Source organism: Argopecten irradians, chromosome 11 (genome assembly GCF_041381155.1).
Source record: "Argopecten irradians isolate NY chromosome 11, Ai_NY, whole genome shotgun sequence".
Classification (NCBI taxonomy): domain Eukaryota; kingdom Metazoa; phylum Mollusca; class Bivalvia; order Pectinida; family Pectinidae; genus Argopecten; species Argopecten irradians.
Genome location: NC_091144.1, coordinates 22,081,831 through 22,315,865, shown reverse-complemented (window position 1 = coordinate 22,315,865; position 234,035 = coordinate 22,081,831). Strand labels below are relative to the sequence as shown.

Genomic DNA, 234,035 nt, shown 5'->3' with positions numbered 1-234,035 from the left:
TTAGCAGAATGGAACCTCAGAGATGTAATTGCATGTAGCCTTTACTTTTTAACCCTCACAAAGACTTAAAGTCCTTGGCATGCGTTTTTATGTTAAAATCTTTACAGCAGAACAAGATCTGAACATTTAGTAGTGTGTACAGTGTCTCTGTAGGCCACAAAGCTGTAGTTTTTCTAATATATTTGGAATGTTAACAGAAACAAAGTTTTTGATGATTCCCTTTTATTTCATATAAAGTTTCAAGGTCACAATTTTTGTTATATATTTGTTGGAATGAATTTCTTGGCAAGTCTTTTTCATTTAATATTAGGTAAGTATTAATGATTTGATCTATTCCATTAGACACACATACACATATATATTTGTGATTGAACTATCCTCTTGTTAATGTCTATTATTATCCCCCGCCCAACGAAGTTGGCGGGGGATATACAAATGGGTTCCGTCCGTCCGTCCGTCCGTCCGTCCGTCCGTACGAATGGTTTCCGGAGCATAACTCTAAGACCAGAAGAGATATGGTCTAGTAGTGCCTTTTGCTATTTTTAGGTTTTCATATTTTACATTTTTTCCGTAACCATGGAAACATTGCTGAAAATATCATATTTTTGTACCAGGTTCGTTTCCGGAGCATAACTCTAAAACCAGAAGAGATATTTCCACGAAACTTCATAGACACATTGGTCTTATGGTCTAGTAGTGCCTTTTGCTATTTTAAGGTTTTCACTTTTTGTACTTTTTTCTGTAACCATGGAAACATTGCTGAAAATGGCAGATTTTTGTGTAAGAATCGTTTCCGGAGCACAACTCTAAAACCAGCAGAGATATTTCCATGAAACTTCATAGACACATTGTTCTAATGGTCTAGTAGTGCCTTTTGCTATTTTTAGGTTTTCATTTTTTGCACTTTTTCCGTTACCATGGAAACATTGCTGAAAATAACATGGTAAATGATAAATGTTACTTTGCAAAACTCCACCCATCTTTGTGTATATAGTCTAATATAAATGCCAACCTGATTCAACAATTGCAGCCCCGCTCTACTTGAATTATACTCCATCTTTCTTTAGCTCAACTTCCTTTTTCCTGTTTTTTTTTCATACACATAAGTCTCCACAGTCACACTTACTTCAGCTTTGATATCTCCATTGGCGGGGGATCTGAATGCCTATGTCCTTGTAAACTTTGGGATGATTTAAGTAAAACAAAATACTGCTGGTATGTATTGAAATGTAAGATGTATTTGTTTTAAAAGTGATTTTGAAAGTGAAAAATAAAAATTTGCATGAAATAAATGACAATTTAAAGTTTGAAGTTGGAAAGTTATTATAACATTTAATGGCTTACAGTTATAAACTTTACTGAAATTTGATCTTGTGTAAATAAATTTGACTAAACAGGATTAACAGTGAAGTTATATTATGTAATACTGTACAAGTATGTACCTGACTTTTCTACAAAAATCCATGCCCGATAACTAAGGTTTTTAATGTTTCATAGTGAGATGGGAAAGAGAGAGAGGCAGATACAATGTCTATTTATCCTATGAAGGACTACGTAATGTCATACAATGGAGGGTAAGATATCTTTGAGATCTCTGGTTTGTGCCATGTATAGTTAGTTTAATTTAGAACACAAATTGAGTGTGGTTATTTTATCTCTGGAGTAAATCGTGTCAATATTTTTTACATCAATGATCTTCTCTTAGACAAAATGACAACAACCCACAGTCTTTATAATCTCAATAGCTGCATGTAATTTTATAGAGATTGTTGTATACGTTTGTTCACAGTGTGTCATAACTCAAACGACTTGTGTTGATTTGATATGCATTATAGAATATATAACATATGAGGTATTCTGATATAAATTCATTGTTTTATGCGCCGTCTGTTAATGTTTTATTTATTTTTGTACATTCCATTAAAAAATGAAAATGAATGAGCATTTTTTGCTTCTTTTTTATTGCAAGATTTTTCATGCTTGTAATTAGCTGTATTCGACCCATTAAGCACTTTCATTTCAATAAGCTCTCCTTCCTCTTTTTCAATTAAATGCAGACTAAAAATATGAAAAATACAGTTTAGATCTATCTAGTTCATGCCTGGTAATAAACTGTACACCATCCAATAAGACCTTTCATTCCAATAAGTGGCTCTCCTTCCCCCTTTTTTCAATTTTAAATGTAGACAGTGGTTTAGGGTGATCCGATGGTGTGGTGGTAGCCTATCACTTTTTAATTAGCCTTCTGGGGTTCAACCACCAACATGAATGTGAAAAGGTCAGGTGTCACCTACCTGATCACGTAGGTTTCCTCTGGGTACTCCAGTTTCATCCCACTCTAAAAAACCCTCATGCGTTTTCATCAGGGCCATCAAAAGTGATTTGTATTAGTTATGTAACTTGTTTTCCAATCAAGGGACAATAAATAAAGTTCATATTTTTTTCCAGACAGAAAATATAATCATACAGTCTCTTTATATATTTCTTTCTTTCTTTAAAGATGCTCCACCGCTGGCGAATGGTATTTTTTCACTATCAAAAATGGAAGCAGACGATTATGTATTTTTCTTCAGTTACAAAAATTACTTTAATTACTTTACACCATTACCACCTTTGATAAGTTTTAGCTTCTAATTTAACTTCAAGTTAAAAATATGAAAAATAATTCATTGCATCCCGAAAAAATTCCTCGGCACTATATCATATGTGGAATGAAGTACTGATTATGCATGCACCAAAGGCAAGTTAAATTATTTTATATTATTTTTTGAGTTAAATAGACATATATTTACACGATTAAACACCAATTATTGTTTAAATGATGAATATCATTTATGCTCTGTCGGCGGTGGAGCATCTTTAAATCAATAAACACATAATACTATAATGGCTTGCCACCAGTCTCTAGAATAGTCAAATTATCACAAAAATCTATCTAGACATGGCAGTTTCTAGCAACCCAGAGTTTCAAATTAGGGGGAGATAATCTAGTGTTAGAACTCAACTTGGAAATTATCAACAAATTCAGGTCTGTTGGCTTGTCTATATACTATTAAAATGAAACATCCATGATTTATAGACATTTATATATTAGAATAAGTCAAAAACATTGTAAGTTAAATCACAGTTTTATTTGCTGTAGAAAAATATAAGACAGACAGTAAATGGTCTATAAATTGGACGGAAATAGATAACAGTAAAAAACTTTTCTACAGCTAATGGTTTATCAGATTAAGATTAATAAAAGCTATATTAATATTCACTATCTGCCATACTCTGAAGATGTCCCCGTTGATGAAATTAATATTGCAGGATCATATGAGACTACAGAGATTTGTGAAAGTGAGATTATTTGTGAGGTGGAAATGTTTTGCTTATTCCTCATTTATTAAATATTTCTAATTTGAATATAGATATACAGTGTGAAAATTATCACAATGAACAAATGAAAGCTGAATTACCCAAAATATATAAATGCAAAAACATCCACTTTTACCTGAAGAATTTGATGATGTAAGTGATTTAAAGTGAATAGTCGGACAAAGAAAACCAGTTTTAATGCATTCATTGGCTATCCAAAAGTCCTTGAATATCAAAATGACAGTCAAGATCTGCCTGCCTTGTCCATTGTTGACCATTGTATTTATGGAAAAGCCCCATGTTAATTATGAACAGTTCTAAAAAGAAATTTGAATAACTCTTTGAAAGCGAGGCTACGTGGAAATGTCAACCTGGATATAACCAGTCGGGAGGACATTTTATTGTTCCTATAATATATAAAGTATTTTCTTCGTATGCAGATTATTCTTGACGAGAAATTTTATTTTTCTCTTTCATAAGAAATTTTGCTTGGTATATTAACACCATTTTTACCGATTTTAGCCTTCCTTTTCCCGACTATTCACTTTAACTTCTATGAGAACAAGAAGCACTTTTATAACGGCTACAATATTGAAAACCTAACTCAATGCTTGATAGATGAAGGTATGCTACAAGGATATGTTATTGATATGTTAAATTACAACAATATCTGTATCATAAATCTGTTTGGAAAAGAAAACTCGGATTACGTCAATATTAATTGTAAACTTAACGTGATCACATGATCAAAATTTATCACAAAGACGTTATTTCATCGTCACCATGAGTAATTACCCATGTGTAAATTTCCACACATGTAGTACACAGTACACTGTAATTATAATACCCATATGTAAATTTCCTCACTTGTAGCATATAGTGTGCTGTAATTACCCATATGTAAATTTCCACACTTGTAGTATACAGTGTGCTATCAGTTTTGATTTGTTTAAGGAAATCATATAGATAGTTTTACATATCTATTAAAGCTAATTAAATCATGAGTATTAACATACATGTATAATCAAATATCACAGATTATCAAAATTACCCTTTAAATTTACAACAATCATGGCTATGGTGTAAGTTTTTTGTAAAGAAATTAAAACGAAAATAAATTATCCATCAACAGAAGCATAAAAAATATCTATAATTCAAAAAAGTACAACATGCAGGGTTGAAAAATATAGGTTAAGCGTTAATAGTACATGTACAATTGTTTAATAATATTCATAAAAAGATGTATGCATAGGTAAAAACAATTTTCTAATTATTATACTGTAGCAATTTGATACTCATATATGTATACAAAATTAGAAAATAAGAATACAAATTACTTTTTTATTCCTGTCTTAACCTTTGTGGGCTAGTTCATGTGACTAGTTCCTTTTGCTAAAATAATTTTCACTAGAAGCTCCACAGCCGACAGAGCATAAATGATATTCATCATCTGAACAATAATTGGTGTTTAATCGTGTACATGTATATATATGTGCCTAATTAACACAAGAAATAATATAAAATAATTCAATTCGCCGTTGACGCTTTTGATCAGTACTTCATTCCATATAGGACATAGTGCCACAGAATTTTTTCGGGATGCAACTAATTATTTTTCATATTTTTAACTTGAAGTAAAATTAGAAACTCAAACTTTTCAAGAGTGGTAATGATGTAAAGTAAGTAAATTTTGCAACTGAAGAAAAATACTAAATTGTCTCCTCCTGTTTTTGATAGTGAAAAAAAAAAAAAACCATTTGTCAATGGAAAAAAAAACTTGAAAAAAATATATACCATTTGTCAGCGGTGGAACATCTTTAATGTTGTACTTCAAACTTGAAAAAAATATATACCATTGTCAGCGTTCTTTAAATGTTGTACTTCAAACTTGAAAAAAATATATACCATTTGTCAGCGGTGGAGCATCTTTAAATGTTGTACTTCAAACTTGAAAAAAATATATACCATTTGTCAGCGGTGGAGCATCTTTAAATGTTGTACTTCAAACTTGAAAAAAATATATACCATTTGTCAGCGGTGGAGCATCTTTAAATGTTGTACTTCAAACTTGAAAAAAAATACCATTTGTCAGCGGTGGAGCATCTTTAAATGTTGTACTTCAAACTTACATACATGTACTTTGTTTTTCTATGTACTCATTTTAAGAAATTTATCTCTTTCTTTAAAACATATTTTGAAATTAATGTAAGCAGTTACAAGGAAAAATAAACATTGACAATTTTTTACATATTGATAAATTATCTTTCAAAATTTTAATTCAGCAAAAATAGAAACATTTATATGTAAACAGTACATATACCTATAACCACGTTAAGGTTGATAGATTAGATGTTTTATTGTGTTTGAGTTTTCATTTGAACTCTTCTCGTTCAAATGCTGGAATAGTTCATTATGAACTTTCAGGGGTGAATGAGTTAGCCTAATTAGGACAGGGGAGGATAAAGCGAGGCACAAATCATAGCAAGATGACAGAAACAGGAGATAAATATCTACAGTAATCATAATTCTTGCATTTAATCTATCAATATACCAATAAAAGATATCGATGCTTTCATTCTAATATTGATATGATTGAAGACTTGTATAGCACTACAATTTTCATATAATTACAAAATTTACATGAAATAATTCTTCTATAACTAAAATAATTTTAATGATGGTCCATTCTAAAGTCAAGAGACGAATTCTCATTGAACACAGGTTGATAAAATAAATTCTATCACGTTCTCATAAAGTTTTCCGCGCCACCTTACAGCTTTCAATAACAGCCATTGTTTTTAAGATACAGTTTATGTAAATGCACATAGTTGTGTTGATATGTATAAACTTGATATGACTTTGTATTACCGTGGTTGAGGTTTGGTAATTGAAATACATGTATTATATAAAATCCTACCTTGTTAAATATAATAACTATAACACAATGTGATGACCAGTTACTTCCCTTTGAAAATGAATGTCATGAATAATTACAAGTATGAATTAAGAAACAGAAATATCACTACTTTTTGAACTATTACATAGATACATATTAATCCTATCACAAAATGTCTTCATCTCCTTCATTATAATTCTCCTTAGGTTTTGCTAACTTTTTTAACAGTTTCTTTTTCTTCTTTTTCCGTCCTCCACTTTCCTGTGGAGATTCAAGGGGAGGTAACTGTGAAGGCCTGACTGGCTGAGCCTGTAGGAAGTCGGAGTTGATCTGTCTCGCCTCCATGAAATCATCGTCGTTTTGGTACCTTGTGTCTCTCACTTCCCCTATGGGATCAGGACGTGAATAGTTAGGATAACTTAAATGCTCTTCTTCATCCTCCTCTAATCGCTCGACCTGCCTGAGCTTCGGCTTCGGTCTGGAAAAGAAAAGTACCAATTATGGTATCAACAGCGTTTAATAACATGTAAAGAAATTAAAACAGAAAACTGTCTGAAGTACAATAATATAGCAACTTTGAGTTTTAAGAAAATTAGTCCTATTATTTTCGTATAAGAAACAATTTTAAAATATATCATTAAAAATATCCTACAAAATAAACAAAAATATCTGGACAAAACTGATACCTTTGACATTTCTATAATAGAGGATAAACATTAATCCTTTTATTTAAAGTCCCAGTTCCTTTAAGGATTTATCCTCGATACTCCAGGGGTTCCGATCACTTACGATCTCTACACCCCTGGTCGATCTCATAGTAAAACTGAAGGTAGCTCAGAGGAAAAAATCTGAACAAATCACAGGTCAGCACAAATTTCCTTTTAAAATTACAGAGGGGGCGACGCCCAACTTCAAAGCCACAAAGTCAACCACAGTGTACCGTACATATGGCTCTTTTGATGTACATCAAATGACTAAATTACCTGTTCTGTTCTGTTGTGTCCAGTTTTTACTATGAGATAGTCCAGGGGTGTAGAGATCGTAAGTGATCAGAACCCCTGGAGTATCGAGTATGTTAAGGATGCAACAGGTTATGAAGATAACATAAGGAAAACCTGAGTACTTGGAACAAACCACCAACCTACGAAACTGCACCACAAAAGTTTCAAACTCACAACCCTGTCGAAGATGGATGGAGGGTTTGTGGTAGAATATTTGATTACCTCAATAAGTATTTAAACATGAATTACAAGTGGTCCTTCAGATGAACTGAATAATATCAAGCATACAATGCCATGTAGTAGTGTCAAGCATTCAAACACATACACCATTTTCACAATCAATAACTCCTAGTTGCAGTCAATGTAAAAAAAAACATCTAAAATGAGTCATTATGTAGATTCCATTCTGAAGAAAATCATATTTTTTCAGCAATGCTGCGATCTGTAAATTTCCAAAACTGGAGGATACTTGACCTCTAAATGTGGTGACCTTAGGGTCAGAGACCTAGAGTCTGATGATTGGGGGTGTTAACACTGCCTGCATGTATTAAAATGTCTCTATTTACACATACAACAAACAAAACCTTTTTATAGTTTCAGTAACAAAGTGATTGACCTCATCACATGGTGACAAATCAAAGTGGAGCAGACGGCTTGGGAAATCAACCCTTACCAATTCGCAGCATATATTGAAACCATGTTGCTGTTGTATACTGGCATCATGCTGCATGCTTAGTGCCAAAGTAGAGTTTGAGAGAAGACATTACCAGAATCCATGCTGGATTAGGAGACATGTTTTCAAACACATTAGATGATAAGAACATATGTGACAAACCAGAAAGTCCAGGTGACAAACAACATTTAGAGACAAATTCACAGGTAATATGGCAAACCAGATTTGGAGACAAAGTTGAAGGTCATGTGACCATATATGGAAAGAGTGAAGGTTACTAACCACATGACACACTCAGAATAACAATAGAAGCAAAAAATTCAGAACAAAGGCTTAGATGATGTCTTCAAAACTGACAGTAAATACGGCATAGCTTAGAGTCATAAAGCTAGGTCAAGGTCAATAACACAACCTTGAGATTCTAAGGTTTTGTGATTTGAAGCATCAATTTTGATGATTTTACTTAAAAAATATATTTTTGTGATTGGATTTGTAAACGTTCTTCCATAGAAATCCCTAACACCTGAATAACACAAAATGTCCTGAAAATTACAAATACAGTATAGAAAACTGTATCTCAAGAGAGACCTGACCTGTGAACTTTGACCTAATTGACCCCTAGAATACTTACCAGTAGGGGTACTGCTGTAGGTATACAGGGAGGAATGTATTAAAATGGTCAACATTATCTGATCAATCCATCTCAATTTAATAAGTTATTATTAAAAAGAGCTCAGCTTTTAGCACTTTAAAATGCATGATATTAATGAAAGTTTGCTTTTTTGACATACTACTTTTGACTTTTGACTTTCACTTCATCTTCTTTATATACATTTTTGTGGGAAAGTATATATCTATTGTGTACCATGGTCAATTTCATTGGTTGTAAGAGGAGGGGCTTTTAAATCATATTTATAATGAATTCTTACTTCTTTGAGCGTTGTTTTGGTGATGGAGGGAGCTGGGCTTGCATCTCAGCTAGGGACTCTCGTCGTGAGAACTCCTTCACTCTCGCTGTCAAACTCACGTTAGATTTTACACTGGCATTGGTCCTAGAGTGAAACATCACAAATATATTCAGAAAGAACTTAAAGATCATTGAAAACAAAATAAAGTAATTCACTACTTTTTATTACAATTTGCATGCTTATAAAATTTGTACATACAATATTTTTTAAATGTAGTTTAACCTAGGCAATGATTGTGATGTGATACATGTACATTGTATTTATGTTTTTGTGCTCAAGTTCACAAAATCTTTTAAAGGCCTGCTACCTTTCCGAAACGGCTTTTAATTTTTAAAATGGGAATGTAAAACGAGATCAATAATTTTGTAGAGTTGCAAAAGTTATTATCTTTGATATTATCGTTGATACTACATGTATCATCAACTTCTGAACAATTTGATTAAAATCAATAAAATGTTAAATTTAATAACGCAGGTCGTCCTATGTTTCCAGCTGTCGTCCTAAATACAGCGCGGTAGTTGACTTTCACTGCACCAGATGGCAAAACAGCGAAATGACTCTCCACTGTAATCATATATTACGCATGAATTCTTGCATATGTTTGGTGTTTTAAAGAAACCTTTATGTTTTGCTCCGGAACGCTAGTGGGCCTTTAAATGTTAAAAATACACAAGAAAAATAATAATAATATCAATGATTAGGCTCACTCTTTGTTCCTAGATATGGGGGTTTTCTCCATCTTGGTCGGGTCGTAGATTTTACTGAGGATGACCTGGATATCCTCTTCTGTTTTAGACGGGAATAGTGTCCTTAGGACATTGGTCAGGTCCTCCTTCTCAAACCCACCTATACTAATCAATCGAGAGATGACCAGTAATTCCTAAAATAGAAAGCAAAAGTTACAAACTAATATTAAATTGTCTGTTGAAAGCTTTCATGATTCTAATTACATCGTCATGCACAAAAAACAGTGAAAAATAATTAAATATATAAAATTAAAACAACAAAACTATAAGGTATGGGGGTACAAGTCTATCAATATTAATCTGTATGTGTCTTGATACGAATTTCTGAAGAGTAGAGCAACGTCACACCTTACCAATCCATAATGAATGACAATGACTCCATGTACAAGTTTTGTGTGTGTGTGTGTGGGGGGGGGGGATGGGGGCTGGGAGGGGGTGGAGATGTAATTGCTGCATGCAACATATAGAAATGCAATGTAGTCCTTTGAGGTACAAGGTAGTTAATAAAAGTGGAAAACAGGAGTTTCCTGAAAAACTCCCAACAACATTATGATCATGGTTAGTAAATGGCAACTATATCCAACAAAAAATTGAAAAGTTTGTGGGTGAATGTCAGACACCTTCACCACACTGCTTCAGCCACTTCCAAACCTGAAAAAGAATTCATCCTTACATCACATATTAAAGGGACAGAACTCTATCCTACAAACAAATATCTGATTAATTTACCTGTTCCTGAAGCTTTTGCATTCTTTCAATCTCAAACAGTCGTTGTGTTTCATGTAGTGTCTGGGATATTTCTCTGTCAAGTCGGTTCCTGTTAATCAAACAATAGCAGTATACTTAAAAAAAATTCATAAAATTAGTAAGTTACAATCAAAATTTAGTTAAAAAGTTAAAAGTTAAAAAAACTTACTGGTTTGCCAACTACATGACTTGCCAAGTTTGGTCTTACCAACTATAGTGTGTGTTCTGTTTGCATGACGTTATAAACCTAATATATGTATGCTTTGAGCCAATCTGTAATGTTCAGAAATATTTGGAAGACAGTTACCAAAAACATTTTACAAATATCTTTTAATAGTAATGTAAGTATAAGGTATGAGTAGTTCCTGGGTGCAGCAAGATTTTTATTCATAAGTTTATTGTTATATTTAACAATAAATTTGTCCAGCAGAAGTTTCCTCAGACCTGCTATCCCAAAGGCATTAACAAACGTTAAATATATATATATTACAACTTGACATCGATTGATCACTCTCTTTTCAGTTACTAATCCCTACCTCCTGCATTTTTTAGTTCTTTTCTATGCTTTTTATCCTTTGCATATGCTACCCAGTAAAAGGCGACTGAATTTACGATTTTGCTCCTTTGCACAAACCGGGGAGAAAGGCGACTAAATTTGTATCCTATACAAATGAGCACTACATATAAACTTCATCACAAATTTGACGTCACACGTGGCATTCTTTCCAGTCACAACTTATATTGTAGCGTTCTGCCGAACATCATGGCTACATTTTGGTAGATCCGGCATTCGGCTGCAACTTGCCGAAGGGCTAATTGCGCTCCATTGTGCTGCTAAATATTTGCCTACTTTCATTTTCCCGTATTACTGTTCGTATCATATTATGTAATCATGTTCGTTTTGTGTGTTTTGATGTAGAGGCAGATTGCCTAAAAAATTTGACAATATTTTTTCCCATACGATTTGAATTACTTCTTTGTCCCTTATCATGAACTCAAACAATTGTACCTCATCTGCTCCATCTCAATCATCTGTTTGTGTACTAGCAGGGCTTTCTTGATCTTTGATGCAACTTTATTTTTAGACTGATTTACGATTTCCTGGAGTTCCTTCATCTGTGTCTCCTCCAAAGCTTTCTCTCGCTGCATTAGACGCTGTTTGAGACGCTTCTTCAGAGCCTGTAATAGAAAGATTATACACTTCTTATTGTATCTTTTTTATCTAAAATCACAAAAAAATCAATGATGTAGCTATTTTTACTTAGATGTCTCTGCTAACCCCAAATAAATTTGTAGAAGAGCAGGGAAAATACAAATGTACCAATATGATTCCTGTTGTCAGCGCCCTGACCAGAAATTGGACCTGGGTCTCCGGTGTGAAAAACTATGGTAATTGGTAAACTGGCTAACTTTTAAATACCTATTGATAGTATCCGATTAAGGAGACAGTGAAGAGCCTACCTTTTCATGCTGCTTCTGTCTCTCTGACAAAGATTGCTGTAGTTTGTCTTGCTCCTGAAAAAAGCAATTTTCCTTAGTAAATATCATTTAGCGAAAAAAAAGTGATTCAACTAAAATCTTGGATGTATATGTAGAATTTAGTATACAAACCACTATTTACAGATACAGTCTTAATAATGAGACTTCTCTAGATCTGTTATATCAATTTTGAAATTTACTTTGAATAATGTATCACTAAATTGTCCATGGTCTGCAAAATGTCAATGACTTTTTCAATTAAATCTAGTATCGAATATGACATCATACTTTAAAGGTTGTTTTTCTAATCACGTCATACCTGCTTGTATCGTTCAATGATTTCGTGACATTCATCGTTTTTGAGAACACCTCGTTCATTCAGATCATCCATCAGATTCATCTTAAGGTCATTAATGGCCTTCTGCTGTTCCTGGATCTTGGTGAGTTCATGTGCCTTTGATACCTGCATAGCAGCCACCATACCACCAAGTCTCTCCTCCTGGTCCTTCAAGGCTAAGGCTCGCTGCTTCAACATCTCAACTCGAACCTGCAATTGAGATGTTAAAAAAAGGACTTAACATCGTTAAAAAAGATACCCAATTGAAGCTAAAAGAAACTTAATGATATTCAAGGGTCTCTATTATTTGGTATTGTATTTTATTGTTATTGTAAATACATTAAGAATTGATCCTCAATCATTTATTGTGTTGACTTTGATGTCCTGCAAAATTATCATCCTCAAGAAAAGTGGCATGCAATATGATAATTTATCTATAACCTCTTATTTGGTAATCTTCAAAACACTTACATTTTCCATCTCATCTTCTAGATTTAGTTTTTGTCCATGTAATATAGCCATTCTTTGTTCAAATTGCAGTTTAAGTAAACTGGTTTTCTCCTTTCGACTTTCCTCATCTGATTCCTCAGCATTGTTTTCATGCTTTCTTTTTTGTGCCTGTAACGTGAAGATCACAAACTTATACATTCATACCCTACAAACTTGTAAATTTTACAAACTCAACTGGTAACAACAAAAACTAAATCTAACTTAAAATTGATTTAATGATATCAAAGTTAGGCCCATGAAAATGTACAAAGAAATTGTATTAGCAAGATGCTTTAGATGCTTTGGAAAAGTTTTAAAGAAAGAATACTGGACAAAATCAGCAATAAAAACCTAGTAGGTCATTTTTGACTAATCAGCATAATTATTCATTAACTACAATATAGAATATTTCTTTATAATTATTATCACTACTAAATATATTAGAGAAGCACTACTTATGTCTTCCCAATAACATCATATTCATGTCAACCATAAATCTTTCCCTCAGTCAGCAGCTTGCAACTCTTAAAATTCATTGTGTTTTTTTTTTTTTTTTAGATCTTTCCATCAGGTATCTTCTTTTTTGTTAAAGACAAACAAAGGCTTCAAAGCTTTTTTTTTTTTTTTTTTTTTTTTTACTTTTTTCTATTAATAGCTGTGGTCATTTAAGGATGAGTCAGGCTTATAATATAGGAGCTGTTAAAAACCAGAGTACCCAGAGAAAAAATAGTGACCTAAGGTCAGTCAGTACCTACATGTAGTTGGCAACACATATGGGATCCAATCTAAAAAACTTAGGGCTGGTATGGATATGTGAGAACCCCTTAACAATTCGGACACCACAGTCTTCAATGGTGTCAATGTTTTATGACATGGGATCTATTAGAGAGATGTTTAATAACATCCTTAAGGATGAAAGGTGGATACATTACCTGAGTCTGCTGGAGTTGTTTCTCCTGAAGTTTGTGCATCTGTCTATCTCGTTTCTCCATTAGTTTTTCCTCCAACATCCTTTTCTGGCGTAGTTTGTTCAAAGTCAGGCTACAAAACCAAAATGGCAAAGTCTTAGTGTTTTTCTCATGTTTGAATTATTATAGGACAAGAATTCAACAAAAAATCTACTTTTTTGAAAATAATCTTAATAAACAGTCTTAATCATAGCAGGATATCAAAAAAGTTTTTAGCGTATATATTAATTTTTTACTTTGTATCTTTTCTGTCACATGCTTGATAAGAATCTAAGATATTTTGCACAAGTCTTTTAAGTTTCATTTTTTTGACTGCTTTAAATGATCAGATTAAAATTCTGGTCAGGTACATGGGACTTTAATTTTTTCATCAATAAATTGTTTATTCTTTTTCAATATGCATCACAAAGGCACTGATACGCTATTGTCATTAGGTCAATGTTATTGAAAAAAACAAGTTTGATGGTCTGTTTCTCACTTGTTCTCTAGTTTGACCATCTGTTTCTCGTGTTCATGTAGGATTCGGTCCCTCTCTTCGTCAGACATTACCATCTGTCCCGTGATCAGGTTACTGGAAATATACACAAAAGATATATCTTCGAATATATATCTACTGGATGTTTTAAATCCAGTTTCATTATTAAATCAAGCTGTTAAAACATCTAAAATTTATGCATTAACAAAAATTTATACTTAATTTGTAATTTAGAACATAACAAAACGATTTTAAGACTCTCTCACATGAGGGTATCATTCAGAAGAACTTATTAGCTGAACATATCACATTTTCTACTCCCAGGTTCAACTTTTGTGGACACAATTTTAATGTATAATACATGAAAAGTCATGTAATCATTTTATGACATCACAATTTGGCTATCTTACCACGGCACTTGTGCAACACACATGAATTATACACAGGACCACTAGACAGGCCAGCCTTATTTGACCAGGCAGAGAGGAAAGTATTTCTTACTTGACCAATTTTTCCTCACGCTCTCGTAGCAGGGCTTGTTCTTGTTTCTCCTGTGCTTTCTTCATCTCTAGTTCAGCTCGATTCTTCTGCAGTCTCTCCTGAATTTATCAATCAAAAGCACATTACAGATACAAACCATATATACCTACACCAGTAAATAATTATAAGCCTCATTCGTGTCTCTTGCAGAATGAACTGAGCATATGTATACCAAAACTGATTCATAAAGACAAGAAAAATAAATAAATAAAATGAAAAATAATGTCAAAAACATTTATACTCTATTAAAGTTTCATATAAAGGCAGAATAACATGTTGATAATTTTTTGTATGATCAACATTAAAAAAGATATAAAGTATTGGAAAATAACCATTATTGACTTGTACAAACCTGTATGTGAATCATCTGATCATGACGGTGAGCTTCTTGTGAATCCTGGAGTTTAGCCATGGCATCCCGGTGTTTCTTAATCAACTGTCGAGCAGTGTCCTCAGAAAATCCTGAAACACACATGAGAATTTTTATTTATCATTACTTATGTTTGATCTTACTTTAAAGAAAATATTAGCATTGTCTAGATGTGGAGATCAATGTGACCTTGATTTGAACGTAAATATGACCTAGATCTGTAGGCTAATGTAACCTAGATTTGAAGGCAATGTGATCTAGATATGGAGTTCTGTTTGATCTAGATTTGTATTTCATGTGACCTAGATTTGACAGCAATATCACTTGATATGGAGTTCTGTATGACCTATATTTGGAGTTCAGTAGGACCTAGATTTGAAATTAAGTGTGACTTAGATGTGAATTCTGTGTGACCTAGATGTGAAGTTCTGTGTGACCTAGATGTGAAGTTCCGTCTGACCTAGATGTGAATTCTGTGTGACCTAGATGTGAAGTTTTGTATGACCTAGATGTGAAGTTCCGTGTGACCTAGATATTAATTCTGTGTGACCTACATGTGAAGTTCAGTGTGACCTATATTTGCAGTTCAGTGTAACTTGAATATGGAGTTTTGTGTGATGAGATATGGAGTTCAGTGTGACCTAATTTTGGACTTCTGTATGATCAAAATGTAAAGTTCAGTATGACCTAGATGTAAAATCCGTGTGACCTAAATATGAAGTTTAATGAGACCTGGATTTTGGGTACAGTGTGACTTATATTGGAGTTTAGTGTGACCTATATTTGGTGTTCCATGTGACCAGCGGTGATGTAACGTACCTTGGGATTTAAGGTTATTGACGAGCTGTGTCTGTAGATTACTAAGATCTTCCTCTGTCTGAGTAGATATCTCCTCTCTCAGAGCCTCCAAGTCGTGAGCATGCTCTTCGTCCAGCTGGTCACTAAGTTTGAATGCCTCATCGCGATGTTTGGACTGGAGTTGAAGTTTCCCTTCCACAAATGACAGGGGATCTGTAATAAAAACACAAATCTAGAAATCTAATGACTGTCAGAAAGGGCACTGCGTATGCTAAGCTGACACATATAGTTTTTGTAAGGTACCAGTGCCTGCTGTCGGAAGTTTTATCTACCTTTAAACTATTATGATGACATGTGTGATGTGTCTAGTGATTGTAATTGGTGACCATCACAAATGTCCTATGAACACCCTTGCAGTCATTCCATTTTGTTTGATATCCCTCATTGACTCTTAACCAACATATGAGTTTTTACCAATCAGAAGTCTTCACCATAGCAACAGAATGGTAAATCATTTCATGAAAGTGTTTATCAATTATATAATGATGTTCCTCACCTATTGGTCCATCAGTCTGGTTAGAGTGCGACTTCAAGTAGCCCTGTAGTTCAGACTCCTGTTGTTTTTGCTGAAATACATTAAAAATATGGTATCTATATTGCTATTGACATGTACTATAATAACTAACACATCTTGAAGAAAAGCTCTAGAGTAAAATCTGTAGAGCTTATAGACAGATGTAATAAGTAAGAGATACAGGATGAAGCTGAGCATAAAATGTATCTTGATCAAGAGAATATTTTTAACCAGAAATATCAAAGAAAGTAAGTTTTACCATTTTAAATCCTTACAATGTTGGTGTGAATAACATCATAATATGTTAATCAAAGTAAACATTATCATGAAAACACACCAGATTTGCCATGCGTTGTTTTTTCATGTTGCTGAGTTTTTTATGTAGGTCGTCCTCTTGTTTGCGACGGTCCTTGTCCATTTTTTCTTTTAGAGCAACCATCTCTTTTTTGGCCTTCTCAAACATCTCTTTGGCCTCGTCCCCATTCAAAATACCATCCCTAAAGTTATACAAGACAAGAGACAAACATTGTACCATCCCTAAAGTTATACAAGACAAGAGACAAACATTGTACCATCCCTAAAGTTATACAAGACAAGAGACAAACATTGTACCATCCCTAAAGTTATACAAGACAAGAGACAAACATTGTACCATCCCTAAAGTTATACAAGACAAGAGACAAACATTGTACCATCCCTAAAGTTATACATCATATGCATGTACATTTACTTTAGAATCATTAATTCAGTTTTATTTTGAAATGCTGCTACATGTATCGTAAGTCTTCTTCCAATTGATAAAACATCGTACTGCACACTTGAGTGAAGTTAATGGTAATTTATTGAACATGTGACTGTTTTGTTGCAGGAGAGCAGAAATGGTGTTTGACCTTTTACTTGTTTGTTTTTATATATAAATGTTTTTAGATTTGTTTATAGACAAAGTCATTATGTATTTACTTTTTGGCCCTTGTGATAAAGTCATTCATATTAGATGCCAGGTAATTCAGTGTATCACTCATGTCATCTTCTTTTTGTTCCTGAAAATAAAATAAAAAATCTGTGATTATCTAAAGATGGAGTTAAAATACGGTACATCAGACACAGGAGGATGTCAATTAGGTTATATACTGTGCATGTACATCATAATTCACAGACAGTGAATTCCTAAAACAGTGTGGCTCTAGCTATTATAGTCTTCGTTTTATTTAGGGGAATAAGAGTTATTTCCCAGATATTGGGATCATGAACTGACATTATTATGAAGTATTAAGTTGGATAAATTTTAGGAATATGACAATTTATAATATTTGGTATAAATGTTGAATACATAAAACAGCCCTTGGTACACATGAATAATAATCTGAATCTATACTTACACTAAGTTTAGACAGGCCGCGTCTTCGTTCTAGTTTTTCATCAAGGTGCATTCTCTGCTTGGAGATTTCGTCATCGTAAGCGCGCTCCAGTCGTTTTTGCGATTCCTTGTGCTCATCTAGCAGCCATTGGACTTTTTCGTCGTTCAGGTTACCGTCCATTTCTAGATCCTTTAGCATGTTAGAGTGGAGATCTTTCTGGTTGATCCTCTCTCGGGCAACAAATTCCTACAATATCAAACATACCATCTTTGAGTTGGGTCCAATGGAATAGAAAAGAGAAAATTTTCTTCAGGTGGACTGTTCAACAATTTCATCGTTCTTATTGTGAAATGGTTACTACATAGTAGTGTCCTGGATTGCTGTGGGAAGATAATTCCTCTGCTACTATGCCTAGATGCAACATTTTCCCATTGTTTTGAGAAAGTACATGCTTCTTTTTCATAGATGCTTTTTGTAAATTATATGTTGATTATTTTCATTGAGATTGTCAAATTTGACCCTTACAGATGTACTCCTGAAACTTTACATAAACTATGAAAATTCTTATGCTAAAATAATGTATTATAAACTATGTGTACAGGAGTAAATTGATTCATCACAAGAGAGACATACTGTAAACGTAGAAAAATTGACTCAATTTTGTTCACATTCTCTCACCAAAAATGTAAAGACATATCGAAGACAAATAGTCAAATTTGTGTGCTGTCTTGTACATGTTCTAACAGGATTGTACCTGTATTCTCTATTAACAAAAGCCAATGGATTCAAATTCTTCAATAACAAGGACAAAAACAATGAAAAGTAAGTGAAACTTTTACAATAGATTATAAATTTGACCTTGAAGACACATTTAGACTCTCCTAAATCAAAGACTAGATCAGTCTATTATGATATTTCAGGGGGAGAATGAGTTGATCAGACCACAGTCTACTGTACCTTCCTGAGGTTTTCCATCTCCTCGTCCTGCTCCAGTTTTAGACGGTACGTCTGTTCCTCTTGTTCTGTTTGCTGCTCCTTATCCATTAAGTCCAGTAACTGTTTCCTCTCCTGGAGACCACAGTAACATACCATACAGTATCTTTTACTTGTCTATACATCACCTTACAGTTGTTATAATATTGAAACAAGTAATGCAAAGGTACATGTTTTAATTGTAAACTTATATAAGAACTTTGCAAAAAACATTCTGCCTGTTTGAAATTAATCATTATGCCAATTATGACAATGAAACTTCTATTGTATGTACTTTACCCAAGGTTTTCTGATGCCATTGTGTCTTTGAATTTATCTGTTCAAGCATGTTTATGTGCTGATATTGGGATGACAACTTTCGGTGTATATAAGAATCAGAAGTCAGAATGCTTATACAAGAATGTACTTAAATCCTTGATATTTGTCATTTTGTGATAATTATTTACAGCTCCTTAACCTATATAGTCAACGGGAGGGGAGTTGCGTTCAAATTAGCGTAAACGCAATGACGTATGAATACAAACGCAGTGCAGGTTCGGACTACTTCTAGTTCACGCTTCGATAAGATTTTGCGTCATAAGTTGACGGATTTTAAAATAACAATAAAGAGTTTTTATTAGATCCAATTAAATATGTATTTGACATCAAAACAAAACATGTGTTCAAGCATTGTAACGGTAATAAACTACAAAACGAATCGCTGGTCGGGGCTACAACCGGGGGGCTTTCCTCAGGAATGTTCGGGGAATCCCATAGTTACGTCAGATATACATGTGTGTACGGTCACTCATCTCACCTAAATATACAGAACATCTGATTGTCGGTGAATAATTCTGGGAGCGTCTAAGCGAACAATAGGTTAACAGATCATATACAGGTTTCCAGAAAAAAAAAACATTACAGGTAGCCTATCCGAAACAGTATCATCAGCTTAAATGGCCCCGTCTTTGCATTCAAAATAGGCCTACACACACGCAAACACTTGTCTATCCTCCGTACAATAAAATAAAAGTCATGACTGCGAAGAATTTAGTGTATATCGCATTCTTAGAACGATACATACATGACAAACATTCAGCAGCTCAACGGTCATACCATCAATAGGCTTTATCACAGTCACTTTCCTCGGTTGAAAATCAAATATGGCGGCTCGCTTCACTTCGGACCGCATCACTACCCTGACAACGATACATACCGGTAGTCGTTCCGCCTTGGTTATCTCAATATTATTCGAAATGGACATTATTAATATATATTATCAAATGAAAAAAAATATATGTTGAAAATAATTGAAAAGTGTCATTGTTGTATTTCAAACCAAACTGCAGCTATAACATTCAACAATCGGAACTATATCTTCGGTCATCCTGACTACCGTAGTTACCCAACTTAGCAACCATCACCGTTTTAAATTGTACGTAAAGGTAGATTTATTTATGTAAATATATAGATTGAACAGTGTTTTGATTGCGTTAAAGGTGGTATGAACGCAATGGGATACAGACATATTCTACATGTAGCGCTAACGCGCTACATTGAATATGTCTGTATCCCATTGCGTTCATACCACCTTTAACGCAATCAAAACACTGTTCAATCTATATTTATATACAACTACTTAACACTGACCTCGTCATCTACATCTGCCATATCACTGATCAGTTTCCTTTTGTCCACTTTCTGTTTCTGGTGAAGTCTTGACATTTTGGCCTGAAATCAAGATTTTACTATTTCAATCACACTCACAAATGATAATTTTCATGTTTCGATTTTAACAACTTAACTTTGGCATTTTCATCTCTACAAAGGAAAAATAAATGATAATATAAATGAAAATGAAATTGTAGTTAATCATTCTGTCATCTAGAATACTTATCTTATACATACAGAAATATCAAGGCTATTATTGAACAAATATGTTTTCATCAAACAAAACAATTAATTGTAAATTTCCATTTTTTCACCATTATTCCTTAACCCATTCACCCCTGAAATTCCATAATGGACTCTTCCTCTTCTTAAAGTTGAAGAGTCCAATTGTGCACTCAGGGGTGAAGGATTTAATTGTATCTTACCTTGTTTTTAGCAGACAGTTTCTTGAGTAGTTTTCTCTTCTCCCCTTGGTATTCATCATCCAGACTTTTCCGTAGCACTCCTTTCCTCATCTTATGTTTTTGAATGACAGCATCCTCTGTTGCCTGGGAGATGTCACCGTTTTGTTTCATAATCTGGACGTACATGGTGGTGACGGTTTCTGAGGATTCGTTTCTCTGGTCTTCCAGACCTTCGTCGACAGCAATGGTGGCAGCTATGTCCAAACTGTATATACAACAAGGACGTACTTAAATTGATCAGATATCTTGTAGAGGATACGCATTTATCATCATACTCATGATCACTCATAATATTAGGTTTTAATCATGGCAAATTATACTACACATTATCTCACCCATCTGAAAAGTAACAGCGCAATTTCATTGCCAATTCTTTCAAACATATTTACATTTTTGATTAGGAGCGTTTTTTATATTAAATATTGCTGTTCATGAAATGAAGGCTACCAAGGCAAACTGCACTATAAATTTTGTTACATGCAATCCTTTTTACCTCAAAGTTTGTATATGTTTCTTAATTTTCAAACAACGGTTTAAAATATTTTCAATTTAAAGAACAAAGTTTTATACTGGATTGTAAGAATAAGTTTTTGTGTTTTATTGTTTGTGTTTTGTTTACAGCGGCTAGAATACAATACATGTACATACTTGTCAATCTCGCGATGACGTCCGAGACGGTCCTTCATGGATAAAATCCCAATGATGCTCTCATCCTCATTCACCAAACTGTAACAAAATTAAAGATATGTATAAACAAACAAAAACAAAGTAAAAAGATATTTAAAGAATCTGAAAGAAAGATTTTATTTTACATTCAGAGACAAGTCTAGAACTTTCAGGGAATCAGAAGCTTAATATTGCATATAAGCATTACTGTTGTGAATGTCATAAAGATGTGCTTTTAAGTTAATTAAGTCTTGCAAAATGTACAGTATATAAATCAGATGTGTATAATATTGTATAATAATTAATACCTGTAGTCTGTTATTGTGTGTCCTTTCTTCGAAACAGCCTTCCCATAATCCATCACAAGACGATTTCCCTTTTCGTGAATTATCACATCATGCTAAAAATGAAATCAATGAAAAAAATCTAGTTTAGTATTGAAAATCTACCATAAATACATCATTCATTTGTGTATCATATAACCTTTAATAATCTTTAATAAAATCATTTCAGAAAAACGGTTTTTGACCCAAATATATAACATCTCTCAGCATTTACTGTGTTATGAGTCATTTGAATTAAAAAGAAATTAAAAGCTGTAAACATTGATTTTAGATCAGTGGTATAATGCCATTGGAGTTAAAGAGAATGTCATCTATAATGCAATGAGGAGTGATATTAAGATTATCTATCAGTGAAAGAGAATAATTTCTCTCATACCTACAAGTGTAATACTGGCTGGTCTAAGGCAAAACACTCATGTCGCCTGAACCTGTACTGTATGGCTACCCATGCAATATAGCCTCATGACATCAAAGCGTCAACAAAATAGCTATTTTCTAGGTACAATTTTAACTTTCTTTTCAGAAACTAGGCTGTATTTACTAAAAAATATAAACAACAGGAACTGGTTTGAAAATATCACGCAATTTCCATGATTGGAGAATTGACTTGTAGTCACGTTTTTTCCCCAAATTTTTTTAAAAAAGTCATAGTAGTAAAATTGTAATAAAACGCCAAAGTATGAGAGAAAAAATACTCTTTCATACATGGATATGAAGGATAGGATATTCTACCCTCAGGATTACAAAATGTTATAAAACCCTCTGCAAGCCTCAGGCTTTACAACATTTTAAATATCCCTATCTTTCATACCAACATATGAAAGAGTCTTATAGTATGCTGTAGCAAAGGGAGATAATCTATACTGTGGTTAAAGGAGGAATGTTATACTTATATTTATTTAGAAGTAATTTATACTGAATTGAAAGACAATAGCTATGCTATACCAGAGAGAGACAGACATGATTTGTATTTAAGACAAGCATAAAATTACTTATAATTTAATGCTAGAGGAAATTATTCAATGAAGTAAAAGGAATTTAATTCATGCTTAGACAAGGAGAGATAATTTTAAATGATAATTTACATGGAAATGTGAGGAGGTTATATATGCTGAAATTTTATGTAATTCATAAAATCAAGGACGAGAGAATAGAAAATTATTTAAACTGAAGTTAGATAAGGAAAATATATTTTAGTGTAAGGGGTGATAACAGTTAACTAATACTAAAATTAGAGATGATCATTTATGCTGGAGCTAGGTGAAATAGTTCTTATGGAAGTTTAAAGAAGATTATAGTGTAATGATGGATGATTTCACAAAAGTAACGATTTTAATTTAGATTAGTAAGAAAATTCATCTAAAAAGTAAAAGAAAGCGACATGGGATATATTACCTCATGGACATGTACAGTTCTGGCTCCTTTACGATTAGACAAGAAACGATAGACGACAACCCCAATAATTACAATGATGACACCAAGAATGAGAGCCATGAAGAAAGTAAGAGCAGTGAGTCCATGTTGGTACAGGACCTGTAAAAGATCAAAATATCATTAGTTATCTCCCTTTCTAGAGACACTATTATATCAAACATTTTGAGTTCATCACAATTTATCAAGTCGGTACAAAAGGATTTCATTAAAACTTATCTGTTCCTTCCACAGAAAATTGTGTTTGATATCACTTATAACTTTTGTCAAACATTAGCAAAAAAATTTAAACTAATCTTTCTTAAAAAGTTTGATAAATATAAAATTTCTTTTGTAGGATTTTTTTATGTTAGGTAATTTTAATTTTATTGGTAAACACAGGAATACTTACACTGTTAGTAACAACGTCCTCCCGACTCACACATATCTCCAGATCTATCGGACCAACTTTCTGTAACAATAGGAGTCCACATCAGGGCTCATTCAAACTTCCACTTTCATGTGTATTTAATCTCTACATGTTCAAATGTGATTTGTGACGTCACTAATGCAATGACCGAATCGATATTGACATGTTATATAGGGATGAACATCTCCTTTTCAAAAAACTAGTATTTAGTTTTTAAGGATCTCAGTGGGGCTCCAGAAGGGTGCATGAAATGGGGCAAATGAATAATTACGCATAAATACGTTACGGCCGTCCAAAGGATATAAGTGAATCATACTCCTTAATATGTCGGATAGGAAGGATAGTTATATTCCATTCACAGTGTCACTTAATCAGTTTATTAGATAAAACCCTCAGTGGTCTTTTAAAGCAGGTAGTCTTTATACAGAGGTGAGTATGCTTTACTATACCTCGGTGGAGTTCAGGTAATATGAGATAGTGGAAGTGAACACGTTGGCTCCCACAGAAAGGTCACGTCCAACACTGCCTGACGGCATTGCATTAAACTCCAGGTAAGCTGCATTGGCAGCTGTTAAACAAAAACACAGATTACTGGTAAATGCTCTTTTCTAATAGAATAAATTGGTTAGATGTAATAAAGAAATTCTACACAAATGATTTAATACCTATATATATACAGTAAAACCCCTCTGGCAAAATCGGACAATATTCATAGAGAAAAAAGTAAAGTACATCACATGGTCAAATTTGGATTATTGTTCATAATTATTGTTGATAAAGTCTCTGACCAACAACCTGGTTAGAATATAAATTTTGCATCATGTTACCTGTTCTATTGTAAAACAAGACCCTTACACAAATAGTGGTTGCACTGTTTACTTAGCTTGCTGCAATATTTCTGCAACCAAATTTGATTGCAAGATAAGTTTACCCTGTATACTACACGGTAACCTTTTTTGAGGGAGGCATAAGGATGAATAAAAAAATCACGACCAACAAAACTAGCAGTGATTATTTCTGGAGCCTGTACCTCTTTATTTGTGAAAACAATACATTTCATCTTTCTTAAAACATGTATATTTTAAAGATTTTTTCTTTAAATGGGAAAAGACCGATATTTACATATAATTAGGAAAAACATAGCAAAACTACTCTAGGGGCAGGGGCCTTTATTCGGTCCCAAATGTACCTAAAAATTCACTGACTAGGTATAAATCTTAGTATTGAATCTATTAGTTCATTTACCAGCAAGATCTGGAGGTGTCCATACAAAGATTTTCTTATTGGTTGTTGTGATCTCTGCATTAAATGTGGTATTAACATTGAAGGTGTTAGTGTCATAATCCACGTCCAATCCAGGGGAGAAATCCACATTGACTTCTATATTGGAGGCCACATCGTTTCCAGTATTGTATATCCACATGGAGACTCTAACCAGGTCTGGATTAACGGATGTGTCTTGTTGCTGATGGAGGGAAAAGCTTTACATTATAAAACACCATTATACAAAACGTCACAACACAAATCATCGGCATTCACAGCAAATATAAAGGCCATCAATCATATGCATGTATAGTGTCAAAGAACTGTGAAAACAAGCATATTTTGGACAGGAAGGTTGAAATATGTATAGTTGATTTTAGCATCCATACCAAAGATAAATGCCATCTTCTTTAACAGTTTAGAAGAATTGAGAAAATTCATATTCCTGCCATTAGTGCCCAGACTAGAAACAGAACCAGTGGGTCTGCGACATCTGATGAACCATTTATCAATGGACAGAAAAATTCAATTTACAAAATCAAGCTAATCTAATGGAGCCTCCGTTTTCACTTACACTTTCATATCTTTCTATTTTGATATATGTTTTTTAAAGATATTTTTTGCATTGGATATACTCTTTAAGGACAGGAAGGTAAAACAAAATGTAATATGATAGAGAACTGGCTCCGATTTCCCGAAAAAAACTTAAGTCAAAGCAAACTTAAGTCTAAAATTATTAACATAGATTACATAAAAGAAATAATTTATGTTTAGAATTAAGTCATCACATTTGTTTTGAGAAATGGAGGCCAGATCAATGATCCCAGAAAAAACATACCTTCACAACACTTTCTATATGAAGTGTGGCTACGTTGGTGTATGGGGTGCTGGTAGTGGAATCGTAAACGTCTAGGATATCAACTGTCATGGCTGCCGTGGTAACATGCTCCGGATAGGCGACATAATTAGCCTGATCTTTGTTAGGTAAGTAGAGAGCTGCAGTGGGAGCATAATAGCTCACCTGAAGATAGCCACAAAGGGCAGTAAGAAATATTAATATCTTGTGAGTAAGGGATTTATACAATGTATAATATATAACATTTTACATCTTATCACCAGCTTAAATTTATGAAGATTTCTGTGACCAAACCAAATGTAACACAGAATCAGATCTTATAAGGTGTATAACTGTATATGCTATAGCTATGTACTGCGACAAATCTATAACAGCATAGTTTGGTTTGGAACTCTGATGGTGAAAAATCAAACATTTAATTTTTTTAGAAGAAATAAGATATTCTATTTTTTTTTAATTTATTTTACAAGGATTGTAAATAGTCCTAGAAAGTCACCAAATGTGAACATTTAATGCAGTCATGAAATTTTGAATATCGTGTAACTAAAATATAATTAAAGAATAAAAATCAAGATTCAAAAGATAGATATCTGCTTCACATTGAGTTTTTATATGTTTATATACTATCTACTTACATTATATGTAGCAATATTGTTTCCATTATTAGATGATGTGTTGAAATCCACATACAACTGTTCCGTCCCTGTCAGGTAGAAGTCCAGTACTGAGCCTGCCCCGGCCACATACTGGACACACAGCTGGACAGTAAGGAAAGAGAGAACACCTACAAAGCCCTGCGACATCTTGTCTGTAGGTTATGCTCTCTTAGTCGAAAAGTCACCCAGGAATCAGTCTTACTAATTCATGTTCTGGAAATATGAAAACAAAAACAGAAGTTAATTAAGCATTAAACTATCTTCCTATGGCATCTATGGTCTATATAGATGCCAGAGCTTTGCAGACAATCTTCATAAAGCGCTAGCGCATTATGAGATGATTGTCTGCAAAGCTATGGCATCTATATAGACCATAGATGCCATAGGAAGATAGTTTAATACTTATATTTACATTATCAATTCATTTTAGGGTATCTGCATTAACATTGTTTAAGCTAGACCAGGAAAACCACGACAATTTCATTCATAAGATGGAACAGTCATTTTGACGGTGATCAGTTGACGTTACCATTGTCAACATTAGTGACGTCACAATGGTCATGTTTTGGGTGTCAGTTATACTGTCATATACTTCACTTTGCCTTGGTTAGTTTATACAGTAGAAGTGACAAGCAAATGTAAATATACACATATGTTTCCTCAAATCAAAGCAATATTCAATCACACACTTTGATGACTAGAAACAGCCTGACAGAAACACATCGATCAATACTTCAATTATCATAAACTTAAACATGCTCCATTGCTGACAAATGGTATTTTTTTACTATCAAAAACAGGATCAGACAATTTAGTATTTTTCTTCAGTTACAAAAGTTACTTACTTTACACCATTACCACCATTGAAAAGTTTGAGATTCTCATTTTATTTTAAATCAAAAATGTAAAAAATAATTAATTGCATCCCGAAAAAATTCCATGGTACTATATCCTATATGGAATGAAGTACTGATTGCCCATGCACCAAATGCAAAAATTTTTTTTTTCATTATTTTTTGTGTTAATTAGACATATATATACATGATTAAAAAGCAGTTATTGTTCAAATGATGAACATCATTTATGCTCTGTCGGGGATGGAGCAACTTTAAGATATCAAGACTATTTTGGATATCTAATGCCAAAAAAATAATATGTCTGTTTAGGGTTGCATTGGCTAAAAATAGGGTCGGTAGGTAGACAGGATTTTTTTTTAGTGTCTTTCACTCTAAAATAATGGCCGGAACCAGAGTCTGAGATCGAAGTCCGGACTTTTAATTTAGTTTTCATAGAAAAGTGGGTGAACAAATTAAAGTCGGGGAAAAAATTAGGGTCGGTCGGATAACCCTAAACAGACATATTATTTTTTTTTGGCCTAATTACAAATGTAGTTATTATATAGGTTATTCGAGACTTCTCAGTTATCCTGCAAATTTGGGATACCTATTCAGTATCATATAGAATATTCTTAATTGTATATATCTTCTTATAACATGACTTAATATTGACACATAAGCAAAAAAATAATAAAACAAAAAAAAATATTTTAAAAAATGATAACTTGGCCAATATTAATGTAGTCTACGTCACACTAAAAAGCATTCACTATAAGTTTATATTCTCTAACATTGTTTTTTTTTAGTTTTCATTTAAATTTTGTTATGTATTAATTGTATGTTCTAATTTACAGTGTACATGCATGCATCCAGCTGATTCTGAAAGAAACAAATTCATGTCACATTGATCATATACAATGTAGTGTCTCTATCAGGTTTTATTATTAGTATACAGGTAAGTCAATTAATACCAGATGTACTATAGGACATTCATATGCACACATATATACATACATGTAGCCTATATTGATGACATGTAAACCTTAAATTGAATAAATTTTAAATTCATCAGGTTGGGGGATTTGGTGATTATGATAAAAGCTTATTATGAAATATATAATTAAAAGCCGGATATGCATGTACATACAATGTAATAGGCCTCAGGCTATAGTATACAGTACGCCCTACTACACTAGTGTAACTACACACTTACTGCACCACATGTACACATGTGTATGTGCATTTCACATAGCTTGCAATTTACTACATATTTGAACGTCACATTATAATGTAAAATACCTTACACATGACTGTATAACAACATAATCACATCTTATAGTAATGTAACGGTAGTTCAATAACGTCCACATACAGATACATGTATCTTCAAAGAGCGTCCTTAGCTACACGAGGCAGTAAATATGACATACAGATTTCATTCATTGTTTTGTGACTCTCTGTTCATATCAAACCTCTAATATATCTTTAAATATTGAAATAAATCCAATTAAGAGAAAATATGGCATGTAATTAAAATATTTACCTTTATCCGTGTCGACAGGCAGGTGCTTGAAGCCACAGCAAATGTTTCGAGACCCCCCGATTCTCGGAACTCCTTTGGACATTAGTATTATTAGGAACGGTAAGATCCGGTTTATAATTGGGGATGTAGAAACTGTTCCTTCACAACACTACAACAATTTTAGGCATTTACGACAACAACAAAAATGGTGGAAAGAGAAAGCGTGTTGTGTGTGGAATTGGTGTAGTTCGTGAACCGGTAGATATTTAGGTGTGTTTGGTGCTGCATACACTCAACGTAAGTAATGATTTTAGACGATATATATCGATATCTTAGTACTGTACTAGGCCTACAATGTAAGCAAGCTGTAGTCACTGTAGGCCTAGCAATTTGAATTGCCCCACAAACCATATTAGTGAAACATATTATATTAGAAAATACACTATGCAATCGCAAATTAGTTAGGTACCAACCGATGTTGCAATCAGATAAGGGGCCAAGGCACTAGCATGCGGTACGTGAAGTAGGGTTTCGTAATCAAGGGGAATAACTCTATTGGCTGTGCAATCCAGCGTGAAATAAATTCTTATAATTCAAACAGAGTGTGTTGTATGTGAAATCTCACTCAATCAGTATATTTCTCTACGCATAAATTAGTTATATCTGTCATTCATTTGACCTCATAAGTCTCACATTTTATATTAAGGATGTTTTATTGAAAATCAAGGGGCGTAATCCAATATTTGGTGGTGAAAATTTTACACCAAAGATATATTTTTTTACTTAAATGACACTGTTGCATGGCATGATTAAATTATGTGATATTAATTTATCATGTTGTGCAACATCAAATGTTGTTTTAATCAATACAGCTGTGGTAAAACACATTTCAAATGTACATGGATATACATGCTCATGTGCATAGTCATATTAACATTCTAGGTTTGTGCAATTAAAGGTAAAAATAATGATTATACTTCATACAGAAGTCATTTTAACGAAATTACGAAATAATCCGGTGAATATCATATGCGTAATTTTGTCATTTCCATGATTAATTGTCATCAAAAGTCTTACAGGTATTGAAAAATCTGTTTTACTTAGATTTCAGGGGGGATAACTCAACATTTTGTGCTAGTATGCCCTATTCTAATTTATTGTGTCACCTGCAACGCAAGGGCGACATTTAGGTATCACTATGTCGGCGTCGGCATCGTCGGTGTCGTCGTCGTCGGTGTCGTCGGCGTCGGCGTCCGGGAAACGGTTTCAGTGCGATAACTGAAGTATTTATTGTCCGATTTCAACCAAATTTGGTGTATAGCTTTATATCAATGAGATCTTAAATGAGTTCGATAATGGTCAATATCCGTCAATATTTACAAGAGTTACGGGACTTTAAAATCGTCAAAACAGAAAAATCCATGGTTTCCGCTCGATAACTTAAATATTTATCGTCCAATTTCAACCAAATTTCATAAATTGTTTTATATCAATGAGTTCTCAGATGAGTTCGATAATGGTTGAAATCCGTCAATATTTGTAAGAGTTACGGAACTTTAAAATCGTCAAAACAGAAAAATCCATGGTTTCCGCTCGATAACTTAAATATTTATCGTCCAATTTCAACCAAATTTCATATATTGTTTATATCAAAGAGACCTTGGATGAGTTCAATAATGGTCAAATTCTGCAATATTTTCAAGAGTTACGGGACTTTAAAATCATCAAAACAGAAAAATCCATGGTTTCCGCTCGATAACTTAAATATTTATAGTCCGATTTCAACCAAATTTGGTATGTTGCTTTATATTAATGAGATCTTAAATGGGTTCGATACTGGTCAAAATTTGTCAATATTTGCAAGAGTTACGGGACCTTAAAATAGTGGAAACATGGCTTCCGCTTGAAAACATTAGTATTTATTGTCCGATTCCAACCAATTTGGTATATTGCTTTATATCAATGAGATCTTAGATGGGTTCGATACTTTTCAAAATCCATCAATATTTGCAAGAGTTATGGAACTTGATTTCTTCACCTAAATTATAATCAATATTTTCAACTGTAAATAACTATTTTTTGTGATGCTGTGCAGGCGACACATCCACTTCCGTGGAATTCTTGTTTTGAATGGATAGTTTGAAATTTAAAAACAAGGAGGTAAATTGAGTTGAATGAAAATATGTTGTCTACCATATACATGTATATCACAGCAACAAATTTGAAATAGCAAGAATTCTTTTAAAATGCATTTGTTATATTTGCAAAGACTAGGAACTTAGCTTTATTAGTTTTATCATTTGTACAATCAACCAGTGACTCAGAAACAATTGCATTTTGTACCTTTTTGTTTTACAGAGAAATAATTTGAAATAGTATAATGTCCCATGAATTTTTTACAATATTGAAAATAAACTATATTTTCAGTTGACAGAAAGAATATAATCCAGATATATGCAGAAATCATCAAACATCTAAAAGAAATAAGATATGGCATACCTTTCCACCTACCCACTTACAACGTCAGATATTTGTGTGCCTGTAAAATTGGAATATGAAACCAGCGAATTAACTGTTAATGAACCCTGGATATTTGGAGCCTTCTTCCTTGGACTTCTGGTAGGAATTGGTATCACAGCCCTGCTTGTGCCATGCTGTCTACGAAGTTTGGCCAAGAAAAAGGTAATTATAATAAACTTCAAAATGTAGATTATGTCCTAAATTAAGTTATCTAAAATTCCATACCATTGGATGAAGATTTGTTGACGATAATTATGTATGATACATGTGTTTTTTTTTATTTAATCATAAAATTTAAAGAACACATAGGGAAATGTTACAACACTATTTGCATGACATGTTCTTCTATTTCTTGCTTTTTTTTCTCTCCAAAAATCCACAGAAAAATCTATTTGTTTTTTGTATCTTATATTAGTCATAAAATTTGTCAAAATATTATATTTTATATATATATTATCATCTTATAAAAAATAAAAGTCAACGACTTTCCTCTTGTGCATTCACCATTTCATGATGGCTCTTCAGGAGTAGAAATGTTTATTTTTCAAAGAACCAAATTAATGACGTCATCTTATATATATTTGTCAGAAAAATAAAATATATAAACAGAAAAAAACTGCTAGCTGAAGCTTTATTGACACACTCTTTATATTTAAAAGCAATCTCATTAACAGTATATTTCTATGCATTTATTTGATTTGTAAAGCAATTAACAATACATGCATATTGGAGATATGACTTTGTATTGTTGTTTGCACATACAATTTAATTCAATTTGATTAATTTTTGATCACAAAAAATTGCTCCTATACACAATGACCATGAGAATAGGTAGGATACTTAAAAAGTTGTTTCAGTTCTAAATGTGATATCATACAGCGTTACACTAAAATCCATTTCATCACCTTCATTTCAACACTTGTATGAAGATTCATTTGCTTCAATGACTTTTCATCATTTCCTTTTCTTTCCTCATTTTAGATATCTCATTTATAATAAAACCAATATCAAAAGTATAAAACATGTTGATAATGTGGATAGCTTCTAGTGGAAGGGTTTCCCTCTGTAGAATGTTCAGTTTTAATAGATATTTTTAAGGTCATTGAAGTATTCGTCAGTTCATTAATTACATTTATATAAAGTATTTTACATGGATTCGTCAGTTCATTAATTACACATGGATTTTTGCATGGAGTATATTATGTAGACATATATTAGATAGTCCAACTTTGAAGTATATATGTAATAATTACTATGAATTTTGTTTTTAGAATTTCAGCTTGTAGAATTTAGAAATATGTAAATTTAAAGAAAAAATGTATACAAGAAAAGATTTTGCATTTATTTTTTCTATTGTATGACATATTTTCATAACCCTCGCAATGAAGTCAGGGGGTGGGGAGGGGCGAAGGGTTACTGGAATCGGGTTGTCCATCTGTCTGTAGAAGCAATTTTGTCTGACGAACTCCTCCTAAACTGCAAGACAAATTTTGGTAAAATATGGCACATAGAACCCTGACATATAGGGGAGTTTAATTAACTATATAGGGTTCTACAATGCCCCCTCTTAGTGGAGTTAATTTTTGTGCAGCAAGGGTATTAGTCGTCCACTCTGGAAAACAGTTCTAGTTTTTTTCTGGAAATTGACTGTTTCTTATGTCTGAGGATAAGATACTACTGCCCTTCTTATAGCCCTTCTGGGTTGTGGTGGGTAAGTGGTTAAAAGTCATTTTGACCTAGTGGTTTAGGTGTCTGATATTCTACTTCTAGTCCCCACTCTGGTGGTGATAAGTCACATGACTGAGTGTATCACTATAGCCCCTATTAATAGGACATTTGGACCTAATATTTAAGGTCTTTGACATTTTTGGAAAAGTTGCCAAGCATTTAAGGTCGGTGGATTTCTCAGGAAACTCCAACTTTCTTCACCTTTTTGGCCAAGACCCATCCTTGGTCCCAGGTGTGAATTGCACTGACATTTTACCTCTGGGAACAAAGGGCATATTTGCTGTGGTGTCAGGAATAATTTACCAATCATATCTTCCTCATTTGAATGGTTCTGTTATACGTTGAGGCTGAAATCTTGTCCATCAAGAAGACTGATGGAACACACACACCATATTTTTATGGACACAGTCATTTTTTCTGTTGATAAAGTATGCTATTTTTGGTTTCTCCTTATAAGTGTTCTGAATTCTTATGACGTTAACGTTTGGCCGTTGATGCACAAAATGAATATTTATTAGAAATGCAGCAATTGTGGCCTATTTACCCAGTGCATTTTACACCTGGGGTCAAAGATGACTGGAAACTACAATGTAGCACATATCTTTAATGCATAACCATAAAAGTTACAGGACATCTTGCACAAAATACTGTAGGAGTCCATATTGGATGGCATTAGCATAATGGATTTATCATACCTAGCCTGTATTTCCTAAATCAAACTTCAGCAAATCCAGAATTTTATAGTAAAAGAAATTTAAACTTGATGACTAAAGTTTATACTTTTTGTTAGGAAAATTTTTGGCCTGACCTGATAATGATTGTTCTGTGATTGATGTCTCGTCACACTCGTCCCGATTGACTGGTTTTTGTATATTTTTGAGAGAGAGTTAATAGGTGTGTAGTAAAGAAACTAATTACATCTAACAGGGCATGACCTGAAATGACACAGTAGCATGGGATCTGAATCACAAACACGGCATGATCTGAAATGATAGAAATATTGATTTCACATTGATGGTGAAACAGTGGTCCAAATCGCCTACGTTATATGTTTGTTATAAATAAACTAAGTGACAGCTTAGCTACAGCGTTGTTACCATAGGTACCAATATTACCTACTGATATTATTTCCTGAAGTATGTCAATATTATAAATACCTCTAGTACGTAGATTCACTCATTTTTGGCTGATACATTTAAAGGCCATACAATTACATCATGTAGGTCTATTAAAGAAGATAAGCTGGAATTCCATTGAGTTTTATATAGATAGAAATACATGTTCAATCACCTGTAATTCTTCACAATCTAGCTATGTTAATCCTTTGCTTTATTTTTTATGGTGTCATCCATTAATATTTGTGTTCGTTGATTGATTTTTCAGATTCTTTTCTTGTCCTGTGTAAGTACTTACTCACATCTAGATATACTTTCTAACGTCTGTGTGGGCAGATGTTGCCCCGGAAACACTGTCAACAATCTGTAAATTCTGGTGTATGATTGAAGAGTCTGAGTGAGTTAACAGTAAATATATAGGTTTACATATCGAAAGAAATCGGTGAAGTGAAGAGGAATTGCCATGGGGAGGGTGTATTTGTGTGTTTTGTTGTAAAATATTAATTAGTAAGGCAATCTAGAGCTAGGCTTTATATTTGTGATCAAAGTTGCTTAGTGTCCAAGAACATTTCTAATTTTGCACAAAGACCTCCTTTTTTTGAGTGAGGGTGGGGGAGAGATGGGGGTTTGTGGGTGTCAAAACACGTAGTGTCATTTAGGGGTCAAGCGCCTTGAGATACAACATAGACACAGCTAGCTCATCAGTCATGGGTTATTGAAGGTCATTAGCATTAATTTGCATATTACTGAGTTGTCTGCCCTTGTTTGTGTGTATTGATTTTGAAATCATTTTTTGTTTTTGAGTGAAACATAATATTTTACAGAAAACAAAATATGGGTTTACACTCTAAAATGATGACGTTACCATGGATACCTACTGAGAAGGGAGGTAACTCTGTAATATATGCAATAAGGGAATAAGTATCAGTATATATCAAGGGTTATGGGGTTTGAGAGAATAAAAATATGGTTAGAAGTAAAGACCAAGATCTTTGCTTTAAGAATTGAAAGAGACAATCTAAGTCATAATATTTGGATTAAGAGGTTGAAGGTGAAGAGGTTGTAGGTGAAGAGGTTGTAGGTCAAGAGGTTGAAGGTTTACATTAATAATGAATGGATGAGGATAAAATCTATACAATATCACTTGAAAAATAAATGGAAAGTCCTATTATTGTTTCTTCTGACTCAGATATAATGTTCATATCTACCCAGTATAAAAATCTATTATCTTTTACATGTCACTATCTTATTAGCTTAACTGCTTAATTTTTTTGTTTTGTAATTGCAATTGCTGTTCAAAATTCTACTTAAGCTTTAATTGGAGAAATTGTTTTACAATGTTACAAATTAAAATGTGGTAGAGAATTTTAGGTGAATAGGAATTTGTTGAATCAGTTTAATGATGTAATTGTCACAATCAACTTCGCTAGCCAAGGGTATTAGTCCGATTCTCTTTCTATTACCCTTGGCTTATCTGACTTCAGAACGGGTGGTCCCGCACTGCGCCACCTGCTGGATCACTGCAGTTGTGCCCCTTCCATTTACGTAATAAGCAACCAATTAAAAAGCTCGTATCATTGTTGTATGGTTGAAAAAATGGCAGCGCCCTATGAAACACGCGTGTTGTTTGCGACAGATTCAAAATACCAAAGATGAACATGTGTGTGAGTCATTTGTTTATTAGTGAGTTCGGACACCAGTTTTTGTGTTTCATGCAGAAGTTCTGCAGTGTCCAATTTTGTAACGAGATCGTAGTATATCTTTTAATTGTTTAATTTCTGAAACATAAACCATGCACGTACTTTCCAATCTGTTTGGAGAGCAACGTCTCCAAGACGTTCATTTAGCTGGTATAAAACATCTAATTGATTAAATAGATAATAATATAACTTCGCTAAGAGTTGATGTTGACAGACATGCCTGATGCCTCATTATACAAATGTAGGTCACTATATATACTACCGCTTCAGTTCAGTTTTGTTGACAAATCAAAGCTGCGTTTTCATTGGTCGCCTGAACCTAGCCGCATCCAATCACAATTTGAAAGCAAAAACACCTGTTCTGAAGTGAGATATGCCAAGGGTAATAGAAAGAGAATCGGACTAATACCCTTGGCTAGCGAAGTTGTCAGATGTAATTGTCACAATGTACAGTTGATTTCTTTTGATTACTGAAAATGATATATGTTTATCCAGAATCCTTTCAATCTTTCACATACAGGTAACAAATTTAAATCTTTTTGAATTGAATACCTGCAGTCATAAAAATGAGACAACAGCTAAAAACACAAAAATTGAATATCAAGATAAACATGTCTGCTGAAGTATGATTTCACAACTGTTGAGGAAAATTCCTGACTTTGTTGATTTAGGTTAATGATTCCTCAGAGGAATTGTGCCATTATCACTGCCATTTGTCTATTGATTACATTTATATACCTCCATGTTGTCATGACAACCACCTCAACATTTATCGATTATTTGTCAAGATATCTCCCGACACACGATATTTGTATGTTATCCTACATACCCTGTAGTACACGACACCTTCATTCTTAAGATCATGCATGCAATGTATGTCTCTGCATGAATAATTTAATTACTCGCACAAAGAATACTTGTATCAAGCACCTGTTCAGTTATGCTATCTGCTCACTCTCTTTGCATTTAAGAATTCATTTTTATTGATTTTTTAATAACAATTATTTGTAGATGTCCTGTGGCTTAGAATATATATCTTTTATAAATGTGCCAGCATCACTACTGTTATATGTACTAATAACCATTTTTCTATCACTATAGATTTGAAATGTATTGCTTTAATTTAAATTTTGTACCTTAAGATAAAACAATAAACGTTGCCCAGTTTGTATTATTATTGATATACAATATAATATAGTTTGTGTTTTGATTACAAAATTGATATGGGGACTACAAATTAAAACATCTCTGTTGTAGTTAAAATTGAATGGAAAAGGCTGATTGTTCCCTGTAATATGTCTATAATGTGTTAATTTTAAATCATCAAATCATTTATAAATATGCTATATATGTGATTGGAATCCTTGTGAACAGATTGGTCATGTATTATATAGAGGTTACACAATGAGTGGTTGTTGGATATGGAATTTATTCCACACGAGTGAGTTATTTTTTAAAAGTCTTTTGATTATATATCTCCTGGTTGTTTACTTCCTGCCAAATAATCATTAAGCCATTGTTATCAAGTTCAAGTCTGTTACAGACTCGTTTAATTTACCAAACTCCACAGTAAGATCCTTAACCACAATAGGCAGTGTTATTCAGCTCTCAGGACATTGAATAAACACTGCTGCTGTTGATTAACACTTTGTTTATACCAATACCACACGTGGTATAAACTCTGTATGCATTCTGATTGGTTGACACGGTGAACTTTGACCGAACTTCTTATTTCTCAGTGTCATGTCATCATTGTCAACGTCATCAATAATCAAATGACGTCATTCTATGTTGTGATTGCAGCTTGACATCCAAAACTGCTGTTAGTACCGTATTCAACCCAATAAGAGCCCATGTCCCTATAAGCACCCCTCCCCCTTTTTGAGGCCTCAATTTCAATTGCCCAGATATAAATAAAGACCAAAACTACACAAAACTGTATAGATTTGCAATAATTTCGTCTAATTACCACCTTTGCACTTTTTTTCAATATCTTAAACGCCCTGGGCGCTTATTGGGTAGAATACGGTAAGCATGTGCGTCTTGGTCATTGTGTCAAAGTATGTGACGTTTTCATACATGTGAAATTGACCTTTAGTACTAATAATAAATCTTGACGGACAAGAATTTTACACGGACAAGAATTTTTGACTGAAGAATTTTACTGATGAGTTTTGTAGATTTAACGTGTATGAAACGAACTTAATCTTGATGATAATGGCTTGATGATCATCAAGAAATAAGTTGTGCGGTCAAAGTTCGCCTTGTCAGCCAATCAGAATGCGTACAGAGTTTATACCAGGTATCAACAGCTGCATCATTTATTTGATACTCTGAGAGTTGAATAACACCACCTATTGTGGTAAAAATAACCTTATACAGACTGACCACCAGATTATTCTATTATTAGCTGAACAGACGTCAGCTCTCTAAGTCAAGGATAAAGAGATTAAAGATAATTCTGTTATAGGTTGTCTGGACATTTAATTTGTCATTTTTATATCACTAGACCTCCTTTTTTTTTATATCACTGGTTGATTGTTATGTGTACACTATATATACTGTACAAATATTTCCTTTTGTACAAAGTTTTAAGTTGACTTTGTAGTTTAATTGCCATACTTAGAAGTATATCAATATGTTGAATAGATTAAAGTATGTAACAATATTTTAGATCATATATGATTGATGATCTGAACTGCTAAAACTCTCCAACTCTTGGTTTTTAAAAGTTCAAACCCCAGAGGCATTTACGACGTACTGAATACATGTACTGTATTCGCTGTAATTAGCCCCCCCTCCCCTCCCCTTTTAAGCTCCTCTTCCATCTTCTAGAGAAGGAGTTGAAGTTATATAAACACCCCCATTTCATGAATTTAAAGTAGTTTTACAAATCTATGATGCTTAACATCAGTATGGTATCCCATAATAAATGAATTTGTGAGTCTTTCATATTTTAATCATGGCACCTCAAAGGTAAGAATGTATATGTATGTTACTGTGACAGATTAATGTGCCATGAGTACGGAAAGAGTTAATATATGGTTGTCTTTTCAATAGAAGTTTTCCCTCGACAACTAACATTTTGGTTCCCTAGTAGCACCCTCTTTGTTATAATTTTTAAGCAGTCTTGGTGCTAATTACTGTACATGGGATAAAGTTTTTGAATTTTTCTCCAGGGACTCTGGCTTTAATTCCTCAACTTATTAAAGTAAAATCTTACACATCCTGAAATGACCTTGTCTGGTAACATGGCTAGATGAAATGAAACAGAAACCCTGTATCAATGCTCATGCTGTCTGTTTTGGATACCTGTGATACATACTGGTCATATTTAGGTCTTAAAGGAACACTATGTTTCCGAAACGGCTTTTATTTTCAAAATGGGAATGTAAAACGAGATTGATAATTTTTAAGAGTTGCAAAAGTTATTAACCTACCAATAATTCTACACGCATCATCACCTTCTGAACAATTTGATTTAAATAGATAAAATGTTAATTTTCATGGCGCAGGTCGTCTTATGTTTCCTGACGTCGTCCTAAATATCGCACGGTACTTGACTATCACTGCGCCATACAGAAAAACAGCGAAATGATTCTCCAGTGTTATCATATATTACGCTTGGAATCTTGCATTTGTTTGGTGTTGTAACCTCATCTTAGGCCATAGGTATATATTTTCTGATGTTATTAAGGTAGGTCCATACTTTTGAAAATCGCGCCAATTCATTTGACGCTATACCGGAAGTTGCGGAGGTTGTTTTGAATTCCAGAATGGTTTCCGATACGCCACGACATCACACTTGGATATTTTTTCAATAGGTGAAAATTGTCTACATATAACATTGAATGTTTAAAATCATTAAATAAATCAAATAAAAGCAGTTAAGTGAAAATTATATGCTATCTCTAAGGTTTTTGCGGTCCCTGTCGTAAATAGGAATGGATTTTTAAACACCGGAAGTGCCGTTCGTCACTATAAATCATAAGACGGGACCCGGCCGGACCGAAATTCCGGAATTATAAAAAAATCGCATACAGATTTCCTTTAAACATACAATTTGGAGAAAATCATAAAAACAAACAGACATAAACCAGATATAATATCACAAAAACGTATGAACTGATGTGGAATGTTTTTTTTGCGGCATGATTTTCAAAAAATAGTCAAATATAACCCATCTTAGCACTAGATGAAATGGGGGTAGGGTTGCGAGTTACAAACTTCAAGCTTACAAAATTGTGAAATTTTGATCGAGGACCCCGTGTTTTTATATGATATTTGAAAAACATATTACCTTGGGCATATCATATACAAATATTGTGAAATTGACATGGGTTTTCATTTCCTTTTTGGCCTATTCATTGATTTTTTACGGGCGAAAATATGGCAAAACATGGTAATTACGTATAGAAACGGTCCTGGGAAATAACAAAAAATTAGTTAGCATTTGTAAAAATAAAATAGTTTTGTATATTGTTCTATCGTAAGAAATTTAGGACAAAAAATCAACAGGATCGAGACTACATTCACCCTAATATTACAGAAAACATAATTTTATGAATTTTTCTATTTTCGGTCAGCAAATTTGCATGGATGGTATATTTCAAGCTCAAATATCTCAAAAAGTAGTTCGAGAACACCCATTTATCTTTACAGATTTGAAATCTACATGAAAAATGCAAGAAAATAAGACCTGTTAGAAAAAAATGACATGGGTTTTTCCAAAAGTATGGAGCTACCTTAATGTTTTAAAGAAACTTTTATATTCTCTGCTCCGGAAAGGTAGTGTGCCTTTAAAATACTGCCGACCAAGTCTATAACTGTCCTATTTACCTTGCATATGTACTATTGCTTAAAAGAATTACATCTATATGTATATTGTATACAGTAATTCCTATTTAGAAATTAGACCATAGAGATATGGTTGTATAAAGCATATTATATACCAATTCACCTTTATATTAATCTGACACTACATTAAGTTAATTAGAACTACCTTAATTAAGTAAATAAATAATAGTAAATAACCTATATCCAGGATATTCTAGCAAAATAAGATTTCTGATAATTAATACATCCCAGTTATTCTAAAATGTACAAAGTGAAGTGGAAATCTGCAGGTGTAAAGTTTTCAAAACTTTTTTTACAAACAGCTGCAAAGCAAAACTCAATAAAGAGAGTAAGGCATATGAACCTTCCTCGATACAAATCAATACAAGGGGTTTAGTGGAACTCTTTTATTATATACATGGACATGTTGCTATGTAGAATAATTTATTGCAGTATATATTAAGGCACAGAATTGTAATAATTAAATGTTCTGGTGGTGTATTTGGATTCCTTTGGCTATACTTGAGCTATGATGTAAAAGTTAGTGTATTGTTGTGTAATGTGCGGTGTCATTCTATTGTTATCATGAATTGTGTAATATTTACTTATCAGACACCTGTATAAGAAATGTAAAGGTATTTCAATATAAGGCATTGTATCCCTGTCCATCATAGAAACTCAAGGTTGATTTTGGCCCAGATAACAAAAGGCTGCCATATAAGGTATACATACGGCAAACTCCCCGAACACCAACTCTGGTACCTATCCTTAAAATATTGATCATAGACAAACTAGACCAGTATACTAGTATTAAGTAATTCATCCCTAAAAGTTCATATTGGACTTGTCTAGTCCTTTATTTAGAAGAATGTAAGTATTTCTTCAGGGGTGAATTTGTTAAAACCAACATTAAAGTCAAGTCCATGTAGTGAATAGTTTTACCTATACAGCTCCATAATTCTTTTTAAAGCTAAGTATAATAGTAAAAGCAAACATTCACCACAAATGATTAAACGATTGAAACGGTTCATGTATACATATGTACTTTTTGGAATGATTTTATAGAGCTTTAAAAATTCTACATTGTCCGTTAGTAATCTCTTAGTTACCTAGGTGTGTGACTCAACTGTATTTTAGGATTCCAATGTAGACTACCTGGTACCTGGTAAAAAATAAACTTATTGTATCTAGTTATGTACTAGAACCTTTAGAATGCTAAAAGTTCTGAGACAACCTGCTTATACATATACATTGTCTATGATAAAATTCATATTGATAAACAAAAACTGCATGGTATTGTAACTTTCCTTCTATTGTCAGCATGGTTGTTTATTTTATTTTATTTTTTTTCAATTCTTTATCAGATCATAAAGTTTATGTTTGCCATCAAATAGACTGTTTTACTTCAATTTAAAAGCATTTCAACTGCAGTAATTGAACAGACAGTTGAGTTTATGATATGCAAATAAGTGTCCAATTTTGACCTGCAGTGCTAAAGGTCAATTAATTTTGATATCTCTCCCCAAAATTTTAGACTTATTTCTGAGACTTCTTCAAAGTTATCAAAATTGTGATAATCTTTTGAATCAATTAACTCACAGTTCTAACAAAAATCTTAAAACCAAACTATTATAAAATGAACAGGTGACTGCATGGATATATAATCTAGACAATCAAATTACATTCCAACTGTATGTAACAATGCATCATTGATTCAACAAATGCTTTCTGTTTATTGTTGTTTGTTTAAAACAAAGAATTACTTATTCTAGATATTAAATATCATGATTTAAACAATCCATTCTTTATGATTTTTAGTTTTTTGTTTCTAAAGTTTTCAATATATAACTAAGTGTACCTTTAATGCTTTGATTCTACCTACAGTTATGGAGAAAGAAGGTAATGTTTTGATATTCAGCCACCATGTATTTTTATCTCAATATATTTTGTGTCATTCTTACATCTATTTCTTTATGAAATATACCCTGTGTGAGTTATCTAAATAGATTGGATTGGTGATTTGTAGAATTAAGTGCTTATAGATGTATTTGCAATTTTTAATATTAATTACACTAATTAAACTATAACTCTGTATAATGTATACAAATGGTGATACACTTATTTGAGGACATACTTTTTTAAACAATACAAATTGGTTCTTTTGAAATGAAATATACCTCCCTGAGTTATTTAAAACATTGTTGACTGGTCTATTGATAGTAATCAGGTTTGAATATATTCTTGATTATTTTCTAAATAATCAGTTGTGTTCTGCAAGGGAAACTATTTTATAACTACCGGCGGCCGGTACTAATTTGAATAACTTGAAAAATACTGCCATTTATGAAGTTAAATGTTCAAATTAGAAAACTGTTATTTTTGTTTGTCATTAATACTGGTATACATGTAGTAGAAATTTAAAAAATGCAAAATACTAAAAATATTTCATGTCAACACTTGTTCCCATGCACTATTCATCTCCGTAGATGTTAATTATGGTGACAAATATTGATTTTTTTTGTGATCAAGTTTTACTGTCTTTTCATCAAAATCTAAACCAATTTACTTTATTTTTATTTTTCCGGACTTGCAATTTACAGAGTTATCTGCCCTGCTGCGTAGATACTGAATGTAATGTCATGTTTTTATTTGGGTAATATTAAATACTTCAGAAAAAAACACCAATGTAACGTTTGTTGACAATTGCAAAGTAATGATGTAAAAAGTGATAACCTGTCCGCAAGGGAAATAACTCTGTAACTATATATGCAAAGATGGAATATCAATCCTATCCTTAGATTCTCACTGGTAGAGTTAGACTATCATAAAGGGCTATGTTTTTCTACAGAATACTGTGTCAATGTTTTATTTCGATATCTCTGATATCATTTTCTGAAAAGTTTCATGCATTTTTTTCTACAATTCTGTTTTCATTTTATCGCAAAAATGCCTGATTTCAGTACAAAATCTTTATGGTATATACATATACAAACGACAATTTCTTCTGCTCAGTTTAGCTGTTTCAAGACCTAGTCCTTTATATTTGATGTATGCAGGTAGAGTAGTACTCATGTATAAACTTTGTGTGCCATATGATACTGTACATGCTGTTATTTATTTATCATAATAGATAACTAATACAGTTTTATATATTACTTAAATAAATCACATTTATTTGACAACATATGGATTCACCACGAACAGGTTCTATCAAGTTTAAATAAAGCTATACAGTTTATTAGTTGTAGTTTTGTAGAGATGGTAGTCATTGTCTTTACTCCAACTTCATTTGACTAATAAGTATACATATTCTATAGATGTTGCTTCATATAGATCATTTCTACAAATACAGTTAAAATATACTGCAATTAATTTGTATTCCAACACATCTTCAGACTTCACATAAATGTTCTGTTTCATTAACTTTGACATCTGCCAATTTTTCTGTTGCTTCTTCATTTGCTGCATTAGATATTTCTCTTTGAAACTTTTATATTTATATATATACTTTGTTCTTTTAGAAATTACATATGTCAATGTGAAGATAAAAAAGTTTTAGTTTTTTCCCTCACATCTGTTAAAAAGTTTTGACTTGGCTTTATTGATCTACCCTTCATATAAAGGGAGGTAACTCAATGTTTTACATTTGCTGAAGAAAAAATCTTTCTTAACAAAGCAGCTGCAGACTCTGTATATTAAATAATTCGACCTTTTTTATTCTACCTCTTCCATGGTCATTGTTGCTAAACTTAGCTTCAGTTTTCTTTATATCATGCAATAAAGCTAGTTCATAGAACTTGGAATTGCATGATACATTCAGTTAGCAGTAAATATTATTTTCTTCCAATTGATCATGAAGTAATGACACTAATTGCTGATTAAAGTAATATTGAATTAACTCATTTACACCTGAAAACACATTTAGGCTCTTCTAAATCAAAGACTGGACTAGTCCATGTGATTTTTCAGGGGTGAATTAGTTGAGGTTTATTGTACTCATTAAAAACATTGCAACTTAAATGTTATAACTTTGGTTTTGGTTGAAATGAACAATAGCTAGATGTTAATTAAGATTGCATGGTGTCTTAATTCAGATCTTAACATCAAATGTACTTAATAGAGGATGACTGAGCTAAATGGTAGTTTAAACTTTTCTAAAAAGATCTTAATGGTATCAACAAGTACGGTAGCCAATAAAAAACTTTTGGATGTCTTCCTTTTTAGAATGTATGAAGGGTAAATATCTGTCTGTATTTTAGGCTCAAGACGAGGAGGAATTACTGGAGGAGAAAGCTGTCCATGTCAACGAAAAGGAAGGAACTGATGTGGTAAGTCCTTAGGAGATGGGGGAGGGGGGGGGGGGGGAGAGGAGGGATGGAGTATGTGTTAGGGAGAGAAGGAATGGGTATGTGGGCAGGAGTAGGTAGGATGAGGATATGGATGAGAAAGCTTTTATGTCAATGAAAAGGAAGGAACTGATGTGGTAAGTTCAAAGGGGATGCTAGGAAGTGTGGGGAGGTGGGGTAAAGGACAGAAGGGGCGAGGGACAGGAGGGATAGGTTGTGGGGAAGGGGTAGGTAATGTGAGGAATAGAAGAAGAAAGCTGTCCACTTCAACGAAAAGGAAGGAACTGATGTGGAAAGTTTTTTGGTCTTAGGGGATGATTGGAGAGGGGAAGGGCATGGTAAGTGACAGAAAGTGGCGAAGGACAGGAGAGATAGGTTGTGGGAAAGAGGTAGATAAGTTGAGGAATAGGAGGAGAAAGCTGTCCACTTCAATGAAAAGGAAGGAACTGATGTGTAAAATTCTTAGGTCTTAGGGGATGATGGTGGGGGTTAAGGGACAGAAAGTGGCGAAGGACAGGAAGGATAGGTTGTGGGGAAGGGGTAGGTGGGGTGAGGCATAGGAGGAGAAAGCTGTCCACATTAACCAAAAGGAAGGAACTGATGTGGCAAGGAAATAGATTGGGGGGGCAGAAAGGGCCGAGGAATGGGGTGACAGGCATTAGTGAATTTGGAATTAGGAGCAGGACAGAGTGAGGGATGGGAAAATCTATCCATGTCAATGAAGAGAGAGGAACTGGCCTTCATTTCTTGAAACAACCTAAGTAAAAAACTGTCTTAAGTCAAAAATTTTAACATACCCTATTTGACCCAATAAGTGTAAATGTCCCTATAAGCTCCTCCTTTTTGAGGCCTCAATTTCAATTTCCTTGGCATATATAAAACCAAAACTACACAAAACTGTAAATCACAAAACTGACAAAAATGATACTTTTAAAAATGCAATCATTTTATCTTATTAAGCACCTTTTCATTTTTTTTTTTTAATTTTCGAAATCATATTTTGTCTCCTGTTGCATCTTTATCTGAAACTGAAATATCTTTATGTATAATCATATAAACAAAATATTATTTTCATACAGATATATGCCTACAATGTCAAAGACAGACCGACATCAAAAAAGTTAAAGTTTGGAAAGAAGAGAGGAAGGAAAGGAAAGAAAGGAGAAGTTGAAGAAGAGGATGAGGAAGATGAGATAGGCACTGATCCTTATCTTGAGAAGCCTCCATTAGACCCAGCTCTTACTCGCGGTATCGGGGACATCCTCGTAAAACATACCATGTAAGTAAATGATGACATCTTCATAAAAATACCATCATAAGAAACTGAAGACATCCTAGTAAAAAATACCATTATAAGCAACCGAAGACATCCTTGTAAAACATACCATGTAAGTTTTAATTACCTTCCTTGCAGTATCCGAGATATCCCTGTAAAAAGAATACCATGTAAGTTATCGGGGACAACCTCGTAAAAAATCACCATGGAAGTTATCGAGGACATCCTCGTAAAAAAATACCTATTAAGTTATCGGGGACATTTTCTTAAAAATATCATGTAAGTTACCTTTGGACATCATCGTCAAAAATACCATGGAAGTACTTGGACATTCTCGTAGAAAATTCCATTTAAGCTATTGGAGACATCAACGTTGACAACAGCTTATATGGAACACAAAGATACTGGTTGATATCCATGAATAGGGGCTGGTTGATATCCATGAATAGGGGCTGGTTGATATCCATGAATAGGGGCTGGTTGATATCCATGAATAGGGTTGGTTGATATCCATGAATAGGGTTGGTTGATATCCATGAATAGGGTTGGTTGATATCCAGGAATAGGGACTGGTTGATATCCAGGAATAGGGGTTGGTTGATATCCATGAATAGGGACTGGTTGATATCCATGAATAGGGGGCTGGTTGATATCCAGGAATAGGGACTGGTTGATATCCAGGAATAGGGACTGGTTGATATCCATGAATAGGGTTGGTTGATATCCATGAATAGGGTTGGTTGATATCCAGGAATAGGGGTTGGTTGATATCCATGAATAGGGACTGGTTGATATCCATGAATAGGGTTGGTTGATATACAGGAATAGGGTTGGTTGATATCCATGAATAGGGGTTGGTTGATATCCATGCATAGGGGTTGGTTAATATCCAGGAATAGGGACTGGTTGATATCCATGAACAGGGGTTGGTTGATATCCATGAATAGGGGGCTGGTTGATATCCATGAATAGTGTTGGTTGATATCCAGGAATAGGGACTGGTTGATATCCATGAATAGGGACTGGTTGATATCCATGAACAGGGGTTGGTTGATATCCAGGAATAGGGACTGGTTGATATCCATGAATAGGGGTTGGTTGATATCCATGAATAGGGGCTGGTTGATATCCATGAATAGGGTTGGTTGATATCCATGAATAGGGTTGGTTGATATCCAGGAATAGGGACTGGTTGATATCCAGGAATAGGGACTGGTCGTCTTGTAGTTGCTGGTGGCTATAGCTTATTGAACAATGACAGGATGCTAATTGTAATTGATCCTTTAGGGCACAATATATTATCCATTAAGACCATGCTATCAGCTGTAGTCATGCACTGTTGTACTGATGATCAGCAAAAATTAATTAATTAGAATAAATTAGTAGATGAACTTCAACTTGTCTGATCATTGATTTGAAATTTCATTATTGATTAATCCATTGATTAATAAAGCGTATTACAAATTTTTGAAAATCCTACATAAGATATTAATGTATAGTCTGATTGAATCGATCACTTCATTGATTTGATAATTTCGTCAATGCTTTGTCAAAATATAGTCCAACAAATTGGGTTAATTATTTGCAGAGGCTATTTTACTGCCAAAAAATGACATTAGGGGCAAAGTAGCAAGAAAATTTAACTGATTAACTTCACCGATTACAGAATAGAATAAGTCCTATAATTTCGTCCGATGATGTTTTGTAATTTTTAGCCGATTCTACAACATTGGCTGTGGTTAGTGCAATTTCTATGCTCCTATTGCATGATATAGATTATAGACCTCCAAGTTTGTCATTAATGGTCAGCCTGAAGACACCACCTTCATCTATATATTACATAGCCAAATTATTGAATCACTTTAACTATCTGTGGAAAAATCAATTAGATATTAATGAGTAATGGTTGCCATGAAATCATTGGATTGCTTTTCTGTACTTAAATTCATTACAGGGGATGGATTTTAAAATGTTAAAGTATATCATCACTAGTTAACTTCATACATCTACCCAACTTGATATACCAACATGTTACCAACAGGTTGTCAATGCTGCAATTAAAACATTCTGCTGACCACCTGCTTCATCTTGTTTTATAGAGAAGGTGCAGAGGCTGAAATAAGTAAACAGGACGTGGATAAAGTGGACAGAGTAACGCGTGATCTCCGCCGGGAAAAAGATGATGTAAGTATAGCATATCTTCATTACGTATCAAATAGTTACTGCAACATACCATTCTAGACTTGATATGATTTGTAAATCATCAATAGCTAGCTAAGTTAATTAGGATACTGTATGGTACAGTTGAAATAATTTCACAGGCAAGTAATTGAGCCATCTCACATTCCTTAAACTACAGTGGTTTTAATTGACCTTCTGTGGTTGCCATTGAATGTTTTGTCACAACCTGTCCTCTGTAAAAGTAATGTACAATGTACATGCGTAGTAATTGTAATCAACTGGTATTTTTTATTTATTCTCTTCTTATATCAGATATCTCTGACTAAGACAAATGAATTTAGAGTATCAAATGTTATCTACCACCAACACTTATGGAAGATATTTGTTCTGTTCTAGTTTGACAAAGACAGAACCCGAAACTTAATCGTAAAACTATTTGAAAAGAATGTTATTCTATGCTCACTGTAAACATTGGATGACATCAAATCACAAAAGTATAAAGTTACATATTATAACATTTACAAGAAATAATTTCCAAAATAATTGAAATTTGCACAGGATTTAAATTTCTTTATTGACTTGAAATCTTGTGATTTTTAGTGTAGATACAGCTAGTGTTAAACCCTATTGTCATCTGCCAGTAAAATTGACAGCATTTGAAGGAATTCCACTGAGCATGTAATGAGACACTCTTGTGTTTGGCTGTTTCAGGTGTTTCTCAAACAGTTGAAGATGCAGTTACGGCGAATGAAGGTGGGGGACAGTAATCTTTCGGAAATTGTGAGGAACGTCATGGAAGACATGAGTAGTAAAGCAAAGATGTATCAGGACGAAAAACAAGAAGTGGAAGGCGTAAGACATAAACTTTATCTTTGCTACCTAGATTGGTAGCTTATTTAAAAATATACATACATGTGTTATTTTTATTGTTAATATTTATCAAATGTAAGGTTAAATGTCTGTTTTGAATCATAGCACTATTCTAAAATAGAAATCATATTAATCCCAGATTGTGTCACTGTAGCCTTATACCTTTTCGGGGTTTTGTTGACATAGGTTTGCAGCAGGAAAGTAAACATAGATAAAGTTCACTATATTTGTGGTATAATTTATTTGATAATGAAATTTTGCACCAACAGACGTTTTGACAACCTTATAAATTTGTCTGTACATGCAGGAAGTACGGCGACAGATGAGTAAAGAAAAAAACCCTGCTGCAGTACAAGCTGAGATAGACAAACTTGACTCCCAACTTGAACAGAAACTTGTCAAGTTACACGAGGATGAACGCGACTATATAAGACAGGAGCTATCTAAACGGACAGACCTGAAGGACGACGAGGTATTAATGTGTGATTGCTGAGGGTATATGGAGAGTAGAAAGTCAAACATGTGTTTGACATAGATTAGGGAGTAAATGGGATACAAATCCTTTATGGAGTCAAACCTTGTAACTCAAAATAGGACTATCAGCAAAACGTGCACATGGGAGTTATATTACTTCAGTTTACCTGAGCATGCGTTGAAAAGTTTAGACCAGTCCATCTAAGTAATAGAAACTATAAAAGGTTAATTCTTTAAAAGAGAAAAGTTAAAGCAAATTAAAATAAAATCTGATTTTAGGAACAGTGTAAAATTCTTTGATATCCTCAAGTGAAACAATGAGAGACAATAGTGATATAGAGCTAGGAACATAATTCATATTCTAGTGATACACATACTATAAACAAATATTCTTTTGCGGCTTTTAAATTGTGAGATTTCCTTTTCAAAACAAGTGCCTGAAGATTGACATTCGCAGATTTAAAAAATAAAATGGAAATTCTTATCAATATAAATGATGTTGATATTAATTCGTGGATATAAACTTTCGCGAAATCTCTTGGATTGAGAAATTCATGAAAATAAATAAAATGCAAAAAAGAGTTGGTTTATAGTATGTTGATGTTCATTAAGGATGTATGTTTATCTATAAAATGTTGTTTTCCAGATTGAGGCTCTCATGGCTGCATTGCTGAAGGACATGGCAAACCTCGAGAAGAAACTTGGAAATGAGTTCCTAAGGCAGAATAGGGTGAGTAGATCTTAGATGAAATGTAAAATGAAATTTTATTCCTAATATCAACAAAGTGAGCTACATATTACATATCATATCACCCAAGTTGTAATACATACCTTACTTAATATACTATAGCAAAGGATTTTCACTTGTTGTCATGACAACGATAAATATGATTTCACCTTAAATCATTCACCCCTGCAATTTCATAATGGACTAACTGGTATTCTAGTCATTACATTTGGGAGAGTCTAAATGTGTCTTCAGGGTTAAATGAGTGAAATATGTTGTAAGTCAAAATAATATATATAATATATATAAAAAGTTATCCCTACAATTTTTCATTTATTTGAGCTGTTTTCATTGTCCTTAATTAAAGATGCTCCACCGCTGACAATTGGTATTTTTTCACTATCAAAAACAGGAGCAGACGATTTAGAATTTTTCGTCAGTTACAAAAGTTACAATACTTCAGATAATTACCACCATTGAAAAGTTTGAGCTTCTTATTTACTTCAAGTGAAAAAATATAAAAAAAAAAAAAATTAATTGCATCCCGAAAAAAATTCCTTGGCTCTATAGTCTATATGGAATGAAGTACTGATTGCACATGCACCAAAGGCAAAAGAAATTATCTTAAATAATTTTTTGTGTTAATTAGACATTTATATACAAGATTAAAAACCAATTATTGTTCTAATGATGAATGCCATTTATAATCTCTCAGCGGTGGAGCATCTTTAAGCATTCCTTTACATATGACATTGATAGACATTGTTTGATCTTGACAGATGCTGGAGGAACGCCTCGCCAAGCGGAGACAGATATTGGAGTTCCGTAAGCTACAGGACCAGCAGACAAAGGAAGAATTAAAGGATAATGTGGAGATGATGGAAGAGGCGGTCAAGGAAATGGTCAATAATAAAGATATGACCTCTAAAGAGGCCACTCAACTCATCAACCAGTACATGTTAGACCTGCAGAAACTACACAATCAACACGAAAAAGGTTTGTATAGAAACTTTATAGTCATCACAAAAGAGGAATGTATTTATTTGATCTGTCAAGTGGAGAGGATTTCTAAACCCTTGTGAAAGATTTTGGCAATCAACCCTTGGTTGAACCTTTTCCTCCCATGCCGTAAAAAGATTCAGTTGTTATACCCCTACAAGAAAACCAAGGGGGGATGTTATACTGGAATTGGGTTGTCCATCTGTCCGTCCGTCTGTCTATAGACACAACTTTGTTCGACGAACTCCTCCTAAACTAACCTGACAGATTTTGATGAAATCTGGTACAGCGAAGCCTGACATAAAGGGGAGTTGAGAAAAATATATAGGGTTCTGCATTACTAATTAGCTGGAGAAGAGGGTCTATTAGTCTGCCTCTCTGGCGACAGTTCTAGTTTAGAATTATTGTTATAGATTAATCATGAGAGGGATATCACTATATTCATCAAAATAAATAACATCTTTGACAATGGTCCCTGCATGTATTGATAACGCCATGTCATTGTCTAGTACATGTGAGTTGCAACAGGTTCCTGTCTGATGAGAAACAGAATACTGAAGATTGTTTTAACCTTCAATAAATATAGCATTACTTAAAAGGTATATGTGTTATTTACCTACAGAATCAAATAGGCAACTCGAGGATTTAGCAGAGAAACTAAGAGCTAAGCGATTAAAACGGATGAACCAACTACAAACTAAACATGAGAGGGAGAGAGCCATTCAAAAGGAGAAACTAGATCGGGGGACAGCAACAGATTTCTCTCAGGTATAGTTATGTATTTTAGTAGGTGTATGCACAGTGAATTTCTCAAAATTAGTAACAAATAGCATGAAATTATTCAAACAACAGATTTTAGGTGACTTCTTTCTTATTTTCATGGCATGGTTCATTCGAGATACAGATGTACATGTATAACAAATTGCAATCAATTATTGTTGCAAAAATGCAAAATGTATAATATATGTTCAATACTTCAATTAAACTTTTTCTTTAATATATACGGGTAATAATTATTCGAATTTGGGTCAAAGGATTGCAAAGGATAGGCGAAAGTCTTACTTATGGAGTTTGATGAATAGGGAAACACATCCATAGAAGAAAATGAGACGCAAGGTTCTTATGTTGTCAAGCACAAGATGTGCTAAATGTTTGATAGCTGAAAATTATCTTAATCAAAGGGATAAAATCTGTTCTTAATCTTAGTCTTAGATCTGCCTTGTTGAATTATTTTCTTCAATGCTTATACTCCTAAAATATGTTGCATAAATGCAAGATAAGGTCAAAAAGTGTGTGGTCATATTAAGCAAATTTAATCAAGAAAGCACTGTAGTACTGTATATTTGTTAATATTCGTGGAAGTTTTAATTTCGCTAAATTCGGAGAATCACTGAAATTTGTGAAAATGAATACCTTGTGAAATTTGTCGTAAAGTATACAGTTATGGTTTTACATGTTAAATTGTCAGTAAATGTTGCTTTCAAAAATTTACAAAAACAATTCCCTGCAAATAAGTTCCAAACATTAAATCGTACAATTTTACACCAGCAAAATTGAACAACTATATAAAGCTTATTGTATATCAAGATATTGACACAACAGCACTTTCATACAAATGTTGTGCAATGTGTATATTTCTGTCCAGAATTATGACAAACTTAATTTCATGTGTGAGATATACTATCAAAACTTCTCTGATTTATTTCCCTTTGGACAGGACTACCATGACCTGCTACAGAAACAGCGAACAGAAACTGACGTCACAGAAACCGAGATTGACCAGCAGGAACTACAGGCCATAGATAACCTAAAACAGGTCTGTAAATTCATGTAGATGTTTATAGATAACCTTAAACAGGTCTGTACATTAGTAGATGTTTTATAGATAACCTAAATCAGGTCTGTATACCAATACACAACATCAGTATATATGTTTATAGATAACCTAAAACAGGTCTGTATACCAATACACAACATCAGTATATATGTTTATAGATAACCTAAAACAGGTCTGTATACCAATACACAACATCAGTATAGATGTTTATAGATAACCTAACACAGGTCTGTATACCAATACACAACATCAGTATAGATGTTTATAGATAACCTAAAACAGGTCTGTATACCAATACACAACATCAGTCTATATGTTTATAGATAACCTAACACAGGTCTGTATACCAATACACAACATCAGTATATATGTTTATAGATAACCTAACACAGGTCTGTATACCAATACACAACATCAGTATAGATGTTTATAGATAACCTAAAACAGGTCTGTATACCAATACACAACATCAGTATAGATGTTTATAGATAACCTAAAACAGGTCTGTATACCAATACACAACATCAGTATATATGTTTATAGATAACCTAACACAGGTCTGTATACCAATACACAACATCAGTATATATGTTTATAGATAACCTAAAACAGGTCTGTATACCAATACACAACATCAGTATATATGTTTATAGATAACCTAAAACAGGTCTGTATACCAATACACAACATCAGTATATATGTTTATAGATAACCTAACACAGGTCTGTATACCAATACACAACATCAGTATAGATGTTTATAGATAACCTAAAACAGGTCTGTATACCAATACACAACATCAGTATATATGTTTATAGATAACCTAACACAGGTCTGTATACCAATACACAACATCAGTATAGATGTTTATAGATAACCTAACACAGGTCTGTATACCAATACACAACATCAGTATAGATGTTTATAGATAACCTAACACAGGTCTGTATACCAATACACAACATCAGTATAGATGTTTATAGATAACCTAACACAGGTCTGTATACCAATACACAACATCAGTATAGATGTTTATAGATAACCTAACACAGGTCTGTATACCAATACACAACATCAGTATAGATGTTTATAGATAACCTAACACAGGTCTGTATACCAATACACAACATCAGTATAGATGTTTATAGATAACCTAAAACAGGTCTGTATACCAATACACAACATCAGTATAGATGTTTATAGATAACCTAAAACAGGTCTGTATACCAATACACAACATCAGTATATATGTTTATAGATAACCTAACACAGGTCTGTATACCAATACACAACATCAGTATAGATGTTTATAGATAACCTAACACAGGTCTGTATACCAATACACAACATCAGTATATATGTTTATAGATAACCTAACACAGGTCTGTATACCAATACACAACATCAGTATAGATGTTTATAGATAACCTAAAACAGGTCTGTATACCAATACACAACATCAGTATAGATGTTTATAGATAACCTAAAACAGGTCTGTATACCAATACACAACATCAGTATATATGTTTATAGATAACCTAAAACATCATCTGTATACCAATACACAACATCAGTATAGATGTTTATAGATAACCTAACACAGGTCTGTATACCAATACACAACATCAGTATATATGTTTATAGATAACCTAACACAGGTCTGTATACCAATACACAACATCAGTATAATGTTTATAGATAACCTAACACAGGTCTGTATACCAATACACAACATCAGTATATATGTTTATAGATAACCTAACACAGGTCTGTATACCAATACACAACATCAGTATATATGTTTATAGATAACCTAACACAGGTCTGTATACCAATACACAACATCAGTATAATGTTTATAGATAACCTAAACACAGGTCTGTATACCAATACACAACATCAGTATAGATGTTTATAGATAACCTAACACAGGTCTGTATACCAATACACAACATCAGTATATATGTTTATAGATAACCTAACACAGGTCTGTATACCAATACACAACATCAGTATATATGTTTATAGATAACCTAACACAGGTCTGTATACCAATACACAACATCAGTATAGATGTTTATAGATAACCTAACACAGGTCTGTATACCAATACACAACATCAGTATATATGTTTATAGATAACCTAAACACAGGTCTGTATACCAATACACAACATCAGTATATAGATGTTTATAGATAACCTAACACAGGTCTGTATACCAATACACAACATCAGTATATATGTTTATAGATAACCTAACACAGGTCTGTATACCAATACACAACATCAGTATAGATGTTTATAGATAACCTAACACAGGTCTGTATACCAATACACAACATCAGTATATATGTTTATAGATAACCTAACACAGGTCTGTATACCAATACACAACATCACATATGTTTATAGATAACCTAACACGGTCCAATACACAACATCATATATATGTTTATAGATAACCTAACACAGGTCTGTATACCAATACACAACATCAGTATAGATGTTTATAGATAACCTAACACAGGTCTGTATACCAATACACAACATCAGTATAGATGTTTATAGATAACCTAACACAGGTCTGTATACCAATACACAACATCAGTATAGATGTTTATAGATAACCTAACACAGGTCTGTATACCAATACACAACATCAGTATAGATAGATACCTATAGGTTATACCTAAAACACAGGTCTGTATACCAATACACAACCAATCAGTATATATGTTTATAGATAACCTAACACAGGTCTGTATACCAATACACAACATCAGTATAGATGTTTATAGATAACCTAAAACAGGTCTGTATACCAATACACAACATCAGTATATATGTTTATAGATAACCTAACACAGGTCTGTATACCAATACACAACATCAGTATAGATGTTTTATAGATAACCTAACACAGGTCTGTATACCAATACACAACATCAGTATAGATGTTTATAGATAACCTAACACAGGTCTGTATACCAATACACAACATCAGTATAGATGTTTATAGATAACCTAACACAGGTCTGTATACCAATACACAACATCAGTATAGATGTTTATAGATAACCTAAAACAGGTCTGTATACCAATACACAACATCAGTATAGATGTTTATAGATAACCTAAACACAGGTCTGTATACCAATACACAACATCAGTATATATGTTTATAGATAACCTAAAACAGGTCTGTATACCAATACACAACATCAGTATAGATGTTTTAGATAACCTAAAACAGGTCTGTATACCAATACACAACATCAGTATATATGTTTATAGATAACCTAACACAGGTCTGTATACCAATACACAACATCAGTATATATGTTTATAGATAACCTAACACAGGTCTGTATACCAATACACAACATCAGTATAGATGTTTATAGATAACCTAACACAGGTCTGTATACCAATACACAACATCAGTATATATGTTTATAGATAACCTAACACAGGTCTGTATACCAATACACAACATCAGTATAGATGTTTATAGATAACCTAACACAGGTCTGTATACCAATACACAACATCAGTATAGATGTTTATAGATAACCTAACACAGGTCTGTATACCAATACACAACATCAGTATAGATGTTTATAGATAACCTAACACAGGTCTGTATACCAATACACAACATCAGTATATATGTTTATAGATAACCTAAAACAGGTCTGTATACCAATACACAACATCAGTATATATGTTTATAGATAACCTAAAACAGGTCTGTATACCAATACACAACATCAGTATAGATGTTTATAGATAACCTAACACAGGTCTGTATACCAATACACAAACATCAGTATAGATGTTTATAGATAACCTAACACAGGTCTGTATACCAATACACAACATCAGTATATATGTTTATAGATAACCTAACACAGGTCTGTATACCAATACACAACATCAGTATAGATGTTTATAGATAACCTAACACAGGTCTGTATACCAATACACAACATCAGTATAGATGTTTATAGATAACCTAACACAGGTCTGTATACCAATACACAACATCAGTATAGATGTTTATAGATAACCTAAAAACAGGTCTGTATACCAATACACAACATCAGTATAGATGTTTATAGATAACCTAACACAGGTCTGTATACCAATACACAACATCAGTATAGATGTTTATAGATAACCTAAAACAGGTCTGTATACCAATACACAACATCAGTATAGATGTTTATAGATAACCTAACACAGGTCTGTATACCAATACACAACATCAGTATAGATGTTTATAGATAACCTAAAACAGGTCTGTATACCAATAACACAACATCAGTATAGATGTTTATAGATAACCTAACACAGGTCTGTATACCAATACACAACATCAGTATAGATGTTTATAGATAACCTAACACAGGTCTGTATACCAATACACAACATCAGTATAGATGTTTATACCAATACACAATATACACAATACACAACATCAGTATATATGTTTATAGATAACCTAAAACAGGTCTGTATACCAATACACAACATCAGTATAGATGTTTATAGATAACCTAACACAGGTCTGTATACCAATACACAACATCAGTATAGATGTTTATAGATAACCTAACACAGGTCTGTATACCAATACACAACATCAGTATATATGTTTATAGATAACCTAAAACAGGTCTGTATACCAATACACAACATCAGTATATATGTTTATAGATAACCTAAAACAGGGTCTGTATATACCAATACACAACATCAGTTATATAGATGTTTATAGATAAGCCTAAAACAGGTCTGTATACCAATACACAACATCAGTATATAGATGTTTATAGATAACCTAACACAGGTCTGTATAAATACACAACATCAGTCTATTATGTTATATAGATAAACTAAACAGGTCTGTAATACCAATACACAACATCAGTATTTTATTTTATAGATAACCTACAGGTCTGTATACCAATACAAAACATCAGTATAGATATATAAGATAACCTAAAATGGGTCTGGTTATACCAATAACAACATAGTCGATATGTTTATAGATAACCTAAACCAGGTCTGTATACCAATAAACAACATCTGTATATATATTTATAGATAACAGGTCTGTATACAATAAACAACATCAGTATAGATAATTTATAGATAACCTAACACAGGTCTGTATACCAATTACACACTCAGTATTATTTTTATATATTTATAGATAACCCTAACACAGGTATCTGTTACACAATACCACCATCACATCAGGTATATATGTATTTATAGAAACCTAAAGGGACCTGTCAACACCAATACACAAATCAGTATATATGTTTTATAGATAACCTAACACAGGTCTGTACATCGGTAGATATTTACAAGCAATTTTGCAATCATTTACTTAAATTCATTCTACAAAATTGTACAATGGACATATTTTGCCTGTGTAGGGAATTACATGTACTTGTAGATTGCAGCCATACATTATTAGTTTTTTTTTTTTTTCAAAATTTGTATCAGTATAAGTCAATTATATATATATAACACAAGTTTGCTACTATTGAATTTTGTTCTGATATGTGAACTTTTGTTTCATACAAAACAGAAAACTGTCGATGGGCGAGGCCACGCAAAGTCAACATTAGGACAGAGAAGATACAGCAACAACTGGAATCACATTGTCAGTGTTTACTGTTATGACACAAGTTTTCAGGTCAGTATGTGACCAGGTAGGGTTTTTAATTTGTGTCATGGACTGAAGTTTTCACAGTTACATATATTTGACCATTGTCACAGTATGTGACCAGGGGTAGGGGTTACTTTGAGTCCATGGAAACGCGTTTTCACAGTTACATATTTGTGTATGTTGGACCATGGACACAAGTTTCACTGTTACATATATAGGTGACACATTGTCATGTATGTGACAGGTAGGGTTTGTTAATTTGTGTCCATGGACACAAGTTTTCACTGTTACATATATAGACACATTGTCAGTATGTGACCAGGTAGGGTTTGTTAATTTGTGTCCATGGACACGAGTTTTCACTGTTACATATATAGACACATTGTCAGTATGTGACCAGGTAGGGTTTGTTAATTTGTGTCCATGGACACGAGTTTTCACTGTTACATATATAGGACACATTGTCAGTATGTGACCAGGTAGGGTATGTTAATTTGTGTCCATGGACACAAGTTTTCACTGTTACATATATAGACACATTTGTCAGTATGTGACAGGTAGGGTATGTTAATTTGTGTCCATGGACACGAGTTTTCACTGTTACATATATAGACACATTGTCAGTATGTGACCAGTAGGGTATGTTAATTTGTGTGTCCATGGACACAAGTTTTCACTGTTACATATAGACACATTGTCCATGGACACAGGTATGTTTTTGTGTCCTGGACACAAGTTTTCACTGTTACATATATAGACACATTGTCAGTATGTGACCAGGTAGGGTTTGTTAATTTGTGTCCATGGACACAAGTTTTCACTGTTACATATATAGACACTTTGTCAGTATGTGACCAGGTAGGTATGTTATTTGTGTCCATGGACACAAGTTTTCACTGTTACATATATAGACACATTGTCAGTATGTGACCAGGTAGGGTTGTTAATTTGTGTCCATGGACACAAGTTTTCACTGTTACATATATAGACACATTGTCAGTATGTGACCAGGTAGGGTATGGTTAATTTGTGTCCATGGACACAAGTTTTCACTGTTACATATATAGACACATTGTCAGTATGTGACCAGGTAGGGTTTGTTTAATTTGTGTCCATGGACACAAGTTTTCACTGTTACATATATAGACACATTGTCAGTATGTGACCAGGTAGGCTGTGTTAATTTGTGTCCATGGACACAAGTTTTCACTGTTACATATATAGACACATTGTCAGTATGTGACCAGGTAGGGTATGTTAATTTGTGTCCATGGACACAAGTTTTCACTGTTACATATATAGACACATTGTCAGTATGTGACCAGGTAGGGTTTGTTAATTTGTGTCCATGGACACAAGTTTTCACTGTTACATATATAGACACATTGTCAGTATGTGACAAGGTAGGGTGTGTTAATTTGTGTCCATGGACACAAGTTTTCACTGTTACATATATAGACACATTGTCAGTATGTGACCAGGTAGGGTTTGTTAATTTGTGTCCATGGACACAAGTTTTCACTGTTACATATATAGACACATTGTCAGTATGTGACCAGGTAGGGTTTGTTAATTTGTGTCCATGGACACAAGTTTTCACTGTTACATATATAGACACATTGTCAGTATGTGACCAGGTAGGGTTTGTTAATTTGTGTCCATGGACACAAGTTTTCACTGTTACATATATAGACACATTGTCAGTATGTGACCAGGTAGGGTTTGTTAATTTGTGTCCATGGACACAAGTTTTCACTGTTACATATATAGACACATTGTCAGTATGTGACCAGGTAGGGTTTGTTAATTTGTGTCCATGGACACAAGTTTTCACTGTTACATATATAGACACATTGTCAGTATGTGACCAGGTAGGGTTTGTTAATTTGTGTCCATGGACAAAAGTTTTCACTGTTACATATATAGACACATTGTCAGTATGTGACCAGGTAGGGTTTGTTAATTTGTGTCCATGGACAAGTTTTCACTGTTACATATATAACACATGTTTTCACCAGTGTTACATACACATTTTCACTGTTACACACATTGTCAGTATGTGACCAGGTAGGGTATGTTAATTTGTGTCCATGGACACAAGTTTTCACTGTTACATATATAGACACATTGTCAGTATGTGACCAGGTAGGGTATGTTAATTTGTGTCCATGGACACAAGTTTTCACTGTTACATATATAGACACATTGTCAGTATGTGACCAGGTAGGGTTTGTTAATTTGTGTCCATGGACACAAGTTTTCACTGTTACATATATAGACACTTGTCAGTATGTGACCAGGTAGGGTATGTTAATTTGTGTCCATGGACACAAGTTTTCACTGTTACATATATAGACACTGTCAGTATGTGACAGGTAGGGTATGTTAATTGTGTCCATGGACACAAGTTTTCAGTTACATATATAGACACTTGTCAGTATGTGACCAGTAGGTTGTTAATTTGTGTCCATGGACACAAGTTTTCACTGTTACATATATAGACACATTGTCAGTATGTGACAAGGTAGGCTGTGTTAATTTGTGTCCATGGACACAAGTTTTCACTGTTACATATATAGACACATTGTCAGTATGTGACCAGGTAGGGTTTGTTAATTTGTGTCCATGGACACAAGTTTTCACTGTTACATATATAGACACATTGTCAGTATGTGACCAGGTAGGGTTGTTAATTTGTGTCCATGGACACAAGTTTTCACTGTTACATATATAGACACATTGTCAGTATGTGACCAGGTAGGGTATGTTAATTTGTGTCCATGGACACAAGTTTTCACTGTTACATATATAGACACATTGTCAGTATGTGACCAGGTAGGGTATGTTAATTTGTGTCCATGGACACAAGTTTTCACTGTTACATATATAGACACATTGTCAGTATGTGACCAGGTAGGGTATGTTAATTTGTGTCCATGGACACGAAGTTTTCACTGTTACATATATAGACACATTGTCAGTATGTGACCAGGTAGGGTATGTTAATTTGTGTCCATGGACACAAGTTTTCACTGTTACATATATAGACACATTGTCAGTATGTGACCAGGTAGGGTATGTTAATTTGTGTCCATGGACACAAGTTTTCACTGTTACATATATAGACACATTGTCAGTATGTGACCAGGTAGGGTTTGTTAATTTGTGTCCATGGACACAAGTTTTCACTGTTACATATATAGACACATTGTCAGTATGTGACCAGGTAGGGTGTGTTAATTTGTGTCCATGGACACAAGTTTTCACTGTTACATATATAGACACATTGTCAGTATGTGACCAGGTAGGGTTTGTTAATTTGTGTCCATGGACACAAGTTTTCACTGTTACATATATAGACACATTGTCAGTATGTGACCAGGTAGGGTTTGTTAATTTGTGTCCATGGACACAAGTTTTCACTGTTACATATATAGACACTTGTCAGTATGTGACCAGGTAGGGTTTGTTAATTTGTGTCCATGGACACAAGTTTTCACTGTTACATATATAGACACATTGTCAGTATGTGACCAGGTAGGGTTTGTTAATTTGTGTCCATGGACACAAGTTTTCACTGTTACATATATAGACACATTGTCAGTATGTGACCAGGTAGGGTATGTTAATTTGTGTCCATGGACACAAGTTTTCACTGTTACATATATAGACACATTGTCAGTATGTGACCAGGTAGGGTATGTTAATTTGTGTCCATGGACACAAGTTTTCACTGTTACATATATAGACACATTGTCAGTATGTGACCAGGTAGGGTTTGTTAATTTGTGTCCATGGACACAAGTTTTCATTGTTACATATATAGACACATTGTCAGTATGTGACCAGGAGGTAGGGTTTGTTAATTTGTGTCCATGGACACAAGTTTTCACTGTTACATATATAGACACTTGTCAGTATGTGATCAGGTAGGGTTTGTTAATTTGTGTCCATGGACACAAGTTTTCACTGTTACATATATAGACACATTGTCAGTATGTGACCAGGTAGGGTTTGTTAATTTGTGTCCATGGACACAGTTTTCACTGTTACATATATAGACACATTGTCAGTATGTGACCAGGTAGGGTTTGTTAATTTGTGTCCATGGACACAAGTTTTCACTGTTACATATATAGACACATTGTCAGTATGTGACCAGGTAGGGTTTGTTAATTTGTGTCCATGGACACAAGTTTTCACTGTTACATATATAGACACATTGTCAGTATGTGACCAGGTAGGGTTTGTTAATTTGTGTCCATGGACACAAGTTTTCATGTTACATATATAGACACATTGTCAGTATGTGACCAGGTAGGGTTTGTTAATTTGTGTCCATGGACACAAGTTTTCACTGTTACATATATAGACACATTGTCAGTATGTGACCAGGTAGGGTTTGTTAATTTGTGTCCATGGACACAAGTTTTCACTGTTACATATATAGACACATTGTCAGTCAGTATGTGACACTTGTCAGTAGGTAGGGTTTGTTTATTTTGTGTCCATGGACACGAGTTTTCACTGTTACATATATAGACACATTGTCAGTATGTGACCAGGTAGGGTATGTTAATTTGTGTCCATGGACACGAGTTTTCACTGTTACATATATATAGACACATTGTCAGTATGTGACCAGGTAGGGTTTGTTAATTTGTGTCCATGGACACAAGTTTTCACTGTTACATATATAGACACATTGTCAGTATGTGACCAGGTAGGGTATGTTAATTTGTGTCCATGGACACAAGTTTTCATTGTTACATATATAGACACATTGCATTCTTTTTTTCAAAAAAAAAGCTTCATTGCACCTTATTGGATACATGTATGTGGGAGGCCATTAACAGTTAATAGGTGACAAAGCAAAACAATTAAACAATTTTAGCAATATTTTCAATTGATCTGTTGACTGAAATTTTAGTTATTGATATGTATGTCATAAGTCTGTACAGTTCAAAGCATAGATGAAGTCACTAATGATATATATCAAGGATTCCTATACTGTGAGACTGCCTCAAACTGTTATGAAACAACAGGCTGACCCTGAATTGGCATAGCTAGATTTTTATATTTCATTGTATGATCATCAGTCAGATATGCTCTGGAACATTCATCATTCCAGTTTTTGTTAAAATTTGTTTGGTATTGTGAAAAGATACAAGGGAAGCCATACAAAGTTTCAATTAGGGCCGGCATTACATGAAGAACAATCTCCATCAATTTATGGCATAAATTGTCTGGAAATCAAGCCATTTCATTTTGTTTTGGTATCTTAATAACAGGAGGATGAAATAGCTCAGGAAAAAGAGAATATTGAAAAGGAAAGACAAGCAGCTCTCCTAGATCTTAGACAGAGACTAGCCACAGAGACAGAGGAGGCTTTAGCGCAGGGAGAAAAGGAACTCAGCATTCTCATTGGTCGGCTAGAGGTAAGGTGCTACTTTGGTCAAATAATAATGAAGACTTGTCATTGGTCATCAAACTTTTAAACAATCTGTTGGAAATAAAAGTCAAAGCCAAATAATGGATTCTTGTTTAGTTAAGTTTTTTTTTTTACAAAAGTAAAATGTTTTCCAAATCGATTTTATTTTATGAGCATTCGTTAAAGATAACAGTCAAGATATTATTCCTGAAAGATCTTGTTTGGGGGCTTTTATCCTGGCTTTTAAACCTTTGGAAGTGAAGCAATACTTAATCCAATATAAGCATCATTGATTACAGAAATAACCAAACCTCAGCCAATGAAAACATTGCTGTTATATAGATTTAATTTTTGTCTTTAGGTTGGATCAGCAAGAAGACAGTTAGTGCTACAGAAACAAGACACAATGCTTCAGTCACTACAGGTAAATTTAGTCTCCTTAATGGTTAACCTTTGTTACCCAAGACATAATCTGATAAAGCAATCCATACGTATATCCTCTCTGCTTTTGTTGTCCCTATGGCCTAATTTCATATGTGTTATAGTTTTCAAAGACAATGTAGACTAGTGTGTATTTAATAAAGCTTTCCACAAGAACTGTTAACAGGAATTCTTCATACAGATATCAAATGACAAAATGAAATATGTTTAGTTGATGTCATTATCGCTGTATGGTGATAACACAGTGATCGGTAAATCACTACAGCATGTTTTCAATCATAAAAAGGTTAAATGATTATAGAAAAAAAAGAACAAAAGAAAGGAATATCAAAGTAATATGTCAATCCACATAAAAAGGGGAGATAAAACCAAAATATCACCATGGCTTCAAAATAATAGAAAGAAGTATTGTAAAAGATGAAACATTTATCTAAATTGACATACGATAAAGTACTGCCAGTGGATCACAAGCCTTTTGTGACATTTATTAAATAGGAACAACTGGAGAACAAGCTGGCTAAGGGTGGAGTCCAGATATCTGGAGCAGACCAGATAATACAACAACATAACAACCAAGTTGATCACCTAAATCAACAGCTACAGGCAAGTCGTGAAGACCAGGAATACAGCATCAGGGAGAAGATACAGGCCATGAAACTACAGAAGGAAAGGTAGGTGAAGCATAATCGGGCCAAAATGTCATACACATCCACAGGGAAGCATAAAAACACACACTAGAAACTACAGAAGGACAGGTAGGTGGAGCATAATAGGGCCAATATTAACACACACTAGAAACTACAGAAGGAAAGGTAGGTGGAGCATAATAGGGCCAAAATGTCATACACATTCATAGGGAAGCATATTAACACACACTAGAAACTACAGAAGGAAAGGTAGGTGGAGCATAATAGGGCCAAAATGTCATACACATCCACAAGAAATCATATAAACACACACTAGAAACTACAGAAGGAAAGGTAGGTGGAGCATAATAGGACCAAAATGTCATACACATCCATAGGGACGTATGCTTATACACACCAGAGCAATGTCATACAAATCATGATTTTCACACAAGGCTTAAATCGTCCGAAAACACCTATGAAACTCACCTAGGATGTGTTGGCTGGGTTGGTATTGTACCTTCTACTCATCAATTCACAATATAGTCAGTGTCCTTACCCCTATAATAATATGTTAATGTATCTACAGTCATCCAACAGAACATCTGTCACTGCGAAAAAGCTGCAGTTAGCTGGTTTACCAAGGTAGCCTTTTCAGAAAGCATAGAAATGCTAGCAGCCAGCTTTTTCACACACATGTTTAGCTCGCCTATTCGAAGAATAGGGGGAGCTAATATTGTCACCCCGGCGTCGGCGTCGGCGTCGGCGTCGTCGGCGTCAGCGTCAGCGTTGGCGTCCCATTTAAGTTTTTGAGCAAGTTTCTGTTTCGTCAATTGTTTAAGCTTACGTCATCATAAATGTATGGATGCTGAACGTGATAATACAACCAATTTGGGGTGCTTTAGGGGTTTTTTGAGTCTGTTAATTTGTCATATTTCCATGTTAAAGTTTTTGAATAAGTTTCTATTTTGTCTATTGTTTAAGCTTAAGTCATCATAAATGTTTATGATTTTATTTTCCTAATGTGCATGGATGCTGAACGTGATAATACAACCAATTTGGGGCCCTTTAGGGGGTAATAGGCGAGCTTTGCTGTTCTCCAACAGCTCTTGTTATGTTATATGTACCAGTACTAATTCATTGTAATATTGAAAACTACATTTACAATTTGTCGTCTTTCTTTCAGTACATAGAAAATGAAATGGAAATAGAAATCTTAAGTCTTTAAACTGTCATTGAATTCAAACGAAATTTAAATGAACCTGAACTATTTTTCAAGGGAGAAAACTCTTACAAAATCGTTGAGACACGTAACTAACAAGCAGCATTTGTACACGACATTTATGTCAAGCACAGGTAAAGGTTAATAACATCTATTTAAATGGGTATTTTAAATGAAAAAGGTGTACATTGCTGTCGCAGCACGTGCAAGTATGTCATGGTCAAGTTTAATACGAGTCATTCATTAAAGGGACAATTCATTCTACGATAACATTAAAATTTGTATATATATCAGAAAACCCCCAGTTCTAATGGAAATTAGATCAGTCGGTTTTACTGTGATATGTCAGAAAATCCCATGGTGGTGAAATGCGTGTGAAATGTTCAAACTCACTCACTGTCCTCCATTACACATTGTGGTCGAATATCTTGTATGCCGAACCCAGTCCCTTGCTCGTAGAGTAATGCTACTTTTGTCTAGAACTGCTCAAATCGCTCTGACAGAAGTATGTTTACCTTATTAGGTGAATTGTTTTGCTTAAAAAATCATTATATCACCTCCACAGTGGTTATGTAGTTCATTTGTTTCACGTGCGTGACTTTGGCTCGGATATTGGGTACAGCGTACATATTGTACCTGCTTAATCGTATTGATCAACGATTTGTAATAACAACGGTATCAATTAAAATACTAAACAATGACGTGGGATTTGTCAATATCTTATGTTATATGTTTCATAAGAAATGTAGAACAATACATTTATGCCATATTTTGCTTCTTGGTTATGGAAAAGATTTAGCCTGAGTGAATTGTCCCTTTAAAGACATGATGTTAAATGTGTTTCATAATATCTATATGAAACACATTGTGAAACTATAGATATTAATTACCTTGGTCAAAAGGCATTCACACTCCCTCCATCTAGCACGGTTGAAATCTAATGTTTTAAAAGGAAAGAAAATCTCTGATTCTGCGTTCTTGTCCTTGTAATGACACACCTTTGCATCCCCCCTTTTACCGATTGTTCAGAGGATTGCTTCCCTTGTGATTTATGCCTTTCTGATTTGCGAAGATACTGGCATAATTCCATTTCCTTTTAGCTTCATTCATCATGCCTTTTGATTGGACATTCTTAGAATCTTTTGCTAGAAATATTGCTGCGCCACTTATCTTGTGAATTGTTCTTTTTCACTGCCAAATTTTGTGCATTATGTGTCGATGGAAATACCAATGTTCAAAGAAACCCTGTTAAATTAATCTTAGGTTCTGATTGAATGTGTGTTGTTTCCTAACTGGATTAAATATAAGACCAGCAAGTGGCTTTGTTGTCTCTTGCCTTTGTTACTGTGCTCAGGAGATAGGTCTTTTAGCTGGCCTATATTTAGGTGATGCGGTGTTATACATATAATCTAACAGAATAAATACAGTTATTTTGTCTAGGGAACCCCCATTATTGAAAACGATCATCATCTGCACAATCTATATAGGTATAACACAAGCTTGGGATCTATTTCTAGCAGATATTTTGGTTCAAATCTGTTGTCTTAACATTTTTAGTCCTGACTTTTTTCCCGTGGAAAAAAAGATTACATGAGAAACATAAAGAAGCATAATTATGATTTATCAGACTGATCTTACTTTTGAAATATGAACATATATATATTATCGTTGCCTAATAAATGAGACGGTATATATTTAACACCTATAGTGATAGACTAAAACCTCTGATATAGATTACTTCTTAGCTGACATATCCATGAGTATCAATCGTACCGTTTTATATTTGAATGCAGAGAATTGATGGAAAACCAAAGGTAATGTGTTTATATTTAGTAATGATTGGTATCAGTTTTTGTTTTCTAATTTCCTAAACTGTCTAAAATTTCGATAGTGGGTACTGGTAAACAAAAGCTACCATTGTATGCTGTATCTAATACATGTTTAAAATTAATAAATGTTGCTGCTTAAATTTAAAACTTCAACATATTGAAGAACTTTTGTTGTGCTTGATGCTGCTTCATATCAATTTATATTTCAATAACATTTTACATGCGATGATGAAACTATAATTAACGATGAAAGCCGATTTGCCATTGCTACATGAAAACTAAATAGACCAAAGTAATTAAGTTGTGGACGTACATTACGTTCCATACATTATTTCTACATGACGTATTGGTAGATGCTCTGCCACGGGTGGAGGGTAAAACACAACCAGTGATGTAACTACTTTTAGTTTAACAATACAACTATTAATATTTTTCATAGAATTTTCTCTCGATTGAAAGAATTTTTTTCATGGTATTTTGTGCTGCATTGCTATTCATGTTTGTCTTTATTACTAGTGATTTTTTATGAATAATTCGGTTTATGTTTTCTTCGACTTTAGGTGTATTTAAGTTTTTATATTTACATTTTGCTACAGCGACTCCCATTACTCTAATGATAATCGTGATCTGCATTATGAGCCAATAAATGCAGCGTCGACTTGGTGTAGTAAATATATAGTCTATATAAATGGATGTGAGTTTTGTTTACTGACACCATGTAAGTCCGCGCAGGAAAAATTGACATTTTAGTTGCATGAACCAGTTTGGTTATAAAAAAACTCTTTTAAATGTCTGGATAATTGAAAGTAAACTGAAAAGTTCTTAGAAATCATTGATATTTTGTTTTCTTTTCAATTTTTATAGGGACTATTTTTATCACATTGATATTGGCTGTTGAGGTTAAATGGCTGAGGCGGGAAATTCAAATGTTCTCTTGCATCTAAATTATGTTTTACGTTGAAATAGAAAGTACAATGTAAATAGAACAGTTAAAGGATTGTTATATTGCATTTATTGGAGATATAAATGCAATCTGTGGAAGATAAATATTCATAGCGCCCTAACCTATTTATCTGCCACCCAGAATGCATTTATATCTACAATAAATGCAATATAATAATCCTTTAATTGTTAAATATGCACTGCATATTCTCTCTCACATTCAGCAATAACGTTGTTAATATTGTTATTGAATTTTAAAGCAAAATTTATCAAATCAGATGTAATGTGCAGAAGAAATTCTACTTTGGGTTATAGTGTGAGTTGGTAGTTTCTGTGTACATTTCTAATACACGTTGATTATTATCTTATTTCTACTTTTAAGAACTCATTTCACTTAACTAATACATAATATATTTCTTAAAACATTGATGGAACTGCATCTCTCAATTATCAATCGAGCCTTATAAGTTAAAAAGCATTTATCAAACAATTGTGAATAAAGCAAAACATGTTTCTTGCTACTTTTATTTAAAGCAATTTTCATAAAATTTATTGATGCATTTTTGTGAGTTTGAGTATGTGAAACATCATGTAAAATGATTTGATATAAAAAAAATTCGCAATTTGTCTTCTTTCTGCTCCTGCATCAAATTACTACAAAGGTTTCGAATGCTAAAACGGTCTTATATTCATGTGTATATGTTCTGTTATGTTTATATGGATGTTCATAAGACAGTTGTGGCGTTCCATAATCTAGAATAGGGGACAGATAAGTTATGTGAGGGTTTGGGGTAAAAACCAATCTTAAAGTCGGTTACAGTCACGTAACGTACCCCGGATCGGATCACTTCTACATGTTACATTATGGAAGTACACAAGAAAGTCACCACTGGAGGTGACCGGGTGAATGAATTAAAGTTATAAGCAGGACTATAGATGTTATGTATAATTCATGATAACGTAGGTCGAGTTTGAATCTATGAGGATGCATACTAAAATAGGTCTCATAGCCATGTATACAAATAATTGGAGTATTTAATATTGATTCAATCTATTTTGCTTTTGTCATCTCTTCCCATATGCTAACATCAGCTAATTATAAGGTCATTAAAGGACAGTTGTGTTGCGCAAGGCTATTGCATATCTTCGTGAATCTGGGGAAACTTGCATTATTTATGAATAACATTGTCAGTTAATATTTTTGTAAACTAAACAGAAGTGAGATATTTCACTTCGAGTGTTTGTACCTGCTGACTCTCCGTAAGAACACGGATAGTGAAAAAAAACCTCTAACGCGTGTAGCGTTATGTTTTAGCCCAGGTAGTTTCTGTTAACAATACGGTGGCTTTTGTGAGCTTATTAACTTTAAAATCTAAATTATTTGTCATGTGTCAGTTAGTTTACTAAACTTCGAGATACTTTATACAAGTGGAGTGAACTGGTATTTCCTTTCTTTCTTCATTTATGTACATGTATTTGATACCACCGGCCCTTCTTTGTATTTTGATACAACCATTTTTGGTCATAAAAATGTTGATCATCTTAATATTGGAGTTGAGATATTTGTGTGCGATCATAGTTTACAGATGCAGAATGTAATAAAATATTATCTGTACACAAAGAGATTCGCTTTATTTCATTTGCTATTGATGAAGAAATTTTCTGACATTTTTCAGAGAATTACAAGAGAAGATGGTTGTTGAGAAACAACAGAAGTTGAGTGGTTCTGTTCGACGAAGGGGCGCAAGGTAAACTTTATATCATATACATTATCATTCACCCTGGTAGCTAATATCTTATGATTAATTTCCAATGAAAACGACTGGTATGAGCCTAGCCTGTTGTCTAATCCATTCGTTAATAACATTTTTTTCTGTCTGTATATTAGCAATAATATATTTTCTAATGAATTTTTCCCATCACCTTTTGTTCCTTAATGTCTTAGCAACTGGACATGCCTGACTGTAAATGTAAGGCATTTAATCAATTTGTCCGGGGAAAAAACTTGTCAATTAATTTATCACATCATAACTTATAAAGTATACGATCAATCGGTAGACTAATCGTTTGATATCAAAAACAGTAAACCTCTTTATTGGTATTCTGTTTAATTCCTTCATAAGATTGAAGAATACATATGTGTGGTCTATTTCTTAATCACTTGATCTTCCGATATGTCCACTATCGAATTTTTACTTGTTACAAAGAAATTAACATAATTGGTAGCATGTGGTGATGTATTTCGGTTCCAGTAAGGCCAGTGATGTACTCGGTACCATGTACATGCAACAAAAGCACAAACGGGAAATACTTCAACTAGAGGAAGATATGAAACTGGAGCTAGAGCGAAGCAAGGAAGAGCTTAATCGGCAGTTACAGCTCGAACTTGAGTCTGAGCTCAAAGTAAGTGACTCATAGTAAAGTGTCTTTGGTAAATATTGTAAGTAAGTAACTGTAGTTCGTTAGTGAGACTTGTGTATTTTCGTAGACGTGTTGTTTTTATACCTTGAAAGGGTAGTTGTAGGTTATTGCATACGTGATTCAGTTTAAAATGTGTAGGTGATCGAATACAAAGATGAGTTATCAAATGTGGAATTAAAAGGCCTGAATGCATTCGATTTCATTGTAATAGAACAAAATTTGCAAAAATAAGTTAAAATACAACAAAACGTTTTAATTTCAGAACCAAAAGCAGCAATTCATTACGCAGTTAGCAGCAACAAGTGGAATGTCTAAAGAGGACATACAGGATACAGTAGATTCTGCTAATATGGGTAAGTTTCCATATGTATTCCTCTATCAATGTCAAGGTTTAATTGACGTGGAATGTTTCTCCCAATAGCATATGGTATTATCGGTTATTTTTGCAGGTCACCAATTTTGCGATTGAATTATAATAATAAAAAAAATATTCTCAAAAATAAAATACATATTTTTTATTACACTGTATAAGTAAAGTGTTGTATATTGTAAACACATTCAGATTAAAAGTGTTATTTTCAAAAAGGTAAATTAAACATGCATTAATACTTTGCCAGGTGGAAGTAAAAAGCAGGCACGCAAACTTGCTAAGGAACTGAAGGATGGAATGCAGAGAGCGAAGACAGACATGGCCATGGACCAGTATATCGACGAACAAGAGAGCAGTATGCTATTAGATTTATTATTGCCTTTAAATTGATATTACAACTGTTTTTATATACTTATTATGGCTTGGTTGAGTGGGCACTAATGCCTCATAGTATTGTCGAGGGCCGAGCCGAAGGCGAGAGACAATACTATCAGTCAAGTCTGCCCTTTCAACCAGGTTATAATTGGTTAAGTACATAACCCTCACATTTTTCCAAAGCCTTTCTATTTCTTTCATGGAAACACTTCAAGGAACACATCTCAACTCTATCTTCATTACCACAACATGTTGTGGCATTAATGTGATAGGCACAATATAAATTGTCGCATATTCTTATTTCTTCAATCAAGATTCAGATTCATGAATATTAAAAGTGTATATAATCAACTGTACAATTCACTAATGTTTCTTTCCTAGTACACCATTGCCTGTCTGCCATCTTTACGGCTTGATCCAGCACAGTGTTATGACGTCATGTAATAGCTTAGTGACGTCCCACTAGTTTCAACTGATTTCATTAACTTTCTGACAACTAACTTTATAATTTGAGAGAACATACTATAGTAGTCCATATAATACTCTAGTCACAACGATAGAGTGTTTAAATGTAGTTTTTAAATGTTGATCACTTTATTGTGTACAGGACCCAGTACTCGATTGTCCCGCCCCAGCTCTGGACGACCGCGATCTGGGTCCTCTGATGGAGGACTCCGACCAAAGAGTGGACTCAAGAAAAAGACTAAACGATCATCTGTAGCCCCGGCCACAGAGTCATGGGGACCCACAGATAATTATCAACTTTACAACGATGATGAATTTTAGATGATAATTAAAATGTTATGATAAAAAAATCAAAATTTCAGAATATTGCTCAACGCAACTTCGTGACTACAGGCAGTGTTCATTGATGCATGTTACAAAAGTGGTATGTGTTGACGTGATGATGTAAGATTTCATCTACATATTTACTATTTAAAACTATATTGATTTGGGTTACCACTACTGTTATTAATAGATTGATACGAGTTTGAATACACCGCCATTTTGTTAGGTCATTCATTTTATCAGAATTGATATTGAAATATAAAAACGTCTATACAGGAAGGACTACTGTTTTGCCAAATGTTCAAAAGCCACCATTATACACATTTTTCAGTAGATTTTAATGTAGATTTTAATGAAAAGTAGTATTGTAATGAGCGTTCTTTGTCTATGTCGTCTTCTTATAAATAAAACTAAATCAGAGCATTGATGTCCGGAAAATTACATCAAAAATATTTCAACTATTTTTGATGAATGTTTTAGGAAAATAAAATAATAGTGAATTTTAGTAACTTGCATTAGAAAGTTATAATTATTTCATTTTCATGCAATATATAGATTTAAAAATATTTTTTAATTTCCATGACACATGACGGCAACTTAATGCCACCGGGTTAACTTATTTACGTCTTACCTCTAAAGGTGAAATATATATTAAGTGCCTCTTGCTCATTAAAGAATTTTGAAATAATACATTGCATTACTATACCTTAAATTAAGGTCTTTAATTGGATTTGATGTTTTTATATCTTTTTAACATTCCATGCCATATACATGCTGAATACCTGTGTATACATGTATTTCTATGGTAGTACAATCTATCTCTTTTACTTTATACTTTAATATACATTTGTACCTGTTGGTATTCCGTCTTTGCACGTTACAGAGTTAGCTCCCTTGCGGGTAGGTATCGATTGTTACGTCATAATTTTGTGAGCGCAATTCAAGTCATTTTCTCCGAAAAGTATGACGTTACGCTCGCAAAAACATGACGTCACAAAGAATTCCTACCCGCAAGTACAGATAACTCTGTAATATGCAAATCCGGAATAATTATATAGTAGTATATAATAGGTGATATTTGTATTTGTAATTTAACATTTTGCAATATTACAATGTTGTAATAGTTGTAACTTTTCATCTCTTTGTGCTAAATTCTAATTACAAGTGCCTGTCCTGTGATACTTTTGTGCTAATCTGTGATTTTTGAAATGTTTTCTTTTCTAATACTTGAATGATAGATTTTATATGGGACATTTAATGCGCATTTTCATCTAAGCTGTTGGTTATAAATTTAATGTGCCAGTGTGAAGTGAACTTAATAACTGTATTGAATTTTAAAATTGTGCAGTTCTGCTCTTTTCAGAATTGTACATGTTTGATATCTACCATGTTTGATATCTACGTATGAGCTACATGACCAGGTTTAGAAATTTTGATTAATCTTTTCATATAATTACTCTAATTTGAAATACCACAAAATGAATGTTTTTATCCATTTTTCAAAAGAATATGGATTTACATGTTCTTACCTTACTACAGAGTAAAGATCAAATCAACTGTGGGTTTTTATGATCAAATCGAAATATCGATGTACAAGGTTTAACGCTACGTCACAACTGCGTAACCTTTATGTGTCGAATAATCTTTTGATATGAGCAGTAGTGGTTAGGTTTTAGTTTGATGCTGAAGACATAGACGAGTGCAATTATTTTTTATTATCAATTTTGGTAGTATTTACCTCCTCTCATAGCACCTTTTAAAGAGCATATCAAATAAGGAAAGCCTTAGATGTACAACATTTAAATTAAAAACTGGTTTTTAGTGATAAATTAACACTTTATTAACAGAGGCAACACACTTTATGGTTAGTGTAATTTCTATCACGTATATTAGCTCATAACAGAGACCTCTTCAACATTAACTTTTTTCCTAAATACATTGAAGCAACATTTCCACAAGAATGAAAACTGTTTGTATTTATTCTCTATCAGCAATAAACCTTACATTTGCAGTGGAATAAGGATAACTCATAATCTAAAGTCCAATTATTTATCCTAACGATTGGTTTGTTATATTTCATTGATAAAATATTTCATTTATACACCGAAGGGTCTTTTTTGTTCATGCCTTTATGTAACTTGAGGCAACACAATTTATGTAAAAACTGAAATTAATTTTGGGAAAAGTTGTAAGAAAGTAAATATTAGATCAAATGAAACGAAATTGAATGTCTGTTTTGTCAATGTTTTTGTCTTTTATGTGACATTGTTTTTAATGTAAAGTTTTAGTTATTTGTCTAATAATTTATCCGTTCAGATATATGTATGTTAATTAGAATTTGATTTTATAATATAAGAATGTACAGTATTACAAATCATGATAATATTTAGCGAGGCCTTTCGTAATGTTGTAAGAACGTCGAGAGAGTATTTAATGAGCTACAATATGTTGGTATCTGTCTGGCTACTTTAGTTTATAATTAATCTTATTTTGTTAGAAAATACAATATTTGTATAGTAAATGACATTTTCTACATGGCAAATAAAACTAAGAGAAATATTTGTGTCAGTTATACTTCTTTATCAAAGTCTTCTTCTCATGGATATATTTCAAATCATGAAATTAACTTGTATTTAATGTCTTTTCAATGTCGCGCCATCTGGGATGTTTCTAATTAAAGTGTTGATTACATATATTTATATATATTATGTATACGAAGAATATCACAAAAATTTCGCATTCAAATAATGAAGATTTTAAAACATGTAATTACTTTTCACAAATACCAGAAGAAAAAATTCTAATGTACTGATTCAACTTGCTTCGGTAGTTCTCTTCTTGTTACTATCTGTGTATAGACTGTTATATAATATAATAATATAATGAAGGTAAACCATTCTACAATCTCATTATTATTATACAGTGAACTGAGGTGAAGGGAACACCTCGACATTATTGTCTTGTTTAGGTAAAAACGGCAGGTATTTCAGAAGATTGTGTGGTATACATCTGACAGAGAATGGAAGATCGTAGACATCCAGTCCTTCGCTGAATGGACTCGGCTTTGTAATAAACGACATGTCTTTGTCGTCCTCGTTGCCTTTGGCGTCTGTTTGTGGACGCCACGAGGATATTCCTCTCTCCTGCAATGTTGCTGTGATAACAAAAACAATATCGTTCTCCGTTAATAGTTTTTGAATAGCAGTTACAAGTATATTGAAATAAAGTTGTTTATTAAATTCGACCTGTAGTAAAAAAAAAACTAAACAAAACACATTTGTCAACAAAATACGTCAAATTAAGCAGTGAACGCACCTTTATATTTATATCGTCCTCTTTTCTTATAGGAAAGTGTTTTCAAAAAAATCTGTACGCAATTGTATCCTAGTTATATAGAGTCGAATTCCTCAACGAAATCCTAGACAACTAACATTGTGAAGAAATTGAAAATTTGAACTTAATCATGGCTTACGAATAACCTTGTTAGAACATACATGGTATGATCGGTCATTGATAAACAAAATATAATTGTATTACTCTTGCGAGGGAGTAAAACTCCTGGGTTCACATCCTTTATCAAATTAGTATATATATCGGAACTAAGTCTCAATAATATTACAAATCATATTGTATCGAATGCGCCAGGTGAAGATGACAGTGCTCTACTTACCTGGCGTTGTGTTGTCAAGAATACAAGACACCAGTCCGCCGGTCAGGTTCGGGTTAGCAAGAAGTACTTTTAGTATTTTATCAGCCGTTAGATTGCCTGAACACGAACAGGAAATACAAGAGATCCCAGAGGGATCTTGGCGCCCACCAAAGAATGATCTATGTCTGACAATGGAAAGAGGGATCTTTTCCCTGCTTTTCAAACTTTTTCAAACACACTACATATAAAATTTGAAACAGATCGCTATAGTACTTTCTAAGACATAGTGGTAACAAACTTCAACAATGAAATCTAAGATGGCGGCCGGTTTGCCATCTTGTTTACCGATCAGTGCCGAAAGGCATTATGGATCAGTCCTTAAATGTACTATGCACAACTAGGGTACAAGGGGAAACTATGCATGGAATTTGAGAAAGATCCCTTCAGTACTTTTTGAGAAATATTGATAACAAACTTTAACTATCAAAATCCAAGATGGCCGTCAGTCGGTCATCTTGTTTACCGATCGGTCCCAAAATGCAATATGCACAACTAGGGTCCTAGGGGAACCTGTATATGAAATTTGAGAAAGATCCCTTTAGCACTTTTTGAGAAATAGTGGTAACAAACTTTAACCATTAAAATCCAAGATGGCCGCCTGTCGACCATCTTGTTGACCAGTCGGTCCCAAAATGCAATATGCACAACTAAGGTCCTAGGGGAACCGACATATGAAATATGAAATTTGAGAAAGATCCCTTCAGTACTTTTTGAGAAATAGCAGTAACAAACTTTAACTATCAAAATCCAAGATGACCGCCTGTCGGCCATCTTGTTCACCGATCGGTACCAAAATGCAATATGCACAATTAAGGGCCTAGGGGAACCTGTATATGAAATTTGAGAAAGATCCCTTTAGCACTTTTTGAGAAATAGTGGTAACAAACTTTAACCATTAAAATCCAAGATGGCTGCCTGTCGGCCATCTTGTTGACCAGTCGGTCCCAAAATGCAATATGTACAACAAGGGTCCTAGGGAACCGACATATGAATTTGAGAAGATCCCTTCTGTACTTTTGAGAAAAGCAGTAACAAACTTACTATCAAAATCCAAGATGACCGCCTATCGGCCATCTTGTTCAACGATTGGTACCAAATGCAACATGCACAACTAGGGCCCTAGGGAAACCTATATATGAAATTTGAGAAAGATACCTTCAGTACTTTTTGAGAAATAGCGGTAACAAACTTTAACTATCAAATTACAAGATGGCCGCCTGTCGGCCATCTTGTTCACCGATCGGTCCCAAAATGCAACATGCACAACTAGGGCCCTAGGGGAACCTATATATGAAATTTGAGAAAGATCCCTTCAATACTTTTTGAGAAATAGCTGTAACAAACTTTAACTATCAAAATCCAAGATGGCCGCCTCTCCGCCATCTTGTTCACGATCCGGTCCCAAAATGTAATATGCACAACTAGGGTCCTAGGGGAACCTGTATATGAAATTTGAGAAAGATCCCTTCAGCACTTTTTGAGAAATAGCGGTAACAAACTTTAACTATCAAAATCAAAGATGGCTGCCTGTCGGCCATCTTGTTCACCGATCGGTCCCAAAATGCAATATGCACAACGAGGGTCCTAAGGGAACCGACATATGAAATTTGAGAAAGATCCCTTCAGTACTTTCTGAGAAATAGCGGTAACAAGAATTGTTAACGGACGGACGGAAGGACAGACGGAAGGACGGACGGACGGACGGACGACGGACCACGGACGAAAGGCGATTTGAATAGCCCACCATCTGATAATGGTGGGCTAATAAGCGGTATATTAAATCACTGTTCAGGTGGTTTAAAGAACAAAAATGTACTGATATTAAACGAATGGTTTATATGTACATTAATATTTGATGCACGCGGTTGTGTGTATGCTGTGTGTAGTGCGTATTTTGGGAGACATGTACGTGATAACGCTACTTTAACCGAAACATCTAGATAGCCTCCTCATGCAAAATTAAGTTTTGGAAAGATGTTTTTAAAGCCTGGGTCAGAATGAATAACTCTATGTTTCTGAGAAATGTTACACAAGATTCTATCTTGAAAACACCGCTGTGGTATAATAAAGATAATCAAGTTGGAAATAATTATGTTTTTTATCCAAATTGGTTTAAGGCAGCAATTTTTACAGTCAACGACCTTGTTAAAAACACTGATGATATGACTTTTTATTCATTTGATGAATTTCTTCAAAATTTCAGGATTAATACAAATTTCCTTCAGTATCATGGTGTAGTTACTGCAGTGAAACGCTTTCTTCAAAAGTATAATTTTCAAATGAAAAGACTAGCCCAATCTTTCTTGCCACATCTATTAGAAATATTTTTATGAGCAAAAAAAGGGTCTAAAGATTTCTACAAATGCATAATTTCACCACCTCTTACTCCAAATGGTATCAAGAAATGGAATGAACATTTTGATTTTGAATTTGATAATGAAAAATGGCAAAAAATACTTAAAATACCCTTTTCTGTCATAAAAAGTTCCAAACTAGTATGGTTTCAGGTTAGAATTATACACCATATTTCAGTAACGAATACTTTTCTTTACAAAACAAAGTTGTATCCTAGCCCATTATGTTCACGCTGTAATAAGGAAAGAGAAACTATTATTCGCTGTATATGGGAATGTTGTGAAGTACAAAAGCTATTACAGCAATTTGAAAATCTGTGTGACATTTTATTTATTCCTGTCGTTTTAAATAAAGAATCATTTCTTTTCGGAAGATTGTCTCCTGTAGCTAACATTGTTGATAACGAAATTATAATCTTAACCAAAAACTATATATATAAAAGTAGATGTCTACATAAATCCTTAAGTCTTAACGCCCTCATCAATACTATTAAAGATTATTTCAACACTGTGATATTTACTACACATTATAAAAATGAAAACATAAAAAGGAAATTTGGCAATAATTGGAGAAAATGGAAACATTTTATTGAAATGTAGCTTAAGGATTAACATTTAAAATGCATGTGTGAAACCAAAACTTTAATTTTAATTCCTGACTTTGCCTTTTTAGATTTTTTTTCCATCTTATAGCAGTTGTGGGATCTCTCTCTCTCTCTCTTTCTTCCATCTTTTTCTCATCCCCTCTCCAAATTTAAGTGTTTGATGCATAGTTGAAAATAAAAATGATGCTTTGCTTTCTTTTGTGTATGAGTTAAGAGTGTGTGATGGTGTACAAGGGTGTGTAAGTGTGTGTGCATATGTTAGGGTGTGTATGGATGTATGTATGTAACTTCAACACTACATGTATATATCAGTGCATGTATGCTTTGTAAGTATGCTTGTATATGTATCTATGTACGCATGTAAGTTTATAAGGAAATATGTAACTACTATACATATGATTAACGATATATGTGTGTATGTATAAATCTATGTAATATATGTATAAATGTATGTATGTACTTCATATGATTGCAATTACTATACATGTATAACGTATATGGTATGTCGGAGTGAATGTGTATGTGCCTGTATTATGTTATGTACTATAAAATGTCTTGAAAAAAAATAAAAAAAAAATATTAAAAAACGAAACATCTAGATAGATTTCTGAATAGAAACAAAATTAAAATTGATCTTGTAAAACTAGGTATAAAACTTCTGTACACTAGAAAATAATTTGAATATTGATGAACGGCATGTTTAGAAGCGTTCTGATAACAATTTATTAAAGGATATGCAATTAGAGCAAACAGAAAATAAAATAAACATGTTTTAAAAAGTAAATATGAGCCATACCTATTAACTGCAACAGCTATAACTAGAAATACTAAAGGTTTCACGGGTAACAAACCTGTATTAATGGCGTCGGGTGTCGTCTCGATCCACCGCGGTATCATCAAACCGGAAACTATCGAAATTCCGATAATGGCAAGATTTCTTGTAGACCTGAGAGAGACCACTTGGAGATTGGACAGGATTACACCCGTGAACATGCCGTACATAACAATCATCCCTCCGCCGAGCACAGGGTGTGGCATTGTCACAAAGATGGCGGATACCTTACCCAGTAAACCGAACAGGATGAAGATTAAGGAGGCACCCAGAAATACACTCCGACTTGCTACCTACGAAAAAACAGACTTGGTAAAATCGATAGAATGGGAATAAAGTTTTAATAAACCATAACATTACTTTGAAGACTTTTGACAAACTACCAGTTCTTGTAAACAACACTGGTCATGCCAATTAAAAATCGAATTTTCGATATGAGATCTAGGTGGTTGCAACAGGACCAATAAGATATATTTTAGACAATTTGCGCAGTTAATAAAGAAGCTGGTAACCTCGATGTATGTTCACAATAGTGTAAAATCTGATAATTTTCTTTTTCTAATGTAACAGGATTGCTTAAGCCAGGGTACGTACACCGAAACGTCATAAATATTGTACTTTTCCATAATCTACGTGCTTGTAACCACCAACACAAAGACCGAAGCATGGACATTTTATTCATAACATATTGATATTTCATTAATTGTTTTTTTATACCTTTGTTATTCCGATGGATCCGATGTTACCACCTTGTGTTGACGTTGCATGGCCACACCCCATGGCCCCTGAAAGGGCCGTGCATAGGCCTTCCACTGCTATCCCGCGATTTACGCTATGGGAGGGCGGAGGTGGCACATTGCATATCATTGCGCATGCGTAATAATCGCCAATAGAATCCAATATAGAAATGAACGTCGCAATCAGAAAAGCAGAAAAGGCTCCTGTTTCAAATATGGGGGGTCCAAATTGACCTGTAATTAATGAAACAAAACAAAAATAGTCCTATGCATAACTTTATTAAAAGCTATAAAATAAAGCCGTGTAAAATATAAAGAAAAAAATCCAATGGCTCGGTATGTGGTATATAATACAAATGTCATTTCGACTTTAAACAAGAGGCTCATGGGCCTTAACGGTCATCTGGCTATATATTACAACGTAGTCGTTAAAAGATATTAGCATATTTGACCCCTGTGACCTTGAATGAAGGTCGAGGTCATTCATTTGAACAAACTTGGTAGCCCTTCATCCCAGCATGTCACAGGCGCAAAATCAGGTCTCTAGGCCTCCTAGTTATTCTTAAGAAGTCGTTTAAAGATTTTAACCTATTTGACCCCTGTGACCTTGAATGAAAATCATGGTCATTCATATGAACAAACTTGGTAGCCCTTCATCTCAGCATGCTGCAGGCCAAATATGAGTATCCTGGGCCTTTTGGTTCTTGAGAGGAAGTCTTTTAAAAATTTAAGCCTATTTGACCTCAATGAAGATCAATGTAATTCATTTGAACAAACTTCATAGCCCTTCATCCAAGCATGATACAGGCCCAATATCAGGTCTCTAGGCCACTTAGTTATTCACAAAAAGTTGTTAAAATATTTTAGCCTATTTGACCACTGTGACCTTGAATGAAGGTCAAGGTCATTTATTTGAACAAACTTGGTAGCCCTTCATCCCAGCATACTACATTCCCAATATCAGTACCCTGGGCCTTCTGGTTCTTGAGAAGATGTTGTTTAAAGATTTTAGCTTTTTTGACCCCTGTGACCTTCAATGAAAATCAAGGTCATTCATTTGAACAAACTTGGTAGCCCTTTATCCCAGCATGCTACAGGCCAAATATCAGTACCTTGGGCCTTCTGGGTCTTGAGAAGAAGTCGTTTCAAGATTTTAGCCTTTTTTACCTCAGTGAATTTGAATGAAGGTCAAGGTCATTCATTTGAACAAACGTGGTAGCCCTTCATCCCAGCATGCTACAGGCCAAATATTAGTACCCTGGGCCTTTCGGTTATTGAGAAGAAGTCGTTTGAATGAAAAGTTTACGCACGGCGGACGGCGGATAAGCAAAATCATCAAGATATATTAAATAGCTAATATTGTTAATCAATATTGTAAACCGACACGAATAGCAGTAGGAAAATAAAAAAGACATACCAATAAATAAGTAAAATTGTAGGTAATTATAATTCAATTCCATAAAACAGCAGCATAGCAGACTAACACTTTGAAAACGAATGAAAGAAGCATCAGAGTGAATGGAATAGGATTGTCCTGAGGAGTCAAAGTTTCAAAATTATTGACGAATAGCCACGTTCAAATCAAATAATGACGTTACCATTTTAAACGGGACCTTAGCGGCGACAACAGGAGATTTAACATTTTCGTATTGATTCATTACTAACCTGGATAAGGAAAGTAAAACCAATGAGCATTGGAGACCACGTCTCCTCTGGCGTCTGTCCGCGCTTTGAAATGGACGCTTTTTGGGTCAAACGGAATAGCGTCGGTTGCTGTTAAGATAGCCGATAGTGCCCAGCCAAATAACATACCAATCATGATCTGTGTAAGAATAATAACGTAAAGTTGTAACATGTTTTTTCTCATTTAAGGCTCTTTGCTATCACGGAACTGTGTTACTTACAATCTAATTAAATCCAAGATATTTATCACTGTAATCTAATGATTAAGCTTAAAGAATTTTGATCAGAAGAACACGATGAATCTTGTTTATTTTACACACTGGCCCTATTACATGTAACAGTTAGGTCATACAGCCGACCTACCGTGTATGCAATGAGTTTCATATATAAAATGTGTGTGTTTTGGAGAATGCGATATGTTGTGTTTCCTTGGAAATATTGGAAATGTTTGCCTTTCTACTTACAGCGAACATCTGATGGAGTGGATACCTCGTCCAGTGGAAGCCTTTCTTCTTTGACCATGACGGTATTGGGGTTTTCTTCTTAGTGAGGTAAATCGACATGATGATTGCCACAACAGCAGTTCTGAGGAGAGAGAGTGTTAACCGAGTGGGGTATATCATGTTCTACACTATAGCTATTCAGATAATACACCTCGGAGGAAAACATATCAAAAAAAGATAATTAACAATGAATTTTATCACTAGTTTCATCAAACGATGAGTGTATAATGTATGGATACGTATCAACCAATTCATAATTAAAACATCAGTTTTTTCACTCACAACACATATCGACACCTCTATGTTCAACGTAGCACTCCATTAATGTCTTGTGATATCGACATATTTCGCGGTCGGAATGTGATCGTTACGAAGCTTTTGCTATAATACTTTCATATTGATTAATGATTTACCGATCCATAAAAACATCTCTTACCATTTCTAGACAACGTGTTTCACAAATGCAGTCAAGGTTTTCCATTACTCACAAAATAACCTTTTCCTTAAATGTGTTAAAATGAATAGTAGTTAATTTTAAGTTGCATAGCTTTACGTCATGGCATCGAAGAATACCTCCTGCGACCAGATCGATGATGCTTTGTTACTTACTGCTCCTAGTTAACGCTGATGGCACTTACGAAAGAGATATACCCCAATGGGTCTTGCTGAACCTTGTCACTGCCCTGGACAAGTATAGACCGGACAATAGCACAGTAGGTACTATGGTGATAGGGCCGATAATTCGGAGAGCAAATCCAACTAAACCTGTCGCACCAATAGCAAAATGGACAATGCCTGCCGCCATCAGACTTCCCGCCATCTGCCAGTTAAATACAACACCGAAACGCTTTAGGGAATTTTATTCGATCTCATATTGCCCAATAACCAAATTTGAACTGTCGCCAGAGTTGACGACATATACCCCAAGCTGCAAAAAATAGTAATAACTCCGTTGATAGGGGACAAAGAATCCTTTATATTTTACTCAACTTCCCTTTACGTCAGGGTTTTGTGTACCGAATTTTATCAAAATCTATCAAAATGGTTAGGAAGAGCTCACTGGACAAAGTTATATATACAAGACAGACAGACTGACAACCCGATTCCAGGGCCCTGCAGGTAGGGCGTTAGAATTTTACCTGCTGCCAATATTGCATGATCGTAAAATTCGACTCAGTTTAGGATCTTTTCTCTTCTTCCTAACTGAATTTATGATTCCTAATGCCTCCCTTGGCACCGCCTCACTTTTGGCCTTGAGTTCAGCGTTCGCCCCTGTGAGGAAGGCTCTGGGTTATATCCCCTGGCCGAGACACATCAAAGTCTATAATAATGGTAGTTCCTGCTCCTGCTTAGCGCTCAGCATACAGAGAGTTGGACGACTGGTTCGCCCGTTGTCAGTATAATGTGACCGGGTGGGTTGTCTTTGACGGTATGATTCAGTGATATAGCACTAAAAAGGGTAACAGTTCCAGTATACAAGAAGACACAACACGAACATATCGCGGTCTCACAAAACACGCACCTCGCGCTACACACTGCATACGTGGGAGGCCGTCCTTACGTGACCCTGGCTGTTAATAGGACGTTAAATAATTAAACAAAACAAACAAGTATATCACCCATTAACTTCGTTGCAGGGGTATAATTATGAAAGACAGGTTTAACAGACGGAAAACCGATTAAAAAAACTAACAAGTTTTGGTTTGGTGTACAATATTAACGTGCTATTAACAGCCAGGGTCATGTAAGGACGGCCTCCCATGTATGCTGTGTGTTGCGTGTATGTTGTGCGAGGTGCGTGTTTTGGGAGACTGCGGTATATTAATGTAGTGTCTTCTTGTATAGTGGAACTTTTGCCCTTTTTATAGTGCTATATCAATGAAGCATGCCGCCGAAGACACCAAGCAACACACCCCACCCGGTCACATTATACTGACAACGGGCGAACCAGTCGTCCCACTCCCTGTATGCTGAGCGCTAAACGGGAGCAGAAACTACCACTTTTATAGACTTTGGTGTGTTTCGGCCAGGGGACAGAACCCAGAGCCTTCCTCATACGGGCGAACGCTCAACTCTAGGCCAAATGTGAGGCGGTGCCAAGGGAGGCATTAGGAAAGATAAAGTCGGTTAGGAAGAAGTGAAAAGAGAAGATCCTAAATTTAGTCGCCTTTTACGATCATGCAATAGGGGCAGCAGGTACAATTGTACCAGACATTGAATTATTGGACAATGTACATTTATTTTCTTATTATCAATAATATTTGAAAGAACTTTAATTCGTATCATAAATCATATTAGTTCATTCCTAAAAACACATTATCCTGTCGTACTTTTGCAAGAAGACACGAACGAAAATGAAAATGTCACGCAAAACATTATAAGTAGCTAACGTACATATGTATATATGAATACACGATTTCAATAAGAACTCTTTGTCAGTTTGTTAAAGATAAAGTGATTTACAGTAGAACGAAAGACAACAAAATCCAGGAGATCATCTGATGAAAATAATCTAAATCCAACATTGCTGTCTGAATATCAACATTGGACGTTGACACACACACATCAAAACAATTCCTAACTCATTGAAAACTTGGATCGGGTGAGGTCTGCTTGTTTTGGTATCTTCGATTGTATTGTTCATTGTGATAACACTTTAACAATATTAAGAGTTCTACTATTGCAAGGATACACAAACCGAATATACCGCAGCCTCCCAAAATGTACAGACATCCACAACACAATGTACACACGGGAGACCTTCCTTAAAGTTATATGTGCCGTAACTTGGCGATAATTTTGACATGCTATTTTTTCATCATTAATTTATTAAAAACCATAAGTTTTGATGAATAAAGTTGTAAAAATCATTCAAATGGCTTCAGATGACTTGTTATAGCACAGAAAATTTGTACTGAAAAAATGTTGTTTTTATGCCTTAAATATGTTTAAATGAAAACATACCTGCAGAAGTCACTTAATAATTATTAAAAACATTGTAAAAATGTGTAATGAAATTGTAGACCACAATTTGGCTTCATGGTCTCACCGTATGTACTCATTTCACTTCACTATTGATGTAAATGAATGATTTTTGGCAATACTGCCAAAAATCATTTTCAGCTCTTATTTGCACATATAAAATTAAAACCTATGCATTGAAAGCACTGTAATTTTCAAAAAGTTGGTAATTTTTGGTGATGAATAACATATTAAAAGCTCATCTTGATTGGTGAGTATGAAAAATACGTCACATATAACTTTAAATGACCCTGGATGGTAATAGGAAGTTAATCATATATACTTAACCAATTGCCTAAAACTTTTGAAATAAAGTTGTATACCTACCTCCCGTATCTTAATCATAGCAAGGTGTTTAATGGCCGCGTTGTCTGCTCCATCATAAGATACACTGCTGTCATTAATGGATAAGGAAGTATCATCTGTAAAACATAACGTAATAATGATGTGCATACCTTTACATTCATATGTAAATAAACAGAATTTGGATAATTTATCTTAACATCTTTAATATTGGCAGGCAGAAATAACTTACTTTCCGCAAGAAATCAGAGATTAATAACATCTTAAAAAGTATTTTCGATCCGTTTTCGAATATATCATCGACAGCAAAAGATAAAAGTAAATGATTTTTCCTTTCAGATAGGGTCCGCGGTCTATGTAACTTACTTCACATCAGATATCTGATACGGCCCACGGACTGTATAACACGGACTGTATAACTTACCTGACACTAGAATCGTGTAGGGACAACGGAGTGTGTAACTTTCCAGACACCAGACATCGGATAGTGTCCATATACCATACCTGACATCGGGTAGGGTCCACGGACTGTATAACTTTCCTGGCACTAGACATAGGGTAGGATTTATGGACAGTGTAACTTACCTGGCACAAGACATCGGGTAGGGTCCACGGACTGTATAACTTATCTGACATTGGACATCAGGTAGGGTCCACTGGCTCTGGAACTTACCTGACATTAGACATCGGGTAGTGCCCTTGTTTGTTTGATTAATTAACGTCCTTTGTTTGATTAATTAACGTCCTATTAACAGCTATTCTCATGTAAGGACGGCCTCCCATGTATGCGGTGTGTTGCGTGTATGTTGTGCGAGTTGCGTGTTTTGGGAGACTGCGGTATATTCATGTTGTGTCTTCTTGTATAGTGGAACTATTGCCCTTTTTATAGTGCTATATTACTGAAGCAAGCCGCCGAAGACACCAAACACACAAACCCACCTGGTCACATTATACTGACAGCGGGCGAACCGATCGTTACACTCCCTGTATGCCGAGCGCTAAGCAGGAGCAGAAACTACCACATTTATTGACTTTAGTGTGTCTCGGCCAGGGGATAGAACCCAGAGCCTTCGTCACAGGGGCGAACGCTCTACTCAAGGCCAAAAGTGAGGCGGTGCCAAGGCTGAAGGGAGGCATTAGGAAAGAAATAATCAGTTAGGAGGGTAGGCTCCACGGGCTGAATAACTTACCTGACATTAGACATCGGGTAGGGTCCACGGACTGTATGACTTACCCGGCACAAGACATCAGGTAGGGTCCACGGACTGTGTAACTTACCTGACACTAGACATCGGGTAGGGTCCACGGACTGTATCGCTATAAGTGGGACGATGTAGAGTGCAGCGGCTCCTTGGTACAGTGGAAGTCTATGATGTAAATACGGTAAAATTAATATGCTGCTGCTTTTATACAAATCATCCAATATACATTGGCAGTATATGAAGTCTTCAGATAATCATTATTTCAGATTTAATTTAACAGACCACCAACAACCATAGTCATTTCGGGCCTTTTAAAACATACTTTACTTTATAATAGTGCGTTCTAAAATATTGTTTCAGATAACTTCACGATAAAATATAACTAATATTTAAGTAGATCAAAATTATCTAATGCCAATTGACCTCTCATCGAACCGTTTGCTGAAATTATGATAAAAAAATAATCTACAATTCATAATTCAAAACCAAATCCCTACCACAATGGAATATTATTGAATTTATATTTAGGCTGTAAACAAAAATCAGTGTTATAGATGATAAAATTCAATTATTTGAACAAACTACTTTTCTCATGCAAATTTGAGAATGTATTCAAACATTTTAGCATATTCAATGACACCATTGAATTTAACAAACCATTATTATTAATTCCTGAATGATACAGAACCAACCATATTAAATCATATTTGCCATTCTGCTCCACAATTATTCTCTTCGATATGCTACAATAAGGAGTGTACGAAATAGAATGAACATATAACTTGAGTTGGATTAATTACAGATTCAATATTTTATTACAGAGATTAATATCATACATCTCTACGATTGAGAAAAAATGAATACTTATTACGTATATCAATCAACTGTGTTTAACACACGACGGGTGACCATGCTGATCAGAAGACGATCGTAATCGTCCATCCGTGTTTTCACCTTAGGTGACCTGTATCACGCTTTCTCGTTTAGAACAAGCCTACAGTGAGTAAAATGATCGTGCTGTAGATTTACCTTATTCCGACAACGACCATCAGCAAAGTTGTTACCCCGTTCATCAATAAAGTTGAACTTAAAAGCCTTGACTTAAGGTCCGTGTCATCCTCAGCGCATGCGGCGTCGGCGACAAACGATGACACCGCGAGAGACCCTGCTAGGGAGATCAGTACCTGCTACTCAAGCAGAGCGAGAGACATCTATATATATATACAGACTATGTCAGAATATAAGATTGTTTTATATGTGGATATGAATGATAGATATATGCTAACCAAGGGTCATATGGTTTGTTTGTTTGTTTGATTAATTAATTAAAGTCCTATTAACAGCTATGATCATGTAAGGACGGCCTCCCATGTATGCAGTGTTTTGCGTGTGTGTTGTGCTAGGTTCGTGTTTTGGGAGAGTGCGGTATATTAAATTATTAATGTAGTGTCTTCTTGTATAGTGGAACTGTTGCCCTTTTTATAGTGCTATATCACTGAAGCATGCCGCCAAAGAATATACCGCAGTCTCCCAACACACGCACCTCGCACAACATACACGCAACGCACACCGCACACATGGGAGGCCGTCCTTGTGTGACCATGGTGTCTCAAGGGGGTAAAGTTAACTAAGGTTTATATAGGGAAAATATAGGAAAAACACATTTATGAATATTATTTGCTTAGTTTTAATAGGAAATTAGTCAAACTGGTTTAGAATTATTAGTCTGAAATAGCATATTAACACCATACCCATATTGGTCCTGGCAGACCCCCAGGGGCCAGAGCGGCGGGGTCAAAAGGGAAAAAAATGGCTAAAATTTCAAAAAAATTCTTCTGAATTCACAAATTTGATGGATCCAAATGATCTTCAAAAATGAAAAGGTCAAATTTATGAAATCACTGAATGATATCAAGGGCCTGATGGGCCAATATATAGTGTGTATATGTCGTTGTATCATTCTGTATCCGCACTCAGGTCACCGTAAGGCCCGTGGGCCTCTTGTTTTAATTTTAGCCCCTTCTGGCCCGTTCCTCTGACCCCTGGGAGTAATCCAGGGACCTATATTGATGTGATGTTAAAACACTATCTAAAGCTAATAAACAGTAGTTTTGACCCCCTCCACTGAGGAAAATTTGAGACCCCAGGGCCTTGAAATTAACCATTCTTGTAGAGGGCCTTAAGACCTTCCAATATATGAAGAATATTTGATTATAATACATCTGCAAGTTGAGAAGATTTTTGAAGTTTTAACCATTTTGACAATTTTGGACATTAATAAGTCAAAATAAGAAACATCGCCCGTTGTAAATGTAATGGGACCGGGTGGGATGTGTTGCTTGATGTCAAAAGGGCAATAGTTCCAGTGTACAAGAAGACAACACGAACGTACTGCAGTCTTTCAAAACACACCTCGCTCTACACACACCATACATGAGAGGCCTTCCTTACATGTCCCTGGCTGTAAATAGGACGTAAATGAATAAAAGCAAACAATGCATTATCTTTAGTCATTTTAATATTGCAATTAGTATTGGCATTTTTATAGTGCTATGCCACTGAAGCATGGTTGGTGTCTTCGGTGGTACGCTTCAATGATATAGCAAAATAAAGAGGGCAACAGTTTCACTATGCAAGAAAACAACACTAATATACCTGTCTCCCAAAACACGCACTTTAGTGACTTTACATATCACACACGCAAGACAAGTGTCGAATAAGTTGAATGTTTCGAGATCTTTTTAATGTTAGGCTGCATACGAAATTTCATTGAGTTCGGTGATTATAAACTGATGTTATCGTGTTAAGGATCCGCTCTGGTGAAAAGTCAAAATAGAAATTCAAACTTCCAAGTTTAAAAGTAAATATGTTGGTAAGTTTGATATTGAGCTATTATGAATCAAAGATAGCTATTTGACGTAAATTGTAATTTTGCCGGAATTTTACTGTTTTGACCATACCCGTAATGAACTAAAGCAATATTTTGCAAATTAGTTCTATGACAAGTATGAACATTCGCAAATTGACGAAAACAATGTCTTCATTAAGAACATAATAATATCCTTTTAGAAAATAATATGACACAGCCGATTCATTACAGCTGTATATGTTACTCCTACCCCATAACTTTTGAAGCTGAAAATACCTTTCACGGATTCAACGCTTAACAGAAAAAGTTCTGATGATTAACTTTTCTAAAATGCTGCAGTTCAAACGAAAACGTGGTGTTGTTTCTAAAACCATCATAATATAGGGGGTCAGTATGCTCGATTTCTTGTCCCATAAAAAAATTTATTTTTCAGCATTTCCTGCTAAAACACTTGTACTTCATTGAAATGTTTATGATTCAACACTTAATTGCGTATCATTTTCAAATCAATTAACCTAAAAGAATTCACAGCAAAAATTAAAGTGATGTACATGTAGCTAAAAGTGTTGTTGCACTGGCGAGTTAAGTAAAATATTGAAGTGAAAAAAGGGTGAAATTTCACCTCTCTGCTAAGTGCAAGAAATGTCCCTTTTTTCAAAATGGCCGCCATATTGGTAATATCTCAAAATTTGCGTATAAAATGTACAAGAAATAATTTGTTTGTACATGTTTTATTCATAGCAACTTGCTACAAATTGAGGCAATTGGTTTTTAAAAATCACAAGAACTCTTTGATTAATTTTAAAACGAGAATTCAACGAGACTGAAATCTCACCATAGCAGGTCATTAACAAAGTCCAACAATGACATTATTGGAAAGGGCATTGACTCCGTAAGTAATTCAATCTGATGAAGATAGACTTATAGATATGTTTAAGATTTTATTCCATGATGTCTCTTTATCGATATGGCACACTTGCTACATGCACACTGGAAATAAATGTAACAAGGAACCCAACAGATAAAATTAACATTAGAATTTCAGGTTGCGCAAGGCCAACTAAGCGTGTATAGAAGAACGTCCCACCACAAGGACAATAACGGCGTCCAAATCTTATAATTAGTGCCTACGTACTTTTATGACCTATCTGAAGGGATGTTCATGGTGGTGATCGTGTATGTGCATATATTCAGATATGTGATCACTTCAGCATTCATCATGCAAGAAAGTCTCTTCTGTGATATTTAAAGTCATATGTGCTATAACTGGACACAAACCGCAGAACAAATGCAATTTACGTACTGTAAAAGAAACTTGCACACACCAAAGTCTGTAAAAGTGGTAGTTTCTGTTCCTGCTTAGCGCTCAGCAAAAAGGGAGTAGGACGACTGGTTCGCCCGTAGTCAGTATAATGTGACCGGGTGGGGTGTGTTGCTTGGTGTCTTCGGCGGCATGCTTCAGTGATATAGCACTATAAAAAGGGCAAAAGTTCCACTATACAAGAAGACACAACATGAATATACCGCAGTCTCCCAAAACACGCACCTCGCACAACATACACGCAACACACCGCACACATGGGAGGCCGTCCTTACATGACCATAGTTGTTAATAGGACGTTAATTAATCAAACAAACAAACAAACAAAATCATGTGTTTAATCAGAAATTAATGAATCTCGTCGAAGTCACAAAACAGAAAGTTAAGACAATGTAAAAAGTGAAATAAGATTGTTATTATTTTGCTGGTCACAAATCAGTAAGTTAATACAATGTAAAAAGTGAAATTATTATATACAGTAACCTATGGAATAACAAAAAAAATTGGGGATGTCCCAGGGCGTCCATCCAAATAACTATTGTGTAAAGACAGTCACATCATTTACCTGGAATGACAGCACAGCGTTGACATGAAAAGGGGGACGTTCAGATATTTTGTAGTGTAAATCTGATCCACTTTTAGACGTATCAATGTTATCGTCTGTATCCATTATCGCACCAACCACCTTTGTGATCACGTTTTTCGCATAATTGCACAATAGAAGATTTCAGTACTTTTTCCTTTCGAACCTACTACTTTACTGAAATTGAAAATAGATACAGATAATGCAGTCAACGCGATATGAGCCACAGATTGGTTGGCCTAGTCTGCGTGTAGATATTGTCGGTGTGATAAATGTGAGTTAAGACTTGGTGAGTTAGTTGACTGGGCTTAGGTTCTATTAACAGGCAGCGACACTTAAAGGTGATAAAAGCCTAAGCCATCAAACTGTTAAAGTATATTATAGATCATTATCATTCTTCATTAAAGATAAATGTGCCAAAATTGGACGAAAAGTTACTGTGAAAATCATTCAAATGGACATTTAAACATGTATGGCCATAAAAACTTTCGTTACAACACAGAACAGTTTGTTGTGCGAGGTGCTTGTTTTGGGAGACTGCGGTATATTCTTGTTGGTGTCTTTATGTAAAGTATAGTGGAACTGTTGCCCATTTTATTGTGCTATATCACTGAAACATGCCGCCGAAGACATCAAGAAACAAACCCCATCCGGTCGCATTATACTGACAACGGGCGAACCAGTCGTCCAACTCCCTGTATGCTGAGCGCTAAGCAGGAGCAGAAACTACCACTTTTATAGCTACCACTTTCGTGTGTCTCGACCAGAAGATAGAACCCGGAGCCTACCTCACATGGTCGAGCGCTCAACAAAAGGACAAAAGTGAAGCGGTGTCAAGAGAGACGTTAGTAAGAACAAAGTCAGTTAGGAAGAAAAGATAAGATCCTAAATTTAGTCGCCTTTTACGATTACGGGATAGGGACAGAAGTACAATTCTTACGTTCTACCTGCATTGAATTTTGGATCATATATATTTTCGACAAAGGGAACAGTAACGAAATCAATTGTTAAGATAGCGACATATCGATTTTGTTGTTCACTAATAGAATTTTACACGAGTCTGCCAAGTGGAAAGGGATATCTCAACCCGAGTGAAAGAATTTGGCCGGTCAACCCGAGGCTTGCAGAGTTCTACCGGTGAGATTCAGCTACCACTTGCCACGTTGTCAGTGTAATGTGACCAGATGGAGTGTATTGCTTGGTGTCTTCGGCGGCATGCTTCAGTGATATAGCACTATACAATAGGCCAAGAGGGCCTTTATCGCTCACCTGGTTTGTAATGCCAAGTAATGTTCTGGATACAGGTTCATTGTTTCTTTTTTGAGGAATTTGAATATTTACCTCTAATTCTCCTATTGGGTCCCGGGCCCCGCCCCCCCCCCCCCCCCCCAAGGATGTTTGTGGCCAAATTTGTTTCCAATCCATGCAGATCTCTAGGACAAGTAGCTGTTTATAAGATTTACCTAAAATTCCCCTGTTGGGCCCCGCCCCTCCTGCCGGGGGGTCAGAACCAAAATATATACAAGTTTTTTCCTCTTCCCCCAAGGATGTTTGTGGCCAAATTTGGTCACAATCCATGCAGAACTCTAGGACAAGTAGCGATGTATAGGGTTTACCTCTATTTTCCCTATTGGGCCCCGCCCCTCCTGCCCCCAGAGGCTCAGAGCCAAAATTTATACAAGTTCTATTCCCCTTCCCCCAAGGATGTTTGCGGCCAAATTAGGTTACAATCCCTGCAGAACTCTTATGACAAGTAGCGATTTATAGGATTTACCTCAATTTCCCCTATTGGGCCCCGCCCCTCCTGCCCCCGGGGGTCAGAGCCAAAATTTATACAAGTTCTGTTCCCCTTCCCCCAAGGATATTTTTGGCCATATTTGGTTATAATCCATGCAGAACTCTAGGAAAAGTAGCGATTTATAGGATTTACCTCTATTTCCCCTATTGGGCCTCGCCCCTCCTGCCCCCGGCATCAGAGCCAAAATTTATACAAGTTCTATTCCCCTTCCCTCAAGGATGTTTGTGGCCAAATTTGGTCACAATCCATGCAGAACTCTAGGACAAGTAGCGATTTATAGGATTTACCTTTACTTCCCCTATTAGGCCCCGCCCCTCCTGCCCCCGGGGGCTCAGAGCCAAAATTTATACAAGTTCTGTTTCCCTCCCCCAAAGGATGTTTGTGGTCAAATTTGGTTACAATCCATGCAGAACTTTATGACTAGTAGCGATTTAAAGGAAATGTTGACGGACAGACGGACGGACGGACGACGGACGCCGCGCCATGACATAAGCTCACCGGCCATTCGGGCCAGGTGAGCTAAAAAAAAGGGCAACAGTTTCCCTATACAAGAAGACACAACACGAACATACCCCAGTCTCCCAGTCACTGAACAAGGAAGCCAGATTAATGAACTGGAAGATTAGATTTCTCTGTTTCCTTTCTGTTGTAAATTAATTCACTATATGTCTCAGGTATTGGCTATTACTTGTAACTCAAATACTCTTGTATTTAAAGCTTGAGTGATTTCCATTGTGCCATTTTCATGAACTTCTGAGATGCAATAGCTATTAGGTACATATGGGGACCGCAGAATCAAACCAAAAATAGATTCCTGGAAATCCCCTTTAGGGCACAAGATTTCATAGAGAGGTGAATGTTTCGGAGTCTGCTGATTGGGTATTCAGGGCGCATCAGTTTCAAATGTTTAATGTGTGGGTTGGGCAATACATGTAGATGTAAAATATGTAAAGAAATTTTAAAATTCTGTCAAGTGTGTGTCTGACAGGTGGAGGTAATCAATATTGGAATTTCATGAATACTTTTGGTCAATTTTGGTGCGGAATTCAACATAAGATGGAACCCCCCACACATAAAAGTTTAGCAAGATGGTAGATCTTTATTGTTCTTTTTATTCACAGCGTATCAATGCATATTAGGGCTGAAACGATTAGTATTTTTTGTAATCGATTAATCGGGCGTTGGTAATCGATTACTAATCGATTAATCCTTTGAAATGAGATCGTGTCGGTAACCTCGTAAGTGTGTAGTCTGTGTACTCACCAGATACTGTGATCTCATTTTCAGTAGTCTTACATAATAAACGAAACACCTGCAACATTTTCATGTCTCATATCTGCTTCAATATTAGTTGTGTATTCACGTATATGCATTTTAATAAACAACGTGATTCATACCTTCATTGATCAATCATCAAAACGTATACATAACACATGTGAAAACCGGAAGAAGCAAGTCGTTTGAACTGAACTACCTGTGTTTTGTACCTAATCGGAAGAGGTGTTCCGATAACACGGTAAGTGCATTTTACTAAACCTGAATGGACTTTTACGCACGGAAAGAAACAACATTTTAAAACGTTTTCTGAACAAACAAAATTTATTGTGCTTTACACGTCATTCAATCAACAATGAAAAGACTCAAAATTAGAGTAATGCAATAAAATCAATTACTGAGTAATTCATAAAGTTCATTTCTCATTAACATCTCTTAGCCTCTTTGGCCCGCTCTATCATCAAGGAATGAACCACAGTCATGCATCCATCAAACGCGGTGCCGAAACCGAGTCATCAAAATCGGGCATTTCCGGCAAGGTTGGGAGAAGTGGATCATTTACGTCAGAACGCTTTTCAGTGGCGGTATTAACGCTGCTCTCCTCCCTTACTGAACGTGTTTTTGTTTCTTGCTTTTTTCTCAGGTTTTGATTTAGAAATAGTAGTTTCTCAGCATTATCTGGATCAAGGCTTGCTCTTAGTTTAGTGAGTGTTCTGCCAGCTGCGGAAAACACTCTTTCGCTGGGCACAGACGTGGCCGGAATAGCCAAATATTGTTTGGCAAGCATGGCTAAATTTGGAAAGGAACTTTCATTCCTTTGCCACCACTGAAGGGGTTCGGCACTATCGCGCGTTGTAATTGGAGAGGCCAAGTACAGCTCAATTTCTTTTTCAATTGTATCAGCGGAACTGGAATCATCCGTAGTTAGGTCAACGACATCGCCGAGAAGGTAATTAAAAACTCGGCGTTTGGATGGAGGAGGATTAGTTTCATCCTCAGTGGGCTCATTTTTTATGCGAACCGGTATCGCTGTGGAGGGTGCAACAGCGTCGGTTAATGCTTTCCGAATAGCCGCACGGCTTTCGTCGCATACGAATTTCAGCGATTTGTATCGCGGGTCTAATGCTGCCGCTAGCATTTGAGGGCATGTGATAATGGATTCAAGGGGAATCCCGTCCTTATCGACATGAAACCGCTTCATTAACCCGGACCTGATGGTGTCTTTCAAAGACTTAACGACTCCGGTGTCAAGATCGGACACACATAGGTCATTTCTGATCAACTGATTCAGAAGTAAGAAGACGGCCGACGCAGTTGGCTGGTCTTCTTTGCCTAGCAGTTCAGTGGCCTCTGTGAAAGGTTCTAGAATGGGAACAATGTCCTCCATAATCTTCCAAAAGGCGTCACTGATGTCCAATTTGGACCGGTCTGACGTCTTGGTTATTTGGTCGTCATAGAGGACCGTGTACAAAGGCAACCGTAACGCGAGCAGCCGGCTCATCATGAAATAAGACGAATTCCATCGCGTGGGAGTGTCCTGTATTAAAGACAACGGATTCCCTTCTTGTTTTTGTTTAAGAGCACTGCGTGCAATTAGCGATTGGTTAAAATGCGTGACAACGCGCCGAGCAGCCGCCAGAGTTTTTGATATCAACGGCAACTTTAACCCATCGGTAACGGCCAACTGTAATGTATGAGCAAAACATTTAACAGAAGGAATATCTGCAGCTCGTGCTGCCACTTCCATGTTTGCAGCGTTGTCGGTACAAATGGCAGACACGCTTTTTATTCCGAATTCCGATGTAAGTTCTCGCACGTGTTTAGCGATGTTGACACCGGTGTGTCGGTCCTCCACAAGGCGTACCGCCAGGAGGCATGACTGTAATTTCCATTCTTTACTAGTAATATAATGGGCAGTCAAACTAATGTAACCCTGGACAGCAACGCTTGTCCATAAATCGGACGTCAGGGCTACCGTTTGTCCTTCTAGTGTTTCAGTTAAAGCCTCCTTCGCCTCGTCGTACAGAAGGCTCACATGTTTGTTAATGGTTGTGTGAGAAGGCACGTGGTAATTTGGATTCAGTGCCGACACAAAGTCCTTGAAGCCCTCCCCGTTTACGATACTGGTTGGTCGAACGTCCAGGGCACACATGAGAGCAAGTTTTCTTAAATAAAAGAAAATTATTATTTAATAAAGGTTACACATGTATTTACAAGCATTTATAATTTGAAGTCATATTGTACCGTTTGAAAACTAAAAGTACTTTTAAAGTAGTGATATGGAGATTACAATTCTGTGAATTTATTATATAATATAAAACAAAACAGTCAATTCTTACCTTGTAATTAACTCCATGGAAGCTGGAGAAATTGCCTTCTTTTTAAACAGCTCCAGTGTTGTTTGCTTTGGTACTTTTGTAGCTCCGGCATCGTTTTTGTAATTCAGTGTTTTATGTTTTAGTTTTAAATGGTTTATCATGCAAGATGTACCACCGCAGTATGTCAGAGATACTTGGCAAAGGGAACAAATGCATTTTTTGTTGTCATTAGACAAAGTGAAATATTGCCAAATTGGCGATTTTTTCTTGATTTCGCTCGCCATTCCGGACATATAGAGTCTACATGTACGTCCGAGTTGAAAATCTTATTGTTGCTATTACAAGCGCATACTACACGTATAAACCCGAAAAATACATTGTTACACAACTTCAAAACAATATCTGTGGGAAAACAGAACTGAAAAGAGACACATAACGCATATTTCATAAATGTATTAAATCATTTTATTCGTACATTCACATTGGGCCGCCACAGGGTGGACAACTACATGTGACTGTTCTGGTAAAAGCGTTCCAGTAACCGACCCTTTCCGTACCCCAAAATATAGATACATAAATGTACTCACTAACAAACAATGTTATGAAGATGACAATATTTTTTATTTTTCTCACGGTGTCATCTTCAAGTCAACAGATAGAAACAACATCGTGGTTAGCTACAATGTACGATAACCCTGGGTCACAGAAAGCGGGAAAGGTCGTTTCGTTTTATTCATTCCGTAAAATAGTACAACATGTGAAAAGATTTACGCTGCTGACATTTTATTTCTGATTACGTTGATGGAAACATCACCATGTTCAGGTTTTCGATTGATTGACCGACATTTCAAAGACTGTGACTTTAAACTGAGACGTCATTTCAAGTATTTAACATGCTTTACATAATTGTTCAGCCGCGAACATTTACATACATACATTTGAATATGATAGTCGGCAAACGATGTCCTCCGCACGTCCAAGTCGGCATGCTTGTTCCGTGACGAAATTGTAACTTGTAAGTACCGATTAACGATTAACAAAATAATTAATCGGTTAGTATCGATTAGACACAATAATCTAATCGCTTCCGATTATCCGAATAATCGTTTCAGCCCTAATGCATGGAGCCATTCTTCAAAATTAGTGACAGGTGACCAGACTTGAAAACTCCATTTAACCTGGACAGTGGCAAACGTTAATATATCGTATATAGCGAAATCATTTGGTTCTGCGGTTTCTATGTGATGTAAGTTAATTAAAAGTTTATGTTTATAGAAAGTGTCTCTTACATAAGCATCAGATGTTAGTAGACTTCAACTTACTTATTGACATATGCTAATTTTGTCTTAAAAAATTAAAATGTTAGATTGTCCAATAGCCTCTTCCTCAATATCAGACATTGTAGTATACATTTTTTAGCTCACCTGGTCCAAAGGACTAAGGTTAGCTTATGCCACCTTCTTCTCAGAAACTAAGCATAGAGAACATTCATAATGCAATGGTAGCATTCTTACAGGATGGGGATTCAAAATTATACAAATGATGGGGCTGACCCCCCCGGGGCCGAGGAGCGGGGTCAATTTGGCTATTTCCATATAATCGACTACTTCTCAGAAACTAAGCATGTGAGAGCACTCCTAATGCAATAGTAGCATCCTTATAGAATGGGGATTCAAAATTGTAAAAATGATAGGGCTGACCTCGTGGGGCCTTAGGCGCTGGACTAAAAACGTTGATTAGGCTACTATTTTCATATAAATTACTTGATGTCTGAAACTATGTAATGGATAGCATATTCGCATGGAATCTGTAGCATCAATATATGGTAGGGATTGGCCCTGCAGGTAGGGCGTTAGAATTGTACCTGTTGCCTCTATTGCATGATCGTAAAAGGCGACTAAATTTAGGATCTTATCTTTTCTTTTCTTCCCAACTAACTTTGTTTCCTAATGCCTACCTTGGCACCACCTCACTTCTGACTTTCAGTTGAGTGTTCGCCCATGTGAGGAAGGCTTTGGGTTCTGTCCTCTGGCCGAGACACACGAAAGTCTATAAAAGTGGTAGCTTCTGCTCCTGCTTAGCGCTCAGTATTTAGGGAATGGGACGACTAGCTCGCCCGTTGTCAGTATAATGTTCCCGGGTGGTGTGTGTTGCTTGGTGTCTTAGGTGGCATGCTTCGGTGATTTAGCACTATAAAATGGGTAACAGTTCCACTATACAAGAAAAAGCCCTGCAGGTAGGGCGTTAGAATTGTACCTGCTGCCCCTATTGCATGATCGTAAAAGGCGTCTAAATTTAGGATCTTATCTTTTCTTTTCTTCCTAACTGACTTTATCTTTCCTAATGCCTTCCTTGGCACCGCCTCACTTTTGGCCTTGCGTTGAGCGTTCGCCCCTGTGAGGAAGGCTCTGGGTTCTGTCCCCTGGCCGAGACACACCAAAGTCTATAAAAGTGGTAGTTTCTGCTCCTGCTTAGCGCTCAGCAAACGGGGAGTGGGACGACTGGTTCGCCCGTTGTCAGTATAATGTGACCGGGTGGGGTGTGTTGCTTGGTGTCTTCGGCGGCATGCTTCAGTGATATAGCACTATAAAAAGGGCAATAGTTCCACTATACAAGAAGACATAACATCAAACAAACAAATATACAAGAAGACACAACCTGAATATACCGCAGTCTCCCATAACACGCACCTCGCACAACTTACACGCAACACACTGCATACATGGAAGGCCGTCCTTGCATGACCATAGCTGTTAATAGGACGTTAATTAATCAATCAAACAAACAAAGGATACAAAATTAAACAAATCATGGCGTCAACTTTGCTATTTTTCTAATTGTAAGGTCTTTAAGATTTTTGAATCACTAATTACTAAATTACAGAATTTCTCAAAAAAAAACAAAAAAACCCAACAACAAAAATAGGTGAGTTATACATGCCCTCTGAACCTCTTGTTCATCTTTCTCCTTCTTTTAGCTTGCTTTTAGTTGTAAGCAGTCTGTGAGATCTTAATCGCTTTCCCTTTTTTTTTACAGATTTGGAAGTGGACTTGGTATGGGAAATAAGTTATCAAATTCCTCATTACATTGTTATGACCATGTGATTTCAGATGGCACTTCACAAAGATTTGCTTATGGAAAAGGGGAGCCAATTCTATTCCACCATCAACTAGCCAGAATAGTTGTAGCATCCATGACTGAAATGTTGCTTTCGTATAACATGAGATCAGTACTAGTTTGCATTTCATCATAGGATTTTTGAGGTACAAAATCATCGACAATATAAAATCACTCTGTAGATGTTGTTCCAGGGGAAACTATAAAAGATGGAGATAGATAGGCTGTTGATGGTAAGGCTGGCATGAATAAGGAGGATGGCTTGGTTGACGAGTCATGCATGGATGGGATGGCTGGCACGCTTGACGAGGCTGGAATGGAGCTATTAATGAGACTCTGATTCTTTGTATACGTCGTTGAACCCTTTGCAGTAGATGGATATCCGGTTATTGGGTATCCTCCGGTGTACAGTCAAAAGGCGCTGATGGTACAAATGCATCCTTTGGAATCGCTAATGGATTCCATTGATAAATTCATGTTGACAAGAAGCCCGAGACGATGTTGGTTCTAGAAAAGGATTTCTCATATACCGCTCTAATGTGGTCTGGAACAAATTCATTTTTCACATTGTTATTTGGGCGCATGCGCATTTATTCCTTGAAGACCCTTTTATAAAACAGTTCGATCAAGGGAGCTTAAGTGGTGTGTAGTATGCCCTATTATAAAACAGTTCGATCAAGGGAGCTTAAGTAGTGAGTAGTATGGGGAGGCATGGCCATTACATGAATGCTGTTCCTTATGGCTGATTATCATAATCCGAGTGTCTCATGGGAATGGTTTGAGTCTAGAATTAATAGGCATCTGTTCCCCACAATTTCTGAGAAAAGCCTCCTCAAACCACTGGACTCCAAGTTGGTCGTCCATCCATAGCTTTGCCTGATACTTCCAAATGGCTCACTCTGAATCTTCTTGAGTATTAAATAATCTCTTCGGCATCTTTGATTTTTATCCTTGCCGACTATGAAAGGGGCATTCGCTCACCAGCAGCACTTACACAAGGCAGAAAAGTTGTGAATTTCTAATCCCTCCGAGAACACTCTTGCTCCCCTGCCTTGCAATGACCCAGAATGGCCGGTGCTTCAGAGAAATTCGCACATATTCCATATGGAAATTGGAGGTAGGCATTTAACCAGTGGGTGTAAATCCATAAAATAGCTGCCAACAGTAGTTAGAACGACTTGTGAAACTCTACCAACACTTCCCTGGGATGTTGTTCGTTTGTTTTTGTTTGTTTGATTCATTAACGTCATATTAACAGCTATGGTCATGTAAAGACGGCCTCCCATGTATGAGGTGTGTTGCGTGTATGTTGTGCTAGGTGTGTGTCCTGGGAGACTGCGGTATATTCATGTTGTGGTCTATAAAAGTGGTAGTTTCTGCTCCTGCTTAGCGCTCAGCACACTGGGAGTCGGACGACTGGTTAGCCCGTTGTCAGTATAATGTGACCGGGTGGGGTATGTTGCTTGGTGTCTTCGGCGGCATGCTTCAGTGATATAGCACTATAAAAAGGGCAACAGTTCCACTATACAAGAAGACACTACATGAATATACCGCAGTCTCCCAAAGCACGCACCTCGCACAACATACACGCAACACACATCATACATGGCAGGCCATCCTTACATGACCATAGCTGTTAATAGGACGTTAATTAATCAAACAAACAAACAAACAAATCTTGTGTACTTACAAACAATTGTCGAATTGATGCTCTGGTAATGATTGTAAAAGGCGACTAAATTTAGGATCTTATCTGTTCTCTTCCTAACTGACTCTATCTTGTCTAATGTCTCCAATGGCAGCGCCACATTTTTGGCCTTGAGTTGAGCGCTCACCCCTGTGAGGAAGGCTCTGGGTTCTGTCCCCTGGCCGAGACACACGAAAGTCTATAAAAGTGCTAGTTTCTGATCCTGCTTAGCGGTCAGCATACAGGGAGTGGGACGACTGGTTCGCCCGTTATCAGTACAATGTGACCTGGTGGGGTGTGTTGCTTGGTGTCTTCGGCGGCATGCTTCAGTGATGTAGCACTATAAAAAGGGCAACAGTTCTAATATACAAGAAGATGCAACATGAATATACCGCAGTCTCCCAAAACACGCGCCTCGCACAACATACACGCAACACACTGCAGACATTGGAGGCCGTCCTTACATGACCATAATTGTTAATAGGACAGCTTGCAGCTTCCTCCCTGTATAGCATCATGTAGATTATCTACATTGTATTCTAATCACTTTTGACAAATTGATTGGTAAACACAAAAGTAAAATAATAAAAAAGTCTTTTAACTTTATATCTACGCAAAGGCTAACAAATCGGCATAATAAATAAGTTGAGAAATTAACAAATATATCAATTTGTGAATCCAAAGATTTTTAACTTTCAATAATATCCAGTCCATAAAATTTTCACTTTTCACTTTATTTCTCTTATTTGTTCCTCCATTTTTCTATTTTATCTGTCTCTCGTCCATTGATGTATTCATCTTTCTCTTACGCTTTGTCTCTTTTTTGCTCTCTATCGTGCTCTTCCTTGCCCTGCAGGTAGGGGGTTAGAATTGTACCTGCTGCCCATATTGCATGATCGTAAAAGGCGACTAAATTTAGGATCTTATCTTTTCTCTTCTTCCTGACTGACTTTATCTTTCCTAATGCCTCCCTTGGCACCGCCTCACTTTTGGCCTTGAGTTGAGCGTTCGCCCCTGTGAGGAAGGCTCTGGGTTCTGTCCCCTGGCCGAGACACACCAAAGTTTATAAAAGTGGTAGTTTATGCTCCTGCTTAGCGCTCAGCATACAGGGAGTGGGACGACTGGTTAGCCCGTTGTCAGTATAATGTGACCGGGTGGGGTGTGTTGCTTGGTGTCTTCGGCGGCATGCTTCAGTGATATAGCACTATAAAAAGGGCAACAGTTCCACTATACAAGAAGACACAACACAAACATACCGCAGTCTCCCAGTACACTCACCTCGCACAACATACACGGGAGGCCGTCCTTATATGACCATAGCTGTTTATAGGACGTTAATTAATCAAACAAACAAACAAACCTTTACTTCTTCTTCAAGCTCTTTTACTTTATACAATTTGCAGAAAAAAATTATTTGCGATTCCAGAATATGTGCCAGTATCACAATGCTTATAGTTGAATAAACATCTTTGCTAAATTTTTCATCCGTGATGATGTGGCAAATTTATTCAGCAACCCTCGGGCCTAATGCAACAATTTTTAACATCCTGCAAAATAGATTGTATGCACTTGGATGATCATACAACCATTCAGTTTGAAACCTGCTCTGAAGTTCTTGTCTCAATACTATTTAATTGATGTCCATGTTTCTTTTACCACTGCTTCTCATAAAATTCGCCACCTTAGGCGCATAGATTGGCCCTGCTTTCCCATTGGGTGTTCTTAATACTCCGTGAACCCAGTACATATGTGATTGCAGTTTTGTTTTGTTTTGTTTTATTAAGTAACGTCCTATTAACAGTAAGGACGGCCTCCCATGTGTGCAGTGTGTATGTTATGCGAGGTGCATGTCTTGGGAGACTGCAGTATGTTCGTGTTGTATCTTTTTGTATAGTGGTACTGTTGCCCTTTTTATAGTGCTATATCACTGAAGCATGCCGCTGAAGACACCAAGCAACACACCCCACTTCTCATTATACTAAAATCGGGAGAACCAGTCGTCCCACTCCCTGTATGCTGAGCGCCAAGCAGGAGCAGGATCTACCACTTTTATAGACTTTGGTGTGTCTCGCCCAGGGGACAGAACCCAGAGCCTTCCTCACGGGGGCGAACGCTCAACTCAAGGTCAAAAGTGAGGCGGTGCCAAGGGAGGCATTAGGAAAGATAAAGTCAGTTAGGAAGAAGAGATAAGATCCTAAATTTAGTCGTCTTTTACGATCATGCATTTAGGGGCATTAGTCTACACACAAAGTTTCATTAAAGCTGACAATGCAAGTTAAAAACATACAGTTGAAATTAAAAAAAAATGTATTAACGAAATATATATTATTTTTTTTCAAAAATTGTTTCTGAGACATCCCCTAGTTATGACAGTGTGGTATCTAAGGAAGTGGCACCCATTTTTCTTTTGCTCTGATTAGAAACCTTCACTAGCCAACCCCCTATATAAAGCACGGGACACTTGACACACGTGTATCATTCTAAACATGTCTTGTCTCAGATACACATGCCCTGATATTGCAAATAACAATGTCAAATTGAAAATAAACACTGCACTCAACTGACAATATTTCATTGAAGTAATAGATGAATGTGTTGTCAGCTATATCCCAACATATGTCCAATACGAACTAATAAAACACTCCAATATACACTAAGTTTTACACGTACATGTACAACGACACGTGTGTGTCCTTGATAGTTGTCACTCGTTCGGGTCAGGTACGTAGTCATGTGTATATGGTCAGTTAAGTGCATCGGGTACGATGATTACGTGAAAATATGTGGACGGATTATTGTTTGGATTTCTATTCACTTGCGTTGGAAGCTTATTTTGAGAAACATCTAAATGACAACTTAGAGGAGTTGACATGTTTTCTTGCTAAAAAAGTCCCATATAGTTTTACAGGTGAGGGTTATGTTTACCTATTTGAAGGTGATATAACCTGTGGACTGCTAGGTGTATAGGTACATGAATGAGCGCACGTGTGTCAATTTACGCGCTTTATATAGGGGTCGGTGAGTCGTCGGAATGTAAAACAAAAATGGCTGTCCTCAACCGGGGAATGTCTCATAAACGATTCTTGAAAAAAACGAGTATACTTATTAAAAAAATCATTTTAATAATTTTAACTTGCATTGTCAGCTTTAAGCTCGGTGTATATTTACTAAAATAATCTCGTTCACAAGGTCCAATAATAGTATTAATACTGTCGAATAATGATGATTTTTAGAACTCGTCCAAGGAAATGTTAACGGACGACGAACAATCACGGACAAAAGACTATTGCAAAATAATAATAGGTCACGATGACCTATGGTCAGGTGACCTACAAATTCGGTTGTTTTTTTATCATTATTATTCTATATGTGATATTTGCACGAAAATACTTATTTTTCCTATGAAGAAAATGATATATATAATGTAAATATCGGTTAGCTTTTAATAATAATAATAATAAGAACCCGAGCAAAAATAATATGTCCCCCCACTTCGTTTGGGGGACATAATAATTACTTTCAATTAATGGAGACAATAAATACTACTTTAAAATTGTCCCCAGATATAAACGTTAAAAAGATGATTTGGTTTAAATAGAAGAGTTTTCCCCTAACATTTGTTTCATCTTGGACAACATTTTAGAAAACGATAATTAACAAAATAGCCTCTTTAACTGAGTTTGAGTGAACAGTGTTCATGTATGCATAAAAATATATAGTGGGTCATACACAGCCAAACTCATACATGTATTTGGAAGATGTACGGTATATTCTTCTAGTTGTCTAGGCTAATTTTTAATTAATTAGTTATCAAAAGAATTTAAATTGAATGATCAGATAAATATGATGACCCCACCTGTGACAAATATTATAATACTTGATCAGTGAATCGTCAGCCTAGATTAACTAAGTTATTTTAAGCCTTAAGATTGCCTTAGGTCCTAAGGGTGTAACTAGAAGGTATCTTACCTAAGTTTAACCGTAAAGTTTAAGAAAAACTGTACCTATCCTCTTACCCTCATCTTCTTAGCACGCTGTTCTCCCAAAACACGCACCTCGCACAACATACACGCAACACACCGCATGCATGGGAGGCCGTCCTTACATGACCATAGCTGTTAATAGGACGTGAATTAATCAAACAAACAAACAATTACTCTGGTAATTTGAAGCACCCTTAAACTCTAAGATGGTCGTAAGACAATCTTCAGCTACTTTTTAGCATTTAAGAGTGTAACAATATGCTATACTTACTGGAAAAGTCTCTCTTAGGCTAATGGTGCTTATGACCGCCTCTAACATCCATTTAGTGCATGATATCGGCTTTGAAAAATTGGCTTTGATTTTGATGGATTTGCATATGATGTTGGATGGTGATAAAGCTATTCTTCAAATATTGTTTAGAGATAGCCAAAATCCGCTTGACTTTTTAAGTGAACAACCAATTATTAAACGAGTATCGTCTGGACAGCGAGAGCATCTATGGATTATGTGGTTTGCTTCAAAATTATCTGTCAAGGACAACCAGAAGGAATATGGCTCTCCCAGTTTCTTTGCAAGCAGTGAAGTGATTACCTTGCGGTATTACGCAAGTCAGTTATAGGAGATGTCCATGGTGTTGGAAAGATTACTTTCTCGTGCCATCAGGGATATGTCAACCATTCTATCAAACTATGCTATGTCGCACATAAATTTCCCATTAACAAATAGGGAGCAAGTTAAGATTTAACAGGATTTCTTTGCGATTCGAGCGTTGGCGAATGTCCTTTGAGCTGTAGATGGAAGCTTAATACCTATCCATACTCCATCAGAGGAAGAACCGCTATATGTTTGTAGGAAAGGGTTTCACGCACTGAACATACAAACTATAGATTCCACAATATCGTAGCAAAGTGGCCAGGATCTGCACACGATTCCTACATCTGGAACAACTGGAGTTTGCGGTGCTTTCTGGTCTAGTGAAGCATCTAACGGTTACCTGCTCGGAGACGGTGGCTATGGTTTCAGACCTTGGTTATTGACATCAGAACGAGCACCAGCAACACCCGCTGATCGGAGGTACAGTACAATGTAGCTCGGCGCACAACCCGCTGTGTAAAAGAGAGAACCTTGGGTATTTGGAAAATGCGGTTCAGATGTCTCAACAAAGGTATTTTTTGTCCCCTGAAGATCAGTCCGTGTTATTATCACAACAGCGGTGCTACACAACATTTGGATTGCCAAAAGTCTGTCTTGTCAAACTCTCAAATGGATGATTTACATTGATGACCTTTTCTCTTTTTTATATTTTATTGCATAAAACATTTTACATATAAACGTACATAGTCATCATTTACTAACTTTCTCATCTCTCTTTTTTTGTAGGCATTTTATTATACAATAATCCCAAATTCAGCGTATCATCGCACTATCATTTTCTTTCGTCGTACATATATCTCATTCTCTCTCATTTTTATTACAATTACTCTAATACTATCATTATCTTACTTACTCCTCTTTCATTCAATATATTATCTAATATTTCCGAAATGCTAATTAGGTTGTATATTTATTTACATCCCTCTCATTGACTCATTCTACATTCTCTCATTCTATTACAATCACACTTCATTTTCTGATATCGTAATCAATTTTTCAAATGTCCCATTCAATCCAAAAATGTTTGTTGTTCTGATTAAATTATTTAGTGTGGCTGAATATAAAATTTTCGTCATGGTCAGTGTTTTGATATTTAATAATATTTTTTGTTTTCCAAATCCACCATTTTGTAGTTATTATAATAAAACTGGTAATGATTAGCTGTTCTTTGTTGAAATAAGCATTCAGTCCTAACATGTGTTTTTCTTCCATAATATAATTTGGGGGTAAGTTAAATTGCCTTATAATGATATTTTTAATTTTAAGCCAAAGTAACCCAATTTTTGGGCTTGAATAAAATAAATGAATTAAGGTTTCTTCATGAATTTTACAGAATGTACATAGGCCGTTTGATTTATTAATTTGTTTAAGTTTGTGTTCTGTGCTTACTATTCTTTTGTTATAAGTTTCCATTGAAAATCTTTTTTTATCTGCTATTGAATATTTGATTGTTTGCCAAATAAGTTCCCAATTGATATCCTCGTTATTAAAGTAGTGTTCCCATCTGTTCATTTGTTTAGTTTTTGAGTTATTGCTATACAAAATGTGTTTAAAATGTTTTTAAGATATGTAACTAATTACTAGGTATTGCCTTTATTTTAGAAAATTCTTATATCCAGTTATGTCTGTTGATTAATTTATTCTGAATGCTTCTGAGGTAATAAATCTGCTTTCTGTATTATTCTATACATGTTTGACTTTAGATGTTCCGCTCTTACACCATTGTTTAAAGAAAAGTGGTTTGTGCTTAAATAATATTTTGCTATTGGCTTGCCAAAAAGCTTCATATTCAATATGCCTTGCCGTGTGTGATTAGAACATTTTTGAATAATGAACTGCCATTGAATTAAGGCCTGCTGAAATATATCTGGTATTTTTCGGAGGTCTAACCCTTTTGTGGTGCTACATTTACAAAGAAAGTAATCAATTCTGAAACATATCCAACATATCCAAACCACCCTGATTTCTTGACTGATAACATAATTGTTTAACCCCCTAACTCCCAACTACGCATTTCTACGCATTTTCATGTCGGTGTTGAGAAAATCGCAATATCTCCCTTATTTCTTGAGCTATCGGGATACTGTTTACATGTTGTAAAACTACAGAAAATAACCGACAACGTTTATCACAAGCAAAAATTCATTTGGCAACGTCTTTGTTCTCTTTCAGTGAGTTGAAAAATCATGCTAACTTAATTCGGAGCATTTTTAAATTGTTGACGTCGTGTGTCAGACGGTGTAACCGCCGGAGCGTAGATTCGAAATTGTGTCTCGAAATATGCAACAACAAGTAGCAAGAATTTCACAGTTTTTGTAGTTGATATTGTCAATTTTATGTGTGACTACTTATATTGAAAGAAATCCACTCTTTAAACAAGAATTTTCTCGTAGATTAAGTACATGTAATAAGTATACTGTGTAATACACAGTAAATTTAATCTTAATACAAAATAAACAAAATATCTATTTACTATACATACCAAGAAAACCGAGAATCCATTGGTCGAAATACTCAAATATGTAATTCATAACATGCCGAAATAAGTTTTTTATCGCCTCTACAAATTAGATAAAGACTTCGACGGAAATCGCGGCCCGGTACAATTTCTAACTTTAACTTCATCGGTACAAAACAAGCACATGTGCGATCAAGATGGGCATAGATTTGAATATTGGATTCCACTTCGGGTCAAAATCTGATACGGCATGTTGATGTGTTGCTTGAAATTCCAGACATATGCATCTTTTAGAAGAAAAAAAAGTGCAGTAACACTATATAAGACTTGCCCAATGTCACAATAACTATCTGTTATTTGTCAGGTTAAGTGTCAATGATGACTCTCATCTCATTTTTGTTTGAAAAAAGTTACATATAATCTAAGATCAGTAGCGTGACAGCACGTTTGTTTAAATTCCATCTAACAAAACAAAGGATCAAATATCGAGACTGGTACATTGTATGTGTAAAGGACATTTCAAGGTGTGTTCTCTTAAAATCCCATTATGCTTTCACCAAACTTTGCTAAAATATATATTAACATCCCTTATGAAAGGTTCTTCATTTGGTTTCTTTCCAATGAAGATAATTACGCAATAATCAATAAGTAAAGAATTCATAAAATAGAACGGGTTGATTTGCATAGTTAAAAATACCTCGTGTATACGTATGTTCGGTACCCGGATAGTAAACAAAAACACGCATGTCCGAGAGAGGGCAGTTTTGAGCAAACGGTGTGCAATACAATGTTCTATAATTGTTTTAGTATATGATACATATCAGTTTCACAAATTATAAATGTGTCCTGTCAAAGGTTACATATAGTTTATATAAAGCTTAATACAGAATACGTATTAATCGAAAAATAATGGATGTAAATAGTGAAATGCGTACATGGGGCACCATATGGGGTATTTTATCGTACCAATACAAACACGTGGCCGTGTCAATTTTGGTAATGATCGGTTGATTTTAACTTTCCTCTCGTGTAATAATTTGAGATAAATACAGTATTTATCCCAAACTATATATTGATAAGTAAATATCATGATACTACTAATCTATTCATAATTTGAGAGTAAGGAGGCACAGCATATCTAAAATACTTAGAACATACGTAAAGAGGTGGACCAATAGCTTACTATATACATGTATAACTGCTATCTATTTCTTCTTTGGGTATCTTATAACGATATTCTTATGTCTATGAAATATGTGATAGTACATGTAGATGAAAGATTACTGGAATCGGTGCTAGTCGAGATACGTCAATCTGTATGTTGAGACATGTCTGTATTATATATATTACTTTACTCGTTATCAACACGGTTACTGCATATATATATATACATGTATATACGATAGTATACATATCGTATATTACATCTATACATATCTACTCTCAGTATTCATGTACCCAACATATATGTGTTTGTTAGGACCCAGCACTTAATTGACATATATACCGTTGCTATTACCTCCTTTTTTTTATCAATTTATACATGTAAAAATTTTCTGGTATATATTCCAACCGGGGGGCTATATACCGATACCTGTCGAGATTTCATTTCTGTATAATTAACTGATTAAATGTTTCTCGATTACGTTTCGTGTGGTTAGAAAAGGATCATCATACATTTCATTAGAGTACGCGTGTATATACATCAAGTATTGATTACCAGGTGCATGAGTCTTAATTATCGTATGGACATTTTTAAATATACATGTAGGCCTACATTTTATGTACACGGAACGAATTAAAGTAATCAAAGACTCGCATTTTTATTCGTACAAAACGTCAGTATTAGAGTGAACTAAGGGGATATAAATATTGTCATACTATTTCATCATTAAAAAGACACAACATATATTATTTTGACCCATGATGCTACCTGGCGGACTATCAATTTCCGCCAGTACGTAATTCTTAGTAAGGTATACATGTACGTAGTAAAAAGGAAAAGGGAATTGAAACTGAAATTTCTCTAATTTCACGTGTGTGCATTCCATTTTACGCCGAACGTGAATTATGTTTATTAGCATTCAGCCTATTTGTTGTCATAGAAAAAGTTCGATTTATGGAGCAAGTCTAAAAGTTTATGCGCTAAATAAAATATGTGAGAAAAATAGATTCGTGATACCTGCTAAGACTTTACCAGTCTTATTAAAAACGGATATTTTCCCCATGTTCTCTTCTTTTACTGAATGACTGATCCAGGGTTTCTTTAGCTTTTCTGGTATACTTTTCCACCAGATTTTAGTTCACTTGATTAACTGTATAGAAATCATTAACTGACTGTTTTTATACTTCATTTCTTAGTACTATTCAATCTCAAACCAAATTATTCTACATTTTGTACATGCGTTCCTTTTCCTGTCCCGTGCATGCAGTGAATTATGAGATGATATGAATCACATAGGCCTACTTGTGGTTCATTCACAGGTGTTTGGCTCTATAGGCATTTTTCTCTTTTTATATACTGACACAAAAAAATGTGTAGAAAAAAATGTCTATAGAGCCAAACACCTGTGGTTCATATACATGTATCTTTATATGTAACATGAACATAATTATGTTTCTGCATGTAGTAATTGTAAAGTTCATACTAATAATTTTATGCTACAATGTGGATTGTACTCAGTTAGTAATTCATGATCATGATCACTTGTCATGGATATATCTGATAATGCCGATACACTGGTCTAAGTTTATGTCCGGTCTTCGATGGGGTAGAACATGTGGGCTTACCAGACTTCGTATGAATGTATACATCGCTGTATTGTTATACAAAGAACCAAAGTGTAAGATCTATATAGCAGGTAACGACATGGCGTGTTTGTGTTTACATTCATTTGTTTACGAGTTTTGTCGAGCCACCCCATGGGAGGCCTCATCAGGTAACACAAACGTGTGTTCGGTTTCGATGTACATTTCAATAAAGCCAGATTAGGCCATATAGGCATCTATAAATCGTTAATACAAAAATACATAAGATCAGCAAATAAAATAGTAATTATAATTTTGTTAATTGCTTGCTTTCCATTCAAGAACAAACACTTTTTAAATTGTATTAGCCTAGTTTTATATAGAAACTACATGTAAATACATAAGTTACATGTACAACATGAATTTTAGGTCCACGCGTGGAATGCGTGGGTTCGTAACTTGCAGTCGATCGCGATCGAGCAAACTTGACCGCTAAATTGTCGTTGTTTGAAGAATTGGTCTCCCTCTTCACCACGTTCCAACAGACGCATGTGTGTGTTCGCTGACACGTATAAGTTTGGCGAGTTGCGTTCGCCATGCATGATGTTGAAGTTTGTTAGGGAAATCCCACTTTTTATGTGCCTACGCATGCGTACTAGATTGTTTTGGCTCTGGGGCGGAACTACGGATTTCCCCTCTTCGAAGAGGGGTTTTCTATTGTTTTTGAAAAACATGGAAATGTTGGGCATTTTTTATTAGCAGATATTTTCATAAGGATATATGCTCTACTATTCAGCAAAGTTTGGTACTTTATGACGATATTTTTTTTCACCCCAAAACATAATGGGGCTTTAACTATGCATTACAAAATTTTAAATCCTGTACAGGAAAAACACAAATGTACGGTGGCCCATTTGAGCCGTCAAATTACTACTTCTGATTAAAGTAGAACTAGTTGTACATTTATAACTTGACGAAGTATACATGACCATTTACTCTGAAGTTGTTGTGCATTTATCTACTTCAAGTAAACGGTCATACACGTGTAACGGAGCCGTCGGTTACTCGTCTCAGTACACGTACACTAAAAGTCAGCTGGTAGCGCTTGACTTAGGTTCTGTACAATAGCTAGTAGCGCTATATATGAATATGGTAGCTGGTAACGCTAACCTCAACAAACTGGTTCCACGGTAAAATTTTAGCCTACGTTTCTCAAACTAACTCAAGAATTGTGTACCGCATTTAGATTTTATTACGTGACGTGAGACATAGTATTCAAGTACATAAACAAGCTGACAAAGCATAATCAACATTATAAAATGGAGTATAAAAGGACCCCGAGCAGACGCTAAATGGCCGTAAATATATAGCCTAAATATAATAAAAAAAAATACATAAAACCCTTCAAAGCGAAGAGGAAAAACTATTATGAGACTATAATTAAATGTACTTACCATTAAAACTTTTGGGTTTCTGGCCGAATATGGAGTCAAATGAAGGTCTTAGCCTATCAAATCTAAGTCTAAGTAAACAAACGGAAACGCTCGTTCTTTTTATTACCCCCCCCATGGTGATCAACAACCAATAAAAACAACGTACTTTCGACCCATGGGTTTTAGCCAATCTGTATAGGGGAAAATAAACATCGGTGTTTATTTTACGAACAACCAACATTCTCATACTTTCCCGCTACTACGTCAGCCAAAATCCTGTGGCGGAAAAAAAAAAATACGTAATCGCTGTCACTCGCCACACATGCGCACTCTCACAACAAGGGCAGCTTCCCAATCACAGAACAGACTCCACACCAAAGACTGGACATAAACTTAGGTAATTACCACTTACACACACACAATTACTCCATCGAGTACACACACATCGATACACCAATATCCTACAAACGTATATCTCTCCAAGTTGCACAACACAAGCCACATACCGAGTACAAATTCTCACACAAAACAACGCTGTCAAAACCTGTAGTTGTTCGTTCTAATATACAGAGGACCCGCGATAAATACTGGTTCAATAGGGAAAACTATAAAATTCAGGGATCGGGATTTCCCTAACGTTCGTTTAACACTACACTAGTCCGGCAATTCGAATTAGCCGTTATTTGTAACTGATGGAAATTTCTTTTACCATGTCCGCAATAAGATTGTCGCCACGTATAATAAAATCCAAGCCAGTTTGGACGTGTGAAGCAATACACACGGTATCTTTTTGTCATAACGACGCTAGATGGTTTCGTAAAACATCCGTGAATTCTCAGTAGTGGAGTCAGGACACTGCGAACTAAAATGGCGTGTCCTCGGGCAACCGAATCATTTGTCTCTAATGAATGCGGTACTATGGTCATTCACGCTGAATGTCCGACAATGCTTCTTTCCAGTTTTATACCAGTAAGATAAACGTAACGCAAACTTATATGTCAGTATACCGTATATTTTCACACCAACATAGCGTCTTCCTGAGATTTACCACGGTAGAAAATGAAAGTCAAAGTGAGTGTGCATAACGATCTCAAGTTAGTTCCGGTCTTTACAAAATTATTTGTATCTTCCCACCCGCCCCCATTTTGGGTAGGGAGTATCCGTTGAAGTTGTATGCGAGTTTACGCACTGATTTGGCACTGTATGTGAAGCCCCCGACATAGGAACCTGTTAGTCCGGGATCTTCGTGATCTTGTCATACGTTTTGTATTCAACACAGGTAATAAATCTTAAAATCGATTGCGAAAATCTCCATTTTTGGGCGGTTTATTTTAACACTGCGAAACTTTGACATTCTGCTATCAAGTCAGAAGAAACAGATATACAGTTTCGACGAATACAGACATCTTTAGATAATAGGAGAATGTGTTGTTACTTGAGGCCGTATATGCACAAAATTTGACAGTTAGAATAACTTTTAATTGAAACACGATTTATGCCTATTTACAGGGTTGTAAGCTGTCACCCTTCGATATAAGTGAAGATCTGGCTGTTTTAATTTTTGGACTAGAATGAATCAAAAGTCAAATGAACAAAGCATTTTCGCGATTTAACATACTTTCTTGTACATAAAAACAAACAATATCAAGAGGACAAATAAGTGGTGATGTTTGATTTACACAGTCCCCTGTATTGTACTATACCTTGAAATATGAATTGGTACAAGCCAATGATGCAAGAACTCCATGTGGGTTCATATTATAGAGGGGTTCGTATACCGTGTCAATACATTTAATTTTGACTCCATGTTTTCAACTTGCGGATGAATTATAATATTTGTTAAAGTAGAATTATTAGGATCATCTGTTAGCAAATTTTAGATGGGTTAGCATAAGACTGATCCAAGGAATAGTTAATTATCGTGCAAATGTTACATTGAAGATGGCTTCGCATATGATGTCAAAATGGAAGTATCAGGGATCCTTAAACTAGTTCATTTTCAGGTGGTAACATAATCGTTTTTCAAGAATAGAAGTAATTGACTAAATCTAGTCCATTTTCAGTCTGTAACGTGTAATGTATGTGTGTTCTTTGAAATAGCCCCGGTATAATGTAATGGCGATCCATGTAACGGTTTCCAATTCGCTGAGCTGGCTGAATATGTAGGATCAAAATATGAGTCACAATATTGATCCTCTGGTCCAATGTGCATGATGGTACTGAAGTCTAGTGTTCGAAATATTAGTAAGCCCTCATCTGGTCATTATTTCTGGATGGGCTTAGATATAGAGACCAGGAGAAGTGCTTTTGAGGGCAGATATTGCGCAAAGTGATCAGAACAATACGATTATACCTGTCAGGGTACGACGGAATTTGACAAGATTAGCCCCTAGTCGCTATTTGACCTATCTTAATAAATGTTTTCAGTCTCTCGAAATGATGTGCTGTTTCGCTATATATGGCCAAGATAGCTCAGTGGATTGGAAACATATATGATAAACACCGTGTCTGACTCAGCTGGAAACAGATAGACCAGATCTTACAAATGACCAAACTCATTGCACGGACTTGTCGCGAAAGAAGAGGAGAATGTGTGCGATTGGATTTCCACATCCTCCATGCCAGACAGAAACTAAGTATTGGGAGCCTTTAACTTCAGGAAGGAATATTAGCAGATCATCCTGAAGAATCTGCAATTTGCTCCGATATATCAATTTTTCCAGGTATGTCAATGGGTGAAAATATATATGTCAAATGTTGTCTGCCTGGCTGCTGCTCGTAGTAGTGATGCGGCGTATCCCTCCATATAACGAGATGGGGCTCCAATAAAGAAATATCTAGGATCTCCGGAAAGTTCGTGTGTGTTGTTGTCTGTGTTTGTAGAGTTGTCTTGTTTATCTATATCTACAGTGTTGATCCCCGTTGATGTTGTGGTTAATTGTGGTGGTGTGGCTGTGGTTGTTGCTATTTCAATATCTGTCTTTACTAGGTCTAGAATGAAATCACTATCCAAAAATGTTTCTTATTCCTCAGGGGAATTCCAAGTATGCGCTGGTTGAAGTAAGGGTGTTAGTGTTAATGTGGATAGAGGGTCTTCAGTTTCCATGTGGAAATCTGTGGTTGCTGTGGTTGTAGTGGTTGAAGTGGTGGTGGTACTTTTCTCTGGCGGTGTCTGTTGTCTCTTCGGCTGCTGTTCAGGTGTTGTGTTTCATGTGTCTGGCCTTGTAGGTCTTGGGTTTGGCGTTCTATGTCTCGTGTCTGGTGTTGTGCGTTTTGTTGCAGTGTTGACCCTTGGCCGACCAGTTTTCTTTTTAACTTCTGGGAAATCGTGTTGATAGATGTGCTTCCGCATCAGTTATGCCTTGTTCTTGACGCAGGAAAAATCACAACCTGCTCTTGGACAATATATCGATGAACATTTCGCCGATGCCGCTGATACCTTTCTCTGTCATGGGATCTCTTACCGAAGACTTCGCACTGGTACCGTGTTTCAGCCATGTAACGGCTGTTGCCATATCTGTACATCTGAATTATATAAAAATTTTGCTCTTTCAAGATCATGCGACCACTTCGACTATGTCACATAATTTAGCTTGACGAGTTACAGCTACTGGTGTGGTTACTAGCCAACGTCTAGTGTGATCATAGTAGGGTTTTAGTCTACACATATTTATTGTTATAATCTTGGATTTTGGTCCTTTCTGAATTTGGTAAACAAGATCAGACAGCTTCTGGATTACTGTATATGGTCCCTCCCAATTCCTTTGTAATTTTGCGTGCTGTACCCTTCACAAATTTTTGACCTCTAAGCCAAACAGGATCCCCTTCCATATAGGAAGTGTTAGTGGCCTTAATATCATAATTTCTCTTCTGGCGATCACTAGCTTTCTTCATCTTTTCCCGCGCAGAATAATGAATGCTCCACATTCTATCAACAAGGTCCTCTATCCTTTCGCTTCCTATTTCTCTATCCTCCTTTGGGGGTTTTCCATACAAGATATCTATAGGTAAATCCAATTCGCGTCCAAACATCATCATAGAAGGGGACTCGCCTGTAGTTTCATGTATCGAAGAACATATGCCCACATAGCAAGGGGTAACATCTTTCCCCAGTCCCTCTGGTTCTTGTTAATAACTTTACTTAGCATATCTATATCTATGGTTCTGTTTAACCTTTCAACCATTCCACCACTTTGTGGATGATAAGAAGTTGTACGTGTCTTGTGTATCTGTAACCGACTACACAGTTCTTTGAAAAGTTTGCCCTCAAACTGTCTTCCTTGGTCACTATGAATTTGTTTAGGTATTCCATACCTTGATATGAATCCATTGACTAATGCGTCTGCTACTGTCTGTTTCAGCTTCCTGGTTTTGAATGGGAAAAGCTTCTGCCCATTTAGTGAAGTAGTCCATGACAATCAGAAGATGTTTATTTCCGTTTTCTGTTTCTGGGAGATTAACTATAATATCTAACGCTATTCTTTCCATAGGTGCCCCTACTAAATATTGTTTCATTTCTCCTCTATTAAACCGAGTGTTTTTCTTCCGAGACTGACAGTCAGAACATCTTAAGATCCACCTACGTGTATGAGTGTAATATCCACTCCAGTAAAATCTACGGCGAATACGTGCCATGGTCCTGGTTATTCCAAAATGTCCTGCAGTAGCCTCACTGTATAACTGTTGTAATACATCTTTTTGCCAACATTTTGGTACTATTAACTGCCACCTCTCCTCGTTGGTACCTTCATCCATCCATTTTCGATATAAGATATCATTTCGGAGACTTATACGATCCCACTGAGACCAATATGCTTTGACTTCTACAGAGAGATGAGAAATATCTCTCCAGTCAGGACGCTTTCCTTCTCTCTTCCATATTTGAATATGTTTCAAAGTTTGATCTTTAGCTTGTGCCTCCTTAATATCTTCCATGGATCTTCCTTCTATCCAGTTTGAAGCAGTTTCATTAAGCTCTACAAGTGGTTCAGGTACCTTAGACATTGTTTTCTTTTCCTTCCTTGTCATCTGGTTTATCTGATGAACATGTTCACACTTTTGGTGTTGACCAGCTACTTCTTCGTTATGCTCCCTCTTATCACACTATCTTCAAGAAGTACAGGGTCTTCGAGACAAACCATCTGCGTTACCATGTTGTTTCCCAGCCCGGTGTTGAATGGTGTAATCATATGTGTCGAGAACCTCTATCCATCTAGCTAACTGCCCCTCCGGATTTTTAAAACGTCGAAGCCAGTTAAGAGCACCATGGTCAGTTCTGATTAGTACATTAGTGCCATACAAATAATAGTGAAAGTGTTTAACTGACTCTACAACAGCTAATAGTTCTCTGCGTGTTACGCAATATTGCCTTTCACATTTAGTCAAACTCCTACTGTAATAGCATACAGGATGTTCGCCGTCCTCATGTACTTGTGATAGTACACTTCCAATCCCAAATCCACTGTATCTGTATCCAATATAAATGTTTTCTTTGGGTCAGGGTATGATAAAATGGGAGAAGTTATTAACCGTGTTTTCAAAGTCTGGAATGCTTCTTCGCACTCACTACTCTACTTGAATATACTGTCTTTCTCAGTCAGTTTGTGTAGAGGTCTAGCTTTGGCGGCAAATCCTTTAATGAATTTTCTATAATAAGATGCAAGACCAACGAAACTTCTCAACTCTTTAACTGTCGTAGGTGTTGACCATGACTTCACTGCTTCAATCTTTCCAGGGTCTGGAGATACAAAGATGTGCTCCCTTCTCAGATACAATATGACCTAGAAATTTAACCTTTTTCTGAAATAGTTTACATTTCTTTGGAGATATCTTAAGGCCTGCCTCACCTATTTTCTTAGGGATTTCTTGTAGCCTATTTTGATGGTCTTCAAATGAAAATATGATTTCATCATCAATATATATCAGACAAGTTTGCCATTGGCATGGTGCTAGAACACTCTCAAGTAATCGTTGAAAACTTGCTCTAGCGTTGCATAGTCCGAAAGGCATGGACTTAAATTCATTAAGCCCACTTGAAGTAACAAATGCTGTTTTCTCTCTGTCTGTGGGGTTAACTTCCACTTGCCAATATCCACTTTGCATGTCAATAACAGAGAACCATTTAGATCCACGGAGGGCATCGAGAGAATCATCAATACGAGATAAAGGGTAAGAATCCTTCACGGTAAGTTCATTTAATTTCCTGTAATCTATACAAAATCTAATTGATGAATCTGCTTTCTTTACTAGAACTATTGGTGAAGCCCATGGTGACATGGAAGGTGTAATTACGCCTGCATTTAACATTCGCTTGACTTCCTGTTCAGCTACATCCTTCTTGGCTAAAGGTAACCTTCAAGGTGCTTGTTTTACCGGTTTTGCATTCCCCGTATCAATTTTATGATAAACAAGATTTGTTTTCCCCAAATCATCTTTGTTCTTAGCAAATACTTTCTCATTCGTCTTTAGTATCTTTTTCAGCTGCTTGGTCTCCGCGTCGACAAGGTGCTGCTTACTAGATTCTACAATAATTTCCATGTGCTCAGGAAAACTCTCATCTCCTACAGGTCTCTCCTCCATTCGACACAGATACTCATCTTCCTCATCGGTCGACTCATCTATATCCTTGAGGTGACATGCTCGGACTACCAAGCATTCTGCTGCTATTGTTTTCTTATATAATGTCTGAGGTGACCCTGTCACATTGGCGACTGGAACTGGTATGACTTTGGATGTTGGTTCAAATATACTTTTCCCCACTAAGACTCCTATCTTTGCTAATTTAGAGCTACCGTCATTAATGATGGCCTCATGACCTACTGGTATATCTCCAACTATTCTAGTGGGTATCATCATCTCACTACTGGCAGGTTTCACAACATTTTCGTCAAGGGACAACTTAAACACTGAGGTTGCTCTCTGACTCTCCAAGTAACTTTTAGCTGTCTCACCATTGAACTCTACTGTTCCTCTCCCAACATCCATAACACAGTTATTATGTCTCATAAAAGCATATCCGATGACAGCCGGTATTTCAATATCTGCTACCAGCATGCGACATCTCATTACTTTCCCTGATATCTCTAGTGGAAACATTGCCATCCCCATCGGCGTAATGACCTTCCCATCGGCCACCCTCAGTTGTCCACATTTACCACTCAAATCTGGTCGCTTGCTCTCCGGTAACCTCAAATACATCTTGCTACTAAGTACAGAAATCGTCGCTCCAGTATCTATTAAACCATCTATCTGTTTACCATACAGAGCCATCTGTAAATATAATCCGTCATCATGAGTATGTTTTATTTCTAACACACATTGGGGGCTTCCCCTAGTTTCGTCTATATCTCCATCTTCACTATCATCTCTTTTCTCTTGGGTTACCACATGCCCCTCTGTCTTAACCCTTACTGGTTTAAATTACCCATATTCTGATTTCCAGGTTTACCATTTGTATTTGGTTGTCTCCCCTGTATCATCTGTACTTGTTGTCTCTGCTTTTTGGGCTTTTTGCAATCTCTCGCAATGTGACCTGATTTATGGCAATTAAAACAGGTACGAGTCTCCGCATTTGTCCTTCGTTCCTCCATCTTTGCAATTTGATGGTCCTCCTGTACTTCTGGATTTCCATAGTCGTCATATCTGGTAAAGTTCTGTTGCCGAATGCTATGGCGAGCTGTTCCATTCTTTCTCTGATGACTAACCATAAAGGCTTCATACTTCAGGGCTGCATTCAATGCTGCGTCATTAGTTTCGGAACTTGCCTGGCACACAGACCATTCCATTTCTCTATCTGTAACAGATTCTTTGAAACATCTGTAAGCTAAACTCTCTCTGACTTCTACTGGTGTTGTAGGGTAACCTAACCTTACAAGGCGCTTAATATCCTGTGCCAAATCAGTTAAACTTTCATTGGGTTTTCTTGTCCTGGATGTAATTTGAGCTCTGTACATCTCGCATTTGTTTTTTGGTTCAAATCTAGCTGTCAAAGTGTTGACCAATTCATTATATGATCGTATATCCTCCGCTCTAAGATCGGAAATGACACCCCTGGCTGCTCCAGTCATTGATGTGGCTAATTTCAAAGTTTTGATTTCATCACTCCACTGGTTTAACTTTGATATCAACTGGTAGTGGACAAGATAATCTGTCCAGCTTGATTTCCCATCATATGTGTCTGGTTTAGTAAATATACCCTTCAGTCTATTCTCAGCATCTGGCCTTGAATTCAAAGTAATGGTGTTATTACCTGGTAACGGTACAACAGAGCTTTCATCATCATGTATTTCCAAGATTGGTGTATTGGAACTGGTATCATATCCAACTGACTCATTGCTCCTCTGTGTAATTTTGTCTTGCTGACCAGAACTTGAAGCAAGTACTTTATCAAGGCGCGCTAACACTTCTGATAGGGTAGTTTCTACAGATTTCTCTAATTTTTCATGGGATTGGACCAAGGTTTGTTCTAATGAATCAAATCTTTCCTCTAAAAACATCCACCCTAGCTATGGTCTTGCTAATTCTGACATATCTTCCTGCTATCTGCTATCTGCCACACCAGTACTAGCAAACTAGCATAGTCTACCCTAGCTTGTCTTCTACTCTTTGATCTAGGCATATTTCTAACAAATATTCACTGACATAAAAATTTGAAAAGTGGTACACAATTTTCTATATCTTATCCTGAGACTACAGTTACAATAAAAATTCTACACTGATTTATTTTGATCCCACCGCTGCCACCAAATGTAACGGAGCCGTCGGTTACTCGTCTCAGTACACGTACACTAAGCGTACACGTCAGCTGGTAGCGCTTGACTTAGATCTGTACAATAGCTGGTAGCGCTATATATGTATATGGTAGCTGGTAAGGCTAACCTCAACAACTGGTTCCACGGTAAAATTAGCCTACGTTTCTCAAACTAACTCAAGAATTGTGTACCACATTGAGATTTTATTACATGAAACATACTATTCAAGTACATAAACAAGCTGACAAAGCATAATCAACATTATTAACGAAGTTTAAAAGGACCCGAGCAGACGCTACATGGCCGTAAATCTAGCCTAAATATAATAAGAAATACAAAAAACCCTTCAAAGTGAAGATGAAAAACTATTATGAGACTATTATAAAATGTACTTACATTAACTTATGGGTTTCTGGCCGAATATGGAGTCAAATGAAGGTCTTAGCCTATCAAATCTAAGTCTAAGTTTAAGTAAACAACGGAAACGCTCGTCCTTTTATACCCCCATGGTGATCAACAACCAATAAAAACAGCGTATTTCGACCCATGGGTTTTAGCCAATCGTATAAGGGAAAATAAACATAGGTGTTTATTTTACGTACAACAACATTCATACTTTCCCGCTATACGTCAGCGCAAATCCCTGTGCCGGAAATACGTAATCGCCGTCACTCGCCACACATGACAACTCTCACATCAATGGCAGCTTCCATCACAGAACAGACTCCACACAAAGACTGGACATAAACTTAGATAATTACCACTTACACACACACAATTACTCCATCTAGTGCACACACATCGATACATACGATATCCATACAAACGTACATTCTCTCCAAGCGGCACAACACAATCACAAACCGATACAAATCTCACACAGACACCGCTGTCAAACCACAGGTGTTCGTTTCTAATATAAGTATAAGTATAATACTGGGTCAAGGTCTATAACTTCAAATACAGCTGTAGACAGACCACGCAAACAAAAATAAAAACCTCAAGGAATACATAGACTACGCCTAGCTTAATTGTAAGATGAAACTTTTACCTTTAAGATGGTGCATAATAATCCTAGTTTGTTTTGGTGGTATTTTTGTAACGATGCTAGATGTTTCGAAAACACCGTGATTCTCAACTGGTCAGACACTGTGGTGTCCTCGGCATCAGACCCTTTATCTCTAATAGGAACCGGTCATACCGCTGCATTTCCGACAATACTTCCTTTCCAGTTTTATACAATAAGATAAACGTAACTCAACTTACTATATTTTACACCAACATAGCGTCTTCTTGAGATACCACGGGAGAAAGTTAATTCCGCTCTACAAATTATTTGTATCTTCCGCCATTTTGAGGGGTCATCCATGGTGTTGTATCGAGTACGCTGATTGGCTGTATGAAGCTGACGGAACCTCTCGGGACTCTTTGTGATCTTGTCATCGTTTGTAAGGTAAATCAAATCGATCCGAAAATCTTTTTTGGCGGTTTTTTTTAAACTGCGAAACCACATCTGCTACAAGATGACAGATATACAGTTTCGACGACAGACATTTTAGATAATGGCAGTTGTTACTTGGTATGGCAAAATTAATATTAATTTCATTAGAATAACATTTAATTCACGATTTCTATTTACAGGTTTTAAGCTTTCACATTATATAAGTAATCTACTTTCAATTTTGGACTAGAAAAAAATCAAAAACACGCATTTAACATATTTCACACAAAAAAACAACCAAGAGGACAAATAACTGATCTGATCAAATCACACAGCACAGTTTTGTAGAATTTAACAGATGTCAAAATAGAAGGACTCCATGTGGTTCAATTACATAAGATTGAATATGGTGTCAAAATAGAAGGACTCCATCTGGTCAAACTGCAGATGATTGAATATGATGTCAAAAAAGAAGTAAGGACTCCATCTGGTCCAATTGCAGATGGTTAAATATGGTGTCAAAATAGGAGTATCCCCATCTGGTCCAATTGCAGATGGTTGAATATGGTGTCAAAATAGAAGTAAGGACTCCATCTGCAATTACAGATGGTTGAATATGGTGTCAAAATAGAAGTAAGGACTCCATCTTGTCCAATTGCAGATGGTTGAATAAGGTGTCAAAATAGAAGTACCGGTAAGGACTCCATCTGGTCCAATTGCAGATGGTTGAATATGGTGTCAAAATAGAAGTAAGAACTTCATCTGGTCCAATTGCAGATGGTTGAATATGGTGTCAAAATAGAAGTTAAAATAAGGACTCCATCTGGTCCAATTGCAGATGGTTGAATATGGTGTCAAAATAGAAGTTAATTTAAGGACTCCATCTGGTCCAATTGCAGATGGTTGAATATGGTGTCAAAATAGAAGTAATTTAAGGACTCCATCTGGTCCAATTGCAGATGGTTGAATAAGGTGTCAAAATAGAAGTTAAAATAAGGACTCCATCTGGTCCAATTGCAGATGGTTGAATATGGTGTCAAAATAGAAGTTAATTTAAGGACTCCATCTGGTCCAATTGCAGATGGTTGAATATGGTGTCAAAATAGAAGTAAGGACTCCATCTGGTCCAATTGCAGATGGTTGAATATGGTGTCAAAATAGAAGTTAAAATAAGGACTCCATCTGGTCCAATTGCAGATGGTTGAATAAGGTGTCAAAATAGAAGTAAGGACTCCATCTGGTCCAATTGCAGATGGTTGAATATGGTGTCAAAATAGAAGTTAAAATAAGGACTCCATCTGGTCCAATTGCAGATGGTTGAATAAGGTGTCAAAATAGAAGTTAAAATAAGGACTCCATCTGGTCCAATTGCAGATGGTTGAATAAGGTGTCAAAATAGAAGTAAGGACTCCATCTGGTCCAATTGCAGATGGTTGAATAAGGTGTCAAAATAGAAGTTAAAATAAGGACTCCATCTGGTCCAATTGCAGATGGTTGAATAAGGTGTCAAAATAGAAGTTAAAATAAGGACTCCATCTGGTCCAATTGCAGATGGTTGAATAAGGTGTCAAAATAGAAGTAAGGACTCCATCTGGTCCAATTGCAGATGGTTGAATATGGTGTCAAAATAGAAGTTAAAATAAGGACTCCATCTGGTCCAATTGCAGATGGTTGAATAAGGTGTCAAAATAGAAGTTAAAATAAGGACTCCATCTGGTCCAATTGCAGATGGTTGAATATGGTGTCAAAATAGAAGTTAAAATAAGGACTCCATCTGGTCCAATTGCAGATGGTTGAATAAGGTGTCAAAATAGAAGTAAGGACTCCATCTGGTCCAATTGCAGATGGTTGAATATGGTGTCAAAATAGAAGTTAAAATAAGGACTCCATCTGGTCCGATTGCAGATGGTTGAATATAGTGTCAAAATAGAAGTAAGGACTCCATCTGGTCCAATTGCAGATGGTTGAATAAGGTGTCAAAATAGAAGTTAAAATAAGGACTCCATCTGGTCCAATTGCAGATGGTTGAATAAGGTGTCAAAATAGAAGTAAGGACTCCATCTGGTCCAATTGCAGATGGTTGAATAAGGTGTCAAAATAGAAGTAAGGACTCCATCTGGTCCAATTGCAGATGGTTGAATAAGGTGTCAAAATAGAAGTAAGGACTCCATCTGGTCCAATTGCAGATGGTTGAATATGGTGTCAAAATAGAAGTTAAAATAAGGACTCCATCTGGTCCAATTGCAGATGGTTGAATAAGGTGTCAAAATAGAAGTAAGGACTCCATCTGGTCCAATTGCAGATGGTTGAATAAGGTGTCAAAATAGAAGTAAGGACTCCATCTGGTCCAATTGCAGATGGTTGAATAAGGTGTCAAAATAGAAGTAGAAGTAAGGACTCCATCTGGTCCAATTGCAGATGGTTGAATAAGGTGTCAAAATAGAAGTTAAAATAAGGACTCCATCTGGTCCAATTGCAGATGGTTGAATAAGGTGTCAAAATAGAAGTAAGGACTCCATCTGGTCCAATTGCAGATGGTTGAATAAGGTGTCAAAATAGAAGTTAAGGACTCCATCTGGTCCAATTGCAGATGGTTGAATATGGTGTCAAAATAGAAGTTAAAATAAGGACTCCATCTGGTCCAATTGCAGATGGTTGAATATGGTGTCAAAATAGAAGTTAAGGACTCCATCTGGTCCAATTGCAGATTTTTTGAATAAATTGTCAAAATAGAAGTTAAGGACTCCATCTGGTCCAATTGCAGATGGTTGAATATGGTGTCAAAATAGAAGTTAAAATAAGGACTCCATCTGGTCCAATTGCAGATGGTTGAATATGGTGTCAAAATAGAAGTTAATATAAGGACTCCATCTGGTCCAATTGCAGATGGTTGAATGAGGTGTCAAAATAGAAGTTAAAATAAGGACTCCATCTGGTCCGATTGCAGATGGTTGAATATGGTGTCAAAATAGAAGTTAAAATAAGGACTCAATCTGGTCCGATTGCAGATGGTTGAATATAGGTGTCAAAATAGAAGTAAGGACTCCATCTGGTCCAATTGCAGATGGTTAATATGGTGTCAAAATAGAAGTTAAAATAAGGACTCCATCTGGTCCGATTGCAGATGGTTGAATAAGGTGTCAAAATAGAAGTAAGGACTCCATCTGGTCCAATTGCAGATGGTTGAATATGGTGTCAAAATAGATGTAAGGACTCCATCTGGTCCAATTGTATATGGTTAAATATGGTGTCAAAATAGAAGTTAAAATAAGGACTCCATCTGGTCCGATTGCAGATGGTTGAATATAGTGTCAAAATAGAAGTAAAGGACTCCATCTGGTCCAATTGCAGATGGTTGAATATGGTGTCAAAATAGATGTAAGGACTCCATCTGGTCCAATTGTATATGGTTGAATAAGGTGTCAAAATAAAAGTAAGGACTCCATCTGGTCCAATTGCAGATGGTTGAATAAGGTGTCAAAATAGAAGTAAGGACTCCATCTGGTCCAATTGCAGATGGTTGAATAAGGTGTCAAAATAAAAGTAAGGACTCCATCTGGTCCAAATGCAGATGGTGTCAAAATTTGAACAGCCCATCACCTAATGATCGCCAATAAATACTTTTTGATAATTGCAAGATAAGGCCCTGGTAGCTATTTGATTATGATATAAAAGCTATTCAGTCTCTCGAAATGATGTGCTGTTTCCCTAAAGATTGTTTCTTACAACAATATATGCATGTATACTAAATGCATATATTGATAACAGATGCTAGGAAAAACAGCATTTCATAACTCGCACCAAAAAGCAGATGTAAAGTGATGCCATAAATCACTGTTGAAAAGAGGAGGTAATAAATAAATGTAAATGAACATTTTGTTACAAAGTTGTGGTCTACTGTGGGCTTACCATTGTATTATAATCAATATGAACAAGACATTCACAATTTCAGGATGATCTTGATGAATTTATCAAGCATTTAAACATTGCAAATTGATAATTATACATTACAAAAGGTTACAAAAGGTTATATTATATTTACTGAAAAGTATGTATACTTGATTGACATAAAATAGATATTTGAATTATACATAAAAATAATTCTGAATAGCTTTAGTTTCGATATATAATAAAAATAGCATGTAATCAATAATGACTCATACAATTCTCATGATGACATTCTATAGTGATTCTGGCGCTAATTTAGTCAATTATCAAATGGATTATACATCATCATTCAAACATTAACTAACTGCTGGCTTGTACAAATTCATCTCAAAATTCTTCAAATTCTCAATATCATCTTTAGGACTATTGAATTATTAAAAAGAAATTTTCTTCAATTTTACTTATTACATAACATAAATTGTTACCCGACTCTCTATATAAAATGTAAATGAAGTAATTTCGCCTATTGACCGGTCAATAGTTTGACTTCCTAGTGTCTGCATTGTCCACATAAATCTTTAACCACTATAACAATATTCTATTATAAAGGAAAGGTTGACTCAAACCCAGAGTGTATAGTGATTCACAACACTACATGTATTAAGCGTTATGCTGGACTATATACATAATCTCATTAAATGGAACAGTTGGCTCTCTATCACTTTTTATGGAGGTGTGTATACACTCAATCTGATTAAAATACAGATCCTTATTATCACTACGTTAGATAAGAGGATCTGAGAAAATCCCATAATGGGTCATGTCCAGATGACCTTTGTAAATGGCCAATCAAATTGCTGCTGGCAAAATTTTAACGGTGAATTTCAGGGGACGAAATAGTTTGAAAACCTGTCAGAATTATTTCCGTGTAGGTAGTCATCTCGCCCCCAAAGAGCACAATAAAGCCAATCGTATTTTGTATGTTGGGGCGAAATGGCGTTGTATTTGACAGAGCAACGTGCAGAAAATGCATTTGACTTGAATTACACGTGGTATAAAGGTCATCCGAACATGATCCTTACGCCATTTCATTCCTGCCACCCGCCATATTGGAAAAGACAGTCTTTCGACACGCGAGAAATTAGAAACTACATCAATCAACATAGAAACCAAGGTAAGAATGATTTGCTTGCATAAAGATAGTAAACTTCCATTGTAATCATCTCTTTCTAACGCATACTTGTTTAATATATGTGTTGGTGAGTCATCGTGAGTCATCATTTTGGAAATCGTCCTTCACTCTTTCTTGGGTCAAGTAACGATGTAAAAAATCATAAATTCAAGCAAATTTCCTTTTCTGGAATTTTATTATTGTCATCGATAAATAAGTTGAAATATATTCTCCTTATTTTAAGCTGCGGGCTAGTTAGCTCGTAAAGGGCCATTGGTCTTGGGTAGGCTATTCCTTAATATTAAAATTACTTGGCAAACAAGTTGTGTGACGCTAGTCCATTGGAGGCCGGTATATATCCCTATTTATAGGCTATCGAATACTTTTTTGGAAGTTACCGCTGATGGAAAGATTTTCTTTGTACTGTTGCTTCACACGTTATAGTGCCTTTTTCAAAGACACATCAATTATATTAAGTTTAATTATTAATCGTTTTGACAGTTAAAAGTTTTCTGGTTCAGTCACCAGAATAAGTAAGGCACTACTCGAGTACCCTAAAATTTTGATGTTTAAAATTATATTCAGGTTATCATCGATTTACCATAAACAGCTCAAGTTGATGAATCATTGGATATGCCACGTTTTTTTTAGGTTAAATTCGTCTACCCCCTGTTTTTTTTTCCATAATATCAAAGTAATGAGAGTACACTGTCTAATATTACCGATTTTACTGTTGGAGTAGAATGTGATGATGAGGTGCGTATTTCGACCAAACCTTGAAATAATCATCATAAACTCATGTTTAAATAATATTTTTTCAGAAATTCTACTTATCCGTTTTGAAACAGTGGGACACATAAAACTGACAGTTGTGATTTAACATATACACAATGCCATGTTGCATTTCCCAGAATCTGTATTCAGTCTTTATCGCGGCTCTCTTTCCGCTCGGCTAGTATGTGGACCTTTGACGATTGTTATCTTAAAGGGAACCGATCTATGTTCTGCATCGTCTCAGGTAGGGCGTGCTTAGAATTGTGCAGAACTGCTATACACCACTTTCGCCATGATCGCTAAAAAGGGCGCTCTCTAGAATCTTTAGGGTGAAAACTATTTTGCTGGCGTCAATCAGACATCAGACGTGCCCGCTTTGTCTCATTTTACATTAGTAAATATAGAAGATAATCGCCGAAATAATACCTCTAATTGATTTTTTTAACAGGTAATGATTACAAGTTTATAAGTTTTGTTTCTTCTTCCCACTACCTTTCTTGAAATAGTGATTGATTTCTAGCTGATTCACTTTTGCTATGATACTTTTCGTCTAAATTCTTAGAACAAAAGGAGACCGAAATACCTATATCAATGAGTTTATTAGAATTGGTCGGTCAATGTTTATATCAGATTCACTATTTTCAAAAAAAAAAAAAAACTATTGTTACTCAATTAATTATGGGGGAAAAACTTTGATGAAATATCTTGGTTCTGTCCTTTGATGGGGCAACACCATAGAATATATGAAAGGACATACACGGGATGCCTTCCTTAAATGACTATAGCTGTAGCAGTACGTCAATAAAAATCAGCGAATCAACAAGTTTACTTTTGCAGTGGACCAATTCCTGCATTCTTGACTCTATTAAAATTGTTTTCACTGTTTGTTTGATTAAATCAAAGCCCTATTGATAGCCAGGGTCATGTAAGGAAGGCATCTTATGTATGCAGTGTCCTGAGTGTATGAAGTGCGTAGTGTGCGATATGGGAGACTTCGGTATATTTCATGTTGTGTCTTCTTCTATAGTGGAACTCTTGCCCTTTTCATAGTGCTATATCACTGAAACATGCCGCCGACGACACCAAGCAACACATCCCCAGTCACATCATACTGACAACAGACGAACAAGTCGTCCTACTCCCTTAATGCTGAGCGCTAAGCAGGGTGTGTCTCCGCCAGGTGACAGAACCCAGAGCCTACCTCACAGGGGCGAGCTCTCAACCGAAGGCCAAATGTGAGACAGTGTCAAGGAAGACGTTAAGAAGTATAAATTAAGTTAGGAAGAAGAGATGCTATGATAACGATCCTAAATTTAGTCGCCTTTTCTTATCATGCGATAAGGGCAGTAGGTACAATTCTAACGCCCTACCTGCAGGACCACATTTTCATCGTTATTTCATTTTAATGTCATAAGGTCATCTAACCAGAAGGGTCAGGATGACCTACAGTCACCATGCTTTGTCCATGGTCGTGCGCTGTTCGCATTTCGTCGTACGTATAAACTTTTCATTCAAACAACTTCTTCTCAATATCCGAAAGGCCCAAGAAACTGACATTTAGGCATGTAGAATGCTGAAATGATGGACCACCAAGTTTGTGGAAATGAATTACCTTGACCTTCATTCAAGGGTCAAAGAATTCAAAAAAAGGCTAAATCTTTTAACGATTTCTTGTGAATAACTAAGATGCCTAGATACCTGATATAAGGCATTAAGTATGCTGGCATGTTTACAAGGGTCAAATAGGCTAAAAACTTTAAAACGACTTATTGTGAATAACTAAGAGGCATTGGAATCTGATATTGGGACTGTAGAATGATAGCTTAAACGACTACCAAGTTTGTTTGAATGAATGACCTTGACCTACCTTCATGGTCACTTGAGTCAAATAGACTAAAATCTTTAAACGACTTCTTGTGGATAACTAAGAGGACTAGACACCTGGTATTGTACATGTAGCATGTTGGGATGAAGGGCAAATGTCCTAAATCATCTTGCCCGATAGGTCAGGGTGACCTTGAGTGATTGTACTTCGTGCGCCGTCGTTCATAAAACTTTTCATTCAAACGACTTCTCAATAATTGGAAGGCATCAATACATGATGTTAGACCTAACATATTCTTAAATAAAGTGCTACTAAGTTGTTTGTCAAATGAATGACATTGACGTTAATTGAAGGTCACAGGGTTCAAATTGGCAAACATAAACGACTTCTTGACAATAACTAAGACGCCTTGCAGTATGCTGGAATAAAGGACTTCAGACAAGTCAAATATATGAAAATCTTCAAACAGCTTTTCAATATGTGAAAGGCCTAAAGAACTCAGATAGTGGGTCTGTAATATTCCGCATGATTTGTTTACTTTACCTTCTTTCATAGTAACAGTTTTTTAAATATATCAGACACCAAGAACGTCAATTGAAGAGTTCCTAGAGTGAAATATCTTATTTTGTGCCCCAAAAAGTTAAGCAATTTCAGTCCACTGTATTCTTTTTTCTTTACTGTATAGTTTGACTATGTTTTATTGTGTGAATAATAGTCCGAGATGGGCTGTTTGGCTGAAGAATGAAATCCAAATTATGCATGACATGTTTATGACATAAAAAAACAACAGTATATTCTTTTGAGAAATATCTAAGGTCAACATATAAGTTACACCGATATACCATAATACGTTTCGCTACTAAACGGGACATTTGCTTATTAATAAGTAAATAAACCCATGAAGACAGAAATACTTCTGACGATTGGTGTAGGAAATATTATAGGACCCTATTTAACATATTGTCTAGTTCAATATATGACCCTAAAATTAACATTTTGTGATATAGGCAAAAGAAGTTTTTATTTAGATGTAGGTCAAATGTCAATATATATGTCAGTTTGACCTAACTACTTTGGTTCAACCAATTATATAAGATACGTTGTTACTCAACTATTGACGTCGCTAAAGCGGCTTTTGATACATGATAGAGCTCAAGAGAGAAGGACAGATTGTCGTTAACATTTTTAACTCTCAGTACTCTCAGTACCTTTGATATTGGGTCAAGAAATAAAGGGGGGGGTAGGCCGTACAAAAGCTGCAAAAAAGTCGATGTTGACCAGTGATTCATCGACACAATATTTTTCTTGAGTCAATAAATGATATATTGAAGATATTTTTGATTGCTGAAATTTTTTAGGGTACTCGGGTTTGTCATTGTTATCTAAGGAATTTATTAAAAAAACTAATGAAATGAAATTTCTCGTTTTTTCATGAAAAAATAAGAGCAAAACTGGAAATTGCAAGAAAACCCCAACAGATCTATTGACGTATTGTATTATCGTTAAAAAAGATAATACGAAATGCTATGTTATTACACCAAAATAATTTATCTCTTTGTTTTTGTATGTCTTAATATGATCGCTATTAAAGGCGCAAAGTAGGAAATCGGACGTAAAACTTACAAAAGTGGCGCTGTAGTCGCATTGATTAAATCTTTATTCCATGGAGATAAGTACTGGTCCGATACGTATTATGTGCCATTGAATGTATTTGCAACCAAAAAATTAAAAATCGATCGTGGCGGACCATATGCAACACCTCCTTTGGCATTGTATTGAAATATATTTCCTACACAAAAATGCAATCTATGAAAATGCTTCATTATGTCAGCTAACAATGCAAGGCAAAGTGTGAAAAATTTGCCTGTGTGATTTGGACAAAGTCTTGTACGAAGATGATAGAATTTACAAAATTATCCAATCTAAACTGGATGACTCTTAAGAACTTCTTCTCTTTACCGATTTACCTAAAGGGGTTCAAATTGGGAAAACACGGTTTATCTGTAAACACAAAATAGGCCATGGGCTAGGAGGGTCCCACATGCACCCCCCCAAACCTCCGAACCAATATTTTTCTGAACCCTTATGACCCACTGATCACAAATCAAAATGTTAACATTGCATAAGTTTGGATGAACTTCCGGTTATGACGTCATCAAGATGGCCGCCATCTCGAATTTGACTAAAAATTGAAAAATAGTCATAACATTGACATTTTTCAACCGAAGTATACAAATGAGGTATCAAAATGACCACAATAGAACAACAAACACATGTCAGGACCAAAACATCCAATATATGTAGTGATTTCTACGCAGGAAATGAAAAAATCTGATTTTCAAGCTCAAAAATGGTGATTTTTCAGCAAATTTTTCATATTTGGCTTGACGCAGCAAAAATGTTTCCCAACAGCAAACTATTACTTCTAATAAGATTTTTGACCACTTATCAATCAGTTTAAGCAACAAAAACAACAAAAACCAATGTTAACATCGTATAAGTTCCGGTTATTACGTCATCAAGATGGCCACCATCTCGAATTTCACTGAAAAATGCAAAATAGTCATAACACTGACTTTTTTCGACTGAAGTAGACAAATGAGGTATCAAAATGACCAGAATAGAACAACAAATACACGTCAGGACCAAATAATCCAATATATGTAGTGTTTTGAACGCAGGAAATGAAAATACGATTTTAAGCTCAAAAATGGTAATTTTTTCAGCATTTTTTTCATTTTTGGCTTGACGCAGCAATATTGTTTTCAAACAACAAATTATTATTCGTAATCAATTATTTGACCTCTTATCAATCAGTTAAAACAACAACAACAACAACAACAACAACAATATATAGAAATGCAAAAGAGAATTGTTGTTATACCATCATTTGGTTTACAAAACATCACCGGATGCGGCATATGATTGTAATTTTTTTCCAAACCACTGACACTACAGTTTCCTGATGTCCTGGAATTTCCTGAATATAACATTGGCTATTGACGATTTATATCTTAACAAATTTAAATTTAAAATTGGCTGAATATCTATGTAGGACTTCAAAATAATCCATTTTCATGTTCGAAATATTGTAGACTAGCAGCCTATCAAACTGAATTACTACAGCAAAATGCCAACTAATAGCTATAGGGTATCAAATTAAAATTCCGTAAATACCATGACACTTTTCGAAACGTTTTGTGTCTATTAGAATGAGCACATCTATTGTTTATTTCCTGTGTTTAACGTAAGGAAATATAAGATGGTTACTACAGTGTCACAAATTTCTTTCACTAGTTCTTAATGATAATCATTTTCATTGTGCGTGCTTTCTCGCCAGAGTGTCGTCTTCGACCTCGATGTCCTGATGGACATTACATTACCGGGTTACCATCGTGGTTCTAACTTGTCAACCGTCCATGATTTAATATCAGAAACATCGGATTCAGGGATGTTGGAGCTCTTCCTGTCTCCAACCTAGTTTCACCTAGATTCACATATCGTATATGATGTTTCAGACTTCCCCGGCATTATGGAAAAGACACCAGATCAAAATTCTGCGGAGGATTGGGTTGGTTCTCCTTAATTCGTATGAAGCACAAGTCCTCATTCTTGTGAACCTCAGTGACCGTAGGTGGCACAGTTGGATTCTTTGAGGTCATAAATGAGGTATGCAGTGAAGTTTCACTCTTTGCCAAGTCTGGAAAGCACTGTAGAGAACTATTTACGGGAGAGTCTTCAATGGTCTCTTTACGCATACACCAAATGTGACACAACCAGCACCTTCAAGGGACTGGGAAAATTCAGACCAATGAAAAGCATTTAACATTTATGGTCTCATTAATGACCTCGATGATATCACCTGTGCCATTTATGGTTGCACGAGGGTCCACAAGATTGATGAATAGTACTTCATACGAATTATGGAGCTATGCGCTAAGGAGAACTAATTCCACCATTGGAAGAATGTGGATCTTGTGTAATTTCCATTATGCCGGAGAAGTCTGAAACAGCATATACGTACGATATGTTAGAATCTGAAAGAGATCCCACATCCCTGAACCTGTTGTTCTTGATATGAACTCTGACCATGGATGGCTAATAAAAGATGACAGGCTAGAACAACACTGGCAATGTAGTGTCACATCAGCTCATCGACATCGAAGACGACGCTCTGACTTTCAACGAATTGGATACTGATATCTCGATTACTCTGATTCGGACTGCATGTGCCAGCTACCAGATATGCCGAGTCTCTTCAGTGGATAGTGCAGTGAGGCGAGAAAGCACGCACAATGATAATGGTTATCATTGAGAACCAGTGAAAGACATATGTGACATTGTAGTAACCATCTGACATTTTGCTTATGGTATGCATAGGGAATAAACCATGAATCTGCTCATTTTCAAAGACACAAACGTTTTTGAAACTGTTTATGATATTAACGGAAACACAAGCTTAGTTTAGGCTATATTTGTTACTCTATCAGTAGGCGTTGTGCTGTAATAATTATTTTTGAGACGCTGCTAATCTACACAAATGAGAGTATAACAATAATTCTTTTTTGCATTTCTATATATTTTTGTTGTTGTTTTTTTTTTTGTTTTTTTTACTGATTGACAGGAGTTTAAATAATTGATTACGAGTAATAATTTGTTGTTGGAAAACTTTTTTGCTGCGTCAAGCCAAATATGAAAAATTTGCTGAAAAATCACCATTTATGAGTTTAAAATCTTATTTTTTTTCATTTTGTGCGTACAAATCACTACATATATTGATTATTTGGTCCTGAAATGTATTTGTTGTTCTATTCTGGTCATTTTGATACCTCATTTGTCTACTTCAGTTGAAAAATATCAGTGTTATGACTATTTTGCATTTTTCAGTGAAATTCGAGATGGTGGCCATCTTGATGACGTAATAACCGGAACTTATACGATGTTAACATTGGTTTTTGTTGTTTTTGTTGCTTAAACTGATTGATAAGTGGTCAAAAATCTTATTAGAAATAATAGTTTGCTGTTGGGAAACATTTTTGCTGCGTCAAGCCAAATATGAAAAATTTGCTGAAAAATCACCATTTTTGAGCTTGAAAATCAGATTTTTTCATTTCCTGCGTAGAAATCACTACATATATTGGATGTTTTGGTCCTGATATGTGTTTGTTGTTCTATTGTGGTCATTTTGATACCTCATTTGTATACTTCGGTTGAAAAATGTCAATGTTATGACTATTTTTCAATTTTTAGTCAAATTCGAGATGGCGGCCATCTTGATGACGTCATAACCGGAAGTTCATCCCAACTTATGCAATGTTAACATTTTGATTTGTGATCAGTGGGTCATAAGGGTTCAGAAAAATATTGGTTCGGAGGTTTGGGGGGGTGCATGTGGGACCCTCCTAGCCCATGGCCTAATTCTTTTTGTGTTTACAGATAAACCGTGTTTTCCCAATTTGAACCCCTTTAGGTAAATCGGTAAAGAGAAGAAGTTCTTAAGAGTCATCCAGTTTAGATTGGATAATTTTGTAAATTCTATCATCTTCGTACAAGACTTTGTCCAAATCAGAAGGAACACAGTTAGCAACATTTTTCACGAAGAAACCAAAGCCACAAAAGAGAAGAAATACTTCAGATTCACATTTGGACTGCCCCCAAATAATCTTTAAAAACAAAGATAGGGTTGGTTCATATCTTCCAGAAACTTCAAACAATATAACCAAAAATCATTGTGCTCCAAAGGATGTATCTTTAGATAGGGAAGCAAACAATGTAATTACAGATTTTAGTAGTCTGTAGTCTGTAGCTGAAGGTCCTGCTTTTGTATGCACATGTTGTACCCAAACTTGTTTTCGCAATGGTGTTGTCAGAGTTTCTGATAAAGACAAAGAGACAACAATGGGCAAAAGATGTTTACAAGGGATCTTCAGTGTGAATGAATTGGAATGGTGCTGTGCCACTTGCATACAAAATTTAAGAGAAAACAAAATGCCGTCTTGTTCACTGCAGAATGGTATGGGTTTTCCTGTTAAACCACAAGAGTTAGAATTGACACAAATGGAAGAAAGGTTGATTAGTCCAAGAATACTATTTATGCAGGTTCTTGAAAAGCCTAGAGGTGGTCAGAGATGTTTGAAAGGCAATATTGTCAATGTGCCAACTGATGTTAATACAACAATGACAAGTTTGCCAAGAACATTGAATCAATCTGAAACAATCCAGGTGAAGCTTAAAAGGAAAAAGAGTTTTAAGCATTCAGTTATGTATGAGCCTATTCGACCAAAAAAATGCATAGATACACTGGAGTGGCTACTTTCATATAGTGAGCTTTTTAGAGCAGAGGGAGTTCAAATAAACAGAGACTGGCAAATCAATGATGAAGAATATGACAAATCCAGTATCGATCAAGCTTCTGCCAAGGATCACTCAGATGTACACTTCTCAGCTCATGTAAACTCTGATGTAGGCATGATGTCAGATGTTAACCTTTCAGCTAGAGAAAACTCTGATGTAGGCATGTGTCAGATGTAAACCTTTCAGCTCGAGAAAACTCTGATGTAGGCATGTCAGATGTAAACCTTTCAGCTCGAGAAAACTCTGATGTAGGCATGTCAGATGTAAACCTTTCAGCTCAAGAAAACTCTGATGTAGGCATGTCAAATGAAAACTTGTCAGCTCGAGAAAACTCTGAGGTCGGCATTTCGGATGTTAACATGTCTGATCGAGAAAATTCAGATGTAATCATGTCGGATGTAAATTTGTCAGCTAGAGAAAACTTTGATGTAGGTATGTCAGATGTAAATACGTCAGCTCGAGAAAACTCTGATGTATGCATGTCAGATGTAAACTTGTCAGCTCAAGAAAACTCTGAGGTCGGCATTTCAGATGTTATTATGTCTGATCGAGAAAACTCAGATGTAATCATGTCAGATGTAAACCTTTCAGCTCGAGTCAGTCGAGAAAATTCTGATGTAGGCATGTCAAATGTCTAGTGTTTCCCACAGCCCCGATTAGCATGGCGCCGCGTCGTGCCCTTTTTACCTGACGCCATGCCCCTATAACCTAACGCCGTGTCCTGTTTGTCCCCAGAACACTTTTACTAAACTACCAAAATACCAGGCAGTGGCTTGATAATTAAGTAAACAAAAGAGGTGTGACCACTCCCTGACCCCCTGACCAACACCCCAGTGGCCCTAATTAGCAGCCTTGGGCTATTTCCACCTTGGCTTGTGGTGTCACTTTCAGGTCTGTGTATTACGTAAGCTGAAGTCAAGCAGCCGATCAGCAGCCTAGAAAACAATCAGCTGGCCTTTCAATAACTTTTATGACTACAGCTAGTGATCATCACTTCAAAAACAAATACTGCTTACAACTGTAAATGATTTACTCACGTTTTTAATGTTTAATAGGTCTATCTAAATCTGATGGATGTCACAAGCTTTGCAATCGTAATGGCCGCCATTTTGGGTGTATTGTAATAGTAGATCCGGAGGTATTGAATTTCAGGATTTTACTAATATTCACGTTTTTAAAAATGAAAACGGTATTGTTTCTTTAGAATTTCGGTGTGAATTTATTTTTAGAAAAGATATATTAATAATGATAAAATTATTAATAGCAAAGTAATTAAAATAAATCAAATTAAAAAGAAATCAATTTTTTTCTCTATCAGACTAAATTGAAATATTTTGAATACTACTCTAACAATTATCTGTATTTTCTTAATTTAGTGCTTGTAAATTTAGAACATTATTTTAATTAATTGCCCATTATTATGAAACATGTTATCTTATTCAAATCAATACAGTAGTTTTAATATTTAAATCTTTATTGTGAATCAATTATAGTCATGATCATATGATCGGCAGATTACAATTTTCAAAATCATTTTTTTTCACTCAGAATAATTAAATAGATGTCCTGATATTACTTAGCAACTCAGAGAGTTTAAAGCATTTAAATGATATTAAGTTGAACCAGAATTAAATAAACAACAAGACAGTTTTAAAGATTTTCCCTTGTATTGGAAGTTGTCGATATAACCTTTGTGCCCCTCTGATGGTTATTTATCGCGGTCAAAGTGCCCTTTTCAAAACCCAGCACCATGCCCTTTTTTTTCCTGTGCAGGCATGTCAAATGTCAACATGTCTGTTCCAAACAACTCTGATGTAGACATCTCCGATACGAAGATGTCAGGTAGCGAAAAACTGAGCATGTACAAGTTAAGTGATGAAAAGTCTTGTGATATATCTGTGACAGTAAAAGGTGTACATGAATCATCAAACCTGAATGATATCCATACAAAGCTAAATAGTCATATTAGCATTGTTAATACAGACATTGATTCAGATAGTTCAGACGGTTGGACAGAGGCACATAATTTTGAAAATCGAGTTACTGGTAACACTGATACATTAATGCATCCTATAAATGTTCAAGGATTACAGAAAGTATTCTCATTTGCTCCTGGAGAGGGTCAATCTCCTTTAGGTATATACCAAGACACAAATGCAGAGTACTTATCTTTTCCAACCATTTTTTGTGGGCAACAAAGGACCAATAATAAGGATAGAGAAGTGCCTGTTCATTACAGCACTATATGTAGATGGGAGTTAAGGTGTGTTGATAGAAGAGCAGCTTCCTCTATACCAAATATATTCTTCAAACTGCAGGTGAAACAAATTCATGACAGAGTTACTTTAGCTATAAGAAAGTGCAAATCTGAAGGGAAGAAGGTAACTGTCAGTGATGTGATAAATCCAAATTCTTTTGATAACCTTGTTAGATTGAATGAAGTGTTCAGAGTGCTGCGTAGTGTCAGCGGATCTCCGGCATACTGGGAACAAGCAAAAAAGGATGTTTTTGCAATGATTAGACAGCTTGGTATACCTACATGGTTTTGTTCTATGTCTGCAGCAGAAACCAGATGGACAAGTCTTTTAAAAGTCCTTGGAAAATTAGTTAAGAATAAAGAATACACAGATGAGAAAGTGAAATCTCTGACTTGGACTCAAAAAAGTAACTTAATCAAGTCTGATCCTATTACTTGTGCCCGCTATTTTAATCACAGGTCTTTATCTCTTCAGTTATGAAAAGCACTGCAAAGCCATTGGGTCTGGTAAAAGATCACTTCCATAGAGTTGAATTTCAGCAGCGTGGGTCGCCACACATACACATGCTTGTTTGGATTAAAGATGCTCCTGTATATGGCCAAGATAGCTCAGAGGATATGGAAACATATATTGATAAACACGTGTCCTGCTCAGCTGAAACAGATAGACCAGATCTAATAAATTACCAAACTCACAGACATGCACGGACTTGTCGAAAGAAGGGGAGAAATGTGTGCCGATTTGGATTTCCACATCCTCCAATGCCAGAAACTAAAGTACTGGAGCCTTTAACTCAGAAGGAATTAGCAGATCATCCTGAAGCATCTGCAAATTTTGCTTCGATATATCAATTTTTGCAAGGTATGTCAATGGGTGAAAATATGACGTTTGAAGAGTTCCTTGTAGAGTTGGATGTGAAAAAAGATGATTAAATCATTGCTTTGAGATCTTCTCTGCAAAATTCAAAGGTTTTCATGCAAAGACTACCATCAGAGATCAGAATGAATTCTTATAACAAAACTATTCTGAACTGTTGGGAAGCAAATATTGATGTTCATAATATTAGATGCATATGATTGTGCTGCTTATATTGTATCTTATATATCAAAGGGTCAGCGAGGAATGTCATATATGTTGTATGAAGCCTGCAGAGAAGTTCGGAATGGAAATTATGATTTGAAACAGCAAGTCAGGAAGATTGGCAATACATTTTTGACACATGTGGAGATTTCAGCACAGGAAGCAGCATATCTTCTGTTACAAATGCCTTTGCGAATGAGCAGTCGTAGTATTGTGTTCATCAATACATGTGAAGCAGACAAAAGGACATTTCTCTTGAAACCTATGCACAAGCTTGAGAACCTATCAAAAGATTCAACAGATATTGAATCAAGAACCCTTTCCCAGTGCTGTCTTGCAGATTTCATGTCAAAATTTGAAATTATGTTCACAAAAAACAAAAGGATAACCAGAAAAAGAATCACACTGATGACCAATTCTTGCCAGAAAATATTGATGCCAGAAAATATTGATGATCGAGATGATGAGGAAATTTTATGCAATGATGAGATGCCAGAGTCTGGAGTTGATGAGTTTGCTGATGAGCATTTTATGAAAGATGGAAGTGTCATAAGGAAAAGACTTGTGCAGAAGATAATTCGCTATGTACGGTACAATCAAGTTAATGATCCTGAAAATTTCTTCCGTGAACACCTAATGTTGTTCTTTCCATGGAGGAATGAAGAAAGGGATCTTTTGGGTGAACATGTGTCCTATGAAGAAAGTTATCAAAGCAAGTTAACATTAATTGAAAAGAATAAGGCTGTCTATGAAGTTGGAGGAGTTGTTGAGAAAATTTCAGAGCTTGATATTTCTACTTCTAATGTTGTCGCAGCTCCAGGTACACAACACATTGATGAAATTGATGTGGATAAGGAAGCAATGGCATGTGCATTGTATAGCTGTTTTGACCCAGGGGAATCTCGACATGAATATGACTTATCACTGGACTTTGGTGTCACCAGAAAGCAGATTGATACTGATGACTGTGTTGTGAATAACATTTCACATGACACATATGTTGGCATTCTACGATCATTGAACTACAAACAGTCTATCTCCTTTAATCATGTCTTATACTGGTTTAAAACTGAAGATAGACCAATGTATTGCTTTCTCACTGGAGGTGTCGGTGTAGGAAAGAGTGTTCTTACAACTGCTTTGTACCAAGCTTTGGTTCGATATTTTTCAAAACAACTTTGGCAATGCCCTGATGAGGTGAAGGCTGTACTGTGTGCACCAACTGGAAAGGCAGCTCATAATATTGGTGGTTCAACGATTCATTCCTTGTTTTGCATTCCTGCAAATCAAAGTTTTAAGTTCAAACCTTTAGATGCATAAATCAGTTGGACACAAAAACCATTTGAAGGTGTAAGTGTGATTGCCATTGGAGATCTGTTTCAATTGAAACCTGTCATGGATGGATGGATATTCCAGGACTTGAAAGATGACTATGGACCGTTAGCAATGAACCTGTGGAAACATTGCTTTGACCTTTATGAGCTATCAGACATCATGCGGCAAAAGGATGACTTGCACTTTGCTCAATAGGCTAAGAGAAGGTGAACAAACTACAACTGATTTGGAAACTCTAAAGAATAGAGTAGTATCTGAGGCCAATCCAATCCCTTCAATATCAAGTATACCACACCTGTTCACAACAAATGCTGAAGTAAATTCACACAACATGACGGCATTGCAGAAAATACCAATTTCTCAGAGATGTAGTATCAAAGCCATAGATACAGTATGTGGTGATGTGACTGAAGGAGTTAAGGAAAAGATTAAAAACCAAATTTCCTCAGATCCACAAAAAACAAGTGGGTTTGTATGAAATATTGCATCTAAGTGAATGTTTGCAGGCAGATATTATTACCAATGTGGATGTTGATGATGGCTTGACAAATGGATCATCATGTGAAATAAGAAAGCTTGATTTCAGAGTAGCTGATTCAGACAGATGTAGCATTGTGTGGGTAGAATTTGAAGATCCCCAAATAGGAAACATTGCTAGGACAAAGTATTCTCATTTATATAGAGAAAACATAAATAAATCATGGACACCGATACTTGAAGCAACCAGACGTTTCAGTGTTGGCAGAAACCATTCATGCTATATCACCCGAAGACAATTTCCATTGCGACTTACTGCAGGAAAGACTATTCACAAATCACAAGGATCCACTATGAAAAGTGGTGTTCTCCATTTTGGAAAAAGGAAGCAAGAATACATGCACTATGTGGGCTTAAGCAGAATGTGTAAACTTGATGATGTGCATATTCTTTTCCTGAATGAGAACAAAATCAGTGTTTCAGCAGAGGTTTAATTTGAAATGGACCGTTTACGCAATTGTGCTGTGTTAAAGGCTTGTGTGCCTCTTCTGAAGGACATTGACACTGATGTCAAAGTAGTATACCAGAACTGTAGATCTCTTCATCAACACATATTAGATATTAAATCTGATTGTAATCTTACAGCCTGTGACATATTAGCTGTTGCTGAGACAAGACTTTGTCAAAATGATGACAATGAAATGTACAATATTGACGGATTTCAGCTGTACAGATTTGACCAGGCTACTCTGAATGATAGTGACCAAATTTCATCTAGACCTCATCATGGCATGGCTATCTATTCGAGGATTCCATTCGAGTACATTGCTTAAAAATCAGTCCTTGATGGAATTGAAACGGTTTTTGCAAACTTTTTACATCAAAACAAGCTTATCCAGATGATATTTGTATATATTCCACCGAGGCAATCTTCATTGTCAAAACTTGGTACAATGTTAACCAATTTGCTGTATCATGTTGGTTTGGAAAGCCCTGTTATAATCATGGGAGACATCAATATTGACTACAGACAGCACAGAATGCAAATTGACTCTCTTACTGAAGCGCAAGGTTTTCGACAGGGCATGCACAGTGTTACCACTGATTATGATTCATGTCTAGACCACATCTATATCAGAGGTCTCTCTAACCAAGAAATATCAATAGCATCATTTGAATCATGGTATTCTGATCACAAACCAATCATATCTTACCTACCTTTTTTCATTTTGAACTTGCTAGGTGAAGGAACAGAGATTGTCTGTAACTTGATTGCTTTTTGGTGTGTATATTTTCATGTATTTGATAACTACAGATTTATTTTAGTATACCTAGCATGAATGGAATGACTCTAACATTGCCTTTCATTATTTTCTGATAGCTATGATATTATACTTTTTATTAACTAACAGTAGTAGCTAAGTTTACAGTGGACAAACTGAAGTCCTAATTATCTATTAGTATATCACAGAGTTTACCAAACTATTTGAACTGGCAATTGAGTTTTACCTTGTAATTATTGTGACTATTGTATTATTTGTTTATAAAAGAGTGCTATATATTTGTAAATGTCACCTGTAGCTAGTAACGTGCAGTTTCAGTATTTAATATCTTGCCAACATGCACATGTTATTTTTTATGTCATCAACCTGAAGCTTAGTGTCAATTTTAACCAAAAATGCTGCATGAGGTGATTGAATTCAAATGTTGATGAGAGTGATGATAACATTAATTCAAACATAGATATCCATATTGCGTCTTTATATTTATTTATTACATCTCTTATTATTTCATATGTTTAACACATACTTTATTTTGTTATTCAGAATGGCTAAGACATTAGCTGAACTCAAAGGCATAGATGACAAAGCCAAGCCATATCAATTGGAATAATCAGAGTAAAAATCGTAAAGGTAGACCATACAGCCTCCTTCACAGGATCTGCTGGGGAGCCAGGCCAGATCCTAAACTTCAGCGTGGCTGATCCGAAGGATGCAGCCTTGGCCACGCTGAATGATGTCACCAAATTTGGACTTATCAAGGAGGGTAAATCTATCATAATCAAGAACTTCATGGCGAAGAATGGGAGGATAATCCTCACGAAGCATAGCAAGATAATGACTGGTCCTCTGGTGGATGTTCCTGAAGATGTTTCAGCAAAAGCCACTTTCATAATTTGCCCTCCTTCACCAGTAAAAACCATCAAAGACGTTAAGGAAATGCCAAGACGAAGTTTGGTTACCATTAGGGGACAGATTGTCAAGGTATGTTTGATGGAATATTAACACTGCCAGTACACAGAAACTATTTGTTACAAATAAACATAATATAAGATATTATCAATATCTATCATGATGCTTAATGTACATCGATATCTGTGCTACAACACCCAATGTTTGTTACACACTATACTTAATTCATACAAATATGACAACCAATGCTTAAATGCATTTTGAGCAGTTTATGATAATTTGATTCATTTGTTGACAGGATTATTGGAGTTCTGTCACTTTTATATGCAACAGCTCGGCATTACTGAATTATAACGACATTACTGAATTATAATTTAACTGAAACTCTATATCTTCAGCCAATTAATTTGAGAGTTTTATTTCTTTATTTACACCTTTTTATGTAACATTTGCATTTATGTTTTCATAATTTGTTAATAAGCTATATATTTCCTAAAACAATTATATCGGAACAGAACTTAAATTTACACTTTAATCCATACAAATAATACACATGCAGGTTATATGCAATTTTACACGTAAATAAAATAAGTATCAGAAAGCACATTTGTTCCCACCAAATTTTGCATTAAAACAATCAAATAACAATATTTCAAATTATTATTTTTTATATTCAGGATGAGTGCATGAAAGAGGTGAAAGTTGGAAATGACCCTACCAACATTCACACCATCCGCCTCTGCCAAGATGGAGAGGAGATATATATCTCCTTATGGAGAGATGCCGCAGAAACTAAAGTAAATGTAGGAGACTACATAGAGGTGACACAGTGTGTAACGGGAGAATGGAATCGAGCAGTAGTGGCCAACACCACCCGTAACACTAAAGTTAAAGTAAGTGGCAACAAATATTTTACATTATTTCACAATGTGTCTCACAAGTTCCCTTCTATTCATTCGCTTCAAATTATGTAAATTTGTAATGTTGAAAATATTTTATCTTTCAAAGTTATCTCAGATATCACTACCTATATATATATATATATATGTGAAACCATATCATTTGCTCAAATATTATTGTCTTAATAATCTTTATTGTGCACATTATCAATGTATTGTGTATATGATGAAACAAGATTGTGTACCGGTAATTCATGTATGATATGCTGAAAACAATTGATTGTGCTAGTTTTGAATAAATATCAGGTCTACTTGTAATATTTGGGGATAGAGCTTATGTATAATTCAATATGTTATAACAGAACAATTGTGTAACATTGTTATAATAATCATCTTTTTATAGCTGGTAGAAGAGGTCGAGATGACGGTAAACGTTGAAGGCCTGTCAATGGAGGAGCTCGAGGATCATGTGAACCTCATAGTATCTGAAAACACTAACATTATTGTACAATTGACATGTGTGTGGAATTAGTTTGTATTCTACATATTTGTACCCTTAACATTATTGTACAATTGACATATGTGCGGAATTAGTTTGTATTCTACATTTTTGTACACTTAACATTATTGTACAATTGACATGTGTGTGGAATTAGTTTGTATTCTACATTTTTGTACACTTAACATTATTGTACAATTTACATATATGCGGAATGAGTTTGCATTCCTATATTTTTGTGCACTTAACATTATTGTACAATTCACATGTGTGTGGAATTAATTTGTATTCTCCTTTTTTTACACTTGCAATATTGTACAATTAACATGTGTGTGAAATGTGTTTGAATTCTACATTTTTGTACACTTACATTATTGTACAATTGACGTGTGTGTGGAATTAGTTTGTATTCTGCAATTTTTAAAATATGTTGCAAATGGAATGAGTTTGTATTTCATATCTACATTAAGCATTCCCTATACTGTCTTAAACTGTTTTTTCCAAGACTTGTGCAATCATGCTTTCATTATTTGTGAATATGAACAGTCGATCAGTAGACACTATAAAACATTACGGTGAAGAGACATTTTTGGTTCCAACTTACCAAAGGCATTTATGTTAAACTATGTAAAGAGAAACTTTTGGTTTTAATTTACCAAAAGCGTGTATGTTTAACTATGTGAAGAAATATATTTTTGGTTTCAATTTACCAAAGGCATTTATGTTAAACTATATGAAGAGACATTTTTGTTTCAACTTGCCAAAAGCGTTAATGTTTAACTATGTGAAGAGACATTTTTGTTTCATCTTACCAATAGCGTTTGTTTAACTGTGTGAAGAGACATTTTTGTTTCAACTCACCAAAGGCATTTATGTTTAACTATGTGAAGAGACATTTTTGTTTCAACTTGCCAAATACATTTTTGTTTAACTATGTGAAGAGACATTTTTGTTTCATCTTGCCAAAAGCGTTTATGTTTAACTATGTGAAGAGACATTTTTGTTTCAACTTGCCAAAAGCATTTATGTTTAACTATGTGAAGAGACATTTTTGTGTCAACTTGCCAAAAGCGTTTATGTTTAACTATGTGAAGAGACATTTTTGTTTGAATTTACCAAAGGCATTTATGTTTAACTATGTGACGAGACATTTTTGTTTCATCTTATCAATAGCGTTTGTTTAACTATGTGAAGAGACATTTTGTTTCAACTTACCAAAGGTATTTATGTTTAACTATGTGACGAGACATTTTTGTTTCATCTTATCAATAGCGTTTGTTTAACTTTGTGAAGAGACATTTTTGTTTCAACTTACCAAAGGAATTTATGTTTAACTATGTGACGAGACATTTTTGTTTCATCTTATCAATAGCGTTTGTTTAACTTTGTTATGAGACATTTTTGTTTCATCTTATCAATAGCGTTTGTTTAACTTTGTGAAGAGACATTTTGTTTTCAACTTACCAAAGGTATTTATGTTTAACTATGTGACGAGCCATTTTTGTTTCATCTTATCAATAGCGTTTGTTTAACTTTGTGAAGAGACATTTTTGTTTCAACTTACCAAAGGCATTTATGTTTAACTATGTGACGAGACATTTTTGTTTCATTACAAAGCTTATCAATAGCGTTTTTGTTTCAACTTACCAAAGGCATTTATGTAACTATGTGAAGAGACATTTTGTTTCAACTTACCAAAGGCATTTATGTTTATATGTACTTCAGATCAGTGCAAGATTATCACACTTTATTCACCTGATCTATAAAGATATATGTTATGCTTGGATGTTTAACAATTGGTGCAAAATTATACAAGTATTTCTAAAGTTGTTTGACCAGTAAAAAAGTTTATCTGCATAAAAGTTTAATATGACTAGTCGTTTGATCAGTAAAGAAAATGTACTTTCTTTATCTGCAAATAGAATCTATAAAACTATATGTTATGCTTAGGTACCTTATAATTTTTGCAAGATTATATGCTTAGGTGTCTTATGATTGGTGCAAGATTATCTGACTTAAGTCATTTGATCAGTAAAGAAAATGTACTTTGTTTATCTGGGAAGATATTGTCTTGATTCTTTATATTTATGCTTGTATGTTTGATGGTACAAGATTATCTTACCTAAGTCATTTGATATGTGTATATTTAAAGAAAAGGCTTTTATTGTGATGTTTTACTTGCTATCATGCCTTTTCCTAACCATAAAGAATGCATACTCCATATTTATCTGAAGAAATAATCAGTTAATCTCTATATTTGATACATTGGTTATTTGACATCAGATAAATACTTACTTGATCTGTACTGATTTTAGCAATAAATATTTTAATTGAATTTTTTTCTTCGCCTTTTTTCTCTTCATTGTTATATTATATACAAAGGGATGTTCCATTGAAATAATTACCAATCCCATTTAGCGGGGGAGGAGAAATGGGTTCCCATGAACCCCTCTGGCAGTTTTTCGAAACATGTTTTTAGGACCGTTATGATGGCTAGTTTCATTTTGTGCTTGTTGCCATTGACAACTAATGTCCCATGGGGGTCATATGGCGGCCATCTTGGATTTCAGGTATCAAAAATGGCCAAAATGACACATTCGCATATATGCGCATAGACAGAGAACCAAGCAACATTCAGAGGCAAATAAACACATTTTTGGATATGATTAAAACATGCTGAATACGATTAAATCATAATAATGACGTTATGTCTTCTCATTTTGTGAAATGACGGGAAAACAATGAAATTTTCAGCTTTTGTTCCCCTAAAAAATCGATAAATGTCAAAATTTTTATCACAAGTAAAAAATTTGATGGACAAATCACCTTGTAATAATCATTTCGAATTGCACTAACCCTTGTGTAAAGATATGTTTACTATAAAAAGATAGATCACATCAATCAGGTCGGGAAACGAGAGGGAACCCCTTCCCCCCTTAAAAATTTATCAAAAATTGCCAAAATGACACATTCGCATATATGCGCATAGATAGGGAACCAGGCAATATTCAGAGGCAAATAAACACATTTTTTGATATGATTGAAACATGCTGAATACGATTAAATCATAATAATGACGTTACATCTTCTCATTTTTGTGAAATGACGGGAAAACAATGAAAATTTCAGTTTTTTTTCCCCTAAAAAACCGATAAAAGTCATTATTATTTTTCTGGATTTTTTGTCACTTATCATTGGTGAAAAACACGCCACGTGATCACCGATAAAAACTATATTGCACGAATTTTCCGGAAGTAGTTTATAGAAAAAGTATATTGCACGGTTATTTTTAGATAACGTTATCGTCTACGTTACAAAACGCTTAAAGTGTTTCTGGCGCTTTGAAACAAACGCTTCGATGACCTGAGTTTGAAGCGTAACCAAAAAAAATGTGACAGACGACGTTGATTGTTTCGGTTTCTAACAAAGATGATGATGACTTCCAACTGATGACTACAGTTTAAGCTTTTAAATTTTCGACATAAACACGATATGAGAGTAGGAAATAATCGAATAACATTCATTAAGCATCTAGAGCCATTGAATAGTGAATACGTTTGATGTTTTTAAAATTCCACTCAGGCTAGTTACAACATTACTGGTAGGCCTAGGCTAATCCTACTGTATGTATACGATTTTTATTTTACGAAATGGAGTACTAAGCATAAGAGAATGTATCTTATGTCAATCTGAATCTGTTAATATATGTTTGACGTCGAAGTGGATTATTTCAACGGAGAACAAACTATACATTTTATTGACTGTGTCCTTAAGACATGGAGCTACATGTATAATGGATTACATGTACATGTATGCAATTTACAAACACGCATTCACCGCGTCCATGTAATAAAAGCGTGACGTGCATCAATTGATACTGTTTTCTTATGTTGTTTTTAAATTATACCTGTTTCAAAATCTTAAGATTGTAACCGTCATCACGAAGCGGTGTTTACAATGTGATGCTTATTTTAAATTACATGTAGTTTCACACTCATTTCTAAATGTAAAAAATCCAGAAAAATAATAAAACAATTATAGCATTTTGATTTCGGTCAATACATCGACCACAGAAAAAATATCGACCTCGGACTACTTCCTCGGTCAATATTTTTTCTTTGGTCGATATAACCATGTATCGACCTCATCAAAATGCTATATTTGTATATTATTTTTATCACAAGTAAAAAAATTGATGGACAAAACACCTTGTAACAGTCATTTCGAATTGCACTAACCCTTGTGTAAACACATGTGTACTATAAAAAGATATATCGCATGAGTGAGGTGGGAAAAAGAGACCCGCCGCCCATAAATACATACGAATGTGTCATTTTGGCCATTTTTTGATAATTTTTTATGGGGGGGGTCCCTCTCTTTTTCCGACATGGTTGTTCCAGTTTCACATACATTTCTTAACTAAATCAAAACTTAACTAAACGAAAGCATTACACTATGGCATAAATATATTGTTCTACATGTTGAAAAAAATCACGATATTCTAAAAAAATTAATTAAAATCATTGAAATTTGTGTCGTAAAGCAATACCATTCAGCAGGTACAATGTGTACGTTGTACTCGTATTAGCCAGTGCCATATAAGTTAAACAAATGCATTTCACTGTCTTCGAAGAATTGATAAAATTTATACGGTAAACACAATTGCTTAAAAGCAATTTCAAAAGTTGCCTTTTCCCACAAACAACGGTCAGAGATCGGCACACAAGACGTTTGTCCACAATGTGTATTGGCGGATAGCATAGGAGTGTGAACATTTTCCACCAATTCACAAAAGTGGGCTTTTCTGGAACATCACAGTTAACTTGAAAAATCTTATTTGCATTAGAACTGGTTTGTTCTGATAATTGTGCAAGTTTTAATGTCCTCTTAGACTGAATTATCTCTTTTAATATTTCAATTTGGCACAAATTTCAGTACTTTGATTCATTTAAACATTCGTAGTCTGAAAGCTATCATTTCTTGAAAATACTACGTCAGATTATGATATTGTCTGTGTCACCGAGACTCACCTGGATTCCTGTTGACGCCGATATACTCCTTAGTGGTTATGATATTTACCGTAGATACCGTGGAACACCGGGAGGGGGTATAGTTGTTTACACATCCAGTCTCTTGTGTACCCGTCGAAGAGCTGATTTGGAATTTCGGGAGGGTGAAATTATTTTGACAGAACTCCAGTTTCCAGACCAGAAATATCTGCTCTGTACTGTGTATAGACCTCCAAATTGTCCTCGTTCTTTTTGGAATTACCTCAAACACTCAATTGAAAATGCTTTAAATGAAAATCCACATGTAGTGATTATAGGTGACATTAACGTCGATATCCTAACTGTTGGTAGACACCATGCACTCATTGACATCCTTGACTCCTTTCACCTATCGAATATCATAAATAGACCGACACGTGTAACACGACACAGCTCGACCTTACTTGACCTGATCATTCTCTCGGACGCGTGCACTTTTAGTTTTGCTGACGTAATTGACATAGACAGTGATATTTCTGATCATAAAGCGACAGCGTTTGAATTGACAATTAGGACAAATTTTAGAACTTCATATGTGACTAGGAAAAGTGAGATGTTATAACGAGGCACATTATGACTTATTCAACACTAAATTAGACGATACGGACTGGGTAGACTTATTTTTGACTGCAAATGATCCAAATGACATGTGTGATATTTTTACATCGCGATATTTAGAGATAGCTGACGAATGTATACCGACTCGGACAGTAACAATTAGACCTAGTGACTTGGTTTGACTCAAATTTAAGACGAGAAATTCGGAAAAGAAATAGACTGTTGAAATTATTCAAAACAAACAGAACCGACAGAAATTTATTAAACTTCCGTAAACAACGTAATCATGTGAATAATATAAAGAAAAGAACTAATTATTCTATGCTAACATTAATTGAATTTTAGACCGATATTCGAATTCTAATCCCCGTAAATCTTGGAAAATAGTTCGTAAATTAATTAAAACATCAGATGGTTCTAACATTATACCTCCTATTAGAAATATACATGACAATATTAAAATGACTGATAATGGTAAAGCTAATGTTCTCAATGATTACTTTGTTTCCATTTCTACGATTGACGACAATAATACTGAGTTACCGACGATAGAACTGCGAGCACAATCTACTACATGTATTTCTGACATACAGTTTGAATTAAATGACGTAATCGACATTTTAAAATCATTGAATATAAATAAAGCTGTAGTCATAGATACTATTAGTCATAACATGTTAAAAATACAGCATTTTCTGTAGTTTTCCCTCTGTCTCTCATATTTATGTCTTCATTGGAAACTGGAGATTTTCTTTCCAAAACTATGAAAACATGCTCTTGTAGCACCATTATTAAAAAAAGAGGATAAACATGACTACTAACTATAGACCAATTTCATTACTTAGTACAGTCGAGAAAGTTTTTGAATTTTGAAAGATTAGTTGTAAACTATCTGAATAATTATTTAATTGAAAATTCATCAATATGCAAATTTCAGTCTGGTTTTCAGTCCGGTCACTCTACAGGTCATCAACTCATAGAAATGTATCACACTTTATGTGAAAACATTAAAAATACGCATCCTACATGTTTAGTTTTTTGTGATATATCGAACGCGTTTGATCGTGTGCGGCACAGGGGACTGGAAGTGAAATTAGCAAACTATGGTATATGTGGAAATCTATTGAAATGGTTACATAAGTGATTGAAAACAACGGGGTTGTGTTGGAAATTCTAAATCGTCTGTTAAAAGTGCCGGTGTTCCACAAGGTTCTGTTTTGGATCATATGTTATTGATTTTATACATTAATGATATATCCGATAATCTTCGAAGTCTAGAAAATTATTTGCAGATGATACATCGTTGATATATTCTAATCCATCCCCTTTAAATATCGAAACTGTAATTAATAATGCTTTGGTACACATTCAAAGATGGGTGCAAAAATGGTTAGTTAAGTTCAATCCTTCAAAAATTTTGGCATTACTTATTTATAACTCTGAATTAGATTATGCTATAGATCTTAAATTTGATAACGTTAGTGTAAATTTTGTTGATAATCATAAACACCTGGGAGTCATATTAGACGGACAATGTAAATGGACAAGCCAAATTGAAGATATTTGTAAAAAAAAGTTTCACGGCAGATTAGTATTCTGCGAAAGCTAAAATTCATGTTAAATCGACATACTTTATATCGAATTTATAACTCATATATCATTCCTCTACTTGAATATTGTTGTGAGGTTTGGGATAGGTGTACTCTCGGTGACGCAGACAGACTTGAAAACTTAATTACTAGATTACCATCTTACACTAGCAGAGAATCCCTATACTCTGAAACTGGACTTGAACCGCTTTCAAATAGAAGATCCAGAAGAAAAATTAAATTACTTTACAAGATAAAAAATAACTTAACACCTGATTACCAAACAGCTCTTCTTCTGCCTCTAGTCTCAGAAAATTCTCAATATAACCTTTAGATTAGTATTCTGCGCAAGCTAAAATACATGTCAAATCGACAAACTTTATAAACTCATATATCATTCCTCTACTTGAGTATTGTTGTGAGGTTTGGGATGGGTGTACTCTCGGTGATCATCATCATCATCAAACTTTATTTCCTCCAGGTGGAGATACAATATAAATCGACATAAAAAGAGAACAAAGAGAGAAGTTCAATTAATATAAATCAAAGAGTAATAGGCAAGCCATTACTCTTTTGCGCGAATTTTTTATCAAAGTCACTTTCACGGATGGAATAAACGCGAAGCGTTCAAGACGAACCGAGCCGATTTCATCGAGTATGTCTTTCTAGCAGCATCATCCTTGAAAGGGACTCCTGCCGTTTCGCCTAAAAGGGTTCCAGCAAATGAAATGTCATTTTTGCTTGTGATAGTGTTGAAGACACAGGGCCCAAATTTAGTCATGATTTTCTACAGAAACCTGTCACGGAGAGCTCTGGAATGATCACAGCTAGAGCAGAAATGAACTATGGCGTCGTGGAAGGGCTAAAGGCACAAAACACAAACTGTAGTATCATGGGTGACTGATAATGTCAACATGGAACACGAGAAGTAAATGACCTGAACATCCAATAACGATGTTGCTGCTTGCAACATGACGCACGGTTTGTAGGATGAATGACATAGCCGAAACGTCTCAAAATCTGAATCATTTGTCATACTGACTTTCAAGGCCGCGTTTTCGGTAAATGATATTGTGGTATTCACTATTGACTTCCATTTACATTTAGAGGGGAATGTATATGTTCTGAGGTACATGTCAAGATGTGAGAGTAGCTCGTATCTTTGACGGACTCCAACGATATCTGGAAAATATCCTTTGCCACAAGAAGATCCTGGTTTTGCTACTTGTACATTCAAATAGGAATATAATCGGCGGTGAAGATTCGCTTGACTAATTACGACTGCTCTAAGGATATCAGTTTCTGAACGAAACGCAAATTTCTTCTGTCAATATCGGCTGATATACGAAATAACCCAAGCATGGGCTCGATCATGTCCGATCTTGATCGCCGGTGTACACAAAGAATAAGTTTTGATGCGTAGTGTTTGAAACGAGCTAGTTGTGAAAGATCGCTCACACTCATCTGCACCCAATGTTCGCATCCATAGAGAACAGGTGGCAAAACAACTCTTTGTACAAATTGGTCTTGACGAGCGGATTAATAAAATTGGATGGGCAAATGCCAATGATCGAGTGGATGGTTCTTCTTCCTTAATTACACGCTGCTCGAACACGTTTCACGTTGGACATTCCGGTTGATACTAAAGTTCCAAGATGAACTTGAGAACAAGTTATACCTATATCGACAGGACCGAGCATCCAATTGAAGTCGAGCTGACGTGCGGTATTATTCCCGATTACAATAATTTTGCATTTCGTGATGTTGAATTCGAATTTCCACTTTTCACTGTAATCATGGCAAATATTCAGTAGACTTTGGAGTGAACGAGGCGACGTGCTTATCAGCGTTATGTCATCTGCAAGCGTTAGATTACCAACATTTAGTGTTTCCACTTTCGCACCATGGTTACTTTTTTCTAAACATTAAAGTAGATTGTCGATAAATGTTTGGTATAAAAATGTGGACAATACTTTGACGTCATTCCGTGCCACGTCACAGAGCTCGGTATATCCGTGTAGGAATCGCAATTCGCGTTAAAAAGATTTCCAGTGATACCGAGATCAAATATTTTACGCAGGAGGCCAGCGTGCCAGACAGTGTCAAAAGCCTTTTTTATATCAAGAAAAGCTACGAAGACCTTTGTGTTTAGTTCAAGATTGTGGGAGATAGTCTCTTGTAAGGAAAAACGTGGCTGTCGTACATCCTAAGGATTTTCGCAAACCGTTCTGCTGATCGCTAGGAAATGTTACAACTTAGGTGTCAAACGAGTCTTGTATTCGGAAACTGATGATCTTTTAAAAAAGTTTATAGATACAACATAAAAGTGTGATAGGTCTGTAACTTGAAGGATCACCGCGAGACTTATTCCCACCTTTGAAGATAGGAAGTATAATGCCTTTCTTCCATATAGACGGAACATGTTCAGGTTCTATACACTTAGTAAACAGTTTTTGTAGGCACAATATAAGGGTCCTACCACTATATCTTAAATGTTCGTTCTGGATTCCATCGATACCTGGAGCTTTCCCTACCTTAAGACTCCGAATAGCATGTTCTATTTCTGAAAACGCCGGCTTTTTATTCAGCCAATTAGCGTCAAGAATATCGCTTGGACCATCCGTTAACTCTATATTGTTTGGGAACACTCGAGAGGCATTCACCGAATATACATTTTGAAAGTACTTTCCGAAAGCGTCCGCAATTTCAATCGGAGTCCTAAGCGTTCGGTTGCCAACTTTTAATGGGGAACAGTTCCGTAGAGAAGGTCCTTTGGATTGTTTCAATGCCCGTCAAAACGTTTTGCTGTCACAGTCCGCAGCGTCATTCAATTCCTGTTGTTGGGAACGCAAGAACTCTTCATTAGCTATGCACTGTATATTTTTGAAAGAATGTTTTGCAGATTTATACTGGCGATAAGAAAAATATTGGAAGCCGCGCGGTTTTCCATCTGCGATCCACTCTTCACGTTTATCACGAGCAGACTTGTGTGTTGTTTTTAAGTCATTGTTCCAATAGGGTTTCAAACATGGGTTGAATCTTGATAAAGGTATGTAGATCCGTGCACAAGCATTTAGTGTATGTGAGACAATGATATTGAAATAAGATATTGCTTTAACACATTATCAAACGCTAACTGGTATTGTACCATATGATTAATACTACAAGTTCTCCATTTTGGCTGCACGGTTGGAATTTGACATTTGGACCTTTGTAATGAAGGCAATTGGATTCAACATTCCAATACCGCGTGGTCAGATGCAACATCTATATTGGGAGAGGAAAATACTCTAGCTGATTCGATGCAGTCGATCATTGTGTCTTTCACCAGAATGTAGTCGATCGTAGAGAGGCACAAAGGTATATGAAGGACCGTCACACATTTCCAACTTATTAGTAGCAATAAGGTTATTACATGGCTTGCGATCTTGGTACAACAACTTTCGCGGAAAGTAAACCATTCCTAGAGTTGAACAAGTTTATTTTCGAAACCGAGACTCCAGCTGATGATAAGAAGTTTACAATACCCGGTTCAGTGGAGGTTTCACCGATATTGCCAATGTAGAATTGAGCCGCCTTAGCTCTATGCGCTCCAACAAAAATTTCCGCTTGAATCTCCTTTGGGGGTTTGGCATCGAGAGGTTTGCGAGGACCAATATGAAGAGGAATTTTACGCACGGTCTCAGCATAACTCATGGAAGTGTCCGAAGCCTGTTGATTAGTGTACTTACTCAGCTGACGGTATAAGAAATATCAGTTTGGGAATTGAGTATAACGTTGATATTATCCCCTTCTTGACTATCATTTGCATCCTGCTCGGATAGGGATGTATTGTTGGCTGATTGTTTGTCGTACACCGTAGCAGACGACTCGCGTTGACATGGTTGACCTCGCGGGACACTGAGATGAGTACGCGTGTCAGTATGCCTATTACTGGATGTGTGTGACCTACTAACGGTACTTTTAACCTGTTCGTCAGGAATGTCGGAGTCACCAGCAGGGGTATTACACAATTGTTTTGAAAAAGTTCGGTGGTTTTTCTTTAGTTCACTAACCGCGGTGGACAGAGAGTTCACTGTAGAGGATAATTTCTCTAACCCATTTTTACACGTCCCGTGATCAACGCCTCCTGGTAAAGTCGATGTTTGAGAAAAAGCTTTGTAGCTAGAGCTAAGCCGTGTAAGCTTGGAGCGCGACTCATCTATATGGCCGTCTAACTTAGTTCTGAGAGCTTGGTTTTCTGATTCAAGACTACTGATCTTCAGTGCCGAGCCATTTTCGCGTTTCAAACATAGTTTCAAGTTATTTTCAAGAGCTGACACTCTTTCAACCAGTTCGTGTATTTTACTCGACAGGTCAGTCAAACTATGATCACGAAGTGCAGATTCCTGTGTAACAGAGTCTAATTTTGGTCTTGGGCGGGTAAATATGGCGCAAATATCAGTTTTATCATCATGAAGGAACTGATACAAAGATATAACAGTCATTGTCGTATTTCGGGCACTCGACCCCCACACCCATTTATGGGTACTTTTCCTAGTTTACAAGGTCTCCTCGAATTCGGGGCACCCCTCGATAGATCTCGCTCTATTCAATAGCGTAGTCCTATACCACGTAATAGAATCTAGTGAGCTATGTGTAAGACTCAAAATCTTAGAATTATATGAATCTCTGGCCAGATTATCAAGTTAATTATCGAATTTTTGAATACATGCTTGATCAGGGATGCATTTTAGTTGCATGGAACAACTGAACTGTTGGGACATGGAATTATCAAACGCTGAATTATCAAGTTCGTTAGTATGTTCATGCATGTCGCTCACCTGCATGTCCGATTCATAACAACCGGTATAATCGTCAACATCTTCGGTAATAGTGTCGCAACTCTGGTTTATTAACTCGCCGAAGACTTGCAGTGAAACAGGCTGCATTTTCACTATTCGATGAATGGTCTGGAGACGATGAATCGCCGTCAGTATGCGGGTCGGCCATCTTGCCTCCTCCGCCATCTTGCCTCCTATGTTATTGAGTTATTGATCTTGTACATTAATGACATATCCGATAATCTTCGAAGTCTCTCAAAATTATTTGCAGATGAAACATCGTTGATATACCTTTAAATATCGAAACTGTAATTAATAATGCTTCGGTACACATTCAAAGATGGGTGCAAAAATGGTTAGTTAAGTTCAATCCTTCAAAAACTTTGGCATTACTTATTTATAACTCTGAATTATATTATGCTATAGATCTTAAATTTGATAACGTTAGTGTAAATTTTGTTGATAATCATAAACACCTGGGAGTCATATTAGACGGACAATGTAAATGGACAAGCCATATTGAAGATATTTGTAAAAAAGTTTCACGGCAGATTAGTATTCTGCGAAAGCTAAAATTCATGTTAAATCGACAAACTTTATATCGAATTTATAACTCATATATCATTCCTCTACTTGAATATTATTGTGAGGTTTGGGATAGGTGTACTCTCGGTGATGCAGACAGACTTGAAAAACTTAATTACTGGATTACCATCTTACACTAGCAGAGAATCACTATACTCTGAAACTGGACTTGAACCGCTTTCAAATAGAAGATCCAGAAGAAAAATTCAATTACTTTACAAGATAAAAAATAACTTAACACCTGATTACCTAACAGCTCTTCTTCTGCCTCTAGTCTCAGAAAATTCTCAATAAAACCTTCGTAATGCTAAGAATAACTCTTTACCAAACAATCGTCTACAGCTAACAAACTTTTCCTTTTTCTCTTCTACAATTCAACTATGGAATCAAATGGACATTAAAATTAGACAAAGTGTATCATTTTTGGCTTTTCAAAATTCCTTTCTCAGTTACAGATACACAAATACCCTCTAACTATCTTATAGGTGATAGAAAATACAATATATTGTATGCCAGAATAAGAAATAGATCCAGCACTTTAAATAACGATTGATATCATGCTAATTTGATAAATTATAAACATTGTCAATATGGTTATAGTATCGAGAATGCACATCATTTCTTTTTCGTATGTATAAATTATGCAGAACAACGTGTAAAATTATTTCTTGAGCTATATAACTTTATTCCGCTAGACCCAAATCTACTTCTATTTGGAAATTCTATGTTGTCAAATTAAGAAAACAAAACTATTTGCTAATCCACTCAGCAGTTTATTAAAGATTCAAATATATTTAATTAGAATACTTTATTACTATTTTTGCTTAAACGTTTATATCAGGTCCTTCCCGGCTTTGAATATGCAATTACCCGTTAAACAGTTAATACGATGATATTCAAAAGAAAATGCGCTCTGAAAAGTAGCCCGAAGTTGAGAGTCAATCGGAATCAAGATATTTAGGAGTTGACCAATCAGAGGCGCCGTAGGTGTTTACACACTGGGTTAAGTAAACATAAATGATAACCAACTGCTATGGAATAAACCACATGGGTTTTCCATTGTGAAACATACATAAATATTGGATAAGTAGAGGTAACAAAATGAGTAGTTGTTGAATATTGAATTTATTCCACATGAGTGATTTATTTTATAAAAGTTACAAAAAACGCGAGCTTTAGCGAGTGTATTTTGTAACTTTTTAAAAACAATACTTACGAGTGTTAAATAATTTCAATATTCAACAACCACGAGTAGTGTGACCTGTTTATACCACAATCATATTCGCTTTTATCCGATAGAAATACGGCAGAATACGGTTACGTGTATTTACCGAAATATAAAAATAAGGTGTAGTAATATTTTCATCTGCAAAAAGACTAATTAGTATTCAAAAGTCATCGTTTGATACAGAATCCATCGATTTCAAATACTTCTAATTGGGAATATCTATAAGGTTAAATAATACTCATTTAACATCTTATTGAGTTCCAATCTTCATAGTGTCTTCAAGAAAATAAAGTTCAATGTCGGACTACATGTATACATATAAAAGCATTCGCACGACACGGCATCGTCTATTTCCCGCCAGATAATCATCAAGCCATTACCATCAAGATCAAGTTCGTTTCATACACGTTAAATCTACGAAACTCATCAGTAAAATTCTTGTCCGTCAAGAGGTATTATTAATACTAAAAGTAAATTTAACATGTATAATAACGTCAACAGCAGTTTTGGACGTTAAGCGGGGATCACAACATAGAATGACGTCATTTTATTATTGATGACGTTAACAATGATGACGTGACACAGAGAAAGAAGTAGTTCGGTCAAAGTTCACCTTGTCAGCCAATCAGAATGCGTATTTATACCACGTGTGGTATAAACAAATTGTTTTAGTAATAGCTGCAGTGTTTATTCATTATCCTGAGATTTGAATAACACCGCCTAATGTGGAAGAAACAGGAATTACACTATGCCAATATACCAGTCTCTCAAAACACGCATCTCGCACTTCACACACACAAGACACCACATACACGGGGGCCCGTCCTTACGATGACCCTGGCTGTTGATAAGACCTAAATTTAATCAAACAAAATTGCTTATAAAAATATGTGGATTTTAATTTTTGCCTTTGAGAAGATATAAATGATCTTGACTATGGAGGGGGTCAGGTCCATTCAGACACCGTGGATTATGCAATCTTTTGAATGATGCATTCTATGAAAATATGACCCCGTCCTCGCATATCCACATGGCATCTCTCTCTCTCCCTTAATCTTACATAATCTTAATAAACGTTGTGATTGGTCAAGATTTCGCTGTATTGTTTGTTACGAAGAAAATATTATAATAGACAAATTCAGATTCATCTAATTTATGTATAAATTGGATGGTTATCATGACAAATTGAACCGTAATGATAGAACACTATATATATATATATATATATATATATATACTATCATAGGTGATTAGGGGTAAATCAAAATATTTCATATACATTAACTAAATTACTTTACACTTTATGTGACTTTGATGGTCCCCATTCCGATACGCCCGTTTGAGCCGGGGTTTACTGGCGTGAATACATAGATAGATCGATAAACATATCAGAAAAGTTACACCATAATATACCCGATTGTCCTTATCCAATTCGTGTCCTATTATTTGATTTCCTTCCAACTAGAACAGCTGAAAAAATAAAAGACGGTAGTTGGTAATAGTGCATTGTATATAAGATGGAAATTTCGAATGCTGGCGTGTTCGCTGACGATTGAAATCACACAAGAAAAATATGGAATTCACAATCTATTTTATTTACTATTATTGTCCTTTATCTGCCGCCACATCGTGAGTTCTCAGGCTTAGTTTACCTATAACTATCGTTGTAGGTAAGATCACATGTTCACCTCAACAATCGAATAACAGCGGTTTTATATTCCCTTTTGTATTTTTTGTTTTCAGTGATGTTAGTGCATTTTTCAGTTGTTACTCACGCGATACAGAGGAACTCAATTGATTTTTCCTTCTTTAATTTATCTCCTATACCTGTAAGCTCCCAATAGGACGTTAATTTCATCAAGCAAACAAACAAATCCATATTCTTTATCGTCATTGCGTAATGCCCTATCCAGTTAAGGACTAGGGAACTCGCACGTAGTAGCCATGTTGTCAAATTGAATGTCTGCGGTAGCGGTGTTAGAGGCATATAATAACATCAACACCACTGAGAAAAAAAACCATCAACAGTACTGAGGAAAAAACCACATCAACATTACAAGAGGCCCAGAGGGCCTGTATCTTTTGACTTGTAATACAAAGTAATGTTCTGAATACATTTTATTATTTTCTTTTCTGAAGGAATTTCAATATTTACTTCTAATTCCCGTATTGGGCCCCACTCTTTCTGCTCCAGGGGGTTAAAGCAAAAATTTATACAAATTCTGTTACTCTTCCTTCAAGGATGTTTGGTTTCTATCGAAGCAGAACTCTATGACTTGTAGCGACTTACAATCCATGTAGAAATCCATGACTAGTAACGATTTAAAGGACGAACCTCTATTTCCTCTATTGGACAACACCCCTCCTGCCCCTGGGGGGAAATAGCCAAAATCTATACAAACTCTATTCCCCTTCGCCCAAGACTGTTTCTGGCCAGATTTGGTTACAATCCCAAAATCTATACAAACTCTATTCCCCTTCGCCCAAGACTGTTTCTGGCCAGATTTGGTTACAATCCATGAAAAACTCTATGACTCGTGGTTATATAAATGATTTACATCTATTTCCCCTATTGGACAACGCCCCTCCTGCCCCTGGGGGGGTGTGTTCAGAGCCAAAATTTATACAAACTCTATTCCCCTTCGCCCAAGAATGTTTCTGGCCAAATTTGCTTACATTCTATGCAAAACTCTATGACTAGTAGTAATTTAAAGGATTTACATCAATTTCCCCTATTGCGCCCCGCCCCTCCTGCACCTGGGGGGATGGAGGTGTCAGAGCCCAAATTTATACATAACACTGTTCCTCTTCCTCCGAGGATGTTTCTAGCCAAATTTGATTACAATCTATGTATAACTCTAAGACAAGCAGTGATTTAAAGATTTAACTCTATTTCCCCTATTGGAACCCGTCCTCCTGCCCCCGGGGGTCAGAGCCAAAGTTTATACAAGCTCTGTTCCTCTTCTCCCAAGGATCCTTCTGGTCATGTTTGGTTACAATCCATGCAGAAATCTAGGACTAGTAGCGTTTTAAAGGATATGTTTATGGAAGGACAGACAGACGATGGACGGACGACGGACGCCACGGCATGGCATAAGCTCACTGGCCATACGTGCCAGGTGAGCTAAAAACACAACAAAACCATAAGAATGTAAGTACGAAATGAAAAAAAAAGATTTGGAAATAAGGAATTTCATCACTGTCCTCGGAAACACGCCAGCAACGTTTTTTTAACCCATTAAATACATATCGCAAGATATCACAGTATGTGCATTTACCGATATTTCCTTTATTTTAAACGGAAGTGCATTAGGCTCACGAGCTTCCGTAGACCAAAGGAACAATTAACGTTGATTAACTTGAACTGTATGATCAGATTTTACATTCATTCATTCATTTTATTCCGTAGGCCTTTCGACCTATAGGTGAAAATAACAACATGTATATATCAATTACAACGTACTAATCCATATAAGGAGAGTGATCAAAAAATATTGGAATATTACATAGATCATAAATAGTAATTATAAGATTCATACAGTAATAATAATATAATATGAATTCAATGAGTGACAGTTGACAGATTTCAAACTCAAATCTAATAAATGAAAGCTAATTAACAAGGACACTTATATATTACACTTGTTATATACTAAATATATATTAATAAGGCTTTCAATTCCTCCTTTTGCATGCAAGATATAGATATTTACCTAAATTGGATAATTCTCTTACATAATTAATACTTAGAAGCTGCATTAATTTGAAAACATATGGTCTTTTATAATAGTATTTTTTATATATATTTCAACCTTAAATCATTATAAAAAGGACACTTCAGAATAAAATGAAACTCATCTTCTACATCTCTTAGGTTACACTTATTATATATTCTATTTCTACGTCGAATGTTTTGGTGTCTACCAACCTCAATATTTAAGTTGTGACACGATAATCTAAATTTGCTTATTACATGTTTGTATTTAACCTCGTTTACGTAGATAAAATTACACAATGATTGTTTATCAAATGTTGGTATAATGAACTTTTTGGTGTGGCAGATATTTTTGCTAATATGTTTTGCTTAGTGCTATCAACCAGTCTCTGTTTTATTATTTGAAAAGCACCGTTGTCGGGAATGTAAGCGTCAACCATATAACCGAATCCTAATAATGCTAATTCATTCTTAATATTACCTATCCACTCGTCATTTTCGTTCACGCGATCATCGAAGCAAATTTTCACAATTAAGTTATCCGATTTTCTTAACTTTAACCCATATTTCTAACTACATATATAGGTAAACGACCTACGTGTTATTCACAATATACTAAATCGTTACTTATAGATTTTCTAACTTATAGAATTTTCTTACAAAAATTCAAGTGTTCCCTTTCTATATCCAGAGCTTTGTGTAGTCCCCAAATTTTGGCTGCATAGCATAAAATACTACATTATGTACTGATATGTGAATCAAAATCTGAACAATATGTTTCTACATTCAAACAATGATTTTTAAAGGAAGATGCTAATGCAAATTATGCCTTTTTACCTTGTTCTGCAAGATGTTTCTGTGCTGTTGTAAATTTGCCGTTGTAATTAAAAAGCATACCTAAGTACAATTTCTACATTCATGTTGTTATATTGCCATGATTCATTACTTCGTAAGTGACCACCGTTTCTAAAAACAATAATTTTCGTTTTTTCGACATTAACCTCGAGGTTCCAGCGTCTAGAATAATTTAATGATGAATTTAACATGCATCGCAAACCTTCTGGACTATTAGCAAATAGGACCGTGTCGTCAGCATACATTAATAGGAACAAAATAAGCATTTGTAGTTAAATATTAGGACAATTATCATTAATAAAACTCATTTCAAAATCATTAACATACATTGAGTAAATAGGTGACATCATGAAGTACACTGTCCGTAAGAATCTAAGGTCAAATAGGAATCAAGGGAGGCAACTAACAGACTTACGCGAATGTCATTAGATCGTGAAGATGACCCCACGCGTATAAATTTACCAAAATTAACCATCCACAAAAATGTCCTTGTTTACAGTAATGCATCTCAACAGTAACATACAAAATTTAAAAGGCATACATGTATGCATATTTACTGTGGCATACAAAGTTTAAAAGGCATACATGTATGCATATTTACTGTGACATACAAAGTTTAAAAGGCATACATGTATGCATATTTACTGTAAAATACAAAGTTTAAAAGGCATACATGTATGCATATTTACTGTAACATACAAAGTTTAAAAGGTATACATGTATGCATATTTACTGTAACATACAAAGTTTAAAAGGCATACATGTATGCATGTTTATATTAACAAAGGTATACATGTATGCATATTTACTGTAACATACAAAGTTTAAAAGGCATACATGTATGCATATTTACTGTAACATACAATGTTTATATTAACAATGATTAAAAGGCATATATGTATGCATATTTACTATAACACACAAAGTTTAAAAGGCATATATATATGCCTATTTATTGTAACATACAAAGTTTAAAAGGCATACATGTATGCATATTTATATTAAAAAGGTATACATGTATGCATATTTCCTGTAACATACAAATTTTAAAAGGCATACATGTATGTATATTTACTGTGGCATACAATGTTTAAATGACATACATGTATGCATATTTACTGTAACATACAATGTTTATATTAACAATGATTAAAAGGCATACATATATGCATATTTACTGTAACACACAAAGTTTAAAGGTATACATGTATGCATATTTACTGTAACATACAAAGTTTAAAAGGCATACATGTATGCATATTTACTGTAACACAATGTTTAAAAGGTATACATGTATGCATATTTACTGTAACATTCAAAATTTAAAAAGCATACATGTATGCATATTTACTGTAACACACAAAGTTTAAAAGTTATACATGTTACATGTATGCATATTAACTGTAACATACAAAGTTTAAAAAGCATACATGTATGCATATTTAGTTAGCATACAAAGTTTAGAAATTATACATGTATGCATATTTACTGTAACATACAAAGTTTAAAAGACATACATGTATGCATATTTACTGTAACATACAATGTTTATATTAACAATGATTAAAAGGCATACATGTATGCATATTTACTGTAACACGCAAAGTTTAAAAGGCATGCATGTATGCATATTTACTGTAACATACAAAGTTTTAAATGTATACATGAATGCCAATTTTCTGTAACAAACAAAGGTCAAAAGGCATACATGAATGCATGTTTATATTTAAGATAGGTTTCGCCCAATGAAATATGAAGTTTACGAAATTGAAATTTATCTAGTTCATAGATATAGTCTTCAGATCATTTTCGATGCATATAGCGAACAATATGGGTGGTCAGTTACCTAGCTTGACCAGGAAAATACTTCTCTAAAAATAGAGCGAAGTCAAGCTTTACATAGAACATGACGTATTTTTTTCCAAACGAGGCCGCATTAACAAACAGAAGCGTGCAACAAAATGTCAGATAGAAGTGACAGTCTTGCCACGGCATGTTTAGTTAAAACAACAACAACAAATCGAAGTGCGATGGATTGTTTATACCCTGCATGTCATATATTCTATAACACTTCAAGTAACTGACATACGCTCGCTAGCATAGTCCACCAAACAGATATGTAGTTAGTTTGCCGCTCTAATCTCACCACGTGCACGTGCAACACGACCCAACAGAATCCAGGCGAGTTCCGCTTGAGATGTGGCTTCTGTTTCTTCTATTGCTACATGCCATCTCTGAGTTTCATTCCCTAGAGATACCCTAAGATGCTACTGATTCCATTCCAAATTACTACTCTTTGATGCCGGATCTGATACATGTTTTTCTCGCACGCTTTCGTTCAGTCATTTTGTTTACTTTTAGTGCGTAACAATGCGCTTGCGCGAAACTTCGTCAAAACAATCCATCGCAGCTTCATTTGCATACAATCCTGTCAGCCTGACGATCGTAATAAATCAAGGATTTCCTTCAATTTTGTATTCAAGACACATTTGTCCAATCTCATACGCATTAAGAAATTAAATTGAGGTATCTTTAATGTTTTTTTTTTTTACCTTTTCTTCCGTTTATCGGTTTTCACGAAATAAATATTTATTTGGTTAGGCGAAACCTATCTTTAAAGAGATTAAAAGGCATACATGTATGCATATTTACTGTAACATACAAAGTATAAAAGGCATACATGTATGCATGTTTACATTAACAAAGTTTAAAAAGCACACATGTATGCATATTTACTGTAACATACAATTTTTATATTAACAAAGATTAAAAGGCATACATGTATGCATATTTACTGTTACATAAAAAGTATAAAATGCATACATGTATGCATATTTACTGTAACAGACAAAGATTAAAAGGCATACATATTTACTGTAACAGACAAAGGTTAACCCTTTAATATTCCGACCTTCCATAAATCTGAATCACTTTACCCTGGAAACTTCCGACCTTCCATAAATCTGAATCACTTTACCCTTTAAACTACAAATTTTCCATAAATCTGAATCACCTTACCCTGGAAACTTCCGACCTTCCATAAATCTGAATCACTTTACCCTGGAAACTTCCGACCTTCCATAAATCTAAATCACTTTACCCTGGAAACTTCCGACCTTCCATAAATCTGAATCACTTTACCCTGGAAACTTCCGACCTTCCATAAATCTGAATCACTTTACCCTGGAAACTTCCGACCTTCCATAAATCTGAATCACTTTAACCAGGAAACTTCCGACCTTCCATAAATCTGAATCACTTTACCCTGGAAACTTCCGACCTTCCATAAATCTGAATCACTTTACCTTAGAAACTTCCGACCTTCCATAAATCTGAATCACTTTACCCTGGAAACTTCCGACCTTCCATAAATCTGAATCACTTTACCTTGGAAACTTCCAACCTTCCATAAATCTGAATCACTTTACCCTTTAAACTTCCGACATTCTCTGAAGAGCCATTTCAAGGAATCTTAGATCATCTCTATACTGATAATTTAACTGTTTGTATCTTGTCACCATGATTTAAAAGTATTTGAGGAGTTGTACCTCCCACTTGCCTGGTGAAGGCTCAGATGTTGTCCATAATATTTGTCCCTCCTCAAGTCCTATCACTCCCTGCCCCTTTGTACTGCTCAGGGTTTTGATGTGATGTCCTAACCCACTAATCAGTTCTACAGAATGCTGTTTCATGTCGGCCACGACCAAGTTTCCATTGAGATCATAGGCTACTGACCCAGGCCCGAATGTATCTGCTCTCCTCTCTCCTCCGCTATAGTACGATTTTACTTTGAGCTTTTCATCATAGATGATAATCTTGCCTTTCCAGTTATCTTTGTCAGAGCCTTTCAATATTTCTGCACTCAGCACTGCTATGTTACCAGTAACTGGACATTGAGTAATTTCCCCTGCTGAGCTGATTCCTGACATCTGATGTGAGCTGGAATGAAGCATGTGCCCATTTTGTGTGTAGATGCTTACTTTGTTTTCAGAACCCAATACCACTAGCTCTGATTTGGTCACACAAATGCTGTATGGTGTCTCATCCGTCCTGAATTTGATGACTGGTATTTTAGATGATGAAGATACTTCACATACAGTTTTTGCTTCTTTGCAACAAAACCAAACATGCCCTGTTTTCCGTGATATGCTGATGTCGCGAATTTTGTCTTCATTTTTTATTTTCTTTTGTGTCTGCCATTTAAGATCTATAAGTTCAAGAATGTTACTTTCAAAATTACATACCCATGCTCGATTGCCCTTTGTGGGACGGATACTTGTGATGTGATGCCGGAATTTACATTGTGATTGTACAACTGGTTCACGCAGTAGTTTGATTTTGATAATCTTTACCTTGTGGTCTGTAGAAAGGGAGCCTATGGCTTTCTTCAATTGGTCAAACATGTCCTGACTTGGATGAAACTTTGGCCATTGTTGTTTGGGTAAGTCGGGGATCTTTGAGTCCAATTTTTGGATATCCAGCACAACATCATGTGCTTGAACAGTTGTGCCATTTTGAAGTGTTTGTTTACACTCATTCAGAAACCTCTCTAAAGAGGTTATCCTTTTCTGTAACTCCTTGATGTGGTCTTTCAGTAGATTTTGATTTCGAAGTTCCATCTTATCACAGGTTGCCTTGTTTTCTTGGATAAAGTCATCAATTTCTTGTTTACACTTTTGTCCATATTCTGTGACTTTTGCTCGAAGTCCACTGAAGTACTGACTATTTTCTTTCAACTCTTTCTGGGTTAACTGAATCTCCATTTTGAGTTGAGGCAGTGCGTTGTTTTCTGTTGTGTTAATGAAGTGCTGCAGCTTACTATTGTGCTGTGTTTTAACACTAGAGAGCTCCACAAGTTCGTGGGATTTATGTGTTGTGATGCTGCAGGTGGCACAGATCATCTCCTCATCACAGTCAACACATAGAAAGATGATATCCTTCTGTCGGTGATTAGGACACTTACTGTTTCCTTTGGTCCTAATGGGAAGTTGTTCTGCAAGCTGAGCAGACGGGCGACGAGTTGCCATGGTGATTACAGAAGAATACGGAACATTGAGTCACTTATGACGTGTAATCCATGATTCGTTGATTTAGAAGTCTGTCCTTTGATTTCAATCACAAGTACGGCAAACAGATCATCTCCCCAAGTGTAAATTATTGTTAGTAATCTATCTATGTAATTCCATCCTCTTGCAATATTTCTGAATTCTCCTTCTGTTTAATCTGGCTTGGTGATAATACTGAATTTCTCCTTCTATTCACTATGTCCTTACAACAGATATGATTTTTGTTGAAATAACTGTGTTGTACCTGTTGTAATACAGCTGTCGACAGGTACATGATATCCGGAATGTATAAGTTGTGTGTTATCTATAATGAACCAGGAAGTGGCTGAGGTACACTCAGTAGTGATTGTAGATGGCTGACTCACAGGGACCTGGCAGGAAAATTTTTAACTAAAAGTATACATAAATATTATAGTATCATATATATATATGTGTATACTGTTAGTTTTAAAAAATCGTGTCAGGTTCCTGTGGGCCGACTCATACACATTCTTACAGGTTGGATTATAAAAATTATAAAATGACCCAACAAATTTTACAGATTTCACAGTATTTATTCGAAACAACAACCTGATCTGACCTGTTTATATTTACAGTACCGTGACCTGATTTGTTTACCTGTTTTGACTGTGTTAACAGTGTTTGTATTTCTGTTTGTATTTACAGTACCGTGACCCGTTTGTATTAACTGTTTGTATTTACAGTACCGTGACCTGATTGTTAACCTGTTTGTATTTACAGTACCGTGACCTGACTTGTTTACCTGTTTGTATTTACAGTACCGTGACCTGTTTGTATTTACAGTACAATTTTTAGCCAAATTTAGCCACATACATCCTTGGGGGAAGGGGAACAGAACATGTATAAATTTTGGCTCTGACCCCCTGGGGGCAAGAGGGGTGGGGCCCAATATGGGAATTAGAGGTAAATATTAAAATTCCTTCAGAAAAGAAACAATGAACCTGTATTCAGATCATTACTTGGCATTACAAACCAGGTGAGCGATACAGGCCCTCTAGGCCTCTTGTTAGCGATATTTTTATTTTTCATTTGGTATAAAACCTGGAATTTATATATACTCTGAGCAAGTACATCAGATTTTTATGAAATTTTGTTATTTAATTGATATTATGGAGAATTTTAACGGATTTTAATTTATCTTTAATTTGAAATTTGTAGTTAAACTACTGGTATTTTATTTTTAAACTAATTATCTTTTGAACAACTGGACCCTGATCTTCACTAAAACACTTTTACTGTCTAGTCCATCAAGCAAGTTTCCTGGTTAGTTTCCCTCCTATAGCTACACTGTACCAAGAATTTTGAGTCTTCAAGCTATGAAAATCTTCTTTGATGAAGGATGGATCCAAAGAGATTTAAAAGAATAAAACAACAACTCAGCTAGATAAACCTCTGACAAAGTATCAAGTAGCAGTATCCTTAGACATTAGAAAAGTTCATGATAATTCATTTTTCATTTAAATTCCTTGAATTTGTTATAATAGATCTAGAACTGTCATTTTCATAAAAAATACTAGAGAGTTGTAAGAAGCATTAGTGGGACAAAAGAAGCGTTATTTTGACAATTTATGCATATACATTATTAGATGTAATTGGATTTCAGGAAAGAACTATAATAGTCTGCAAAAACTGACATTTGTCAATGATACAATTTCTGATAAATTGTCTACTTATTAATAAGACTTACAATTCTGCTTCAATATTTTCCCTATCATATGTATATGATATGCTTCAATACAATATGTAACAACTCCCCGTTCGGGTTCACCTCAGTATGATCTCTGGTCTAGAATTGGAACATCTTGTGACATACGTGTTTCACATATGTGGGTCAACAGGGGAATTTCCGGGAATCATGTTGCCATGATTCCAATGAAATAATCAGCAATTAAGTTTAGAACATCATACTGAGTGTAAACTTCGCACAGTCATATTAAAATCATTTAATCGATCTCTGTAGCGGCAAACACCACGTCATATCCGAAAGTTTACAAAAACAAGGCTTCTGTGAATTGCATCATGGGATGGCTAGTTGACAGAGAACACTCTACACAAGTCGATTTTAGGTTAATGATGCAAGCCTTGATAATAAAGTTATCCTTTACACATCAATATCATTAATATGCGATTCCAAAATAGAGATAAAATAAACTCATATGCATACTGAAAAAAGTGTTTTAACCCTCATGCTGAAATATGAGAGAGAGTAAGCGTGAATTTGTACGGACCGCCATGTTTGTTTAGCTAGGTTTACGTAATGGCAGAGTAAACAATGAACAGAAACATGACCAAATCCATTTTGCTAAAGAAATTTACATCATGTGAGTGTTATTTGTTACATATTTACAGTACAAGTTTACAGACAGTTTTCGTGATTCTAATCGATCGAAAAGCATTACCGTACTTCATTAGAGATCAATCGTATACACAGATGGTCACGTGAGTACATTGGCCCTATTTTTAGGTGCGACTTATTTACCTGTGCGGCTTATATGTGTATGAAAACTGAAAAAAAAAATCATAAAAAGGGTCTTTGCAGCTTATACACATGTGAGACTTTTTGTCCAGAAAATACTGTTGGCCTATAGCTAATAGCCATTTATACTCTGGAGGGATTCAATCACACCGAAGATTTCATATATAGGCAAGACACTGGTTGATTAACCTTTTCTTTGCTATCTTAATATTCCATTGTCTGGATAGTGAATTTTCCAGACTATCAGTGTCTAAATTAACACAGCTAGGTCCACTGTACAATCTTATCATGACACAAGCCTTTTATCAATTCAAAAAAACTTTTAATTATGAAATTTAAATATCAGGTAGGTGGTACGCTAGGTCCCATAGAATTTGAGTCTGTATCTTGTTCAGTTTCAGCTCCTAAAACATTGCCTTTAGGGTCGACAGCAAAGAGGTAGTTCTCAGTGGAGTCCAGCACACGATCAATCACCTCATCTGCATTACTCTCCGTAATAAAACTGTCAACCTGGTCCTGAAAAGAAAGTTTGACCAAATGTTATTGACCAACTTCTCAATAGCATTCTTCGATGAAGGACTACAAAGTTTGTTCAAATTAATGACCTTCATATAATTTATAAGGTCACAGGGTTCAAAGGGGCTTAAATCTTTAAATGACTTTTTGTCAATAGCTAAGCAGCCTAGAGATTTAATATTGGGTATGTATTGTAGCATACTGGCTGGAAAACCTACCAAGTTAGTTCAAATGAATAACCTTGACTATCATTCAAGGTCACAGGGGTAAATTAGGCTAAAATCAATGCCTTCTTATGGATAATAAGAGGCGTAGGTACCTGATGTCGGGCTTGTATAAGATACATTTACCAAGGCAAACATTCTTTGCAATAAGTCAAATGATTTTCAGATGAAAATAAATCATAAGAACCCCCCTCCCCACCCTCCCCGAAAAAAAGAAAGAAGAAAAAAAATGTGTGAAATAATAAAGTGGTTTACAGTAGTCAAAAACCAGTAAGTTCAGTATCAGAAGTTACCACCACAACAAAAGTGGCTCATTTTGTAGCAGGACCCATGATGAGGTAAACCCATTTTGAGGTAAACCCATGATGAAGCTTCATAAACAAGAGCTGCAAATGGATAAACCTGGACTCTGGGATGACTGGTCCAGTGGGTGAAAGATACTTGAGTGTAACTTTCTAAGGTAAGATTAATATTGTTGCTATCTACTAACATTTATATCTTTATGATTCACAATCTCTCTGTTTCAAATCTACAGTAATACAGGTACTACAGTAACATCAAAATATATCGTATCCAAATTTTAGCTTACAAATCATGTCATTGTTTGTATTATCAATTGTTATCTAATTTTGTTGGCTACTTTATAGTATACTTTATCGTTTATGTATTGTCTGCAAGGGTAACTAGTGAGCTAGATTTAAGCACACGATACAAACATCTTCAGTGAGAATATCAAAAGACTTAGTACTTACCAATTCATAAGCGACTCTCTCTGAGGCTTCTTGGTGTCGTCGTATTGCCCGTTGCTCCTGTACAGACTTGATTCTGTTGATCTCTGCTAGTCTTGCTGCAGCCTCTTCGGCTTGTCTTGCCTCCCTTTATAAAATTATATAAATAAAAATAATTTGTTAAGATCTATTTACATAACTATACCCCCCAATATCAGTCACAGTAAAAGATCATATTCTGGTATGAGTTGTTTGCACCTGAGCCCAGTTTCACAAACATTCCTTAACTTTAAGGAATGACTTAACTTAATTCCTCATAGAAAAGTATTACAGAATTTAAAAACTTCCTTATTATATCTAAAGAATGCTAGCGAAACTGGGTACAGAATACCTACCATTGATTAAATACCAGTATGTACATAACTACCCATATACTTTCCTTATGTGGGTTAAAATGTGCTCCGTATATACTGTAAACCAACTGGTTTTAGAGAGTTGGTGTGGTGAATGTGGTATTGACAGTAACACTAGTAGTAACCCTTACCTTTTCTTTGCTATATTAATATTCCATCGTTCATTCTGCTTTATCATCTTTGCCCATTCTTTCTCTTTCTCCAGTTTCCCTTCAGCAAGTCCTTTTGATTTCTTCTGTTGATTTATTTCACTCATAACTTTGTGCAAGTGGGACCTACAAAACAGGAAAATAAAATCCATACATGTAGCATATTATACAGTATATATAATCCCAGTGAATTAATTTGAAAGGAAAACTATTTTTGTGTCAGAATAACAGCAAGTTCCACATCAAATTGACAATTCATTGAGTATTAAATTTGCACTGTGAAACCTGAGTGTTACTTGATTTGCCCTCTACTCTAGAAAATATCTGGCAGTACTAGTGTTTCAGAATGGTTTCAAAATCTTTGTAAAGACATGTGTGAAGAGTACTGGAAAAATGGCCTAAATTTAGCCCCAATCTGAATCACTGATCTGGACTTCCCAATACTTGATTTTTGACTTTTCGGCTTCAGGAAGCTTGTCTGTATATATGAGCTAGATAATTAGAAGTGCAAACTGAGTTTCTATGGTATCTCAATAATATGCCTGAAGAAAGATCATCAGACAACCCTATGGGTTTGTACCTGATATGTATGATTGCAGTTGTAACACTAATGTACTGTATGTATACTGTACATGTATACATAGTCAGTCAATTCATTAGCACAGACAATATTATAAAGTCTCCCATTCGATTTCGGGTGGGAGGGGTACATTAGTCCCCTGCAGCTGCATTATCATGTCCTTGTTTCAGTCCTATAGTAATACTAGCTATTACAACATACCATATGCAGACATACACTGAAACACCTGAAAACAAGAGGCCCATGGGCCTCAACGGTCATCTGACTCATTGAACAAAACAACAAAGTCACAGTATAAAGTATTGGTTAACGATTAATATAAACAATACAAGGAACTCCTTAGTTGAATATGTAAGTTTCTGAAATAGGTAAATGTCATTCGTTGAACAAACTTGGTAGCCCTTCATCCATATATGGTTGTAACCCATTTACGGATTTTAAAGCCAAATTTCAGCAAAGCTTCCATTTTGGACATCCGCCAAACTATCCCCATGGGTCTTAGCTCGGTCCTTTATAAAATATGATTGTCCTCACCTAAAGTTCCCCTTCAGAATCAATTAAAACCCCTATAGACCAATTTTCCTTGAGATTGGAGACTGAAACCTGAAAAAAGGAAGTGGGCCAGCGGCCATCTTGGAAAACCAAAGTCTTAATGAAAATGTTTGCATGTTGTTCGGCATTAATTTAAACCCCTATAGACCAATTTTCATTGAGATTGGAGACCGAAATCTGAAAACAGGAAGTGGGCCAGCTAACATTAAGAAAATTTGCCCTTTTGGGGCCCCACCCCTCAGCCCCTAGGGGTCGGACCAGACTCATATATATAAAATACGATTGTCCTTCCCCAATGATGTTTCACACCAAATATGGATGAAATCCATCCAAGGATGAAGGACAAGTAGGATTTTAAAGCTTAAATTAAGAATATTTCCCCTTTTTAGGCCCCGTCCCTCTGCCCCTAGGGGTCGGACCAGGCTCATTTATATAAAACATGAATGTCCTTCCCCAATGATGTTTCACACCAAATATGGATGAAATCCATCCAAGGATGAAAGAGGAGTAGGATTTTAAAGCTTAAATTAAGAAAATTTGCCCTTTTGGGGCCCCACCCCTCAGCCCCTAGGGGTTGGACAAGGCTCATTTATATAAAATATGATTGTCCATCCCCAATGATGTTTCACACCAAATATGGATGAAATCCATCCAAGGATGAAGGAGGAGTAGGATTTTAAAGCTAAAATTAAGAAAATTTGCCCTTTCGGGGCCCCACCCCTCAGCCCCTAGGGGTCGGACCAGGCTCATTTATATAAAATATGATTGTCCTTCCCCAATGATATTTTACACCAAATATAGATGAAATTCATTCAAGGATGAAGGAGAAGTAGGATTTTAAAGCTTAAATAAAGAAAATTTCCTCTTTTGGAGCCCCGCCCCTCAGCCCCTAGGGGTCGGACCAGGCTCATTTATATAAAATATGATTGTCCATCCCCAATGATGTTTTACACCAAATATGGATGAAATCCATCCAAGGATGAAAGAGGAGTAGGATTTTAAAGCTTAAATTAAGAAAATTTGCCCTTTTGGGGCCCCACCCCTCAGCCCCTAGGGGTCGGACAAGGCTCATTTATATAAAATATGATTGTCCATCCCCAATGATGTTTCACACCAAATATGGATGAAATCCATCCAAGGATGAAGGAGGAAGTAGGATTTTAAAGCTTAAATTAAGAATATTTCCCCTTTTTGGGCCCCGTCCCTTTGCCCCTAGGGGTCGGACCAGGCTCATTTATATAAAACATGAATGTCCTTCCCCAATGATGTTTCACACCAAATATGGATGAAATCCATCCAAGGATGAAAGAGGAGTAGGATTTTAAAGCTTAAATTAAGAAAATTTGCCCTTTTGGGGCCCCACCCCTCAGCCCCTAGGGGTCGGACAAGGCTCATTTTTATAAAATATGATTGTCCATCCCCAATGATGTTTTACACCAAATATGGATGAAATCCATCCAAGGATGAAGGAGGAGTAGGATTTTAAAGCTAAAATTAAGAAAATTTGCCCTTTGGGGCCCCACCCCTCAGCCCCTAGGGGTCGGACAAGGCTCATTTATATAAAATATGATTGTCCATCCCCAATGATGTTTCACACCAAATATGGATGAAATCCATCCAAGGATGAAGGACAAGTAGGATTTTAAAGCTTAAATTAAGAATATTTCCCCTTTTTAGGCCCCGTCCCTTGCCCCTAGGGGTCGGACCAGGCTCATTTTTAAAAACATGAATGTCCTTCCCCAATGATGTTTCACACCAAATATGGATGAAATCCATCCAAGGATGAAAGAGGAGTAGGATTTTAAAGCTTAAATTAAGAAAATTTGCCCTTTTGGGGCCCCACCCCTCAGCCCCTAGGGGTTGGACAAGGCTCATTTATATAAAATATGATTGTCCATCCCCAATGATGTTTCACACCAAATATATGGATGAAATCCATCCAAGGATGAAGGAGGAGTAGGATTTTAAAGCTAAAATTAAGAAAATTTGCCCTTTCGGGGCCCCACCCCTCAGCCCCTAGGGGTCGGACCAGGCTCATTTATATAAAATATGATTGTCCTTCCCCAATGATATTTTACACCAAATATAGATGAAATTCATTCAAGGATGAAGGAGAAGTAGGATTTTAAAGCTTAAATAAAGAAAATTTCCTCTTTTGGAGCCCCGCCCCTCAGCCCCTAGGGGTCGGACCAGGCTCATTTTTATAAAATATGAATGTCCATCCCCAACGATGTTTTACACCAAATATGGATGAAATCCATCCAAGGATGAAGGAGGAGTAGGATTTTAAAGCTTAAATTAAGAAAATTTGCCCTTTTGGGGCCCCACCCCTCAGCCCCTAGGGGTCGGACAAGGCTCATTTATATAAAATATGATTGTCCATCCCCAATGATGTTTCACACCAAATATGGATGAAATCCATCCAAGGATGAAGGAGGAGTAGGATTTTAAAGCTAAAATTATGAAAATTTGCCCTTTTGGGGCCCCACCCCTCAGCCCCCAGGGGTCGGACCAGGCTCATTTATATAAAATATGATTGTCCTTCCCCAACGATGTTTCACACCAAATATGGATGAAATCCATTCAAGGATGAAGGAGGAGTAGGATTTTAAAGCTTAAATAAAGAAAATTTCCTCTTTTGGAGCCCCGCCCCTCTGCCCCTAGGGGTCGGACCAGGCTCATTTATATAAAATATGATTGTCCATCCCCAACGATGTTTTACACCAAATATAGATGAAATCCATTCAAGGATGAAGGAGGAGTAGGATTTTAAAGCTAAAATTAAGAAAATTTGCCCTTTTTTGGGCCCCATCCCTCAGCCCCTAGGGGTCGGACCAGGCTCATTTATATAAAATATGAATGTCCTTCCCCAACGATGTTTTACACCAAATATGGATGAAATCCATCCAAGGATGAAAGAGGAGTAGGATTTTAAAGCTTAAATTAAGAAAATTTGCCCTTTTGGGGCCCCACCCCTCAGCCCCTAGGGGTCGGACCAGGCTCATTTATATAAAATATGATTGTCCATCCCCAATGATGTTTCACACCAAATATGGATGAAATCCATCCAAGGATGAAGGAGGAGTAGGATTTTAAAGCTAAAATTAAGAAAATTTGCCCTTTTGGGGCCCCACCCCTCAGCCCCAAGGGGTCGGACCAGGCTCATTTATATAAAATATGATTGTCCTTCCCCAATGATGATTCACACCAAATATGGATGTAATCCGCTTTAGGGTTAAGGAGGAGTAGGCTTTTGTATAAATAGTCTTACGCACGACGCACGGCGCACGGCGCACGACGACGGACGAAACACGATGACAATAGGTCATCCTGACCTTCGGTCAGATGACCTAAAAAACCATATTGACATCATTAAACCACAGCTTCAGGCCTAGGGCAGGTCACTCCTGCAGTGTTCAATCTACAATTGTTTTTCGTGGGTCCTTTTCGATGGTTTTTGTGAAAACAATGGGTCCCACAGTGTTATAGATACCCATTCCAAGGAAATTTCATGGGTCCTTTTAAAATTCTGTGAGTCCAGGACTCGGGATGCGCATGTAGATTTATCACTGCTCCTGTGAAACTCAGCTAATACCAACACTTAACGACTTCACCAAAGAATATGACCTAGGAAACGAAGTAGACATCCCCATTTTAGACTTCGACACCGTGCCACCCAAAACATTGGGCAAACTACATCAATATGGATTAAATGGATAATAACCTTCCTCAGAAATCGTTCAATAAGGACAATCGTCGAGTGAATGAAACCAGAAGAAGTGAATGTGGACTCCGGAGTTCCCCAGGGCACTGTGCTAGGACCACTCATGTTCCTCTGCCACATCAACGACCTACCTGACAACTTAACATTCAAAGTTATTTGCCGATGACTGTCTCTTCTACAAAACCATCAAATCTTACTCAGACCACACTAACTTACAAAAAGACCTGAATAACCTAAAGGAATGAGAAAATAAATGGGGAATGTGTTTCAATGCCAAAAAAATGCTACATGATGAGCATACCCCAAAACAAGAGGCCCATGGGCCTTAACGGTCATCTGACTCATGGCACAAAACAACAAAGTCACAGTATAAAGTATTGGTTAACGATTAATATAAACAATACAAGGAACTCCTTAGTTGAATATGTAAGTTTCTGAAATAGGTAATTGTCAATTGTTGAACAAACTTAGCTCTTCATCCATATATGGTTGTAACACATTCAAGGATTAATATATGGAGGAGTCAGATTTTAAAGCCAAATATCAACAAAGCTCCCATTTTGGACCTCCGCCGTACTATCCCCATGGGTCTTAGCTCCGCGGTCCTTTCTAAAATATGATTGTCCTTACCTAAAGTTCTTCCTTCCGAATCAAATAAAACCCCTATAGACCAATTTTCATTGAGATTGGAGACTGAAACATTAAAACAGGAAGTGGGCCAGGGGCCATCTTGGAATACCAAAATCTTTACGAAAATGTTTGCATGTTGTTCGGTATCAATTAAAACCCCTATAGACCATTTTCATTGAGATCGGAGACTGAAACCTGAAAAAAGGAAGTGGGCCAGCAGCCATCTTGGAATACCAAAATCTTTACGAAAATGTTTACATATTGTTCGGCATCAATTAAAACCCCTATAGACCAATTTTCATTGAGATCGGAGACCGAAACCTAAAACAGGAAGTGGGCCAGCTAAAATTAAGAAAATTTGCCCTTTTGGGGTTTCACCCCTCAGCCCCTAGGGATCGGACCAGACTCATTTATATAAAATATGATTGTCCATCCCCAATGATGTTTCACATTAAATATGGATGAAATTCATCCAAGGATGAAGGAGAAGTAGGATTTTAAAGCTAAAATTAAGAAAATTACTCCATTTGGGGCCCCACCCCTCAGCCCCTAGGGGTCGGACCAGGCTCATTTATAAAAAATATGATTGTCCTTCCCCAATGATGTTTTATAGCAAATATAGATGAAATCCATCCAAGGATAAGGAGTAGTATTTTAAAGCTAAAAATAACCTTTTTGGGGCCCCACCCCTCAGCCCCTAGGGGACGGACCAAACTCATTTATATAAAATATGACTGTCCTTCCCTAATGATGTTTCACACCAAATATGGATGATATCCATCCAAAGATGAAGGAGGAGTAGGATTTAAAATTTCCCCTTTTGGGGCCCCGCCCCTCTGCCCCTAGGGGTCGGACCAGGCTCATTTATATAAAATATGATTGCCCTTTCCCAACAACGTTTCACACCAAATATGGATAAAATCCATCCAAGGATTAAGGAGAAGTAGGATTTTAAAGCTAAAATTAAGAAAATTTGCCCTTTTGGGGCCCCACCTCTCAGCCCCTAGGGGTCGGACCAGGCTCATCAATATAAAATATGATTGTCCTCCCCCAATGATGTTTCACACCAAATATGAATGAAATCAACCCAAGGATGAAGGAGGAGTAGGATTTTAAAGCTTAAAATAAGAAAATTTGCCCTTTTGGGGCCCCGCCCCTCAGCCCCTAGGGGTCGGACCAAGCTCATTTATATAAAATATGATTGTCCTTCCCCAATGATATTTCACACCAAATATGGATGAAATTCATCCAAGGATAAAGGAGGAGTGGGATTTTAAAGCTAAAATTAAGAAAATTTGCCCTTTTGGGGCCCCACCCCTCAGCCCCTAGGGGTCGGACCAAACTCATTTATATAAAATATGACTGTCCTTCCCTAATGATGTTTCACACCAAATATGGATGAAATCAACCCAAGGATGAAGGAGGAGTAGGATTTTAAAGCTAAAATTAAGACAATTTGCCCATTTGGGGCCCCACCCCTCAGCCCCTAGGGGTCGGACCAGACTCATTTATATAAAATATGACTGTCCTTCCCTAATGATGTTTCACACCAAATATGGATGAAATCAACCCAAGGATGAAGGAGGAGTAGGATTTTAAAGCTTAAAATAAGAAAATTTGCCCTTTTGGGGCCCCACCCCTCAGCCCCTAGAGGTCGGACCAAGTTCATTTATATAAAATATGATTGTCCTTCCCCAATGATGTTTCACACCAAATATGGATGTAATCCGCCCAAGAGTTAAGGAGGAGTAGGCTTTTGTATAAATAGTCTTACGCACGGCGGACGGCGGACGGCGCACGGCGCACGGCGCACGGCGGACGGCGCACGACGACGGACGAAACACGATGACAATAGGTCATCCTGACCTTTGGTCAGATGACCTAAAAACCCATCAAAATTCTACACCCTCAAGAACCATATTCTAGAAGAGGTACAAGACAACCCATACCTCGGACCCATACTGATTTAAAATGGACCACTCATATAAACAAAGTAGTCAAGAAATCCCACTCTACCCTAACTTTGCTCTACAGAAACCTAAAACACTGCACAGAGACATGCAGGAAAACAGGATATATTTCCATGCTTAGATCTATAATGGAACATTCAGCCATCATTTGGGATCCCTTCAATGAAATGGATATTGATAGACTTGAGAGTATCCAAAATCGGGCAATTTGTTTCGTCAAACAAGACCTCAATACCAGAGAGACCGGTTGTATCAGAAAAATGGCCCATGATCTAGAACTACCATCACCAGAGAGCAGAAGGAAGTGTTTCCGATTAGTACTACTATACAAGGTGGTTGTCGGGTCAGTTCAGGTACTGCCGTCTAAAGACTTCATAACTAAACATAAAAATAAACGGCAAATTAGATCTAAGAAGTTTACTGACGGTGTAACCACCAATCCCATTGCCAGTCTAGTAAAAACCAACTGTAAGTGGTTAAAAGTGTCACAAGCCAACACTGAACAGTATAGAAACTCATCTTTGTGAAAACATGTGTTGACTGGAACCATCTGGATGAGAATACCACCAGTGCTAAATCTGTCAAGGCATTTAAGTCAGCTATAGACAACTTGATCCAATAACAACAGGCAGTACCAACCCCGTCGTTAATTATACCAGAATTCGGTTCTTATGACGTACACAGATACAGATAGCTATTAAGTATGTACTGGAATTTCATACTTGGTGTTTAAATTGGATCCACCTAGGCAAGATGGTGTCACATAACAAAACAAAATCGCTGTGACCTACTAGTAATACATTGACATATATGCACATTGAAGAAAAAACTTATCAAGACTCTATAGGTTGTATCATGAGGAACAGGAACTATTTATCTTTTTGGAGTATGACCATGGATCCACCTTGGTCTGGGATGAGACAGTCTACCAAAACATAGTCACTGGTGACTTTTGACTTTTACACTGAAACTTCTTCTTTCAGTATGTGGGTTCACCCAACGAATTCAGTGTGTCTTATTTCAAACCAGGTCATGTGACCTGTATTTTGACCTTTAATCTATTTGAGAAAAAGCTTGCTATTAGCTTTCTTTCATTACTATGAGGAATTCAACAGCAAATTCAAACTTTATATGGATCTGAAATGCATCTCCCGTCAAAATCAATCAACAAAATCATTTTGGTGTACCTGTAGACTTGAACGCTGCAGGATGTCAACTCCATCGGCATATAGCTAATAGGCTCCACAATCAATTTACTAATGAAGGACTTGGATTTGATTTTCCTTTCATAACAAGAGGACAACTTTCACGACATTGTATTATCTCAAGCATGCTAAGATACTAAAAAGGAAAAAAAGATTTTTGACGAAATTCAACATTTGTCTCGTACGCAATTTGTTGCTAAATACTGCGAGCCAGTTTCTTCAATTTCACAGCCTGTACAGTTACATGTAGATGGATTAGTGTCATTTGCCCATAATATATAATTACCAGAGACTGAACTCCCTAATTTAGATAACAAACGTTTCGGAGAAGCTATATCTATGCAAGAAATGAACGATTTAATCAGATAAACTACATGTATGTTTTCGCGTTATTTGAACTTTTTTCTTCTTCGTTTTCGCGGATGGAGTACATCTGACAAGGAAGAAAACTCTGAAGTATGCCAGACAGGTTCGACTAGCACTTTTTTGTAAACAATTCCATTAGTCTGTCACCTGTAAAAACGGACCTTTTCAGAGCCACCACAAATTGCCCTTTTCAGGGCAAACTGTTCCTTTCACAGCCACATTTTTCTCAAAAAGAACCATATGGCTCTCGAAAATATACGCAAATATTTCATACAGGAATTTACAATAAATACGAAAAAAAAATAAACATACAATTGTGTATTTCTAAAGATTACATAGGTGAAGTATTGTAAACACCATATGTTTACACAGCAATAAATACAATCGTGAACTGTAATCACACTGATAATATACACACGTGTGTTCTTCATTATTAGGCCTATACGATGTATGCTGTATGTAAGCCATCTATCTGCTGAATCTTCACCAATCGTCATTACACTTGACATGATTTACTTTCCTTAGATATAGCCTAGGTTACATATATTTTATTGGCGGAGACATTACTGCGTAATTTCAGAAAATAGTTTGTATTGTCGGTCTTATCTAGATCTGTACATGTAAGCTTGCAAATGGCTTACACACATGTATACACTCTGCGTCTCTTCATATTTTTACTCCAATCTTCATGAAATTTTGTACAGAGATGAATTATGGTATGAAAAACAACATATCTTATGTGGTCCTAAGTTAGGTTTTTGAAATATTTTTAATGCTATGATTTATTGTCAGTAATACTGGACATCCACTGTCACGATATAAACCTGACCAGCCACCGATCTCGTAGCACTCAAACAGCTATAATGTCTTCATATTTACCCCAAACTTAATGAAATTTTGTACATAGATGAATTATAGTATGACAAATAACATATCTTCTGTTGTTTTAGGTTTTTCAAATATTTTCGATGTTACGATGTGTTGACCGTCACGGACACCTCTGTCACTTGATCTATTATATTGTTGGCCAGCGGCCAATTTCAGAATATTCAAATCGCTCTAATTACTTCATTTCTGCACCATTCTTCATAAAACTTGGTAGAAATAATTTTTTTAATGCACTAAAAAATATATCATGTGTTGTCACTAAATTTTCCTCGTATTAAACGTGTTGTCGTTTGTTGTCGTTATAAAGGGAGTTATATGTCTGGTGCTGACTGTATGTCAGTGGTTTTTCTTCATTAACTCCACCACTTAAATTTAGTTAAGACGTTTGACTTAACAGAGAAAGTTAAACTTGCAAATAGAACCAGTGTTTTTCCTGGGTATTTTGGGAAATTGCGACCTGGTGAAAATTGGGAATTTTTTTGCGATAAAAGTAGGAAATGAAAAATTTAAACGGTGTTTATGGAAATTTTGGAAAAGGTAGAAATAGAAAATTATGCTTCTCTAAGAATCAAGTGTAAGAATAGATAATAAAATACGACATTCAGACTTGGGATTTCCGTAATTTTTTAGTTTCGTCGCACAAAATAGGCGTCAACTCACTGATTTGGGAAATTTAGACACAGATTTGGCAAAAAATAGCAAGAGATACAATTGGGAATGGGGCCTTATTTCGGCCCCAAATATATAGGCAGGTAACACTGAGAATATATATCTGTATCTGTATGGATTATGCCACTATATCCCAGAACTGGTAATCTTGCAGCGGGTGAGAGAGAGCGCAGGCGATGGTTTAGTTGCGCGTTTCGAGTGCTGATCTGAATGCCTCGATACTGCTACAATGGACTTCACTATTTTCCAGGTGGTTCCAATCTAGTATATAGTTCTGGTGAAGAATGAGTTCTTGTACTGGTCAGTCTTTAGTGATTGAACTTTGAAGCTTCTGTCGTTGTTATATACTGATCTATGAACGATGTTGGTTGAATTAAAGTCACTTAGTTTCTTAGTAGTAATTAGTCTTCCTTGTTTCTTTGGTGTAAGGTAATCTGATGGAGTAAGAGCTGGCACTAACCACCTCCACGACCCTGTATAGATATATAGAAAGACTGACTTTCAGCCTCTATTTCTATATCAATAATCATGATATAGGATATTCACAAACAAACTAATGGGTTGGATATATAATGTTCTTCTGTACTTTTGTGAAAATGATCATACCTGAGAGCTCTCATTTCAGTGCTGTAATGATGTGTGTGTGTTTTCATCAGTGTCTCTTCAGTCGGATCTATTGGAGTTGGTTGCCTCACGACAAATATTTTGCTACGAGCTTTGGGGAGGTGTCTTGGTTTCCGCCATCTGACAAAAGTTAATGCCGGAAAACACACCAAACGAGATGCAGTTTCGTGTAACGAGAGAGTTTTAGATATTAGCGACATGACTTTCTCAGAGCTTTCTCGCGATGCACTAAAGTTTCAAGCGCGTGTCATACCATGATTTTTAGTAACGACTAATGTCAGAATCCTGTAGTAAAAATGGGTCGAATGGAGACGGAATTGTCCTAAGTTTTTAAATGATTTTCTTTCGATCATAATTCGAAATGTTTGCACAGTGTCATTTCTTTTCGCCGATATTCCAGATTCAGTAGTAATATTCTTAGTCTATAAATTACAATTGAATGGTATATTTCAATAGTTTTTTAGAAGTTTTGTTGTCCTGCATTACGTTACCAGAGATTTAAATCAAATTTAATTATATTTAAATCTCTGATTGTACATTTTAAATCCTTGCAATTATTCCACATATCATATGCAAATGTGTCCCAATGAGAAATCCGTGCAAGGATTTATATACGTCTATACTGTAAAAACTCGTACTTTCTCCATTCTAAATTTTATCCAATGATGCAGTTATCAAGCCTTATATACCGAACCATTCCGTGTACACTTTAATTTCAACATGTTCTTATCCATTCTTCATGAACTAAATGCTAATCAAATCATTTTCTTTGAAGTATACATTCAGAGATACAAAATACCATTTGTCAGCGGTTGAGCATATTTACGTTTTAGGAGTCTAGATTAAATTAAAAAACGATAAAAGTAATATAATGCCAATAGTATGCGTCAAATGTTATATAATTTGTTTGTACGTAATTAAACTATTACGTACAAGTTCTGTATTAAGACAAAGCATGTCCCTGTGGTAATCTTCAAGGCCGTACATTTAAAATTGATCCGGAAAAGTTTTCCTGATTTTATACTGCAAAAACATCTGAATGAGTACGATCTAATTTGATGCTAAGCGTCTCATTGACTATGAAGAGTGGAAAAGAGAGAAAATGTCAAAACTCTCACCGTTGACAAAAATGGCATTTTCATCGTCATCGCAACAGCAAAACATTTCAACGGCTTTAAAGTCAGTTTTATGCAAGATAGAAACTGCCACGTCGAAAAGATCCGAGGTATCATTGTAAAACTAGCCATTAACAGAACAATTTGGTATTTGTTTTTAGTGTTACGTAAGTCAATAAAGCTGCACCAAAGCACGGGGCCTCGTTCTTAATGATGATAATATGAATTTAAGGCAAAGCCTCAGAAGAGCGCAGCTACATGTAAAAGATTATAACATGATAACTTTATGTTGTTTATATTTTTCTACAAGATTAACAATAAAATATTTCACTGACATGAACATACTATCGATAGTTAGAAAGAATTCAAAATAATCCAAATGGAATAGTTCAATATATACTTCAATCTGGTTTTTATCAGATGCAGAGAAAACTTGGCAACATGCCATGATATCAAATACGCGCGAATCTGTGCCGTCATTTTTGGCTTCAGTTTTTGTGACGTCACTGCTAATTATAACGGTGCCGTGCGCTTGAGAACATACACAGTATATATTGGACCAGTACATATTTTGCGTTGTATATGTCTAAATTAAAACTACTTACGGTAATTTTAAAGTGTTTACTGATAACACATTTAGTCTAGTACAGAAATTTTAAATCTCGTCGTGCTGATAACGAGAATTAAAACATGGCTGCCTACATGGAGGCGCGAGACTTTTCCCGCGGGACACAATTTCAAAGTCCAAGGGGTACTGGAATGTATTGGAATCTATATGCTCACACACATGTTATGGTTAGTAGAGCTTCGCTCTACACGGCCTTCGGCCGCGCAGAGAGCTGCGCTCTTATAAGATAGGTCACGTCTATTAACACACATCACATGTAAATAGATGTGACCTATCTTATATATATCATCATTAGTAACGAGGCCCTAGCTGTGACCAAAGGGAAACCAAATAATGGGTATAAATTTTAGAACATTCACATATCTTGGCAACCAAACCTTTAAAACACTGTATAAGACTCTGGTTAGACCTCATTTTGAATACTGTTCTGTCGTTTGGTCTCCCTGGAAAAAAAAGAAAGATATAAAAACCATAGAAAACGTTCAACGAAGAGGTACAAAAAGACTTGTTAACCTTAAAGATCTCTCCTATCCTGACCGATTAAAGACCTTGGGTATCCCAACACTCGAGTATAGAAGACTGAGGGCTGATATGGTGGAGACCTTTAAGATAATCGACAAAATCAACATTGTCACCAGTGAGAACATGTGTACTTCAATGAGACACACAGGTACAAGAGGTCACAACAAAAAACCCTTTCGTCACAATACAGCAAGAAATGTTTTCAATAACAAGATAGTGGAGTCTTGAAATTCTCTCCCTGTTAATGTGGTCAATGCTGTGAACCTGAACATTTTCAAAAATAGATTGAACAAGCACTGGAAAAACAATGCTACAAAATTTTTACCATCAACTTTTTATACGTATATTATAAACAAACCTAGGACGAATTTAAGCAATCACTTTAAATATTTTACTATTATTGTAAATATAACCATATATCTCTACAAGCCTTTTTTGGCTTTCCAATGATGTTGGACTTATGAGAAACTGATGAGTAAGTTAAGTTTATTTTCCAGCACAGGATTGAGGTCCATCACATATAATACATGCAAAGGTAATTCTATGTTGCTATTGTCTATATTGGATTTTTCATGGTTGAATGCATATTGGCAGAGTTACCTGAACTCATAGACGAAGGCAAAACAACTGTCTTATAATAGAAAAAAAGTGTACAGTATTAACACAAAGACTTGCTATATGTTTTAAGTTAGAGATAAGTCGAAAACTGTACAATATGTGGGAGAGAGATGGGCCCCGATACAGTTCTCTCTCTTACATATGGTACAGTTTTCGGCTTATCACCAAGACTTACAGGTTATTTTGCTTGTCATTATTCGCATTTTATTTGCGAACATTTAAGTTTGCAAATTTATCCGGCAGTAGTTATCAATCAGTATGCGCGGCAGTTGTAGGATAAATATATATCTGTATAACCTACAGGTTCGGTAGCACCACTAAGTGTGGCTACATATATAAATTGTACAAATGTAAACAAACAGGTGAGGTCTTGTCACATTTTCTCATGCAGTATGAAAGCATGGATGAAGAAACATGTAACTTGGTGATATGAATATAAATGTTTACCTACTTGCCCATTTTCAGGCGACTTTTTAAAATTCCATGTTGCAATTATTTGTTATCCATTGTCACTATTCCCCAATAACAAAACTTTAGCGAGCCAACCCAATATGGCGTTGTGTTGTTAGCAGATAAGCATCTATATAGCTACCTGATGAAGATTCAGGCTACAGGTGCGCTTTGAGCATGCAGATCCTGTGCAAAATTGACCATGTGCAAAAAGTGCTTAGTCGGCTCATAAACAACAAGATATGTGGTGTATTTCGAATGGAAAATTTGGATTTTATATCTTTTTCATCAGAACATGAGGATGAATGAATGCCAGTATCATAAAATGCAACGATAGATTTTTCAAAAAAAATCTCTGGAAATTATCTTATATGATAAAAATATTTCAATCTGCTGATATACAAGATTCATCATTCAATTTTTGATGTGTACGCTGATTTTGCTTATATCATACAGTAAAACAGTTATATTAAAGGCCCACTACCTTTTAAACAAGTTTCTTAAAAACAATAATAATATACGAAAATGTATATCAGTGTCCTAAGAGGATGTTATAATACCGACCAAATGCTAGATTCTCTGCGTAAACTATGTTAACAGTGAAGATTCAGGCCCTCTGGGCCTTTTTGCTGTTTTGTAATGATTTTGTTCCCTGTAGCTTCAGGTATTTATTTTCATTATCATTTGATTGTAAATTAATTGCTTTGTATTATAGACTTTACCACCTGTCAAACCAAGACTTGTTGCAGTAACAAAGACGAAACCAGCTGAGGCAATTATTAGTGCATATGAATGTGGGCAGCGATACTTTGGGGAAAACTATGTAAGTTATCATGACATCCTATCAAAGTCGTGTTGATGTAGTGTATACATGCTGTTTAGAATTGTTCTTTCTTATTAAAGGGACATGAACCTTAAATCATTTGTTCTGTATGCTTAGATATGGTTTTTAGATGTTTATTGAATATCTTATTACAATGATTTGTTATCTAAAACGACAGGAAAACATGGGGAATACCTACCTCAAAAATGATAAAAATAGACCGTCATATTCTATTTTTGGAACACAAAACGAAAGCTGGCCGAAAGCGAGGTTGTAATGAACAACAAACTTGCTGACATGACAAGGATTATTAGTTTTCCACATTTTAAGATTATTTTCTTATTTACGATGGTTGACAAATGAAGTTTAAGCCATATTTGTTATAAAACAATTTATATTTAGCGTAAGATTGATAAGTCAAAAGTCAAACGAGACTTTTTATTCGACAGGGCAGCGCAGGTTCCTGACTTATTGCATATATGTACATCACGCAAGTATAAAGTGGGGAGTTTCTCCCGTCTCTTGCATTTCAGTGATCCATTTATATTTACCTACTTTCCCAATCGCACACGTTACTGACTCTTGACATACACTGTTTTCTATCGGAATTCGTTTGTGTTCGCTTCACACATGTTTTTGACCCACCATTTTGTTTAAATATACAATGCATTGTGGGAGGTCACTAAAGTTGAACACTATTATACTACTATCTTTGCAAAATTCGACTGGGTTGGTTCAAAATACAGAAAGATGGAATTTCTATTATAATTATTTTATTTGATACATTTGCACAATAACTGATATATATTACTTAGTAAGGTATCGGACACGTCTTAAATATGTATTTTACTGAAATTTACGTGGTTTATTTAGGTTCATGTCCTTTTAAAGTTCACATGCCCAAAAGAACAAAAGCTTTAATTCCAAAGCATACAAACATTGTAATTGTATAATAATAAGTTTATAAGAGGCATGGAGACCGAATACTCATACATCTGTAGCATGGTGGGATGAAGGGCAAAATTATGGAAGGCCGTTTCAGGATAAAATACCAAAACTACTTAAGTACATAACTTTAACAACTTAAGTAACTTTTGTGTCCACTTAAGTGTCTCTTTTGCACACTTAAGTACATAATTTTCGTACTTAAGTGCTAAAATACGTACATAATGTCAATTATGTACATAATGGTAAGGTTTTCTCACACTTAAGTGTTGAATCTAAGCACTTAAGTAAAAAGTTTACATAATGACATAATTGCTGAACTTCATTATGTGTTTGCCTTTGTCCATTATGTTCCCTGTCAACATAATGAAAAATATTGTACATCACATAATTGCAAATATTCTCTGCCATTTCGTCCCAAGTTTAACATATCTACTTAAGTACTTCATTGTTTTATCCAATTTCTACTTAAGTGGTTTAACCAATGTCTACTTACACCCGGTCCACCCCAACTGCGAATGATAAATATTATGAAGTTCCTTACCGTCAATCGATTGATTTGTAACACAGCGAGAAATTCTGTACCGTGTAGCGATAAACGCTAACACTCTACCGACACAACGTGGCTATTTTTAGACTCGAGTACTGTCGCCAAATCCACAGGTAAATCGCGGGGCGCTCTGGCTACATCAGCTATACCAAACACAATCGTAAATGTTACAAATACCGTAAAATCTTGTGTTACTTACACACCAGTGTACTTTGCACATGTATTTTTTCTTATGGCTTTAAATACTGAAAAAATCTACTATCGGTATATTTTGCGCATTCATTTGGGGAAAACGATGTCCGGGGAACCACAAATTCAGTGTTATAAAGGTGGTAATTTCATTGCAAAACATTCACAATAAATGCTTGACAACTTGCACAAAAAGTGTTGTATTTAGAAGAAATAACATAATATAATTGCACTGTGCTTGTTTTCTTTTATTGGCCACCGTAACTGAAACAGTGAAATATATCTTGCAGAACATGTCAAAAACATTGGCAGTCCGCCGTATTCGATCCGTACACATGTCAATGTCTGGAGATATTACACATGAATAGTTATCAGAACTATTTGAAAATATTATAATTTAGTTACTTTTGCCACAATAAGTTTTAAGTGTGTTTGAGATCATTAACAAACTTTAAAGAGCATTCCGATAGCATTTACGTTGGCTTGCAATAATCACATCGTGAGTGAACTCACTATCTGTACGGCACCAGATCCAAGCTGATGGCTAATTATATATAACAGTACGGTTAAAATGCCACTAACCTTCTAGCTTGTCAGTTTTGCTGTAATAATATTACAAACCACTTATTGAAAATCCTAAATATAGGACAGTTTAGGACTCGTCTTATAAATCCCACGTGTGTTTTGACTTTTTGCACACGGCCTGCAGCCGGGACATGTTATGGCGGTTCCCTACGTAATGAGCATAGCTAGATCTATAAGGAGTTTCATATGCAGTTTTACTAGAAATATGAAGATTTGTTAAAATATCTAAAATAAAGAAATACTAGTCAAGTGAATTTTTATGCAATTTGAAGAATATTTGTTTTGTTTTTAAGTAGATACAGACGCATTGTTGATGATATATAGATCGGTTAAGCTAACTAGCCATTCAGTTTCGTTAAGCTGGATGAGAGGCCCGAGCGTAGCATCCAGTACCAGTTTACCTGTGGATTTGGCGACAGTACTGGAGTCTATAAATAACTACACTCATTCAATACATCGATACAAGTCAGCGGTAGAGGGGTTTATATACACGCATCGTTCGCAGTTGGGGTGGACCGGGTGTAAGTAGTTTTACATATCTACTTAAGTAGTTCATTGGTTTAACCAACTTTTACTTAAGTAGTTTAACATATCTACTTAAGTACTTCATTGTTTTATTCAACTTCTACTTAAGTAGTTTAACATATCTACTTAAGTACTTCATTGTTTTAACCAACTTCTACTTAAGTAGTTTAACATATCTACTTAAGTACTTCATTGTTTTAACCAACTTCTACTTAAGTAGTTTAACATATCTACTTCAGTACTTCATTGCTTTAACCAACTTCTACTTAAGTAGTTTAACATATCTACTACAGTACTTCATTGCTTTAACCAACTTCTACTTAAGTAGTTTAACATATCTACTTAAGTACTTCATTGTTTTAACCAACTTCTACTTAAGTAGTTTAACATATCTGCTTAAGTACTTCATTGTTTTATTCAACTTCTACTTAAGTAGTTTAACATATCTACTTAAGTACTTCATTGTTTTAACCAACTTCTACTTAAGTAGTTTAACATATCTACTTAAGTACTTCATTGTTTTAACCAACTTCTACTTAAGTAGTTTAACATATCTACTTCAGTACTTCATTGCTTTAACCAACTTCTACTTAAGTAGTTTAACATATCTACTACAGTACTTCATTGCTTTAACCAACTTCTACTTAAGTAGTTTAACATATCTACTTAAGTACTTCATTGTTTTAACCAACTTCTACTTAAGTAGTTTAACATATCTACTTAAGTACTTCATTGCTTTAACCAACTTCTACTTAAGTAGTTTAACATTTCTACTTAAGTACTTCATTGTTTTAACCAACTTCTACTTAAGTTGTTTAACATATCTACCCTACCCCCGACCCTAATTTTTTCACACTTTTCTATGAAATAAACAGTCGGGATTTCGATCTCTGATACTAAAAGAAGAATCCTCCCGACCGATCGACTATATTTTTTTGCAAATGTAACCCTAAACAGACATATGTTTTTTGGTCTAAGAAGTTTAACATATCTACCTTCGTGTTTTAACCAACTTCTACTTAAGTAGTTTAGCATACAATGTATCTACTTAAGTTCTTCATTGTTTTAACCAACTTCACGCGTGCCCAGAAACGATTCAATTCAATTCAACCAACTTCTGCTTCTCATTACTTTTGCACGGGGTGAGTTGGTTCGTGGGTGTTTTCTAGACGATTATGTAAAATGTACTTAAGTAACAAGAACCAAAGTTACACTTAAGTAAAACTAAACAATACTTAATTAAACACAACACATAATGACCTAAAAGTCATTAAGTACTTAAGTGGTAAAAAAAGACACTTAAGTAGTTTTGGTATTTTATCCTGAAACGGCCTTCCATACAAAATAGTCTGTTTTGTCACAGACCTCCTGGCATGAAGCCAGATATTGCACCAATAATATGCTGCACTGAATTGCAAGATCAGAGTAGTGAAAAAGGCCTAACTCTATACCAAGTTTCTAATTTGTGATTTTAGTGAGTAATGATGAAAAAGCTTTGAAAAGTACATGTATGTTAAATGATGTTCTTTTCTTGTACAAGAAAAACAGAGCATTGCTAATGGTACATGAAAGTATCTTGTTAAATGCAATGAAAAAAGAAAAAAAAACCATTGAGAATACATTTTCTCAAAACTAATGATCTGGACTAATATTTAAACTGTATTACTAGTATTTGTAACAAATACAGGCCCATTGGACCATTAATTAGACCTACTGAGTGTATTTCTGTCTGGCCATTCTTACATCGGGGTATACAATATTATCTATCTTGAAATTCATAACCTAGTGAAAAAATGTTAACAATGCCTTATTCTAATTCATAGAATTCAGATTTATTTACACATGAACATGTAAAAAAGGATAAATAATTACCAGTAGTTTTATTTTAATTACATTTTTATCCACTGAGTGAGTAAAACTTTCAAATGATTATTTTGGAAAATAGAAATGTGATGTTGTTTTGTTTTTGTGATATGATTATATATGTTACAGGTACATGAAATAGTGGAGAAATCACAGAACACTGATGTGAGTAAAATTCATATCTAACCTGTTTTCAAGATACGCATGCCTGGTACAAAATACATTTAATTTGTAATTGAAAATAGATTGTAGTGGAAATTGCATTTTTTTTTTTTGATGAAATTATTTTAGCAATCCATAGATAACCTGATTAATGATACCATGCAAAATCATCTACCCAAAATGATCTACCCATATTTATTTACAGTATATTGATAAATCGTTAACATTTATACAGCTAGGTAGCTATGATTATCTCCCTTTTCAGATATTAAAACTCACAGACTTAAAATGGCATTTCATTGGTCATCTGCAAAGAAATAAAGTTGGAAAGCTTGTCTGTAAGTATTGAATCTTTTAAAATACATTCAGAAAGATTTTTTTTGTTATTCTCAGACAGAGAGAATACTGAGGTACATTGAGCTTTCAAAGAGTTGTTCATATGTGTGTTAAATTGGGAGACGATTGTCACATGATGGGGCCTAATTGGCTTTTCTTGTAGCAAACAAGCTGACAATGTTTGGAAATTCATCAGAATTGTCATACACTTTCTGGTGCAACAGTACTCCCAACAATGTTAGAGGTATAGCATGATGAAGCACTTTTGAACATTACATCATGTCTAAGTACAGTCAGGGAAATAACATCATATAAAAATAGGCTGACCAGCGACCTGATGTTATGGGAGTAGTTTGACAGTATTTAGAGGGCCTCAGCTGCATTACTTCCCGGTTGTTTCTGATTTACTACAAACATGACTTTACTGTGTACTGTGTATTTATGGCCCTGGTGACAGTGTGATTTGGAGGTTTATTTACCAGGTGTAATATTTCCTGAGCATTTGCCTGAGGGAAATATTACATCTGAGGTTATATAAACCTTTAAATCACATTGCCACCGGGGACATAAATTGTTTATTATGCCAAAAAAATCACGATTCGCTACTCTTGGTGACATATTACTTTAAACTTGCGATGAGTAAAAAAAGATATTTTACACATCCTCCGTCATTGTTGCACAATCAGAGGGGAGATAACTCCATCGGAAAGACGTGTGGTCACCATAGGGCACGCACTCATGGAAGATACAATGTTTCCCTTGAGGGAAATACAACATTTTATTTCCCTGTCATGTGCTGTTTCAACTAATCACAGACACTTTTAAACATAAGGTATAATAATAAAATTGATGTTTTGCATACCAGATAGTTAACAATTGTCAGTATTCTATTCAGTGGAACATGCAAACATGTCCTGTTTGCCCAGTGCCTTATGCTTTTCAAATCTTAACTGGAACACTGCATGTTATCTCATTATTATCCTACTTTGAAGACTAATCCATGCAACATTTCAATTTCATTTTTCTCAGAATTTTTTTTTACATATTCTCTGAATTCTTTTCTAGCTATTCCCAATCTTGACATGATAGAAACTGTGGACTCTATCAAACTAGCAGAGTCTCTTAATAATGCATGGAAAAAGCAGAAGAAAGAAGAGCCTCTGAAGATAATGATACAAGTCAATACAAGTCAAGAGGAAAGTGAGTATACAGTGCAAGATTATAAGTTATAATAACAAAATTGATATAGATGAGAATGAAATACATGGAATAAGAATGAGAATGATTTATTAAATGAAAATGTGTGAACTAAAGGGACAGAATCACTGCAGTTTAGTTTATTGAACAGGTATTATCTGAATACAATATTAAGAAAGGAAAATTAAACAAATTTTGATAGTTAAGAAATTTGAAACAAGATTCAATCAAACCTGTCTATAAAGACCACCATGGAAGGGACAAAGAGAAAGTAGTCTTTCAGAGTATAAGTATAAATGGTTATTTGGTACCCTTAAAACGTGGTTGTCTTTATACATAGACGGTCTTTAAAGCAGGTTTTACTGTAAATATACTACAGTTATGTTTCAGAAAATATTAAGAGAGCAAAGCACAAAATAAAGGACATTCACAGTTGTGTTTCATATGTATGAAGCATATACATTAATCTTTTGTATTAAAACAATATGTCTTTGAGATAAATGCTGTACTTTTTTACACAAATTATATGTAAAATGTAATTTGTGCCTTTCAGATAAGGCTGGATGTCATCCTAAAAACCTCACTGAAATATATAAATTTGTGACGGAGGTCTGTGTAAATTTGGAAGTGACCGGACTTATGACAATTGGTTCATTTGACCATGATTTATCAAAAGGACCTAACCCAGACTTCCAGGTAACTTGAAGTCAGTTTTCAAACTTAAATGAAATATAAATCACTTTGATATAATTGGATTTTTCTCAGAATGAACACATGTATGTAACAACAAGGTCAGAACCAGTATCACCAAATTACTTACCTGTATATGAAATACATGTACTATAACCATACTTCTTTTGGGGGAATCAGATTTTAGTGCAAAAGAATTGAAACACAAAGATGAATTTGCGCAATCACCACAATAGCTAAATAGGCAATTGTCAAAATATGACAGTTTCTGAAATTATCTATCATTTTTATACTTATTTCTTATTATGATATACTTGGATTTTAAAGGTTATAAGACAATCATATTTGATATTGATATGATATACAACTTCATGACAGTACATTAATCTTATTTTTTCTATTTTCTGTAATGTTTGCAGTGTTTGTTTCGATGTCGAGAAGATCTATGTAAGGAGCTTGGTATTGATGTTACTCGACTTGAGCTTAGTATGGGCATGTCCGGGGACTATGAACATGCTGTAAGTTATCATCCAAAATGTATATTTACTATAATCATGATATCTAGATATAAATCCTCTAATCCTCTTGCCAATTAATTGGGGTGATAAGAGGGGAAAATTTTTATGTTCAGAAATGAAAGTATTTATGTACAAAAATGTTTATGCTTTCTATGTTACTACGGTACTTAAGTTTCCCTCCATAGAATTAGTTGCTTGTAGTTTGAATTTGTTTGACAAATTTTGATAAAGAACTTGGTAGACATTGTTCAAGGATTTTGAGTGAAGGTGGTATAGTCTGTTGTAAAATTAAAAAAAAAAAAAAAAAAAAAAAAAAGCACTCTCTTAACGGAAATCTAGGAACTTTATTCTACTTTAAAATCAAATCAGTTTTACAAAAAGTGTACCTGGGGTGAATGAAATTTAAAATGTGTCTAATTTGTAATTACTGGCACTGATATGTCGTTTACAGTTACTATATCTCTAATTTCAAAAAGGGATACAACTGTAGTAGGGGAATGTTCATTTCATTGTTATAAAAAATAATAACTCTCATGAATAACTAATAATATTATATTCATGTGTAACTAATTAAATCAACCATAATGAAAAGAATGCCAAAAAATATGTGTATTGTAATTTTAATCTTTTCAGATTGAATTAGGCAGTACAAATGTTCGTGTTGGCAGTACTATATTTGGAGCGAGAGAAATGAAGAAGAAAGCTGACGAAACAACAGCTGACGAAACAACGAAAACAAATGTAGATACAACAGAGACTGGGACAAATATCGCCAATATGTCCAACGCCATGTCTGGTTTAGCTGTCGGGGAATGCTGACAGGCGTGTACTAGTAGTGATTTTATCAGATCACTGGAGACAACCCAAAAGCATCAACTTTTGTCTGATGTGATCATACGTTCATTACTGTCCTTCCAAAAAGTCTAGCTGATTAAGACTTTACAAAATTTTAGACAGAGTTCTGAGAAATCTTTTTTTAATACTGGCTGGTTAGTGATTTGTCATCAGAGTTGTGAAGTACTGCCAACATTTCTCCATGACTCAGAAGAATTGTGAAAGTCATTGCAATTGATCGGTGGTAAAATGTTTGTTCTAGCACTCTGAATCATTGAAGTATGCATGGTAGCTGATTTAGGTCAGGTTATGAATATCTGGCCTAGGTATCATCAAACAGTGTGAAGTCTAAATCTGCCTTAAGTTTTGACTTTGCCAATCACAGATGATGTAATGAAAAGTTATTTGACTTAGCCAATCACAGACGATGTAATGAAAAGTTATTGCACATAGCTATAGCCAATCACAGATGTTGTAATGAAAAGTTATGTCCTTATTGATTGGCTAAGCAAAAATAATGTTGAACATAAAATTGTTCCATGATCCTGGAGTAAGGAATACAGTTTTAAATTGATTCAAATGATTTGGAATTGAAAGGAGTAATAATTAATGTTTCATTACTGTAACACATGAGAAAACATATTTAGAGTTTCTGAGTATTAAAATATAAGGTTTAAAATCTGTATAGCTCTAGCGGCACAGGTTTTGAATTCTTATTTCATTGATGCTAGCTTTGTCATGTGATCGAAACAAAGCCTTATCTATTCAGAGATATCCTACCAATATGGTACTACTTTACTTGTGATGAAACTGATTTATGGCCCAAAAGATGAATCAACAGATATTTTATTTTTAACCAACCAGTAAAGCTGTATTTGATATTCTGTAGATAGCAAAGACATCTTGCAAGACTGTTATTTTATTTTTCTGTAATTTCCATCCGAGTAAATTTCAATAAAATGTATTATGCATACAGCGAAATGTAAAAGAAAATATAAAAAGTATGAAGGATAATCAATCGTGAATTATAGTTTTAAATAGATAAATTTGTATTACCTGGGTACATATTATACTGAGTAATTATCATTTTAAATTAATGAAATATGAAGGTAAATGTCCATGAGGTAATGACAAATCCTACATGGCACATCAAAGGTCTGCTATAGATCGTAAATTGTCAGTTTTAAAACTACATGTTGTTATTGGACTTCATATATATATATGAATATGTGTAGTTCAGTCAACAAAATTGTTTTTTTATGAAATTTCTCTAATATTAAACTTTTGCTTGCTTACCTGAGTGAAATATATACCTTCCAGATATATTTATTGGTGTTCATTATTTACTGTATAAGGAAAATTTTGCAGATGGTTTCATTTTGCTTTCAATTGAAAATGATATTTCTCTCAAGCCATTATACTCAAAATTAATTAGAAAGATAAATTACATTGACACTACAGTATTAAAAGTTAATTGATTTGTGAATTTTTCATTTATAGGAATTGGTGTATCATGAACTTACACCTACAAGAAAAGATGTTTACCAAAGTGTAAGATATCGACCTTGAGAATTCAAAGTGCTTTACAGTGTATGATATTATAAACAACCATATCCGTGATACTTCAGGGTTAACAGTCACATACATTTACACTTTCTTTTTGGAGATGGTGTGTATCAGATGTACCGTATTCGACCCAATAAGTGCCAGGGTGCTTTGAAAATGATAAAAAATGAAAAGGTGCCAATAATTCAAAATTATTGCAGATCTATACCGTTTTATGTAATTTTGGTCCTTATTTATGCATGGGCAATTGAAATTGAGGCCTCGAAAAGGGGGAGGGGCGCTTATAGGGACATGGGCGCTTATTGGGTCGAATACGGTACAAATTGTATAATTAACCCCTAGAGTGTCAAGGATATACATGTACCATTCTCCCACACTTGAATGGCTTATCTTGTGGTTGCGATGGAAAAGATATATAACTTTCTATAACTGGGGTAGAGAAAAAACAGCTTCACACGCGCTAGACAATAACTTGATGCCATCAGGATAATTTTGTGGCAGCCATTTCTTATGACGTCATTAATTTAAATGCATTGCGATGTCCATGTGATGATAGTGCTAAATGTTTCTAAACAACTGATTTTCAACAATTATTGTGAAAGTGTGGGAGAAAGGGAATCTTTAATGGGTATATCAAGTGGACAGGGATATCTCTACCCTCATGAAAGATTTTGGCCGTCAATCCTCGGCAAGCCTCAGGTAACTGGTTGACTACCAAAGTCATTGAATCAGGTTGTGATATACCTGTCACTTGATACCTCCATGTAAGATTCCATTATGGTACAATACAATAAGTTTTTGTTTTACTTTTTTTTCCATCACAAACGGGAAGTTTTTACCTTACCTCAGGGTATGTGCTATAAATAAGTTTGTTGGTTTGAAGGTGGAGAAATACATATTTTGTTATTGAAATTATTTTGTTTGTTGTTTTTATATCACAACCGATTTCTATACAAGGATGATCACAGAAATCCCCCATCCTGTTTGTACTATGATATACTTATGATTTATTTTCAAAGATGAAAATCAGTCTCCAACCCCAGTTTCACAAACTTTAATTCCTAAACTTTAACCTCATGAACCTAGCACAGTATTTTTAGCTCACCTGGTCCGAAGGACCGAGGTGAGCTTATGGGATACCGCAGCGTCCGGCTTTCGGCGTCCGTCAACAATCGACTTCTTCTCCATAACCGCTGGTCGGATTTCAACAAAATTTGACTGGTAGCATCCTTATGGGCTACTTACTGAAAATTGTACAAATGATGGGTCTGACGCCCCAGGGGCCTAAGGGGCGGGGTCAAAAGGGGTCAATTTGGCTATTTCCATATAAACGACTTCTTCTCTGAAACCAAGCATAGGATAGCACCCATAATGCAATGGTAGCATCCTTATAGGGTGGGGATTCAAAATTGTACAAATGATGGGGCTGACCCCCCGGGGGCCTGAGGGGCGGGGTCAAAAGGGGTCAATTTGGCTATTTCCATATAAACGACTTCTTCTCTGAAACCAAGCATGAGATGGCACTCATAATGCAATGGTAGTATCGTTATAGGGTGGGGATTAAAAATTGTACAAATGATGGGGCTGACCCCCCGGGGGCCTGAGGGGCGGGGTCAAAAGGGGTCAATTTGGCTATTTCCATATAAACGACTTCTTCTCTGAAACCAAGCATGAGACAGCACTCATAATGCAATGGTAGCATCGTTATAGGGTGGGGATTCAAAATTGTACAAATGATGGGGCTGACCCCCCAGGGGCCTGAAGGGTGGGGTCAAAAGAGGTCAATTTGGCTATTTCCATATAAATGACTTCTTCTCTGCAACTAAGCATGGGATAGCACCCATAATGCAATGGTAGCATCCTTATAGGGTAGGTATTCCAAATGGTGCAAATGATATGACTGACCCCCCCCCCCCCCAACCTCAACCCCCCCCCCCCCCCCCGTTGGCCTGAGGGGCGTGGTCAAAAGTGGTCAATTTCCATATAAAGGACTTCTTCTCTGCAACTTAACATGGGATTACGCTTATAATGCAATGGTTACATCCTAAAAGGGTTTGGATTCAAAATTTTGCAAATGATGGGGGCTGACCCCCAAGGGGCCTAAAGGGTGGGGTCAAAAGGGGTCAATTTAGCTATTTCCATATAAACGACTTCTTCTCTGCAACTAAGCATGCAAGAACACTCATAATGCAATGGTAGCATCCTTATAGGGTTGGAATATGAAATTGTACAAATGATAGGGCTGACCCCCGGGGCCTTAGACGGCAATAGATGCGGGGTCAAAAAGGTCAATTAGGCTACTATTTTCATATAAATTACTTTACCTCTGAACCTATGTATTGGATAGCATATTTGTATGGTATCAATAGCATCATTTTATGGTTGTGATTCAAAATTAAAGTTTGGGAGTCAATTTTGCTAATTTTTCTAATTGTCAGAGTCTTTGTGATAATTATTAAAAAAAAACAGGTGAGCGCGATACAGGCCCTCTGGGCCTCTTGTTCATGATAGAGATCTTAGATATGTATTAATTGTCTTAACTCTTTCATCCTTTGATTCCATAATGAACTGGTCCAGGGATTGAACAAGAAAAGTTCAAGTTTGTCTTCGGGGATGAATGAGTAAATGTCATACTTCTTCTGATTGTCTGAATTAATCCTGGCCCATTTTGTTGTATTTTCAAATATAACAAAAGTAAGATTTATTATCATCAGTTCATCAGAGATTAAGATGTATACTCTCTAAATCTCTGGTTCCAATATGCTTCATAAGTACATATGTATACTCAAGGTTGTCAATTAAGGTCAAGGGCACTTCAAAGGTCTATTTATATAATTTCTTTATTGATAAATATTTCTTATATGATATTTTCAAAAAAGATATGTCTTGATAAAGCATGAGTACAAATATATATTTTGTAGGCTATTAATAAAATAATGATGAAGTCAAGATCACTTCATCATGAATCAAAGTTGGCAAAGGACTATAAATCTGATCCTCAATACTCCAGGGGTAACTATATTTCTGTCATTTTTTAACCCCTGGACTATGTCATAGTGATTTTACTGAATGCTTTCAGAAGAAAAAAATACTGACCAATCACGCCTTCAGGGATTTCCTATCAGTTGAAGATATAAAGGGAGTAACTGACTGTGCCAAGTCAATGCCATACAGTATATCGTTATTTAATTCCGTTGATGTACAAACTACCTGTCTCGTCTGCTGTCGCACACTGCGCCTTCAATTTTGCAATGACATTTGCATTTTAGTTTCATAGTTGTAAAAACTAGATTGATTCACACACAAAAAAACTATAAAATGGATAAATTTATGTTGTAAAGGACAGATTGCAATATTATTATCTGATTCATTAAACTCCTTCCTGTTTGTTTTTCTCAATTAGTTTTATCATATGCTGTACTGATGAGTGCACTTGTACCTGCACCCTTAATCGACTTTAATTATTCGTAATCGAACGCACCCAAATATTCAAGCGTCGAAAGGATGCGGATTTTACAGCATGTTCTTCGAGTAAAGAAAATTGCAAGTGTCAAAAACGAAGCTTTCTCGTCGATATATAGATCTCTAACATTTCGTCAGAAAATGCCTCCTCCTGATAGGTAAATACTGTTGATTTTGTATAACTGATTGACATGAAATGGTATATTTTGGCCCTTTAGCTCAAAGCGAACGAAACATGATCACGTGGCTTTATAACTCTTGCACAGGAGTTTGTAAAAACTGGAATACTGCTCTTCCATATGGGATCCCCACAACACACACCAAATCAACAGATAGAAAAAACACAACGCAGAGCAGCAAGATATGTTCACAACAAATATCACGACACCAGTTCAGTTACAAACATGATACATCAACTCAACTGGCCAACACTACAGACACGACGGCTACACACAAGATTGATACTTTTCTACAAAATAATACACAATATAGTTGCCGTCGAATACCAGACCATACTCATACCAGTAGACCACAGAACCAGACACTACAATCCACACTGCTTCAGACAAATCTCTGCTACAAAGGACACATACAAATATTCATTTTTCCCACAAACAATAACACAATGGAATCTCCTCCCTGTAGCAGCAGTACAATGCACTACACTCGAGGACTTCAAGGCACTTATTTCCAACGTAGCCCTTGAAGCCCTCACACAATAGTTCTGCACACACACCTTTATCTATATACTAAAAAAAAAAAAAAAATCCCAAATGTAATCCTTTCACACCCTTGCACCCCTACAGGTCCCCCGTGACATAATCGTCATACTTTGACGGCGTCCCGTATACATAAGAAGAGAAGAAGAAGAGAAGTAATGAATAATGAGAATAACAATAACCGCCATTAACCTTATGAATTGGTTTGATTAGTTTAATGTCCTATTTACCACTAGGCTCATTTAAGGACGTGTCATATGTTTAATTGGTCGAGGGAAAATCTGAGTACACGGAGAAAAAACACCAACCAGCAATATTTTTGTAAATCAGTACACTGACGAATGTTCCACATGGGATACAATGTCAGGATCCAGGGTCGAAATGATTGCATCTTCACTATCCAAGCCTTATGATTACGATACAAAACTTGCACAAGGCCTACATGAACACTGAGTAATTAAAAGAGAAGATGAGGCAAATATAAAATAGGCCGATTTTACACTTTTGAGTTTTATGAACAGGACCCTACATTGTAACAGTTATGTTCTTTTTATGCTGTTGTGGTATATGTATATTATTGATCAATCACATCATTACACATGTAGACTAGCTGTCATTACATTAGTGCTTTTAGTGACAATTACAAACAATATGACACAGATGAAGGGTCACACTTAATAACGACAACAAACGACAAGAAACGACAACAAATGACAACACGTTAAATACAAGGAAAAGTTAGTGACAACACAGGATATGTTATTCAGTACATTAAAATGAATATTTCTACCAAGTTTTGTGAAGATTGGAGCAAAAATGAATGAATTAGAGCGATTTGAATATTCTGAAATAGGCCGCTGGTCAACGATAGATCGAGTGACAAGAGGTTTGCCGTGACGGTATACCAACAACACATTGTAACATCGAAAATGTTTTGAAAATCTAACAACAACAGAAGATATGTTATTTGTCATACTATAGTGCATCTATATACAAAATTTCATTAAGATTGGAATAAAAATGAAGACTTTATACCCGTTTTAATGTTACGAGATCGGCGACTGGTCAGGTTTATATCGTGAGTGTGTGTATGTTCAGTATTACCGACAACACATCATAGCATTAAAAATATTACAAAAACCTAACGACCACATAAGATGTGTTGTTTGTCATACCATAATGCATCTCTGTACAAAATTTCATTAAGATTGGAGTAAAAATACCGGAGTAATGACGATTTCAAATATGAAGAGACGCAGAGTGTATACATGTGTGTAAGCCAAGCTTACATGTACATGAAATCGCCATTTTCGATGTTACAATGTGTTGTCGGTATAGCGTCACGGCAAACCTCACTGGATCTATCGTTGACCAGCAGCCGATTTCAGAATATTCAAATCGCTCTAATTCCTTCATTTTTTCACCAATCTTCATAAAACTTGGTAGAAATATTCATTTTAATGTACTGAATAACATATCTTGTGTTTTCACTAACTTTTCCTTGTATTTAACGTGTTGTCGTTTGTTGTCGTTATTAAGTGTGACCGCAGATGAATTCACTAGATAGCAAATGATTATATACATGTGATAATATATATATTTTAATTAACATTACAGGAAGATAACATCAATTGTTTACTACAATCTGATCAGAGTGAAACATGCAGATAACAATGGAATGTGTAGATTTGATTGCATCATGCATGTTTACAGAAATCTGAGATATTGAAAGTGCAATTGTTATGATGATACAATGTCACACGAATTTCCAAGAAAAAAATTAATACATGTTAATTGGTCAGCCGGTCACAGGTACAAAAAGGCTTGTTTTCCATGTCAACCCATAGTTATGGCTTTCCATCAGAAAATGTCTCCTCCTGACTGGTAAATATCATTTATTAATATTGTGTTCTTAAACTCACAGTGTTAAATAATTAGGGTATCAATTATTTTAAGTTGTATGAAGGTCTGCCATCTATAGTATTTAAAAGTAGCTTACCATGCTGTGGAAGGAGATTGAGATTATACTCACTGTGATCATGTGTTATTTTACTCTGAGAAGTTTTGTCCACATGAATGGGATAAAAACTAGAAGAAAGAAAAAAGATTGATGCATCAATGTGTGTCAAACTGTTTTAAGTCATGGTGGTTCTGGTACACTGTATTTTCATTTAACATCCTTTTTACATTCAGGATTATTTAAAGATGCTCCGACAGAGATAAACGATAAAACAATACTCATCAGTTGAACTTTTGTAACTGAAGAAATATACTAAATCGTCTGCTCCTGTTAAATATTATTTGTCAGCAGTGGAGCATCTTTAAGGGCACGTTAGGTTGAGGTATATATAAGATGCCAGCTGAAGTAACCAAGAACAAAATACATTATCAGCAATATACTCTTGCACTTGCTTCACATGGGTTTATTAACCTAAATTAAAGGGCTAGTGGTAGAATATCTGTACACCTTAGCTATACAGCCAGTACTCTCCCAAATAACAAACTATCAGTTAAATGTAATTAGCTGTTTAGTAATAATACAAGAATTCCTTGATCCAATAGTTAAAAATCCCAGGAAACTCCCAGGAAACCTTCCTATAAATTAAACTCCCTTTTGTATTGAGCTACTCGGTGGATGGCAGTGAACCAGCCCAGCTTTGTTTGATCAAATAGTAGATGCACAGTTACACATATTACCATGGTATTAACTTTACAGAATGTTTGATTGCAACTACCATAACATTAAAGTAAACATGTAGCAAAATGTCTACTTTGTCATTGTATGTACAAATGAAAGTTACTTACCGGAACATAAACGATGTAGAACCACTTTAGCAAAACATCTTATTATTATGATTATTACAAGCTAACTGATATTTACATAATATATAATTCATTTTTTAGATTATGTGGACATGATGTAGATAGCAACTATTTTACATAATGTATAACTTGCGTGCCCCTGTGCTTTGGCTGAGGTTACCAATATTACATTTTACGGTCCCGGAATAGCAGTTGAGATGGGTTGTTTTTATCTTGTACACACGTTCCTTCCACATATCCATAGTTCTATAATATAACTGTGGAAGACAGATATGTCTGGATCAAATATCCGATGAAAAGTTACAAAACATATATATAGACCACGATCGAGTGTATCGTGGGTAGCGTGAGGCCTAGGACGTCTTCTTGCAGGCGGACGTCTCCTTGCAGGCGGTGTATGGGATTTGCAAATTGGTTTTATTTTAGATGGAATAAATGATTTGTTTTAATTATTGGTTTATGTAAATAATGAATGTACTTGCCATATTTCTAAAAATTTTATTTTTGCTACAATTAATATCGATGCTGCTTTCGTTTGTCCGATGAGGTGAGATGGGGAGGTTTTGCGGAGTCATCTCGGTTTTCCGTGTCAACACCAAAATAAAACTTGTATTGTAAGATACTGACCTAAATTGTTTATCCTGCAACTATTTCATTATACACACAGAAGATGGTATTCAAAACAAAAGCAAATTGCCAGTTATTTACACGATTGCGCTTAAAGCGAAATGTTTCTTTGATGATCAAGAAAAGATGCCTTCACTAAACCGAATGAGTGTGCTATCCTTTATAATACTGTGGGAAATATGTAAGCGACCTCATTCTGGTGATTGCGACTTCACTGTTTGGCGGGACTGACTGATGTTTCATTCACTCCTACTAAAAAAAGACGTCATTGGAATGTTCGGTATCAAATTATCAAATTTAGAAATTGAATCAAATGAAAGAAATCTAACATTTGTTTATTGACATCGTAATATTTTCCTATCAGAACTGTTACAGGAAATTCTTATATTCTGGTACCGAGTTCTATGTCTGACTAATGTCGATATTTTGATTTCAGAACAGTTGGAATTATGAAGATACCTCTTTTAAACAGTATTTTTAAGCCCACCATCATCAGATGGCTGCCAGTCAGCCGTCTTGGATTTTAATATTCAAAGTTTGTTATTGCTATTTCTCAGAAAGTACTGAAGGGATCATTCTCAAATTTCATATGTAGGTTCCCCTAGGGACCTCGTTATGCATATTGCATTTTGGGACAGATCAGTGACCAAGATGGTGTCCAGTCAGCCATATTGGATTTGATAGTTAAAGTTTGTTATCGCTATTTCTCAGAAAGTACTGAAGGGATCATTCTCCAATTTAATATGTAGGGCCCTAGTTGGGCATATTGCATTTTAGGACTGATCGGTGCACAAGATGGCCACCAGTCAGCCATCTTGGATTTAGATAGTTAAGTTTGTTATTGCTATTTCTCAAAAAGATTTGAAAGGATTGTTCTTAAATTTCATATATAGGTTCCAATATGGCCCTAGTTATGCATATTGCATTTTAGGACTGATTGGTCAACAAGATGGCCACCAGGCAGCCATCTTAGATTTTGATGGTTAAAATTTGTTATCACTATTTCTCAGATAGTACTCAAGGGATCATTATCAAATTTCATATGTAGGTTCCCTTAGGGCCCTAGTTGTGCATATTGCATTTTGAGACTGTTCGGTCTACAAGATGGCCGACAGGTAGCCATCTTAGATTTTGATTATTTAAGTTTGTTAGTGTTGTATATCTCAGAAAGTACTGAAAGTACCTTTCTCAAATTTCATATGTAGTAAAAGTTTGAAAAGCGGAGAAAAGATCCTCTTTCCATTGTCAGACATAGATCATTCTTTGGTGGGTGCCAAATCCCTCTGGGATCTCTTGTATTATTATTATTATATATTATGTAAGTTAATTATGACGTATAGATACATTTGTACACATCAAAGCTTAACTCCTTAAATGAACTGTTACAGGTGGCTGGACTATTCCAATGTTGGGAAAGTTATTCCTGGGACAAACATTGTTTGCTTCAAAGTACCACTGAAACATGTAAGAATCATTTTACTCTGTCTCATTAACTAATGATTATCAGATCTTCCAATTTGCAAGGTATAACAGATTTTAAACAGAGGATATTGCGTGAGCTAGTGCCTACTGGCTACATATAAAATCATGAATGTAGTGAGATCTTGTGTATCTTATGTGTCCAAGAGAAATAATGTTACAATAACATATTCATGATTTGATACAATACAGCATTTACAAAATGACAGAGTCACTTAAAATCAAATTTGATTTATCTTTATTTTCTCTGTTCTTATTATAGGGACTGTTAAGACAAGTTCCACCAGATATGTGGTAAGTCTATAAAAATGAAAAATAGGAATTCTTCTGTTGAAAAATACTGCTATCATTAAGGCTAAAAAACGAGTACTATCCATAATTATAATATATTATTACCCACCAGACCCACCAGTCAAAAAATTTTTTAAAAAGTGGTTGTCGTTAAAACTTTTTTACATTCATATTAATTCTGGATTTCAAAACCAGTCCAGTTTCTTGTCACACATTATTTTGATTCTGTATCACAGAGTTTTCTGCACTCAACATGTGTCTCAAAGTGTAACACGCAAGTCACAGAGAGAAAACAATGTAATGATCGACACAATCTGCTTATGGAACTTTCTATTTTCAAGAGCAGATAACGCTGTAATTTGCAAAGCTGGAATAATATACGGAGATGGTATATGTCTTACAGGCATTTATAGTTTCCAAATTGTTTTTGACAGGTTCACCCCTAAAAATTTGATTGACCACATCGAGAAGGAAAATCACAAACTTGTGATGGTAATAGACCTGACTTTCACCACTAAATACTACTTCACAGATGTAAGTATAAATACTTCATAAAAAATGAGAGTAATAACCGTGAGAGTGTTTACAATACCGAAAGATTGTATCATCTGTTGATTGCAAGATGGATAGATTTTCAAGTTTTAGACTTAAAGACATATACATGTTGTATATTGGAAAAAGTTTTATCATGGAAAAATGTTTTAACCAAATGTTTTAATCTAGAAAAGTGAATTGAATAGTGATTTCACTGATTTGATGACTAATTTTATCTTTGTCAAGATTTCTTCAGTACACTTCTTATTTTCAGGATTTTACTAAAAATGGAGTTGAACATCTCAAAGTATTCACAGAAGGTCATGTGATTCCGGGAGATGACATAGTACACAGGTCAGTTAGAGGTGTTTGTGTTACCTAATTATAATAAATAGCAAGCTATCAAGTGTTCATAACAGCAACATCGTCCATTTACATACTGTATACTATAAAATATTTGTGTGTACTTTCTTTCATGGTTTAGAGCTTTGATATAATTTCATGGAAAGAAATATTTGTGGTTAGCCAATGGAGCAATAGGGGCAATAATATAAAAACAAAATTTGTTGGGTTTTTTATCCCCCGCTTTCTCCGAAACGGGGGATATTAATTTGGGTTCGTCCGTCTGTCTGTCTGTAACACTTCGTTTCTGTGCAATAACTGTAACAAATGTAAACTGATTTTCTTCAAACTTGGTGACAAGTTTGAATGCCTTAAGGACTTGGCCAAGTTTAATTGTGACTTTCAACAGACCATATTTAGTGGAGTTATGGCCATTTGCTTAAATGAAAAAGTCAGTTTCTGCCACTTCTGTACAATATAACTGTAATAAGTATGAACCGATTTTCTTCAAACTTGGTAACAAGGTTGAGTGCCTTAAGTGCCTGGCCATGTTAGATCAACTCTTTCAGGAGATGTTATTTATCAGAGTTATGGCCCTTTAATTTACTACAAATGTTGTTTTTCTGCAGTTTCTGTGTAATAACTAACAAATGTTAAAACTAATATTGTTAAAACTTGGTAACAAAGTTAAATGCCTTAAGGGCCTAGCCAAGTTTGATCACCACTTTGGCAGATCTTAATCAGCAGAGTTATGGCCCATTGATTTAATAAAAAAAAAGTCATTTTCTGCCACCGTTTTTCTTCAAATTTGGTAACAAAGTCAAATGCCTTACTTCCGAATAAGACTTCAGGTGTGTTTTTTTCATGTTTCAACCAAGATTAAACCTACCCTCAATAATGTTTACCTACAATATGTCCTGAAAGCGGAGGATGGAAATTCAACAAATTTGCTTGTTATATTTGTGGTTTCACAACAACCATGAAAACAACAAAAAATATTTCACACTGAACATTTAATGTGTGTATGTAGTATGTGGTCACACTGAACATTTCATGTGTGTATGTAGTATGAGGTCACACTCAACATTTTATGTGTGTATGTAGTATGTGGTCACACTGAACATTTCATGTGTGTATGTAGTATGTGGTCACACTGAACATTTCATGTGTGTATGTAGTATGTGGTCACACTGAACATTTCATGTGTGTATGTAGTATGTGGTCACACTGAACATTTAATGTGTGTATGTAGTATGTGGTCACACTGAACATTTAATGTGTGTATGTAGTATGTGGTCACACTGAACATTTAATGTGTGTATGTAGTATGTGGTCACACTGAACATTTCATATGTATATGTAGTATGTGGTCACACTGAACATTTAATGTGTGTATGTAGTATGTGGTCACACTGAACATTTCATGTGTGTATGTAGTATGTGGTCACACCGAACATTTAATGTGTGTATGTAGTATGTGGTCACACTGAACATTTCATGTGTGTATGTAGTATGTGGTCACACCGAACATTTAATGTATGTATGTAGTATGTGGTCACACTGAACATTTCATGTGTATATGTAGTATGTGGTCACACTGAACATTTAATGTGTGTATGTAGTATGTGGTCACACTGAACATTTAATGTGTGTATGTAGCATGTGGTCACACTGAACATTTCATGTGTGTATGTAGTATGTGGTCACACTGAACATTTAATGTGTGTATGTAGTATGTGGTCACACTGAACATTTCATGTGTGTATGTAGTATGTGGTCACACTGAACATTTAATGTGTGTATGTAGTATGTGGTCACACTGAACATTCCATGTGTGTATGTAGTATGTGGTCACACTGAATATTTCATGTGTGTATGTAGTATGTGGTCACACTGAACATTTAATGTGTGTATGTAGTATGTGGTCACACTGAACATTTCATGTGTGTATGCAGTATGTGGTCACACTGAACATTTCATGTGTGTATGTAGTATGTGGTCACACTGAACATTTAATGTGTGTATGTAGTATGTGGTCACACTGAACATTTCATGTGTGTATGTAGTATGTGGTCACACTGAACATTTCATGTGTGTATGTAGTATGTGGTCACACTGAACATTTCATGTGTGTATGTAGTATGTGGTCACACTGAACATTTCATGTGTGTATGTAGTATGTGGTTACACCGAACATTTCATGTGTATATGTAGAGTATTTGATCACATATGTAATACCATGTTAACAAAACTGATACAGTGTATTGGGATATTGCTTTATAATCTGATTGAATGAAAATAAACCAAATTAAAGATGCTCCACCGCCGACAGAGCATAAATGATGTTAATCATTTGAACAATAATTGGTGTTTAATCGTGTATATATATGCCTAATTAACACAAAAATAATATAAAATAATTTATTTCGCCTGTGGTGCATGCGCAATCAGTACTTCATTCCATATAGGATATAGTGTCACGGCATTTTTTCGGGATGCAATTAATAATTTTTCATATTTTTAACTTGAAGTAAAATTAAAAGCTCAAACTTTTCAATGGTGGTAATGGTGTAAAGTAAGTAACTTTTGTAACTGGAGAAAAATACTAAGTGGTCTGCTCCTGTTTTTAATAGTGAAAAAATACCATTTGTCAGCGATGGAGCATCTTTAACTTGCCAAGTGTTGTATATGCAGTATAAGTAACATATATACATGGTGTACTTTTTATTGGTCTCATTGGGGAGATAACAGTCTAGGGAGGGAGATTTCCCCTATAGTGAAAACAGGACAAGATTCTCTGTTAGTGGAGTTTCAAACGATCTTTAGTATGCAATATTACCTCACTATCTCTGGTCAACTAGGTCATGATCAAACACCATTCAGGGTGATATGAGTATTAGAAACCCTAGGACATTTTACATGTGATGTTACCAAACTGGATGTTAACTTAATCACAATCTTAGAGGAGGTATCACCGCTCAGGATACTAACCAATAAATCCATGTTAGAATTAACGAGAACATAAATTAATATTGCAATAAATGTACCTGAAGTAAACTGTTAATTTTACATTGTAGATTCTTTGATGCTATTGAAACCACAACCAAAGCTTCATCATCCGATAAAGGTAAGATGCCGTAGTAATTAGCATTACTTAACTGTAAATCAACTTTTTTCCACATGCAATTTTCAGGATAAATTCGGGATTGATATGTTTTGACATGAAAATGTTTTGTACTGAAAAGCTTAAATTTTGGTTTTGAGAAAAACTACAGGATTTTAATAAAAATGTATTGGGAACTGTTTCAGTTGATGTGATAGGAGTGCATTGTACCCATGGTGTCAACAGGACGGGCTACATGGTTTGTAGGTAAGAAAAACAGCACGTTAGAAAATTACACAATCTATATTCTATCAAGATGCCAGTGCCTTATAGAAATCAGGTTGTCTGTCCATTCGTCTGTCTTTCTGTCTGTTTGTTTTTTCTTTTATACAAATACGATGGATGGAAGTGATGTGTTGTTCTCAAATTTGGTAGGACGATTCCTCGTGCCTTTTAGATCTTTTTAGTAACTGGATTCAAAATGGCTGCTAAGCAGTCATTTTGGATTTTAATTATGCCAAAACAAAATGATTTTGTATTCAACAGGTACATGTTCGATATTGATGGGGACTTGCATTGATTGCAATAGAATCTGATTCTATGCCGGTCGGGTCAGTCCTTTCTGATATGTGTATCCTAACTTTTATGTCCACAGGTACATGATAGAACGACTAGCATTCAAACCAGAAGAGGCCATACAAGGTATTATTTTTTGATATGCTAAAATTGGTAAAAGAAAGTAAGGCTTATATAAACTAAAATAGTATTGAGGAATGAAAATAAGCTAAATTAGTACATCACATGATAATTACTAGGAATGCGATTGGATAACAGCCATGATCTATTTTGCGACAGTTCCCTGTCCTTCTTGACTACGGGAGACTATGTCTGACTACGGGAACTATACCAAAGTATAGTCCCCCGGGAATGAGCACGCGACCAAATATATGACGTCATAATGAATGTCATGTGACGTACTAAATCTATAATGGCTCTTTCCCTCGGGAACAGTTCTCCTATAGAGTTGTCTGGCGAGGTATAGTCGCCACGTCTTCGACTCGGGGACTATACCTCGCCAGACAACACTATAGGAGAACAGTTCCCTCTGGAAAGGGCCATAATAGAATAATAGAGTTTACAATAAAGATAAGTCATAAACTGGAAGAATTTTAAAAAGTGTTTTGTAGGTTTTAACTATACTTTTTGTAAACTTAACTTAAATACTCCTATTACTTTGAAATTGCTATATGGATCCACTGACTATGTTTACAAGCTTTAACTGTGATATTTGTTAAATTTCTATAATTGGTATGGAATAGTGCATGTTAAATTTCTATAATTGGTATGGAATGGTGCATAAAATATTTCTATCTTTCGATTCAAAGTGAAAATATTTCATAACTTTCCTGACAACCAATATAATTGTTTATCGTTGTATGGTTTAGTTAAAACTTCTAATTCTTGCTCGTAACTTTTCAGCCTTCAATGCTGCGAGAGGACATGACATAGAACGAGAGAATTACCTCGACAATCTACGTACAAAAACCTTGTAGGTTATTGAGATTTTTTTTAATATTGAAAAAAAAATTTGATATATTTTCATTAGGAAATGCATAGAGTACATTAGTATGAACATAAATATCTCTAAAGTCATCTATCTCAGGCTCAGCCTTGCTCTGAAACTTTGAAGACCTATCTAGCTATCTTGTTTTTTGAAGTTGGTAAATTAAGCATCTTTTATTTGAAATTCATGGAACAATAAAAGAAAGTTCCATTTATATTAAGTATTGAAACTATCACATATCACTAATAATCAAATGGAATGGCTTTTATAAGATTATGATTAAAGGTATTGTTATAAGTGAGGTAAATAATGATTATATCTTTGTTGGTTGTTCCAGTTTGGAAGACTACAAGAATGAAGGCAGGCATAGACTTGAACAAAAGAAACCTCAATCAACATTTGGTTCGCACGGACACCAAAACAGACGATCGAGATCAGAAAGATCAATGAGTAAGAGTAAAGATTCAGGGGACCAACATTCAAGTGGTGGGAACCAAGACCGCCATCATGGCAGTTACCATGACAATGCCAGAAACGCCACTCCTGTGGATGATCGATACCCTTACGGTGAATATACCTATGAGGTTGAAGAAGGACAGCGAGAAATGCAAAGGGAGCTTGATTATGGCATGCATTCAGGATATCACAACTACCATAGCGATCGGAGCTATAGAGACGATAAACAGGATTATGCATCTCATGAATATAGAGGTCAAGGTCGTAACAATATAGGCCAAGGTCATGATTATAGAGGTCAAGGTCGTGAAGGTGAAGGACAAGATTATGGAGGTTACCATTATAGAAACAATGGCTACAGAGATCAGCGTTATGAAAGACAGGACAGGAGAGGTCAAGGTCACACAAGTTCCTGGAGAGGGGACAAGGAGAGGTCTCCACCAGGAAACTGGAGGACACATTCACACAGTGATGACTATAAACTATATAACTCGAGAGACAAGCGTCAAAGTCATGAAAGATCTGACAGACATGGTCATGAAAAGTTTGACAGTCGTCAAAGTCATGAAATGTCAGAGAGACGTCAAAGACATGAAAGGTCGGACAGGCATAATGATAAATATGGACTTAGTGACCAAACGGATTTGAAGACGAGAAATAGCCCAATGGACATCCAAACTGACCATTCTAATACTGTCCTACAATCAGATGGATACAATAGTGAGTTATGACACTAGGGAATAGCTGATACCAATAATAATTGAAATGTTTACTTTTATTTTTGTGCCTTGTGAAGGTCAAGCATGTATTTTTATCTGTCAACTTGATTTGAAATGCCCTAGATTTTAACAAAATGTATTGCTACTAGATCTGATGAATATATTTTAGTGTTATTTATGTTGTCTCCCCTAAGAATATTAGCTAAGATCAGTATTCAACAATCAACTTTTATGATGGACTTTGTCACTGGTGTAGATTTGTAGATAATGAGACAATTGGACGTATATATTTTTTTCAGGGATCAATTTTCACACTTATGATTGCGACAATTTGAATCACAAAATATTGAGGTTAAATGTTTAAATTACGTATGCTCTGTAGATCAAACAACAAATTGAATTTGCTGAAATTTGATTATCTCGTTTTTAAGCTGGACCGACAAAAATAAAAGAGTGTTATATATCAGTGACACCAATTCAGCTGGAATTCCACTAGAAAGAATGAGCCATACAAATGTAAACCAAATTTGTTCAACCTCCAATATCTGTGTTCAGAATAACAAGAAAGTGCTTTTCTTGAACTTAATCTACATTGAACTTTAATTCACTTTCACTGCTCAGCCTCAAATATCTTTGTTCAGAAAAATAAGATAGTGTTTATTTAATTATCTTGAAGTAATTCTATCTTAAAACTTGTGTTCACTCTTGATCTTAACCTTAGATTTTTATATTCCATGAAAAGAAGGAAAATTAATGTTTATCTTGAAGCCATTAAATTTTATCACACAGTTTATTTTCAAACAGGTTTGAAATATTTACTACCTCAATGAAAGAGAGGAAATATGATTTGAGTTATCTGGTGGGGAAAAGTGCTAAATTATAATTAATAACTGCTGAAATATTGATATATACATTAACTTTCTAGTAGCTACTGTTGTAGCGGAAAAGATATCACCTACCCAGTCAGAAGGTGATATCTTTTCTGCTACAACAGTAGCTACCTTTCTAGGAGAATATGTTCATTATTTGTTTACCAACATTAACCTTATAGCTATACAAGATATAGAGGATTTTTTTTTGATTTTTATAAAAATTAATCCCTGCTTTCATTTTATATTCAAAGTTCATGTGAATTCCACAAATAATTGTGTAAAAGTTAAATATAATTGTATATAATTATTCTTATATAATTCTTTATGAATAATAGTTCTCAAGAGCCCTTGGTCGTGAATTGATAATCATGTATTCGCAAATGGCTGCAGTGGCCAAGTGGTTAAGATGTCCTGAAATATTACTACAAGCCCTCCACCTCTGGGATGCGGGTTCGAATCCAATGTGGGGCAGTTGCCAGGTACTGGTCGGTGGTTTTTCTCCGGGAACTCCGGCTTTTCTCCACCAACAAACCTAGCACATCCTTAAATGACCTTGGCTGTTAATAGGACGTTTAACTAATAAACTAAATAAACTCGCAAATATCTTTAAAGTGATGATGACCCCGAATACAGTATATGTAAAAATAAAGTGATTTACAGTATTATTAGATGTAAACAGTCAAGTGAGATATTTGGTCAGATTTATTGTCATCAGATCTTGCTGTGCTACTATAAGATAGTTAGATTAAATAATGTAGAGGAACGGCTAGTTGTAACTGATTTGTTGGTTGTTTTGGGATACAGGTGTTTACAAGATATAATAATTATTATTGCTCATGCTCCAAATGAAATTCAAACATGTCTTAATTAAAAAAGGGGAAAAATAATTATGTCTTGCTTTTTCTTTTAAGATCACATAAATAGTTTATGCTTTTGTTTGTTGTAATTGTTGCACTTACGATCTATGGAAGCACTACCGGTAAATATATGGTCAAGTGTCTTAAAATTATGATCTGAAACTGACCTTGATTTCAAATGAAGATATTTGTGAAATTTTGACCTGCAAATAATCCTGTTGAATTTTGGATGAAAATCTAACTTGTATGCTCAATTTGGGTCGAATTTACTAGAATTTAACATCAACCAAATGTGTGACCAGAATTTGCCTTGTCATGATGCCAGACTGTCTGTGAATATCTGAGAATTAGTTACAGTTTACATCAATTTGGACCGAACAAAGTACCCATAGACCATTTTAGATGTCTAGAACAGAAATTGGTAAAATAGTATTTTATATGTACTATATATACATGTATTGAGAAGGGTGGAAAGCTCCCTGAGACAAATGATCTTACAGGAAGTAATTAATTTGGACCCAAAGGACTATGTTTGGTTTGGGCCCTTTTTAGCACCCAAGTCCATCAAATGTTTTAAGTAATGGATAATTTCCGAAAACCTGTCCATTATTAGAGAGAATGGATAGTACCGAGCCCGCAGGGCGAGGTACAATCCATTCTCTCTAATAATGGACAGTTTGAGGAATTTATCCTACTTAAAACCCCATCATACCACTACTCACTACCTTGCGTACCCTGTTTGAGAAATGGGACATCCCATTTCAGGAATTGCACAGGTGTTCACTCACCTGTGACAAATAATGGACTAACAATGTTGAGATGCATGCACAGTCATTTAGTTTTACACCTTTGGAGGTACAACAGTGTTTTTGAACATGTCGGATAGTGATATTTTCCTTACTCGGCCATCATTTACATGTAGGGATGTACGCAGCTGTGATTCAGATTGTTTGCCTGTTTGAAGTGACCTGTTTATTCGCACAAGAACAGGCGCATTGTCTAACTTTACATCAAATACATACAAGCAAGGTGAGTTTTTCCTACAATTTAAAACATAACTGTTTTTTTTCCTAAAAAAATCTACCATACGCATGTTATAGATATGATTAAAAAAACCATATCTGATTGCTATGATAGCATTGCACTGGAATACAATGAAACCTGTCTAATCCGACACCACGTGGGTGTTTGGTCAGATTATTCAGGGTGTAGGAAAGTCAGATACTGTTGTATACTATTGTTGCTATTGTTGAATACGGAACAGTTACAGATAGGATAGGGAAAGCAGGTGTCAGATTAGACAGGTTTCGCTCTTAAGTATATTATGTTTAACCATAATCATCAGATTATATGTTATAAGGGTTGTGAGATATCTGATCTAAAAGACTGCATATTATCCCACCTCAGTCAAGAATCTAGAGTTCCTATTCCTCGTCAATTACAAGTTTTAAAAAGATGTAACAAATAATAATGCAAGAATCTAATTATGTTTTTTTTTAGCCCACCATCATCAGATGGTGGGCTATTCAAAATCGCCTTTCGTCCGTGGTCCGTCGTCCGTCCGTCCTTCCGTCCGTCCGTCCGTCCTTCCGTCCGTCCGTCCGTCCGTCCGTTAACAATTCTTGTTACCGCTATTTCTCAGAAAGTGCTAAAGGGATCTTTTTCAAATTTCATATGTAGGTTCCCCTAGGACCCTAGTTGTGCATATTGCATTTTGGGACCGATCGGTGAACAAGATGGCCGACAGGCGGCCATCTTGGATTTTGATAGTTAAAGTTTGTTACCGCTATTTCTCAAAAAAGTACTGAAGGCATCTTTCTCAAATTTCATATATAGGTTCCCCTAGGACCCTAGTTGTGCATATTGCATTTTGGAATCGATCGGTGAACAAGATGGCCGACAGGCGGCCATCTTGGATTTTGATAGTTAAAGTTTGTTACCGCTATTTCTCAAAAAGTGCCGAGGGGATCTTTCTCAAATTTCATATACAGGTTCCCCTAGGACCCTAGTTGTGCATATTGCATTTTGGGACCGATCGGTGAACAAGATGGCCGACAGGCAGCCATCTTGGATTTTGATAGTTAAAGTTTGTTACCGCTATTTCTCAAAAAGTACTGAAGGGATCTTTCTCAAATTTCATATACAGGTTCCCCTAGGACCCTAGTTGTGCATATTGCATTTTGGGACCGATCGGTGAACAAGATGGCTGACAGGCGGCCATCTTGGATTTTGATAGTTAAAGTTTGTTACCGCTATTTCTCAAAAAGTACTGAAGGGATCTTTCTCAAATTTCATATATAGGTTCCCCTAGGACCCTAGTTGTGCATATTGCATTTTGGGACCGATCGATGAACAAGATGGCCGACAGGCGGCCATCTTGGATTTTGATAGTTAAATATTGAAACCGCTATTTCTCAAAAAATGCTGAAGGGATCTTTCTCAAATTTCATATTCAGGTTCCCCTAGGACCCTAGTTGTGTATATTGCATTTTGGGACCGATCGGTGAAACAAGATGGCCGACAGGCGGCCATCTTGGATTTTGATAGTTAAAGTTTGTTACCGCTATTTCTCAAAAAGTACTGAAGGGATCTTTCTCAAATTTCATATATAGGTTCCCCTAGGATCCTAGGACCCTTGTAGTGCATATTGCATTTTGGGACAGTTCAATGTACACTAAGATTGCCGACCGATAAAGAACACGGCCATCTTGGATTTTGGATAGTTTAAGTTTGTTATAGCTATTTCTCAGAATGTACTACGTAAGGGATCTTTCTCAAATTTCATTGATATTCGGTTCCTCTTGTACCCTAGTTGATGCATAGTACCGTTTTTAGGACTGATGCATAATGCTTTTCGGGACTGATCGGTTTCAAGCTAGATGCCAATCCACGGGCCGCCATCTTTAGATTTCATTGTTGAAGGTTTTGTTACAACTATTTCTTAGAAAGTACCTTTCGCGATCTGTCCTAAAATTTTATTATGTCTAGTGTGTTTGATAATAGTTTGAATTTGCAGGGTAATGATCCCTCTTCAATTGTCCGACATAGATTCATTCTTTGGTGGGCGCCAAGATCCCTCTGGGATCTCTTGTTTATTTTCAGAACAGTAACAGCTAGGAAGGGGAAGTAATAATTTCGATGGAGGAATGAACTTAAATGTAAAATTTTGGATAGTCAAATAAACATGTTTAGTTTTCCATACAGCAGCGTTTTTTTTTCCCTTTGTTTAAAATAGACTGTCCATTATTTTGGAGAATAATGAACAGTGGCCCTATAATAATGGACAGTGAGTTACATAATGGACTCCTAGGTGTCCATTATGTAATATAATGGTCATATACAACAAAGGAAACTTTACTAGCTGGGTTTTAACCTCTTATTTAGTGATTAAATTTGTTGTATTTTAAACATTAAGTATATCCCTGATTCAACTAAAATGACTGTTTTTCTAATTTTGTAGATGTAGTTGCCATGGTAACCATCCAAAATATGCATAAATTATGAAAGTGTAGAAATTTTGACAATTTTGGCCATTTTTTATGCTATATGTTGCAGCGTCCGTCGTCCGGCCGTCCGGCATCAACTTTTCCATTTAAACAATTTCTTCTCCAAAACTTGGAGACCTAGAGTCCTGAAATTTGACTTATAGCATGCTGGGATGAAGGGCTACCAAGTTTGTTAAATTGAATGAAATTGACCTTCATTCAAGGTCACAGGGGTCAAATAGGTGAAAATCTTTAACAGACTTCTTCTAAATAACCAAGAGGCCAATAGACCTAAAATTGGGCCTGTGACATGCTGGGTTGAAGGGCTACCAAGTTTGTTCAAATGAATGACCTTGACCTTCATTCAAGGTCACAGGAGTCAAATAGGCTGAAATATCTTGTTAAGACTTCTGCTTCATAACCAAGAGGCCTAAAAACCCGATATTTGGCATGTAACATGCTGCGATGAAGGACTACTGAGTTTGTTCAAATGAATGACCTTGACTTTCATTCAAGGTCACAGGGGTCAAATAGGCTAAAATCTTTAAATGACTTCTTTTTAATAACCAAGAGGCCTAGGAACCTGATATTAGGCCTGTGACATACTGGGATAGAGGGCTTCCAAGTTTGTTCAAATGAATGACCTTGACCTTCATTCAAGGTCACAAGGGTCAAATAGGCTAAAATCTTTAAATGACTTCTCCTTAATAACCAAGAGGGCTAGAGACCTGATATTGGGCATGTGGCATGCTGGGATCAAGGGCTACCAAGTTTGTTCAAATGAATGACCTTGACCTACATTCAAGGTCACAGGGGTCAAAAAGGCAACAACTTCCTCTTAATAACCAAACAGCCTAGGCACCTGATATTGGGCCTGAGGCATGCTGGGATCAAGGGCTACCAAGTTTGTTCAAATGAATTACCTTGACCTTCATTCAAGGTCACAGGGGTCAAAAAGGTTAAAATTTTTAAATGACTTCTTCTTAATAACCAAGAGGCCTAGGGACCTGATATTGGGCCTGTGGCATGCTGGGATCAAGGGCTACCAAGTTTGTTCAAATGAATGACCTTGACCTTCATTCAAGGTCAAAGGGGTCAAATATGCTATAATCTTTAAATGACTTCTCCTTAATAACCAAGAGGGCTAGAGACCTGATATTGGGCATGTGACATGCTGGGATAGAAGGCTACCAAGTTTGTTCAAATGAATGACCTTGACCTTCGTTCAAGGTCAAAGGGGTCAAATATGCTATAATCTTTAAATGACTTCTCCTTAATAACCAAGAGGGCTAGAGACCTGATATTGGGCATGTGGCATGCTGGGATAGAGGGCTACCAAGTTTGTTCAAATGAATGACCTTAATTTTCATTCAAGGTCACAAGGGTCAAAAAGGCTAAAATCTTTAAAAGACTTATTCTTAAAAACCAAAAGAAATAGGGACCTGATATTGGGCCTGTGGCATACTGGGATCAAGTTTGTTTAAAAGAATGACCTTGACCTTCATTCAAGGTCACAGGGGTGAAATAGGCTAAAAACGACTTTTTTTAATAACAAAGAGGCAAAGAGGCCTCTAATGTGCTTAGGGATGATTTAAATTCTGATTTACTCTATGAACCATGTATGATTTCCAGATTGCAGGTGAGCGATTCGGGCCCATTGGGCCCTTTTTTTGTCTATGAAGCTACAGAGCGCACCCTTGAACAAACCATACATATTTAGCATGCTGGTAAGTTAAAGACCTTTAACTTACCAGTGTGCTAAATAACTATGAACAAACTAAAATTTACTGAGAATATGTCTGCAATTTCTATACATCTTTAGGAGAAATATAAAGTTTGTTCAAGGATGAGCTCTATAGTTTCTTAAACAAAAACCTACAAAAAATAGCCGAAATTGTTAAATATCCACATTTTCATAATTTATGCAAAATTAGAGTGATTACCATGGCAACTGAAGCTGCAAAATTAGAAAACTATCAATGCAATTATATAAGGGATATACTAAATATGTAAACTACAACAATTTAAATGCCAAATAAAAGTTTTGAAAATTTGACGAACTAGGTTCAAGACGAACCTAGTTCGTCAAATTTTCAAAACTTTTATTTGGCATTGAAATTGTTGTAGTTTACATACGTGCTGTGCGTAAACTTTTCATTCAAAAACCTTCTTCTCAATAACTGGGTAACGATATTTGGCCTGTAGCATGCTGGGATGAAGGGCTACCAAGTTTGTTAAAATGAATTACCTTGACCTTCATTCAAGGTGACAGGGGTCAAAAAGGCTAAACTCTTTAAATTACTTCTTCTCAAGAACCAGAAGGCCAAGGGTACTGATATCGGGCCTGTAGCATGCTGGGATAAAGGGCTATCCAGTTTGTTCCAATGAATGACCTTGACGTGCATTTAAGGTCACAGGGGTCAAATAGGCTAAATCTTTAAAAACTTGTGAATAACTAAGAGGTCTAGGACGATTGGGCCAAACATGCGGATGGGCTATCAAGTTTGTTCAATGATGACCTTATCTTCATTAGGTCACGGGCAAGTAAAATTAAAACGACTTCTTCCAAGATGCCAGGTATAATTTGGCCTGTAGCATGCGGATAAAGGGCTACCAGTTGTTCAAATGAATGACCTGACTTCATTTAAGGTCAAGGGGTCAAATAGGGTAAAATTCTTTAAACACCTTCTTGTGAATAACTAAGAGGCCTAGAGACCTGATATTGAAATCACGACATGCTGGGATGAAGGGCTATCAAGTTTGTTCAAATGAATGACGTTGATCTTCTTTCAAGGTCACAGGGGTCAAAAATGCTAAAATCTTTAAACGACTTCTTCTCAAGAACCAGAAGGTCCAGGGTACTGATATTGGGCCTGTTGCATGCTGGGATGAAGGGCTACCAAGTTCGTTCAAATGAATGACCTTGACCTTTTCATTTAAGGTCACTGGGGTGAAATAGGCTAAAATCCTTTAAACAACTTCTTGTGGAGAACTAAGAGGCCAAGAGACCTGATATTGGGCCAACTACATGCTTGGATGAAGGGCTATCACGTTTGTTCAAATGAATGAACTTGATCTTCATTCAAGATCACAGTGCTAAAAAAGGCTAAAATCTTTAAACCACTTCTTCTCAAGAACCAAAAGGCCCAGGATACTCATATTTAGCCTGCAGCATGCTGGGATGAAGAGTTACCAAGTTGATCAAATAAATTACCTTGACCTTCATTCAAGGTCACAGGGGTCACATAGGCTAAAATCTTTAAACAACATCTTCTCCAGAACCGAAAAGCCCATGATACTCATATTAAGCCTGAAGCATGCTAGGGTGAAGGGCTACCAAGTTTGTTCAAATAAATGACCTTGACCTTCATTCAAGGTCAAATGGGTCAAGTAGGCTAAAATCTTAAAACGACTTCTTGAGAATAACTAAGTCGCCTAGAGACCTGATATATTTGGCCTGTGACATGTTGGGATGTAAGGTTACCAAGTTTCAAATAAATGAACTTGACCTTCTTTTCACGGGGGTCAAATAGGCTTAAATCTTTAAATGACTTCTCAAGAATCGAAAGGCCCAGGATACTCATATTGGACCTGCATCATGCTGGGATGAAGAGCTATCAAGTTTGTTCAAATGAACGACATTGGCTGTCATTCAAGGTCACAGGGTTCAAATAGGCAAAAATCTTTTAAAAACGACTTCTAAAGAACCAAAAGGCCCAGGATACTCATAATGGGCCTGCAGCATGCAGAGATGAAGGGCTACCAAGTTTGTTCAAATGTGACCTTGACCTTCGTTCAAGGTCACAGGGTCAAATAGACACCTTTTAACGACTTCTTCTCAAGAACTGAAAGGCCCAGGATACTCATATTGGGCCTGACAGATTGTTCAAATTAATGACCTTGACTGTCATTCAAGGTAACAGGGGTCAAATAGGTTAAAATCTTTAAACAACTTCTTGAGAATAACTAGGAGGCCTAGAGACCCTATATTGGGTCTGTGACATGCTGGGATGAAGAGCTACCAAGTTTGTTCAATGAATGACCTTGACCTTCATCCAAGGTCACAGGGGTCAAATAGGCTAAAATCTTGAAATAACTTTTTGTGAATAACTAAGAGACCTAATATTGGGCCTGTGACATGCTGGGATGAAGGGGTACCATATTTGTTTTAAAAAAGTGACATTGATCTTCATTCAATACCACAGGGGGTCAAAATGGCTAAAATCTTTAATCGGCTTTGTTGTATTTTGCCAATAGTCAGGTGACCGTTAAGGCCCAAGGGCCTCTTGTTTAAACTGTAACTAATTCTCAGATGCCTATGGACCTTTACCAGCATTTGGTAAGCTTTGGACCTTGCTGATGCTTTAGATTCCTCTTCATGGATTGATCAGATGGTCCGGCGTTTGTTCCTATTTGCTGGACCCATCTCCAGAACCATAGCCATGGGAGTTTGGCTTTTATTTGTCTCCTCTTCCGAGTAATGCTCAACAAATTGTCTGCGTTTAAAACAATCCCACCGTCCTTGTCCCAATATTCTAGCAATTACACTATCGAGTCAGCCTCGGACGTCAGCGAAAACACTGGCTTTGGAAGTTCGTTTATAAAGACAGGCAACAAAAGAGGCCCAAGAGGTGTCCCATGTGGTACACCGAATGCTATCCATGATCGAGAAGCCCATGTGCAGGTCGTTTTGGTTTTTATTTCAATCAATGTACAATTACTAAATATCACTATGCAAGTTACGTAGGGTAATTTCATTGTCACACTTGAAAATTATTTTTTAAAGTTATAGGTTTTGTTCATAAAATGGTCACAAACAGATCTTGAGGTACAATGAGTAAAGTAATGCATTTACTAGTAAAATAAATACAATTATGCGGGTCGTTTAGTATTGTAACTCGTAGTTTTAAGTGATAGAAGGCGATACCAGTTTAGCAGTCATGACCAATATTCACATCGATCTAACGCTTGGAGACAGACAGTTGGCCTAATGAGTCCGTCAGTTTTTATTAGAAAACAGTCGGTAGACAACGCATACCGGTGCCTATGGTGGCTGATTACGGCCATCTCGTGTTGTTGTGTTGTCGCCTTGTCGTGTTGTCGCCTTGTCGAGTTGTCGCGGTCTCAAACTGCGACAACCCGAGATTTAACAGTTAAAATGTCGACTTGTCGCGTTTTTGAACCGCGACAAGTCGACAACACGACAACACGACAAGTCGACAACACGACAAGTCGACATTTCAAACACGCTAATTAGCGCGTACAGAATCTCGTGTTGTCGCGGTAAAATGTCGACTTGTCGTGTTGTCGAGTTGTCGACTTGTCGTGTTGTCGCCTTGTCGTGTTGTCGACTTGTCGTGTTGTCGAGTTGTCGACTTGTCGCCTTCCTGTTACACATGCGCAAATCATATGAAATAGCCACTATCTTTGAATATAGAAAACTGAAGTCAGTGCTTGTGAATATTTGGTGTGTTTGTAATATATTCGATGTACAAAATTGTTTAAAAATTATATTTTCCCCATTGTTAACTCTTTTGAAAAGTATTATACTTAACGGAAATTATAATATTAAATAAAATAAATATTAACAAAACAAAGGATGTTGTCAGAACACAGAACAAAAATGTTTGTATAATGAACAGTGACAGAGACGACAAATGTATATCAACTTAATATTGTAAAATATCCTTTTAAAATATTGTGTTATCAATCGGTTAAGACTTATTATTCAATTTGAAGAATTGAAGAGAACACGGCTGATAAGACGAAATATTATCTATTATTACTAATTACTGTAATAGGTTATGTGTGTAGTACATCAAACAATAACCTTGATTAAGATCTAATAAAGAATTTGATGTAAAACGATTAGAAAAAAAAATCATAAAAACTTTCATTTAGTCCAAAGCGTTATAGAATAGATAAGGTGTTGTGCCCCATCTTTTCTGGTAATTAGTTCATGTATTTTGATCATCAGCATGCATTACAATGTACATAATGTAAGTATTTTTTTATAGAATTTATATATTGTACAGTTAAACAGTAAGATGTACCCTGGAAAGTTTGAATGTGTAACTCGACTGCAGTAATTCATACAATAGTATACAAATGCTGGAGCATAGATACTTCCAGGGGATATCAATTTAATGGAACTCTGCATGCAAAAGAAAAATACACAATTAGTATTTCTGGGTCTAGAAATTCCTAATACACAAAACATGTGTTCATTTTACGAAGTGAATATCATAATTATATAATAATCTTTCTCAAAGCGATCAATTTGTGTTCAAGTGTAATTGACCTGTGTTAATATGGTCCGAATCAAGTGTATATTTGACCTGTGTTAATATGGTCCGAATATGCTAAGTCAATAACAGCAACTCAAGTTACATTACGCAAACATTGCGTTCTTCAGGGTGGTGTCCTATGGTCAATGCTTTTTCTTGTAACTAACATGCACATAGATACATATCTAGTACAAAAAAATAAGGACCTCAGTTTCGGTTCATATGGTGTTATACCGCCCTGGTATAATTTAAAATAATGACCTCGGGCTACGTACGGCCTGGGTTATTATTTATTCTACCAGGGCGGGATAATAACATATATACAGCCTTATACACTGTACATGTATATCTTATTATCTGCATTGCTTTTATCTTTATATTCAGAAATTCCGTTGTTATTTTCGATACATTTACCATTATTCTCCGTCATTATATCGAGATATTCGATGCATTTTCCTTTATAATATGTAGCTAAAATTAAACTTTATATTCGGTACAATTTCTTTTAATTTTGGACACACTTCTTTATATGATGTGCAACCTTCTTTATATAATGTGCAAACATTTATATGATGAAGATCAAAGCCGGCTTATAATATATGCATAATTTTTCGGCTGCTTTCGTCTTAGTGACAGCACTTTGTATAGTTGTGTAGGATTTTGAAAAGAAAATTATTGCTCTTACCAACGGTAGTAACCTTTTTTGTGAAGACTTACTAGGAATATGATTTTAACCGTTAAAACTACATGTAGATGGACTAATTTCCGTTTGTCTCGGGATCTATCCATTCCTTCTCACTATATATCACCATGTAGATTACGATTATACCGATTTTTGTATTTAAACTCATAAAACGTCTAAAATGGTCTATACATGACACTCCGATGGGTCCAAATTATTGAATCGCCATCTACATGTAGACAATTAATCCTGTGTCTACATTGGATAATCAGTATAAGAAAAAAATGATTTTGTTTTAATTTTAGATGTGCTACTATTTTGTTAATTCATATTATGAAAATGAAAACAATTAAGAAGCAAATGCTAATTGAATTTTTCGTTTCGGAAAGGTACATGTAGTGGGTCTTTAAAGCATTATATACATGTATGTGCCGTAATTTTCATACTCACGAATCAAGAGCTTTTTGATATTTTATTCACCATCAACCTTTTGAAAATTACATTTACTAGTATGAATAAGTACTGAAAATGATTTTGACATTACGTATGCGGTCAGGCTATGAAGCCAAGATGTGGTCGACAATTTCATTTAAAATTTTTATAAAATAATAAGAAAATAAAAAAATGATTACTGCAGGTATGCATTCATATTAACATACATAAGGCATAAATTCTGACTTGTAAATAATGTTTACAAGGCATCGTACATGGTTTTCTGACCATTTGAATGATTATCACACCTTAAAACAACCTGATGGTTTTCAATAGTTTCCTGAAGAAAAAAATACATGCCCAGTTACGGCACATATAGCTTAACCAATCAATAAATAAAATCGGGTAATTAATAAAACAAAATGTTCCCAGCCGCCATACAACATCTATGATATAGGGTACATGTATATATTATCCGAATAGCGTATATTGAACTTTGATTCCTAGGCGTGGCAACATTATAAGATTTTTCAAATATCTACATATATATGTAGATCTGCTACCCTGTTGAGATCAGCCGCTTGATTTTTACACTTTACCTTATCCTAAACATGTTTCCTAACAGGTTTAGTTGAATTCGGACCAGTTGAGAAGATTATGGAATTGTTATGTTTATGGTGATAGAAGACAAATGAAAATGATGTCGATAGGTCACCTGCCTGGGTGACCACCTTGTCCTTAAGGCTTAATAGTCCGAAGGCCCGTTAATCTGAACGTCCGTTAGTCCGAACGACCGTTAGTCCGAACGACCGTTAGTCCTAAGGCCCATTAGTCCGAACGTCTGATAGTCCGATAACCGATATAAATGTACAGGACTCAGTAATAAACTTGCTAAGATATGGTGTAACTCTAGATTGACACCATCTTCAGTGACCCACGGATGATGGCACTACTCTACGCTACATTTATCACAAATGTAGCGTAGGGTCATCGACAAAAAGCGAAATGTGACTAATTTTAACAATTGTGAAAAAAAACATAATCTTGCAATACATGTATGTAAACGTATCCGATATGAAAGAGTGTATATGTACACTGCAATCCTGGTTATTAGTTTCCCAGAAATTACCATTATGCGAACCATTTTCATCATTGAAAAAGGGGAGAATAAACAAGTAAAAGGGAGAAGAAGGAAACACAAAAATAAGTCGCTAAATACATATTTCATACATGTATGGAGGTTAGAATGGGTGATATATCTCATCCATTCATGCAGCCATGTTTATCCCTATGACCATAAGACAACACCGCCCTGAAGAACGCAATGTTTGCGTAATGTAACTTGAGTTGCTGTTATTGACTTAGCATATTCGGACCATATTAACACAGGTCAATTACACTTGAATGTATCATAATTAGCCAAGCCTCTCTTAACCACAAATTGATCGCTTTGAGAAAGATTATTATATAATTATGATATTCACTTCGTAAAATGAACACATGTTTTGTGTATTAGGAATTTCTAGACCCAGAAATACTAATTGTGTACTTTTCTTTTGCATGCAGAGTTCCATTAAATTGATATCCCCTGGAAGTATCTATGCTCCAGCAATTGTATACTATTGTATGAATTACTGCAGTCGAGTTACACATTCAAACTTTCCAGGGTAAATCTTACTGTTTAACTGTACAATATATAAATTCTATAAAAAATACTTACATTATGTACATTGTAATGCATGCTGATGATCAAAATACATGAACTAATTACCAGAAAGATGGGGCACAACACCTTATCTGTTCTATAACGCTTTGGACTAAATGAAAGTTTTTGTGATTTTTTTTCTAATCGTTTTACATCAAATTCTTTATTAGCCAATCTATAGACAACTTATCACTTTTTGTGTCACAAACCCTTTAAATCAAGGTTATTGTTTGATGTACTACACACATAACCTAGTACAGTAATTAGTAATAATAGATAATATTTCGTCTTATCAGCCGTGTTCTCTTCAATTCTTCAAATTGAATAATAAGTCTTAACCGATTAATAACATAATATTTTAAAAGGATATTTTGCAATATTAAGTTGATATACAATTGTCGTCTCTGTCACTGTTCATTATACAAACATTTTTGTTCTGTGTTCTGACAACATCCTTTGTTTTGTTAATATTTATTTAATTTAATATTATAATTTCCGTTAAGTATAATACTTTTCAAAAGAGTTAACAATGGGGAAAATATGATTTTAAAACAATTTTGTACATCGAATATATTACAAACACACCAAATATTTACAAGTATGGTGGCATATTTCTGCCATCGAGTTGCCGACATCATATCGGAAGATGTCGACATAAACAGAAGAATATGTCGACTTACCACATGACCCTGCCCACATAATGATTCCAAGATAATTATGTAAAAGTCGGTAACTCGGCGATTAATCGTGTTTATGCTCGGGTGTGACACCGACTTGTCAGTTATCGATGTCGACATCTAAACTAAAAGATGTCGACATCTGGCCATGGTCTTGAAAGTGGAATTCAAAGGCCACCCTTTCATAGGGCACTGTGTATATGCAGCACGGCACCATACAGCAGAGTTCGACGTTGATTTTGTTAATTCAGAAAAGTTTTTATTTATTTGATTTCAAAATTAAAAATTGTGATCCTGCATATCCCGGCCATGCAGCTGTAGCCTGCGTGTATGTACACATTGTAACTGTTAGTCCGAGCAGAGGAAGTTAGAGTGCAATTTAAGGACTCTGCTTTGTACAACGAATTTCCATCCTCTTGGCCATAATCATTTATTAATATATATAACCGTGGGTTGAAAAATCGTTTAAAAGCTGTGTGTGTGCTTTGTGGATTAGCATTCGTACCAAGTCCATGTGGTACATACCGTACTATACTATATTACAATGATTTTTTCAAGATTTCATTTTTTGCGAATCACGAAAAATACCAGTTACGTAATTTAAAAGCCATAAACGTCACAGTACAGATACAAAATACCCATTTGGAAACCAGCTTTACTTGTTAGTTTGCCCTGTCCATATATATACATAAATATTTACATCCCTCGACACACTTAAATAAAGGCACAACGATTTTTTGTTACGGTCTTAATGGCCAGATTCAACCTTTGGGCTAAAAATCCTCCCGCGGGACGCGGTTTTAGCTCCAAACTCGGGATATATCTGCATCTATTTTTTTGTAGTAAAAACGTAGTAAAAAAAAATCACGTGCTTATACCTCATTCATGCCATTGGCCGGAATATACAATTGCATTATGGGTAACTAGTGATCACGTGATTGTGTGTTTACTTCCAAATATGGTGATAGTTTGCTTGCCATTTCTTCGGAGAAATTGATTTATTTGAAAATATTTAGACTCCAAACTGTTATTAATATTGCATGCATATCATTTTGACTTGCACATATGTAATATTTTACTATAAATAATGAACTGAACTGAGTAGTAAAACTGTCATTTCCCACGTTTTGTAAATAAATGATATAATACGAATTGACCATTTCAATAGGTCTAACCGTCTAATCTAAGATCAGCGAAGATCGGCTACTCCCGGCTAAATCCGAGAATTCGAAATTTATATTTATATATATTATTACCTGCTTTAGGGTTCAGAACATATACATATAACACAGAGAAAGTAAGATCTTCTTCAAAAGGCCTAATTTTGTATAAATACCAGGTCAGAGAAATCACTCTATTTGGAAGTAAACACACACTCATGTGATCACTAGTTACCCATAATACAATTCCATATTTATTTCGGCCAATGGCATGAATGAGGTAAAATCACGTGACTTGTTTTACTACGTTTGACTACATAGAACGCGTGTTTTGTACCATTATTGGGAAAATCCCCCACGGATCGTGATTTCATTTCCACCATTTGAAACAGAAGGCTTAGAGTAGACGTTGATTGTGAAACATTGATAAATTGAAGATTACATGTTGTGCCATGGCAGATGTCAAAGTTCATGTATACATACTCGACAATTACTTGAAACATCATCTAATTAATTTGTGTTGAAATTATAATTGATGTTGACCAGAAAATGCACCAGGCTAAATTTGGTTGAATAATGCATGGGAGGTGAATTAATCTTAACTTTTCCACTTTGTGGAAAATCCTTCAAAACGGATTTATCTCCCTTGATTAAAAATGACAACCCATGTACCTTTGCTATGATATAAAAAAAAAA

The 234,035-nt window shown here is 35.4% G+C and overlaps 10 protein-coding genes across 14 annotated transcripts; 4 read left to right on the top strand and 6 right to left on the bottom strand.

Moving 5' to 3' along the window:
* Positions 1-5,231: 5,231 nt before the first annotated feature.
* LOC138335017 (limbin-like) lies at positions 5,232-28,992 on the bottom strand. The gene is made up of 29 exons (XM_069283912.1): positions 28,891-28,992; positions 26,491-26,724; positions 25,838-26,020; positions 24,982-25,201; positions 24,186-24,304; positions 23,719-23,778; positions 23,292-23,429; positions 21,861-21,952; positions 21,535-21,612; positions 20,848-21,091; positions 20,402-20,482; positions 18,737-18,847; positions 17,801-18,025; positions 17,382-17,461; positions 16,759-16,918; positions 16,404-16,473; positions 15,869-16,060; positions 15,032-15,141; positions 14,641-14,738; positions 14,143-14,235; positions 13,629-13,737; positions 12,679-12,825; positions 12,190-12,417; positions 11,853-11,906; positions 11,401-11,570; positions 10,374-10,461; positions 9,606-9,778; positions 8,860-8,982; positions 5,232-6,734 (listed from the first exon to the last, which is right to left on the bottom strand). Exons 2-29 carry the CDS (start codon positions 26,656-26,658, stop codon positions 6,422-6,424), a joined length of 3,927 nt encoding a protein of 1,308 aa, XP_069140013.1. The 5' UTR covers positions 26,659-26,724; positions 28,891-28,992; the 3' UTR covers positions 5,232-6,421.
* Positions 28,993-29,021: 29 nt separating this feature from the next.
* Positions 29,022-73,956, top strand: LOC138334487 (calponin homology domain-containing protein DDB_G0272472-like). Its single transcript, XM_069283144.1, is given in 25 exon segments — positions 29,022-29,166; positions 31,297-31,551; positions 34,501-34,518; positions 42,653-42,667; positions 45,028-45,096; positions 46,194-46,393; positions 48,490-48,574; positions 49,283-49,423; positions 49,749-49,913; positions 50,562-50,645; positions 51,422-51,638; positions 52,264-52,409; positions 53,359-53,471; positions 59,082-59,109; positions 59,111-59,156; positions 59,407-59,411; positions 64,454-64,600; positions 64,955-65,017; positions 65,530-65,705; positions 68,676-68,696; positions 71,330-71,401; positions 71,906-72,056; positions 72,337-72,427; positions 72,692-72,799; positions 73,427-73,956. Coding segments are annotated over 24 exon segments (2,532 nt in total). The 5' UTR covers positions 29,022-29,166; positions 31,297-31,359; the 3' UTR covers positions 73,606-73,956.
* Positions 73,957-75,622: 1,666 nt separating this feature from the next.
* On the bottom strand, positions 75,623-153,026 carry LOC138335019 (solute carrier family 23 member 1-like). The gene is made up of 12 exons (XM_069283913.1): positions 152,776-153,026; positions 93,313-93,507; positions 89,587-89,744; positions 88,634-88,722; positions 87,380-87,474; positions 84,670-84,851; positions 83,993-84,113; positions 83,511-83,667; positions 81,826-82,079; positions 81,128-81,401; positions 77,279-77,374; positions 75,623-76,762 (listed from the first exon to the last, which is right to left on the bottom strand). The coding sequence occupies exons 2-12, from the start codon at positions 93,415-93,417 to the stop codon at positions 76,524-76,526; spliced, it is 1,770 nt and encodes a 589-aa protein (XP_069140014.1). The 5' UTR covers positions 93,418-93,507; positions 152,776-153,026; the 3' UTR covers positions 75,623-76,523.
* LOC138335016 (E3 SUMO-protein ligase ZBED1-like) lies at positions 96,269-99,834 on the bottom strand. The gene has a single exon (XM_069283911.1). It carries the CDS (start codon positions 98,553-98,555, stop codon positions 96,882-96,884), a length of 1,674 nt encoding a protein of 557 aa, XP_069140012.1. The 5' UTR covers positions 98,556-99,834; the 3' UTR covers positions 96,269-96,881.
* LOC138335015 (uncharacterized) lies at positions 111,344-150,090 on the top strand. Of its 5 annotated transcripts, XR_011210221.1 has the most exons (5): positions 111,344-111,396; positions 145,982-146,419; positions 147,025-147,240; positions 147,650-148,965; positions 149,446-150,090. XR_011210221.1 is itself a non-coding variant. In XM_069283910.1 (4 exons), the coding sequence occupies exons 2-4, from the start codon at positions 146,228-146,230 to the stop codon at positions 147,776-147,778; spliced, it is 465 nt and encodes a 154-aa protein (XP_069140011.1). In that variant the 5' UTR covers positions 111,344-111,396; positions 145,982-146,227; the 3' UTR covers positions 147,779-149,349. The 5 variants fall into 5 exon arrangements, 4 of the variants coding, with proteins under 4 accessions (XP_069140011.1, XP_069140008.1, XP_069140010.1 ...); XM_069283910.1 differs by lacking the exon at positions 149,446-150,090 and having other exon boundaries at positions 147,025-147,168; positions 147,650-149,349; XM_069283907.1 differs by lacking the exon at positions 149,446-150,090 and having other exon boundaries at positions 147,650-149,349.
* On the bottom strand, positions 121,157-122,071 carry LOC138334486 (uncharacterized). The gene has a single exon (XM_069283143.1). The coding sequence runs from the start codon at positions 122,069-122,071 to the stop codon at positions 121,157-121,159; it is 915 nt and encodes a 304-aa protein (XP_069139244.1).
* LOC138334485 (uncharacterized protein in mobD 3'region-like) lies at positions 139,215-139,643 on the top strand. The gene has a single exon (XM_069283142.1). The coding sequence runs from the start codon at positions 139,215-139,217 to the stop codon at positions 139,641-139,643; it is 429 nt and encodes a 142-aa protein (XP_069139243.1).
* A 10,124-nt stretch (positions 153,027-163,150) lies between the features above and the next one.
* LOC138335014 (uncharacterized) lies at positions 163,151-171,577 on the bottom strand. The gene has a single exon (XM_069283906.1). It carries the CDS (start codon positions 171,171-171,173, stop codon positions 169,671-169,673), a length of 1,503 nt encoding a protein of 500 aa, XP_069140007.1. The 5' UTR covers positions 171,174-171,577; the 3' UTR covers positions 163,151-169,670.
* Positions 171,578-173,879: 2,302 nt separating this feature from the next.
* On the bottom strand, positions 173,880-187,211 carry LOC138335013 (small ribosomal subunit protein mS26-like). Its single transcript, XM_069283905.1, has 4 exons — positions 186,930-187,211; positions 175,722-175,865; positions 175,202-175,325; positions 173,880-174,225 (listed from the first exon to the last, which is right to left on the bottom strand). The coding sequence occupies exons 1-4, from the start codon at positions 187,145-187,147 to the stop codon at positions 174,052-174,054; spliced, it is 660 nt and encodes a 219-aa protein (XP_069140006.1). The 5' UTR covers positions 187,148-187,211; the 3' UTR covers positions 173,880-174,051.
* A 797-nt stretch (positions 187,212-188,008) lies between these two features.
* Positions 188,009-201,975, top strand: LOC138335012 (pyridoxal phosphate homeostasis protein-like). The gene is made up of 8 exons (XM_069283903.1): positions 188,009-188,172; positions 190,996-191,103; positions 195,890-195,925; positions 196,188-196,260; positions 197,324-197,458; positions 198,009-198,151; positions 198,565-198,663; positions 199,297-201,975. The coding sequence occupies exons 1-8, from the start codon at positions 188,050-188,052 to the stop codon at positions 199,480-199,482; spliced, it is 903 nt and encodes a 300-aa protein (XP_069140004.1). The 5' UTR covers positions 188,009-188,049; the 3' UTR covers positions 199,483-201,975.
* Positions 201,976-234,035: the final 32,060 nt, after the last annotated feature.

Bases quoted from the DNA above. Each gene is read 5' to 3' on its own strand.
- LOC138335012 (XM_069283903.1), top strand. From the start codon at position 188,050: ATGTCAAAACTCTCACCGTTGACAAAAATGGCATTTTCATCGTCATCG. The intron at 197,459-198,008 runs GTGAGTATACAG...TGTGCCTTTCAG, and splicing joins CAATACAAGTCAAGAGGAAA to ATAAGGCTGGATGTCATCCT. The intron at 198,664-199,296 runs GTAAGTTATCAT...TAATCTTTTCAG, and splicing joins CCGGGGACTATGAACATGCT to ATTGAATTAGGCAGTACAAA.
- LOC138335019 (XM_069283913.1), bottom strand. From the start codon at position 93,417: ATGGATACAGACGATAACATTGATACGTCTAAAAGTGGATCAGATTTA. The intron at 88,723-89,586 runs GTAAATCTACAG...TTTACATCATAG, and splicing joins ATGGTCGTTGTCGGAATAAG to ACTTCCACTGTACCAAGGAG. The intron at 83,668-83,992 runs GTAAGTAGAAAG...ATTCTTACACAG, and splicing joins CACTCCATCAGATGTTCGCT to ATCATGATTGGTATGTTATT.
- LOC138335015 (XM_069283907.1), top strand. From the start codon at position 146,228: ATGGCGAAGAATGGGAGGATAATCCTCACGAAGCATAGCAAGATAATG. The intron at 146,420-147,024 runs GTATGTTTGATG...TTTTATATTCAG, and splicing joins TTAGGGGACAGATTGTCAAG to GATGAGTGCATGAAAGAGGT. The intron at 147,241-147,649 runs GTAAGTGGCAAC...ATCTTTTTATAG, and splicing joins CCCGTAACACTAAAGTTAAA to CTGGTAGAAGAGGTCGAGAT.
- LOC138335017 (XM_069283912.1), bottom strand. From the start codon at position 26,658: ATGTCGCAGGGCTTTGTAGGTGTTCTCTCTTTCCTTACTGTCCAGCTG. The intron at 13,738-14,142 runs GTGAGAAACAGA...TTGGTTTTGTAG, and splicing joins ATGGTCAAACTAGAGAACAA to CCTGACTTTGAACAAACTAC. The intron at 11,571-11,852 runs GTAGGCTCTTCA...TTTCTATTACAG, and splicing joins GACAGAAGCAGCATGAAAAG to GCTCTGAAGAAGCGTCTCAA.
- LOC138334485 (XM_069283142.1), top strand. From the start codon at position 139,215: ATGTCAGATGTAAACCTTTCAGCTCGAGAAAACTCTGATGTAGGCATG.
- LOC138334486 (XM_069283143.1), bottom strand. From the start codon at position 122,071: ATGGCTCTGTATGGTAAACAGATAGATGGTTTAATAGATACTGGAGCG.
- LOC138335014 (XM_069283906.1), bottom strand. From the start codon at position 171,173: ATGGCAACTCGTCGCCCGTCTGCTCAGCTTGCAGAACAACTTCCCATT.
- LOC138335013 (XM_069283905.1), bottom strand. From the start codon at position 187,147: ATGTCGCTAATATCTAAAACTCTCTCGTTACACGAAACTGCATCTCGT. The intron at 175,866-186,929 runs GTATGATCATTT...CCTGTTTTGTAG, and splicing joins ACTGAAATGAGAGCTCTCAG to GTCCCACTTGCACAAAGTTA. The intron at 174,226-175,201 runs GTAAGTACTAAG...CTTTCTTTTCAG, and splicing joins AGAGAGTCGCTTATGAATTG to GACCAGGTTGACAGTTTTAT.
- LOC138335016 (XM_069283911.1), bottom strand. From the start codon at position 98,555: ATGTGTGCCCTGGACGTTCGACCAACCAGTATCGTAAACGGGGAGGGC.